Source organism: Corythoichthys intestinalis, chromosome 7, assembly GCF_030265065.1.
Source record: "Corythoichthys intestinalis isolate RoL2023-P3 chromosome 7, ASM3026506v1, whole genome shotgun sequence".
Taxonomy (NCBI): domain Eukaryota; kingdom Metazoa; phylum Chordata; class Actinopteri; order Syngnathiformes; family Syngnathidae; genus Corythoichthys; species Corythoichthys intestinalis.
Genome location: NC_080401.1, coordinates 49,096,592 through 49,365,774, shown reverse-complemented (window position 1 = coordinate 49,365,774; position 269,183 = coordinate 49,096,592). Strand labels below are relative to the sequence as shown.

Genomic DNA, 269,183 nt, shown 5'->3' with positions numbered 1-269,183 from the left:
GAGGTATGTTTTGGGTCATTGACCTGTTGGAACACCCATGACCTGTGACGCAGACCCAGTTTTCTGATACTACATCCTACATTGCGGCCCAAAACATTTTGATAGTCTCCTGATTTCATGACTCCTTGCACACTGTCAAGACATCCAGTGCCAGAGGCAGCAAAACAACCCCAAAACATCGTTTGACCTCCACCATGTTTAACTATAGGCACTGTGTTCTATTCTTTGTAGCCTCATTCTTTCTTCTGGCACTAGTTGCCTTGACAGTGTGGTAAGGAGTCATGAAATCTGGAGACTTTCAAAATGTTTTTGGCCGCCATGTAGGGTGTCGTGTCAGAAAACTGGGTCTGCGTCAGAGGTCATGGGTGTTCCAACAGGACCCAAAACATACCTCAAATAGCACCAAGAAATGGTTGGAAACAAAGCGCTGCAGAATTCTGAGGTGCCCATCAATGATCTAAATCTCATTGAACACTAAGGAGAGATAACAAAATTACTGTTGCAAGAAGGGCACTCTTCAAATCTGAAAGACCTGGAACAGTTCGCAAAAGAAGAGCGGTCCAAATTTCCACCTAAGAGGTGCAATCAAATATTGCAGTGAGGGTGCCAACAATTTTGTCCTGCCTATTTTGTGAGTTTTGTCAAAAATTGTGTACATTTTGGACTTTTATTCCTCAGCTTTTTTATGTTTTTCCAATGCACATCCAAGCAATACATTCATACATTTGTAATTGCATTCATTTCTGTGAGAAATGCTGTATTTTCTGGAAAAATTCCAGGGGTGACAAACTGACAATAATTTCGTCCATGACTGTATATGTGTGTATGTATATAAATATGTGACATAGTATTATAATTATAAATTAACAATATCAAAAGGAAATGACCCAAATTTAAGAGGAAAGGTGCAAATTTCAACAGAAAGTGACTCAGGAATGCCCAAAATCATCATGAAGTGACCCATAAATGCCTAATAATTAACAGAAAGTGGACTAAAATCAAAAAGTGACCCAAAATTAACACCGACTGCCAGCGTGAAAGCATCGCACACAATTTCTCCAGAAATTTCATCAATTACGAAATAATAAAAGTGTTTTTTTCATTTCCAAAATGTCACTTGCCCTATAAAGGTTTTTTAAAAAATAATTGGGTAATTCCTGGATATAGTGGGGAACACTGTAGTGCGGTTTCATGAAATTATCGTACGCTGGTCAGAATTTATTAAACTGACGCAGCTGATCAACCGGTGACAAAATTGCTGAATACTGTCGTATTTTTGCCTTTTCATTATTTTTGTGTTTACCGCTTTCATCCAAGGAATGAACGCCAACCTTTTGAGCATATTTTTATATCCAGCTTAATTCATTGGCTTCCATCGACGGCGATAGAGGTCCAACCTCATGCCGTCGATGGCAACGGGTTAAGGATTACATGCTCAAAAGGCCTTCCATATGCTTTGTAGTAGTTTACAACACACTACCTAGTGGATTCCTGCGTTTTTTTGTTTTTTTTAAACTGTGCTCATAGCCTTCCTGATTGTTTTGCCCACCTGGATTTTTTTTTTTGTAATATTTTGATACAAAAGTTGGCCAAGTTCTCTCGAGTTAGTCGAAGCTTTCCACACAGAATCTAGTCGGCGCCATCGTATACTTAGCAGCAGCAGTCTTGTAAATGTGATGAAGATTTATTTTGTTGTTGTTCCTCTCCTGTGAACATTACACACCTGTCCTATGTTGTCTTTTATTTGGTTCTATTTTTTTATTTCAAAATTGAGGAAAGAGGCTTGTTAATATAATTTTACCATAACTTAACTTCTAGTGTCTGTTTTTTATTTTTTTCATCTTTTTTTTTTTTTTTTAATTCACTGGGAACATATGGACGCTGCAGACACTATTGCTATTTATTAGACAGTTAACAGACATTATCATTCAACTGAGGCATGGAATAAAATGTGGCTTTAATACAAACAATTCGAATGATGTGTGTCCCAATTATCAAGCCTTTTGTGATTGGATGTTGAAAACAGAAGAATGGAACATTTCCTGAAACGGCGTGTCATGGTAAGTCTCGTTAAAGTTTCTGTCTTATAATTAGGGTTGAGTACTGAAACCCGGTATCAGTTCTGTACCGTGTGCGGGTTAAAGAGACTATGAAATACTATAGCAAGTGACTTTAAAATTATAGCAGACCACATTTTGGACACAAATCCAATCCTAATTAGTAGAGATCGATCGGGTCCGATCACGCCATTTTCAAAGTATCGGAATCGGCAAAAAAATGTCGGCCATGCCTTTTTTTATTTTTTATTTTTTATTAAATCGTTTTCTAATTTTATTTACCGTTACAAACATAATATGTTACACTCATCCAGAGTCTTTAGTTTAGGCTTAAGGTAGGGTTATCAAATTTATCCCGATAACGGCGGTAATTATTTTTTTTAAAAATGTATCACGTTAAAATATTTAACACAATTAATGCATGCGCTGCACGACCCACCCACGCATTGTCGCGCTCAATCTGTAATGGCGCCATTTTACCTGTATAGAGAGATTAGAAATATCATGGGAAGCAATGTGGGGAAGCAAGGTAGCAAATGATCTTTATCTTAACACCTTATGTTATTTGCCAACGCAGAGAAGATATATCAATTGGTAGCACTACGCACAGTCATGGTTCCACTTCCCATCATGCATTTGGGCATGGCTACAGTATCATTTACTGAAAGCTCAACAAATACACTAGAGGGCAATATTTAGTCACAATATACAAAGTCCCAAGTATTTCTATCCGTGGATCCCTCTCACAGAAAGAATGTTAATAATGTAAATGCCATCTTGAGGATTTATTGTCATAATAAACAAATACAGTACTTATGTACTGTATGTTGAATGTATATATTCGTCCGAGTTTTATTCATTTTTTTCTTAATGCATTGCCGAAATGTATATGATCGGGAAAAATTATCGGGAATGATTGGAATTGAATCGGGAGCAAAAAAAAGCATTCGGATCGGGAAATATCAGGATCGGCAGATACTCAAACTAAAATGATCGGGATCGGATCAGGAGCAAAAAAAACATGATCGGAACAACCCTACTAATTAGCCTTTTTCAATATGACGTCATATCTTCTTCCGGGGTTGCCGCTCGGAGTATCCTGGACTGTGAAACTCCATTGAGTTTATATGGACCACCAGGATCTACAAAGAAATAACATTTAATTTCGAAAGGTATAATGAAGATGGATATTATTTACAAGGCAGTATGTTGTCTTGCTATATGTATTGTGGCAAGCGTGGAGATGAGCGACAGAGTTTTTATTTGTCACGTTTGCTGCGCTACACCGAACGACCCCAAGAGACAGCGTTTTTGTTGAACAGAAAACACCAGAACATAACAACAGCAACCACTACTTTCAGTCATGGTTACCACAAGTGTTGTTTTTGGCAGCTATTTTAATTTTCGTCTTAGTCTTTTGGACAAAAATACTTCTTAGTCAAATTTTAGTCATTTCAAAAGTGTTGGTCTTCGTCTAGTTTTAGTCAACGAAAATTCCGACAAATTTCGTCTAGTTGTAGTAGGCAATTCTCAAAATGTTTTCATCTAAAAACTAGGGCCCTCGCTCAAACAGATTAAATGACAGCACAGTGACCTGTCCATTTGTTACTTGTTTTTTTGTCTCCCTCTGCTGGCGCTTTGGTGCGACTGAATTTATGGGTTTAAGCACCATGAGCATTGTGTAATTATTGACATCAACAATGGCGAGCTACTAGTTTATTTTTTGATTGAAAATTTACAAATTTTATTAAAACGAAAACATTAAGAGAAGTTTTAATATAAAATTTCTATAACTTGTACTAACATTTATCCTTAAGAACTACAAGTCTTTCTATCCATGGATCGCTTTAACAGAATGTTAATGTTAATGCCATCTTGTTGATTTATTGTTATAATAAACAAGTACAGTACTTATATACAGAATGTATATATCCGTCTTGTTTTATCTTTCCATTCCAACAATAATTTACAGAAAAATATGGCATATTTTATAGTTGGTTTGAATTGCAATTAAGTACGATTAATACATTTTAAAGCTGTGATTAACTCGATTAAAAATTTTAATCGTTTGACAGCCCTGCTAAAAACTTAAAAAGTTTTAGTCCATGAATAGAGGTTTCCAACAATATCGAATAAACATGACAGACGAGCACATACCGTATTGGCCCGAATATAAGACTGCCCTGATTATAAGACGAACCCCTCTTTTTCAAGACTCAAGTTTGGGGGGAAAAAAAAAAACACCAAATGAATTTTTATACAGAAAATAATTACAGTACGTCTGAAACAAATGATTATAACAAATTTGAGAGAAAAAGCCTGTTATTTTGCCTCATTCAAATCTTTATATCTGAACATTTAAATATGTAAACTATAGTGCAATCACATTCTTAAATGAATGGCTTCTGGTTTGTGAAATGTAAATAAACCAATTTATTGTGATAAAACAAAATTGCAATAACTGCATTAACCATCAAAGTGAGGTCTAACTAAATGTAGTCTTGGAACAAATCTGAATAAGGAAAACATTGCAATAAAATAATGCAAACTGGTTATACTTGAGAGTAGCTGAGATCTGTCATGACAGAACATTACTCAAGTTCAGCAATGATATCTGGCGCCATCTAGCGTCTTGAATGGGTATAAGATGACTCCCACTTTTTCAGTCTTATTTCAATGCAACAAACACAGTCTTATATTCGGGCCAATACGGTAACTGTTGAGTCTACAAGGATATCACCATTTTCATGATGATAATACACACTCGGCAGGAAAACAGCACATTGGTTGCAATTAATTAAACTCACCTGGACGCCACGAACTGTATGTAAAAAGTTTTCCAAGAGTTTAAGAAGACACAGTCACCGCACTAAATGCTAACACGAATGCTATGCTAACGCTACAAATTAGTGTGTGATGATCACTCAGCACAGGCTAAAGCAACATGGCATGTCTAGCCAAGATAAGAAAGCAAAACTTGCCAAGAAGCACGTGACACACGTTTCACGAAAGGAGCCTGGAATGGGCACAGTAAGCGTGTGTGTGGGGTGGTGATGTCGGGGAGAGGCACAGCACGTCACATGAGTGACACGACCAAATTGCTAAATGCATGCTAAACTACACTTATAATAGGAAAATATCACACATTGTGAATTTATGGTGGAAACTAAGGCGAATTTTCATCTCGTTCTCATGTCAGAGGACAGCTGGCATCCATCCCGTTATGTTTTAGTCTCCCAAGACACGTTTTCTGTTTTTGTGACATTGTCATGAAAAAAATGTTTGTTGACAAAATATTTTTGTTATCGTCATCGTTAACGAAAACACTGGTTACCACAACTACCCATGAACCATTGCGGGCGTAACACATAATTAATAAGTCACTACAGTATGAATATCCAGCTGAACTGAATCCTTTAGTAATATACTGAAAAATTGTACTTTTTTTTTGCAATCCAGCATCGTGTAGCGGAGTGCTTAATAAACCTACAATGTATCATCACAGCACATTAAATTTTTACATAAAACTGTAAAGTTTGAAAGCCAACTGCTACATTGCAATTGCAAGAGACTCGTCACAATCGGGGATTTTCTCAGCTTTTTTTTTTTTTTTTTTTCCGTTTTGAATGAATTTTCCACATTAATTGGTGGCCTACAAAGGTAAAAATGTATCTACTGTAAGAACACTTCCAGACACATGTACATGTACATGTACAACTGCAGTGTTTCCCACCAATGAAAGAGACTGTGGCGGCCCGCCGAGAAAAAAAAAAAAGATACTAATCAGATGCGTCAGTCAGCCGATTACACAGCTGTAGCCCACTCCACTCTACTACCCGCGCGAGTGAGAGCAGCATTTTAGAGTAGTATTTTATTTATTTATTTATTCATTTAAGAGACGCAAGGGGAACGAGTAGGAAGAATGGGAGAACGAGCGAGATAGCGAGAGATAGCGGTCGCATGTCGTAGCAGCCCGCTGTTATTTTGTTATTGTTTTTCTTTATTATTGTTACCACAATCAAGTGGGTAAGCAAATACAGACTTCTCTCCTTCTTCCCCATATCCGGGGCATTACAATAGTTTGGATCGGACTTTTCGGCGAAAGTGAGCGGTGGACGGCCGTCTTGGACGGAAAGCAAACTTTGATTAAACTTGCGCAGAGAGGCGGGGCCCAAAATAAAGCCTTGCTCTATTTTCAGAGCGTTGGTCACAGTAAAGTATTTATTAGTTCAAGCAGAGTAAAATGATACATATTCACGGTACAAGAACGTCGTTTCCGTGTCCATCGATTGGTAAGAAAAGGCTGTTTGCACGAGTGACGTGTGGGCGCTCCCGTCGGGGGGACATTTCGCGTGGAGTGGCTATTTTTCGGCACAACACCGACGCGCCAACTTCAGACAATTACGGCTGACGAAAGTTGGATAAATGCCCCCCCCCCCCCCCCCCCAATTTCGCGAGCTCTGGGACACTCGAAAAATGACTCATACCTCTCCTTGCTAAGTTAATGGTACCTCGATGTGCGTTTGTGTGGAAATTTAGTTCACGAACAACGGGGAAAAAACTATTCACCTTCTCACCGAATCAAGAAAAACTTTACACGGCCATTAGAATTCCCCCAGTCCTGTAAATGGGTCAGTTGACAGAAGGACTGTTATTGTTGTGGTAATGTAGTACTTATGAGGGTCAAATAAAAAGGAAAACGGAGGGCTACGACGGCGGTCTGAAACCCGCGGCTCTTGAGCCGCTTGCGGCTCTTTAGTGCTGCTTCGGAGCTTTTTTTTTTTTAAATGGAAAAAGATGGGGGAGGGAAATATATTTTTTGTTTTAATAGGATTTCTAGGAGGACAAACATGATACAAACATTCTTTCAATTCATTAATATTGTAATGAAGTTAAACTTGTGGTGTCATCGTACAACAAAGTTGTCACGTGGTGCGCTATAGGATCCACTGCAGGGAAAATAAACATTTAATCATGAAGGCTAATTATGTATTTCTAGCCAACTTATTCATTTTTATAGTAGGCTAATATAGCTAGTATTGATCATTATAAGGCTTGTACAAGGCTTTTAATTTTTTGCTGCTCCAGACATACTGTATCAGTTTTTTTTTTTTTTGGGGGGGGGGGGGGGGGGGGTCAAATATGGCTCTTTCGACAGTTTGGGTTGCCAACCCTGAGTCACTACGAGATGTAAGTCGTACTATTGCTACGAGAAAAAAAGTCGCATTATTACATAGGGTAACGTAGCTGTAATCAGCAACGCATTTTACATACATGTACCGTAGCTGAGAGCTATAACATTAGCCTAGCTAATGAAATATTTCAAATATATCTTTGTTATGGTTCTTCTTGGGGGGAAAAAATAATGAAAAAAAAAAAAAAATCGCCGTGGCACGACATGGTGTGGCTGTCCGACTCCGATGCAGCCCAACACCACAGTTTCAAAAAATCCTATGGTCAGAGACCCTCCCACCACAGTCTCCTAAAATCCTGTGGGAAACACTGAACTGTGTAAAATGTCATCAAAATCCGCCCAGCCGTTTCAAGTTCTATAGAACATGACAAACGGCAAACACCACTGGCAGTCATGCATGTGGAAAAGATAATAACGGTCGCTACAGGATACATATTTCGAATTTAGCGATAATGAACATTTCTAGATTAGGTGGGAATGAAGGCTTAGTCATATTTTAGTCATTTCAAAATGTGTTTGTCTTCATCTAGTTTTTGTTGACATTTGTTTTCTTCTGTAAAATTCAAAAGTTCTACTCCAAAAATAAATAAATAAAAGTTTCCAACTATTTCGAATAAGCATTGACAGACGAGCACATATTGTAGTGTCTACACTGACAACGCCAACTTGGAGATAATACACACTCAGCAGGGAAATGACATTATTTTCAATTAATTATACCCACCTGGACGACACGAACTGTATGTAAAATGTTCGCTCGCCGTTAGCATTAGCCTAATGCTAATATGTTTCGTGTGGTGATCACTCAGCACAGACCTTTAAAGGCTAAAACTGCATTGCATATTTTCTCTTGTCAAGATAAGAAAAATCTTACCGTGTGTGCGCGTGTGCAAGCCTGGAGGGGACACTAGTGAGTCTAGGTCGGGGGCAGCCAGAGTGGCACAACCAGACACTGCTATGATGCAGGCTAACTACACATAAAATGTCACGCATTGTGAACATATGATGGAAACTATGGCGCTTTTTCGTACCGTTCTCAAAAACTGGCATTCGTCTCGTTATTAGTCTCCCAAGACACGTTATTAGCTAGTTAGCATCTTGTCATCGTCATGAAAAAAATTGTTGACGAAATATTTTCGTTAAAATCATCGTTGATGAAAACATTACCGATAATGAAATTCATTTTCTCTCGTGACGATGCTCGTATCGTAAAAAAAAGTGAAGTTCTCATATTATGAGGGTACACCGTATAATAATATAAACAAGGCATAAACAAATTAACATGTCTGTACAATTATTTCAACGTACCCGATCCGACGCAAACTACGCTAAGCAGACTGATAAAACGAATGTTCATTCATTGCTAACCTGCCACTTCATAACTCAATGGCTACAATTGACGGCAATAGACGTCCAATCCTTTTGAAGTGGGAGGGTTAGCAGCGAATGACTGTTCATTTGCATCCATCCTCCCACTCCCAATGGATTAGTTACGTGGGATAGTGAAAAACTACTTGGTGGGGGGTTGCATTTTCTATGCCACAGTGGGTATTAAAAGTCTTCAGTCACTTTCTGGTGGTTGCGCACCACCTAGTGGCTATGAGTCCACACCTTCAATAGTGAAGGACGTAACTGAATTCAATGTCATGAAGACTACTCTGTGGTGGCAAACGGAACTCTCAACTCTACAACTAGGCCGTTTTCCAGCCGTACCGTCATGAACAACACTCTATGCTTTAATTAAGTTAATTTGTAAAGCTAAATTACAAACAGTATTTTGGGAGCATTAAGACAAAGTGGTTTGATAACTATTAACTCATTCACTCCCAGCCATTTTCACCAGTGCAACCCCCTTCGATCCCGGCCGTTTTACTGGATTTTGACTGATTTTGCAAGGCCCACAGAAAATTCTGTTCAATTGCTACATATAAACATGGGACCCACCAAAAGAAAGAATTAGACCCTCTTCTTTCAGCAGGAAAAAAAAAAAATTACATGGATAAACTACAAATCACACAGTTATAATTTTATGGCAAATAAAAAAAATATGTGACAAAGATATAATTTTACGGGGAAAGAAATCCAAGACTGAAGACGGGACACTGCAAAAAAAAATATCAGCAAATTACGATATATTTTTTAATTTATGAGAAAGCCACAATACAGAAAAAAAGTGTGTTTTTTGGGGGGGGCGGGGGTGGGGTTGAGATTAAATATAAATGTAGGAAACATGAAAAGCAAATTTTGAAATGATCTGTAAAATAAGAATAAAAGCGCTCCAAGTGTTGACCTTCAAAGTTCAACACAACCGAACTTCACTCGCGCCGTGATTCTTTGGCGCGCCACTAGACGGAGCCCAAGTGCCACATGTTGGTCAATCCCTGTCCTATAGCAAGCATGTTTATGTTACCTAAGACGTTGAACTCGCTGGCTTTTGCAGACAAAAACAGAGAACATGTTCTGGCTCTGTGCGGTTCCAACTAGTCCAACAATAGCGGAGAACCGATCCCAGCACAGGAAGTGACCCGGCTGGGCGGCAGCCAAACTTCCGAAATGAGAGCCCGATGAATGTCACAAACAGTGCTCTGTTCGCTACCTCATCCTAATTATACCACCAGTAATAATAGTTGCTGTTGCCCCTGTTTTTCTGTCTTGGTCCACAGAGCTTCCTTTGTGGAGCCCACCATGACTCCCACTTTTGTTGTGGCAAATTGGCAAAATCAATGCTTGATATTTGGGAGGAAGATATAATGTAGTTACAACACGTGCTGGGTGGGCCCGCAACAAAACACAAAAGACACCCGAGACTATTATGCTATTTTACATCCACTTATTTGTAGCTCTTTACCTCACGGGGGTGCTGGAGCGCATCCCAACTGACTTTGGGCGAGACGGTGGCATATGTTTTACATGTAATATTAACAATATTCATCTATGTGGTTGTTTATCTTTACCAACTAGTTCATTGCCATCCAACCCTCCATCAATCGGCCAATTACGAGATAAGTTCTTTGTCTTCGTCCAGGTTGCCAGACCTCACGAGGCTTCATTTCAGAAATAAGATAAGGATATGCATATACAGTGGTATGAAAAGCTATCTGAATCTTGGAATTTCTCACATTTCTGCTTAAAATCACCATCAAATGTGATCTGATCTTTGTCAAAATCACACAGATGAAAAAAAAACAGTATCTGCTTTAACTAAAACCACCGAAACATTTGTAGGTTTTCATATTTTAATGAGGATAGTATGCAAACAATGACAGAAGGGGGAAAAATAAGTAAGTGAATTATCACATTTACCACCCACCCCCACTGCTTTGGCAAAAATAACTTCAACCAGACGCTTCCTTAACTGCAGATCAGTCTGGCACATCGATCAGGACTCATCTTGGCCCATTCTTCTCTACAAACCTGCTGTAGTTCAGTGAGATTCCTGGGATGTCTGGCATGAATCGCTGTCTTTAGGTGTTGCCACAGCATTTCAATGGGATTCAAGTCTGGACTTTGACTTGGCCACTCTAGAACATGTTTTATGTTCTTCTGAAACCATTCTGAAGTTGGTTTACTTCTGTGTTTTGGATTATTGTCTTGTTGCAGCATCCATCCTCTTTTTAGCTCCAACTGTCTGACAGGCGGCTTCAGGTTTTCCTGCAAAACATCCTGATAAACTTTTGAATTCATTCTTCCATTAATGATTGCAAGTCCAGGCTCTGAGTTAGCAAAACAGCCCCAAATCACGATGCTCCCTCCACCATGCTTCACGGTGGGGATGAGGTGTTCATGTTGGTGAGCTGTTCCATTTTTCCTCCGCACATGACATTGTGTGTTACTCCCAAACAATTCAACTTTGGTTTCCTCAGTTCACAAAATACAGTGGTACCTCTACATACGATCACTTCGACACACGATCTTTTCGACATCCGACGTAAAATTTGAGCCGCCATTTGTTTCTACATCCGACGAGTTGCTCGAAATACGACGACATGACAGCACTGCAAACGAACGCACGGTGGATTTTCTTGTGTGAGAAATCAACACAGTTTTCAAAAAAAGTTGATACAGTTGGAGAAACAAGGAAAAAAGTGATGCTTACCTTTGAAATGAAGATGCAAGTTATAGAAAAATATGAGCTTGGGGTGCGTGTCCCTGAACTGGCTCAACAATACAGCTCCGTGGTCCTCTTCCGACCACCGTTCGCCACTATTTATAAGTTAAGGTGAAAATTATCATTGTGGTAACATTGCCAAAGAAATCGCCAGCTTCGTCACGTTTTTATCATTTATTTAAGAACTTATCCAACACAAAACGCCCATTGTCTTAAGCAGTTGACTGCTCTCAAGAAAACGAAAGTATTATCTCTACCGCACCGACCTATCTCACTTCGCGGTGCGTTCAGGGACAGTAAAAAGCCTGAACTGGCTCAACAATACAGCTCCGTGGTCCTCTTCCGACCACCGTTCGCCACTATTTATAAGTTAAGGTGAAAATTATCATTGTGGTAACATTGCCAAGGAAATCGCCAGCTTCGTCACGTTTTTATCATTAATTTAAGAACTTATCCAACACAAAACGCCCATTGTCTTAAGCAGTTGACTGCTCTCAAGAAAACGAAAGTATTATCTCTACCGCACCGACCTATCTCACTTCGCGGTGCGTTCAGGGACAGTAAAAAGTGTCCGCCATATTAGAATCCGATTCGTTACATTATTTACAGGAATAATTATTAATTATTATTCTTATTATTATATTATTCTGAATTATTTATTTATAACTTATTTGTTTTTCTATGTTTAATTGCCATTTGTAACAGTGCCAGCAGTATTTATTAAGAATTTAGTATATGTTTTTAGGCTTTGGAACGAATTAATGGAATTATAATGTATTCCTATGGGAAAATCCTGCTCGACATACGACCATTTCGACTTACAAACAAGGTCCTGGAACGAATTAAATTCGTATGTAGAGGTACCACTGTACTGTATTTTGGCACAACTTCTGTGGATGGTCCTCATGCCTTTTTGCGAACATTACACAAGCAACAATTTTTTATTTTTATTTTTTTTAAGAGAGCAGTGGCTTCCTGCATGGAGTCCTCCCATGAACGCCATTCTTGGCCATAGTTTTAACTAGGGCTGTCAAACAATTAAAATTTTTAATCAAGTTAATCACAGCTTAAAAATTAATTAATCGTAATTAATCTCAATTCAAACCATCTATAAAATATGCCATATTTTTATGTAAATTATGGTTGGAATGAAAAGATAAGACAAGACGGATACATACATTCAACATACTCTACATAAGTACTGCATTTGTTTATTATAACAATAAATCAACAAAATTGCATTAACATTATTAACATTGTGTTAAAGCGTTCCATGGATAGAAAGACTTGTAGTTCTTAAAAGATAAATGTTAGTACAAGTTATAGAAATTTTATATTACAACCCCTTTTAATGTTTTCGTTTTAATAAAATTTGTAAAATTTTCAAACAAAAAATAAACTAATAGCTCACCATTGTTGATGTCAATAATTACACAATGCTCATGGTGATGAAACCCATAAAATCAGTGGCACCCAAGCGCCAGCAGAGGGCGAAAAAACACCGAAAAACACAAGTAACAAATGGACATGACATTGTGCTGTCATTTTAATCTGTTTGAGCGGGGCATGTGCGTTAAATGCGTCAAATATTTTAACATGATTAATTTTAAAAATTAATTACCGCCCGTAAACGCAATAATTTTGACAGTCCTAGTTCTAACATATAGTTACTGTGTGCACAGACATTGGAAGGTGCCAGTGATTTCTGAAATTCTTTAGCAGACACTTTAGGGTTCTTTTTTTTACCTCTCTGAGTATTCTGCGCTGAACTCTTAGTGTCATCTTTGGTGGACATCCACTTCGTTGGAGAGAAGCAACAGTGCCAAACTCTCTCCATTTGCAGACATCTTCTCTGACTGTCGATTGATGAACATCCAGACTTTTAGAGATGTTTTTTTAATCTTTCCCAGCTTTATACAAATCAACAATCCTTGATCGCAGTTCTTCAGACAACTCTCTTGACCGAGCCATGATGGACATCAGACAATGCTTCTCATCAAGACTATTCGTACCATGTGTGTGTTTTATAGTGGACAGGGCAGCTTTAAACCCCTCATCAGTGAATGGGCACACACCTGACTTCATGGTTTAGTAAAAATTGGTTTCAATTGCCCTTTCAGACTCCTTAGGCCAGGGGTGTCCAAACTTTTTGCAAAGGGGGCCAGATTTAGTGTGGTAAAAATGTCTGGGGCCGACCTTGGCTGACGTCCTTTACATAGAAAAATATAAGCAAATTTTAGCAAGCCATTATGTCTGTCACATTTGCTTTATTATTTTTTTTTTAATTAATAATTTCAACAATCTCGCAACTAGCCTTTGTGGCGTTCTCTTTCGACTCTCGGGCTCTTGCGAAATACTGCTGCTGTAAAATTAAACTAGCTTCAAGTTGCTTCAATTTCTCGCTGCGTATCTTCCCTGTAATCCTGTCGTACATCTCAGTGTGTCTTGTTTGGTCATATCACCTCACATTGAACTCTTTAAAAACAGCGACTGTCTCTTTACAAATGAGGGAGACACAGTTGTTGCGTATTTTAGTGAAGAAGTAGTCCAATTTCCACCTATCCTATCCTTGAAGCGTCGGCCGTCAGAGTCAACTTTCTTTTTTTGTTGTTGTTGATTGTCGTCATTTTAGAAAATTGGGAGTAGAGGGTCACATGGGGTAATGTTGCTTAAAGTGCTGCTGCCTTTTAGTGGGTAAATGAGGAGCAGCATTTAGTGTGTAAGCTACTTCATATGCTGGTAGCAGTACTGCTGATCAATTTATTTAGTCTGTGTGCTGGCCAGACGTTATTAATTTTAGGACAGAGGCTGGGGGCCGGATGAAATTTGACCACGGGCCGCATTTGGCCCCCCAGGCCGGACTTTGGTTCACTTAGTTATTTTTTTCCCCCTTGTCATTGTTTGCATGCTATCCTCATTAAAATAAAATAAAAAAACTATAAATGTTTGGGCGGTTTTAGTTAAAGCAGACACTGTTTTTAAATCTGTGTGATTTTGACAAAGATCAGATCACATTTGATGATTTTATGCAGAAATGTGGGAAGGTTCAGATACTTTTTCATACCACTGTACAAGTACGTCGCTCACTTTGTACTACAAGTATGTTTACTTCTAAACCAATTATTTGTTATTATTTGTACTCAACTATGGTTACTTGTACTACAAGTATCTGGCTTTGTGTGTACTTAAACCACAAGTACGTGTATTTGTGTGTATTTACTAGAAGTACGTGTACTTGCTTGTACTTTTATGACAAGAACTGTCTGTGTACTTGTGTGTACTTTTACTACGAGTACTGGACGTGTTTTTGCATGCACTTAAACCACAGGTAAATGTATTTGCGTATTTTTGTACCACATGGACGTGTAGTTGCACCACAAGGACATGCACTTGCGTATGCTTGTGCACCATTATTACCAGCAAGTGTGCTTGCGTATACTAGTACAGTCCCTGACAAAAGTCTTTGCTTATCCATTTTGTAGAAACAATTGCTAATGACCTGACTTTTAACTATTCAGTTGGTTTCAGAAGTGGCTCATATGAAAGCTAAGACCCTCTCAAATTAGGTTGTGTTAGGTTTGCACGACGGGAGGGGATCCCAGAGCAGACAAAGGCAGAGTGACTGTGATCAAAAAATGTTTTATTTGTTGCCAGATCCAAGAGCAAATAGGCAGGCAGGGTGCTGACAAGGATCGGGAAGAGATCAGGCTTGAGGTTCCGACATGGGGCGCGCAGAGACAGGTCCTGGGACGAGAGCAAAAAATCATGAGCCGAGAAACACAGAGAAAAGTATTCAAATAATTACGAGAAGCAACTGACGCTGGAAACGGACAAGTTGATCTGGCGACGAGGTGAGGCGTCCACTGGCTTATAAAGGTGGCTGATGATGATTGCCTGCACCTGTGGCCGCTCCACCCGTCTGACCTGTGAATTAGATGAATCATGCACACCTGCCGGGGATAGCCCAGCTCTCAGGAGGGAGGGGCAGAGGCCCTAACAGGTTGAATGTACAAAAATATATTTGTTTCGCTGAAAAAAGATTTATCATTTATGGAAGAAATAAATGTCAAAGTTTTGTTGCCTACACAAAGTAGTGTGAAAATTGAACAAAAAACGTACTTCAAATACAAAAATATGTTCCATAACATAAGCGAATTAAGTAGTGGTGCTGTGAGATTCAAATGTAATATTTTGTATGACTTCCATGGGCTTGAAGGACTGCATCCATGCGGTTCGGCAAGGATTCATACAATTTATTGATGAAATCGTCAATAACATCAAAGAAAGCAGTCTTACATGCCTCCCAGAGTTCATCAACATTCTTGGGTTTCGTCTTCCATGCTTCCTCTTTCATCCTACCCCAGACATGCTCAATAATGTCATTGTCTGGTGACTGGGCTGGCCAGTCCCGGAGGATCTTGATCTACTTTGCCTTGAGGAACTTTGAGGTAGAGATCGAAGTATGCGATGGTGCACCATCCTGCTGCAGAATATGTCCCTTTTTATGGTTAGGAATGTAAGAGGCAGCTAAGATTTGTTGATATTTCAGACTATTTATGTTGCCTTCCACCCTGCAGATCTCTCAACACACCCCCATACAGGATGTAACCCCAGACCATGATTTTGCCACCACCAAACTTCAGTTTTCTGAGTGAATCTCGGATCCATGTGGGCTCCAGTAGGTCTCCTGCAATATTTGCGGCGACTGTGGTGTAATTCAATAGAAGATTCATCTGAAAAATCCACCTTTTGCCACTTTTCCAGCATCCATCCTTTTGACAGGCTGTGGGCCTTGGCAAATGCAACACGGTTTCTTAATTGTCTGCACCCTGAGAGCACGTGTATTCTTGTACTTCAAGGACGTGTACTTGCCTATACTTGTGTTATAAGGACATGTACTTGCGTATACATGTACTACAAAGACATGTACTTGCGTATAATTGTACCACAAGGACATCTACTTGCATCTGCCTGTACTTCAAGGACGTGCACTTTCGTATGCTTGTGCCACAAGGACGTGCACTTGTTCTGCAAGGAAGTGTGCTATTACTATCAGCAAGTGTACTTGCATATACAAGTACTTTAAACACTTGTGTTTGCGTGTATTAATAATACAAGCGCGTGTACTTCCGTATACTTGTACTTCAATGACGTGTACTTGTCTATACTTGTGTTATAAGGTCTTGTACTTGCGTATACTTGTACTACAAAGACGTGTACTAATACTACCAGCAAGTGTACTTGCGTGTATTAGTGCTACAAATGTGTGCTTGCGTATTCATGTACCACAAGGATGTGTACTTGTGTACAATTGTACCACAAGGACATCTACTTGCCCATGCTTGTACTTCAAGGACGTGCACTTGCGTATGCTTGTGCCACAGGGACGCGTACTTGCGTGTACTTGTGCTACAAAGAAGTGTACTTGTACTCCAAGGAGGTGTACTAATACCACCAGCAAGTGTACTTCGTGTATTAGTGCTACAAACATGTGCTTGTGTGTACTAGTACTACAAACGTATACTTGCGTGTACTTGTACAAGTATACCAACTAGCACAGCAAAGCTACCCACACAATTTCTCCTTTTTTTTTTTTTTAGATCCTGATTGAAATGCAACATTGGTATGGTAACTCGGCTTGATTCTCCATTGCAAAGCACTTACCGTATCTGGCAGCCCAAAGTGGAAAGGGATATCGTGCACTTCAGTTTTTTTATCCTAGGTAGCCAAAATGGTACTGCATCTATCTTACATAATGCTCATTCAACGATGTACAGTGGGGCAAATAAGTATTTAGTCAACCACTAATTGTGCAAGTTCTCCCACTTGAAAATATTAGCGAGGCCTGTAATTGTTAACATGGGTAAACCTAAACGATGAGAAACAGAATGTGGAAAGAAAAAAAACCCTGAAAATCACAGTTTGATTTTTAAAGAATTTATTTGCAAATCATGGTGGAAAATAAATATTTGGTCAATACCAAAAGTTCATCTCAAAACTTTGTTATGTACCCTTTGTTGACGATAACGAAGGCCAAACGTTTTCTGTAACTCTTCACAAGCTTTTCACACACTTTTGCTGGTATTTTGGCCCATTCCTCCATGCAGATCTCCTCTAGAGCAGTGATGTTTTGGGGCTGCCATTGGGCAACACGGACTTTCAACTCCCTCCACAGATTTTCTATGGGGTTGAGATCTGGAGACTGGCTAGGCCACTCCAGGACCTTGAAATGCTTCTTACGAAGCCACTCCTTTGTTGCCCTGGCTGTGTGTTTGGGATCATTGTCATGCTGAAAGACCCAGCCACGTCTCATCTTCAACGCCCTTGCTGATGGAAGGAGATTTTCACTCAAAATCTCTCGATTAATGGCCCCATTCATTCTTTCCTTTACACAGATCAGTCGTCTTGGTCCCTTTGCAGAAAAACAGCCCCAAAGCATGATGTTTCCACCCCCATACTTCACAGTGGGTATGGTGTTCTTCGGATGCAATTCAATATTTTTTCTCCTCCAAACACGAGAAGCTGTGTTTCTACCAAAAAGTTCAAAGGGGGTTTCACATTCTCCCAGTCCTTTTTCTGGATCATCCAAATGCTCTCTAGCGAACCACAGACGGGCCTGGACGTGTACTGGCTTCAGCAGGGTGACACGTCTGGCAGTGCAGGATTTGAGTCCCTGGCGGTGCAATGTGTTACTGATAGTAGCCTTTGTTACTGTGGTTCCAGCTCTCTGTAGGTCATTTACCAGGTCCCCCCGTGTGGTTGTGGGATTTTTGCTCACCGTTCTTGTTATCATTTTGACGCCATGGGGTGAGATCTTGCATGGAGACCCAGATTGAGGGAGATTATCTGTGGTCTTGTATGTCTTCCATTTTATAATAATTGCTCCCGCAGTTGATTTCTTTACACCAAGCGTTTTACCTATTGCAGATTCAGTCTTCCCAGCCTTGTGCAGGTTTACAATTTTGTCTCTGGTGTCCTTCGACAGCTCTTTGGTCTTGGCCATAGTGGAGTTTGGAGTGTGACTGACTGAGCTTGTGGACAGGTGTCTTATATACCGGTAATGAGTTAAAACAGGTGCCATTAATACAGGTAACGAATGGAGCCTCGTTAGACCTCGTTAGAAGAAGTTAGACCTCTTTGACAGCCAGAAATCTTGCTTGTTTGTAGGTGACCAAATACTTATTTTCCACTCTAATTTGGAAATAACTTCTTTAAAAATCAAACAATGTGATTTTCTGTATTTTCCAAATTCTGTCTCTCATGGTTGAGGTTTACCCATGTTGACAATTACAGGCCTCTCTAATCTTTTCAAGTTGGAGAAATTGCACAATTGGTGGTTGACTAAATACTTATTTGCCCCACTGTATCTCACCGGCTTAAAATCGTGTTGTTAATACAAATCTCCAATAGAACTCTGTGGGTAAGTAGACATTACAAACAAAAACTGATTATGAACAAAACCTGATGACTGGTCATACATTTTTTTGTGGTCATGTCCCAAACCTAGTGAAAGGGAATACAGTGTTGATTAACGTATATTGAGTACCTTCAGGGAAGAAAAGGCCTGTACCAGTAAAAGATCATTTCCATGTTTTTATTGGACTTTTCCCCAAGGATCCCCACATTTGGAACATAGTGTACAGGACATGAGTTTTATTGCAAAGTTATATAGGAGATGTGGGACTCTGATTGCATCACATTCTTCTAACTGCGTGACCCATATGGTACACAGATCATCAGATTGTTTCCAGACAGTAAACAAAGGCAGTAGAACACCACAGAGCTCTGGACTTTACAATCAAGTCAAAAAACGCCGCTGTCGGGGAAAAAAAATGGGATTGGTTTACATACACTTTAGTCACTATACAAAAAAAGTATTTGTACTAGTTGACCCTGAGGAGTAGAAAAGCTTAAATGTAGCCAGCCGGCATGATTGAGCACAAATCCTGTGCACTTTAAGACCGTCGTTGACAGCGAGAACCCGTCGAACTTGCTGAACCCGTCGGCCTTTGCGCCAGCTTCAGTTCGCCCTCCCTTTGCCAGAAAAAAACGCATATACGGCCGCTTTAAGCGCCAAGGAAAATGATTGCAGTCATTATTTTCAATCACTTCTGCTCATGTTTTTTGGGGAGCCAACATAGTCAAGGTTTCCGCCTGGACTTTTTACCAGGAACAAAAATCAGACATCAGCGTCTCATGACTGATATATTTATGAATTTAAAATAAATACCTATATTAGATAATAGTAATAATTATATACATTTATACGGTGTATACAATGCTGGCCGAAATTACTGCCACCCCTGCAATTCTGTCAGATAATGCTCAATTTCTCCTAGAAAATGATTGCAATTACAAATCCTTTGGTAGTAATATCTTTATTTATTTTGCTTGCAATGAAAAAACACAAAAGAGAATTGGGGTGGGGGGTGGGGGGTATCATTATCATTTTACACAAAACTCCAAAAATTGGCCGGACAAAAGTATTGGCACCCTTTGAAAAATCATGTGATGCCTCTCTAATTTGTGTAATTAACAGCATCTGTTACTTACCTGTGGCACATAACAGGTGGTGGCAATAACTAAATCACACTTGCAGCCAGTTAAAATGGATTAAAGTTGACTCAACCTCTGCCATGTGTCCTTGTGTGTACCACATTGAGCATGGAGAAAAGAAAGAACACCAAAGAAGTGTCTGAGGACTTGAGAAGCAAAATTCTGAGGAAGCATGGGCAATCTCAAAGCTACAACTCCATCTCCAAAGACCTGAATGTTCTCGTGTCTACCGTGCGCAGTGTCATCCATAAGTGTAAAGCCCATGGCACTGTGGCTAACCTCCCTAGATGTGGACGGAAAAGAAAAATTGACGAGAGATTTCAACGAAAGATTGTGCGGACGGTAGATAAAGAACCTCACTAACATCCAAACAAGTTCAAGCTGTCCTGCAGTCCGAGGGTACAACAAGGGTTGCCACCTATCAGAAATAGAAATAAGGGACACCCCCTTGTGCCCAAAGCCTTACGGGCAAAAAATAGGGGCATCCAAAACTCCTAAAACGCATAGAAAAGTATCTATTTTAGATGAGAAAACTGTATTGTGCACAATGTGGGCATGGCAGTTTCTTTGAAGCAGACTGTTTTGTTTTTTTCTGCAGGTTAGTGAAAACGAAGTTATGAATATAATAATTAACATTTGTGTTGTCGGCACTGAATCTCACATGATCCATTGACAAGCCAAATTGCTGAAGGGAATGTTCCAGGAGAGCTACAATTCCAGCAGCAGACTCGTCTGCATTCTCTATGAAGTCCCACATTTTATTGGGGACCCCAGACTCTGGACTGAAGTACTGGACAGCAAGGCGAAACATCTTCCTGCTCAATTTATTCGAGGCATCGGTCTGTATGGAGAATGGGATGGGTGACGTTAAGATCTTGAGCACATCACCCACTGCCTTTGGACCCAGGACTTGTTTCAACACTACCTCTTGCTTTGTTCTCCCCAAACTCATTTTCTTCACCATTTTGGAATCACATAAAAATCTTCTGATTGAGCCTATGTCCACAGTCAGTACTATTGTAGCTCTTGCCATGTTTTACTGTGTCGTATACCTGTGTCACCTCAGCTGCAGTAATTATTGCTTTAATTCTGGTATCACTATTAATCAATCAATAGATAGTATATATTCGCAGTAGGAGTATTTATTCAGTGTTTATTTGCTGTTAATCTATTAGGAATAATTCCAAATGAGGAGCATTAGTTAGCATAACAAAATAAGATGTTCTTTATGGGTACATAAATCCAATCCATATTGATGGATAATAAATGCATGTTTCAAAAAAAAAAAAATCAATATTCCTAAAATTAATCAACCATAGTAGCAACTGAAATAGCCTAGATATGCTCCAATCAATGCAAGATGTATGAAGGTAAATATAAATATAGCCTATATGTTATCCATATACAAGAGCATAATAACATACCAAATACATAATGCTCATTCAACGATGTACAGTGGGGCAAATAAGTATTTAGTCAACCACTAATTGTGCAAGTTCTCCCACTTGAAAATATTAGAGAGACCTGTAATTGTCAACATGGGCAAACCTAAACGATGAGAAACAGAATGTGGAAAGAAAAAAAAAAACAGAAAATCACATTGTTTGATTTTTAAAGAATTTATTTGCAAATCATGGTGGAAAATAAATATTTGGTCAATACCAAAAGCTCATCTTCAACGCCCTTGCTGATGGAAGGAGATTTTCTCTCAAAATCTCTCGATACATGGCCCCATTCATTCTTTCCTTTACACAGATCAGTCGTCCTGGTCCCTTTGCAGAAAAACAGCCCCAAAGCATGATGTTTCCACCGCCATGCTTCACAGTGGGTATGGTATTCTTCGGATGCAATTCAATATTCTTTCTCCTCCAAACACGAGAACCTGTGTTTCTACCAAAATGTTCTATTTTGGTTTCATCTGACCATAACATATTTTCCCAGTCCTCTTCTGGATCATCCAAATGCTCTCTAGCGAACCGCAGACAGGCCTGGACGTGGACTGGCTTCAGCAGGGTGACACGTCTGGCAGTGCAGGATTTGAGTCCCTTGGGGCGCATTGTGTTACTGATAGTAGCCTTTGTTACTGTGGTTCCAGCTCTCTGTTGGTCATTCACTAGGTCCCCCCGTGTGGTTCTGGGATTTTTGCTCACCGTTCTTGTTATCATTTTGACGCCACGGGGTGAGATCTTGCATGGAGCCCCAGATTGATGGAGATTATCTGTGGTCTTGTATGTCTTCCATTTTCTAATAATTGCTCCCACAGTTGATTTCTTTACACCAAGCGTTTTACCTATTGCAGATTCAGTCTTCCCAGCCTGGTGCAGGTCTACAATTTTGTATATGTTATCCGTATACAAGAGCATAATAACATACCAAATCATCAAGCTCAGGGGATGTTTCAGGTACAAAGAATTGTGGTGAAGGCTCTTCTGGGATCTTATATTCCGTTTGTGGAGGTCCCCTGAAGCATGCTGTTTTACACCTCCGTGAGACACTGCAAAAACTTTCCTCCCTGCCTTGCAGTTTGCTTTATAATCATCATAAGTGACTCCATCGAGTCACAGGTTACCCTCTTCTCACTCCAGTCTATTTTTTGGAGACGTTTCCTCTTTTGAGGATGAGCTGGGGTGTCCTGACTCCTGAGCGTCTGCTTTTGAAGACATCTTTGTTTTGAAAACGCGCGGGGCGATGCATTGAGCTGAGCGAGCGAGTGAGATAACTAAGCAACGAACCCGGAAGTGGAGCGCAGTGCTGGGCAGACAGCAGCGGGCAGGCAGATAACCATCTTGCTGTCTTTAATATCTCCTGCCCTTTTTGTTCATTATTGATGGCTCAGTGTTCACTCATGAGCGCAGTTATGTGTTTGTGTGTGACAGACGTGCATGGGCTTGGCGCACCCGCCCCTCCCCGCCGCCGGAGCAGCGGGTCGTGCGCGGTCGCCCCATGGGACAATTGTGAAATACGGAATAAAGTGCGTGCTGTATTGGTTCGATACGGAACGCAACTTTTAATTCCCAATTACGGAACGATTCCGTATTTCAAGGGATGGGTGGCAAGCCTAGGTACAACAGTGTCAACCTGTACTATCCGTCGGCATCTGAATGAAAAGGGACTCCATGGTTGGATACCCAGGAAGACCCCACTTCTGACCTAGAGACATTAAAAACCCAGGCTGGAGTTTGCCAAAACTTACCTAAGAAAGCCAAAAACGTTTTGGAAGAATGTTCTCTGGTCAGATGAGACAAAAGTAGAGCTTTTTGGGAAAAGGCATCAACATACAGTTTACAGGGAAAAAAACGAGGCCTTCAAAGTAAAGAACACGGTCCCTACAGTCAAGCATGGCGGAGGTTCCCTGATGTTTTGGGGTTGTTTTGCTGCCTCTGCCACTGGACTGCTTGACCGTGTGCACGGCATTATGAAGTCTGAAGACTGCCAACAAATTTTGCAGCATAATTTAGAGCCCAGTGTGAAAAAGCTGGGTCTCCCTCAGAGGTCATGGGTCTTCCAGCAGGACAATGACCCAAAACACACTTCAAAAAGCAATAGAAAATGGTTTGAAAGAAAGCACTGGAGACTTCTAAAGTGGCCAACAATGAGTCCAGACCTGAATCCCATAGAACAGGGGTCTCCAACCTTTTTTGCACCATGGACCAGTGTGATTTGGGTCTTTTTTTCAGGGACCGGCAATGTGCGACGGTAAAGGGGCTAAAAACAAATGTTAAGTGCAGGGAAAATATAACTCACCCGCTGAATCAGTGGGAGGCCTGAGGTTGTTTCGTTGAGACGAGATGGTCCCATCCAAGTGTGATGGGAGACAGTGAGACATGTAGTGTGTTCCTTATGTCCAGTCTGTAACTTTGTCTTGGTTTTCGTCATTGCAGAGAAGCCCGCTTCACAAAGATACAATGTTGAAAATTGTAGCAAGGTTTTCAGTGCTCTCCTAGCGATGTCATGGTGACTTTTTAATTCTCTCCAGCAATTGCTCCTCTATGTCGGCCGCTATATCATCAATGCACCTTGTGACGGTGCTAGCAGAAAGAGGCACCCATGCAACCTTTTGAACAACAGCCTCTCCTAAAACTTCATGGATAAAATATCATTGGTTGAAGGCAAAATAAGTTCTTCTCCAAACATGAAAGGTTTCTCTGCTTTAGCAATGCTGTTTGCCACGAGGTACGATGCTCTCAGTGCATTCGCATTTGTTGATGTGGTGGCCCTCAGTAATTGTTTCTGTCCTTCGTGCTCGCTCTTTTTTCTTTCAAAAAATTCCAAAGGCTTACCTTTTATTCCAGGGTACTTTGTCTCTATGTGGCGGAGCAGCTATGAAGGCTTCATTGCCTCGTTTGCTAACTTTTTGCCACATACAAGTTTTATGCAGTGCGGACTTGGCGCCTGATAGTCACCTGCAGTGTTGGGAATAACGCGGTTATAAATAACGCCGTTACATAACGGCGTTATTTTTTCAGTAATGGGGTAATCTAACTAATTATTTTTTACGCCGTTACAACGCCGTTACCGTTACTGACGGTCAAAAGCGGTGCGTTACTTACTTTGAATAAATTGAAGAAACTACCAGCCGTAGTGAGTCTACTCTGCTCTGTTTATTTGTCATCCAAGACTTGGGGTGCGTTCAGGTTCATGGGAATGAAAATAGTAAACACACATAGCCTACCTTTGCAAGAACGATGGTGTTGCCGTTTGATACGGTCATGGTCCTGCACCCATCCTCAGCAAAACTGTTCGTAGCTTTGTAGCGATTTGTAATTTCGGAATCGCTGATGAGTTTAGTAACATACACTAAATACAGCAGAATGTCCATTTCGCGTAATTGTGGAAGCCCGTCGACATCTTTTCTCCATTTGTCTTCGGCTTGCTCGTAAGGGTCAACATTGTTCACATTCTTAAGTTTGATCACTAAGGGTGTAACAGTACATGTATTTGTATTGAACCGTTTTGGTACATGGTGCTCGGTTCGGAACGGAGGCGTACGGAACGAGTTTCTGACGTAATGTAACCCTTACACAACCCTTAGTTGTGTTCTATAACACAACTACCTGTCTGTTCTTCTCTATTCAACTGACTCGAATACTGCTCAGAAAATTTCGAATTCTTTGACATATAACAACTTCTTTTTAAATTAACGTAAATAGTTACTTTCCCTGGTAACTAGTTACTTTTACTATAGAGTAATTTAGTTATTAACTCAGTTACTTTTTGGAAGTAGTAGTTAGAGATCGGGATGCCGATCGATCAGGTCCGATCACGTCATTTTTAAAGTATCGGAATCGGCAAAAAATATCGGACATGCCTTTTTTAATATACAGTATATATATATATATTTTTAAATTAAATCGTTTTCTAATTGTATTTAACGTTACAGACCTAATATGTTACTCATCCAGAGTCTTTAGTTTAGGCTTAAGGTAGGGTTATCAAATTTATCCCGTTAACGGCGGTAATTAATTTTTTAAAAAATTTATCACGTTAAAATATTTAACGCAATTAACGCATGCGCTGCACGACCCAGTCACGCATTGTCGCGTTCAATCTGTAATGGCGCCGTTTTACCTATATATAGAGAGCTAAAAGGCAGCGTAAACTGAGTAAAGTGAACTTTGACAGCCTTTGGAGCCTTTTTTTAATTGGCTAAAGCCTTACAATCCCTCTCCCTACGATTATAAAAGGTCGTGGGAAGCAATGTGGGGAAGAAAGGTAGTAATTGATCTTTTTCTTAAAACCCTATTTTTTTTCCGAACGCAGAGAAGATATATCGATTAGTACCACTATGCACAGTCATGGTTGCACTTCCCATCATGCATTTGGGCAGAACAGTTAAATGGCTACAGTATCATTTACTGAAAGCTCTACAAATACACTAGATGGCAATATTTAGTCAAAATATACAAAGTCACATTTATCGTTTAAGAATTACAAGTCTTTCTTTACGTGGATCCCTCTCACAGAAAGAATGTTAATAATGTAAATGCCATCTTGAGGATTTATTGTCATAATAAACAAATACAGTACTTATGTACTGTATGTTGAATGTATATATTCGTCCGAGTTTTATTCATTTTTTTCTTAATGCTTTGCCAAAATGTATATGATCGGGAAAAATTATCGGGAATCATTGGAATTGAATTGGGAGCAAAAAAAAAAAAAAAAGCAATCGCATCGGGAAATATCGGAATCGGCAGATACTCAAACTAAAACGATCGGGATCGGATCGGGAGCAAAAAAACATGATCAGAACAACCCTAGTAGTAGTGAGTAACTATAACTAATTACTTTTTTAAAGTAACGTGCCCAACACTGGTCACCTGTTACAACAAACCCATATTTTAGGTATGGTTCTTGGTATTGTCTGTCAAAAGAAGATTTTGTTTTCTTCGAGGTTGTAGGCTCATTTTCTGGCTCGACAGTTACCCTTTCCCACATTAAAAAAAAACTGTCTAATGACATCTGTTTTTCAGTCATCTTTGCTAGTGTGGGAGCTAATTATTTCCGGGAACAAATGTGACGCCATACGGCCTACATCATACAGTGTATCACAAAAGTGAGTACACCTCTCGCATTTCTGCAAATATTTTAGTATATCTTTTCATGGGACAACACTGACAAAATGACACTTTGACACAATGAAAACTAGTCTGTGTGCAGCTTATATAATAATTTATTTTCCCCTCAAAATAACTCAAATTATAGTAAAATATAGTACATAAATATAGTAAATATATAATTAATATCTAAACCCCTGGCAACAAAAGTGAGTACACCCCTTAGAAACTACGTACAGTGCCCTCCATAATTAATGGCACCCCTGGTTAAGATGTGTTATGGAGGGCACTGTACCTCCCTAAATGTCCAAAATGAGTACTGCTTGTCATTTTCCCTCCAAAATGTCATGTGACTCGTTACAGGAGTGCTGTCATGCATTGCTGCAGAGATTGAAGAGGTGGGGGGTCAGCCTGTTAGTGCTCAGACCATACGCCGTACTCTACATAAAATTGGTGTGCATGGCTGTCACCCCAGGAGGAAGCCTCTTCTGAAGACGGTACACAAGAAAGCCCGCAAACAGTTTGCAGAAGACATGTCAACAAAGCACAGGGATTACTGGAACCATGTCCTATGATCTGATGAGACGGGCGGGCTTTCTGATCCCTGGATTTTTGCCCAAAATGTTCCCATTCGTAACATTTACTTCACTTCATGCCATTGTCGGTTATGTATGTCACGGCCACGGACGTCCAAATTTCACATTCACTTCCAATGGAATTCACATTGGATTGATGCCATGTATGTCGATTCTATTGATGCCAATGTACTCAGATTCCATTCACGCATATGTAAGTCGATGCCATTGAGGACCCTGGACGTCCAAATTTCCCATTAATTTTCAATGGCAAAAAAATGTCCCCAAATGAACAGGAAATGACCTGATATCACCAGGACATGTCCACCAAATGTCCCCAAAGTAACTCATTCACTCCTAGCCATTTTCACCAGAGCAAGGCCCTTCGCTCCCGGCCGTTTTTCTGGATTTTGACTGATTTTGCAAGGCCCACAGAAAATTCTGTTCTATTGCTATATAAACATAGAACCCACCAAAAGAAAGATTAGACTCTCTTCTTTCAGCAGAAAAAAAGTTCTTATCTTTTTCCATTCTTTAGAAATCAGCATTAGAAAATAGCTCAGTTTGAGCCATTTTCCAATTTCTGATGAAAAAAAACGGAGAAAATGAGCTTTTTGTAAACGCATACATTTCAAACATAACTTTGACTTTAACACAGCTATTTTTTGCTTTAGTTACATCTCAAACATCTGAATAATGTTTTCTTCTTACAAAATAAGATAAACAACAAAACAAATAGAGCTTTTGATAGCAAAGTAACAATTTGTTTACACATGACTACTGAGAGAATACGCCTGTTGTCGCCGAGATGACGCCGTTGTCGCCGCGTCTGCAGTGTAAACTTTTCCCTCATCGTTGTCTGTCTCACAAAGATGGATTATTTTTGAATCTCTGCGGGGTCTGCTTGGCGAGCCCGCTGCACGGTGGTCTCAGTCGTTTTGCTCCGTCGTCCAGCGCCTGGCATTCCAGGCGTCCTCTCGGTTGTTTTGTTCGGCCGTCCGCCGCCTGGCATACTGCCGCCAGCCCTCCGACTGTGCTGCCCGACCTTTCATTGCTGTTGAATCGGGTTGCGGGTATTTACAAAATGCGCTACTGCCCTCCAGTGGCCAGTTTTATTGCTTTAAAATGGGTTTGGAGCCTTGTTTTTTTGTTTCTCAGATCACAAGCTATAGATTCTTCTCTTAACGAAAAACATGTAAAAGAAGTATAAATACGTTTTTGGGACAATTAAGCATTTAAAAATAGAATGTATTTAATACGTTTCTGGGAGCAAATGAGTTGTCCCCAAATCAACCTGAGTGGGGCTAATATCTGTAATATCTGCAAAGCCCCATAGTAATTTCTCCAGAAATTGCGGTTTCTAGAACAAAATATAATTTTTTTTTCAAAATTATGCATTTCTATCTCGTAACTTTTTACAGATTTTTGTCCCCCCAAAATGTGACATATTTTTTTCATTCTTCAGTTAAAGTGCCTGTGACACGAAAAAGCATGTTAATTTCATAATACACGCGGTATTTTATGCTCCTGAATGAAATGGACCGCTTGGATATGTGTGGAAGCGATCGCTATATTTATTTAGTTTTTGAATCCGCGCCATGAAAATGAGTGACTTCCGGCAACAGTCCCGAGTTGAGAAAGAGGGCGCTGTGACGTGTATGGTAGAAATAGTCCTCTTCACTATACAGCCGTACTGTTGTATGAGAAGGACTAAGGATTCAGCTGATTTTGCGGATTAATACGTTTATTTTTCGCATCACGCCAGCCAACCGGCTGCAGAAAAATCTTGCTGTAAGAGGGAGAGGCGTGTGCGCCTTTTTGGGGTTTCAAAAGGTTCCCATTCACCGGTGGATATTGGCCAAAACAAGCCCTACTACTGTGGGACCATTGGACTTACCAGGAAGTGAGTAAACCTTGTGTTTTGTATTATGTCAAATACTGGGATCATTTTAATATAGGTGGCTTACATTTTGTGGCTGACATGCTCCTTGCCCCTCTGCAGCTTCCCCCCACGGGGAGAGAACTATACTCGGCTTATTCCCCTCTTCATGCGCCTGGTGTTCTGTCAAATTTTCCGACCGATCAGAAATTGCAACTTTGAGTTAAAAATAGCCGCGAATACAGCGATTACAAAGTAAACACTACAAACTTTCTTTAAATAAAGGATTACTTACGTTTGATCATGGATAGGCATGTAAAAAGCTCTCCTCATGCGCACTAGCTGCACGTTAGCTGCACAACAACTGCAGCCGCCCTCCTCCGGGGAACGAGCTGTAAATTGCTCTCCGCCGGGCGGTTTGCCGATCGGCGAAGACAATCGACAACCCAGTCATCATGTCAAATGATCCGGGCTAGTTATGTGGGATTTTCCTCTTCGAAGACTTTTAAACATCACTCGGTTCGGGTTAGCATGTCAGCTAGCTGTCACGCCTCTTGGTTTGTTTACATTCTCCGAAGCCGGGGTAGTGAAATGACATAAGCCCGATTTAGGTGTCATAAAATATCGTTCGGAAGGTGCGACAGTAAAGGTGAAGTCGACAGTTTTGACCATCATGGAGTAATTTTGCCATGTCGTTCTGAATAAATGAATTTTTTTAGGGTTGTTCCGATCATGTTTTTTTGCTCCCGATCCGATCCCGATCGTTTTAGTTTGACTATCTGCCAATCCCGATATTTCCCGATCCGATTGCTTTTTTTTTTGCTCCCGATTCAATTCCAATCATTCCCGATACTTTTTCCCGTTCATATACATTTTGGCAATGCATTAAGAAAAAAATGAATAAAACTCGGACGAATATATACATTCAACATACAGTACATAAGTACTGTATTTGTTTATTATGACAATAAATCCTCAAGATGGCATTTACATTATTAACATTCTTTCTGTGAGAAGGATCCACGGATAGAAAGACTTGTAATTCTTAAAGGATAAATGTGACTTTGTATATTGTGACTAAATATTGCCATCTAGTGTATTTGTTGAGCTTTCAGTAAATGATACTGTAGCCATTTAACTTCTGCCCAAATGCATGATGGGAAGTGCAACCATGACTGTGCGTAGTGGTACCAACTGATATATCTTCTCTGCGTTGGGAAATAACATAGGGTGTTAAGAAAAAGATCAATTACTACCTTTCATCCCCACATTGCTTCCCACGATATTTCTAATCGTAGGGAGAGGGATTGTAAGGTTTTAGCCAATTACAAAAAGGTTCCAAAAGCTGCCAAAATTCACTCTACTCATTTTACGCTTCCTTATAGCTCTATATATAGGTAAAACGGCACCATTACAGATTGAATGCGACAATGCGTGAGTGGGTCGTGCAGCGCATGCGTTAATTGCGTTAAATATTTTAACGTGATAATTATTTTTTTTTTATTAATTACCGCCGTTAACGGGATAAATTTGATAAACCTTCCTTAAGCCTAAACTAAAGACTCTGGATGAGTGTAACATATTATGTCTGTAACGTTAAATACAATCAGAAAACGATTTAAAAAATATATATATTAAAAACAGGCATGTCCGATATTCTTTTGCCGATTCCGATACTTTGAAAATGACGTGATCGGACCCGATCAATCGGCATCACGATCGGACATCTCTAACTACTACTTCCAAAAAGTAACCGAGTTAGTAACTAAATTACTCTATAGTAAAAGTAACTAGTTACCAGGGAAAGTAACTATTTCCGTTACTTTAAAAAGAAGTTGTTGTATGTCAAAGAATTTGACATTATCTGAGCAGTATTCGAGTCAGTTGAATAGAGAACAACAGACAGGTAGTTGTGTTATAGAAGCTTGTAATATTTATTGCACCTCACCAACAACAGATTTATCCTACACTTGAAGTGCAACAAAAATAAACGGATTTGAATTGCTTACCACAGATGTCGACAAAAGCTTTGCCCCGGCACATAAATTACACTATACATGCACATTTTTTCCTTTAATTTCCACCAACTTGAAATAGTGTTTATATCTCCACCTCATAAAGGACAAATTTTCCTCTGAATGCTCTGCCATCATATCCCTCTGTATCTGTTTTGCGTGTGTGTGTTTGCCGCACATTCTTTCTGTGAGAGGGATCCACGGATAGAAAGACTTGTAATTCTTAAAGGATAAATGTGACTTTGTATATTGTGAGTAAATATTGCCATCTAGTGTATTTGTTGAGCTTTCAGTAAATGATACTGTAGCCATGCCCAAATGCATGATGGGAAGTGCAACCATGACTGTGCGTAGTGGTACCAATTGATATATCTTCTCTGCGTTGGGAAATAACAGGGTGTTAAGAAAAAGATCAATTACTACCTTTCATCCCCACATTGCTTCCCACGATATTTCTAATCGGGATTGTAAGGTTTTAGCCAATTACAAAAAGGTTCCAAAGGCTGCCAAAATTCACTCCACTCATTTTACGCTTCCTTATAGCTCTATATATAGGTAAAACGGCGCCATTACAGATTGAAAGCGACAATGCGTGAGTGGGTCGTGCAGCGCATGCGTTAATTGCGTTAAATATTTTAACGTGATAAATTTGATAACCCTTCCTTAAGCCTAAACTAAAGACTCTGGATAAGTGTAACATAGTATGTCTGTAACATTAAGTACAATTAGAAAACGATTTAATAAAAAAAAAAAATTCTATATTAAAAAAAGGCATGTCCGATATTTTTTTGCCGATTCCGATACTTTGAAAATGACGTGATTGGACCCGATCGATCGGGACATCTCTAATTTTTATTATTTCATATTCCATTTATCACAAGACTTATTTGTCTTGACCATGTCATTTAATTAGCAATTGGGGAAAAATACATGCATAAAAAGAATATCCTGTAAAAAAAAATATTGAAGTAGAGAGACCGAAACAATGACATTTTGCAGCTCACGTTGTCGCGTTTTCCTCGTTCTGAATAATTCCCCGTCAACGGGCTGACTGGTCCTTTCTAAAGCCATTTATTTAGCTATTGGGGAAAATACTTTGATAAAAAGAATATCCTGTAAAAATATTGGAGAGACTGAAACAATGACATTTTGCGGCTCTCTTCGTCGCGTTTTCCTCATTCTAAATTAGGGCTGTCAAAATTATCGCGTTAACGAGCGGTAATTTTTTTTTAAAATTAATCCCGTTAAAATATTTGACGCAATTAACGCACAAATGTCCCGCTCAAACAAATTAAAATGACAGCACATTGAAAGGTGTCTTGTTGTGTTTTTCGGAGTTTTGCCGCCCTCTGCTGGCGCTTGGGTGCGACTGATTTTATAGGCTTCAGCACCCATGAGCATTGTGTAAGTAATTCTTGACATCAACAATGGCGGGCTACTAGTTTGTTTTGTTTTTTTTATTTACAAATTTTATTAAAACGAAAACATGAAGGGTTTTAATATAAAATTTCTATAACGTGTACTAATATTTATCTTTTAAGAACTACAAGTCTTTCTATCCATGGATCGCTTTAACAGAATGTTAATAATGGTAATGCCATCTTGTTGATTTATTGTTATAATAAAGAAATACAGTACTTATGTACCGTATGTTGAATGTATATATCCATTTTGTGTTTTATCTTTCCATTCCAACAATAATTTGCAGAAAAATATGGCATATTTTATAGATGTTTGAATTGCGATTAATTACGATTAATTAAATTTTAAGCTGTAATTAACTCGATTAAAAATTTTAATCGTTTGACACCCCTATTCTAAATAATTCCCCCTCAATTGGCTGCATACTAAATCAGATGAAATCGTGACTGCTGACGTCATCCACCTGTTTGGGACGGTAGAGCCCTATAATGGTAGGCGTGGCTAACCGGCAGATTAAAAAACTAATTTCTCGTCATCTGCGCTTTGCTAAATTGTTGTTTATAGTCGAATCGTCTCAAAATATGATTCTAATTCACATAATAATCCTATTTAAGACTTTTTTTCTCTGTCGTATGCTCTTTAAATCATGTACTCATGCAAATGTCCCTTTTTTTTTTTTTTTTTTTTTTTTTAAAAAGGACAAGGGTGTGAAGACTTTTTATATCCTCTATAAAATTCGTAATCGCCAGTTTTTACGCCCGCACTGATTGCTATCCATCGTTTGCATGGTTGGAATGTGCAGGAACAAGCTTCTCCGCGTGATAACGCGAATAAAGTCTTTGCTAGGATGCGGCATGTGGCCCGACGCCAGAAGGCTTTTATCATCAACAATCAACCATGTTACATGTCGCGCACGTGGCGATCCTCACCAGAAAATTGGTTTTCTTAGAAAAGCGTTAAACACTTAAACACAAGCGAATCAGTCAAATGCAAACCAAGTATTTTATTGTGATCAAATCATACAGGAGGGTTGCCACAAAGTGTCACAAAAGGTGAACTTTTAAGCCTTCAAATGACAGCCACCAGAGGTTTGCGCTGTAATTGTCATGTAAAAAGTCACCGGGTGTGAAACAGATAGGAACATCCTTTCTTTGGATCATGTTTCAGCGCCATTGACAGGGGTAGACGTCTAATCTATTTGAACTGGGATTGAATGATTGCTGCCACCTTTGCCAGTCCAAATGGATTGGACGTCTATCACCGTTAATGGTAGACAGTTAAACTACAGTGTGGTATAATATTTCAATGAAAAGACAAGTGTTTTATCAGGACATAATGCAGCTTGGTTTTTGTACATCATTCATTTAAACAAGTTTTCTTTTTAAGATATTTTCATATTAAGTATTCTAACATTAATATTTCTAACAAATAGGCAACTTTTGAACCGCTATACATTTAGGGGTGAATAATATATATATATATATATATATATATATATATATATACACCGTATTGGCCCGAATATAAGACTGTGTTTTTTTGCATTGGAAATAAGACTGAAAAAGTGGGGGTCGTCTTATATCCGCGGTCTAGACATTATACCCATTCACGACGCTAGATGGCGCCAGATATCATTGAAGCGATGTTCTGTCATGACAGATCTCAGCTACTTTCAAGTTTAACCAATTTGCATTATTTTGTCGCGATGTTTTTCCTTATTCAGATTTGTTTCAAGACTAGTTACAGTTAAGACTTCACTTTGATGGTTACTGTAGTTATTGCAATTTTGTTGTTTAATCACAATAGATTGGTTTATTTACATTTTAAAAACCAGAAGCCATTCATTTACGCAAGTGATTGCACTTTAGTTTAAATATTTAACTGTTCAGATATTAAGATTTGAATGAGGCAAAATAACATGCTTTTTTCGCTCAAATATATTATTATAATTATTTGTTTCACATGTACTGTAATTATTTTCTGTATAAAAATAATTTTGGTGTTCAAAAAGTCTTTTTTCAAACTTGAGTCTTGAAAAAGAGGGGGTCGTCTTATAATCAGGGCTGTCTTATATTCGGGTCAATACGGTATATATATGTTTAGTTGGCGTTAGGAATTTTACATTTACATTTTCCACTTTTTTGTTGTTGTTGTTTCTGTCAAGATTGAAACTTCTTGGGAAAAAAAAAAAAATACCGGTATTTTTCCCCTTGATGCCTGAATTTACGTTTAACAAATATAAAAGCATTAATACCAAACACTAAATATAGGTAAAAATGTGAAAATCCTCAAAAGATAGAAATGCAAGTAAGTATAAAAAATAATAATAATAATAATAATTGTATTAATTGTATGTAAAAGTAAATAAATCGAAAAATTATTCTTTATACTTAAACCAAATTATTTTCTTAAATTTCAAAAATGAGTTCTCATATATATAGTTTTGTTGTTGTTGTTGCTTTTTCGCTGTTGTATTTTTATTATTATTTTATTCTAGTATTTTATAACTTAATTACTATAATATTTTTATGTGGTTCTTCCAATGCATTTTAATGTATACACAGTATGTTAAATGTAAATTCAGAAAACGGGGTTAACCTTAGTACTTTCCTTTTAAAACATTAATAGAATGTTATGTTAAATTGTTATAAAAAAAACATTAGCTGAAAACCCCCCCCCGAAACACTTAAATCCTAGTTTTACATTTTTTTTAATCCCAACAACCTACACAACTACTGGAAAGATACTTTTTAAGGTAAAAAATATTACCAAAAAAAAAAAAGTCATTTAATACTCTGAGGAACTACTGCTCAACTAAAATTGGCATGTCTATGCCAAAATCTTTCTTTTTACATAATACAAACACAGTTTTTTTTTTTTTTTTTTTTTTTTTAAAGAAAACATGGATCTTATGCTTAAAAAACTGAACCCAAAAATGAGTTCAAAACAGACTAGCTTAGCAAAAAAAAAAAAAAAAAAAAAAAAAAATTGATTTCAGAACATTCCAACAACTTTATTCTATTCTCCCCTGGACGGACCCAAAAACCTTTCAAATCCCCTCTAGCAAACTTACAAAAATATATCTTTTGGTAATAGCATTTGTCGGACGATGTCAAAAAAATGTTAACTCCCTCGCTGCCATTGACTATAATAGACGTCCAACCATGTAGCTCAAGATTTGAACTCCTTTAATGAGTTTATCATGAGTAGACGTCCAATCTATTCGAAGTGGACCACCGTAAATGGCGGCCAATGAGTTTACAAACAAATCCGAGTCACGAGTTAATAACACTCAATCCATGTCTTCGAGCTGATCTCAAAGTCTACGTTTCGCTTTATCAGGGTACAGAGTCCGAAAGTTTTCATCTGTAGCCGTCACCAAGAAACCCAGACGAGCAGAGATCCAGCTGGGACATAAGGCCAAGTGTTTGCAATCGTGGGTTGCCAGGGACAACGCACAAAGACAAAGCGGTTCAATGACTAAGCTCTGTTTAGTAAGTATTAGTGAAAGGGGAGTCTGCTTTGCCCAGACGCGCCTTCCTACTTCATCTTCTCCAGGACTGAGCGCACCTCCTGTGGTTTGTAGCCCCAAGGCCCCATGCCGCCCTGCAACATACAATCGCGTATTGATTACTGCCAGAAGTGGCTACTAGTGATGAGTTACACTTAAACCATTACATTTACTTGAGTAACATTTTGAGAAAACATCAATTCTAAGATCAGTTTTAACACAATATCCCTTTTACTTGAGTAGATTTGTGAAGAAGAGACGCTCTGCTGCTTTGAGCTACACCAGTAGTTACAATTTCCCCCTTTAGATTTGACGTTATATTAAAAAATAATGTTTTATCATAGCCACTCTGTACACACAGTTTAATAAATACCCGGAAACAGTAGTCCTCAATTCGGTTTGCTAAAGACTCCAAAAGATGACAGACTAATCAATTAAGCAAGCAGCTGCACATGGGTTGCTCTTGACGAATAAAATTTTGAAAGGTAACTAATGCGTGTTTTCTTTGGAAGCCGTGGACATTGTCACTTTCAGGTATCACATACAGTGGGGCAAATAAGTATTTAGTCAACTACTAATTGTGCTAGTTCTCCAACTTGAAAATATTAGAGAGGCCTGTAATTGTTAAAATGGGGAAACCTCAACCATGAAAGACAGAATGTGGAAACAAAAAAACAGAAAATCACATTGTTTGATTTGTAAAGAATTTATTTGCAAATCATGGTGGAAAATAAGTATTTGGTCAATACCAAAAGTTCATCTCAATACTTTGTTATGTAACCTTTGTTGGCAATAACGGAGGCCAAACGTTTTTTGTAACTCTTCACAAGTTTTTCACACACTGTTGCTGGTATTTTGGCCCATTCCTCCATGCAGTTCTCCTCTAAAGCAGTGATGTTTTGGGGTTATTGGAGCCACCTAGCATCGCGTTTGCAACGGCGTCACAACTCCCTCCTCCCAACTCCCGCTCTGCCCTCTCGTCTCCATGAGTCCATGTCTCACAGACTTTTCTCCCGTCATTCAACCAACTGAGTAACGCATAATAACGCACACCTTTACATCCTTAGTAACGGTAACGGCATTGCCAAGATGAGAAAAGTAATTATTTAGATAACGCAGTTATACTCCAACGCCGTTAGACTCGAACGCCGTTATTAACAACACTGCTGTAGGTAAAGTTTAGTAAATATGTGTGTACAGGTTGCTAAATTGTGGTTACGGATTAGCAATGAAAAGTATGGTTTTTTTACCCTGGCATGCGCGGGGCTCCATACAACAATAATTACATGACTATTATACCAATCAGACGTAACAATGCAGTCACATGACCACATACAAACTTCCGGTCGAAGGTCCTATGTTAGTAATCTGTGGGTACAGTTTAGTAATCTCTAGGTACTGATTAGCTATGAAAAAATATTTTTTTCTACCCTGGCATGCGGCGTGCTCCATACAACAATAATCATATGACTATTATACCAATCAGACGTCACAATGTAGTCACATGACCACATACAATCTCACAGTCGTAGGGCCAATATTAGTAATCCGTGGGTAGTTTAACAATCTCTGGGTACAGATTACTAAACTGGATGAAGATTAGCTATGAAAATTTATTTTTTTCTACCCAGGCACATGTAGCGCTCCATACCAAAATAATCACATGACTACATATACCAATCAGACATAACAATGCATTCACACGACTACATAAAATCTTGCAGTCGGATGTCCTCTGTTAGTAATCTGTGTGGACACTGTACAGGTTAGTAATCTGTGTGTACACTTGTGGGTACAGATTAGCTATGAAAACTATTATTTTTTTCTACCCTGGCACCTGAGATGCTCAATAAAAAAAATAACAACATGACAATTATACCAATTAGACGTAACAATGCAGTCACATGACCACATACAAATTTGCAATTGGAAGTCCTATGTTAGTAATCTGTGGGTAGAGATTTTCTATGATTTTTTTTCTACCTGATGGTGGTTTCGACCACCGTATAGACAAAACAGTAATTACATGTATAGTCATGGAAAAAGTATAATACATGAGTTATTAATACATAGTACATGAGTATCAAAAAGTATTGATACTGAAATGTTATATCCATTTACGATATTTGTTTGCAAAAGTATGTTACTCAGTTTCTATTTGTTTTCGGACTACCACAGTTTGCAGGAAATTTGTTTTTCATGGGGAATATTGGATTTTGCACTACGCTTGATAGTAGTGAAGGCTTTTTTTGAATTTTCCTTGTTAATTTACTGGCTGCATTGACAGCATTAGACGTTCAATCGTTTTCAAGTGTCACTTTAAATACTGTAGATTGGACGGCTATTAGTGATAAACTCATTTTAAGTGTTTTAATTTATCGGAAATGACGGTATCAAGTATTTTTTTAGTTTGTTTTTTTTTTGTATCGTAACAACAGTAGTCTTCTGGTGTAAATATCTCTGCGGCTTATGAATAAATAAATACGTTTTCATTTTTTAAAAATTGGTTGGTGCAGCTTCGAGTCCAAAACTTAAAGTATATTTAAATCGCTTGAGCTCTGTTTGCGAAACCTCGCCAAGCCATAATTTCCTGCTCTTTTGGCATTCAGTGTTAGCCAAGTCAAATCCTACATTACACAACATTTTGGCAGTGAAGGAAAAGATAAAGGGCGTCCGCCTGTTTAATTCCTACGCAAACAATCTGCGAGTTATGGCACGGATGCCGAGCCAACGAATTCCTGAACTATCAGCGGCACCCCCGAGGCTCCAAGACACGCCATCGCGCTAGCCAAGGGATGTCGGCGCCTTCTCGGTCAAACTTCGAATGGCGACGTCTGTGTGGTCAAATGCAAAAACGAGTCGAGCGTCAGCTGTTCTGCCCTTGCAACTAGCAGCAAAGCAACGCTTCTAACGATGACGCCTGTTGCTTATACTTGTGACTGTAATCATCATTAAAATAACTTAAAATGTAGTTTTACATTTCCTTGAACAAACATTCTAAGTTTACATGCCGTCTTAAAGTAAAACTATGGCTGAGCTAGCATGCTAGCATTAGCAAGCTAACATGTTAAACTGTTAGCTGTTAACTTTAAATGACTATCACATTCGTTCATTTGCTGCCAACCCTCACAGCTCAAATGGATTGGACATCTATTACTGTCAATGAAATTTAAAATGTATATATATATGGCGGAAAACACTCAGGTGATTTGAAGTTCCGCTCTGAGACCCCGAATTTGGCCAAATTTCAAAATTGTCCGATATGCATGTGTGATACATCATTGGAAAGCTTAAAATCTCAATTTTCTGGAGGAAAACAAATTTGGAACAAGAGGGCATTTTAAAACAACAACAAAAAATTTAAACAGCAAAACCCTATCTGGAGGTGAGAGCACGTGAGAGCAGAATTACAGACGCCATAACTTTAACGAGATATTATCGCATGCTAACCTTGTTTCGATCTAAAAACTCCATGTAGCATGTATCACTGAGTGTCACGACACCACTGTGAATGGCCACAGCTGGATTTTATGGGTGAAACATGGTAATATAACAAGGGTCGCGATGCAGAAATCGCAGACATCAAGGAGTGGTCGAGATTTTCTTTTACATATATTTACCCCTTTACATTTTTTTTTCTTTCGATTTTTCTTCGTTTGGATCAATTTATCATCTAAAATATTGGAGAAAACGTGACAGTAACAAAAAAAATACAATTAAGCGATAGTTATGAGGTAGATATCCGTGACTTTTTTACAGACACCATTTTATTTCATTGTGACGTAATTTGTTTAAAAGTTTAAAATATGCGAGGGAATAATTTTTTAAAGTCTTTTTTTTTTTTTTTTTTTTTTAAACGAAATATTAGACATCAATTAATGATTCTAAGCTAAAAACGACAGACATTTTGAATAATAAATATAATTAAGTACCTTCGTTTTATGGGTGGTTTGAAACAAAAGCGATTGCGCGACGTCTATAAACGGGGGTTTTCATGGTAAAACGGACAAATTAAAAATAGTTCGGGGGCTTCATGTGCCATGATTCTGCTATGGCAGCATATAGACATATTGTTCTATCAAACACAACAGTTGTTTCATCTTAAAATACAGCAGTTTCTTTTAAAGAGGAGTGCAAGAACAGAAACTGCTTTTTCAGTCTTGTCTGTGTTTTCCGCCATATATATACACACACATATATATATATATATATATATATATATATATACTCACATAAATATATATACATATATATACACACACCGTATTGGCCCGAATATAAGACAGTGTTTTTTGCATTGAAATAACACTGAAAAAGAGGGGGTCGTCTTATATTCACTGTCTAGACATTATACCCATTCACGACGCTAGATGGCGCCAGATATCATTGAAGCGATGTTCTGTCATGACAGATCTCAGCTACTCTCCCCATTCACGACGCTAGATGGCGCCAGATATCATTGAAGCGATGTTCTGTCATGACAGTTCTCAGCTACTCTTTTTAGTTTAACCAGTTTGCATTATTTTATTGCAATGTTTTTCCTAATTCAGATTTGTTTCAAGACTAAAGTTACAGTTCGACTTCACTTTGATGGTTAATGCAGTTATTGCAGTTTTGTTGTTTTATCACAAATTCACAATAGATTGGTTTATTTACATTTCAAAAACCAGAAGCCATTCATTTACGAATGTGATTGCACTTTAGTTTACATATTTAAATGTTCAGATATTAAGATTTGAATGAGGCTAAATGGCATACTTTTTCTTTCAAATATGTTGTTATAATCATTTGTCTCGGATGTACTGTAATTATTTTCTGTATAAAAAATTATTTGGTGTTCAATAAGTCTTATTTCACTTCAGTCTTGAAAAAGAGGGGGTCGTCTTATAATCAGGGCCGTCTTATATTCGGGCCAATACGGTAATTATACAGTATATACAGTAACAGTATATATCTAAACAAAGATGGTGACTGATGGTTTGCGTTTCGATCAATTTGATTTGATCGTTGCTTCACAGATCGATCAATGTATCACTCCAGAGCGGTAATTTTAACTAGCTAACGAATCATCTAGCTAGTTTTCACGACAGAATATCACCACACAAGGAAAAAAAATAGGCCTACAACAATAACGTTGCAATATTACGAGATTAAAATCCTAATACTACTTAACTTTACATAATATGACGAGAAAAGTAATGCTATGTAATTCTATGAATTAACATGGGAAAAAATCTTTTCATAATATATATAGAGATGCATGGCGGCTAAATTAGCTACAAAATCCTTCACGTACCATTTCGCCGCTTCAGTTAAAATGAACAATATTGAGAACCTTTTAGAATCTGTTTTACAAATGAGGAAAACCTTAATCCTCTGGCACATATTTATCAAATTATAAATCAAGATAAAAATTTATACCGTCACTTCATCATAGCTCCCAGCCTATGTAAGGTAATTTACGTAGCTTTGCATACTTCACGTAATTTTTAGCTAACTAGCTAGCGCTGCCTCATACATATGACAAAAAGACATGTTTTCTAACGACTTTAATCTCATAACATTATGACTGTTTTTCCCGCAATATAACGTAAAGCTATGTGACCTGAAACGATTCATTGATTAACTCGAGTAATTCGATTAGACTTGAACTCCACTGAGATGCTGTGGCATAACCAAAAGACTATTCATACCAGAGATGCCAGAAATCTGACTGAACTACAGCCGTTTTGTAGAGAAGAAAAAGCCAACATTACTCCTGATCAATGTGCCAGACTGATCTGCCTCTACAGGAAGCGTCTGGTTGAAGTTATTGCTGCCAAAGGGGGCGGGGGGCACAAATATTAAATGTGATAGCTCACTTACTATTTTTCCCCCTTTTGTCATTGTTTGCAGACTATCCTCATTAAAATATGAAAACCTATAAATGTTTGGGTGGTTTTAGATAACTCAGACACTGTTTTTTCATCTGTGTGATTTTGACAAAGATCAGATCACATTTGATGGGGATTTTATGCAGAAATCAGAAATTCCAAAAGGCTCAGATACCTACTTTTTCATACCACTGTAATTGATCCAGATCAATGTATTGTTACACTCCTAATAGTTAGCTCATCATGCTAATCGTTAGCTAGCGCAAATGCAAAGTGAAAATGAATATATTGTATTTACCTTCTTGTCTTGTGACCCCACTAATAATTTACACTCACTCCACACAGAATTTATAAACACATTTAATCTGCGCTTGTCTCAGGACACCATTTTGTACCTAATTCCTGAGCAAGATGCTAAACAAGATGCGCGTAACGCAACGACGTCTTGTTTGCGTTTCACAATTAACACGAATACTTCAATGTAATCATTCAGATACGAAAGAAATCACCTTGTAGAGCACGTTGCCCTTGTGTAGCACGTAGAGTCTCTCGGGTTGTGCGCCGTACTCCACGGAAGCCATGTTGTTCATTGGGTCTACCACCACAGGACACAGCGGTTCCTCCTCAAGGAGGATTTTAGCTGCGGCCAGCCTGTCCTGAAGGTTCCGGTGCTTGTTAACTTGGATGTTGTTGGTGAAGGCCCAGCTGTCTGAAATGGAGGAGGGAATGTTTTTGGACATCTATTGCCGTAAAAAGTAACTGCAGATCCAGTTGAGCTGCTGTAAAGAAACTTACAGTGGGGAAAACAAGTATTTAGTCAACCACCTATTGTGCAAGTTCTCCTACTTGAAAAGATTAGAGAGGCCTGTAATTGTCAACATGGGTAAACCTCAACCATGAGAGACAGAATGTGGAAAAAAAACCAGAAAATCACATTATTTGAGTTTTAAAGAATTTATTTGCAAATGGTGGAAAATAAGTATTTGGTCCATACCAAAAGTTCATCTCAATACTTTGTTATGTACCCTTTCTTAGCAATAACGGAGGCCAAACGTTTTCTGTAACTCTTCACAAGCTTTTCACACACTGTTGCTGGTATTTTGGCCAATTCCTCCATGCAGATCTCCTCTAGAGCAGTGATGTTTTGGGGCAGTCGTTGGGCAACACAGACTTTCAACTCCCTTCACAGATTTTCTATGGGGTTGAGATCTGGAGACTGGCTAGGCCACTCCAGGACCTTGAAATGCTTCTTACGAAGCCACTCCTTTGTTGCCCTGGCTGTGTGTTTGGGATCATTGTCATGCTGAAAGACCCAGCCACGTCTCATCTTCAATGCCCCATGCTGATGGAAGGAGATTTTCACTCAAAATCTCTCAATACATGGCCCCATTCATTCTTTCCTTGACACAGATCAGTCGTCCTGGTCCCTTTGCAGAAAAACAGCCCCAAAGCATGATGTTTCCACCCCCATGCTTCACAGTGGGTATGGTGTTCTTCGGCTGCAATTCAGTATTCTTTCTCTTCCAAACACGAGAACCTGTGTTTCTACCCAAAAGTTCTATTTTGGTTTCATCTGACCATAACATATTCTCTCAGTCCTCTTCTGGATCATCCAAATGCTCTCTAGCGAACCACAGACGGGCCTGGACGTGTACTTTCTTCAGCGGGGGACACGTCTGGCAGTGCAGGATTTGAGTCCCTGGCGGCGCATTGTGTTACTGATAGTAGCCTTTGTTACTGTGGTCCCAGCTCTCTGTAGGTCATTCACTAGGTCCCCCCGTGTGGTTCTGGGATATTTGCTCACCGTTCTTGTTATCATTTTGACGCCATGGGGTGAGATCTTGCATGGGGCCCCAGATCGAGGGAGATTTTCAGTGGTCTTGTAGGTCTTCCATTTTCGAATAATTGCTCCCACAGTTGATTTCTTTACACCAAACGTTTTACCTATTTCAGATTCAGTCTTCCCAGCCTGGTGCAGGTCTACAATTTTGTCTCTGGTGTCCTTCGACAATAAATTCTTTAAAAATCAAACAATGTGATTTTCTGTGTTTTCTGTCCACATTCTGTCTCTCATGGTTGAGGTTTACCCATGTTGACAATTACAGGCCTCTCTAATCTTTTCAAGTAGGAGAACTTGCACGATTGGTAGTTGACTAAATACTTATTTGCCCCACTGTGTGTATGGAAAGATGGCATGTATGTATGGGAAATTTTTGCCCGAGTTTGTGGTGACATGGGCTTACCAGTAGAGTGCGCTTCTTCAATGTAAACAACCAGAAAGTCTGCCATGTGGCCAAAGTCGCGGACGAGCTGCTTGAAGGCGTCCAGCTTAAACATGAATGGGGGTCAGGTGCAGCTACCAAAGTTCAGCACCAGCGGCCGGGAACCTGCGACAACACAGCAAAATGTGAGACATGGGCAACAGAAGTAGTAGCAGGATTAATAAATTCGTAGTAAATTAACATGTTTTTTTTTTTTTTTTAATTAAACAATTCATATTAACATGAAGATTTTTTTTAGGTGGGCTAAGCTAATGTTTTTTTGGTTGAATTTTTGGTGCATTCATCACCATTAAATGAGTTTTTGAAAACTTCAAATTAGCAGATCATTTTATCCAAGAAGTATTTTTTACAAATTAAAAATACGTACCTTGCTAATGTAACGTTAGCCCTGCTGAGGGCCAGGTTTCTATTAATCATGACTACTCTCGATGCGTGGCTAACGTTCCTTTCATACAGGCTTTATTTAATCTGTTAAAAAAAAAAAAAAACGCTGTAGAGTGATGAGAGTGTAAAATAAAACCATAGACTTCATAATGATATTGACGGGACTAGGGCTGTGAAAATTATCGCGTTAACGGGCGGTAATGAATTTTTTAAATTAATCACGTTAAAATTAGGGCTGTCATACGATTAAAATTTTTAATCAAGTTCATTACAGCTTAAAAATTAATTAATAGTAATTAATCGCAATTAATCGTAATTCAAACCATCTGTAAAATATGCCATATTTTTCTGTAAATTATTGTTGGAATGGAAAGATAAGACGGATATATACATTCAACATACGGTACATAAGGACTGTATTTCTTTATTATAACAATAAATCAACAAGATAGCATTAACATTATTAACATTCTGTTAAAGCGATCCATGGATAGAAAGACTTATAGTTCTTAAAAGAAAAATGTTAGTACAAGTTATAGAAATTTTATATATTATTTATTATTATAATTTTTTATATTAAAATAAAACCCCTCTTAATGTTTTCGTTTTAATAAAATTTGTAAAATTTTCAATCAAAAAATAAACTAGTAGCCCGCCATTGTTGATGTCAATAATTACTTACACAATGCTCGTGGGTGCTGAAGCCTATAAAATCAGTCGCACCCAAGCGCCAGCATAGGGCGGCAAAACTCCATAAAACACAATTAACAAGTGAGCGTTTCACTGTACCGTCATTTAAATCTGTCTGAGCGGGCCACCTGCGTTAATTGTGTCAAATATTTTAACATGATTAATTCAAAAAATTAATTAACGCCCGTTAACGCGATAATTTTGACAGCCCTAGTTAAAATATTTGACGCAATTAACGCACATGCCCCGCTCAGATTAAAATGACAGTGTCATGTCCATTTGTTACTTGCATTTTTTGGTGTTTTTCGCCCTCTGCTGGCGCTTGGGTGCAACAGATTTGATGGGTTTCAGCACCATGAGTGAGCATTGTGTAATTATTGACATCAACAATGGCGAGCTACTAGTTTATTTTGTTGTTTGAAAATTTTACAAATTTTATTAAAACGAAAACATTAAGAGGGGTTTTAATTAGAGGTGGGAATCTTTGGCCACCTAACGATTCGATTACGATTACGATTCAGAGACTCCGATTCGATTATAAATCGATTATTGATGCCCCCCTCCCCCTATTTTTTAAAAACTTAATGTTTAGTATATTTGTTCCAAAATTGTTCAAAAATCCTCTCAGGCTAAATAAACCAAACTACTATTTTAGTATCAAGTTACCGGTTAAAAACAGTAAATAAAATACTCAAGTCCCCATTCTGTATCAGCAGCTTTCAACTACATTCAATTAATTTAATGTTGTGAATCAACCGTTAAAGTTGTTAAAATTGCGCCCGTTATTCCATAATTTCCCTCATGTCTACTTTCGACATGTGAAAGTATTAAAACTGTTTCATCATTTAAAGATAGATTCAAGTCAAGATTTTGCCGATTTAGGGGTATATTAGATAAAAAGTAATTAGGTTCTCTACAACAGAGCCTTCTAGAGATGTCTACTGCTTTAAAATGGCGCCTGTTTACTAGCGCGGGAAAGTCTGTCATTTCACATCTAGTCTAGATATATGTGATATCTACCATAGCCGTATGTTGCCGTATGTTTGTAGCAACTAGCAACTGGGCGCTCTTTGTAGCGGCTGACGGCCGCAGTCAGGTATTATTGTTTTTTTTACCTAGCGGCATTAGCTGCACATGATATTTACTCTCGGTCCGTTCCTCATTGCATCCCGAAGACCGCGCTGACTGCGTTTTATTTCCGCTTTACCTGGTATAATTCAATAATCGGAATTTGGATGTTTGTGAATCGTTCTCGAATCTTCCACGGCGGAATCGCGAATAATCTAAGAATCGGAAATTTTGCACGCCTCTAGTTTTAATATAAAATTTCTATAACTTGTACTAATATTTATCTTTTAAGAACTACAAGTCCTTCTATCAATGGATCGCTTTAACAGAATGTTAATAATGTTAATGCCGTCTTGTTGATTCATTGTTGTAATAAAAAAATACAGTACTTATGTACAGTATGTTGAATGTATATATCCGTCTTGTGTCTTAGCTTTCCATTCCAACAATAATTTATAGAAAAATGTGGCATATTTTAGAGATGGTTTGAATTGCGATTAATTATGATTTATTCATTTTTAAGCTGTGATTAACTCGATTAAAAATTTTAATTGTTTGACAGCCCTTAAAGGGACACATTCCCCAGATACTGCAAAGTCGGTCGCAGTTATTCTCAAACACATGCAGCGATCCAACGAATCCACGCCGAAGTTAGGTTGAAAAAGTACGAACCTGTACCATATACAAACAGGAAGGATTGTCTCAGGAGTGATTTCTTTGAGGATTCAAGGTAATTATTATATCTTCGTACCATGCATGAATTTTATATATATATATATATATATATATATATATATATATATATATATATATATATATATATATATATATATATATATATATATATTAGGGCTGTCAAAATTATCGCATTAACGCGCGGTAATTAATTTTTTAAATTAATCACGTTAAAATATTTGACGCAATTAACGCACATGTCCCGCTCAGACAGTATTCTGCCTTTTGGTAAGTTTTACAGCAAGGCTTTTTGTGCTGTCTAACAGCGAACTCTTGTGGTCGCTTTGCGACATGGTTTATTGTTTACTTGCCAGTTTAATATGGCTGCACGATGTCTCGGGCTGACGCCTGCGTTGTAATGTTGTGCTTACATGATCCTTGGACAAGATTTGTCCGTAAGTATGTTTGTTGTAAAGAATGTACATATTACGTTAGTAAGCGAAATGTTATATTTTTTGTATGAGACGCTTTTTGTTTATGTTTAGTGAACCTGTATAGCGTGCTAAGCTAACGTTGTTGCTAATGCATTGCTTGTGTACTTTTTTTTTTGTAGTTTTACGACGGTCTAAAGAGGACAATGGTTTGAGGCTATTTTATGAATAAATCAGATGAAAAAGGAAGAAGTCTGATTATTAAGGCGTTGTTCACTAGCTGTCTAGCTTTGGAAAAAGTAGACGCGTCGGAGTGAGGACAGCATAGACAGATTTAAATGACAGTAGAGTGAAATGCCCACTACAGTCCTTATGTACCGTATGTTGAATGTATATATCCATCTTGTGTCTTATCTTTCCATTCCAACAATTTATTTTACAGAATATATATATAATTTACAGAAAAATATGGCATATTTTATAGATGGTTTGAATTGCGATTAATTGCGATTAATTACGATTAATAAATTTTTAAGCTGTAATTAACTCGATTAAAAAATTTTAAACGTTTGACAGCCCTAATATATGTATAAAAAAAGAGTCGGAACCTCTTGGTACCTCACAATACGATACGATTTGCGATACAAAGCTCACGATGACGATGATCTGACGATAGGGTGATACAACGATTATCGATACATTGGTCAGGAAATCATTCAATGATATTCTACAAACGAATAATAAAACAGAAAAACAAGCTACTGCTGTGAATTGGAATGAGTTTATCACTAGTACACATCCAATCCATTTGACCTGGGAGGGTGGCATCCCTCCCACTTCAAACGGATTAAACGTCTATGGCCGTCAGTGGCAGCCAATGCCAGGCAATGAGGTAATTGTGGGCCATTTAAGGTCATTTACCTGTTGATTTTCAGTTACTTCCGGTTGATTTTGGTGTATTTTATTGGTCACCTCCTGTTTATTTTGGAGTTACATAACAGGAAGTGACCTGGGAATCAGCAAAATGAATAGGCAGTGACTCAAACTCAATGGGAAATGACCTGTAAATGCCCTAAAATGAACAGCAAGTGACCTGTAAATTGGACAGAATGACTGTAAATGCTTGTTTCGAATTAACGAACGTTTCTAGTCTAAATGGATTGGGCGTTGAGCACCGTCAATGCAGCTTTAGAGTTAACTGAGACACTATTATGGTGGAAAATTTTGGTAGCAACTTGTTGGTTAATTTTTATTTTTTTTTTAGACATTGACACATTTTCAAAACGATATCTCGATTTTTGGCAGGAGCAAATCGATAACCTTTTGGGATACAAAGTATCTCGATATATCACCATTTCGATATTTTGTCACACCCCTATATATATATATATATATATATATATATATATATATATATGGCGGAAAACACAGACAAGACTGAAAAAGCAGTTTCTGCTCTTGCACTCCTCTTTAAAAAAAAAACTGCTGTATTTTAAGCCACAACAACTGTTGTGTTTAATAGAACAATATGTCAATATGCTGCCATAGCAGATTCATGGCGCATTAAGCCCCCGAACTATTTTTAATTTGTCCGTTTTACCCTGAAAACCCCCATTTACAGACATCGCGCAACCGCTTTTGTTTCAACCTAGCCATTAAAAGAAGAAGGTAAGCAATTATATTTATTATTCGAAATGTCTGTCATTTCTAGCTTAGAATCATTAATTGATGTCTAATATTTAGTTTTTAAAAAAAAGGAAAACGACTTTAAAAAAATATTCACTAGCATATTTTAAACTTTTAAACAAATGACGTCACAGTGAAAAATTTGGCGTCTGTAAAAAAGTCACGGATTTCTACCTCATAACTATCGCTTAATTGTATTTTTTTTGTTTTTTCGCATTTTCCTCGATATGTTAGTTGATAAATAATCGATCCAAACAAAGAAAAATGGAAAAATAACGTTTAAAAGGGTAAATATATGAAAAAGAAAATCTTAACCACTCCTTGTTGTCTGAGATTTCTGCATCGCGACCCTTGTTATATCACCATGTTTCACCCATAAAATCCCCCCAAAATCTGAATGTGGCCATTCACAGCTGTGTCTTGACACTCGGTGATACATGCTACATGGAGTTTTTGGATCGAAACAAGGTAAATATGCGATAATATCTCGTTAAAATTGTGGCGTCTTTAATTCTGCTCTCGCCTCCAGTTAGGGATTTGCTGTTTGAAAAAATTTTTTTTTTTAAAAATGCCTTCCTGTTCAAAAATTTTCTTTCCCCAGAAAATTGAGATTTTAAGCTTTCCAATGATGTATCACACATGCATATCGGACAATTTTTAAATGTGGCCAAATTGAGGGTCTCAGAGCGGAACTTCAAGTCACCTGAATGTTTTCCGCCATATATCCGTCTTTTGTCTTAGCTTTCCATTCCAACAATAATTTACAGAAATATATGGCATATTTTCGAGATGGTTTGAATTGCGATTAATTACGATTTATTAATTTCTAAGCTGTGATTAACTCGATTAAATTTTTTAATCGTTTGACAGCCCTAATAATGATATATTTTGCATTATTCGTGGTAGCTTTTGCATTACATGCAATGCTACCATAAATAATGCATTTTCAGTATGACATAACATGTTACAAAAGCATTTTGTAACAGCCGATGGTAATTACAGGGATATCTTCTTGCAGGTGTGTTACGCGATTGTTGATTTGTGTTGTCAACTCAAGCTGCGCTTGAAATACGAGGATTCCATTTTCCCCAATATAAAAAACAACACGTAACATATGTTTACAAGCATTTGATATTTTGGAGAGAATTGTAAATGCTTTCTTTGCGAAAGAGTTACTCACCGTTGAAGAAGTTGCAGATGGAGGTCTCGCGCTCGTCCATTGTGACCACGGGCGAGTCCGGAGCTCGCTCCCCCACGAACGCCTTCTGTCCAAGCGACGACCACATGTGCTCCGACGCGGTTCGGACGAACTCGTAGGACAAAAAGGTGGGCCCCCAGTCGTCGAAGGTGAACTTGGGGTTCTCGCTCATGGTGGTCCCCTGGTTAATCTTCAGGATAGCCTTCTTGGCCAAGGCCGGCGAGACCAAGTGCAAGGCGCGAAGGACGAGGCTCAAACAAATCACGTAAGCTAACATGACTCCAGTCTGGAGGTATAAACCGACTTTTTGCACCAACATGGTGGCGGTGGCTGCTCCTGCGAACCGAGTGTCTGGAGAGCCGAGAAATGGCTCGCAAAGCCACGGGTGATGCCTTCACTGGAGGCGGACGCTTCCGCTCTTTTCCGGCGGGAGACGCCTTCGCAAGCGGCTCGGAGTTTCCAAGCCCACCTGTTGCGTCGACTTTTATACAACGCGAGCAACTAAATTGGGAGGGAAGGTTCAGGTTTTCTGACTTTTTACGCACAGCACAACGTCAAAAACACGCACTTTAAACAAAAAAATGTAGGGAAATAAGTTCGCTGTAATGACGTAACGTGATCAATTTCATGTTTTACTGCAGTGATATATGTTTAAACCTGGTGTTTCACGTTTGAGATTTATCACTGAGTGACATGAAACGTATCACGTCAACGGGTGAAAGCGGCTCGAATCCCTGACAAAAATGTCGCCACGGAACCAGATTTGTTTATTTTATTCTATATATTTTATTTTGAGGGGGGGGGGGGGGGGGGCGGGGTGTCAAACCTCCTAAAACAACAAAAATGAAGAAAAAAAAAAAAGGTTTTACACATGCATGACTACTGCATTACACTTACTGCAGTGGCGCCTCCAGAAATTTTTCATCGGGGTGGCCAGATGGTGACACTTAAAATCTTGGGGTGGCCAAAGCTATAAGCCATAATTTCAAGTTTTCATTATATTATTGCAGTAAAGAGGTCAGGGGAAAACTATCTGAAAGACTTAAGGACACGGCTACTGATATACTTTGGTGTATTGTGTAATATTAGGGCTGTCAAACGATTAAAATTTTTAATCGAGTTAATTACAGCTCAAAAATTATTTAATCCTAATAAATCGCAATTAATCGCAATTCAAACCATCTATAAAATATGCTATATTTTTCTGTAAATTATTGTTGGAGTAGAAAGATAAGACAAGATGGATATATAGATTCAACATACAGTACGTAGGGACTGTATTTGTTTATTATAACAATAAAGCAACAAGATGGCATTAACATTATTAACATTCTGTTAAAGCGATCCATGGATAGAAAGACTTGTAGTTCTTAAAAGATAAATGTTAGTACAAGTTATAGAATTTTTATATTAAAACCCCTCTTAATGTTTTCGTTTTAATAAAATTTGTAAAAATTTCAATCAAAAAAATAAACTAGTAGCCCGCCATTATTGATGTCAATAATTACTTACACAATGCTCATGGTGCTGAAACCCATAAAATCAGTCTCACCCAAGCGCCAGCAGAGGGCGACAAAACACCAAAAAACACAAGTGACAAGTGGACATGACACTGCTGTCATTTTCATCTGTTTGAGCAGGGCATGTGCGTTAAAGGTGTCATCAAAATCAAAATCATTTTTTTTCAGGGAAGAAATAGCGGTGGGTCTTTAATTCTTTCACTGCCATTGACGATGATAGGTGTCCAATCATACTTCTGCTGTTAATTTAAATTGTTTTTTTTTAATGAGTTTATCATTAGTAGACGTCCAATCCATTTTAAGTGGGAGGGTTAAAAGATAAATGTTAGTACAAGTTATAGAATTTTTATATTAAAACCCCCCCTTAATGTTTTCGTTTTAATAAAATTTGTAAAAATTTCAATCAAAAAAATAAACTAGTAGCCCGCCATTGTTGATGTCAATAATTACTTACACAATGCTCATGGGTGCTGAAGCCTATAAAATCAGTCGCACCCAAGCGCCAGCAGAGGGCGGCAAAACTCCATAAAACACAATTAACATGTGGGCATTTCACTGTACTGTCATTTAAATCTGTCTGAGCGGGGCATGTGCGTTAATTGCGTCAAATATTTTAACGTGATTAATTTAAAAAATTAATCACCGCCTGTTAACGCGATAATTTTGACAGCCCTTGTAATATTTGATGTTACTAATGATCCATAACTGTCCAGTCAACATTTTGAGTTCCACAACAGTTCAGTTTTATTGTGTTATGTATATATTAGGCATAAGGTGTACATTTAACTAAGGCTGTCAAACAATTAAAATTTTTAATCGAGTAAATCACAGCTTAAAAATTAATTAATCGTAATTAATCGCAATTCAAACCATCTCTAACATATGCCATATTTTTCTGTAAATTATTGTTGGAATTGAAAAATAAAACAAAATTAGATAAGATGGATATATACATACTGTACATAAGTACTGTATTTGTTTATTATAACAATAAATCCACAAGATGGCATGAACATTCTTTCTGCGAAAGGGATAGAAAGACTTGTGATTCTAAAGGATAAATGTGAGTTTGTGACTAAATATTGCCATCTCGTGTATTTGTTGAGCTTTCAGTAAATGATACTGTAGCGACTTAACTGTTCTGCCCAAATGCATGATGGGAAGTGGTGCAACCATGACTGTGTGTGGTGGCTGCAAATGCTATATCTTCTCTGCGTTGGGTAAACTGCAGGGTGTTAAGAAAAAGATCAACTCCTATCACTTCCCCACGCCGCTTCCCACAATATATATAGTTGCTGTGGGAGAGATGACAAAGCTTTTGCCAATTAAAAGCATGGCCCCAATGAATGTTTTTATCTACTCCACTCACTTGACACTGCCTCTTATCTCTGTATAGAAGTAAAACGGCACCATTGTAGGCTGTTTGCGGCAATGCGTGAATGAGTCGTACTGCTAATGCGTTAATTGCGATAAATATTTTCACGTGATTAAGTTTTTAAAAATTAATTACTGCCTGTTAGCGCAATAAATTTGACAGCCAACAAAATTTAACAAAACAAAATAAAAGCATTCATTTGGGATGAAATGCATCATTGATGCTACAACAATCTAACGGTATACTGGCAAGCAGGGTGGCCAGTGGGGTGGCCAACCAATTTATTGGGGTGGCCGTGGTAACCCCCTGGTGGCGCCACTGACTTACTGTAACAAGGCATAGGCTAACATAATAAGGCACATGACAAACTGATTTTCATTCAAAACTGTATTTTAAACAAGGGCGTAGGTTTGGTTTTAACATTGGTAGGGACGATATAACAGCATAACCTGTATGTACACTTTTTGCTGGGGACGGGACATTAATAAGACCATACATATTTGGTGAATGGTGGTCAGGGCTACATTTCTCACCAATATGAACTAATTAATTGATAGGCTAAATGTTTAATGCAAAATAAATCTGTATTGATCAATACTAACTTTCACACTGCAAATTTATAACGTCATAATCTGATAATTTTTGTTAACTTGAATGCCAGCAATATGAAGCAATTATCAGAGAATCCCAAAATTTGAAAAATAAGGTCCTAATGAAACCTTTTTTTCAAATTTGGAAAAAGAAAAGTCAAAATGAATATGTGTAATAAGCGCTCAGATATCTATAACCCTTGCTAAATCCTGTTTGTTTTTCTCATGGAACCTGCAGATGCATGTGTTGACTTGCATCCATCTTTTTTTTTTTTTTCCAAAAAGAAACGTCAAAATTCTGAATTAGTCTCAAAATCATGAAATTTTAGGTGTATCAAATGTGATACATTTGGCAATATGGGGTTAAATCTAGGCAAATAATTTTCTCCATCTTTTTTTTGCGTGTTAAAGGCTAGTTAAAAGATTAATGCGTCAGATTCTTCCACATTAAGTAAATATTACTATTTGTTTGTATTGAGCCCATGCAACTAAAAGTTGCTCATTTTCCACCTAAATCAAGAAAAAAAATTCTTTCAAATAACGTTTTGAACAATATTCTTGAATTAAGAACATTTCTGACAAACAAGTTTTTCCTTTAAGATTAAATAGACAAACTTTTTTCCTTAAAATAGGTCTGTTAAGCTTATTTTCAGCTAGCTGTTTTTCTTATTTCAAGAAATCTCAGTGAGTAAAATCGACTAGAAGCACTGTAGCGGTATCAAAATTAGTGAAGTTTTCCCCACCTCCACAACATTGACGTCTTTTTACATTCCTTACAGTGGCTGCTGCTGACGGAAAAAAAACTTCTAATCCCCCTCGTCTTTGAAGGGGGCGGGGGAGGCGGCATGTTGTATTTCTGTCGGGCTGTGAATGGGTGTGTGTGTGGGGGGGGGGGTGGGTTTCAAGTCATCAGGCAATCAAACGTGCGTTTGAGGGGGAAAAAATGGACTGGCACATTCACCGAGTGAAAACTGGTCAGGGTAAGTCTGAACATAATGAAAGTACTGTAACTCACTTAATAATGGTTGGATCACTTCTATCCTGACAACATATAGGAAGACGATCTAAATGACCTATATAACTGAAATCATTATATAATACAAATACGGTTGCTTAAAAATTGGTGAGGATAATTTGAGCATCCTAAAAAGTTGGTAGTGTTATATCTCTACCGTCCCTATGCAAACCTACGCCCTTGATTTTAAAGTAACGTACATGAAGTACAAATGACTTAAATTATGCACAGTGAAATGGAATATATTTTGAAGATAACTCAAACATTGACTTTTTATATTATAAGGAAATAAGTAACCTAACATAGGTAAATGAACAAAAATAAGTCCAAAGAGCACATAAACTAGACTGCCAAACGTATCACATTTGGGATATGCATTTCTGGACTTCTTTGCAGTAAAAAAATGTTTAAAACTGTGTTCAATCTCTTTTTCGTTATGTGTTTTTACCATGAGAACTGCGTGTAATGCTTAATGTACCATTCGTGATACTAATTAGAGAACATATAGATGGCGGAAAACACTCAGGTAACTTCAAGTTCCGCTCTGAGACTTCCTAATTTGGCCAAATTTCAAAATTGTCAAGAAAATCTAAATTTTCTGCAGGAAGAAAAACTAAACATGGAGGCATTTAAAAAAAAAAATCCCCAAACCCTAACTCAAGGTGAGAGCATAACAGAGCATAATTAAAGACACCACGATTTTAACGATATTATTGTGTACTTACCTTGTTTCGATCCAAATACTCCCTGTAGCATGTCTCACTGAGTGTCAAGACCAAGGCCGGCCCAGCCTATACGCAGACTATGCAGCTGTTTAGGGCCCCTGACCACTAGGCGCCCCCCAATCTGGCAACCTCCTTTTATACCTTGTTAATAGAGCATTGTGAATAATGTGACGCGCATCGCCGTTTAACTATGCAAACATCCATTTTCTTGACATTACAATCTGGCAACCTGGGAAGTGACGTACGTTGAACCTGCTTTGCGATTATTGGTGCTCAAACGAAGAAAGAAGAAAAGAAACAACAGTATCAAGTTAATAGAGCATGTTGTTGTTGTGCAAGACACTCCGACTTGAACGTTGTTGTCAGCTGAGCTTGTTAGCTGACAACAACGTTCACGTACAGTAGCTTGTCATATGTCGTACTGGTAATTGCCATTAGCTGCAGGGCGAAGGCCCGGAGCGAATCAAGTAAAGCCGAGCAAGTTGTCACCTGGAGTTTTTGGAGTTTTTCCTTGCCGGCATGGAGGGTCTTAAGGATAGGGGATACCCAGGACTTGAACTTCATCTATTAGGAGTGGTCGAGATTTTCTTTTTCAAATATTTACCCTTTTAAACGTTTTATTTTGTGACAAAAAAAAAATTAAGCGATAGGTAAGAGGTAGATATCCGTGACCTATATACAGACACTATTTTTTTCATTGTGACGTACTTTTGTTTAAATGTTTAAAATTTGCGAGTGAACAATTTTTGAGTCGTTTTTTTTTTTTTTAACTAAATATTAGACATCAAATAATGATTCTATGTTAAAAATGATACATTTCGAATAATAAATATTATTTTTATGGCTAGGTTGAAACAAAAGCAGTTGAGCGGAGTCTGTAAACGTGGGTCTCCAGGGTAAAACAGACCAATTAAAAATAGTTTGGGGGCTTAATGTGCCATGAAACCGCTATGGCAGCATATAGACATATTGTTCTATCAAACACAACAGTTCGTTTGGCTTAAAATACTGCAGTTTATTTTAAAGAGGGGTGCAAGAGCAGAAACTGCTTTTTCAGCCTTGTCTGTTATCCGCCATATACAATTTTTTTTTTTTTTTTTTTAATTTTATTTTATTTTTTTACATTTAAGGACCACATAAAGCTTTCAAATAGAAAAAAATCTGACTTTTCTGTTCATTATTTCTAGGGTCAGGCATTATAGGGTTTTAACAGGATGTTCTAAACCAGGAGTCCCTAACCTATTCCACAAAGGCCCACTGTAGGTGCAGGATTTCATTCCTACCAAACAAGATGACAACACTTTTTCCCCAATGTGGTGTTTTACAAGTGCAATCAGTTGACTGCAATCAGGTGTGGCTTGTTTTAGCAGAAGCCTCATTGGTTCAACTGTCTCTGCTGGATCGGCTGGGACAAAAACCAGGACCCGCAGTGGGCCTTGAGGACTGGGTTGGAGACCCCTGTTCTAAACCACCCCATCAGAGAAAATAAAATTGTCTTTTCAGCTCTTTCCTTTCTGTGAGATGTGCTTTAATGCTTTTGCACAATAACAGTATTAACAATATTCACAATAACAGTATTAACAATATGCACAATATTTTCAATAGTAAATGCAATTATGTGTGTTTAAAACTAGGTGTTATGATTATGTTTTCTCTATTCACTTATGCTTTTTAGTGTTTACACAATGGAAAGAGTAAAGTTTCTGTTTTCAGTAAATGTCACCATAATGTTTCATTCTGGTTTCTGTTCTCAGTAAATGATACAATCTCGATAAAACAAAACTTACGCATGTGCAATGAATGCTCTCCAACTCCTTAATAAAAGGCTGGCGCTCCTCAGGGGAGGGTTTAGATAAGCTTGTTGCGAGCTACTCGCTCCGCATCAACCTTCTCTCCTGACGGCCGTCAGCGTAAAAACCTTATCCGTCTCCGATCTGATCCTTGTCTTCGTCCTCCTCTAGGTCTTTATTATTTTGCTAGATGCAAGTAAGTTTAGACCTAACACTTTCTTTTAAAGATCTGTTCAATTTCCCGTTGCATTACGCTTTTTTATCGCATCGATTCAACTACCTTGTTCTGTTTTTTTGGTCCCAGAAAACATGTACATTTGAACCAATAAGAGCTAACTATCCATGCTGATCATGTGTCAGTATCTCAGCCAATTAAACGGATAACTGGAGTCCAGGCCAGGGAGGCGTGCGCACATCGACGCGACTCGGATATCTGCTGCAGCTGTGGAGCTTCGTGCCGTCCGTGGAATAGATAAATAATATCGGTGGAAACGGATGACGCTACACAAGCAGTTTATTATGCTTTTTGTTAACATTTGTGTATGTAAATCTGACATTAGTGGATTGTCTTCCTCTTGAAGATGCCTGTGTGGCAGCCAGGCAGGTTGTTTTTAGCATGGGGTTCAGACAGTTGCCGTCATATTTTCGGGATCAAAGCACCGTTCCGGCACTGAATCTCTTAACGGAACACTGTTCCGGCCCACTTTCACCCCTGATCACGTTACCAAAAAATCGTTTTGCGAGCTACGTTAGACAACTAATTTTAGGTTGTTAACATGTATTTTGCAATGGGAAAAATATATATATTTAAATATTTTTCAATAAAATGAATTAATTGAATTTTAGGTTTGAAAAATCTTTTAAATCATATTTTTTAAATGCCATGACTAACAAAAAAAAAACTCAATTTAATAATAAATCTAAAAGCCAAAACAGATTAAAACAAGTTGTGGCACGTTTGTATTTCACTCACTCTTTTGCTCAACTTTTTGCCTGTCACTCACTGCAATCGACGTCCAATCCATTTCCAATGATTGTTTACCTACCAGTTGAAATGGATTCGACGATTATTGTCATCATTAGGTGTTTTCAATATCAATTCCCTTTTACTCACTACGACAACCGATATTCTGTGACCTTGGATTGCAGTGAATCCACTGTAGTGAGCACTGTCCCTGAAAGGGTTAACACTTGCTGCAAATTAAACATAATTCATTTTAATACTTTCATTTAAAAATAAAATGCCAGAGCTTAGCCGCAAACAAAATAAAATAAATAAATAAATAAATGAGGCTCTAAGTACAAGAGAACAATTGGCTAACTTGCATAGCAAAAGTCCGCAAGCTTAACTCATTCACTCCCAGCCATTTTCACCGGTTCACCGGTGAGTTGCTATAAAATGCTATATTTTAATTAATTTTTTTTTTTACAATGCTCTTAAAAAATCGTTCACATATTCCCACCAAAAAAAACAAAACAAAAAACGGCTAAATATAACTAAACTAAATTATGAATACTAGCATATAAAAAGCATTAGCTCAAGCAAAAACGTACCTTATGTTGGTCTTAACATGGAGCAGCCATTTTAAATGAGTTATGTCATATTCACTGTTGCCACTACAGGGCAGTGTATCCACCAAAGTCGATAAAGCTAAACACAAACCCTTTCAAAACAAACCATTAAAAAGCCACTGTAATTAAAAAAATACTCAAAGCAGCTAAATTTGAATTGAAGCTTTTTTGTAATTGAATTACTCGAGCTGATTGATAAATCGTTGCAGCACTACACCGAATGAATTACAGCCACACGTGCAGTCTCTTCTATACATTTTATGTTTTCACTTTTTTGTTGTTGTATTTGAACATATTTACAGTGCGTTTATAAAAGTTCAACCCAATAGGTGAGCCTCAAGAATCCAAGGGGGTCAATCACTCTCCTCAGAGTCGTACTTAAAGTCCTGCATGACTTCGCTGAGCTCTTCTTTGGTCTTGATGATCCTGAAATGGCACACGACAACCTCACACCGGCCATTTTTCACGAGCCGTAACTGCGGTGACGGTGCGCTTACTGGTGTTTGAGCTGCTGGATCTTCTCCTGAAGGGCGTCCCCCTCTTCCGGGTGGTCCTGAGCTCGCTGCCTGGCCAGCTGCAACTGAGCTGTCTGTACAAACAATGAAAAAAAGTTACTAAATATGTACAGTATCTTTTCACGAATTTTTATGTTGAAGTAAAAAAAAAAAAAAAAAAAGTAGGAAGTAGTAGTAGTAACTGTATTTTAAAATGTGGCGCCCCCTTGTGGTCACAGAAAAAATGTTGCGAAGAAATTCAGTGTCATACAAAAAGTAAATAAAAAAAGTACTGTATTTTGAAATTTGGCGCAGTCTTTTGGTCAAATGGGGAATTTTTATTGCTGTAGGTCTGAAAATTAAATCTGTACAGTATTTTATCAAATTTTTATGTTGAAGTATTAAAAAAAAAGTAGGAAGTAGCAGTAGTAACTGTAGTTTACTACTGTATTTTAAAATGTAGCGCCCCCTTGTGGTCACAGAAAAAATGTTGAGAAGAAATTCAGTGTCATACCAGAAAAGGTAATAAAAAAAGTACTGTATTTTAAAATGTGCCGCCCACTTTTGGTCAAATTGTGAATTTTCATTGCTGTGAGACTGAAAACTAAATATGTACAGTATCTTATCATAATTTTTTTATGTTGAAGTAAAAAAATAAAAGTAGTAGTAGTAACTGTATTTTAAAATGTGGCACCCCCTTGTGGTCACAGAAAAAATGTTGAGAAGAAATTCAGTGTCATACAAAAAAATGTAAAAAAACAATACAAAAAAAACTGCATTTTAAAATTTTGGCGCCCTCTTGTGATCAAATTGCGATTTTTCTCTTAATATTTTTTCATGAATTTTAATGTGCAATAAAAAGTAGGAAAAGTAGGGTTTTTTTCATAATTGCACTCATTACTGTAAAGTATTAAAAATTTGGCGCCCTCTTGTGGTCAATGAAAAAATGCTGACAGATTTGAGTTGAGACAATTTTCCAATTATCGGTCATACAAAATAAGAAAAAAATTGTTTAGAAAATAGGTTTGAAAAAGGTTTTTAAAAAAATATGGTGAATTCTTACTTGCATGGGACTGAAAACTAAATATGTACAATATCTTTCCATGAATTTCTATGTTGAAGTGAAAAAAATAGTAGAAAAAGTTGGTTTTTGTCTAAGAAATGCAATATGTATTTTAAAATGTGGCGCTCTCTTGTGGTCAAATGGTGAATTTTCAACTGCATGGCACTGAAAACTAAATCTGTCCAATATCGTCTCATGAATTTTATGCTGAAGTAAAAAGTAGGAAAAGTAGGTTGATGCATAAGAAATGCACTACTGTACAGTATATAAAAATGTGGCGCCCTCTTGTGGTCAAAATAGTTAATGTTCACTAACGTGAGACTGAAAAATATTTTCTTGAACTTTTATGTTGCAGAGGTTGAAGCTGCGGGAATGTGGGAATATTTGGAATATGTAAAATAATTGGCTGCCATTGACTGCGCTAGGCGTCCAATCCATTTGAAGTGGGAGGGTGGCAGCGAATGAACATTCGTTCATTCGCTGCCACCCTCTCACTTCAAATGGATTGGACATCTACAAGTGATAAACTCACTTAAATGAGTTTGACTTAGTTTTTAAGAGCAATAAGATTGGACGTCTATTACCATCAATTGGTTTAAAATTCTGTAAAATGATTAACATTTTAAATTACCAATTGGAGCTTCTGCTTCTCTTTGCACTGCAGCTTCTCAATGTGTTCCGATAGGTCGGGCCGGTCCAAGTGGAGCTGGAACTTGTCCTTGATTTCCAAAACTTCCTTGGAAATGCCGCTGAAGGCCAGCGTGATTTGGTGCACCAGCTGCTTGTAGTGCTCGAAGTCGTAGTGGGGGCCCGTCTTCAAGTAGGCCTCATGACCTCTGCGACCACACAAAAGAAACCGTTTCATATCTTTGTTAGTAACACACAGTCAAGTGAAAAAAAATTAGGACACCCCAATAAATATTCAGTTCTTCATTAAGAAATGTTCACATACCAATTTCTGATCTTGTTTTTCTTAATCTCTGAAAAACTAAGTGATTTCATTGCAGGTAAATAACAAAAATTAACATTGTTGGACTCATTAAACCAAATATATCAACAAAAATGCATATTCTAACAGAGGAAAAAGTTAGGACACCCTACCACTTAACAGCTAGTGTTACTCCCTTTGGGTGAAATAACTTCAGTGAGACGCTTTTTGTAGCCATCTACCAGTCTTTGACATCGGTCTGAAAAATGTTTGCCCCACTCCTCAACGCAGAATACTTTCAGCTGTGAGATGTTTTAGGGGTTTCTTGCATGTACAACCAGTTTCAAGTCACCCCACAGCATCTCAATGGGGTTAAGATCTGGGCTTTGACTCGGCCATTCCAGAACTCTCCATTTCTTCCTTATCAGCCAGTCCTTGTTGGATTTACTGGTATGTCTTGGGTCATTGTCATGTTGCAGTTTTCACAGATGATCTCACATGTTCCTCAAGCACCCTCTGATACATGATAGAATTCATGGTGGATTCTATGATGGTGAGGCAGCCAGGTCCTGCAGCTGTCAAGCATCCCCAAACCATGACGCTTCCACCTCCATGCTTCACAGTTGGTATGAGGTTCTTTTCCTGGAATGCTGTATTGGGTTTATGCTAAACATGTTCTCTGTTCTGGTGTCCAAATTATTCGATTATTTTAGTAGTCGATTAATCGATAAACCATTAGTTCGAGTAATCGAATAAGGAACATGAAAAATTAAATTAACTGAGCTGAGCCTCAAACGGTATAAAAAATAAATAAATAAATGAGGATCTATGTACAACAAAAGAACAATTGGCTAACTTACATCGCAAAAGTCCGCTAGTTCAAATGCGATAAAATGCTAAAACGTTTTTACAATGCTCTTAACAAATGGTTCAGACACATATTCCCACAAAAATAGGCTAAATATACCTATAAACTAAATTACGAATCAATGCATTAAAAAAAAAACAAATTCCTCAAACAAAATTTTTGCTAATGTTGGTCTTAACAGGGAGCACCTGGATTCAGCCATGTGAATTGAGGCCGAATAGAAGGCAGTGTATCCACCCAAATCAATACAACTAAATGCAAGCACTTTCAAAATAAACCATTACAACGTCACTTTAATTAAACGAATACTCGAATCAGCAAAATTTAATTGGAATATCTTTTTCTAATCGAATACTCGAGTTAAACGATTAATCGTTGCAGCTCTAGTCCAAATAATTCGATTTTAGATTCATCTATCCAAAGAACATTATTTCAGAAGTCCTGGTCTATGTCTACATTTACTCTGGCAAACTTCAGTCTGGCCTTCATGTTCTTCTTGGAGAGCAAAAGTTTCCTCCTTGCACACCTCCATGAAGGTTAAATTTGTGAAGTCTCCGATTGTAGAGGCATGCACTTTCACATCAACAGTAGCAAGAGCCTTCTGTAGGTCCCGTGATGACATTTTAGGGTTTTTGGAGACTTCTTTTAGCATCTTGCCGTCTGCTCTCGGGGTGAACTTGCTTGGACGGACAGACCTGGGCACGTTGACAGTTGTTTTGAATGTCCTCCATTTGTAGACTATTTATTGGACAGTGGAATGGCTGATTTTAAATTCTTTTGAGATCTTTTGAAATCCCTTACAAGACTCATAAGCGTCTAAAATCTTTCTGAAGGCCTCAGACAGCTCTTTTGATCTTACCATGGTGTTTTCTCTCACTTCAACAGTCAGGGGCATGCCAAACTAAGTTTGAGCTTTAAATAAGGCAAGCCCCCTTCAAAACACTGGGTAATGATGTTGTAATCACCTGATGTGGCACCCCTGTGTGTGATTTTAGCCATTTTAAGTGGGATTGAATGTGGGGGTGTCCTAATTTATTCCTCAACAGAAATTGCACTTATTTAAAATGACATTTTCCAGAAAGTTATTAAAAAATTCCGTTTCAATTGTTTAGTTCTATTACTTGAATCTCTCAAGATTGTTAAAATTGATATTAAATGTAATGTAATGTAAGTTAAAAAACACACAGGCTTCAATAGGGTGTCCTAATTTTTTCGCATGACTGTAGTGCAGTGGTTCTTAACCTTATAAAAGGTACCAAACCAAACAAGTTTCACATGTGGATTCACCGAAACCCTTTGGAATGAGATAAGAAAGCATTTTTTTTTTCAAATCCAAAACCCATATACTGTATCTTAGGTAGCAAATTAATACTTTAACAAGTTCCCTTTCAAAATTCTTCAAATTTTGACAGCATGTTTTAAAACAGGTCAAAATTTGAGACCATGCTGCCCATTGGTCTGTTGTATTCCCTCATACTAAGTGCGAGTCAACCTTCCACAAAGCAAACCAGTTTCCCCTATCCGATCAAGGACTAGCAGTTAAAAGAAATTTACTAAGACTAAATCAGAGAGCAAATCAGTCCAAAACCTGGTCTAAAAGCCACTTTGCCTGGATTTAATTAGCATACGAAAATAGGGCTCTGAGTTTCTTTACCTTCGCCAAACCCCTTATAGACCCCACTCACATGACGTCACAACCACGCCTCCGCGCCATATTGTCCGTCAGCTTATCGTGTTTACGCATTACCGCTACGTAAATTCCTCCTATTATGGCGTGTTTTTCTGCTCGTTAACATTAATAATCAAAATGGTGAAGGCGTGTGTGGCGGTTGGTTGCAGTAACAGGGAAGATAGACGGAGAGACTTGAAGTTCTACCGTATTCCGAGAGACCCGGAGATGGACTGCTGCAATTCGACGAGAAAACTGGGCACCAAACGATCACCACAGACTATGTAGTAGTCATTTTATACTTGGTAAGATACATTTAATAAATATTTAGAGGGTTTTGGGATGACAACCACAATTAAGATCATTGCGAGGCTAATCGCCGACAACATACAGCTTCAAATTCAAGATGTTTATTTCTTCCGCCATCATTATTTTTGGAATAATATTTAGCTGGTACCAAGTGAAAGAAGCTGGCCTCGCCTACGGATCATCAGTTAAACAGGGGTGTCCAAACTTTTTGCAAAGGGGGCCAGATTTGGTGTGGTAAAAATGTGGGGGCTACCTTGGCTGATTTACGTAGAACAACATATTTAAACAATTTTTAGCAAGCCCTTCTGTGTGTCACATTTGCTTTATTATTATTTTTTAATTCATAATTTCAACAATCTCGCCTTTGTGGCGTTCTCTTTCGACAATCGGGCTCTTGCGAAATACTGCTGCTGTGAAATTAAACTAGCTTCAAGTTGCTATAATTTCTCGCTGCGTATCTTCCTTGTAATGTTGTCATACATGTCAGCGTGTCTTGTTTGGTAATATCGCGTCACATCGAACTCATTGAAAACAGCGATTGTCTCTTTGCAAATGAGGCGGACACAGTTGTTGCGTATTGTATTGAAGAAATAGTCCAATATCCACCTATCCTTGAAGCGTCAGCCATCGCAGTCAACTTTTTTTTTTTAATTGATTGTCGCCATTTTAGAAAATTGAAAGTAAAGGGTCACACGGGGCAATGTTGCTTAGAGTGCTGCTCTTAAAGTTTTTCAAAGTTTTGTGAGAATAGGCTGAGTTTCTGTGGACAAGATAGTTGTAGATATCAGGGTAGCAGATGTCAGGCAGAGACGGCGAAGACAGCGGGTCGAAAAATATCGATTTAGGCATCAAATATGGATCTGGCGAATGGATAGACTGAAGCTTTTCCACATAACGCCTTTTATGCAACGCATCCAATGAGTTTACAGCGTCTGAAAGCACCGGGGCTTCCATGAATTGCACTATAAATTGCACGACAAATTGAAACCATTGAGAATACGGATAAACAATGACGTACAATATGGTGGCCGGATACAGCGACACGTCATTGTGTGACGTTGGTGAGTGGGGTCTATACTTACTCACCGAACCCCTGGAGTTCAAATAAACCCAGGTTAAGAACCTCTGCTGTAGTGACAAGCGGAATACAAACGTACTCTTCGAAGAGTCGATACGCCTCCAGACGCTCAGACTGGAGCTGGTAAAACCTTTGGATCAGTGATTTGACATCAGTGGAAACCTACCAAAAAACAGTCAAACGGGTTTAATTTGTATTTACAAACAGGAAGTGATGGGAAGTTAAAAAGTAGAACTATTCAAGTACTCTGGCTAGCTAGATTTTGTTGCTCTCTATTGTACTACCTTATCAAAATGGCATAAATATATTAATTTTCTAAAGCACATTTCAGTATGTGTACTTTTTAAAATACTTGGGAAGTTGTAAATACTTTAGACATCAGAGTACATTTAAATATAGAAGGAAATTAGCATTAAATGATTTAGCTTGGTTTGAAAAGTATCTACGGATAAAAATATGAAGTACATACCATCTCAAACTGTTATGGAAGACACTTAGTGACTTCTGATTCTGATAGAATGTTTCAAAAATTAACAATTAGGCTGTTTCGGTTTGTTTTCAGGCGAGTTTTCATTTGGGGACGGACGCACTTCCGCGTGGAAATGACGTTGGGTTGCCTTCAAAATAAAAGACAAAGCTCTGACAAAGGTGAAGCGTCCCATGTTATTTCATTGTATAGATAGCCTCACGATTTCACGCGTTCCAAACCGTTCAAGTAGTACTTATAAACGAGTGTACAAAGAGTAAATTTTAAGATCATTTAATCACTTGAGACATATTCCTCTATCCACATGGACTTCGTGAACTTTGAAAAATACAATTTATCCACATGGACTTCGAGAACTTTGAAAAATACAATTTCATTACTTTCCGCTCGAAAAAAATTTTGAATCTTTTATAAAAACTTTACAATCATATTACAGGACAATGATTATTAATAACATGTTTTTTTTTTCCTTTCAGGCGAGAAGTCTGTTGGCCCTAGCGCGTTTCTGAGCGGAAATGACGTCATACTGGTGGTCAGATGAGGGGGCTTCAAAGTAAAAGGCTAACCATCCGTTTAAAAAATGATCCCTCGCTACTTCGCGGCTCAACTTTCGCGCTTTCAGTGCATTGCGGATTTTTAAATCTTGCTTCATTTTATAAGCATTAAAGAGTTCTAAAACCACTGTATTTATGCACTTTATTTGCATTTACGTATGTAAGTACACTTACACAAACACACACGAGTAAGAGAATGCATGTACACTACGTATCATTTCTATTATGTATACAATATTTTATGTATGTTATTTATATTACTATTTTATTTACGTTTCAAACAATTCTTTAATGTTCTAATGGTAACATATGGCGGAAAACACTCAGGTGACTTGAAGTTCCGCTCTGAGACCCTCAATTTGACCAGCTTTCAAAATTGTCCGATATACATGGGTGATACATCATTGGAAATCTTCAAAATCTTAACTTTATGGGGGAAGAAAAATTTTGAACAGGAAGGCATTTTAAAAAAAATAAAAAATTGAACAGGGAAACCCTATCTGGAGGTGAGAGCATGAAAGAGCAGAATTAAAGACACCACGACTTTAACGAGATATTATCGCGTACTTACCTTGTTTCGATCCAAAAACTCCATGTAGCATGTATCACTGAGTGTCAAGACACAGCTGTGAATGGCCACGACTGGATTTTTTGGGGGATTTTATGGGTGAAACATGGTAATATAACAAGGGTCGCGATGCAGAAATCGCAGACATCAAGGAGTGGTCGAGATTTTCTTTTTCATATATTTACCCTTTTAAATGTTTTTTTTTTTTTTGCCAATTTTTCTTTGTTTGGATCGATTATTTATTATCTAACATATCGGAGAAAATGTGACAGTAACAATAAAAATACAATTAAGCAATAGTTATGAGGTAGTATCCGCGACTTTTTTACAGACGCCATTTTTTTTTCATTGTAATGTAATTTGTTTAAAAGTTTAAAATAGGCAAGTGAATAATTTTTTTTTTTTTTTTACAAAATATTAGACATCAATTAATGATTCTAAGCTAAAAATGACATACAGTTAGAATAATCAATATAATTAATTACCTTTGTTCTTTGGCTGGGTTGAAACAAGCGGTTGCGCGACGTCTGTAAACGGGGGTTTCTAGGGTAAAACGAACAAATTAAAAATAGTTTGGGGGCTTAATGCGCCATGAATCTGATATGGCAGCATATAGATATATTGTTCTATCAAACACAACAGTTGTTTTGGCTTATACTACAGCAGTTTAAAGAGGAGTGCAAGAGCAGAAACTGCTTTTTCAGTCTTGTCTGTTTTCCGCCATATACAGCCCAAAATTTTTTTTTAAATGTGGTGGTGGGGGTGACTCTACTTCACGGTTTTTCACTCTACGCAGTTGGTTCTGGTCCCCAATAACAGCGATAAGTGAAGGATCACTGTTCATATATACACACTACGTAAACAATAAGTAGCAGCTGAATATTCCTAAATATTGCTTGGGTTATTTTTGTATAATTTCAAGTTTGGCAACTGTGTTTTCGTTCACGTCAATTTTAGTTTTATAATCTTTACAATGAAAACCTACCATTAGTCCACAGTCAGTGTCTGCCTATATAACACATTAGTACATTAGCTCGTGTGCTTGTCGCTAACAGAGGTGGGTCGAGTAACCAAAAATTGTACTCAAGTAATGTAGCGTTACTTTAACATAATATTACTCAAGTAAAAATAGTCATCCAAAAAAAAATGTACTCACGTACAAGTAAAAAAAGTATTTGGTGAAAAGAATACTCAAGTAATGAGTAACATTGTGAGTAACTGCTTAAGATGTTCGGATTCGTTTTTTAAATAGATTTTTTTTTTCTCAGCAGTTATCTATATGAACTTTTGTTAGAATGATACTGTACAATAACCCATTACATAACATTGAGCCAAAGAAATACAAAAAAAAAAAAACTCATTAAATTCTGACGAGAGAAAAAAAACATTACATAAATGAGGCATTATTCGTCCAAAGAGCATGAGTGCCCTCTGGTGGAGAAAATAGATCCTAGTTAGAATAGTGAATAGTTCCTTCATAATTACCCTAATTTTCGGACTATAAGCCGCTACTTTTTTCCCTCATTTTGAATCCTGCGGCTTATTTGTTGATGTATTTGGGTTAATAGGTAACACTTTATTTGACAGCGGCATCATAAGACTGTCATAAGAACATCATAATTATGACATGACACTATCATGGGCATTACTGAATGCTTATGACAGATGTCAATATGTGTCATGTGGCATATTATTTCACTAACTCCATTTATGTCCAGCTCAGATCTTTTAAGGCCATTCAAAAGTGAGATAATTTGCTGGATGACACTAACCGACCTCTATTATAAGCATTCATTAATGCTTATGACCTTGTCATGTAATAATTATGACTGTCATATGACAGTATTATGGCACCACTATCCAAGAAAATGTTACCAAATACCATAACTAGCAATTAATGAAACAACTGGAACAGTAACTGAAGAAATAATGAGCACAGAACATGAATTTTGATTGCTATTTACATCTGTAGCACCGCAATGCATGCTAGGAGGAATGTTGGATGACAACAGTGTTGAAAGCAGGTGGCAGCAGAGGTTGACTGTCTCCCCAAGGAGCAGTGATGGCCAAATGAAGCTTTTAGAAACAATAAGGCTTTGCACCCAATTGGTTCAAAGCTTAATGGTGGTTCATTTGGTCTCATAAGTCTTATGATGCCATTGTCAAATGAAGTGTTACCAGTTAATATCTTTTGGTGTAAATATCCCATAATACAATGAGGACAACTGCGGCTTATAGTCCAGTCAGTGCGGCTTATCTATGAACAAATGCCGTTTTCATGTCAAATTTGGTGGGTGGCGGCTTATAGCCAGGTGCGTCTTATAGTCCAGAAATTACGGTACAATTATAAAATTAAAAGGATCATATCTCTGGTTTTCTGCGGTCAATCGGTGCCAAATAAAAACTGGAAAAGAGGATAAAATCCTTGCTTTCGAGTCGTGTTGAGGGCAGCGCTCTATGTCAAATACTTCATTTTTTTTACTCTAACTTGCAACTGAAAGTCGACACATTTTAATCATACTAAAAACTAAATAAAATCATAATTTTATTAAAAAACATTCAACTTTTTCAAAATGAGACTTAACAGCCTGCTGGAAATTGCATAGGCGGAGTTTGACTTTTGGGGCAGGGGGAGCACAAAGTGTTCATTCATTTTCCATGCCGCTTTTCCTCGCGAGGGTCGCGGAGGCACTGGAGCCTATCCCAGCTAACTACGGGCAGTAGGCAGGGTACACCCTGAACTGGTTGCCGGCTGACCTTAAAACGCAGTGTCAGCAATAAAATGAACTTACAAGAATATTTATCATAATAAGTTGACAATGAGTGTTTTTTGTTTCCCATTTATTCTTGAGAGGAATTCTAAATCAGGCTGCTTAGGCAATACTTTTCGCCAAGATCGTCATCCATTGAATTATGGTACGCCCGCTTGTGTCGTGCCAATGTAGTTACTCCAGTCAAAATTTGTATCGCCTGGGCAGAGCCATATGGAGGTAGATTTGTGTCTTTATTATTAAATTTTTTAAAAAGTTGATTCAATCAAAATATATACTTTCAACCAAAAAAAAAAGTCGCTTCAATCAAAAAAAAAAAATGTGTTTGAATAAAAAAATTAATTTGAAACTCAAAAAAATGCATGTGAAAGCAGTTTTTCTTAGATTTTTTTTTTTTTTAATTGAAGTTGTTTTTTTATTGAAGCAACTTTTTTGATTGAGGTAATGTTGATTTGTGTTTGGGCCAAATTTTGGCTAGGACATTTTTGTCTTTATTATTCAATCAAAAAATAAGTTGCTTCAAAAACAAAATATTATCAAAAAGTAAAATCAATCAAAAAACGAAAAATTTCAATCATGGAAAAAGTTTTTGAATGCGAAAAAATATTTGAGACTGAAAAATTTGCATTTGAACACTTAATTTTTCATGGAAAACCTTTTCTTTGACTGAAACAAACCTTTTGGTGTTGGGCCATATTTTGGGTGTATGTGTCGTGCCAATGTAGTTACTCGAGTCAAAAATTGTATCCCCTGGGCAGAGCCATATGGAGGTAGATTTGTGTCTTTATTATTCAATAAAAAAAAAAAAGTTGATTCAATCAAAATATATACTTTCAACCCCAAAAAAAAGTCACTTCAATCCAAAAAAAAAATGTTTGAATAAAAAAAATAAATTTGAAACTCAAAAAAAGGCATTTCAAAGCTATTTTTCTTTTGATTTTTTTTTTTAATTGAAGTCCTTTTTTTTTTTTTTTGATCGAAGCAACTCTTTTAATTGAGGTCATGTTGATTTGTGTTTGGGCCAAATTTTGGCTAGGACATTTTTGTCTTATTGTCTTGTTTGTCTTTGTCTTGTATTATTCATTCATTCAATCAAAAAATAAGTTGCTTCAAAAACAAAATGTTTTCAAAAAGTAAATTCACTTCAATCAAAAAAAGAAAAAATTCAATGATGGAAAAAGTTTTTGAATGTGAAAAAATATTTGAGACTGAAAAATTTGCATTTGAACACTTCATTTTTCATGGAAAACATTTTCTTCGACTGAAACAAACCTTTTTGTGTTTGGGCCATATTATGGATGGGACATTTGCGTCTAAATCCCCCCAAAAGGTTGCTTCAATCAAAAAATATATATTTTCAATCAAAGAAAAAACTCATTTAAAAAATAAATTGCCCTCCCCCCCATTTTTTAATTTATTTTTTAAATGCAAAGCAAATGACCGTCTAAGTTGCTAGTCACATGATCTGTTCGAAAAACAATTTTTAACCCATTATAAAAAATTTTTTTTTTTTTTGTTCATTTCATTCATTTTTGTTGCAGTTTTATTGCTTTACAACTTTTATACAGTGGGGAGAACAAGTATTTGATACACTGCCAATGGGTTTTCTCATAGGCAGTGTATCAAATACTTGTTCTCCCCACTGTATATATATATAGGAAAGTCAATTACATGTAATGACACTTTTCGGCCACCAGGGTGAACCATACTTTAGTTGTTTTTTTGTTTTTTACTCCGGTTGCAGCGTTTGAATGGTTTTCTCAACATAAATCACCACAAGCACGCGTACAAGTTTCCCAACTTTATAAAAAGATTCTCTTTGTAGTAATCGAGACAAGAATGTACCCATCCCCCACAAATAAACATCATAATAATAGTCAAATGATACAATTAGACAAGGCTCTGAAAATAAAACCTTTTAAATCTCTGACCAGCAATTTAAAAAAAAAAGGACCACAATTTGCAACTGCAACATTGACAATAAATTACATGAGTCAGGGAAATCGGTGATTTCAATTCATCTGCTTAGGCTAACATCCCATTATTTACATCCACTGTTAACGACTCTTAGTAATAACTTCTATGTAATAACTTCTCAGTGTTTCAAAGTAGAGTAGATTGGACCAATGGTTGCCGAGTAACAATGCTCCTCAAAATAGCCACACAAGGGGCAAAGATTGTTTTTGTTTTTTTTCTTGGAGAAGCATCGTCTGTTGAAATGGATTGGACGTCTATCGCTGTCCATGGCCGACGATGAATTACGGCCTACTCCACAATTCAAGTTTTCACGAACAACTCTTGCAGTAACAAGCCGAGTTTGATATTGGCGCAACGCATCCTGACAAAAGACTGGCCTTCAAAATAAAAGCATTTCCGATTTGTTTATTTCACTAGTTTTTCTATCAACACGGGGGATTATTTAGTCGTCATAATTTAAACTAAAGTATTCAAACTGTGTTAATAAACGGTGTGCTTTTATTTTGAAGGTTAGATTTTCGACAGGATGAGCGTCACGTAATTGTTTGGGTTTTTTCTGTACAAAAAACAAGCCCTTTTGACTGAATTATACGGAAATTAAAGATCTACTATAAATTATTTTGTATTTGGTAATTAGAAGTCTAACACAGTCAGCAAACGTCACGTGAAGACTTTATCTCTACAGACGAACAATTATGCAAAAAAATTCTCATTCCCCCCACCTGAGGCACTTTGGGTGTAACCAGCAATTGTGCTTGACCTTTTTTAGACTTGTATCCAATTCCTAAAGAGCTTTCTTTTTCTTTCCCTAGCCTCCTTTTGGTCCGACGTCCATCTCACGCCCTGCTGGGGTTGGGCGCCGCCTTGCCTTCGTAGCCGTAGAGGAATGTAGCGACAATGACGAGTACGGCTCCCAGGAAGAAGACGCTAAGGTCGAAAGAATCAGTTAAAAAAAATGAGATTGGAATTCACTAATCAACACGTATTTTTCCAGTAATCTTACAAAAAAAGTCAAAATAGTTAGATTGCATATCTTTACATTACGTAATACGTATGAACGCAGTCCAGCTAATTGAGCTAAATTACCTACCACGTACTTTATGTAGCGCTTCGCCGCATACGTCAAAATGAACAATATTGAGAGCATCTTGTGAGCCTGTATTTTAGAAATGGTTTCACGAATAAGGAAATCCATAATCCTGTTGCACATCTACATTAAAGTATGATCAATACAAAGTTTTATACCAATACCCTGTAGGCGCTCACAATTTATTTGTTCATTTTATCGGAGACAGTTCAGAACTACGTAATGTACGTAACAGCTAAGTTAGCCAAATTAGCCGTACTGCATCTATACATATTGCATAAAACAGGTAATATAACGATTTTAAATTGTAATATTAAGACTTTTTCCTGTAATATTATGAATTTAATATTCTCTTTATTCTTGCAATATTTCGAGATTAATCTCAGAATGCTACGTTTATTCTCGTAACACTGCAACATTAATCTCAAAATACTACCACATTAATACCGTAATTGTATGATTTTTTACCCCAAAATAATACTACATTAATATCATAATACTACAACATATTACCTCGTAATACGAAATTAATCTTGAAACACATTAATCTCGTTATACTGCGATTTTTTACCCTGTAATACAAAAATATTAATCTAACCTAATACTAGAACCTTTACCCTGTTATACTACATTAATCTCAAAATACTACGTTAAATATTTTAATCTTTTTCTCTTTTAATACTAAAACATTAATATTGTAATTAGGGCTGTCAAACGATTAAAATTTTTAATCGAGTTAATTACAGCTTAAAAATTAATTAATCGTAATTAATCGCAATTAATCGCAATTCAAACCATCTCTAAAATATGCCATATTTTTATGTAAATTATTGTTGGAATGGAAAGATAAGACACACGACGGATATATACAATCAACATACTGTACATAAGTACTGTATTTGTTTATTGTAACAATAAATCCACAAATGGCATTAACATTCTTTCTGTTAAAGTGATCCAAGGATAGAAAGACTTGTAGTTCTTAAACGATAAATGTAATAGTTACAAGTTATAGTAATTTTATATTAAAACTCTCTTAAAACCCTCTTCATGTTTTCGTTTTAATAAAATTTGTAAAATTTTCAATCAAAAGTAGAATTAATATAATAATAAGAAGAATAAAAATAACAATAATAAAAATAGAGTGACCAAAGTCTAAGTTTTACGTGTATTTTGCATAGCTATTTTGATATGGAATGCCAGTACATTTTGCATTGTTGTTTAACTGTGTGTCAGAATAGGGCCTCATTACCATAGACTGAAGTGCTTTTCTTTTTGGGAACATTATTTTTTTGGGGAGAGATAGGAATATTATTTTTGTTGTGCTTTCACTAAACGATACTTACAGTGGGGAGAACAAGTATTCGATACACTGCCAGTGGGTTTTCCCATTGGCAGTGTATCAAATACTTGTTCTCCCCACTGTATGATTGTTGTGAAGGAGTTGCCAATAAACGGCGCGGTCCAAACAACGCCTGTGTCCACTCGCCTCTACTGTATAACATATATCTGTACATATCTTACCCAAAATACAACAAGAGACACATAATTGCCACTAAAAGAAAGAAAACTTACCGAAATATGAGTGGAGCACAAATAGCAATGTGCATTGGCATTGTGAATACAGCATAAACGTCTCACAACTACTAATTCTCCCACGTTCAGAAGAAATAACATGAGTATGGAACGGCGCTGCCCCCAAGCGGCCGGTGGCATTCTCTTCACTCTTAATGTCCATAAACGGCCTCATTGTAATCTTTTTGAGGCAATATGCGAGATGGTCATTCACCCAAGCGCCAGCAGAGGGTGGCAGAACTCCATAACAACAAGTGAGCGTTTTTGTGTACTGTCATTTAAATCTGTCTGAGCGTGACATCTGCGTTAATTGCGTCAAATATTTTAACGTGATTAATTTAAAAAATTAACGCCCGTTAACGCGATAGACAGCCCTAATTGTAATCCTAAAACATTAATCTCATAATACTACGACATTAATCTCAAAATACTACAGTACATTAGTCTTGTAGATTAATCTCATAATACTACGACCTTTTACCCTGTAATACTACAACATTAATATCGTAATATTACGACATTAATCTCATAAACCGACATTAATCTTGAAATACATTAATCTCAAAATACTACATCTCGTAATATTACGACATCACTCTCGTAGATTAATGTCATAATACTATGACATTAATCTCGTAATACTATGACTTTTTACCCTGTAATACTACAATGTTAATCTCATAATACTACGACATTAATCTCAAAATACTATCGGTACATTGATCTCGTAATATTACGACATTCGTCTCGTAGATTAATCTCGTAATACTACGGTTTTTTACCCTGTAATACTACAACATTTATCTCGTAATACGACAATAATCTCAAAATACTACATTAATCTCGTATTACTACGACATTAGTCTTATAATATTACATTAGTCTCGTAGATACTAATACTATGACATTCATTTCCTAATATCACACAATTAATCTCATGATATCATGACATTAATTTCGTAATATCATGACTTTTTCTCATGATATAATGACTTTAACTCGTAATATTTCGATTTAAAATTTGTATTCTTATATCTTTTGTCTCATAATATTACGACATATAATATTTTGACTTTAATCTGGTAATAAAGGTTACGATGTACCCAATTTCCATGATTTTGACTTTACCACGCCGGCTCTCGTTCACCATTTTGTCTTTTTTTTTTTTTAAGTCGTGTAACAGTGTCTCGTCCCCCATTTTCCGTTTTATTTTACTTCATCAAAATACTTTAAATATTAAAATACTTTATTACTATTAAAACGACGCATACTGTAACACATGTTTTTAGATAGTTATTTTGAGATTTAAGGGGTATTAAGGGTACTTAAAGGGTTAATTCCCATTTATGCGGAAATTACATCGCCAGCGTAGGGACGGAAATCGTTCGTAACCTGGGGACTGACTACCTGTACTATGACATTCTCGTAGTCCTATTTGTGGTTCGGGTTGCGTTATGCATCCACTAGATGAAGCTGCGCTAAAGGGAATGTCATTCCATGACTAGCCAATATTGATCAAAATAAAGGTGCGCTTTTTATTGCGGAAAATACGGTAATGCCTAAAATATCGGAAAACTTAGGCAGAATTTCACACAAATAAAAATTGAAACAATTTAGGACCTACCAAAAAGAAATCAATGCTTTTTCAAGACTGTTAATCAAGATTAGTAAACTTAACATTTTTTCAAGCCCTCGAAGAAACACTGCATTCTTACCCAGTGGGGTCGAAATCCTGCAGCCAAAAGTAGGAAATGAGTGTGGAGACGATGATGGAAAGCGACGTCGCGAAACCTTTCAGGATATTGTCGGCGTACTTGATGACCGCTGCGACGACTAGACCCCCCAGCGCCTGAAAAATATAGCGTATGTGGACGGCTTGGACGCAAACCAGGTATTTCTGTCCAGACGGTGATTCTGACCTGTAATGTAACCACGGCGCAGGTGACCTTGTTGTACCCCTGGAACATTCCCGACTCAAACACTTTATCTCCATCGACGCTGAGCATCCCGAAAAATCCGAACAACAGGCAGAACATCCCTAAAACGCACATAGGGTTGAGTGTAACGGCACGGCGAACACGGGTGAGCTTGCACCGACCCAGCTGGATGTTGCGGATCCAGACGCTTTGTTTGCTCTCCTTCAGGATCTTCTCAAAGTAGACGCCGGCGAAGCCGCTGGAGCAGCACGCCACCAGGACGGCCATCACGCCCACAAATTGGGAACCGGTCGAGACGGACGCTTTTTCCGGCACCACCGAGGATTCAGTCGGCCACTGTAAAATAGATAGATTACGTTAAACAGCTTGTGGGTCACCTTCCTGTTGATTTAGCGTCATTCCTGGGTCAAGGGAATATCATCCTTTCCCATATTTACCGGTTCACTGTTTGTATTACTCTAACACACGCAATATAAAATGAATAGCATTTAAATCATAGTTTAACCCTTTAAGGTCTGGGCCTATTTTGTCTGATTTTGCATGCCTTTGAAGTTGCCTTTATATTTCAAAGAAAGAATTGTTTACGATGGCCTGGTGTGGTCCCTTTTTTTGTGACACCTTGAACTTCATGTCCAAACTGTTGTTTCCTTCACTGACCACTTATAAATCATCCTTTTGGGCCCAAAAATACCAAAAATTCCAAAATCGTTTTGTCAAAATTTTTAATATTGATGTCCAATTGACAACCAAACATGCATAACAAACCGTTTTGAAACTTTGTAATATTTATTCAACATGTTAGGATGAACATTCAACCAAAAAAATTTAGAACAAATAGTCTTATATTTGACAATTCAACATAAACAACAGGTATAGCCATAGGCGTTTTTTGCCTTTATACATGCTCTAGTCAAAACAGGTTATATACAGCAGACCAAACAGTGAAGAACAGTGAAAAAATATACCATCTAACACAAAAAGTGTTTAGAGGCCATCTCTTTATGAGTTTAGGTATTGCGGCCCATCACCTGATGAAAACTATGTACACGCAATCAAGCTTCTTGAACACACATTTATATACACAAATTGAGAAGACTGATTGTGGGGAAAAAAATATATATATATAACATTGGGGGGAAAAGTATTTTCAAAAATATTTACAATAAACAAGTTAAATTTTTTTCAGGCATGCCACTCCGAAAAGCAGTTTCGTCCTGGAATTAGACACAGGGCTACATCACACAGCCCACACTTCCATGGGGTGTCGGTCCTCTTTCACTTTACTTTCATTGTCACTATAAGTGTACATGAAAAAAAAGTCAGTATTTATGAAAATAATAAAGTATAAAATAAAAATATAGACAGCAATAAATAATAATGGAAATCTATATGTATGACAATAGAAAGAATACCATAGCTGAATATGTGCTACATCCCTACTCTTCATATAGAAAGAAGAACACCACAAATTATAAATTCCTGCCTGGGATACACACAGTGCACGTACGACTTTGATCTGATATGCACATTTTATTATTATATACACAAACACACACTTATATTGCATCAAAATTAACTTTGTCTTGCAATATCAAAAGAAACTTTCAAAAGAAACTTTTTCAGCTTAAAAAAAAAAAAGTGAGTTGGCTTACCTCTGCTCGTCGATGGCGTCACCCACGTGTTCAAATCCGTCACTATCTTCACTCGAGGACTCTTCCGAAGAAGACGATGATGACGAATTTAGACCATCCTCTTCCTCAAGTTGATCAAAAAGCACAATTGCTTGCGCTAAATTTAGTTTTCCGTTCATTCTCAGAGTCACACAAAGTCGCTCGCTCGACCCAAACGGCCGTCGCTCGCCACCTCGCTGCTTCAGAACACTCCTCCCTCTCGTTCGGTGGAACCTCGCACGACAGTCATATTTATTAAAAAAAAAAAAAAAAAAAAACGCATTTTGTGCTTCCACTGTGACTTCGAAAGGGTTCGTTTGATTTGTGTTTTTTTCATGGAGCTTCCGTTTTGAAAAAGGACAAGAAATGATGGAAATATAGACATAAACAAATGATCCATGCAGCGTTTTAATGTTTTTTTGAGAGGACAATAAAACTATAAAACTTAAATGACAATATCTCACGTTTTAGTTGGTCGATTGACTTCAAATAATAACGAGAGTAAACCGCAACTTCCGCACTTTAAAACGAGACCAACCAACGGCATGTGGGCGACGTAATTAAAACGTGAGGGCGCTTCAAAGACGACGTGCGCTGAGGACGCGCCGGCGCGTCCTTCGACTCTCAAGGGTTAAAAAAGCATGTAGAATATATTACAGTACAAGGGGTTAAGACTAGGGCTGTCAAATTTATCGCGTTAATGGGCGCTAATTAATTTTTTAAATTAATCACGTTAAAATATTTTACGCAATTAACGCATGCACGGAATGACTCGCTCACGCATCGCCTCAAACAGATTACAATGACGCCGTTTATACACATGGAGGGTGAAGAGAATGCCACTGGCCGCTTGGGAGCATCGCCGTTCCATACTAATGTTATTCCTTCTAATAGTGGGAGAATTAGTAGTTGTGAGACGTTTATGCTGTTGCATTGTGCTATTTGTGCTCCACACATATTTCTGTAATTTTACTTTTTTTTTAGTGGCAATTATGTGTCTCTTGTTGTATTTTGGGTAAGATATGTACAGAGATATATATGTTATAAAGGTGAGTGGACACAGGCGTTCATTGGACCGCGCCGTTTATTGGCATAAGCTTCGGCAACTCCTTCACAACAAACATAAGTATCATTTAGTGAAAGCACAACCAAAACAATATTGCTGTCTCTCAAAAAAAAATAATGTTCACAAAAAGAAAAGCACTTCAATCTGTAGTAATGACGCCCTATTCTCACACAGTCAAACAACAATGCAAAGTGAACTGGCATTCCCAATCAAAAAGCTATGCAAAATACACATAAAACTTACTCAGACTTTGGTCACTCTATTCTTATTATTGTTATTTTTATTCTTATTAACTCTACTTTTGAATTAAAATTTTACAAATTTTATTAAAACGAAAACATACAGAGGGTTTTTAATATAAAATTCCTATAACATGTAACTATAACATTTATCTTTTAAAAACTAAAAGTCTTTCTATCCGTGGATCCCTTTAACAGAAAGAATGTTAATAACGTTAATGCCATCTTGTGGATTTATTGTTATAATAAACAAATACAGTACTTATGTAAATGGTAAATGGTGTTGTACAGTGTGTTGCATGTATATATCCGTCTTGTGTCTTATCTTTCCATTCCAACAATAATTTACAGAGATGGTTTGAATTGCGATTAATTATGATTAATTAATTTTAAAGCTGTGATTAACTCGATTAAAAATTTTAATCGTTCGACAGCCCTAGTTAAGACTAAGGTGAACGAGAGGAGTTTGGCCTTTTGGCCAGTTTGTCCGGATTTCCGCCCCCCCGGGTCGATGGAATTGCGCTAGCGCGGTTCAATCTGTCCGAAAGCTCGAATTCCTTCACCGGTAACTTCCTATTCACTTTCAATAACTTCCGGTTGATTTTGGGGCATTTTCGGGTCACTTCCTGTTGATTAAGGGTCATTCCTGGATCATTTGTTGATTCTGGGGCATTCACGGGTTACTTCCTATTTAAGTTGAATCACTTCTTGTTGATTTTGAGGCATTCCTGTGCCACTTTCTATTAATTTTGGGCTCACTACTTCAGGGCCTTTACAGGTCGCTTCATGATTTTGAGTCAATCCGTTTTTGTTTTTCGTTCATTCGCTGCCAGCCCTCCCAGTTCAAATGGATTGGATGTCGGCAATCGCAACCAATGGCAGCTAATGAGTTAAGGAGGAATTAAAATGGACAGTCGTCATCTCAGTTCCCTTTGGCTGCATTTTATTGTTTCAAAGAGAATAAGGCTTTGTCGTTTACTATTGTGCCATCATTCTGGGTAAAAAAAAACCCCAAAAAGAATAAAGGTTGACTTTCTACCTGCACAAGAGCCACCCCGGCCATGAGGATAAGCAATGAGAGCCACTGGTAGACGCCCAGCCGACGCCCCAGCATGGACACGGAGAACAGAGCCGTGGTGAGGATCTTGAGCTGATACGTCAGCTAAAAGCAAACAACAAAGTGAGCGTAGCAAACAAACCAGGGCGACACCCTCGACATAGCACCTGGTAGGTAGCGGCGTCCAGGTTGGACAGGGCCACGTAAAGCAGGTTGTTCTGCAGTGTGTAGATGGCCGAGGGGATGACCAGCTTCAGAGTCTCCAGCGGCTTGTTGGCGATCTCCTGCCGAAGGATGCTGTTGAACGCTCGCACGCTGTAACCTGATGTTCCGTTCAGAGATACAATACACCTTTATCAAGGCTGTCAAATTTATCGCGTTAACGGGCGGTAATTAATTTTTTAAATGAATCACATTCAAATATTTAATGCATTTAACGCATGCGCGGACTGACCCACTCATGCATTGCCGCAAACAGACTACAATGGCGCCTGTTTATGTATATTGAGAGCTAAGAGGCAGAGACGAGCGAGTGGAGTGGACACAGGCATTCATTGGGGCCGCACTATTTATTTGCATAAGTTTTGGCATCTCTTCCACAACAATTATAACTATTTAGGCGAGCGAGTTGGGGAAGAATAACAGGAGATTATCTTTTTCTTATCACCCTGTATTGAACACAGCGCAGAGAAGATATACCATTTGCAGCCACCACTGACAGTCATGGTTGCCCAACTTCCCATCATGCATTTGGGTGGAACAGTTAAGTCGCTACAGTATCATTTACTGAAAGCACAACAAAAATGATATTCTTAGCTCTCAAAAAAATAATGTTCACAAAAAGAAAAGCGCTCAATGCAAAGAGAACTGGCAGAAATTGTTATAGTGATCTTTGTGTTCGGCAATTGTTGCCACCACGTACACCTTAGGAATGTACCCTTTAAAAGAGACTAAGAAAACCATTTTGAGTCGCTACTCACACCAGCTGTGATAACACATAACATTTTTGCCACACACATAGCCACAACAAAATGTTCTCACAACAAATAGATGCTAGAATGTCAGGGACAATGACAAAGCCATAACCTTGTACGCTCTGAAACTCAGACCACTAATCTTGTGCACAAGAGCTGCTTGACTGGACGCTGAGTTATTGTAAACCCAGATTGTTGACTGTGTTATTGTAAAGTTTGTGGCCATGTGATGTATGTAACTGTACCATGTGTGATTGTGCGCCTTTAGCTGTATGGGTGGGGGGACGGGAAAATGATAAGCTTATGCTTCCTCCCGTCTGCCTTTGTCTTTTTTCTTCGGTTCTTTCTTCCTTCGGGCAAATCATATCACATTTTGTAATTGTCAATGATACCAAAGATGATGACAATAAATATTTCATTCAATCCCAATCAAAATAGCTATGGAAAATAATACTCTACTCAAACATTTTGTTTAGCTCAACAAATACACTAGATCACAATATTTGCTCACAATATACAAACTATCAGAGGTCTCGTATGTTGTGAAGTCAACACTCATTTGAACGTAAGGTACAATGAACCCGGAAACTACGGCATCAGTCGAGGGGCAAAACGCGCTAGAAAAACTTGGCTAGATCTTTAATTAATTTAAAACTCACCCTTGACACCTTGTTGTGTATTTCAATCACGACCTTCCACAATGGCGAGCTATTAGTTTATTTTTTAATTGAAAATTTTACAAATTGTATTAAAACGAAAACATACAGAGGGGGTTTAATATAAAACTAGCCCTACAAGCAGGACTCAACGGGCCCTCGGGAGTCCTGTGTCGATTTCGTCAGTTTCTTTTCAGTGATTTTTTTTGGGGGGTCATTTGTTTTTTTTCCCTTCCAGGAGGAGTCGGTCTCGTAAAAAAGGCCATTTCCTGTTCCCAGCAGGGGGCGCCAGACCTAATGGGTGTATTTCAATGAAGTCGAGTTCAGGCTGGGATATCACGTACATGCCAAATATGAAAAAGATTGAACGTTGTATGGGGGCGTTATTAGTCATTTTCTGAATTTGGTGTTTTGTCAAAAAAATGTCCGACTTTGGCACCCCATCGACTTTGGCACGATGAAAAATACACCGTATCTTTTTTACTCCTACAGATGAAGAAGCAGAGTGTGAAGCAACAGCCTTAATGAGTCAAAGCAGTTCTTCACTGCTGTCATCAGATGAACCAATTTATTCCTAATATATTTCACTGAAAAGTGCATAGTATTTTTTTCTCCCACAGAAGTAGTTTTATCCCTAATATATTTAATTGAAAAGTATATAGTATTTTTTTTCTCCCACAGAAGAAGTAGCAGAGTGTGAACCCTAAGCCCTAACCCTAAAAAAAATAAAAAATAAAAATGCCCCGCACAGGTCAGGCCCGTGAATAAAAACTCACCATTTTGATATGTGCAAATTTTGGTGAGTTTTCGAGCATGTTCAGAACTTCAAATTTGCCATTTTGATTTACCCTAAAGAAACCCTAACCCTAAACCCTAACCCTAATCCCCAAATAAACCCGACTTTGGTACACCGCCCAGGTCAGGCCCATGAATGAAAACTCACCATTTTGATAACTTAACACCTCATATGTCTCATGAGGAGTCTCACCAATTTTGAGGAGGATCCAAATAACTGTCTTGGTGCAATGGTCTCGAACATGCACCCTGGTTTTCGACAAAAATGGCATGCTTTTCAATATTCAATCCAAATTAGCCGATTTCCTGTTGGGTTTGGAATATGGGTGCAAGAGACTTTTTGAAGCATTCTTGCACAAGGTATCGACTCCCCAAATTTCATCGCTTTACGTTGAAAAAAACCTAAATGGAGAGGCCTTTTTTTAAAATTCCAGGGGGCGCCACTGAGCCATTTTAAAACATTTTTTCACAACATTGCCAAATTATCGAAATTGTCCCAAATCCGCATGTTTGTGAAAATTTTGGTGAGTTTTTGAGCATGTTAATACCTCCAAATGGTGTTGGTGTTATGGTGTTATACTTATATAGCGCTTTTCCACCTTTCAAGGCGCTCAAAGCGCTTTACACTACATCGCCATCTACCTACTGGTGACGCAGCACCAGGAGCAATGGGGGGTTCAGTATCTTGCTCAAGGATACTTAGGCGAATTCCTCAGGGCAGAGAACTGAACCCACAACCTCTGGGTTGTGGGACAACTACTCTACCACTGAGCCACGCCATCCCAAATGGGCCATTTTCATTTGCCATGAAAAACGAGTAATACTAGCCCTGCAAGCAGGACTCAACGGACCCTCGGGAGTCCTGTGTTGATTTCACCAATTTCTTTTTGGTGATTTTTTTGGGGGTCATTAGGTTTTTTTCCCTTCGAGGAGGAGTCGGTCTCGTAAAACAGGCCATTTCCTGTTCCCAGCAGGGGGCGCCAGGCCTAATGGGTGATATTTCAATGAAGTCGAGTTCAGGCTGGGATACATTACATACATGCCAAATATGAAAAAGATTGAACGTTGTATGTGGGAGTTATTAGTCATTTTCTGAATTTGGTGTTTTGTCAAAAAAATGTCCAACTTTGGCACCCCATCGACTTTGGCACGATGAAAAATACATCGTATCTTTTTTCTCCTACAGATGAAGTAGCAGAGTGTGAAGCAACAGCCTTATTAAGTCAAAGCAGTTCTTCACTGCTGTCATCAGATGAACCAATTTATTCCTAATATATTTCATTGAAAAGTGCATAGTATTTTTTTCTCCCACAGAAGAAGTAGCCCGCACAGGTCAGGCCCGTGAATAAAAACTCACCATTTTGATATGAGCAAATTTTGGTGAGTTTTCGATAGAGATGCACGATAATATCGGTCACCGATAATTATCGGCCGATAATGGCAATTATGACGTCACACCAGTGACGTGCGGTCAGGGGAGGCAGGTGAGGCAGAGCCTCACCTGTCATCATGACAAAAAAATAATTATAGCATCAAATTTATATTAATATTTGTCCATTGCTCTTAATGTATGACTCATTTCAAACATTTTTTTATAGTCAAAATCGCTGAATTTGCCCATTTCCTGTTCAAATAACGAAATGAAACGAGAGGTGCGGCAGCAACTAGTAAAGCCTCACCTCTGATTGCGCAATCCATAACAAACTGGGTTGATACATGGAATTGGAGCATGCTGGTTGCCGTACATCTGCATGTCGCCATTATAATGTTTCCAGATACGTTTATTTGACCTGATTTTCCACAGTCTGGCTAATGTCTTTAACCCTTAAAGTTTAATGTTTGTTAGCGACGTATTTAGTTTTGCTGATGGGAAATAAAACCGCAGTGAAAAGGCACAGGTTGCGGCAGATAGTACGCTGCCGCACAGAAAGGGGGCGAACGTGAGCCAACAGGTAATGGCACCAGGCGAATCAAGTGCACTGCGGCGAGCCGTTTTGTATTGTTTACTACGTCGACATCGGACTCCCAAAATGGAAGAGGATTATATATCCAAACTTTAAAAATTCTCAAAACTGGACTTTCAGTCAAAAGTGGACCTGATTAACAGAGGAAGACCAACGCCGGAGCTAAAAGGTTTGCTTCAAACTACGGGACAGTCTAAGATAACTCGCTCTTTTCAAACGGAGTGGGACACCCGAAAAGACTGGCTGTGTGGCTGTCCTTCGAAAAACTGCCTTTACTGCTTCCCATGCCTTTTGTTCTCAACTTGTGCCAATGTCTGGACTAACACGGGATATTGTGACATGAAAAATTTACCACGAAGTCTCAGCAAACATGAGAGATCGTACACTCACATTCAAAGCCAGACTGCTTTAAAATTTTTTGGAAGCTCAAGGATCGATTTGGCTTTGAACGAACAGCGGCGGCTCAACGTTAGCACCCACAATGCTAGGGTAAAGGAGAACCGCGAGATTTTGAAAGACCTCATTAATGCAACCTGCTTCTTAGCTAAGCAGGAGTTAGCATTTCGTGGTAACGATGAGAGGGCAAGCTCTACTAATCGTGGCAATTATGTCGAACTTTTATACGCTTTTGCTGAGAAAGATGAGAGGTTAGCTAGACATTTGGACACATCCACTGTGTTTTCTGGCTTGTCAAATAGAATACAGAACGATCTAATTGAAGCAATCGGTGATGTGATACAGTCGGAATAGGACCGATTCAGGACAACTTTCCTCCCTGGCGATCATCTCCATTGAGGCGGAGAGACTTTTAAAACTAAAGGAAAATAAGGAGGACTTTTACAACAAAGTAACTGAGGTTTTTGTGGCGAAGGGCAGGCGCATGGACTTCATCTACAAATAAAGGTAAGACCACAGTTTTCATTTTAATCTTAATATTTTAAAACTAAATTTTGGCCTTAAATAAAATATACTTTTTCTTTTCATGCTTTTTGTTGAGCAATCTGTATTAAATTGATTTAAGTATCAGATTCAAGTTTTAAAAACAACTGAATATTTCACAAAAGGTCAAAATTGAAATCTGTGGTTTTGTACACCACTCTGTACTCATTTATGTTGTATGAACTAAAGACTTGCGATGGAAATTCCAACACATGGAGAGTGTAGCGCAAATGCACGTTATTTTCTACCTTTACGTATCTGTAATATGTACCGTGTGTGTGTGTTTTGTGAAGAATGCTGATGAGATATGAAATAACCAGTAGTTAATTGAATAAGCTATCCTTTTTGGTTATATATTTGTAAATCTGACACTTAAGGAGTCAGTGCCTCACCAACCACGAACCTCACCGCACGTCACTGCGTCACACAGATAATCCAGATAAAACGAAATTCAACCGATAATGCAGTCCGATAATTATATACTTGATTTAGCCTCCAAATGTGCGCAATCAACAGGTTTGTCCAATTCTGCTAGTTTTAGGGAGGTGTTTTTGCAGTGTAGTCATGTGGTATATGTTAGGAATGGCTTACTTTTAAAGGCATTTTTGTGCAACTTGGGTGTTTACTCTCAAAATAATTGTTGCCAAAAGCTTACCATTACACAACGTCATTGCCATTGTTTAGTTGTTGGAATTTACTACATGTTCACATTTGATGTGGAAAAAAATGGCACTAAATTACATTTTTGCACAGTAACATTTGATCTTTGTATACTTTAAAATTTTACATACATATTTGAATAGAATTATCGGTGTGACATTATCGGTTATCGGGTGGAAGGGGCAGGAAATTATCGGTTATCGATATCGGTTGAAAAATGTATTATCGTGCATCACTAGTTTTCGAGCATGTTCAGAACTTCAAATTGGCCATTTTCATTTGCCCTAAAGAAACCCTAACCCTAAACCCTAACCCTAATCCCCAAATAAACCCGATTTTGGTACTCCGCCCAGGTCAGGCCCGTGAATGAAAACTCACCATTTTGATAAATTAACATCTCATATGTCTCATTAGGAGTCCTGTTGGGTTTGGAATATGGGTGCAAGAGACTTTTTGAAGCATTCTTGCACAAGGTATTGACTCCCCAAATTTCATCGTTCTACGTTGAAAAAACCTAAATGGAAAAGCCTTTTTAAAAAATTCCAGGGGGCGCCACTGAGCCATTTTTTGACATTTTTTCACAACATTGCCATATTATCGAACTTTTCGCGAATCCACATGTTTGTGCAAATTTTGGTAAGTTTTTGAGCAATAATAATCCTTTGCAGAACAATAGGGCCTTCGCACCTGTTGGTGCACGTGCCCTAATTACTATTACTTGTACTCACATTTATCTTTTAAGAATTACAAGTCTTTTTATCCGTGGATCCCTTTCACAGAAAGAATGTTAATAATGTTAATGCCATCTTGTGGATTTATTGTTATAATAAAAAAATACAGTACTTATGTACCGTATGTTGAATGTATATATCCGTCTTGTCTTATCTCATCTTTCCATTCCAACAATAATTTACAAAAAAATATGGCATATTTTAGTGATGGTTTGAATTGCAATTAATTACGATTAATTAATTTTTAAGCTGTGATTAACTCAATTAAAAATTTTAATCGTTTGGCAGCCCTAATTTAACTTATTAGATGCCATGTGTGGCTAGATACATCTGTTCCATTTTTATTGGTGATAATCAATACGGTTGAAAACTATAGTTAAGTCAGGTAGCTGTAATAAAATATTTTTGAAGGAAATAGTCATCCATTTTCTTCATTGTAACTTACGACATGCGTAAAACAACTTCGAGGTAAAGTGTGAAGTTAATGGGAAAAAAGTGTCATTTTTCTGAACAATCAATTAATCGTTTAATGAATTGTCCAATTAATCAATCATAAAAATAATCTTGTTAGTTGCAGCCCTACTTCACACAGCCGTTGGAAACAGAAATAAATTAAAACCCAAGAAAGGATGACATGTGTGTCCAGTGACTGACTGTGGTCTCGGAAGACGAGCAACATGGAGATGACGATCTTCATGACCTCGGCCACCACCACGGCCGAGGAAGCCAGGTAGCGCGGGCCCTCCGCCTGCAGGGTACGCGAGTAACGCATGATGAGCACCAGTGACGTGGTCTGGAAAACCAACACGCCCAGGGAGAAGTACTTCAACCAGGACGAGGCCATGCTAACCAGGAGCCTGAAAGGAAATAATGTATCAAGATTTGTCATTTCTGCCAACGTATGCCAATCTCAAACACTGGATGCATGACCCCCCCCCCTAAAAAAGGGTTTTTTTTCCTTAGCGTTTTAAAAAATATTGACATAAATATATACTAAGAGTGAAACGGTATTTGTATTCATCCCGTACCGCACACTAGGGGTGTAACGGTACACAAAAATCTCGGTTCGGTACGTACCTCGGTTTTGAGGACACGGTTCGGTTCATTTTCGGTACAGTAAGAAAACAAAATGCTAAATATAAAAGTGCTAGTTGTTTATTACACACTTTTGTGCTTTCAACAATAGGAACATTAGCCTATACAAAGGTAGTATTCTGCTCAAAAAGTAGCGGGTATTTAAAGATAATAATCCAACAACAATTTGCCTTTCAGACACCGCGTATTGGTCAGCTTTCTTTCTGAAAGAAAGAAGAAAAAAGAAGTCCTGTACTAAAGAAAAAAGCAATCCCAATGACAAAGATTTTAACATGTATTTTACAAATGAAATGCCTCAATGAATCTTTTTTTTTTTCTTTCTTATGAATGGTTTTCAAAAGCTTTATCGGTGGATTTTCTCAAGTTAAAGCGCCACACAGAAATTAATAAATTTAATTGTGTAAGCAGGATCTGTGTATTATTCTTATTATTCAATTACAGGTGTTTTAGCTCATTTCAATTTATTTTTATTTAAATGGGCTATTATTTATTTTTATTATGAGTTTATATTTTACAAATGTGATGTAGTATTCATTTATATTGTATATTTTTAATTGTATAACTTTAGTTCCTATGTGAATATTAGATTATATTATTATATCCTATTGTTCAATGTATACCGGCCGCGTCAGTGCTTCGGATTGACTGCGGACAATCTCCGGTGTGCCGGTGTTGTTGATGTGTGGGCGCTCCCGTCAGGGGTGACATTTCACGCGGAGCGGCTATTTTTCGGCACAACGCCGGATATTTACAGCGAAGTCCGCCAAAACATTGTTACCGACTTGGCTGCTACGAACAACCTCGCTTTGACAACGGACAGCTGAATGGAAATGATGAACACTGAGTGGCAAATTAAGAGCACTGTTCTTCAAACTCGTCCTGTTTATTATGAAAGTCGATTGTCATATGCTGGTGTTGTGCAGTAATGAGCAGACGTGACTTTAGCGGCGTTTGCTAACTTCTTTAATGTGCGCACACACTAGACATTATTAAAATAGCAAACTAGATGTGCTACGTCCATGCCATTGTCTACGTGAACCCAGAGTGATTATGGGACACGTAGTCCATATACTACATCGATGAATTATAAACTGTCATGACTGAATGGAAGTTAGGAAGGCTAAATCAATCCATACCAGTGACAATAGATAATGTTGTAAATATCATTAATTCAGTACGTGACACAGATGGATTCGGACCACAAATAGGATGTCTTGCTCATGTAGTAAACCTAGCTGCTAAGAGAGCTGTAGCAATCAACAGTGTGCCCCGCCTCACTTTACAAACAGTAAAGATTGTTCTCAGCACTTTTATACTAAATTTTTTTCAGATCAGTAAGAAGTAAGCACATAAATATTATGCACTAAAATGCATGCTTATATGATGGCAATTTAATTTTGGCAATTTAAAAAAAAAAATAAAATAAAATAAAATAAAAATTATTATTATTATTTTTTTTTTTTTCAGAGCATTAAATGTATTGAATCGGATCGAAAATTGTGTCCCCCATATCGAAAACCGTACCGAACTGTAGCTTAACTGTATCGTTGCATCCCGATGGAACACCATTGCAGATGCTATGAGGGGAAAAGTTTCATTTTTTTTTTTCTTGAAAAACACATTTTATTTATGCTGTGTTTCTGTGCGGTATTAATATTGTTGTCTTTTACTTAAAAAGAGCATATGACACGAGAAAAAAAGTCTTAAATGGCATTATTATGTGAATTAGAATCATATTTTGAGACGATTCGACTATATACAACAATTTAGCAAAGCGCAGATGACAAGAAATTAGCTTTTTAATCTGCCGGTTAGCCACGCCTACCATTATAGGGCTTTAGCGTCCCCAACAGGTGGATGACGTCAACGGTAGACTGGGCTCATCGGTTTTACTATTCAGCCCATTGAGGGGGAATTATTCAGAACGAGGAAAATGCGACGAAGAGAGCCGCAAAATGTCATTGTTTCAGTCTCTCTATTCCAATATTTTTACAGGATATTCTTTTTATCCAAGTATTTTTCCCCAATAGCTATATAAATGGCTTGAGAAGGACCAGTCAGCCCGTCGAGGGGGAACTATTCACAACGAGGAAAACGCGACGAAGAGAGCGGCAAAATGTCATTGTTTCTGTCTCTTTACTTCAATATTTTTACAGGATATTCTTTTTATCCAAGTATTTTCCCCAATTGCTAAATAAATGGCATGGTCATGACCAGTGTTGTTAATAACGGCGTTACAATATAACGGCGTTACTAACGGCGTTATTTTTTTTCAGTAGTGGGTAATCTAATTAATTACTTTTCTCATCTTGGCAACGCCGTTACCGTTACTGAGGACGGAAAGGCATGCGTTACTATGCGTTACTATGTTGGTCGAAAAGTCTGAGGGAGACGGACTCACCGAGACGACAGAGCAGAGCAGGAGTGGGGAGAGGCAAGAAAGTTGTGACGCCGAGCAGACGCAATGCTAGGTAGCTCCAATAATACATGTTGTAGCCGATAGCCTACAAACTACGCCCGCATGTTATGGTAGATATGGTAGACATGGTAGATACCACATGTACTGTATATAGATATAAATAGATGCAAAATGACAGACATGGCACTAAATGCGTTAGTAGACAGCCGCCATCTTGAAGCAGTAGACTTTTTAGGACGGCTCTGTTGTACAGAACCATCCTAGCGAACCTAAGTAACTTTTTATCTAAAATACTTCTAAATCGGCAAAATCTTGACTTGAATCCATCTTTAAATGATGAAACAATTTTAAAACTTTCATATGTCGAAAGTAGAGAGAATGGAACTAATGCAATAATGGGAGCAATTCTAGCAACTTTTAACAGTTGATCCAGGGTAAAGAGTAAATTAGGGTAAAGAATTGGGCTCGGGCCAATTGTACCAAAAACCTTCACAAAAAACTTCACATAGTGTGGCCAATGTTTTTTTTTTTTTTTTTTTTTGAGGAAAAAAAAAAAGTAATTATCACCAATTACTTTGCCAAGTAACTAATTACTCTTACATTCAGGTAATTGAGTTACTAACGCAATTACTTTTTGGGAGAAGTAATTTGTAACTATAATTAATTACTTTTTTTCAGTAAGATTAACAACACTGGTCATGACAAATAAGTCTTGTGCTGAATGGAATATGAAATAATAAAAAGGCATTTATTCAGGACGACATGGCAAAATTACTCCATAATGGTCAAAACTGTCGACTTCACCTTTGCTGTCGCACCTCCCGAACGATATTTTATGACACCTAAATCGGACATATATCATTTCCCTTCCCCAGCTTCGGAGAATGTAAACAAACCAGAAGGCGTGACAGCTAGCCGACATGCTAACCCGAACCGAGTGATGTTTCAAAGTCTTCGAAGCGGAAAATCACACATAACTATCCTGGATTATTTGACATGACGACCTGGTTGTCGATTGTGTTCGCGGATCGGCAAACCGCCCGGCGGAGAGCAATTTACAGTTCATTCCCCGGAGGAGGGTGGCTGGAGTTGTTGTGCAGCTAACGTGCTGCTGCTAATGAGCATTAGGAGAGCTTTTTACATGCCAATCAATGATCAAACGTAAGTAGTCCTTCATTTAAAGGTAGTTTGTAGTGTTTACTTTGTAATCGCTGTATTCGTATTTGACATAATACAAAACAAGATGTTTACTCACTTCCTCGTAAGTCCAATGGTCCCACAGTAAATATCCACGGTGAATGGGAACCTTTTGAAACTCCAAAAAGGCGCATACGCCTCTCCCTCATACGGAATGATTTTTCTGCAGCCGTTTGGCTGGCGTGATGCGAAAAGTAAACGTATTAATCCGCAAAATCAGCTGAATCCTTCGTCCTTACACACAACAGTACACTGTAGCGTGAAGAGGACGTCTTCTACCGTACACGTCACAGCGCCCTCGTCCTCAATGCAAGCCGGAAGTCACTCATTTTCATGGCGCGGGATTCAAAAAACTAAATAAAAATAGCGATCGCTTCCACACACATCCAAGCGGCCCATATCATTCAGGGGCATAAAGTACCGCGTGTATTATGAAATAAACATGCTTTTTCGTGTCACAGGCACTTTAAGAGACATGGTCTATTGTTTTTAGTTGTGATTTCTTAAAAAGTATTTTTGAATTTAAGAGTCAATATTTATCGCGTTTAAATGGGTGTACTTGATCTATTAATATATACTGTATTCTCACTGTGTTATTGTAAATTGGTTTGAAAAAAAGAATTGGGGGTGCGCAATAATATCGCATATCGCAATAATTTATGAGATAAATTATCGCAGACTAAAATCTGTTATCGCGACAGGCCTAGTAGGAGGGTTTTTTATTGAACACGGGGCCGTGTTGGTTATTATTATAGCAGAGAAGACAGTAGTAAATCAACAAAGACAAGTCAACTGTGCCCCGATCTACTACTCAAGAGATCTGATGGACTCAAAAAGTGGGTTACGATTGCATATTAGTTTGAAAATCGACCGGATCCACCGTATATTTACACGAGTGACTTCCGGTCTGCCCGATCCGAGCTACTGTTAATAGTATTGACGCAGGAGGGTCGCGTCTCGCGTCAAATAATAAACTCTGCCGTTCTTTTCGTGTGCGTCGCGTTGAGCCGCTTCGGGGGCGCGTCTTACACCGGGCCGCACTGCAACTGGTGTGCATTGGCTGATTGACTTTAACGCCCGCGTTTCACTGCGTTGTCGCGGCGGCCACGTTGTCGCGCCGTTGATGTTTCTGGGTTATACTGTCCTACCGTGTTGGTCCTCATTATAGTAGAAAAGACGGATTAAATATAATCTACACAAAGAAACTGTAACCCGATCGACTCACAGCCTCGAAAAGTAAGGGTTACATTACGTCAGAAACTCGTTCGGTACGCCTCCGTTCCGAACTGAGCACCACGTACCGAAACGGTTCAATACAAATAAATGTACTGTTACACCCTTAACACTAAAAGTCCCAGAGAATTCTGGTACTCCTCATAGTTCCAAGCAATGCCCGATACGTTTTACCTCCTGGGAAAATCCAGAGGTGGCCAAATGACCCAAATGCTTTTGAGGCAAGTCGTTGTCCGACAGACAAAAAAAACGTTCATATGGAAATGCATCTACTAGAAATACATTGTGTTGGTATGCGGCCCAAACGGAAGGGAACTCACCACAGTTGAACTACTCATCTGATAGTTTGCGTCAGTTCAAGTCACACTACATTTATTCATTTACATGTATTTATGGAGTTTTACCATTTTCACACAGTTTTTAACTCACTTCACCTACACTACACACAAAAACAGAAAAAAATGGCCCCAATATACACATTGTTTTGAAATATGGCGTTTTAGAACTGCAACTTGAGAGTAAAGCAGGAAGTGTGTCTATAGTTTGGAAGGACTGAATCAGGGGCATGGAGCATGAATTGTGGCCATTGTGTCTGAAGTTAGTCCAAGAAAAATGTGTGAAAACTTTGAGGAAAAACAGTAACAGGCTGAGTTTGTGTCGTGAGAAGGGGGATATATTAGGACAATATTATGAGTATTTGTCTTGGGAAAGGCCGAGTCTGCCTCTGCTGGGTTTTCTAGTGTTAAAGAGCATACGACAGGAGAAAAAAAAAAGTCTTAAATGGCCTTATTATGTGAATTAGAATCATATTTTGAGATGATTCGACCATATACAACAATTTAGCAAAGCGCAGATGACGAGAAATTAGTCTTTTAATCTGCCGGTTAGCCACTCCTACCATAATAGGGCTTTAGCATCCCCAACAGGTGGATGAGGTAGACTGGGCTCATCGGTTTTACTATTCAGCCCATTGAGGGGGAATTATTCAGAACGAGGAAAACGCGACGAAGAGAAGCACAAAATGTCATTGTTTCAGTCTCTCTACTCCAATATTTTTACAGGATATTCTTTTTATCCAAGTATTTTCCCCAACAGCTATATAAATGGCTTGAGAAGGACCAGTCAGCCCGTCGAGGGGGAACTATTCACAACGAGGAAAACGCGACGAAGAGAGCTGCAAAATGTCATTGTTTCTGTCTCTTTACTTCAATATTTTTACAGGATATTCTTTTTATCCAAGTATTTTGCCCGATTGTTAAATAAATGGCATGGTCATGACAAATAACAGCCTTGTGCTAAATGGATTATGAAATAATACAAATGCATTTATTCAGGACGACATGGCAAAATTACTCCATAATGGTCAAAACTGTCGACTTCACCTTTACTGTCGCACATCCCAATGATATTTTATGACACCTAAATCGGACATATGTAATTTCCCTTCCCCGGCTTCGGAGAATGTAAACAAACCAAAAGGTGTGACAGCTAGCCGACATGCTAACCCGAACCGAGTGATGTTTCAAAGTCTTCGAAGCGGAAAATCACACATAACTAGCCCGGATTATTTGACATGACGACTGGGTTGTTGACTGTCTTTGCGGATTGGCAAACCGCCCGGCAGAGAGCAATTTACAGTTCGTTCCCCGGAGGAGGGTGGCTACAGTTGTTGTGCAGCTCACGTGCTGCTAATGTGCATGAGGAGAGCTTTTTACATGTCTATCAATGATCAAACGTAAGTAGTCCTTTATTTAAAGAAAGTTTGTAGTGTTTACTTTGTAATAGCTGTATTAATATTTGACATAATACTAAACAAGATGTTTACTCACTTCCTCGTAAGTCCAATGGTCCCACTGTAGTCGGGCTTGTTTTGGCCAATATCCACGGTGAATGGGAACCTTTTGAAACTCCAAAAAGGCGCATACGCCTCTCCCTCATACAGAATTATTTTTCTGCAGCCGTTTGGCTGGCATGATGCGAAAAATAAACGTATTAATCCGCAAAATCAGCTGAATCCTTCGTCCTCATACACAACAGTACGCTGCATAGTGAAGAGGGTGCCTTCTACCGTACACGTCACAGCGCCCTCCTCCTCAATGCAAGACCGAAGCCGGAAGTCACTCATTTTCATGGCGCGGGATTCAAAAAAACTAAATAAATACAGCGATCGCTTCCACACACATCCAAGCGGTCCATATCATTCAGGAGCATAAAATACCGCGTGTATTATGAAATAAACATGCTTTTTCGTGTCACATGCACTTTAATGTTTACCATAAATGTCAAAATCACTGCTGTCAGTTCCATAGAAAACCATGACAATATAGTAAAAAATGAATAAATAATAATAGAATATTTCAATGTGAAAAAACAAGGTTTTTTTTTTAAGTTTGAAAGATTCAAGAAAAAAAACTTTCAATTCTTTTTGTTCAATCATTTCTATTGATCAGATTACAATACTTTTGGCATTGATTTGGCCCCATAAGCAAATAGTTAAAACTTTCACTCTCAAATGCTATGACTAAAAACAGTCGTTTTTGGTTTTTTAACCTATTGTTTAAAAAACCTTACCGAATCGTGACTTGAGTGTACCGTTACACCCCTAATATATACGATATATAATTGTTTAGCATAGGGTTACCATTGGTTTTTATGTTAATTAAAAACGGTCAGTGCAAAAAAAAAAAAATAGGCCGTTTGGACAGCCCTAAAATAGACAAAGTTGTACATACCTTAAGTGCGATTTTTGTACCGTTTTGAAGACATAAAAGGGGAAAAGTGTTTAGTTGCTGACTTCTCGTCCGCCCTGACAAAGTGTCAAATCAAAGCAGCACCAAAATGCGTCTTTCTTTCTTTGGCCCCTTCACATCCTGTCGTCCGTCCACCGTACCCGGACAGCCGCTAACATCCGCATTATACACATGATGACGCTCCGAGCACCATTAAATAGCATTTTAATTTAAATAAACATGGCCAAGACAGAAAAATACTCTGGTCGACTTGCTATCCCGTTAAATTAAATTTAAAAAAAGGAAAAATAGACTACTTCCGTGTGGATTTCTTCCTCGTTATGTCTGCGGTGGAAACGATGTTGTCGTTAGCGATAGGCTGACATCTAAAGGCTGGTTAGCGAACTGCATGACACAAATTGAGTTGCAACTTTTATATTTGCTTTGTAATCAAGATTTTAAAAAAAATATATATAATTATTGATACAATGCTAATTAAAACTAAATAAATGAAATTTATTTATGAAAAATAAAATAAAAACAAATACACACTGGTGACTCAGAAGTTTTTTTTTTTAGTTTTTAAAAAAATAGTATTTAAGTAATTGCGTGCTATCGTTGTAGAATGCTCATATTTCAGTGCCATTGACGGCGATGGACGTCCAGTCCATTTTGAATCGCCTCCCAGTCGAAATGGATTGGACATCTAACGCCGTCAAAGGCAGCCAGCCAATGAGATCAATGAGTAAGGGTTCAAAAATAAATAAATAAATTAATTAATTAATTTATTAAAAAAAAAAATAATGCAATTAAGGGATACATTTTTGAGAAATAAATAAATATGTAAAAAATAAATTCATTAAAACAATTTTAAAACACATAGAGATAAGAAAACATGTATTTATTCTCTACAGGTTAAAAACAATTTTAATTCATGCAAGAAATTGATACATTTTAAAGAAATATATTTTGACAAAATACAATAAAAATAGATTCAAAATTCTAAAATACATAATGAACGAGTTTTTATTTAGTTTGAATTGAAATGGCATATTTTAAATATGAAAGTCATATATTTGCACAAGTATGACATCTAATCTTTTGTAAATTTAAAATCCGCAAGGCACTTATTTTAATACCATAAACTTTTAAACGCACGCAATATAATAATAATAATAATAATAAAAAAAAAAAAAGGATTTCATTATCATTTTACACAAAACTCCAAAAATGGGCCAGACAAAAGTATTGGCACCCTTTGAAAAATCATGTGATGCTTCTCTAATTTGTGTAATTAACAGTCTGTGCCACATAACAGGTGGTGGCAATAACTAAATCACACTTGCAGCCAGTTAAAATGGATTAAAGTTGACTCAACCTCTGTCTTGTGTTCCTTGTGTGTACCACATTGAGCATGGAGAGAAGAAAAAAGACCAAAGAACTGTCTAAGGACTTGAGAAGCAAGAGGCTATAAGTCCATCTCCAAAGACCTGAATGTTCCTGTGTCTACCGTGCGCAGTGTCATCAATAAGTGTAAAGCCCATGGCACTGTGGCTATCCTCCCGAGATGTGGACGGAAAAGAAAAATTGACAGGAGATTTCAACAAAAGACTGTGCGGATGGTGCATAAAGAACCTCGACTAACATCCAAACAAGTTCAAGCTGTCCTGCAGTCCGAGGGTAGTGTCAACCCGTACTATCCGTCGACGTCTGAATGAAAAGGGACTCTGTGGTAGGATACCTAGGAAGACCCCACTTCTGACCCAGAGACATAAAAAAGCCAGGCTGGAGTTTGCCAAAACTTACCTGAGAAAGCCAAAAACCTTTTGGAAGAATGTTCTCAGGTCAGATGAAACAAAACTAGAGCTTTTTGGGAAAAGGCACCATTATACTTTTACAGGGGGAAAAAAACGAGGCCTTCAAAGAAAAGAACACGGTCCCCGCAGTCAATCATGGCGGAGGCTCCCTGACTTTTTGGGGTTGCTTTGCTACCTCTGGCACAGGACCGCTTGACCGTGTGCAAGGCATTATGAAGTCTTAAGACTACCAACAAATTTTGCAGCATAATATAGGGCCCAGTGTGAGAAAGCTGGGTCTCCCTCAGGGGTCATGGATTTTCCATCAGGACAATAACCCAAAACACACTGCAAAAAGCACTTTCTCCATGCTCAGTGTGGTACACACAAGGACACAGGTTGAGTCAACTTTAATCCATTTTAACTGGCAGCAAGTGTGATTTAGTTATTGCCACCACCTGTAATGTGCTACAGGTAATTAACAGGAGTTTTGTGTAAAATGATCATGATTTAATTTTTTTTTTTTCATTCTCTGTTGTGCTTTTTCATTGCAAGCAAAATGAATGAAGATATTACTATCAAATAATTTGTAATTGCAATCATTTTCTGCGAGAAATTGAGCATTATTTGACAGAATTGCAGGGGTGCCAATACCGTACTGGCCCAAATATAAGACGGTGTTTTTTCGCATTGAAATAACACTGAAAAAGAGGGGGTCGTTTTATATTCGCGGTCTAGACATTATACCCATTCACGACGCTAGATGGCGCCAGATATCATTGAAGCGATGTTCTGTCATTAAAGATCTCAGCTACTCTTTTTAGTTTAACCAGTTTGCATTATTTTATTGCAATGTTTTTCCTTATTCAGATTTGTTTCAAGACAAGTTACAGTTAGACTTCACTTTGATGGTTAATGCAATTATTGCAATTTTGTTGTTTTATCACAATAGATTGGTTTTACATTTCAAAAACCAGAAGCCATTCATTTATGAATGTGATTGCACTTTAGTTTACATATTTAAATGTTCAGATATTAAGATTTGATCAGGCAAAATAACATGCTTTTTCCCTCAAATATATAGTTTTACTCATTTGTTTCGGATGAACTGTAATTATTTTCTGAATTTGGTGTTCAAAAAGTCTTTTTTTCATACTTGAGTCTTGAAAAAGAGGGGGTCGTCTTATAATCAGGGCCGTCTTATATTCGGGCCAATACGGTATTTTTGGCCAGCAGTGTAGGTCTTTATTATAAATTCATATGTATATAGTACAGTCAATTATTTGCAATGACATTTTTCGGCCACTAGGGGTGCACTGGCCCGCCAGCCTCCTCTCAATCTCGCCGTATGATCAACATCCGCGGGAGGCATTTTTCAAGGTACCATTCCATTGTTCCGAGTTGAACACGAGACTTTCGTCATAATCCTAGCGAAAACTGCTTTGCAAAAAAACGACAAGCAAAAAATTGAGCCTCCTTTTTTAATTGTAGCCACTGGTTTGGAGACTTGACTTCTGGCCCTCTAGTTTCTTTCCCGACCTTTTCCACCGTCCCCTGAAAGACCAGCCTCCGCCTCTTCAATGAACAATAACAGCACCCGCTCCCTCATTTCTGATGATCCGGTCTTTTATTCATAAATGAAACATGATGTTTGTCAACAACAGTTCGAGTTGGAGCTTAGCAAACATGGCCAGGACTACTTCATACGTACGCTACAAGAAAAGTAACATTTTCTATGTACACACACCTAACAAACACAGCGACAACAAAACTTGAGATTACTGTCCTCACGATTTAAGACAATTTAGCACGCCGGTAAGCGCGCTCGACTGTCTTACTCATATCTCAAGATGTATACAAAACATTTTCAAATAGTTTTCCATTAGCAAAAACATTTGCGAAGTCACCAAATACTTTGATTGAGCTCCAAACTTGGCTTATACGACAACTACATACATAGCAGACAATGATTGGAAGTTAGCACAAACAAGTTACACCATTTTGGAGGAGGAAACATTAAAAAATAAGTTTTTAACATTCACAATTACTCGAGAAGTGCGCACAGTATTCATATATATATATAAAAAAAGCCATTAAAAAATCTTTGCCAAGTAAAATCTCAGACTTTACAAGCAGAATATGCTGTGCGTCCATGTTTGTTTCAAGCAGAGATGAAAAAAAAAAAAGTAGGTAACATCCATTGAGCTTTTCGACTACGATTGTTGGCAACATGCAAGTAAAAGCATTAGATCATCTCACGAGTAACAAACAATCCGCTGGGATACACTTGGCCTAGTATTAAAAGTGGTTTCAATATAAACAGACATTTTGGCATAAATTTGATAGCACATAGCAGACAGATTTCCACATCCACGTTCGTTCCGTGATCAGAAAATTTTAAAAGTTCACGTTTGGTTGCTGAATAAAATCTGATTTAAGCAAAAAAAAAAACCAAAACATATGGACATTTGGTACATAAGGAAAGAAACACTTAGTCACTGTCATTGACGATGATAGACGTCAAATTCATTTGAATTTGCATTTCACTGTCATAAACGGCGATATACGTCCCATTCACTTGGTCTGGGAAGGATGGCAGCGATCATCGTTAACAATTCTACTTAAGGCATTGGAGGAATACATAAGTACATTAAAATATTGTTAAAAAAAATAAATCAACAGAATATAGAACATTCAATTGAAAAATACAGCCAAAAATATAAAAATCCTAAAAAAGATTTTAAAAATAAAAAATAAGCTTATTAAAATATAATAACTAAAAAAGTGGGGTATATTAATAAATTCCTTCGTTTTATTTTTATATTTCCCCCAAAATGTTTTTTTTTTAATGTTTAATTTTTAAAATAATTTTAAAAAATTATTATCATCATTTAAGATTTTTAAGAGTATTCACGGAATTCTATCTGAGGTATATTTCGCTAATGTTAATTCAGGTAAAAGAAAGAAAAAAAATCATGTAGTTATTCACTGAATTGTTTTTGAGGTATAATTTTCAAATGTAAATTCAGGTAAAAAATATAGAAATTTAAATTGAAAATACAGCCAAAAATGTAGACATCCCCCCCCCCCTTTTTTTTTTAAATAATAGGAAATAAACGTAAATATAGAAAAAATGTTCAAAATATATTTGCTTACTAAAAATAACGACTAAAACAGTGGAATATATTAATAAATTCCTTCTTTTTATTTTTATATTCTCCCGAAATATTTTTTCAATGTTTAATTTTAATATTTAAAATATTTTTCTCCCCAATTTTTTAAATGTAATTTTTTAAATTATTATTTTCATTCCGGATTTTACCATTTTTAGTTGTATTTTTCAATTGAATTGAATTTTCTTTATCATTATGATTTTCATGTACTTATGTATTCACTGAATTCTTTATGAGGTATAATTTTCAAATGTAAATTCAGAAATAAAATCGAAATTTAAATTGAAAATACAGCCAAAAATCCCCCAAAAAGATTTTTAAAATAATAGGAAATAAACGTAAATATAGAAAAAGCTTCAAATAAATTTGCTTACTAAAAATAAGGACTAAAATATTCCTTTTTATTTTTACATTCTCCCGAAAATGTTTTTTCAATGTTTAATTTTAATTTTTAAAATAATAATTTTTTTCAAAATTTTTTTGTTTAATTTTTTAAATTTAATTATTATTTTCATTCAGGATTTTACCATTTTAGTTATATTTTTGAATTGAATTGAATTTTCTTTATCATTATTATTTTCATGTACTTATGTATTTACTGAATTCTTTTTGAGGTATATTTTTCAAATGTAAATTCAGGTAATTTATATATTAATAAATTCCTTCTTTTTATTTTTATATTCTCCTGAAAAGGTTTTTTTCAATGTTTAATTTTTCAAATAATAATTTAAAAAATGGTTTTTAATTTTTTTAAATTATTATTTTAATTCTAGATTTTACTGTTTTTGTTGTATTTTTCAATTGAATTGAATTTTTCTTTATCATTATGATTTTCATGCACTTATGCACTGAAATCTTTTTGAGGTATATTTTTCAAATGTAAATTCAGGTAATTTATATATTAATAAATTCCTTCTTTTTATTTTTATATTCTCCCGAAAATGCTTTTTCAATGTTTGATTTTAATTTTTAAAATAATAATTTCTTCAAATTTTTTTTAAATATAATTTTTTTGAATTATTATTTTTATTCCGGATTTGTCCATTTTTCGCTGTATTTTTCAATTGAATTGAATTTTCTTTATCATTATGATTTTCATGTACTTATGCACTGAATTCTTTTTGAGGTATATTTTTTAAATGTAAATTCAGGTCATTTTAAAAATTATTATTATGATTTTCATGTACTTACGTATTCACTGAAGTCATTTGAGGTATACTTTTCATATGTAAATTCAGGTAGAAAAAAAAGTTTATGGGATAAAGCGGTTAGAACAGTAGGAAGGTTCTTGATTTGTTTCCTTTGTTTCAGTATTGTAAGTTGTAATATGCCAAAGTTACTGTGTAATCAATTAAAAAAAGATTTTTTTTTTTTTTTTTTTTTTTTAAAGCAAATTTGGTTCCTTTATCACCGGACAGTCAATGGCAGTGTCAAGATAACTTTAAGTCAAGGCACACCACTGGATTTGATTTCTAGCTCAGGGAGATTTTAGAAACTATACACAAGTTTTCTTAAGTGCAAAAGAGAGAAGGCTATAACATACGACGGGGCTAAAGAACGTAACTACGCTTCAACGTGGAGGCGCGCAGAACCCCCGAAAGTCACTCTTTGGCCCGCCTACGCGAACACCTGCCTGCTCCCCAGGGCCGGCTGAGGGGTCCCCTGTTGCGCGGGCTGTGAGGGCGGCGGCAGCTGCGCCTGCTCGGGAATGTGTGTGTGGCGTGCGGAGGGCAGTGCGTGGTGGCCGTTCCCCAGGGGGGTGGGGCTGGTGGTGACGTCGGACCAGTCCGAGTTGGAGTGCGGCGAGGACGACGACCAGGGGTCCGGGGATTCGGGCGAAGGTGTGAGATAGGGGTGCTCGCTGGGAGGGTGCGCCGGGTGGCCGGGGGTGGTGCCTTCGGAGCCGGCGGGGGTATAGCCGTGTTGGGAGGGCGGGGTGGGGTACTTATCCACCGGGCTCTGCATGGGAGTGTATGAAGGTAGCGGTCCTCCGTGGTTGATGGCGTGCATGGGGTGCGAGAGCCCTATGCTCATCTGATCAGGCATCTGGTACATCAAAGCTTGGCTGCAGTGGAGGCGACCGGGCCCCGCCTGGGGGTTCTGAGGCTGGGCTTGAGTCACCTGCACGTGGCTCTGCTGGGGCTGCTTCATCAAGGCTTGGCCTCTGCCGGGCGCCATCATCTGGAAGGTGACGATAGGGGGAAGCTGCTCCCTACTCATGGTGACGTTCATGGGGGTCAGCATAGGACCCTGGCCGTGGTGCTGCGCCATCCCGCGGTGGCTTCCCCCCATGGGGTGCGGCACTAGGCCAAACATGTGGCCGCCGTAGCCGCGTTTGTTCATGCCCACCCAAGCTTGCTGTTGCTGCTGCTGGCCGAGCATGTGGCTGACGGGGGGCAGCATCGGTCTGGTGGCGGGGCTGGTCATGAGGGGCGGCGAGTTGGCGTTAGCGGAGGCGGCGCCGGATACGTCGCCTCCATACGAGTGCGGCGATTCCAAGGAGTCGACTGGCGACATGGTGACGGAGCTCTCGGGGAGACCTCCGGCCGCTTTCACGCCATTGACACTGCCCGACGCGCTCGCTGCGCCACCGCCCGCGGCCGGACCCTCACCCCCGGCGGGCTTCTTTCTTCGCTTAGCCTTCATGTCTTTGGGGTCCTTAGCACCCCCGCCGGCGCCTCCCATTTTGCCGCCGCCCCGCCGGCTTTTCTTCCCCTGCGGTCCCGGACGCATGCCGATAAACGCGGCTCCGTTGGCGCCGCACATCACCGAGGAGTTTCCTCCGATGTGATTGGGGCCGCTGTGGGGGCTGTGAACCAGGTTGTACTGGTCGAGCAGGCGCACGATGTCGTGGTGCATCCGTTCTTGAGCCGTGTCCCTGGGAAGACGATCCAGGTGATCGGTGATGTCGCGATTGGAGTAGTGGTCCAGGAGCACTTGAGCGGCTTCAAAGCTGCCTTCTCGGGCTGCCAGGAATAACGGCGTCTCCTCCTGAATGACAAAAGTCAAATGATTTACAACTAGGGTTGTTCCGATCATGTTTTTTTGCTCCCGATCCAATCGTTTTAGTTTGAGTATCCGCCGATCCCGATATTTCCCGATCCGATTGCTTTTTTTCTTCTCCTGATTAATTTTCAATCATTCCCGATAATTTTTCCCTATCATATACATTTTGGCAATGCATTAAGAAAAAAATGAATAAAACTCGGACGAATATATACATTCAACATACAGTACATAAGTACTGTATTTCTTTATTATGACAATAAATCCTCAAGATGGCATTTACATGATTAACATTCTTTCTGTGAGAGGGATCCACGGATAGAAAGACTTGTAATTCTTAAAGGACAAATGTGACTTTGTATATTGTGACTAAACATTGCCATCTAGTGTATTAGTTGAGCTTTCAGTAAATTATACTGTAGCAATTTAACTGTTCTGCCGAAATGCATGATGGGAAGTGCAACCATGACTGTGCGTAGTGACACCAATTGATATATCTTCTCTGCGTTGAGAAATAACATATGGTGTTAAGAAAAAGATCAACTACTGCCTTTCTTCCCCACATTGCTTCCCACGATATTTTTAGTTGTTGAGAGGGGGATTTTAAGGCTTTAGCTAATTAAATAAAGGCTCCAAAGACTGCCTAAATTCACTCTACTCATTGTACACTGCCTTTTAGCTCCATATAAAGGTAAAACGGCGCCTTTATAGATTGAACGCGACAATGCGTGAGTGGGTCGTGCAGCGCATGCGTTAATTGCGTTAAATATTTTAACGTGATTAATTAAAAAAAAAAAAATACCGCCGTTAACGCGATAAATTTGATAGCCCTACTTTAAGCCAAAACTAAAAACTCTGGATGAGTGTAAGACATTTTGTCTGTAACGTTAAATACAATTAGAGAACGATTTAATAAAAAAAATAAACACATTTTTTAATTAAAAAAGGGCATGTCCGATATTTTTTTGCCGATTCCAATACTTTGAAAATGACGTCATCGGACCCGATCGATCGGGATGATCTTTATTTACGACAAATTACTGTAAGCTTCACATTTTCGTGCAGGAACTTTGATTTTTTTTTTTTTTTCTTGAATGGTTTTATCACATTCATATAGGACAGGTTTCAAATCTACGGCCTAGTGGCCAATTGCAGCCCAAGTGGCAATATTTTCTGGCCGTGGTTGACATCCAACTGTATTAGTGTTGCCTGCACGTTTTCTTCATTTGTATACAGATATATGTACCACAATTTTCGGACTATAAGGCGCACCTGACTATAAGCCGCCACACACCAAATTTGACACGAAAATGGCATTTGTTCATACAGTACATAAGCCGCACTGGACTATAGGCCGCAGCTGTCCTTACTGTATTGAAGGATATTTACAACAAAAGATATTAACCGGTAAAACTCCTAAGACCTTTGAACCAATAGGCTGCAAAGCTTCATTTGGCCGTCACTGCCCCCTTGGGGTAGACAGTCAACCTCTGCTGCCATCTGTCGTCAAAACAGTTGTCATCCAACATGCCTCCTAGCATGCATTGCAGCACTACAGATGTAAATTGTCTATTGTAGCTTATCAGTGTTGTCAATATTGACTTTCCTCTATTACTAACTACTATAAGACATACTTTACGACTTGACTGACAGTGAATGAGTTAGCCTAATGATTACTTTTGAATAGATGTCCACTGTAGAATATGAAGACAACCTATTTTGGAACATATTTGAACCCACCTTATTGTCCTGCATGTCACGGTTGGCTCCATTCTTCAAAAGCACAAGAGTGGCCTCCACATTGTTAACTGCCGCAGCCCAGTGAAGAGCAGACTTGCCTGAAAACAGAATATTGAGAAATTACACATATGAGACGGGTATGGTTTTGGTGCCACCTCAGTGCGAAGAAACTTTCTCGAAATGAGGTGGGAAGTTTTTCTTAGTAGTGTTGCACTGATAACATTTTTGCCTCCTGATACCGATTCAAATACCTGGCTGTGCGGTATTAGCCGATATTGGTAGTGTACCAATACCATGTTTTTTGTAAAAAAAATATACATTTTCTTTGTGTTTTTTTACTAAATTAGTCTAAATTAAATCAGTGTAAATTAAAGGCATTGTTATCATGACTTGTTCTGACACTGCTTAATTATTGCCTGCCGTTGACAGCGCTAGACGTCCAATCCAATGGAAGTGGGAGGGATGGCCACGAATTCACAAATGTTCATTTGCTGCCTATTGCGCTGTCTACTAGTGATGAATTCATTTCAATTCATGGCAGAAGCATGAAAAGACCTTCCACCACCCCTACCAAAATGTCTTAAGGCAGCCATGTTGGTAGGGCGATGTTCCCATCAACTGATTTTTTACAAAAGATTTTATCAATGTCAAAGCAACTGCTATTTACTGATTGTCATTATTGCATTTCTTTGGTATTATTTTTATATAACTATAAATGCATTTATAAATTAATACTATCGTAATTTCCGGGCTATAAGGCGCACCTGACTAGCCACCACCCACCAAATTTGACACGAAAACAGCATTTGTTAATAAATAAGCCGCACCGGACTATAAAACGCAGTTTTCCCTCAATGTATTATGGGTTATTTACACCAAAAGTTATTAACCGGTAACACTTTATTTGACAGAGGCTTCATAAGACTGTCATAATTATGACATGACCCTCTCTATTAGTGTCATCTGGCAAATTATCTCACTTTTTAATGGATGTAAAAGAGCCGAGCTGCACATAAATGGAATTAGTGACAAAATTTGTCGGATGACACTTTATGACATCATATACCTACTTCCCCTTGGCAATATTTTTCGTAAATTCAACATCCACTTTCACTGCTATGCCGACAACACCCAACTCTACCTCACTTCTGAACCCTCCTCCTCTCTCCTGCCCTCATCTCTGACTGACTGTATCACTGAAATAAAAATCTGGTTTACTCACAATTTCCTAAAACTTAACAGTAATAAAACTGAGGGGCTCCTCGTTGGCTCTAAATTCACCATCTCGAAAAACCATAACATATCCATTACCATTGACAACTCCACTGTTTCACCCTCCCCCCCAAGTCAAGAGCCTAGGAGTAATCCTCAACAACACTTTCCTTTCAATCGCACATCAATAACATTACCCGGATTGCCCACTTTCACCTAGGCACCATTAATCGCTCCGTCTTTCCCTCACCCCACATTCTGCTGCAATCCTGGTTCACAGCCTTGTCCCTTCCCGCCTGGAAAACTGAAACTCCTTCCTCTTCGGCCTCCCTCGTAAAACTCTCCATAAACTCCAACTGGTCCAAAATTCAGCTGCCCGCATCATAACCCGTACCCCGTCCATCCACCACATCACTCCAGTCCTCCAACAGATTCACAGGCTCCCGGTCCACTTTCGAATACAGTTCAAAGTTCTCCTCAACACATTCAAGGCCATCAATAACCTCTCCCCTCCATACCTGTCCGATCTCATTCATGTTACTACTCCCTCCTGTGCCCTTAGATTTCTCCTCCTCCATACAACTGTCTGTCCCCCCCCCCCGCTTTGCCTGGCACGGCCAGACTGTTCTCCCTGTATTTTTCAAACACTGATAGAAAAGTCTGGGAACCAGCCCATTAACGGCCTCTTGAGCAGGTACAAAATCAATCGACAAATCAGATTCGTTTATTTGCGTGACGTGTTCTCTCACTCTTGCGTGTCAGAAGTCGTCTCCACAACACAGATGGTGAAAAGGAGAGCCGAGAATATGTTCCAATCCACGGTAAAATCAGTTTTAAATGACCAAAAACCCATCGACACGAGTCATTGACAACTGTCTGTCTCGCGCTAGCCATGTTGAATAAACTCCGCTCTCCTCGTATGTTTACTTCCGCGCGCAAGTCCCTCGTCTTGCCCTCGTCGTTTTACTAACGTCACGTCTGCCCGTCGCTGATTGGTCCGCTCCGCTGTCTGTTTGCTGTGGCTTGCTCCGCCCTGGAAATTGTATCCGCTGAATGGTGGCCAGACTCAATAGCTGGAACAGCGGTGAGTCTGGTGTAGCAGGCAACCCCCCGCTCGCCTTAGCACCATGGGGAGCCGAGCGTTCAGGCGCTCGGCTCCCCGACTTTGGAATTCACTCCCACCCGACCTCAGGAACACAGATTCCCTCCCCCTTTTTCAAACAAAACTCAAAACTCACCTGTTTAGACTAGCCTATACACAATAATCAGTTAGTTCTGGTCTTTTTAACTGCCCCTATATCTATTTTAGTATTTTAAATTTCCTTATACTGTATGTTATATACTTTCATTTTCTGATTTTTAATATTTTTAAATAATTGTACGGCGACCCTGAGTGCCAGAAAGGCGCCTTTAAATAAAATGTATTATTATTATTATTATTACTATCTGTCATAAGCATTCACTAATGGCCATGACAGTGTCATGTCATAATTATGACGGTCTTATGACTCCGCTGTCAAAGAAAGTGTTACGTATTAAGCTAAATAAATTAACAAATAAGACAAACTGGACTATAAACTGCAGGATTCAAAATGAGGAAAAACAGTGGCTTATTGTCCGAAATTACAGTATCTTAATAACTGCATAAATAATTAAAGCAAAAATGAAATAATCTGTTTTTTTCTTTTGTAGCACTTAACTCATTGCATGCCATTGACAGCGATAGACATCCGATTTATTCAAGCTGGGAGGACTGGCCGTGAATTCTCCTATTTCAGTGCCAACAAACTAAGGCTGCAGCTATCGATTATTTTAGTAGTCGATTAATCGATGAACTAGTTAGTTCGAATAATCGAGTAATCGGATAAGAAACATGAAAAATTAAAATACCTGAGCCACAAACGGCATAAAAAATTTAAATAAATAAAGATCTATGTACAACAAAAGAAAAATTGGCTAAGTTACATAGCAAAATTCCGCTAGCTTAAATGCTATAAAATGCTAACGTTTTTTTTTTTTTTTTTTTAAACAATGCTCCTAACAAATGGTTCAGACACATATTCCAACAAAAAAACGGCTAAATATACCTATAAACTAAATTAAGAATGCATTAAGAAACAAGAGCTCAAACAAAAACTTAGCTTACGCTGGTCTGAACAAGGAGCAGTTGGATTGAACCATGTGAAATGAGGCAGACCAGAGTGTAGCGTATCCACCCTAATCAATAAAACGAAATGTAAACATTTTCAAAATAAACCATGACAACGCCACATCAATTAAACGAATACTCGAAGCAACACAATTTAATTTGAATATTTTTTTCTAATCGAATACTCGAGTTAATCGATTAATCGTTACAGCACTACAACAAACATTCATTTGCACCTCAAAGTCTAAATGGAATAGACGTCTAGCACCATCAATGGCAGACAGTGAGTTAAATGAGTGCCCTGTAAGGGTAAAAATGAAAAAAAGTGCAATTGAAAGAGAACCTTCTATTTCTACTTTTAAAAAAAATTTTTTTTTTTTACTGACCATGGTCATCAACCGCATTAATATCAGCATGGCAGTGGATGAGTTCTTCCACCATGCCCTCCACAGCCAGCCTGGCTGCCAATACCAGTGGAGTGGTGCCGTCATTCATTTTGGCGTTCAGATCAGTTGCGCGATTGCGAATGAGAATCTACGATGGAAGCAAAGAAATAAATTAAATTATTTAAGAATTACTGCGTTAAAAAATGTACTATTGACGACATTAATACCTGAAAGACTCCCTGTGCATCCGCTGCCACAGCAGCATGCAGTGGGGTTCTGCCCATGTTGTCATGGGCATTAGGATCGGCGCCGGCGTCCAAGAGCCTTTTAGCGGCGTCCGCTCTAGCGTAGCGGGCGGCCAGATGGAGCGCAGTCTCTCCGGTGCGGTCCGTCTGGGCCATTAGCGAAGCGCCCTGTGCGATCAGGTCGGATATAACGCTCGGTCCAGGTTCGTCGCCTCCGCTCTCCTCCTCTTCGTCTCCGGGTAGCAAGCAGTCGGGGCCTCCGCCATTGCGGAGTGAAGCCAACATCAGCGGGGTGAAGCCATCTAGGAGAGGGGCAATATTATCAACGACTTCCTTCGTCAGATTGAGTTGCGTGTAGGGCTGCAGCTATCAATTATTTTAGCAGTCGATTAGAGGATGAACTAGTTAGTTCAAATAATCGAGTAATCAGTAAACGTAAACATAAAAAAAATTAAAATACCTGAACCGAGCCTCAAACGGTATTAAAAAAAAAATGAATAAATGAGGATCTGAGCAACAAAAGAACAATTGGTTAATTTAAATAGCTAGCTAGCTCTAGCTGAAATGCTATAAAATCTACCTTTTTTTGAAAACTGGTCAAACAAATGGTTCAAACACACATTCCCCCCCAAAAAACGGCTAAATACACCTACAAAACAAAATTACGAATGCATTACAAAAAACATTAGCTAAAACAAAAACTTAGCTTATGTTGGTCTAAACAGGGAGCAGCTGGATGCAGTCACGTGAAATGAGTTACGTCACATTCACTGTTGCCACTAGAGGGCAGTGTATCCACCCAAACCAAGAAAACTAAATGCAAAGACTTTCAAAACAAACCATTACAACGTCACTTTAATTAAACGAATATTCGAAGCAGCAAAATTTAATTTGAATCTTTTCTCTAATCAAATTACTCAAGTTAATCAATTAATCGTTTCAGCACTAGTCGCGTGCACTGTATTTTACTACTGCTGACTAGGTTTCTCGTCTGCACTGGACTCAAAATTCCCACTCTAGTCCAAGTGTTCTCACCAGGTCCCTTGACGTTGACATCCAGACAGTCCATATCCATGTCAGCTTGCGGAGGAGTTAAAATGACATCAGCGGCCTTGCGGTGCTGGACAGTCCACTCCCTTCGGTCAATCCCTCCATCCGAAGACATTGTTAGCAAGGGTTTGTCTTCATTCTATTAAAAATGAGACGAACATTGAGAGTACGTCGCAACAACATGTATGGAATTCTATTTCTATACTTACCCTTGGAATCTTAGCTGGAACTTCATCGTCCAGCCACCTCTGGCCTTGACGCCCATCCACCAAGGTTCCATCTTGCGTCTTGAAGTTTCTGTTGCGAGAGGGAGAGAGTGTTTACTAGTGCTGCAACAATTAATCGATTAACTCGAGTAAAAACTTTGAATCAAATTTTGCCGCTTCAAAGATTTGTTTAATTAGTGACGTTGTAATGGTTTGTTTTGAAAGTGTTGCATATAGTTTTATTCATTTGGGTGGATACACTGCCCTCTAGTGGCAACAGTGAATATGCAATAACTCATCTAACATGGCTGAATCCAGCAGCTTCCTGTTAAGACCAACATGTTTTGGTGTTTTGGTTTGAGTTAATGTTTGTTTAAACATTTGTTATTTCGTTTAGAAGTATATTTAGCATTTTTTTGTGGGAATATGTGTTTAAATAATCTGTCAAGGGCATTGTAAAAAAAAAAAAAAAAAAAAGTTAGCATTTTGCAAGCATTTATGCTAGCAGACTTTTGCTAAGGAGTTTCCAAATTGTTCTTTTGTTGGACTTAGATCCTCATGTATTTTTTTATATCGTTTGTGGCTCCAACTCACATATTTTAATTAGGGCTGTCAAACGATTAAAATTTTTAATCGAGTTAATCACAGCCTAAAAATTAATTAATCGTAATTGATCGCAATTCAAACAATTTATAATATATGCCATATTTTTCTGTAAATTATTGTTGGAATGGAAAGATAAGACACAAGACAGATATATACATTCAACATACTGTACAAAAGTAATGTATTTGTTTATTATAACAATAAATCAACAAGATGGCATTAACATTATTAACATTCTCTTAAAGCGATCCATGGATAGAAAGACTTGTAGTTCTTAAAAGATAAATATTAGTACAAGTTATCGAAATTTTACATTAAAACCCCTCTTAATGTTTACGTTTTAATAAAGTTTGTAAAATTTTCAATCAAAAAAATAAACTAGTAGCTCGCCATTGTTGATGTCAATAATAATTATGGTGCTGAAACCCATAAAATCAGTCGCACCCATGCGCCAGCAGAGGGCGGCAAAACACCAAAAAACACAAGTAACATGTGGAAATGACACTTTGCTGTCATTTTAATCTGTTTGAGCGGGGCATGTGCGTTAAATGCGTCAAATATTTTAACGTGATTAATTTTTAAAAATAACGCCCGTTAACGCGATAATTTCAACAGCCCTAATTTTAATATATATAAAGAATAAAGAAACTACAAACATAAACCCATTCATACACCAGCTTAGACTCTCCTTTCAATAAAAACTCAAACTGTAAATTGTCATACAAGACTGTGTACGAAATTGGATTTGAATTGTATTTATGAACAACAGTTTGATAAAGAAAACTGATTCATTGAAGTCTGCCTCCTACTTATTTGATTTGGTTGTTCAGTTTGTTTAAAGAAATAAATGAGTCATTGACACAATTCACATAAGTGTTTTTCCCCACAAGAAAAAAAAAAGCCAATCAGCAGCACTTTTTTAAAATTGAATGAACAGGACTTTTGTCTGATTCGTGTACCGAAAATTATTTTTATGTTTTATACTCAGAACCTTTATTAAACACTTAAAACACTTAAAAACAAGTTTTATATACTTACAACAGTACAGTTGTAGAGACTACAATTAAGTCAGGAAGCTGTCATAAAATATTATTTTTGAAGGAAATTAAGAAAATAAATTGTATGCTTTTTCAGGACTTTTGTCTGATTTGTGTACTGAAATTTTGCTTCATGTTTTATACTCAGAACCTTTTTAAAAAATTAAAACACTTAAAAACAAGTTTTATATACTTACAACAGTATAGTTGTAGACTACAATTAAGTCAGGCAGCTGTAATAAAATATTATTTTTGAAGGAAATTAAGAAAATAAATTGTATGCTTTTTTAGGACTTTTGTCTTATTTGTGTACTGAAAATTATTCTTTATGTTTTATACTCAGAAAATTTATTAAAAACTTAAAACACTTAAAAAACAAGTTTTATATACTTACAACTGTACAGTTGTAGACTACAATTAAGTCAGGAAGCTGTCATAAAATATTTTTGAAGGAAATTAAGAAAATAAATTGTATGCTTTTTTAGGACTTTTGTCTTATTTGTGTACTGAAAATTATTCTTTATGTTTTATACACAGAAAATGTATTAAAAACTTAAAACACTTAAAAAACAAGTTTTATAAACGTACAACTGTACAGTTGTAGACTACAATTAAGTCAGGAAGCTGTCATAAGATATTATTTTTGAAGGAAATTAAGAAAATAAATTGTATGCTTTTTCAGGACTTTCAGGACTTGTCTGATTTGTGTACTGAAAATTCTTTTTATGTTTCATACTCAGAACCTTAATTAAAAGCAAACACTTAAAAACAAGTTTTGTATACTTACAACAGTACAGTTGTAGACTACAATTAAGTCAGGAAGCTGTCATAAAATATTTTTGAAGGAAATTAAGAAAATAAATTGTATGCTTTTTAGGACATTTCTTTTATTTGTGTACTGAAAATTCTTTTTATGTTTTATACTCAGAACCTTAATTAAAAACTTAAAACACTTAAAAACAAGTTTTATATACTTACAGCAGTACAGTTGTAGACTACAATTAAGTCAGGAAGCTATAGTAAAATATAATTTTTGAAGGAAATTAAGAAAATAAATGGTATGCTATTTCAGGACTTTTGTCTGATTTGTGTACTGAAAATTCTTTTTATGTTTTATACTCAGAACCTTTATTAAAAATTAAAACACTTAAAAACAAGTTTTATATATTTACAACAGTACAGTTGTAGACTACAATTAAGTCAGGAAGCTGTCATAAAATATTATTTTTGAAGGAAATTAAAAAAATAAATTGTATGCTTTTTCAGGACTTGCCTGATTTGTGTACTAAAAATTATTTTTATGTTTTATACTCAGAACCTTTATTAAAAACTTAAAACACTTAAAAACAAGTTTTATATACTTACAACCGTACAGTTGTAGACTACAATTAAGTCAGGAAGCATAAAATATTATTTTTGAACGAAATTAATAAGATAAATTGTATGCTTTTTCAGTTTTACGACGAGGTCAGAACGAGGACAGCATACAGGTCAGCATATTTTCGTAAAAATTTCTTTTTTAAAAATTGCGACCTATGTGCGAGTACCGTAATTTTCGCACTATAAGGCGCACCTGACTATAAGCCGCCGCACACCAAATTTGACACGAAAACGACATTTGTTCATAGATAAGCCGCACTGTACTATAAGCCACAGCCTTCCTCACTGTATTATGGGATATTTACAAAAGATATTAACCGGTAACACTTTATTTGACAGCGGCATCATAAGGCTGTCTAAGACCAAATGTACCACCATGAAGCTTTGAACTAATTGGCTGCAAAGAATAATTAATAATTAATAAAAGAAGCTTCATTTGGCCATCACTGTTCCCTTGGAGGAGACAGTCAACTTCTGCTACCACCTGCTGTCAACACTGTTGTCGTCCAACATGCCTCTTAGCATGCATTGCAGCGCTACAGATATAAATAACAGTTAAAATTCATGTACTTTTCTAATTATTTCTTCAGTTACTGTTCCAGTTGTTTCATTAATTGCTAGTTGCCATAAGACTGTCTTTAGACAATCATAATTATGACATGAGACTGTCATGAGCATTAATGAATGTTTATAGTAGATGTCTTTTAGTGTTATCCGGCAAATTCTCACATTTTGAATGGGTGTAAAACATCAAGATGGACACAAATGGAGTTAGTGACATAATTTGCCAGATGACACTTAATGACATCTGTCATAAGCATTCAGTAATGCCCATGATAGTGTCATGTTATAATTATGACGGTCTTATGACGCCGCTGTCAAAAAAAGTGTTAACTGTTAACCCAAATAAATCAACAAATAAGCCGCACTGGACTATAAACCGCAGGATTTAAAATGAATGGAAAAAGAAGGCGTGCACGATATCCATTTTTGAAACCGATACCGATATCGATAACTTCCTGCTCCTCAAGGCCGATACCGATACGATAACCGATAATATATATATAATTTTTCAATGTATATTCACCTGAGTTTTTGAACACCTGTAGGTCAAAAATACTAGTGGTCGATTCAGCTTAGATTTGCCTTTGACCGAACCAGAATTTTCATGATTACATGAACATTATTATCATGAACAAAACAAAGACAGTAACAAAACTTTGCATACTGGAAAAGCAGGAGTGGAAACAAACGCACAAATCCCAATCCGACACCGTGCCAAAAATATTATTAATAGGGCCGATAAAATATTATGTTATCGGATTTATTGGGATGACGTCATAATTCCTATTATCGGACCGATAATTATCGTGCACCTCTAGAAAAAAGTAGCGGCTTATAATCCGAAAATTACGGTATATGCGGTACGGTTTTAGTACTTTGAACATGGATTTTTTAAAAATTGAAGGATTGGTGGTAAAATGTCTACCATTTCTGGAATGACCTATTGTTAGCAAAAGGTGCGCTCCTTCAGATTCAGCATCATTTCTCCACTCACTTCAAGTCAAAGTCATCTTGACCAACAGGTTCTCTCCTCTTGTCATTCTTATTAGCCAAGAAACCATCGGGCAGCCACAGAAGACCATGTTTATTCTTCCTCTTGGCCGCTAGCATCCCTAACACCAGAATGAGCAGAACGATCACAAACGCAACACCGATCATGTACATGGGGAAGGTGGTCTCATCTTTAACAGTCAGGTCACCTGGGGGTTAAAAGGCAGTAGCGTCAGTAAGTGTTGGTTTGTGTTTAAGAAGTCTTGATAGCTATCGGACTTACTGTTAACAGACACGAGAGGATAAGGCAGGTCGGCCTTGATATGTGCCGCTGCGATGAAGGAAGCGGCTTCATTGGTGTTGGAGAAACACTCGTTGGATTGTTGTGAACATTCCCGGTTGTCAATTTGAAGGTGGACCTCAGAACTGCACGTACAAAAGATATAATGTATATGACGGGATGTTCTCATTTTCGTACATTTAAAAAAAAAATACAATTAGTAATTCACTGTCATTGACACTGACATTGATGTTTCAAAGTTATGGAAGTAGTTGGAAGTCCAATCCATTTTGACTGGGAAGGCCTAGCAGTGCTTCCAAGTCAAAATGGTTTGCACCTCTAATGCTGTCAATGGCAGCCAATGAATTATGATGATTTCATAAAAAAAAAAATATATATATATATATATATTTCAAATGCACATAAAAAATACATTTAAAAAAATATATATTTTTGCCTTTTTTTCTCGAATAAAATGTATTTTTAATTAAATTTGAAATTCAAAATTATGTATTTATGAATTACGAATACTGTTTTTTTCCTATTTTTTGCTTTTTTAAATTTAAAACAATTCAATTCATACATATTTTTCTATGTTAAAAACTGATTTACTGTTTTACTGCGTACATGTTTTTTAAGCTAAAAAGAAACATTTAAAAAAGCAAACAAGACCTTTTTTGAGCCGTGTACCGTAGTTGTAAATATCTTTTTTTTTTTTTTTATAATTCCTTTTTTAATTTACATTTTTTAATTGAAAAAAGGCGGGAATGCGGTAACTATTTTCTTTTATTTTAATTTTTGTATGTTTAATTAAAAAAGGAAAATGCAATAAATATTTGATTTATTTTTCGTTTTCTAAATTATACAGTTACATTTTATTTAACAAAAAAAAAAGAAAATCTTATCAAATTTTTCTGTTTTTTTAATTAATACACAAAAAGCAAAATATCCAATATTGGTATATATTTTGTAAAAATATCTATTGACTGATTTAAAAAAATAAAAGTGTATAAAACAGTATACATTTTCTCATATTTCTTAAACAACTGAAGTTTCCTTGAGGACTACAAAAGTTTCAATTAGGTTTCATTTTAACAAAAAAACAAAGTTGATGCACATAGTTTACTTTAATGGGCCACACAAAATGATGTGGTGGCCAGATGTAGTTCCCTGGCCTCGAGTTTGATACCAGTGATAAATGTTTACCAGTTTCACCTCTATTTTAGTCGGGAAAAAAACGTGATGCTAAAATTGGACTATCCTTACCCGATAACCTCTCTCTCCAGCTCACGCTTGCTTTTGCCGTTTTGCAAAAACCGTTGGTGGCCATCCTCAGGCCCGTAGTACGGGTACACCATGGGCTCCTTGTTGTCATCTAGTTTCACCCTCAAATTGGTGTGTAGCAGAGCTCCCAGAGAGCGCAAGAAACCACGCAAGTCCTTAAGGAGCTCTTTAGGCTGAAGGCGGACTACGATAACCAGGGTGCCCTCGATCACTTTGGCCGGAGTATCGCCGGCGCAGTCCAGGCCGTCCCAACCGCAGGCCTCTGTGTTGCAACTCTTGTCACACACCATGTCACCGTAGTGGTCAGGGCAGTACTTATCATACCTGGAAAATTAAAAATTGGGTTACATTTGAACTTTTGGACACTACCATATTGGAAATTTAGGGGATTTTTTAGGTGAACATTAGTAAAGTGAGACAATTTTCAAAATTCTAACTGTTCATTTGGTAAACTAGATCTCATAGATAAATGATCTTATGATGAGCAACATATTTTAATCGCTTTTTTATGGTAAGTGTTGCACCGTGACTAGAATCAGTATAGTATCGGTGCCAATACGGCACTAAAATTCCGCAATCAGTATCGGGGAGGACTAAGAAATAACATGTACTTTTCAAGACTTAAGGCTGACTGACGGTTTTGCGTAGCGGTGACGGCAGACCTACGTCGTTAACGCAGACCTGTTTAAGACTCCGTAGCCTGACTTGCACCGCAAAAAATCTTGACTACATGTCAACAAAAGCATACAAAGACAAACCCACACCCCTCTAGTGGCATGGCGGTGCATTACAGAGCAACGCAGTCCCTTGAAGCAGAACTTCGAATGCGCAACGACGACGTAGAGCCTACGCCGTCGCTCTGCCGTCACCGGAACGCAGAAGCATAAATCCGCCTTCAGTTTCCTACTGTTGGTCAACCTACCCAAGATGGCCCCCAACTCCATACACCACAGTAAAAAAGAAACGTTTGTCGGTAGTGCTGCAACGATTAATCGATTAACTCGAGTAATAAGATTAGAAAAAAAGATTCAAAGTAAATTTTGCTGCTTCAAGTATTCGTTTAATTAAAGTGACGTTGTAATAGTTTGTTTTAAAAGTATTTGAATTTGGTTTTATTATTTTGGGTGGCTACACTGCCCTCTAGTGGTAATGGTGAATATGATATAACTCATTTCACATGGCTGAATCTAGCTGCTCCCTGTGAAGACCAACATAAGATACGTTTTTGTATGCGCTAATTTCTTTAAATGCATTCGTAATTTAGTTCATAGGTATATTTAGCGGTTTTCGTGGGAATATGTGTTTGAACCATTTGTTAAAGGGTATTAAAACACTAAGGGGCAGTGAGATATCAATAGAACCGTTATGTGACAATATAACAAATATTAATAAAGTTAACAAAAAAATCAATCACATTCATGAGCAATTATCGAAAATAGATAGAAAATTACGAACATTTCCGAAAGTATTCCGGAAACAGCCGAATTTGGGGCGGAGATGTCATAACAAGGAAACAAAAGGTCAAGGCAGGTGCCATCGTTGTTTATCGACGAGAGAGTTGCGTTCGTGTTTTATCAAAAAAATCGCTAAAATGGTTCAAACCTGTCATGCTATGTGGTGTACAAATAGCCATTTGTCGCAATGTAATACCCATGAGCTCCCGAACGCCAGAAAAAGAGCTGGACTATGCAGACAATGAGTAAAGTTCGTCAGTGCTAAGAGGGCTAATTTTGCAGACCCAGCCTCCGGCACGGTTTTGTATGGTGCGCATTTTACACCTGAAAGCTATACGAACTATGGACAAATGAAATCAGGTTTTGCTAAGAAATTGCTGCTGAAAAAGCAGATGCGGGGCCCACCTACACGCGCAGCCACCTAAATGTCCCAAGATATACAGAAAGAGGACGATGACTGGCTCTGATGAGACCACCCCACCACCCCAGGCAAAGCAAAGGAGGGAAATGGCCAGAGTGAGTACTCTTTTATAATAAAAAACATATCACGCATTGGCTATAGGACTGGACACATGTATAAATTATCGCTCGTAAAATATATACAACAAATCCTCTAATCCCATTCATATTTGTGTCGGTTGGCAGAGCAACTAGAAACAAAATTGTCCGCCATCATCGCCGCCATTCAATACTAAGCACTGAACCGGTTGTTTCCTTGTAGTGACGTCACGCACACAATATGCTAGATTTTCGGGATCTCGGGGGCGGGTCGTTTTAGCTTGACAATCGATCCAAATTTCTATCATTTTCTTGGTGTTGCGATGTGTCTAATTACACGAAGTGGCATGATATGAATCCAAAATAAGATAGCAGACTTTTTTTTTGCTATGTAGGTTAGTCAATTGTTCTTTTGTTATACTTCCTCATTTATTTATTTTTTATACCGTTTGAGGCTCAGCTCAGGTATTTTATTTTTTATGTTTCTTATCCAATTACCGTATTGGCCCGAATATAAGATGGTGTTTTTTGCATTGAAACAAGACTGAAAAAGAGGGGGTCGTCTTATAGTCGCGGTCTAGACATTATATCCATTCACGACGCTAGATGGCGCCAGATATCATTGAAGCGATGTTCTGTAATGACAGATCTCAGCTACTCTTGTTTAACCAGTTTGCATTATTTCATTGCAATGTTTTTCCTTATTCAGATTTGTTTCAAGACTACAGTTACACTTAAGACTTCACTTTGATGGTTAATGCAGGTATTGCAATTTTGTTGTTTTATCGCAATAGATTGGTTTATTTACATTCCAAAAACCAGAAGCCATTCATTTACGAATGTGATTGCACTTTAGTTTACAGATTTAAATGTTCAATTATTAGGATTCGAATGAGGCAAAATAACATGCTTTTTCTCTCAAATATATTGTTATAATCATTTGTTTCGGATGTACTGTAATTATTTTCTGTGTAAAAATTAATTTGGTGTTCAAAAAGTCTTTTTTCAAACTTGAGTCTTGAAAAAGGGGGTCGTCTTATAATCAGGGCCGTCTTACATTCGGGCCAATGCGGTACTCAATTAATCGAAGTAAGTAGTTCATCGATTAATCAACAATGACATCTAGTCGTGTGGCGTCCAATCATCCTTCCGCTTTAAATTTACATGAGTTTATGAGTTGAGAGCCATTTGAAGTGGGAGGGTGGTAACGAATGAACTATCGTCTAGTGCCGGCAATGGCAGACAATTAGCACATAGCAGATGCTTTGAAAATGATAAAACAATTTTTTTTCAAGATCAATTGAGAAATAACCTAGTTATGACTTAATTTTACTGTCAATTTATCAACTTTGATGGGAATGTCGCCCCGACCAACAAGGCTGCCCTGAGGCCATTTTGGTAAGGGTGATGAATAGTCCTTTCATGCTTCTGCCATGAATTGAAATGACCATCACTAATAGACTTCCAATCCATTTGAAGTGGATGTGTGGCAGCAAATTATCTTTCAAAGAATGCTAAATTGGAAAACCTTGAAGTTGTTATATTTATCATTATTAAAGCATCCGGTGGCGTATCACAATACAACTAGCCATAATATGGTAAGTCCATGACCGCATATTACAGTAATTATCAGGATGTCGATCATCGATTAAAAAGTAATTGTCGGAAAACTCTACTAATTATGTTACCATTGTTATCATGTAGGGAAAAACAATCGTTGTGGACGTCCGCTTAAGTTGGATTTTGTGATTTTTTTCCTCACAAAATGCTGCATTTTGCAAATGGCAACCCAAACTGTCCCACTTTACCAATCCATACCTCCAATCTGACATAAATTACATACTTGCAGGTGCTGGGTGCATTTTCCTGGCACTCAAAGCTGTCAAAAAGGCAACCCGGGTTGTCGCACTCCTTGTCGCAACGTCCGTTTTTAAAGTAATCCCAGCAAGGAACGCTAGCGTTGCAGTTGACCCAAGGCTGCTTCCAGTTGAGCGAGCAGTCTCCTCCGTCCCACTCACACTCGTGGTTGTTACACTGCGTATCGCACACTTTATCCCTCGAATGAAGCGCGCACTGAACATAGGGGCATGAGGGCGTGCGCAGCACGGATACTTTCTTCTCGCAGTGGCGTCCGTAGAAGTGTGTGGGGCAGCGGCAGCTGTACTGGTTGGAAGGGTCGCTAACGCAGGTTCCGCCATTTTGGCAGAGCATCGGGCACAATTGCTTATTTTCGCAGTGTGGCCCGCTAAAGCCAGGTGGGCACTGGCAGTACAGCTGACCCACCGGAGACTCCACGCAGGTCCCGCCGTTCGTGCATTGGAGCTTAGCGCAGTTGTAGCCATCAAGATCACCGCAGTTAAATCCAGCGAAGCCCTAAAAAAGAAAAAAAAAATACATTAATACCTATCAGACTTGATGGAATTTTAAAGTAACAATTGGGCCATGCAATGACATGTGCGTGAAATAAGTAAATTAAATATTTATTTTAGGGCTGTCAAAATTATCGCGTTAACGGGCGGTAATTACTTTTTTTGACAGTGTTATGTCCATTTGTTATTTGTGTTTTTTTTGTGTTTTGTCGACCTCTGCTGGCGCTTGGGTGCGACTGATTTTATGGGTTTCAGCACCATAATTATTATTCACATCAACAATGGCGAGCTACTAGTTTATTTTTTTGTTTGAAAATTTTACAAATTTTATTAAAACGAAAATATTAAGAGGGGTTTTAAAGGGTATTATAATACTAAGGGGCTGTGAGATATCAATAGAACCGTTATGTGGCAAGATAACAAATAATAATAAAGTTGACAAAAAAATTAGGGCTGTCAAACAATTAAAATTTTTAATCGAGTTAATTACAGCTAAAAATTAATTAATCGTAATTAATCGCAATTCAAACCATCTATAAAATATGCCATATTTTCCTGTAAATTATTGTTGTAATGGAAAGATAAGACACAAGATGGATATATACATTCAACATACGGTACATAGGGACTGTATTTGTTTATTATGACAATAAATCAACAAGATGGCATTAACATTATCAACATTCTATTAAAGCGATCCATGGATAGAAAGACTTGTAGTTTTTAAAAGATAAATGTTAGTACAAGTTATAGAAATTTTATATTAAAACCCCTCTTAATGTTTTCGTTGTAATAAAATTTGTAAAAATTTCAATCAAAAAATAAACTAGTAGCCCGCCATTGTTGATGTAAAAAATTACCCAATGCTCACGGGTGCTGAAACCTATAAAATCAGGCGCACCCAAGCGCCAGCAGAGGGCGGCAAAACTCCATAAAACACAGTTAACATGTGGGCATTTCACTTTACTGTCATTTAAATCTGTCTAAGCGGGCCATGTGCATTAATTGCGTCAAATATTTTAACGTGATTAATGTAAAAAATTAATTTCTGCCCGTTAACGCGATAATTTTGACAGCCCTAAAAAAAATTAATCACATTCATGAGTAATTATCGAAAATACATCGAAAATTACGAACATTTCCGAAAGTATTCCGGAAACAACCGAATGGGGCTTTGACGTCATAGCAAGGAAAAAAAACAGGTGCCATCGTTGTTTATCGACGAGAGAGTTGAAAAATCGCTAAAACGGTTCAAACCTGTCATGCTATGTGGTGTACAAATAGCCATTTGTCGCAATGTAGTACCCATGAGTTCCCGGACGCGAGAAAAAGAGCTGGACTACGCAGACAATGAGTAAAGTTCATCCTTGCTAAGAGGGCTAATTTTGCAGACCCAGCCTCCGGCACGGTTTTCTGTGGTGCGCATTTTACACCTGAAATCTATTCAAATTATGGACAAATGAAATCAGGTTTTGCTAAGAAATTGCTGCTGAAAGCAGATGCGGTGCCCACCATACATGCGCAGCCACCTAAATGTCCTGAGATATTAAGAAAGAGGACGATGACTGGCTCTGATGAGAACACCCCAGGCTAAGCAAAGGAGGGAAATGGCCAGAGTGAGTACTCTTTTACTATAAAAAACACCACGTGTTGTAGATAGGACTTGACACATGTATAAATTATCGCTTGTAAAGTATATACAACAAATCCTCTAATCCCATTCATATTTGTGTCTGTTGGCAGAGCGAAAACCTATGCTAGCACAATAAATGATAATTATTCTATAATTACTTTATTTTGCGGTCACGGTGTATCAGCTTCAAAAAAAGAAATGCAAAACAAACCATTCGGTGTTTTCCACACGATCTGTTGCCGGTGTTTCATCAGTGTGATTGCTCCCCTCAATGATCGTTTCATTAGGTTGCATTGGCTTTTGTTTGGGCTCAAATTGATAACCCAAAACACCAACGAACGGTTCATAACTCTCCTCATCACCATTAGAAGAACGTTCGTTACGTCGGATTCGTCACTGCAACTAGAAACAAATTTGTCCACCATCATCGCCGCCATTCAATATTCAGCACTGAGCCGGGTGTTTCCTTGTTGTGACATCACGCACACAATATGCTAGATTTCCTGGATCTCGGGCGCCGGTCGTTTTAGCTTGACAATCGATCCAAATTTCTATCATTTTCTTGGTGTTGCGATGTGTGTGATTATACGAAGTGGCATGATATGAATCCAAAAGGCATGCGTTTATGGATAAATGATGGAATATTAGCATTTCCCATGGTGCTGTAATACCCTTTAATATAAAATTTCTATAACTTGTACTAATATTTGTCTTTCTATCCATGGATCGCTTTAACAGAATGTTAATAATGTTAATGCCATCCTGTTTATTATTGTTATAATAAACAAATACAGTACTTATGTACAGTATGTTGAATGTATATATCCGTCTTGTGTCTTATCGTTCCATTCCAACAATAATTTACAGAAAAATATGGTATATTTTATAGATGGTCTGAATTGCGATTAATTACGTTTAATTAATTTTTAAGCTGTGATTAACTGGATTAAAAAATTTGACAGCCCTATTTTATTTACATAAATCTAGAGTTTGTTTACCATACCTCTGCCATGGTTGGGACGTCTGAAGCAAATGTGAGGATTAAAGAAGAAGAGGTTAGTTAAGAGTAAGGGTGTGACAAGATATGCTGCAGCCCAAAAGGTTATCAATATGGTCCCACCAAGAATTGATATATTGTTGCTACAAAAATCTTCCATTAGAATAGTGTTTACGTTAGGTTAGCTCACTGGCTGCCAGTGACAGCGCTAGACATCCAATTTATTTTGACTGGAATGGACTTCGAGCGCCATCAATTGCACTCAATCCACAGCATTCACACCCAGTTTTCTGTGGGCATTTACAGGTCAATTCCTGTTCATTTTAGGGAATTTAGAGGTTACGCCGTGTTGATTCTGAGTTACTTCCCATTTATTTGGGGACATTCTTGAGTCACTTTTTTCAGTAACCCAAAATCAGAAGGAAGTGATTAGTAAATGCTCCAAAATCAACAGGAAGTGACTCCTAAATGCCCCAAAAGGAAAAGGAAGTGACGGAAAATAAACAGGAAATGATGTGAAAATGAACTCATCTACTGCCACTGACAGCCATAGACATCAATTCCGATTGAAGTGAGAGGGATGGCAGAGCATTCTTTCATTTGTTGCCACCCTCCCAGTTCCAATGGATTGGACATCTACTAGAGATAAACTCATTCCAATTCACAGCAGAAAATAACAAAAAAAAAAAAAAAAAAAGATTGAGAGGAAAAAATGAGAAAAATTAAGAAAAGAAAGAAAGCAAGCAATAAAAAGAGACACAATTCAAGCATATAAAAACACCCCAAGAAAGGTTTCATTTTTCAGTTAATATTATTGATTCTTCATAGACTTCACAATTAGTTGACGGGAAATGGGACGTGGGGCCGCTCCGTAAGGGGCCTATTTTCAAAAACTTAGAATTCAAATATTTTCAAAACCCTTAGGCATACATGAGTCTCCATGAGCAGCAGCATCAAAAAAGATAAAAGTCATTCACTAATAAAATTCTGATTAATTACAATTCTTATATAATTGTAATCCAAATTAAAATGGCTATAAAATTTTCTGATTTCAAGCTAAATGCACAAAAATCCCCAAATGCAGAGATAATCACCTTTATTTCCTGGATCAATAGCAATATTTAACATATCATATAATCTTCTGTCTGAAATAACGACAATTTTTTTTATTTAGTGCAATTTTGACATGTTTTCAACAGCTAATAAATCACTCAGTTGTCACATCAGAAACTTTATACCTCAGGAAAGCATGCAGAATCATCTTAATTTTACTCAAGTAAAGCAAAATTTGCCTTTTTCTATATGCGATCAAAACTTATTTAGGTTGAATTCCGATGTCACTATTACCTCAGCACATCGGCTATCTGGCCCTCATCGTTTTTAGATTGAAATGCTACATTAAAATAAAACGTAAAAAGTAAAAGTCCATTTCTTTTTTGTATGGACGCAGAAATGTCTATATTATTAGCTTTCTGCCCCCCCCCCCCCCCCCCAAAAAAGGGCAGTTGGCCAAAAATCACCTGATTATTTGAATGTAAAGTTACGCTATTGTGTATGGATACAAAATCCAACATGGCAGCCATCACAAAACCAAGAACTTTTTTTAAGTTGAAAATTCTTGTAAATAAACGCGTAAATCCCGGAATTTCTATAGATATCAACGTTAAAAAGTCTAGATTCTTGGTTAAACGCAAAAACAGGCAGTTATCATTCAATTCCTTCTTTTCACAACGTTTCAAAGTGCATGCATGGTGCTATTTTATATAATAATTACCTTGAATCCTCCACCAAATGACACTTGAGACACTCCTGCCTGCTTGTATGCACTAAAACTTCTGTCCTGTTACCACCTAAATCCGGCGTTAGAACGCAGCATGTGTTTTGAGTTTATCGCAGTGAAAGCTGCCACGATGCTACGGCTTACCGCAATATTCTGTCGGAGCTATCTCATCAACTGATAGTGAAGTCTATAAATTCTTTAAAAATTCACATGTTCTTTAGGAACTAGTAATTGACAGTGACATTATGATAACGTACAAAGTTAATAACAATAAATGAATGAAATTAAAAAATATATATATTTAAAAATTCACTCAACAATCCAATGACTTAATAAACAACATCATTTTTTTCAATTTACAATCTCAATCTTAAAATCGCCCAGCCCTACTAATACATGTATTGTACATGCGCACAAATCAATATGGAAAAACTACATCTATACCCCCCCCCCCCCCCCCCAAAAAAAAAAAAAAAAAGTAAAACTCACATGGAGACATGAGCAGGTGTAGCCATGGACTGAACTCATGTTCATGGAGCACACGCCACTGTTATGACACGGCTTATTCAGACACAAATCCACCATGGATTCACAATGACGACCTTCGAGAAGAGAAGATGTGTGACAAAACGAACTAACCACTAGTAAAGATAACAAAAAGAAGCATACCTGTGTATCCCAGGCGGCAGCGGCACTGATAGTCATTGTCAAGTTGCACGCAGTCCAAGCTGCCGTCGGCGTGGCAAGGGGCGGACAGGCATTCGTTCAAATCCCCCTCGCAGTGTTCTCCCACGAAGCCCGGCGGGCAGGAGCAGGTGTATCGTCCTATGCCGTCCACGCACTGACCGCCGTTAAGACAGCGGGGTTCCCATGAGCCAGGCTTGGGGGCGCAGTCGTCCACATTCACTTCGCACTGAAGCCCTACACAAGAGGAAAAGCAGTCAATGACAGATTTAAAAAGTAAGGGGAAAAAAAACTGGGTCGATTCAGAATTGAATGGAGGAAAAAAAAATCTTTTCGATTTTCAAAACGCTACTTGTACAGCAGTTTTGTCCAAATTAGTGCTGCAATGATTAATTGATTAACTCGAGTAATTCGAGTCGAAAAAAGCTTCAAATCAAATTTTGCTGCTTTGAGTAATTAGAGTGGCGTTGCAATGGTTTGTTTTTGAATGTGTGTGCATTTACTTTTATTGATTAGGGTGGATAAAATGCTCTCTAGTGGCAACAGTGTATATGACATTACACATTTAACATGGCTGACTCCAGGTGCTTCCTGTAAAGACCAACATAAAGAACGTTTTTGTTTGAGCTTTTAGCTGTTTTTGTGAGAATATGTGTTTGAACGATTTGTTGAGTGAATTGTACAAAAAAAAAAAAAAAAAAAAGGTTAGCATTTTATAGCATTTAAGCTAGCGGACTTTTGCTATGCAAGTTAGTCAATAGTTCTTTGTTGTACTTAGATCCTCATTTATTTATTGTTCTGTACCGTTTGAGGCTAAGCTCAGATATTGTTAATTTATCTTTAAATAAAAGCGCAGTCCTGCATAGTTTGAATAAAAATTTGGGAAATGTATTTTGTATTCGCATTTAATGCTCTTTTCAAAGTGTAATCTTTACAAGCCTTTGTTTTACATCTCCTAAAATTTATCCTGCAACTCATTAAATGTTACGAATACGATAACTCGATTATCGATAATCACACAATAATAATTAGAGGAGTTCCAAAAAATCGATTATTACATGCATCGCGATTCGACACGTGACGATTCGATTACGATTCATAAAGGTTAAAAAACGATTATTTTCACTCCTAACAACGCTCGTAGCGAAACGAAATTCAAGACACGTCTGCGGCCCGGACACCGTTAACGGACGCACACACAACGTTATGATGGATGCTCCCAGTTACTGGAAGATAGATTTACTCCTTTTTAAAAGACTGGAAAATAAATTTGTGTATATGGCAGGCAGGACCAGAAGCCGGTCGCGCTTTTGTGCACATTTTTAGAGCGAGAGGGGAAGAGAGATAGTTCTTTGCTCGTTGCTCCTTGCCTTTCAGATGACCAGCTGTAGTTTTAAGGCATTTCAATTAAAAAAAATATCCTGAGTGTGTTGCTAAGACCCGTGTGCATCTATAAGAGGTGAGTACAAGAACCCTCTTGTACTGTTTAGCCTTTATTGTTGTTGTTTTTGAGATGTTAATAGTTAGCGCCGAGCGCTAAGCTAATGAGCTAATTCGCTAACGTTTATTTCATATGCAGAACTTGTAAAACCATGATAAAGTACAGTGGTAACACTACAAACATGCGAAATAGAAAGAGAAGAAAGTGCGCGCGCTGTAATGAGTGTGAGTGTAGCAGTGTCAAGACCAGTTGAGATTTCCACCTGTTACTCCAAGAGGTAACACTGTGAAAACAAAGTATATTGGTTAAAAGAAGTCTTATTTCTAAAGACACTTTGTTTGTGTCCAGAAAATGTCGAATTCATTCCACCAGTGTAAATTTCTTTGCATTGTTGAGAGAAATGAGTACTCCCTTTAAAATAGTTAAGCATTTTGCACTTTCTTGTAAAACGAAATAAATAAAAAAGCAGCTTAAGGGCAGCTTTTTGTTGTATGGGCATTATTCCATCTTTCCTGTTGAATCATAAGGATATTTTAAATAAATAATGGACATAAATTTGCTTGGCTGCTTTAGTAATCAGTGCTGCACGTTGCATCGATAATCGTGATAACCGCGATCATAGACGATATCGTGATAATCGATTAAAAATCGAATCGTGGCGTCCTGAATCGTAATCGAATCGAATCGTGGGGTGCCTAAGATGGCACACCCCTAATAATAATAATAACTAGGCCTGCAAGCAGGACTGAACGGGCCCTCGCAATCTAGCGCAACTCGGACGTCACGCAACTCGGACTGTGTGCAGGTCAGGGTGGTGGCAGATCCTCCTCTCTAATCATCTCATTAGAACCTAACATGCTCGAAAGTCGCCTATTTACATTCACACACCCAAGAGATAAAAACCCATATTGGAGAGAGTACTACAAAAAAGGAGCCACTACTGAGCTGTGCAGCCAAGCCCTTATTCAAAACCAAAATTAATCTTCTAACTGGGCCAATTCGACCAAGCGTGCCAAATATTGTGGCTCTATAAACTGCCTGAGTCTCTGAAAAAAAATATTTCCTATAAATGGCGAACAAAGGGTCGTCACGGCAACAGACAGAGACACGTGGACATGGGCCGTAAATACGTATTTTAATAGGTCTTGAAACTACAATGACCAACCTGAAGAGAACTGGACATGTATTGGAAAAACGAGTGACTTTCTATTGCCACTAGTTGGCGCTGTAGGGTTGATGCAAATGACACCTACAAGGCCCTTCAGGGTATGACTCTCAACAAGCACGGGAAGTTTGGCGCAGATATGTTGTATATCTGCCGTGTTATGACTGTTCAAAGTTTTTGGAGAGAAAAATTGTTGACAGTCATTTTCACTTTCCTGTTTGGACCCCTCCGCTTCAACGAAACTTCAATATTTTTCATCAGGCACCTGAAGACAGGTCTTAAGGCTTCCCTTATGCAGGTTTGAGGTAGATTGATTTTTTCCCTTTAGAGGAGGAGTGTGTCCCGTAAAAAAGGGCATTTCCTGTTCCCACTAGGAGGCGCCAGGCACAAATGGTACATTTTCAATCCAGTCCTGCTCAGGCTGGTATACCTCACACACATGCCAGATTTAAAATAGATTTAACATTGTATGAGGGAGTTATCAGTCATTTTCCGAATTTGGTGTTTTGGCGAAAAAATGGCCGACTTTGGCACCCCGCCCAGGTCAGGCCCGTGAATGAAAACACACCATTTTGATAACTTAAGATTTCATATGCCTCATGAACAGTCTCGCCAATTTTGAGAATGATCAAACTAATTCCCTAGGTGCCAAGGTGTAAAATGTGCACACTGTAAATCGATAAAAAGTTCACATTCAATCCAAAATACCCGATTTCCTGTAGGATTTGGAATGTGTGTGCAAGAGACTTTTTGGAGCAGTTTTGCACAAAGTTTTGACTCTCCAAATTTCATCACTCTATGTTAGAAAAACCTAAATGGAGAGGCCTTTTTGAAAATTTCAAGGGGGCGCCACTGAGCCATTTTCTTAAATTGTTTCGTAACGTTGCAAGATTATCGAACGTTATCCAAAGCCGCATGTATGTGCAAATTTTGGTGAGTTTTTATGCATATTCAAGCCTCCAAATGTAAACTCTTACTGTGAACCCATGAAAATTTCACATTCGATCCAAAATACCCGATTTCCTGTTGGATTTGGAATATGGGTGCAAGAGACTTTTTGGAGCAGTTTTGCATAAGGTATCTACTCCCCAAATTTCCTTGCTCTATGTTGAAAAAACCCAATAGGAAAGGCCTTTTTTAAAACTTCTTTCTGTCGCCACTAGTTGGCACTGTAGAGTTGATGCAAATGACCCCTACAAGAACCTTCAGGGTATGACTCTCAACAAACACGGAAAGTTTGGCGCAGATATGTTGCATATCTGCCGAGTTATGACTGTTCAAAATTTTTGGCGAGACAAATTGTTGACGGTCATTTTCACTTCCAGTTTGGACCTCTCCGCTTCAACGAAACCTCAATATTTTTCATCAGGGACCTGAACACATGTCTTGAGGCTCCCCTGAAACAGGTTTGAGGTCAATAGATTTTTTTCCCTTGGAGGAGGAGCCTGTCTCGTAAAGAAGGCCATTTCCTGTTCCCACTAGGGGGCGCCAGGCCTAATGGGTAATATTTCAATGCAGTCGTGTTCAGGCTGGGATATCTCATATACATGCTAGAAATGAAAAAGATTGAACGTTGTATCACGGAGTTTTTAATCATTTTCTGAATTTGGTATTTTGCCCAAAAATGGCCGACTTTGGGACCACGCCCAGGTCAGACCCTTGAGTGAAAACTCACCATTTTGAAAACTTAAGATCTCATATGTCTCCTGAATAGTCTGACCAATTTGAAGACGATCCAACTATTTTCTTCAGCGACAAGGTCTCAAATGTAAATCGATAAAATTTCACATTTGATCCAAAATTTCCGGCTTCCTGTTGGGTTTGGAATATGGGTGCAAGAGACTTTTTGGAGCAGTTTTGCACAATGTATCGACTCGCCAAATTTCATCGTTCTACGTTGAAAAAACCTAATAGGAAAGGCCTTTTTGAAAATTTCAAGGGGGCGCCACTGAGCCATTTTGTTAAATTTTTTTGTAGATTATCAAAATTTACGTAAAGTTGCATGTATGTGCAAATTTTGGTGAGTTTTCGTGCATGTTCAGGCCTCCAAATGTAAACTCCAACTGTGAACCGATAAAAATTTCACATTTGATCCAAAATATCCGATTTCCTGTTGGATTTGGAATATGGGTGCAAGAGGCTTTTTTGAACAGTTAGGCATAAGGTATCTACTCCCCAAATTTCATTGCTCTACGTTGAAAACCTGAGAGGAGAGGCCTTTTTGAAAATTTTAAGGGTAAAGGGGGCGCCACTGAGCCATTTTTTGACATTTTTTCAAAACGACACAAGATTATCGAAATTTACGCAAAGCCGCACGTATGTGCAAATTTTGGTGACTTTTCGTGCATGTTCAGGCCTCCAAATTGGCCATTTTCATTTGCCCTGAAAAAAGAATAATAATAATAATAATAATAATAATAATAATAATAATAATAATAATAATAATCCTTTGCAAAACAATAGGGCCTTCGCACGCTGAGTGCTCGGGCCCTAATAATAATCACATAATTTACACCTTTAAAAAATTTAGGACCATCAGAGTACAAAACTCGTATACAGTTTTTGCCAAAAACATACCTTTCAGACAAAATTTGCCAAAAACATACCCATTCATTTCTAATGGCCAAAATTTCACATTCATTTCAATGGCACAAAAAAACATTTACTCCTATTAATTTCCAGTCCAGACCAGCAAAAATCTACAAATGCCCCTAAATCAACAGGAAGTGACCTCATAATACCCAAAAACCAACAGGAAGTGAACCCAAAATGTCCCCCAACCAACAAGAAGTCACTCCAGAATGCCCCCAAATCGACAGGAAGTGATCCAATATCAGCAGGAAGGTGTCTCTGAAATGCCCACAAATCAACAGGAAGTGACCTGTATCAACAGGGAGTGACCCCAAAATACCCCCAAATCTACAGAAGGTAACTCCAAAACGCCCCTAAATCAATAAAAAGTGTCTTACACTGCGTTCAGACTGCAGGCCAGGGGTCGCGTTAACCGAATATTTTCCGCCGTTGACCGGTTTTTTAAAACGGTGACAGAAAAAAATGAAGTCCGTCCGTCATTTTGACAGGTTGCAATTCACACCCCAGACCACAGGGTGGCATATTAATTAGCTATTGTCTCTCTTAATGCATGACGTCGTTGGCTATTCTGTCAGAATATTGTAGCGTCACCGTGGTCTGGCGGCAGCACCGTGATTGACACATCAACGCGAGGTTCTTATTGGTGCACCCGGTGTGCCAGCGCGTCATCCAATTGGTGGACTAGATTGTCGCCTGTGTATAGACAAGTTTCCGAGGTACTTCCGGTTTACTTCCTTATGTCTTCCTTCCCCTTCCGTTTCCGCCTGTTTACCGTTGAAGTCAATGGCGGTGGAATCGAAGTTGGAAGGTCTTTATACAAGATCCCGGGAATGTTATTTTGATGTAGGCGGGTGGAGAACCAAGCCAAGGCCTCCATGCTTCGTACCATGTCGATTTCCAAACCATGGGTGCTCGTACTCGTCATACAGGTGGGAGGGAAGGAGATGTACAAAACTGACAGCTCCTGCAGTAATGCCCCCGCTGTTATGGAAGGTAATGTGCTCTAAAAATACGAAACCTAAAATCTGGCGCATGAAACGACTTGTTGCCTTTGCTATTGATATTACGATGATGATTGTAATTACGAAGTTTTATCATTTTTACAACAACTAGCTTCTGCTACTGCTGCTAGCCGCCTGTTGCTAATCGTGTTTGAATGCACCGCATAAATCCAAGTGTTACAAGTTTTTATTCGTTTGTTTACAGCTGGGAAATGCTGTTATAAAAGAGAAGACAACTTGACTTGTACGTTGATGGACATATATCGAACATATATTGTTTGCGTTCCACAATGATGATGACAGCTCGACTCCCGGGAGAGGCCGAGAGAGGCAGGAATTGTGACAGACGGTGGTTCGCCGAGATCGCCGTGATCCAACTACGAACTTGTGAACGGTAGCATCTTTAAATATATGCTATTGTAGCTGGAATTACCGAGGACGGGAAAAAAGCACATCTAAATTCCACCGAGGGCCTCCGTGATGTCCCTATTTGTTCACGAGGCTCCGGAGCTCTGCGGTCTGATATCACATATCGTATGCTATTTTTGCGATACTTTTATAAATGTGATTTATTGACCTGTTTTGGAGTGCACCAATCGTTTTAAATAAAACAAGAAATTGAATCATGTCTAAATGTTTTATTGCGATCAATGCCTGCAATAAAAAAAAAAGAATGACATACTATTTGTGTTTACATCATATGTACATAACCTTGTAGCATTTCCTTGTAACAAAACAATCCATGTCAGCCCTTCTGCAGTCGGCAAATGTAATATAACTTGTAATTTCACCACATTTTGGTCACTAATGGCCGTAGTATCAATCCATTCCTCACGTTAACACAGGCTGACCGTTGTTAATAATTTTGTCCACGAATGATCAACGAAGTGACACGAACTGCCATCCAATCTCATCTACGTGTCATCTAGGTCGTGCTGAATCAATTTTTGAAGATTCCATGGGTTGCTCTGGCTTGATTTCGTAGTTTTATCGTCGTCAATACACTGCTAATACACTGCTACTCGACCCGACCGGAAGTGCGAAGCAGACATTTTCCAAGATGGCGGCGCCCGTATTTCGCTCAGGAAACTTGTCTATAGGCCCCAATCACATGACGTCACAACTACGCCCCCTGACTAGAGCAGCCATATTGTCCGTCAGCTCGTCGTGTTTACACATTACCGCTACGTACATGCCTCCTATTACGGCGTGTTTTTCTGCTCGTTAACATTAATAATCAAAATGGCGAAGAAGTGTGTGGCGGTTGGTTGCAGTAACAGAGAAGATAGACTGAGAGACTTGAAGTTCTACCGTATTCTGAGAGACCCGAAGAGGAGAGTGAGATGGACTGCTGTAATTCGACAAGAAATCTGGGCACCAAACGATCCACAGACTATGTAGTAGTCATTTTATATCTGGTAAGATGCATTTAATATATATTTAGAAGATTTTGGGCTGACAACCACAATTAAGATCATTGTGTGACGTTGGTGATTGGGGTCTATATAGTTGCCTCTTTTTCTTTGGGAGTGGAGTTGTTTTGTTGGTGTTGGCGGTAAGCAGAGTAAAAAGAGGGAGAAAAATACAACTTCCGTGTCTAATTTTTCGCCGCCAAGCAAGCGTTACAATATTAATTAAAAATGAATGAAAACTAAATACTATTGAATATGTCATCATTATCATTTAAAAAATTTAAGTGACTGGTAAAAATAGATTATGACTGGATTTTTATGACCCTGTCAGTCAAAATGACAGACAACGAAAATGTCTAGCGCAACCTCTGCTGCAGGCATATCTGATTCTAATCAGATTCCTCCTCTAATCTGATTTTTAGGGCTGCCCACACTATTTTTACCAAGTCTTCAAATGCAGATCTGGGCCTGTTCAGACTGCGAAGCATCTTGCCCATATCTGATATAATACTACCTCCCGTATGTGGTTTCAAACAGTTTCGCAAAAACCAAATTTCTGTACTTTATGTCTGTTCAGACTACAAAAAGAGCCATCAGGTTTCAATTTGGATGGACAAAAAAAATCTGATTTTGGCTGCTAGTCTCAACAAGGCCTTAGGTGTTTACCTACTACAGCAGTGGTTCTTACCCTGGGTTCGATTGATACCCAGGGGTTCGGTGAGTTTAAGTCTGTGGGGTTTGGCGAAAGTAAAGAAACAGAGCCCTATTTTCGTTAAGTTTTGGACTGGTTTGCTCCCAATTTACAGGCTTAATCCATTTCTGTTAACTACTATTTTTCTATCTGATAGGAGGAGGAACTGGTTTGCTCAGTGGAGAGTTGACTCGCACTTGGTATGAAGTGAAGGAGGTACCTTTTCTCGTAGGCACCATCTAATGGTTTGCATTACTCTAACGCACCTAATATAAGCAATCAGGGAATAGTATCGTTTCTCGTATTTACTGTTTGACTGTTTTTATTACTCTCACACACCCAATATAAAATAAATAGCACGTATACCATAGTTTGAGGAAAACAAGCAGAATATAGGGCATAAGAGATAAACAACACCTTATCACAGAAGCCCAGCGTGTGCGTCATGCAACTGACGCACCGACTTTCGCAATCAGTTCTCCCTGACAGTCCAGAACAAATGAAGGGACGCCAAGGAAAACCAACACCCGATCTCCAACTGATAACACCACTGACAAGACTCCAAGAGCCTCTTTGACGCTGAAGTGGCAAAATCCACAAACCTCGTTGCCCGGACAACAGTAACTCCCGAATCCTCCTCTCCAATCCACAAACAGACAATAATCCCAAACACTCCCTTCTTCCTGCCCACGGCCCGCCCCGTGAGAGCCTTCAAAAGACTGAATGTTTAACTAAGCGTTATAATTTTTCTCGGGAACCTTTTGTTGACTTCCAATATGGTGACCTTGGAACGAGCTTGCCTCCCCGCCTGAGTGTTTCTGTTTCGCCTTGCCGTTTTGATCTCTGTCGACCTTAATAAATTGTCAAATTGTTTTCAGTGAGCCTTCTTTAAACCTTTCAAAATGGAGTCAGTACAAAGGGTTAAGACTAAAGTGAATGCGCGAAGTTTGCCCTTCGTTGGAGCTGCGCCAGCGTGGGTCCGGCGGTTCGGCTAGCGTGATTCCGGCGGTCTGGCAGATATATCCAAAGTCTGGCCCGGGGGCCAAATGCGGCCCGTGGTCAAGTTTCATCCGGCCCCCAGCCTCTGTCATAAAATCAATAACATTTGGCCCACACACAGACTTAATAAATTGGTCAGCAGTACGGCTACCAGCATATGAAGTATCTTACACACTAAATGCTGCTCCTTATTTACCCACGAAAAGGCAGCAGCACTCTAAGCAACATTACCCCCTGTGACCCTTTACTCCCAATTTTCTAAAATGGCGACAATCAACAAAAAAAGAAAGTTGACTGCGACGGCTGGCGCTTCAAGGATAGGTGGAAATTGGACTTATTTCTTCACTAAAATACGCAACTGTCTGCCTTATTTGCAAAGAAACAGTCACTGTTTTTAAAGAGTTCAATGTGAGGCGATATTACTAAACAAGACACGCTGACATGTACGACAAGATTACAGGCAAGATACGTCGCGAGAAATTGAAGCAACTGGAAGCTAGTTTAATTTCACAGCAGCAGTATTTCGCAAGAGCCCGAGTCGAAAGAGAACCCCACAAAGGCTAGTTGCAAGATTGTTGTAATTATTAATTAAAAAGAAAATAATAAAGCAAATGTGACGCACAGAATGGCTTGCTAAAATTTGCTTAAATATATTGTTCTACATAAAAGACGTCAGCCAAGGTCGGCCCTCCACAGTTTTACCACACCAAATCTGGCCCTCTTTGCAAAAAGTTTGGACACCCCTGGGCTAGAAGGTCAGATTCCTTCAGAGGGAATACAACAGACCAATGGGTGGTCTCAAATTTTGACCTGTTTATAAAACATGCTGTCAAATAAGTAGAATTCTGAATGGGAATTTGCTAAATTATTAGCTTTCTAGCTTAGATATATTGGTTTTGCATTTGAAAAAAATTGCTTTAGTTTCTAATTCTGAAGGGTTCGATGAATCCCCATGTAAAACTTGTGGGGTTCGGTACCTTTAGCAAGGTAAATAACCACTAGGAGTGGGAACCTCTTGGTACCTCACAATACAATACGATTTGCGATACAAAGCTCACGATAACGATGATCTGACGATATGGCGATACAACGATTATCGATACATTGGTCAGGAAATCATTCTAGGATATTCTGATCTACAAACAACTAATAAACAGAAAGAAAAACAAGGTTCTGCTGTGAACTGGAATTAGTTTATCACTAGTAGACGTCAAATCCATTTGAACTGGGAGGCTGGCAGCGAATGAATCCCACTTCAAACGGACTGAACGTGTATGGCCGGTAGTGGCAGTCAATGCCAGGCAATGAGGTAATTATGGGCCATTTAAGGTAATTTACCTGTTGATTTTCAGTTACTTCCTGTTGATTTTGGGGTATTTTATGGGTCTCTTCCTGTGTATTTTGAGTTACAGAACAAGAAGAGACCTGGGCATTACTCAAATGAATAGGCAGTGACTCAAACTCAACAGAAAATTACCTGTAAATGCCCTAAAATGAACAGCAAGTGGCCTGTAAATGCCCTGAAAATCGGACAGAATGACTGTGAATGCCCTGGTTTTGATTGAACGAACGTTCCCAGTCTAAATGGATTGGGCATCGACAGAGGCGTAGCAAGGGTCCCCGAACCCCCAGGCAACAAGCAACATGGGGCCCTTCGAGCGTGTGCAAGTAAGGGGGACAGTTGGACTTGGAGCAATAGAAAAAAAGAGTAGCAACACAAAAATACCACCATCGGACGCGGAGGTATATACCTCAGTGTGAAATCAGTAGTCAAGTTGGCCCTACGACCCATCAATTTCAAATTATTCTGTAAAAACCACTAATTGGTGGGCTACCGATCGAAATGAGTATTAAATTTGCTAATAATATTGTTTAGGGTTATTTTAAATGCATATATGTTATATTTTTCTTACAGCGTATTCGACGAGGAATACGATAGACCCATTATTAGACTTTTTGGGAAAAATCCCCATTTCTTTCAGTCACATGAATAATGAGGTGGCCTGTAAAAAACAGTGCAAAACAACTTGACAAGGACTGTACAGAGAGTTCTTGGTGAGTCACTCTTTAAACAATTATGTGGTTTTAATAGCTGGTTGGACTTTCTTAAACACGTATAATCTATGAGACATTATTAGTGCTGATTGGGATTGATAACAGAATTGTTAGATAATCTGCCAAATGATTCCATGGTATTGAAACACTCCCTACACTTGTCACTGTGACAGTGCAGTAAAGCTGCGTGTGCTAAATCTGTTGATCCTCTGGGGGCCCCTGCTGGCTGGGGGCCCTAGGCAATTGCCTGGTTTGCCTAATGGGGCGCGACGCCTCTGGGCATCGAGCACCGTCAATGCAGCCTTAGAGTTAACTGAGACACTATAACGGTGGAAGATTTTGGTAGCAACTTGTTGGTTCATTTTTATTAATTTTTTTTAGACATTGACACCCTTTTAAAACGATATCTCGATTCTGGGCAGGAGCATATCGATAACCTTTTGGGGTACAACGTATCACGACATATCACCATTTCGATATTTTGCTACACCCCTAATAACTACTGTACTACAGCAAAGCAACCATCGCAATTTCTCATTTTGGCGGGGGGGGGGGGGGGTATTATTGCTGTCATTGCCATCTAGCTGGCAAATTTTCTCCCCCAACATCCACCCAACTAGAATAACGATTATATGATGGTAGAAGAATAAAGCAGTGAATCACATAATACTCTGCAAATGACTAAAGGTCGACCAATTATTGATGAATATGTAGCAGAAAATCCAAAAAGTGAAGGCGTATTATTAAGAATATTGAAGCCAAAATGTGCTCCTGTTCTGGAACTACCCATGTGTCTTCTGACGATTCAAGTTAGTAGTTGGGCTCACCCTGTGTTCCAGGTGGGCAAGCACAGGTGAAGTGGTTGATGAGATTGAAGCACGTTCCTCCATAGAGACAAGGCTTCGAGTGGCATTCATCAACATCATACTCGCAGTTCACTCCCTGGTAACCTGGTTTACACTGCAGAAATGAAATGTGTGTTCAGAATAACAGTTTCTATCAATGTACCAATATCTTGGTAGTGGCGATATTAAGAGACAAATTTATGTTTGTTGACACTCTACTTACGACACATTCATATGTCCCCTGGTAGTCCTTGCATGTGGCTCCATTGCGACAAGGATTAGACTGGCACTCATCCACCATATCTTCACAGTAGCTGCCCGTGTAGCCGGGCTGGCATTGACACTGATGGGAATTACCCTTGTTCACGCACCGCCCTGCATTTTTACAAATGTTGTCCACGTTCACACCTAGCAATTTACAGAAAAGACAATTATTGCAGTTTTTATGCTTCGTGTAAATGATCACAGCCATTGTTCTTTTCGTCAACAATGACAATAACGAAACGATTTTGTCCACTATCAATTTTTTCGTGACGATGACGAGCTAAAAACGTGTCTTATGGAGACTAAAACAGAACGAGACGAATGCCAGTTTTTGTCTGACAAGGCGTGAACGAGATGAAAAAGCGCCCTCTGCCATATGTTTACAATGTTTGATGTTTTCTTATTGTGTGTGTAGTTAGCCTGCATCGTAGCAGTGTTTGGTCATGCTGCGGCCCACGCCCCACATACACACTCACCAGTAGGGATGGGAATTGATACGATTTTTACGATTCCGATTCCATTATCGATATTGCTTAACGATTCGATTCTTTATCGATTCTCTTATCGATTCTAATTTCGGGAAAAAGAAGAACAAAAATTTTGATTGGCATCGAGTTTGGTTAATCAGAAGTCACAACCTTAAAAACTCACAACAAGGTCAAAAGAGGCCCAAAGCCTCAATGTTAACTGTGGCAATAAGTGGCAAATGGACAAGAATGTGTAACATTTTACTGAAACATTTTTCTAATAGAAATAAAAAACATTGGTATATATTGGCATATAGGTCGTTGTTCTGCCTTTGGCAATATGTTTTAAAGCAGGGGTCCCCAAACTTTTTCCTGTGAAGGGCACATAACTTTTCCCTTCTCTGATGAGAGGCCGGGGTCAGTTTGTAACAGGAAAAGTGTAAGCAAGTGCGTAAATGTAAAAAAATTATTGTTTTTCAGAAAGCCACAATCAAATAACCCTCTGTGGATTCTTCACGGAACAAAATAAAATAAAAATATTAATATAATAACAATAATAAATAATAATAGCAATATTACTTAAATAGATAATAACCAAATAACCCTCTCTGAGTTATTCACTGAAAAAGGCCAGGAAATAAATAACACTACTGAGGGAGAAAAAAACAAAAAAAATTCAAAATGCTCTCTGGAATTGTTCAGGGGGCCGGACCAAATATGGAGCCGCGGGCCGTAGTTTGGGGACCCCTGTTTTTATTTACCAGTATATTGAAATGCATGCCTTTTAGTTTTTATGGTGCTTTCACGCTCAAGTGGTGGCGCTCTTGCGCTTCCTCACGCGAAGAAGAACGCGCTCACGTGAAGAAGAGCGCGCTTACACGCGAAGAAGAAGAAATGCCGCATCCAAGCGAGTGACCGAGTTAGTGAGAAAGGGAAACACTGCCACGAGCCTACGTTCTTTGTTAATGTTTGTAAAATATCTACAGAGGCAACGCCTGTATGTATCATCTTCTGTGTTGTTGTGTGTTTCCACTCGCGATCGGACACTTAAATCCAATTGTGTAGTGGTTTAAATGATGTGCTAACGCTAGCGAACGCATGCTAACTGCTTGTTATTACTGTGTTAGCAGCTAATCATCGCCAATTTACGTTGATGCAAACCTGTTTGTTATTGGGAACGAAATTGATTTGTTTCATGTCTATTTTTAGTTTCAAGTGATGGTTGAATAAAGTCAGCAAACTTTACCAACGTCTTCTGCATCGTCATTTGGAATTTTAGCTAGCTGTATAGCCAGGACTGAGCCTTAGCGTCTCGGTGAGGACAGTGCAGTCTATTCCCTCCCGATGCAGTTATCTCCACCTTGCAATGTTCATTTGAAATGGTTGGAAATCTTTATTTATATATATATTTTTTGGACTGAAATTTACAGATGAAAACATTTGGAGTAATTGTCGACTAAAACTAGACGAAATTTGAGGTTTCGCTGCCTAAAGCTAGAGCAGGGGGCCCAAGTCTGGTCCTTGAGATCACCTATCCAGTTTGTTTTCCATGTTTCCCTCCTTTAACACACCTGAATCGAATTATCAGCTCATCAGCGAGCTCTGCAGGAGCCTGATAACGATCCTGATTATTTGATTCAGGTGTGTTTGAGGACGGAGACATGGAAAATTGGCTAGATAGGATGAAAATGACTAAAATATGACAAAGACTAATACTGTATTGGCCCGATTATAAGACGGCTCTGATCATAAGACGACCCCCTCTTTTTCAAGACACAAGTTTGAAAAAAGACTTTTTGAACACCAAATTAATTTTTCATACAGAAAATAATTACAGTACATCTGAAACAAATGATTATAACAATGTATTTGAGAGAAAAAGCATGTTATTTTGCCTCATTCAAATCTTAATATCTGAACATTTAAATATGTAAACCAGTGGTCTCAAACCGGTCCTCAAAGGGCCGCAGGGGGTACTGGATTTCATTCCAACCAAACGAGACAAATACCTTTTCACCAATCTGGTTTCTTACAAGTGTAATCAGTTGATTGCAATCAGGTGCTGCTTATGTTAGTAGAAACCTCATTGGTTGAACTGTTTGTGCTGGATCTGTTGGAACAAAAACCAGGACCCACTGCGGCCCTTTGTGGAGTCGGTTTGAGACCGCTGATGTAAACTAAAGTGCAATCACATTCGTAAATGAATGGCTTCTGGTTTTTGAAATGTAAATAAACCAGTCTATTGTGATAAAACAACAAAATTGCAATAACTGCATTAACCATCAAAGTGAGGTCTAACTGTAACTGTAGTCTTGAAACAAATCTGAATAAGGGAAAAAAACTGCAATAAAATAATGCAAACTGGTTAATCTTGAGTCGCTGAAATCTGTCATGACAGAACATCGCTTCAATGATATCTGGAGCCATCGAGCGTCGTAAATGGGTATAATTTCTAGACCGCGAATATAAGACGACCCCCACTTTTTCAGTCTTATTTCAATGCAAAAAACACCGTCTTATATTCGGGCCAATACGGTAAGTATTTTGGTCAAAAAGACTAAAACTAAGACAAAAATAAAAAAACAAACAAAAACAACACTTACATAGCAAACTACTCACCATTTCTGGCAGCAAAGTCCTCGCAAGACATATTCGGGACGTCACAGTAAAGTCCGGTCCATCCCATTTGACAATGACAAGTCCAGGAGGTGGCTGTTTGAGAGCAGGAGCCGCCGTTGTGACAGCGCACTTGGCTGCACAAGTTGACAAAGTTCTGCAAACAGTAACAACAGGAACCGAGTGAAAACCGGGGACGGATCGGGCCCATTATATCATTTTTGTGTGGCCCACGAAAGTAAATCCTTTATTCAATGTCATGTTTGCCAGTAAAATATATTATTTACAGTTTTCCCCTTTTTCTTTTTTAATTAAAAAATAAAAATAATTAAAAATAGAAAAGAGAATATTCACTGGTTTTCAACTTTAGTATTTTTTATGTAAAAAAAAAAATATATATATATTTACTGTTTTTTTCCCCTTATTTTATTTAAAAAAACATTTTAGAAAAGCTAAATCAAAAAATAACATTTTCTGTTTTCTCCTTTTCGTTCTTAAATAAAAAAAAAAGAAGAGTTAATTCACCAAAAAAACAAACAAACAAACAAACAAACAAAAAGATTTACCATCTTTAGACCATTTTAAAATACAAAGACCAAAAAAATCTACTAAAAACATTCAAAAATGGATTTAAAAAAAAAGAATGTTTACTGGGTGTTCTCCTTTTTTGTGTTAATTGTGACAACCCTGATGACAAACCGGTGATGGAAAAACCGCTTCAAAAAATAAGCAACAGAATAAAACATTAGACCAGAACTCAAAGCAGGGTTCGTACATATTTTTCATATCCAAATCCAAACACTTTTTAAGGACTTTCAAGACCAATTTTACAGTATTTCCAGTACCTTTTAAACATTATCCCGATGTTTTTTTTTCTTTTAAATTATTTAATTTATTTACAGTGAAGCCGAGATAAAATATGGTGCTTTCTCACAAGTACGCAAACATCTTCCAAAGTGTTCTACGACCCCGGAGGCTCAAGAAATCTAGTTTGAAAGGTGCATATTCTGAACCCTCACAAGGAGGGTGCATTCCCGGTGGCAGTGAGCATTTTGTAGCATACTGAAAGCATCAAATTGCAGAGGTGCTAACATAGTGATAGTATGCTGATCGGAGGGCGGAGACACACACGTCACGGCAGAGGAAACTTTCATAAATGTACTTTCTTGAAGTTTGGGACACTCGAAAAATGAGTCTCACTCTTCTATTTGCTAAGTTAAATGATATCTCGATATATGTTTGTATGGAACAATTGAAGTTTACAACAACAACAACTGTTCCATTCTAGCTGAAACTACTAAAGCACTTTGCAAGGTTATTACACTCTCCTACTCCTTAAATTAAGTGGCTGTTTTCTTGTACAACAAGGGGACTCGGTCGCGAACCAGGTGAGTAGGCCGAGTCCTAGTGGCGACAAAGTCGAGCAAAGTAGCTCCCAGCTGGGTTAAACTATACAGTGACTGGTAGAGGGGGTGTGGAGGTCACGAAAATAAATGTGACAAAAAGAGAAACTGGTTGTGCGATAAAAGTATTGTCCTAAACCACATAAAAATGCATTTAAATACTACTCTATTTGTGTACTGTTCGCTTGATTAAACTCCAAACTACTCACTCAAGGACTCAAATACACTGTAAAATACAAGTATTTTCAAACATATAATGTACGTACCTGGCAGTTTTGCCCATTGTAGCCCACAGGACAAGTGCATCTGTAGGTGCCCAAACCGTCCGTGCAGGTGCCGCCATTTTTACAAGGTTGGGAGTCGCATTCGTTTTGTTCGTATTCGCAGAAGGTGCCGTAGAAGCCGGGACGGCAGCGACACGAAAAGGTGTTAATGTCGTCGATGCATGACCCGTTATTCAGGCAAGAGCTGGGGTAGGGAAATTGACATATCAAAAACATGTCTTTGTGCTGAATGATTGAGTAATTTAAAGTACTCTCATTCAACAACTCACCTTTCAGTGCACTCTTGGATGTTGTGTTCACACAGGATTCCGTCGAAGCCGGCACGACACTCGCACACGAAGCTGTTGACGTAATCCCGGCAGCTGGCGCCGTTCCAGCAGGGTTGGCTGGCGCACTCGTCAATCTCCGTTTCACAGCGCCCGCCGGTGAAACCGGGGCGGCATTCGCATGCGAAACCGCCGACGTCGTCCACGCAAGAGCCGCCGTTTAAGCACGGATCTGTGGTATATCAAGATTTTTTTTTTAGGCAATCCAAGAATCATACTACTTTTTTGGGGTGTGACAATATATTGAAAAGGTGATATATCACGATACATTGTCGCCCAAAAGGTTAACGATATGTTCCCACCAAGAATCGATATATGTGCTCACTTGCTGCCATTGACGTCGCTAGACATCCAATTCATTTTGACTGGACGTCTAGCGCCATCAATGGCACAGAAACAAGAGCAGTCACATCCAGTCTTTTGCGGGCATTTACAGGTGACTTCAGGTTGATTTTGAGTCACTTCCCATTTATTTGAGGACATTTTTGACTCACTTCCTTTTCAGTAACCCCAAATCAACAGGAAATGATGTTAAATACCCCAAAATGGCGTACCGCAAGCAACACGTCACTTCCGCTCATTAATATTCATGACATTAGCTACTGTTGCTAAGTAAGGACAAGACACCGTTTGTCCCTAATACGAAATGAATGGAAATCGTGTATGAAGGAGATGTTTACAGAGTTAAACCTACCAATTTTCTCCGAAAATGATGTGTCTGGTGCCAAATTCACTGGCAAAGATGTGGAAGAACATAAAAATGTTCAGTTAAAGAGATGGCTTTAGTGTCGAAGGCTGAAAAAGACGAAAAAAACGAGCCGACCTAAGCATAGCTTTAGCTTTTTTATCGACGCGACTGACAATGACATTCTCCTGTTTCAACAAGCTATCCTTTACCATCAGCCCTGTCTTTCTTATATATCCTCTGGTTGTCCTACGTCTCTTACCGTTCTTGGGGGTAATTTAGTTAGCTTTGTGTAGCGATCGCAAATGCTACTCCGTGACAGCCAACGAACACTTTTAATTTTTTCATGATAACACATCCTAATTCTATGATTTATTTACACTTCCCCCTTACTAATGTTGTTTTTTTTTTTTTTTTTTTATATATATATATAACAGAAACGGTAACAGTGGCAGTCAGATACCATTGTAATTCTTTTCAGGTCATTCATTGTCAGACAGAAGCAGTACGGCACAACGTTACGCTAAAAAAATAAGTTAAAAATATAAAAATGGCTTACCTCTTTGCCCTCTGAAAGACCATGCCAACCCAACATAATGTTTACTGCATATGAAAATGTGAATGGATTCACCGAGCTGGTGTTAAAGTCCGCGCAAGTTGATTCGGTCTTCACATTTTTACCTCCCGAGTTTTTGGTTTCCGGAAACGTATGAAGAAAACATCCTTCGTGTGTCGTAATGTCTAGAGTCGTTTCTACAAGTTACAAAAAAGCAATGCGTGATCGGCATGTTCGTTTTTGAAAGATTACCGGCGAAAAGTAGCACTAATTGCGTTGTGTCTATGCGAGGGCGGGTCTATAATGTCCCACTTCCGCTTTACTTCCACTTTACGATGCGACGTCACGGTCTAAAAATAGCCTGCATGCGGTACGCCATTAACTCATTGCCTGGCATTGGCTGCCACTGACGTCTACTAGGGATAAACTCATTCCAATTCACAGCAGAAAATAACTTCTTTTTCTGTTTATTAGTTATTTAGTAGAATATCTAGAATGATTTCCTGACCCATGTACCGATAATTGTTGCATCTCCATATCGTGAGATCATAGTTACCGTGAGCCTTGCATTGCAAATCGTATCGTTTCATGACGTACGCAAAGGTTCCTACTCCTACTACTTACAGTATATATGGCAGAAAACACAGACAAGACTGAAAAAGCAGTTTCTGCTCTTGCACTGATCTTTAACAGAAACTGATGTATTTTAAGCCAAAACAACTGTTATGTTTGACAGAACAATATGTCTATATGCTGCCATAGCAGATTCATGGCGCATTAAGCCCCCGAACCATTTTTAATTTGTTTACAGACATCATGCAAACGCTTTTGTTTCAACGCAGCCATAAAAGGTAAATAATTATATTTATTATTCAAAATGTCTGTCATTTATAGCTTAGAATCATTAATTGATGTCTAATATTTCTTAAAAAAAAAAAAAAAACGTTAAAAAATTATTCACTCGCATGTTTTAAACTTTTTTACAAATTACGTCACAATGAAAAAAATGGTGTCTGTAAAAAAATCATGGATATCTACATCTATGACTGTAATGATTGCTTAATTGTACTTTTTATTGCTACTGTCGCATTTCCTCCGATATGTTAGATGATAAATAATCGATCCAAACAAAGAAAAATTGGAAAAAATAAACATTTAAAAGGGTAAATATTTGGGTTGTTCCGATCATGTTTTTTTGCTCCCGATCCGATCCCGATCGTTTTAGTTTGAGTATCTGCCGATCCCGATATTTCCCGATCCGATTGTTTTTTTTTTTTGCTCCAGATTCAATTTCAATCATTCCTGATAATTTTTCCCGATCATATACATTTTGGCAATGCATTAAGAAAAAAATGAATAAAACTCGGACGAATACATACATTCAACATACAGTACATATGTACTGCATTTGTTTATTATGACAATAAATCCTCAAGATGGCATTTACATTATTAACATTCTTTCTGTGAGAGGGATCCACAGATAAAAAGACTTGTAATTCTTAAAGGACAAATGTGACTTTGTATATTGTGACTAAATATTGCCATCTAGTGGATTTTTATGAGCTTTCAGTAAATGATAATTCAGCCATTTAACTTCTCCCAAATGCATGATGGGAAGTGCAACCATGACTGTGCGTAATGGTACCAATTGATATATCTTCTCAGCGTTGGGAAATAAACTAGGGTGTTAAGAAAAAGATCAACGACTACCTTTCTTCCCCACATTGCTTCCCACAATATTTCTGATTGTTGAGAGAGGGATTGTAAGGCTTTAGCCAATTAAAAAAAGGCTTCAAAGGCTGCCAAAATTCTCTCTACACATTTTACGTTGCCTTTTAGTTCTATGTATACGTAATATAATTATAGATTGAACGCGTCAATGCGTGAGTGGACTCCTTGATGTCTACGATTTCTGCATCGCGACCCTTGTTATATTACAATGTTTCACTCATAAAATCCCCCAAAAATTTAGCTGTGTCCATTCACAGCTTTGTCTTGACACTCGGTGATACATGTTACATGTAGTTTTTGGATCGAAACAAGGTAAGTACGCGATAATATCTCGTCAAAGTCAAGGCGTCTTTAATTCTGCTCTCGCGTGCTCTCATCTCCAGATACGGGTTCGCACTTAAAAAAATAAATAAATAAATAAAAAAATGCCCTCCTGTTCAAAATTTTTCCTCCCCTAGAAAATTGAGGTTTTAAGCTTTGCAACGATGTATCACACGTGCATATCGGACAATTTTTAAAGTTGGCCAAATTGAGGGTTTCAGAGCGGAACTTCAAGTCACCTGAGTGTTTTCCACCATACCGTAATTTTTGGACTATTTATTTGGGTTAACAGGTAACACTTTATTTGACAGCGGTGTCATAAGACAGTTACAATTATGACATGACACTATCATGGGCATAACTGAATGCTTATGACAAATGTTATTATGTGTAATCCGACAAATTATTTCACTAACTCCATTTATGTCCAGCTGGGATCTTTAACATCCATTCAAAAGTGAGATAATTTGCTGGATAACGCCAAATGACATCTGTTATAAGCATTCATTAATGCTCATGACAATGTCATGTCATAATTATGATTGTCTAATGACAGTCTTATGGCACCGCTGTCAAATAAAGTGTTACCAAATACAATAACTAGCAATTAATGAAACAAGTGGAACAGTAACCGAAGAAATAATTAGCACAGAACATGAATTTTGATTGTTTTACATCTTTAGCGCTGCAATGCATGCAAGGAGGCATGTTGGACAACAACAGTGTTGACAGCAGGTGGTAGCAGAGCTTTGCAGCCAATTGGTTCAAAGATTCATGATGGTTCATTTGGTCTTATGACATGCCGCTGTCAAATATTAAAGTGTTACCGGTTAATATCTTTTGGTGTATATTAGTGCTGCAACGATTAATCGATTAACTTGAGTATTCGATTAGAAGAAAATATTCAAATTAAATTTTATTGCTTCGAGTATTCGTTTAATTTAAGTGGTGTTGTAATGGTTTATTTTGAAAAGTGTTTGCTTTCAGTTTTATTGATTAGCGTGGATATACTGCCCTCTGGTCTGCCTCATTTCACATGGCTGAATCCAACTGCTCCCTGTTAAGACCAACATAAGCTAGGTTTTTGTTTGAGCTACTGTTTTTTATGCATTCATAATTTAGTTTATAGGCATATTTAGTCGTTTTTTGTGGGGATATATGTCTGAACCATTTGTTAGGAGCATTGTAAAAAAAAAAAAAAAGTTTGCATTTTATAGCATTTAAGCAAGCAAACTTTTGCTATATAAGTTAGCCAATTGTTCTTTTGTTGTACATAGATATTCTTTTTTTTTTTTAAATACCGTTTGAGGTTAAGCTCAGGCATTTTAATTTTTCATGTTCCTAATCCGATTACTCGATTATTCGAACTAACTAGTTCATCGATTAATCGACTACTAAAAGAATCGATAGCTGCAGCCCTAGTGTATATATCCCATAATACAGTGAGGACAACTGCGGCTTATAGTCCAGTGCGGCTTATCTATGAACAAATGCTATTTTCATACTAAATTTGGTGGGTGGCGGCTTATAGTCAGGTGCGCCTTAGAGAGCAAAAATTACAGTAAGTGTATACTTACTGGGTGAGCAGTCGTCTACATCCGTCTGACAGTTGTGTCCGCTGTATCCCGGCTGACATTTACACATGTAGCTGCCCGGGCTGTTCACGCAATAACCGCCGTTTCGGCAAGGGTTCTTTTTGCACTCGTTGACGTCCTCGGTGCAACGCGGCCCTGCGTGATAAAATTTTTGTTTCATGTTGACTGCAGCGGAAGGTAGTTTTTTTTTGTTTTTTGTTTTATGTCGGTGAAAGTAATACCTTGCCATTCGGGAGGACAGCGGCAAACGTAGGAGTTGTAGTCTGCTGTCTGATGACAAACTCCACCCCTCTCACACGGGTGAGAAGCACAAGGATCGAGTTCGTCCTGACAATGTTTACCTGTTGGGATAATTGATTCAACCAATGAACAATTCATCGACGGTCAAAGTAGCTGTTTATTAGTCGGCAGGCATAACGGAACTGCGTAGCAAGCCATAACTACGATGAGCCACTCAATATCGGTTGACTGCGAGGTGCAAATCAATGTTGCACAATGCATGATTGCACGCCTACATTCACAAAGTGTTGATAACGTTTCAGAACGGACTGGTAGCTGAAGTAATTTTACCAACTCGTTTCTGCTAACAAGATAGCATTGGGCTAACATTAATATTTACACCGTTTTGAAGGATGTTGATATAAAAGAAAACGCAATATAAGACTTCTGTAGGAGTAAATGTGTAAGAGTCGTAATGTAAGAGGGTCAACAATACAGACATTGAATAAAATGAGTACTGTATATTCCACTTTTTTAAAGCTAAAAAAAAAAAAAACACCTAAATTTATACAGTATCTAATTCGTGTTTTCATTTGTGTAGAAAAATACAACTATTTAAAAACAAATATACTTGTAGTTTAAATATAATAAAATGTTATACAGTAGATTAACATGTGAATTTATGTTTCCTAAGTTAGGTATTTGGGAGAGTAAATTATACAAATAGTGATAAATATTAATAATGACAAATTGACTAGAGTCTTTAAAAAAAATATCCTTTGATGCATGCCATTTTGGACCTTATGATTGCATTTTTCAGATGAGCTTATTTAAATATTTCTCCCAGAAGACTGATAATGGGAAGTTTTTTTTCACCTTTTTTTATATACATGTTATTTAAAAATATATATATATTTTAAAATGAAATATTTATACTGTATGTACTGTATATACATACATATAGGTCGCTCCGGCAGATAGGTCACACATATGGTTAAAAAAGTAGGTATTTTAGCTTGAGCCACCCCAAGGGTTGGGAGATTTTTGAGCAAATTATTGGACCGATTTTTGATGCCAATATTACTGAAAACAATAAGCCTTTTTATTATTTATTGACTGTATTTTTATTTAGAAACAACTTGCATAATAAAAACTAAGTCCACAACAAAGCCCTCAAATTCCTCTTAATCATCACTATCACTTAATTATGACTTGGGTAACTACTGATTTTTTGCGCGCTCCTAAAGCACCCTCTTGAGGTCGCTTGGCAACATTGTTTGTTGTGGAAGCCAGGATGGCTGCACGACTTACATTGGTATGAAAAAGTATCTAAACGTTTTGGAATTTCTTACATTTCTGCATAAAATCACCATCAAATGTGATCTGATCTTTGTCAAAATCACACAGATGAAAAAAAAAAACTGTCTGCTTTAAATAAAACCACATAAACATTTATAGGTTTTCATATTTTAATGAGGATAGTGTGCAAACAATGACAGAAGGGGGAAATATAAGTCTGCATCTCCCCTTTGGCAGCAATATTTTCAACCAGACGCTTCCTGTAGCTGCAGATCAGTCTGGCACATCGATCAGGACTAATGTTGGCTCATTCTTCTCTACAAAACTGCTGTAGTTCATTCAGATTTCTGGGATGTTTGGCATGAATTGCATTCTGTAGGTCATGCCACAGCATCTCAATGGGGTTCTAGTCCAAACTTTTGACTTGGCCACTCCTGAACGTGTATTTTGTTCGTCTGAAACCATCAAGACAATTCGTACCAGGTGTGTGTTTTATAGTGGGCAGGGCAGCCTTAAAACACTCACCAGTGATTAGGCACACACCTGGCGGTTTCAGTTAAAGCAGACACTGCTTTTACATCTGTGTGATTTTGACAAAAATCAGATCACATTTGATAGTGATTTTATGCAGAAATATTAGAAATTCCAAAAGGGTCAGATACTTTTTCATACCACTGTACACAGCTGGAGCTTCATTCGTGATGCTGCTTTTAATTTCTTACTTTTTTTTTAAGTACTGTTTGTCTAAAATACAGTGCATATTTTTGTTTTCATAAGAGATGTAGTATTTTTTATATCTGACATTTGTACAGTATTTTGATTTTTGAATGAACATACTTTGTCTGTATAGTTGCTTATCTAACTACTGCTAAGTTGTATGCATTAGGGATGTCCCGATCCAGGTTTTTGTACTTCCGATCCGATACCGATATTGTTTTGCACTTCCGATCCGATACCGATACTGGCCGATACCGGCCTATCTGAGCATGTATTAAAGTTTAAAGTTATTTAGCCTCCTTACTTAGTTGTCAGACTCATGTTTAAAAGGGTTTTAGTACTCTTGATAACAACTAGCCAGCTGAATTAGGTGAGTTTGAATAACACACAATGGTTGGTAACAAGAAACTGACCTGTTTATTCAGTGACAAACACAAAACATTATAAATGACAAACAGAAATGGCATAGTCAGTCAGTAAAACGTGCAAATTGTAAACTGTCAGTGGAAAATCCCACAAACCCCCCAAGCTATTAGATGCTTTTAATGTTTTGTGCATTAGTTACAAAAATTGTATAAAAAGCCTCTCAGGTTTAAATAAACGACTATTTCAGTATCAAGTTTACATTTTAAAACAGTAAATAAAATACTCCAGTTCCCATTCTGTATCAGCAGCTTTGAACTACATTCAATTAATTTAATTTTGCGAATCAACTGTTTAAGTTGTTAAAATTGTTCCCGTTATTCCATAATTTCCCTTCTGTCTACTATTGACATGTGAACATTTTAAAACTGTTTTGAAGATAGATTCAGGTCAAGATTTTGCCGATTAAGGAATATACTGCTCCCCTTGTGTGTGTAAGCGGACACAAGTTCGCAGCAAGCCAAACTCCATTCAAAAATGAACGTGGGAGTCAGGAAGTAGCATCCAAGCACCAGTTGCTTTTATTTAGCTGCACTGTCACATCCAAAAATGAACCCAGGTGAAACTAAAAGAAATAGAATGTACAGAACGAAAATGATTGACAGGTTTGACTATCCATATGCTATATATGTCAAATATATACGAAGCCAATTCCCATACAATGCTTCTCAATATTCTAATATGCAAATGAAGCATGCAGCAGGTGCCAAAGTTTACAAAGTGGTCAAAACGCTCCAAATATGGCACATAAATCGCTAAATACTATATATAAAAAATGTTGTACTTAAAGACGATGCCTTCGAAGGCGCAAACAACACGACAAGTTTAGGATAGCGTGAGCACAGTAAACAATGCTACCCAGCTCTCGTCAAACAGCGGACTGACGAAACGACTACAAACATGGCCGCCGCGCTACTTCTTTCCTGTCGGACTGCTGTCAAAATAACAGCAGGAACGAAAAATGCACATGGTAAATCGCGAAATGAAGGGCAGAACAAGGAGTATTTTAGATAAAAAGTTAATTAGGTTCACTTGGAAGGTTCACTACAACAGCCTACAAGGGAAGTCTCCTGCTTTAAGATGGCGGCTGTTTACTAACGCACCTAGTTTTCAATGCATGTGTATGTCGCTAAATGCTTGTTTAGGTTGGTTGTATTAAAATTTCTTATAGCTTTACCACCACGCTTGACTTTATTGTGGCATATGTTGCACTCTGCCTCTTCGTCTTTGTTGTCCTTTAAGGTGAAATGATCCCACACAGCTGACATTTTTACAGATAAAATCTCTCGGTAAATTGGGAGACGGTAATGTAGTGTGTTGAAGGTGTGCTTTAAAATACGGACCGGATTTTAGGGAAACCGAAGCAAAAACTGGAATGGATTATGTATATCGGTGCGCTGAAAAACCCAGACCGGATTTTCAAAAAAAACTGGATCGGAAGTCTGGATCGGAATTTTTCCGTGTCGGCCGATCCGATACAGATCCGCATTTTTTTGCCCATATCGGCGTCCGATCCGATCCAAATATCGGATCGGGACATTTCTAGTATGCATTTTCACTTTTACGACGGTCTAAATTTGGCACAGGTCAGCATATCAGGTGTATAGGGCGAACCCACATTTTTGAGTGAAAAATGTGGTATATATTTTATAACAACCTCTGTATTTAACATTATACTTATATTTATTTATAAAACAATCATAATTCTTCGACTTCCGCTGCTGAAAAAAATCCTAATGGACACACTAACCTGTGAATGGTAGACTGCACTGGCACGTGTAACTGTTGACCCTGTCGATACAAATGCCTTGGTTAAGACAAGGATTGGACGCACATTCGTCGATGTTCTTCTCGCAGTTGACGCCTGAAAACAAAGACGGAACGTCCAATTAAATTCAGCCGTTATCCCAAACTTCATTGCACAGATATCACAGCTATAATAATCCAGCATTGCACTACCTCGGAATCCAAGTTGGCATTCACAGGTGTACCCGTTATGTCGGTCTACGCACGAGCCGCCATTTTGGCACGGATTGGGCTGGCACTCGTCTTTTTCCTGCTCACAGTGTTGTCCTCCCCAGCCAGGTTCGCATTCACAATGGTAACTGGTTCATTAAGGACAAACAGATGTTGAGGAGATCATATAGAAATCAGGGCTATGCTAGGAGTCCTTACCCGTGCTGCTGTTCAATACATTCTCCATTAATGCAAGGCTGTTGCTCACAGTGATCGATGCCAGAGAGGCACAGGGGCCCGTGCGTGCTGGGCGGGCACAAGCAGTGGAACCCGTTGATTTTGTCAAGGCAGGTTCCTCCGCTCATACAGGGATTGGAGTTACATTCGTTGATATCCACGTCGCATTTGATTCCTGTTAGAGAAAGGATTTCTATTAATTAGTGCTTTCCCTCCTGTTGACGTCGATCACCATCAAAGAATGTTGAAGAACGAGTTTCAACAACAATTCATGCAACAGAAAATTGAGGTGTGTGTGTGTGGGGGGGGGGGGGGGGGGTTAATGATATACAGTGGGGCAAATAAGTATTTAGTCAACCACTAATTGTGCAATTTCGCCCACTAGATAATATTAGAGAAGCCTTTAATTGTCACCATGGGTAAACCTCAACCATGAGTGACAGAATGTGGAAAAAAAAAACAGAAAATCACATTGTTTGATTTTTAAAGAATATATTTGCAAATCGTGGTGGAAAATAAGTATTTGGTCAATACCAAAATTTCATCTCAATACTTTGTTACGTACCCTTTGTTGGCAATAACGGAGGCCAAACGTTTTCTGTAACTCTTCACAAGCTTTTCACACACTGTAGCTGGTATTTTGGCCCATTCCTCCATGATCCATGATCCAGATCTCCTCTAGAGCAGAGATGTTTTGGGGCTGTCGTTGGGCAACATGGACTTTCAGCTCCCTCCACAGATCAATAGGGTTGAGATCTGGAGACTGGCTAGGCCACTCCAGGACCTTGAAATGCGTCTTAAGAAGCCACTCTTTTGTTGCCCTGGTTGTGTGTTTGGGATCATTACCATGCTGAAAGACCCAGCCACGTCTCATTTTCAATGCCCTTCCTGATGGAAGGAGATTTTCACTCAAAATCTCTTGATACATGGCACCATTCATTCTTTTCTTTACACAGATCAGTCGTCCTGGTCCCTTTGCAGAAAAACAGCCCAAAAGCATGATGTTTCCACCCCCATGCTTCACAGTGGGTATGATGTTCTTCTGATGCAATTCAGTATTCTTGCTCCTCTAAACAAGAGCACCTGTGTTTCTACCAAAAAGTTCTATTTTGGTTTCATCTGACCATAACACTTTCTCCCAGTCCTCTTCTGGATCATCCAAATGCTCTCTAGCGAACAGCAGACAGGCCTGGACGTGTACTGGCTTCAGCAGGGGGACATGTCTGGCAGTGCAGGATTTGAGTCCCTGGCAGCGCATTGTGTTACTGATAGTAGCCTTTGTTACTGTGGCTCTCTATAGGTCATTCAATAGGTCCCCCCGTGTGGTTCTGGGATTTTTGCTCACCGTTCTTGTTATCATTTTGACGCCACGGGGTGAGATCTCTCATGCAGCCCTAGATCGAGGGAGATTATCAGTGGTCTTGTATGTCTTCCATTTTCTAATAATTGCTCCCACAGCTGATTTCTTTACACCAAGTGTTTTACCTATTGCAGATTCAGTCTTCCCAGCCTGATGCAGGTCTACAATTTTGCCTCTGGTGTCCTTCGACAGCTCTTTGGTCTTGGCCATAGTGGAGTTTGGAGTGTGACTGATTGAGGTTGTAGACAGGTGTCTTTTATACCGATAATGAGTTAAAACAGGTGCCAATAATACAGGTAAGGAGTGTAGCCTCGTTAGACCTCTTTGACAGCCAGAAATCTTGCTTGTTTGTAGGTGACCAAATACTTATTTTCCACTCTAATTTGGAAATAAATTCTTTAAAAATCAAACAATGTGATTTTCTGTTTTTTTTCCACACATTCTGTCTCTCATGGTTGAGGTTAACCCATGTTGACAATTACAGGCCTCTCTTATCTTTTCAAGTAGGAGAACTTGCACTTGCACCACTTGGTGGTTGACTAAATACTTATTTGCCCCACTGTAAATGTTTTTTAAACTGCACTTTTTTGATGTTTAAAAAAAATGTAACCCCATAAATACCTGTCGTCCACATACATTATATTATATATTAGGGTTGTCCCAATGCTGATTTTTTTTACTTTCAATCCGATGTGATTTTTTAAAAAGATACGTTTTGTTGATACTAGTGCTGCAACGATTAATCGATTAACTCGAGTAATTCGATTAGGAAAAAGATTCTAATCAAAATTTGCTGCTTTGAGTATTTGTTTAATTAAAGTGGCGTTGCAATAGTTTTTAAAATTGTTTGCGTTTAGTTTTATTGATTGGGTGGATACACTCCCCTCTAGTGGCAACAGTGATTTTGATGTAAATCATTTCACATAGCTGAATCCAGCTGCTCCCTGTTAAGACCAACATAAGGTAAGTTTTTGTTTGAGCTAATGTTTTTTTTTTTTTTTAAATGCATTCTTAATATAGTTTATAAGTATATTTAGCCGTTTTTGGGGGGGAATATGTGCGTTAGCATTTCATAGCATTTAAGCTAACAGACTTTTGCTAAGAAAGTTAGCCAATTGTTCTTTAGTTGTACTTAGTTCCTCATTTATTTACTTTTTTTATACCGTTTGAGGCTCAGCTCAGGTATTTAGGATCACTCGATTATTCGAACTAACCAACAAGTTCGTTGAGTAATCGACTACAAAAATAATCGATAGCTGCTCCAGTTGATACCGAAACAGATGCGATGCTGATCAGGTACCTATGTTATTAGACCGGTAAAAAAAAAAAATGCAAAAAAATCGTATTTTTAGTATTAAACCGAGCTCCTCATAATGTTACACGATCCCTTGTTACTATAATTAGTAAAAGTCTCACCCATCGGACATATTTGCCAAGTGGCTTAATTTACAGCAGCAAAAAAGCACGATGGTACTGAAAACACACGACTATTGGATTGGATCCAACCTTGTGACCAAATGCGATAGTCCAAAATCAGTTGTATCCAGCGCCGATACCCATACTAAGTATCGAATCTGGACATCATAACAGATTTTGGGTTATGCAAGCCTCAAAATTGACCCAAAATGTGACATACACATATGTGGATGCCAGGTCTCAAATATAATTAATAATTATGTTGTTATTTTTGATTATGAATCATTATTTTTATATCTTTTTTATGAATGAATAAAATCATAAATAAATACTATGTTACTGTAAGAAAACAATACAATTAAAATTAAGACAAACTGCAATACAATCCGTTTCTGGACCCAATGACATACTGTTAATTTTTTTATTTTTATTTTTTAATTTATGATTTCATAGTATTTAAATGAGTGCCCTATAAAGTGTTAATAACAAATATTCAATCAAATTACATTTGATTGACTAAAATAGTACCTGCAGAATTTGTTTGTCCCCACTATTACACAAGAATGTTTTTTTTCCCCAATTATCAAACAAGATTATTTCTACCAGGATGCATATTGGTGTTGTCTGTCCCTTTAAGAGCTTCAGAATCATCTTTATTGTACAAAGTACTAGTATGAAACACATGTAATTTGTCTGTAATATATACAACTGATTTGATTTACTTAAGTAATCGTTTTGGCAATGTTGGTACATCTCTAGGCATACCTGTGTATCCTGGAGAGCACACACACTTGTACTCATTTATACCATCCTGGCACTCTCCATACTCGCACGGGTTGCTAGCACAGTCATCTTCGTTGATTTCACAGTTCACACCTGAAAAAGTCAAATAAAATGAATTTGAAGTGAATTCCAAGAAACTGAAGTTTAGCCACGTCGATCTAGAACAGATTGCTTGATTAAGTTGCATAAACACTCGCTAATTTGAAAATTCGGCATTAGCTAACTCACACATTTTTCGCAAAAAAAAAAAAAAAAATCATTTAAATCATTGTGTCATAGTGTTGGCCTCCAGGGGGCGTTACAGCACAGTCTTTTTCAAAGCGCCCTGAGCAGGAAGTGAAAGAATGTGAACAAACCAGTAATTCAGCAAAAACCAAATATACTTTGCGTGTGTCACAGCATGACGAAGCTAACGCGTAAGTGAGACACGAAGCAACTTTCAAAAGAGGAACTTCACAGGCGTATGACACTGGAAAGTGAAAATGACCTAAAGTACTCTAGTTCTGGTCAATTCAGGACAGTACGAGAGAACCTTTTTTTTTTTTTTTTTTTTTTCTTTGACGGAAAGTCAGAGGGAATAAATAGTTTACCCGCAGTCCCAGGTGGACAGTTACACTGGTAGGCATTGACCAGGTCAATGCAGCGTCCTCGGTTCTGACAAGGGTTGCTGTGGCACTCCTGGACTTGGATGTTGCAGATGGAGCCCACATATCCAGGTTGGCACTCGCAAGAGAAGGTAGCGATGCCGTCCTTACACACGCCGTGATGGCACGGCTCCGGCTGGCAATCGTTTATGTTCTCTTCGCAAAGAAGACCTGTGAAGCCTAAGGAGTCGGGAGTGGGAGTCATTTTCTGACTTAAAAGTGCTTAAAGCTTAGGTGTCAAACTGAAGGTCTGTGGTCCTGTTCTGGCCCGCCATGTTATTTTATTTTTTCCATTTTTGTTTTTTTAAACAAAGGAAACAGAATACCATTTTTACAGTTTTCCCTTTTTAATTGTAAAAGATGTCACTAAATTAAAAAAAAAAAAAAAACATTAAAAAATAAATAAAAAGAATATTTACAGTATTTTCCTTTGTTATAAATATACAAAACATGAATATGAAAAATATGAGAATATTTGCTTTTAAGAGCCTCGAAAAACAGGATTCGGACAATTCTGAGGTCAACAGTATCACAAAACAATTAATCGTCTATCAAAAAAAGCTGTTGATTCATTTTATAACTGATAAGTTGTCAGTTAGCCGATTCATCATGGTAGACATAACGGCCCTTTGCAGAACATCATAACTACAATGTGTCCGATGACACAGATGAGTTTGACATCTAAGGCTTAAAGTCATGAAGTCCGCAATCAAATTTACCTTCAGCACATTCGCAGTCATATCCATTTGGTCGGTCGATACACTTGGCTCCGTTTAAACAAGGTGTACTCGAACATTCATCGATGTCGATCTGGCATGTTTCGCCACTAAAGCCTGAAAACACAACAAAATAAATGTCAGTCATTTCAACGAATAACTTGAAAGTATCTACAATTTTCCAGACACTACTAATGTGGCAACCCACCTGCTGGGCACTCGCAGACAAAGCGGTTGACCTGGTCCAGACATTTTCCCTGGTTCAGACAGGGTGAGCTGAGACACTCGTTCTCGTCGATCTCGCAGTGAGTTCCCTCAAATCCTAAATGAAACATGATCATTTTGATTGGGATAAAAAGGATGCAGAACTACTACTTTGCAAGAATGCTTCTAAAATTTCACCAAGCGTACCAGGCATGCAGATGCACGTGTAGTCGCCGATGCGATCCAAGCAAGTGCCGTCATTCTGGCAGGGGTTGGACGCGCACTCATTGACATCTTGTTCGCAACGTGGTCCAGCATACCCTCTCACGCAATTGCAGGTGAAGGAACCGTCTGTGTTTACGCATTGGCCGCCATGCTCGCAGGGGTTGCTTCCTGGGGGTGGACAAGATGGCGGATGTCTTAGCCAAGCCATTTTTAATGGCTAATAGCTAATGTTTGTGACTGACTTTCTATTAGGGCTGCAGCTATCGAATATTTTAGTAGTCGATTAATCGATGGACTACTTAGTTCGAATAATCGAGTAATCGGATAAGGAACATGAAAAACTAAAATACCTGAGCTAAGCCTCAAACGGTATATATATATATATATATATACACATACATATATTTATATACATATTAGGGCTGTCAAAATTATCGCGTTAACGGGCGTTAATTAATTTTTTAAATTAATCACGTTAAAATATTTGACGCAATTAACGCAGATGCCCCGCTCACAGAGTTTGAAATGACAGTATACATTGAAACGCTCACTTGTTGTGTTTTATGGAGTTTTGCCGCCCTCTGCTGGCGCTTGGGTGCGACTGATTTTATAGGCTTCAGCACCCATGAGCATTGAGTAAGTAATTATTGACATCAACAATGGCGGGCTACTAGTTTATTTTTTAATTGAAAATTTTACAAATTTTATTAAAACGAAAACATTAAGAGGGGTTTTTATATAAAATTTCTCTAACTTGTACAACATTTTTCTATTAAGAACTACAAGTCTTTCTATCCATGGATCGCTTTAACAGAATGTTAATAATGTTAATACCATCTTGTTGATTTATTGTTATAATAAACAAATAGTCCTTATGTACCGTATGTTGAATGTATATATCCATCTTGTGTCTTATCTTTCCATTCCAACAATAATTTACAGAAAAATATATTTTATAGATGGTTTGAATTGCGATTAATTGCGATTAATTGTCAAACGATTAAAATATTTAATCGAGTTAATTACAGCTTAAAAATTAATTAATCGCAATTAATCGCAATTCAAACCATCTATAAAATATGCCATATTTTTCTGTAAATTATTGTTGGAATGGAAAGATAAGACACAAGATGGATATATATATTCAACGTGCAGTACATAAGGACTGTATTTGTTTATTATAACAATAAATCAACAAGATGGCATTAACATTATTAACATTCTGTTAAAGCGATCCATGGATAGAAAGACTTGTAGTTCTTAAAAGATAAATTTTAGTACAAGTTATAGAAATTTTATATAAAAACCCCTCTTAATGTTTTTGTTTTAATAAAATTTGTAATTTTTTCAATCAAAAAATAAACTAGTAGCCCGCCATTGTTGATGTCAATAATTACTTACACAATGCTCATGGGTGCTGAACCCTTATAAAATCAGTCGCACCCAAGTGCCAGCAGAGGGCAGCAAAACTCCACAAAACACAATTAACAAGTGGGCATTTCACTGTACTGTCATTTAGATCTGTCTGAGCAGGGCATGTGCGTTAATTGCGTCAAATATTTTAACGTGACTAATTTAAAAAATTAATTACCGCCCGTTAATGCGTTTTTTTTTTTGTTTTTTTTTTTTAATGAGGATCTACGTACAACAAAAGAACAACTGGCTAACTTAAATAGAAAAAGGCCGCTAGCTTAAATGCTAAAAAATGCTTCTTTTTTTAATTTTATTTTTTTACAATGCTCTTAAAAAATGGTTCAAACACATATTCCCACAAAAACAACTAAATATACCTATAAACTAAATTAAGAATGCATTAAAAACATTAGCTCAAACAAAAACTTAGCTTACGTTGGTCTTAACAGGGAGCAGTTGGATTCAGCCATGTGAAAAAAGGCAGACCAGAAGGCAGTGTAGCCACCCTCATCAATAAAACTAATTGCAAACACTTTCAAAATAAACCATTAAAACGCCACTTTAATTAAACAAATACTCAAAGCAACAAAATTGAATTCGAATATTTTTTGTAATCGAATACTCGAGTTAATCGATTAATCGTTGCAGCACTACTTTCTACTGTATATTCTAGACTATAAACTGCATTTTCTCTCCCTTTGAATCTTTCAGCTTGAGCAAGGAAGCAAAAATTATTAATTTTTAAAGGCTAACTCGTGTCATGGTGAGTTTGCCACTTTCGGTTCGTTCTAGCGCGTGTGGTCCATCAAGCCTGAGTTATGCTCCTGCGTTGTGATGACGGCGAAGTGACTACGGCATCAATGAACATTCTATAGTTCTCAGACGTAAATAACAATCAAAATTCATGTTGTGTGCTAATTAGTTCTTCAGTTACAGTTCCATTTGTTTCACTAATTGCTAGTTATGGTATTTGATAACACTTTATTTGACAGTTGTGCCATAATACTGTCAATAGACAGTCATAATTATGACATGACACTGTCATGAGAATTAATGATTGCTTATAACAGATGTCATTTAGTGTTATCTGGCAAACTATCTCACTTTTGAATGGATGTAAAACATCTGAGCTGGACATAAATGGAGTTAGTGACATAATTTGCCGGATGACACTTAACTCATTTGCTCCCAAAAACGTATAAATACGTTCTATTTTTAATTGTTTCAGTGTCCCAAAGACGTCTTTAACGTTTTTTTTTTTTTTTTTTTTTAACAAGAGACATCTCCAGGTTCTGATTCAATTTAGCTCCAAAGCACCTAGCTGAAAATTCTTTTTAAAGCAATAAATCTGGCCACTGGATGGCAGTAGCGCATTTGGTAAGACTTGCAAGCAGATTCAACGGCGACGAACGGCCGGGCCGCACTGCAGGGGCGCCGGCGGAAGACGACCGAAAAGATAACAACCTAGAGGAAGCCCGGGATGCTGAGCAGAATGACAGGGACCACCAGTGCAGCAGACGATGCCGTTGAGTCCGTGCTGCTCGGCGAGCAGACCCCACAGAGACTCAAAAAATCCATCTTTATGAGACAAGCGGCGATGAGGGAAAAGTTTACCCGTCTGTCGCGGCCACAAAAGCATCATCTCTCAGTTAGTTATGTGTAAATAAATTGTTACTTTGCTATCAAAAGCTCTATTTGTCTTGTTGTTTATGTTATTTTGTAAAAGGAAAACATTATTCAGATGTTTGGGATGTAACTAAAGCAAAAAATAGCTGTGTTAAAGTCTTATGTTTGAAATGTATGCTTCCACAAAAAGCTCAATTTCTCTGTTTTTTCATCTGATATAGGAAAATTGCTCAAACTAAGTTATTTTCTAACGCTGATTTCTAAAGAATGGAAAAATATATGAACTTACTTTTTTTTCCTGCTGTAAGAATAAAGTCTAATCTTTCTTTTGGCGGGTTCCATGTTTATATAGCAATAGAACAGAATTTTCTGTGGGCCTTGCAAAATCAGTCGAAATCCAGTAAAACGGTCGGGAGCGAAGGGGTTGCACCGGTGAAAATGACTGGGAGTGAATGAGTTAATGACATCAGCCGTAAGCATTCAGTAATGCCCATGATAGTATCATGTCATAATTATGACGGTCTTATGACACCGCTGTCAAATAAAGTGTGAACTATTAACCCAAATAAATCAACAAATTAGCCGCAGTATTAAAAAGAAAAGAAAAAAGCAGCAACTTTTAGTCCGAAAATTACGGTAGGCTTAGAGTCAGGTGTGGCTTATATGTATTTAGTATTAGATTTTTTGAAAGAAAAAAAATCAACGATCAGTTAAATAACCAAATAATTGTGAATTCCATGGTAAATTGTTCTCACCGATGCTGCATTCGTTTCTATCAACATTGCAGGTGCTGCCGACGTAACCTGGCGGACAGTTGCAGTTGAACATGCCACTGATGGGATTGGTGTCACACTGGGAGCCCTCCCTGCATGGGTTGCTAATGCAGGCGTCATCAATGTGGCAAAGTAAACCTGAAGAAATGAAAGTTGAAGAAAAATGATGACTTGAGGCCTAAGCAGACAAAAACGTTGCCAGAAAATTGCCATTTGCGCACAAGTCCAAAAATACCACAGTGACATTTACAGTACGTCATGCTCACATCATCGTCATCGTTATATACAGACTAAAAGTGACAAGTTGGTCAGCTGTGTTATGATCACATGGGGCCGATTCCCATAAAGCCTGCCTTTGCCTCAGGGTAGACAGCGAGGAGACAGTAGAAAAATAAAATCGACCATATTTAGAAAATATAATTTCTTGTTAGACCTGTTCCACAAAGTCAAATAATGTTTGAAGTCAATGATCAAGTTTCAGAGCCAGTGACAGCTACTGACGTCCGGCAATCCATTTTGACTGACAGTTAAAATGGATTAGACATCTATTGCTGTCAATGCCAGCCAATGAGTTAACTCTTATGTATTTTTATATGTTTTTTTTCTTGACCACCACACTGGCACCTGAAAGAACTTGGACTGATTTATAGTATGCAGTTCGGCTTACCTGTTCATTTGTACTTTAGCTTTGACAGGTTTATCACAGAACTTTAAAAATGTAATGTCCCACCCTTCAGATTTTAAATAACCCACATAAAAAAATGCCTTTTCTGAGTAAACCTGTCTCTAAGCACATACACAACCCTTTTACCATAACTTCTTCATCACGATAGAAGAAAGCAGTGAATCACATGATACGCTAGTCTTGACATCAAAGGGTTTTCGAAAAAATGGGTGTTGCTAATTTAGGTCCATGCTTGTATTTTTCATATTTTTATCAACTAATCAGCCTTGATTTAATGTTTCACGCTACCTCATCTAACCCTGTTATGCATATGATCAGAATAGGGTAATTTTTTCTTGACTTGTTTACATAAGTAAATTTGATCTTTTGATCACTAACAACTAACTTAACAGTTAGCTTCAATTCCTGAGAAAAAAGCTAACATCCATTTTACTGTGATTTTGCCATGTTTTGTAAACAAATCATTTCATAAAACAGCTACTATTGATCTGTCAGCTGGGCTAATTAAGTCTTTGGTAGTTTATTAACTATAATTAATGAATATGCAGCGAAATAGTGAAGTGAATAGTGTGGTTTTGAAGCCTAAATGTACTCCAATTCTGGAATGACCAAACTACTGTACTTTTAACCATTTATAGGATAAGTGATAAGTATATTTGGCAATTTAAAAATAACAATCCATTATTATTACATAATTCTGTTATTTTGTTTGATAAAATTTTATTTTTTTATTTTTTATTTTTACAACATTTCTCATCATTAAATTAAGCATTTGCTAGTTACCGGTTTCAAGGTTTACCGTGGTATGAAAACATCACAGTTTCAAAACTATAAACATTTTCTGTCATGCCGTAGTACGGTATTAGCTATGTTTTATGTCTCAAAAAATGCAGCGAGAAATCGCTAAATTGGAGCAGCAGCGCTAACCTCTCCCCCTCCGGTTTTTGCTCTGTCTTGTGTCTGTCACTGTGCTTTAAAATAGACACAATGGCCGAATATTTTGAAAGTACACCTGAGCTTTTTCCCCCCTTCAAAAAAGACAAAGTATTTAGTATCGTCGTACCCTGGCTACCGAAAAGAAACATAATTTCATATTTACTAGGGCTGTCAAATTTATCGCGTTAACGGGCGGTAAATCACATTAAAATATTTAACGCGGTTAACGCATGTGCGGGACGACCCACTAATGCATTGCTGCAAACAGACTACAATGGCGCCGTTTTATGTATATTGCAAGCTAAGAGGCAGAGACAAGCAAGAAGAGTGGACTCAGGCATTCATTGGGACCGCACTATTTATTGGCATAAGCTTTGGCATCTCCTCCACAACAATTATAAATACTGTGGCGAGCGAGGTGGGGTAGAATGACAGGAGATAATCTTTTTCTTAACACCCTGTATTGAACACAACGCAGAGAAGATATACCATTTGCGGCCACCACTGACAGTCATGGTTGCCCAACTTGCCATCATGCATTTGGGCGGAACAGTAAAGTCGCTACATTGTCATTTACTGAAAGAACAACAAAAATAATATTCCTATTTCTCCCAAAAAAAAAAATTCACAAAAGGAAAAACGCTCAATGCAAAGAGAACTGGCATTCCCAATCAAAATAGCTATGCAAAATAACACTCAGACTTTGGTCAAACTCAAAAAAACAAATACACTAGATGGCAATATTTAGTCACAATATAGAAACTATCAGAGGTCTCGTATGTTGTGAAGTCAACACTCAAATGAACATAAGGTACAATGAGCCCAGAAACAACGGCGAGGGGCAAAAACGCACTAGAAAAACTTGGCTAGATCTCTTAATTAATTTAAAACTAGCCCTTGACACCTTGAGGTGTATTTCAATCACTACCTTCCACTACCTTATTTTTTGATTGAAAATTTTTTGAAATTTTATTAAAACGAAAACATACAGAGTGGTTTTAATATGAAATTACTATAACTTGCACTCACATTTATCGTCTAAGAATTACAAGTCTTTCTATCCGTGGAACCCTTTCACAGAAAGAATGTTAATAATGTTAATGCCATCTTGTGGCTTTATTGTTATCATAAACAAATACAGTACTTATGTACAGTATTTTGAATGGATATATCCGTTTTGTCTTCTTTCCATTCCAACAATAATTTACAGAAAAATATGGCATATTTTAGAGATGGTTTGAATTGCGATTAATTACGATTAATTAATTTTTAAACTGTGATTAACTCGATTAAAAATTTTAATCGTTTGACAGCCCTAATATTTACAACACCATCATCCGCCACTTTACACAAAATTTAAAGTAAGTAAACGCTGTCATGAATGTTTCCCACCAGCTATGGGAGTTCACTCCACGTCTTTTAGTGTGTCTAGCGATGGTTAAACAAATACTATAACGTAAGCTTGTTAACGAGGTAGATAACGTGGCTTGTTAGCATGCCAAGACAGCTACCTAGTTTCCTCTCTACCATTAGCCTACTTTTGTTAAGTCTTCCGCCAATGTCAACATCTGTTCAAAATAACATTTTGAAAACATAGCCTGTGGTGTTTTTTCTCTCTGGCGGCTTTTTGTGTTGAGAGAAGATGTGTGTGTGTGTGTGTGTGTGTGTGTGTGTGTGTGTGTGTGTGTGTGTGTGTGTGTGTGTGTGTGTGTGCGTGTGTGTATAATGTGTAAATAATGATATGAGTCATACACACGCGCTCTGTCGCTTGCTCTCGCTCTCCATTAATATTCAACTTATTAATGTTAATAGTAGTAGTGGAATGTGTTTTACATAAAATCAATTTGAGCATATATTATTTACGTCCAGTTCTTTTTTTTTTGTTCTTTTTGTAATGTTGTGCAACTTGAGCTATGGCTGTGGGTTTAGTCTATGTTATAGGGCTGTCCCAAACGACTAGTTTTCTCCCGATTAGTCAGCAGACTATTTTTACGATTAGTCGACTAATCTAATAATTAAAAAAAATTTTTTTTTTTAATTGTTTTTGTTTACTAATTTAGCAATGAAATCTTTGTTGACGCTTATCAATTCACAAAAAACATATTGGAACACTTAATTTATTAAAGTACACATAAACACATAAATAATAATAAATCACAAATAAACAATTAGTTCAAATGCTGATAGAATTTACTAGTGTAGCATCCCTGATTGAAAAGGTGGTCTCTTAAACTGATGGTTTACAACTTTTATTCCATCCTTGATGTAATCACACCGTAAGAGCTATGGTGCACACAAATAAAACAACACAATTAGAAATTAACAAAAACTTTTCACCTTTTTCCTTTTAAACCTTATTTATATATCAACGAATTGCCTTTACCTTAATTTATTACCTTATCATTGACAATCTCTCCCTTGAGTGCAATCACTGTATATACTGTATATATTTATGACCTTTTAACCTTATATAATTTTCTATACTATAAAATAAACCATAACATGAAATAAACCTTTCAGTTAGCATAAGGACAATACTAATAGCACTTATAGGCCCATTGTCAATGAAACATTATGATTCAGTAAGGCGACAGCACCCTCTGGTGTACAAAAAATGAAGGGAAAAAAAAAAAATTTACAAACGGTGACGGCGCTTGAGGTGTTTATTCACGGCCGACGTGCAGCCAAGCTTGGCATTGAACAGACAGGACAGAAGAGTACCCTCCGTTGTTTCTTTGAAATAAGTCAATGTTTTGGACACTCTGGTGCGCTTTTTTTGGCTTTGTGCCGCTTTCCCCGCTTGCATACAGAGCATCCGACATTCTGAACTTTCCACGCATGTAATTTTTTTTTAACCCTTCATTAACCGTCGACGGGATGTTGTGCTCGTCGACGGATTTACGTCATCGATGACGTCGACTATGTCGACTAGTCGGGACAGCTCTACTATGTTACTTCATTTAAAAAAATAGTCTATGTTCTACTTAGTTTAATTTTATTTAAAATATTTCAGTTATTTATTTTTTTGTTATTTATTCCAACATTCATGTTTATGTTCCAATTTGCAAATATGTTGTGAAAAATAAAAAAAATCCTGCTCAATGGAAAAAAAGTTTTTGTTTTTTTTTGTTAACCATACAACTCAAAATAACACATTTTAGAGCTATAATTGCAATACTGTGAAACTGCGGTATTTTTGGTTAAGGTTATCATACCGTCAAAATCTCATACCGGCACATGCCTCCATTAACTACATTAACAAATGAATAAAATATCAATAGAAACTAAATATGGTAAACTAGAAAATGCAATTCCTGGAGAAAATACGTGGGGATGCTTAATCTGCTGATCAGTAAACTCTCCTAGGTCACTTTTTATTGATTTTGGGACATTAACGGATCACTTCCGGTTGATTTTCAGCCACTTCATGCTCATTTTGGGGCATTTACGGGTCACTTCTTCTTGATCTTGGGCTACTTCCTGCCGATTTTTGGGCATTTCTAGGTCACTCCCAGTTGATTTTGAGGCATTTCAATGAGAAACTTACTGTGGTTATGGATCCCCAATAACACTCTAAAGAAGATTTATTTTTAAATTTCCTTGTATTTAAATGAGTGCCCTTTAAATGGTATGAAAACACTAAGGGGCTGTGAGATATCAATAAAACCGTTATGTGGCAAGATATAACAAATATTAATAAAGTTAACACAAAAAAAAAATCATATTCATGAGCAATTATCGAAAATAGATAGAAAATTACGAAAATTTCCCAAAGTATTCCGGAAACAGCCGAATGGGGCGGAGACGTCATAACAAAGAAACAAAAGGTCAAGGCAGGTGCCATCGTTGTTTATTGACGAGAGAGTTGCGTTCGTGTTTTATCAAAAAATCGCTAAAATGGTTCAAACCTGTCATGCTATGTGGTTTACAAATAGCCATTTGTTGCAATGTAGTACCCATAAGTTCCCGAACGCAAGAAAAAGAGCTGGACTACGCAGAAATGAGTAAAGTTCGTCAGTGCTAAGAGGGCTAATTTTGCAGACCCAGCCTCTGGCACGATTTTGTGTGGTGCGCATTTTACACCTGAAAGCTATACGAACTATGGACAAATGAAATCAGGTTTCGCTTAGAAATTGCTGCTGAAAGCAGATGCGGTGCCCACCTTCACGCGCAGCCACCTAAATGTCCCCAGATAACAAGAAAGAAGACGATGACTGGCTCTGATGAGACCACCCCACCACCCCAGGCAAAGCAAAGGAGGGAAATGGCCAGAGTGAGTACTCTTTTATAATAAAAAACATACCACGCATTGGATATAGGACTGGACACATGTATAAATTATCGCTCGTAAAATATATAGAACAAATCCTCTAATCCCATTCATATTTGTGTCGGGTGGCAGAGCGAAAACCGATGATAGCACATTAAATGATAATTATTCTATATATTATTTTATTTTGCGGTCACGGTGTATCAGCTTCACAAAAAGAAATGCAAAACAAACCATTCGGTGTTTCTGTTGCCGCCGGTGTTTCATCAGTGTGACTGCTCCCCTCAATGATCCTTTCATTAGGATGCATTGGCTTTCGTTTGGGCTCAAACTGATAACCCAAAACACCAAAGAAAGGTTCATAACTCTCCTCATCACCATTAGAAGAATGTTCGTTACGTCGGATTCGTCGCTGCAACTAGAAACAAAATTGTCCGCCATCATCGCCACCATTCAGTACTAAGCACTGAGCCGGTTGTTTCCTTATAGTGACGTCACGCACACAATATGCTAGATTTCCGGCATCTCGGGGGCGGGTCGTTTTAGCTTGACAATCGACCTAATTTCTATCATTTTCTTGGTGTTGCGATGTGTGTAATTACACGAAGTGGCATGATATGAATTCAAAAGGCATGCGTTGATGGATAAATGATGGAATATTAGCATTTCCCCAGGTGTTGTCATACCCTTTAAAGGGTTAAACAGATCCTTTGCGACCGTCTCACCTGTTTTCCCATGGGGGCAGCGGCAAATGAAAGAGGCGACCCTATCAATGCAAGTCGAGCCTTGTGTACAAGCTGCGGTCGTACAGTCGTCGATATTTTCCGAGCAGTCGGGTCCGCTCCAGCCGTTGACGCACACGCATACGTAGCCGCCGGCCAGGTTGTTGCAGGTGCCGCCGTTCTGGCAGGTGTTGGGCTGGAGACGACATTCGTCCACGTCTTCTGTGCAGTGCTGACCTGTGAATGGGACATTATTTCATAGTGGATTACAAGAGATGAATTGAAGTTGTTCCCACCAGTGTACAAAATATCACAGCAGCATTCAAACGCAGTCATTCTAGCTTACCAGTCCACTCTGGAGGACACTGACAGTTGTAAGTGTTGACGCCGTCCATACAAGTGCCACCGTTTTCGCACTGATGACCTGGGCAGTCGTCGATGTTGTTCTCGCAGTTGGTGCCATTGAATCCTGGCAATAATGAATGATTTGCGTTAATTCAACAAAGTTGCTAACCATTAGAATAGTATTCAAAGAGTATATGTTGTAGTCAAATTTATATTAATAACACCTACTAGATGGAAATAGATCCATCTTGACTGGGAAAAACTGCCAGCCCTCCCAGTTTTAGCTTAACAAAGGACCACAATTTTCGTCAATCGTCTGATCTCGATTCTTTTCACGATCATGATTTGTTTTGACTAGTTTTTGTACTTTTTTTTTTAAACCGGTAGTTTTTAGAATCTTTTTAAGAAAATGTTTCAGAGGTGTTACTGTGTGTGAATTGTTTCAAGCGTTAAATAAGGTGAATTGATGCTAATTTTTATTCATTAAGCTACCAGGTGTTCGAAAAACGCTAAAACCTTCAACATTGCACATTTCATTTGGCAATCTGTCAAACAATAGTCTACTTGCATCTCTACTAGACATGTGACAATTACCGATTGTGCTAAACCATGGCTGGAGGAGGTGAAACTCCTAAACTTTTCCCCCCTTTAAATAATACAAAATCGCTGGTATGGGAATACGTCGGCTGCAGAAAAGTTACATATGGCCGTGGCTCAGAGAAGGAAGGGGTAACCAATAAAACATGTTTGCGGTGGGCGGTTGCCGAGGAGGCAATACCTCCAATAGGATTTCGCATTTATACAAAATTAAAAGTTAATAAACACAGTCATAAACGTTTTCCATCTTCTACAAGAGTTAACTCCAGCGTGTTTAGTGTGTCTAGCAGTGGTAAAGCATTTTTTTTCCTCTCGGCAACTGTCTGTGATGAGAAAGACTGTGTATAAAGTAGGGGTGTAACGGAACACAAAAATCTCGATTTGGTACGTACCTCGGTTTTGAGGTCACGTTTCGGTTCATTTTCGGTACAGTAAGAAAACAAAATGCAAAATATAAATGTGCTAGTTGTTTATTACATACCTTTGTGCTTTCAACAATAGGAACATTAGCCTATACAAAGCTAGAATTATGCTCAAAAAGTAGCGGATATTGAAAGATAATCCAACAACAATTTGCCTTTCAGACCCCGCGTATTGGTCAGCTTTCTTTCTGAAAGAAAGAAGAAAAAAGAAGTCCTGTGCTAAAGAGAAAAGAAATCTCAATGACCAAGATTTTAACATGTATTTTACAAATGAAATGCCTCAATGAATCTTTTTTTTTTGTCCTTATGAACGGTTTTCAAAAGCTTTATTGGTGGATTTTCTCAAGTTAAAGCGCCACACAGAAATTAATAAATTTAATTGTGTAAGCAGGATCTGTGTATTATTATTGTTATTTAATTACAGGTGTTTTAGCTCATTTCATTTTATTTAAAGGGGCTATTATTTATTTTATTATGTGTTTATATTTTATAAATGTGATGTAGTATTCATTTATATTGTATATTTTATGTTGTATAACTTTAGTTCCTATGTGAATATTAGTTCCTACTTGTTTTGTTGTGGTAGGAGGGTTTTGTATTGAACACGGGGCAGTGTTGGTTATTATTATAGCAGAGAAGACAGCAGTAAATCAACATAGACAAGTCAACTGTGCGCCGATCTACCACTCAAGAGATCTGATGGACTCAAAAAGTGGGTTACAATTAGGCCTGAACGATATATCGTTTAAACATCGCCATCGCGATGTGCGCATGTGCAATAGTCCCATCGCAAGGACGTGCGATAGTTTTTTAATTTCATTTTTTTTAATCCACAAACGTTTGTTTTGAGGAAGGAGAGGGGAAAAAAAGCGCACAGCTTCTCTTTCTCTCCAGCAAGTCATCGGCTCCTCCCCCTCCCCCTGCAACAGCGGAGTGGAAGGAGGAGGGGCCGAACAGCAGAGCGGAGGGAGGAGGGCCCGTTCTCAAAGTGAAAGCAAGCAATCAACACGTTGGAGGAGCAAGGAAGACTGTATCCAAAAGGAGTTTTGGAAGTATTTTGGCAAGAACAAGACTATAAGGGACAAAAAACAGCCCTGTCGACAGTGCCTCGCCATGGTTGCCTCAACAAGAAGTAATCTGTCAAACATGTGGGACCATTTAAAACGCAGGTATCTATGCATTCCTGCTACGAGCTCCCCATCAGAGGCTTTTTAGCACAGGTGGGAACATTGTTACGTGCCAACGTTATTGTCTCAAGCCTGCTATAGTGGATAAACTAATAGTCTTGGCCAAAAACCTATGAGACCCAGTTGAGAATTGCTGAGCAAGGAAGGTGGACGATATGCAGACAAATACATAACACAGCTGAAGGAATGTCTTTTCTTCTTTTAATGTGACAGCTATCAGGAAGGCAGGAAATTTGGGAGTTAAAATGGTTCTGTTATTCATCACAGTTATTTGCAGTTATTCAGTTCAATTATTTACAAGTTCAATTGAGTTTGTTTCTTTTATATTTAAATTTATTGTAAACCGTATTTTTCAAATAACTATATATAGTACAGCTGCACATAAAGTTTTGATACTTAATATTTTTGTTGAAATATTTTTACAACTTTGTTGCCGTTTTGCAGTTTTATATTGTTATATTTTGTGTAAACAACTCAGGGGACTAATGCACTTGCACTTTTATTAGTCAGATTTAATATTTAAGTTCAAATATGTTGACAACTTTGTTGTTTAACTGAGGTTTTTATGTATTGTTATAGTTTGTGAACTCTTTTGTCATATTTAATATTTTTGTTCAAATATGTTGACAACTTTGTTGTTTTACTGAGGTTTTTATTTATTGTTATAGTTTGTGAACAACTCTTTTATTTGTCATATTTAATATTTTTGTTCAAATATGTTGACAACTTTGTTGTTATTTTACAGAAGTTTTTATTTGTTATATTTTGTCAAAAACTAAGGGGACTAATGCACCTGCTCTTTTATTTATCATTTAATGTATTTGCTGCTGTTGAAGTGTAAAATATTGTATTCAATAAATGATCTATTTTGTGCAGACATGACTTCCTGGATACCTTCATACAGAAATCTTCATCATTAACAAATTAAACGGTATTATATGAATACACTGTGGTCACGGTGTGTTATGTAAAGTATTTCCAAACACCTATTCAAGTCATTTAGTGAAAATTTATTTAAAAAAGATAGATCTTTTTTTTTTTTAATATCGCAATATAATATCGCAATATATTGCAAACCTAAAAAAAATCGCGACAATAGTTTTTTCCAATATCGTTCAGGCCTAGTTACAATTGCATATTAGTTTGAAAATCGACCGAATCCACCGCATTTTTACACGAGTGACTTCCAGTCTGCCCAATCCTAGCTACCGGTAGTAGTATTGACGCAGGACGGTCGCGTCTCGCGTCAAATAATAAACTCCTCCGTTCTTTTCGCGTGCGTCGTGTTGAGCCGCTTCTGGGACGCGTCTAACACGCGGCTGCACTGCGACTGGTGTGCATTGGCTGATTGACTTTAACGCCCGCGTTTCACTGCGTTCTCGCGGCGGCCACGTTGTCATGCCGTTGACGTTTCTGGGTTATACTGTCGTACCGTGTTGGTCCTCAGAGAACACGGAGTAAATATAATCTACACAAAGAAACTGTAACCCGATCGACACACAGCCTCGAAAAGTAAGGGTTACATTACGTCAGAAACTCGTTCGGTACGCCTTCATTCCGAACCGAGTATCACGTACCGAAACGGTTCAATACAAATGCATGTACCGTTACACCCTTAGTATAAAGTAAACACAATGTGAGTCATAGACACGTGCTCTTATGGAAAAAAATATCAATTATTTTGGTTCTGATGGTAATAATGCTGAGCTTTGGCTGGGGGTTTAGGCTCAACAAAAGAACTGCATTTATTTTAATTTTATTTAGAAAATGTAAACATTATATTTACGTTAAAATTTGCAAATATGTTTTGAAAAATAAAAATCCTGTTCAATGGGGAAAGGTTTTCTCTTAATTTTTTTTTTACCAAGATATCTCAAAGTAACACATTTTAGAGCTGTAATTGCAATACCATGATACCGTGATATTTTAGCTTGAGGTTATCATACCGTCAGAATCTCATACCGGCACATGCCTAATCTCTATATCTCTGTATTTGTTCGATTAAATATGTCAGGGCTGATCACCGAGACCGACCTATTTTTTTTTTCGATCTACAAACTCAAGCTTAAAATCTCTCAGCTCAACTTCAGACATTGACGATGTTAACTCATTTGCTGCCATTGACAGGATCTGCCAATCCTCCTTCATGTTGTTCATGAAGTAATAGCACAAAAAAGATCAGAGTAGCATTCCACACATTTTCAGACAGCACATCACACATGTAGACACATAAAAGAATGACACGCCATTGCTTTAAATAGAAATCAATCGTGGTATAACAATGTGCTCCGTTGTCTGAAAACTACTACAGGAGAGACATTTTTTCAGCCACAGACACAGACGCGTTAATCGGAGGCTGAGATGCCGCTTATGTAGACAACTGTCTCGTGTACATAAGAATTATGACATGACCTGATAGTGTAGAAATAGCAGCCATGTGTGTTTGTAGCATCTACTCGCTAACTGTAGCGGAGTGACAGGACAGTGTGTTTAATACAAAACAGTCAGGAGTACCTGACTGTTTGCACCTTAAACAATGCAAAGAAACATCTTCTCTTAAAAGTAGTCAAGTTCCGGTCAGGGGTGATCAGATAAGCCAAATACTTAAGATTTTTTTAAAGGCTACGTAGAACTTTACTTATGTGCAGTACTGAAGTGTGTGTCAGCTTTTTAAAAACAAAAATGCATTTCAGTGCATTTTCTGTATTACCTGGAAGACAGTGGCATGAGTAGCTGGTTTCAGAGTTCTGATGGCAAGTGCCTCCGTTTAGGCAAGGTGATGGCGAACAGGGGACGTAAGAGCTCTCGCAGTGTCGACCCGTGAACCCAGCACTGCACAGACACCTGCAGAAGTAAATCCCCATTAGTGGCATAATCGCTATTTAGACATTTCTCATCAACTCCTGATTCGAAAACCTGATTCGTTCTCTATCTGACTTCACGTATAAGTGACCTTATGTTGAACACCAGTTGTTTTGTTTCAAGCATAAGACCAAAGTTTGACCAGATTGAAGTCTGTGATTTGATTGTAATCGCTTTTGTGGGTGGAAGTGCTTTGAAACATTTTTGCTTCTGCACACATACTTACAGTACCAATGGCCAAACAAGGTATAGACTAGAGCACTGTATTTTCCGCACTATAAGGCGCATTTAAGCCATCAATTTTCTCAAAAGCCGACAACGTGCCTTATTATCCAATGCGCCTACTACAGTGCCCTCCATAATTATTGGCACCCCTGCAAAAGATGTGTTTTTTTTTAGCTTCTAATATTTTTTTTAATTCAAATAATATGGAACCTTAATGGAAAAAAAGAGAAAAATCCAACCTTCAATACAAGTGCATTCATTCAGTGGGAAAAAATCCCACATAAAGAAAAAATTATTTGACATCAAATAATGTGAGTCACAATTATTAGCACCCCTGGTGTTAATACTTTGTACAATCCCCTTTTGCCAACAAAACAAGGTCTGGGGACTGAGATGGCCATGGGAGGAGGTTGATTTTGTCACACAAAAATACACACGATCCCAGGCTTCAACTGGGACCGTGTGCTTTGGTCAGATGAGACCAAGATTGAGCTTTTTGGCAACAAACACTCAAAGTGGGTCTGGCGTGCCACGAAAGATGCGCATGCTGAAAAGCACCTCACACCCACTGTGAAGTATGGGGGTGGGTCAGTGACGCTGTGGGGCTGTTTCGCATCCAAAGGCCCTGGGAACCTTGTTAGGGTGCATGGCATCATGAATGCTTTGAAATACCAAGACATTTTAAATCAAAATCTGTTGTCCTCTGCCCGAAAGCTGAAGATGGGTCGTCACTGGGTCTTTCAGCAAGACAATGACCCGAAACATATGGCCAAATCTACACAGAAGTGGTTCACCAGACACAAAATCAAGCTCCTCCCATGGCCATCTTAGTCCCCAGACCTTGTTTTGCTGGCAAAATGGGGTTGTACAATGTATTAACACCAGGGGTGCTAATAATTTTGACACACATTATTTGATGTCAAATATTTTTTTTCTTTATGGGGGATTTTTCCCCCACTGAATGAATGCACTTGCATTGAAGGTTGAATTTTTCTCTTTTTTTCCGTTGAGGTCCCATATTATTTGAATTAAAAAATATATATATTAGAAGCTAAAAACCACATCTTATTCAGGGGTGCCAATAATTATGGAGGGCACCGTATATGGATCAATATTTGTTTATCATGGCATGACATTCCCATTAGCGCAGCTCTATCTAGTGAAAGCATTACAACCAACCACAACTACTATACTACGACTACAACTACTACTACTACTGCGCCTTATAATGCGGTGCGCCCTAAATATTTATATGGAGAAAAACACAGACAAGGCTGAAAAAGCAGTTTCTGCTCTTGCACCCCTCTTTAAAATAAACTGCTGTATCTTAAGCCAAAAGAACTGTTGTGTTTGATAGAACAATATGTCTATATGCTGCCATAGCAGTTTCATGGTGCATTAAGCCCTCAAACTATTTTTAATTTGTCCGTTTTATCCTGGAAACCCCCGTTTACAGACAAAGCGCAAACGCTTTTGTTTGTTTCAACCCAACCATAAAAAGAATTATATTATTCAAAATGTCTACCACTTTTAGCCTACAATCAATAATAAAAAATAAATTACGTCACAATGAAAAAAATACTGTCTGTAAATAGGTCACGGATATCTAACTCTTAACTATCGCTTAATTGTATTTTTTTGGTTCCTGTCACATTCTCCCCAGTATTTTAGATGATAAATAATCGATCCAAACAAAGAAAAACAAAGACTCGTATGGTCTGAGCACTAACAGGCTGAAGCCCCACCTCTTCAATCTCTGCAGCAATGCTGGCAGCACTCCTGTGACGAGTCACATGACATTTTGGTGGGAAAATGACAAGCAGCACTCAATTTGGACATTTAGGGATGTACGTTTTTTTCAAAGGGGTGTACTCACTTTTGTTGCCAGGGGTTTAGATATTAATGGCTATATTTTGAGTTATTTTGAGGGGAAAATACTTAACTCTATTATATAAACTGCACACAGACTATCGTAATTTCCCGAATATAATGCGCACTTTTTTTCCCCCAAAATCAACTTGTAAAATCATGATGCGCATTATAAACGGGTGCATGGATGGAGACACGAATATATATATATATTACATACGTATATATATAAACCAATTTTTTTTTTTTTTTTTTTTTTAATTGACACGGCCACGTTGTGTTGAAGAAACGAATGCGGCGACCCGTTGCCGATCATTACGGTACGTGACGTCGCCATTTTGTTTCGGTAATACTTCACTCTAATCGGCCGAATGATTTCGTCTGTGTTAAATTTTGCTTTTTTCACTCTTCATAAAGCACAGAATTTAGTTTCTTGAACTCGTTTGAGTCAACGTTTATTGCAGCTCCGCAACTCGGACCATAACAAACGTAAGTACACAGACTTCCTGTGTCCGTCAACTATATCTGTCCCTCGGGAAACTCAAACCCAAATAACAACAGTTCCTATTGTTACTGTTGTGTTGACAGCGATGAGCTCTCACGGATTTCCGACTTACGTTCTCACTTTCATTTTACCGTATCAATCCATGGAAGAAACATTTATTCATCATGATGAAACGAGCAAGTTATACAGCAGCCTTTAAAAGAAAAGTCCCATCTGTTTTGTTTTCTCCTAGATTCTGGTAAGTTGGAGAAGTTGTCAAATCATATTATTATCGTAAATATTGTCAGTTTATGATAATGTTTTGAACTACCAATGTGCTATGCTTGTGCTGTGTTTCACCAGTCAGTAAAATGACATTTCTGTATATGTACACAAGCTCTGTTTTCTTGTATTCTTCTATTTATTGGTGCTAAATTAGGGTGTGCGTTATAAAAGGGTACAATAATTTCCCCTAGATTTTACAAGTAAATTTGGGGTGCGCATTATACACAGGTGCGCCTTATATTCGGGAAATTACGGTACTTTTCACGTTTCAAAGTGTCATTTTGTCAGTGTTGTCCCAAGAAAAGATATACCTAAATATCTGCAGAAATGCGAGGGGTGTACTCACTTTTGTGATACACTGTACTACCATTGACCTAATAGACCTACTATTATCGAAATACTACTATTTACTACATATACAACAACTCTGTGCTTAACATTTTAGCTGGAAATGTGGATTAAATGAAGAGTGGAAAAAAAACTACAGAACCTTTAAAAAAAATGTGAATTAAAAAAAATTAAGAATATCATGGAAAAGCTCAATTATTTCTAAAATAAAAAAGTTTCCATGATATTGAATTGTTTAGGAAATGGTCTAATTTTTTTCATTCATGTTTCCAGTAGGTTCAAATATGTAGACAGTCAAATAGATTGTTACCTGTAGGAGCCTGGGGTGTTGACACACACTCCTTCGTTCTGACATTTTGAGGGCGCGGCTATGCATTCGTTGGTGTCATTGAGGCAGCGGGGACCGGTGTAGCCAGGTGGGCATGAGCAGATGTAGGTACCACCTGGCAGAGCGCGGCACGATCCACCATTGGCGCAGGGGCTTGACAGGCAGCTGTCTTCATACTCACAACGTGGTCCTAGTAATTGAAAGTGTGATATAACGTCATTTTTTGGTTGGCCATTTTGTTAACAACATTGTGACGCCAGCGATTCAAATTTCCACACAAATTCACAAAGTAGAAATACGAGACTTGAAACCAAGAAGGGTTTCTCTTACCTGTCCATCCTCGGGCGCATTTACAAGTGTATTTGTCGAGGGACAGCAAGGTGCATTTGCCTTGGTTGGCGCAGGGGTTTTTGGGGTAGCACGTGGAGTTCTGTGGAATCTGGCAGTGCTCTCCGATAAAGCCGAGAGGGCAGGTGCAGGTGGGTACGCTGACTAGCATGCCCACGGAGCAGTTCCCATCGTTCTGACAGAAGTTAGGATAACAGGGGTCCTTGTATTGGCAGTATTCCCCGAGGAAGCCCGGTGCGCATCTGGACAGAAATACGAAGAAAAATATGTATGCTTGTTTTTTTTGGTTTTTTTTTTTAAAGTATTTTGTACAGTGAAATGCTCCAGATGTACAAAACATGACACCTCTTTTTTTGTTTAGCATAGAGAAGGGGTGTTCAACTCATCTTTGTCACAGGCCGTATCATAGTTATAATTTCCTTCGGAGGACCATTGATTAGTTGCCTTGATTAATCCACGAATTAACAACTAATGCATTATCAAATGCATCGACAAGTTTTCTTAGTCAATGAATAGTTTAGAGCAGTGCTTCTCAATTATTTTCTGTTACGCCCCCCCAAGGAAGACGTAAATGTTTCGCGCCCCCCCAAACTCGCCAAACCGCCACTGTAAATTGTATCATTTTAGAGCAGTCCCGACTAGTCGACATAGTCGACGTCATCGATGACGTAAATCCGTCGACGAGCACAACATCCCGTCGACGGTTAATGAAGGGTTAAAAAAATATATGCGTGGAAAGTTCAGAATGTCGGATGCTCTGTATGCAAGCGGGGAAAGCGGCACAAAGCCAAAAAAAGCGCACCAGATTGTCCAAAACATTGACTTATTTCAAAGAAACAAAGGAGGGTACACTCTTCTGTCCTGTCTCTTCAATGCCAAGCTTGGTTGCACGTCGACCTTGAATAGACCCTAAAATTTCATACCAATGTTATGTTTTATTTTTTATGAGAAAATAAATAAGGCTTACTATATGACCGTCATTTTGTTGGATGGGACTGATAATACAATAAAACTCCAGTCACAGACAACAATAAAGTGCAGTTATTCAATTACTGTATTTCCTGGTGTTTTTAACACAAAAGGTAAGTAATTTAAGTGCAAACTTTCAATGTAAACATCTTACAAACAAAAAATATTAATTATATGCAGCAGCTCTTGAAAAAAAAATTAAACCTGCTAGTGTTATCATAAATAAATAATAAATTATGCTTTACGACTGGTATAATTGGGGGAATAAAAACAGCATTTTAGACAGGTCAATAATCATTACTTTAACCTAATACACAGCAAAGTCATTCACTTATGCCCGTGCTTCCTCATTTTTTATTGCTCATCACTGTCCATATCTTTTTTGAAGGGCAATTTTTTCTTGAGGAAGATCAACTAATCCACATGTTCTTGTTTAAGCAGACTGCGTTTCGTGGAAACAATATGCCGCCCTTTCCAGCATTGTAGTGGGTTATTATTCAGGGTTAAAACTCACGATTTCTGTACCGATCCACACTTCACACAAGCTCTGTCCCATGCGAACAGATCTGGCTGCTTTCATCACTTAAAAGTCCGACTTTTGTTTTCCTGGGTGCGTTGAAAATCAATCACAGCACGTCGCTGCCGTCGGTGATCACACGGTCCATTGTTTTAGCATGTTGCTTCGTTGCCACTACTGGTTTCGTTTTCGTTTTGGGCTGTGAAGAAAACGCGACGCTGCGTGCGTTACAGTGGTTTCGTTAGCTCTCGTGTTGTTATGACACGCCCGTGACGATCAGGTAATGACGGCGACTAGTAGCGGTTCTGCCGAAATGCATGGGAAGTAACTTGTGGCAACCACGACTGTGAGTAGTGCTTGTCCATATTATATCATGCGTGCGGTCTCGATCTAAGTGTGCGCTGTGTGGCGAATGACGCGCACTTGTGTCATTCACTGAAAGACACAAGGCTAGCATGTGAAGTAAAAGTTAAATTATCATATTAAGCAATGCATTGAACTAGGCATTAGAAGCCGATTCTTGTGCTCACGATAGCCGAATTCTATCTCTACTATCGGTTCACTGAATATTTAATGGCTAATTACTGTCGAATGGTAACTTTACAATCGATACATCTGTATCTCTCACCTGGAAAACCGGATATCCGGTCGTATCGGTTTATCGTTCTCAAGCTTAGTGCTTACTCAAATGCTGAGAACAATATAGACAAACCACAAAAAGAGAAGGTAAGAATTGTTTTCTCAGTCTCAGTGTTCTGAATCACTTTACATTCCATTCTTTTGCACTTGTAAATGCCATCAGCATTTGACCTCGTTGTTTATTTGTGATTTATTATTGTTATTTATGTGTTTATCTGTACTTTAATAAAGAATTTAAGTGTTCCAAAATGTTTTGAGAGTTACTAATCGTCGACAAAAAATTAATTGCACGGTTAAAAAAAAAAATCATTAAAAAATTATTAGACTTGTCGACTAATCGTTAAAAAAGTCTGCAGACTAATTGGGAGAAAAATAATCATTTGGGACAGCCCTAAAAAATACTGTAAATATTACTTGTTTTAACCTGTAATTTTTTTGTATTCTTTAAATAAAAAAGAAAAAGGAAAAAAACAGTATTTTTCTCAACTATGTGTTTTTTTAAAAAATATACTACATTTCTAATTTTTATATTTTGATTTTTCAATTAATTTAAAAAAAAAAAAGAAAAAAAAGAAAATTCCTAAAAAAAATTATTAGACTAGTCGACTAATCGTTAAAAAAGTCTGCAGACTAATCTGGAGAAAAATAATTGTTTGGGACAGCCCTAAAAAATACTGCATATATTACTTGTTTTAATCTGTAATTTTTTGTATTCTTAAGAAAAAAAGAAAAAAAAGGGGGGGGGGGGGGGGAAGGGAAAAAAAAACTATTTTTTTAAATTATGTGTTTTTTTTAAAAACAAACTAAATTTATAATTTTTATATTTTGATTTTTCAATTAAAAAAAAAATCATTAAAAAAATTAGACTAGTCGACGAATCGTTAAAAAGTCTGCAGACTAATCTGGAGAAAAATAATAGTTTGGGACAGCCCTAAAAAATACTGTAAATATAACTTGTTTTAATCTGTAATTTTTTGTATTATTAAAAAAAAAAAAAAAAAAACAGGACAAAAACTTTTTTTTTTTTAATAATGTGTTTTTAAAAACCAACTACATGTCTAATTTTTATTTTTTGCTTTTTCAATTCATTAAAAAAAAAAAAAAAAAAAAAAAGAAAATTCATTAAAAAAAATTATGAGACTAATCGTGAAAAAAGTCTGCAGACTAATCTGGAGAAAAATAATCGTTTGGGACAGCCCTAAAACATACTGTAAATATTACTTGTTTTAATTTGTAATTTTTTATATTCTTAAAAAAAAAGAGAAAAAAACAAGGAAAAAAACAGTTTAGTTTTTTCATTATGTGTTTTTTATAAACAAACTACACTTCTATTTTGTATATTTTGATTTTTCAATTAATTAAAAAAATAATAATAATAAAAATAAAAAAAGCAAATCCAGTAACTATCCTTTTGTTGTTGTTTATGTTGTACTTGATCTTTCATTGTTGACTTAAACTTTATTTTAAGTGGAAAAACACACAAAATGATTTGATGGGCCACATATGGCCTCCTAGGCCTTGTGTTTGACACCTATCGTGTCACAGGAATCAGATCCTATAATCACAACATGATAGTTTTGCAACTAAGCTAGCTAAGGCACGGCTCTCCACTGTCTTTAAAATCAATTTCGCCTGGTGATATGATACACTCAAGTTTTTTTTTTGCCCCACAATTGTGAAAACGTGGAAGTTGAGCTCTTGTCGTAAAGGTTAAACGCGGGTCAGTCACTGTAAAGAAGAAGTTCAAAAGCAGAAGGATGTGGGGTAGCGTCAGCTGAAGTTGTTGACAGAGATCTTCACGAGCGAAAAAGGTTTCTTTTTCAAACAGTTCAAGCCAAGAGAAAAATAATACCGAATGTTTGTTAAGTCACTCGTCTGCATTGAAGCTTCATGAAACCACAGACAGCCACTCCTGCTTAAGCCACTCCCAAAAATCTCCCCTTTATTCCATCCAAACCATTCCAGCTCAAAAAGCCTATGTTTTAAATGCAATATGCTGACTATCCCACTCGATCCCGCATTCGAATGTATACCACATCACATACTGTAATCCCATGCCACTAACCAGTGTAGCTTTTTCGGTTGAACATATTTCACTGTGGGCACAACAACAGCTCTCATAGTGTACGACTGAAGAAAAAAAAACTGCTGTCGATGTATCATTTTACCACCGCGTTTGCTCCATTTTTCTATTTTTTTCTGCCACTGGGAAAGGAAATTATAACATTACACAACACAAGAAAAAAAAAAAAAAATCGGCATCAGAGACAGTGTTCCCTTTGAAACTTTCTATTCCGCACACAACTTCTCCCTGGGTGACAGGATCGTGCCAAATGTTTCATTTTGTCACAAGTGAATTTACAACAGTTCTTACAATTCCCTCAGTGCGCCTGCATTGTTGTAATGTGGGCAGGCACGTTGCAGACACGCTGTCTTGGGACTCTGAGCGAGTGAGCAAACTGCTGCCTCTGACAATGGCCCCCTACAAACTTGCCTCCCGGGATGGGCTCAAGTAACAAAATTGGATGGCCCATATGGAACATACATCAAAGTGGTTGTCACAAAAGCTGCCCTTATTTAGCATGTAAAAACTTGTTACGCTGTAAAATTGCAAAAAGGCATGTACAGTGGGGCAAATAAGTATTTAGTCAACCACAAATTGTGCAAATCCTCCTACTTGAAAAGATTACAAAGGCCTGTAATTGTCAACATGGTTAAACTTACACCATGAGAGACAGAATGTGGAGAAAAAAAAACAGAAAATCACATTGCTTGATTTTTAAAGAATTTATTTCCAAATTAAAGTGGAAAATAAGTATTTGGTTACCTACAAACAAGCAAGATTGGCTGTCAAAGAGGTCTAAATTCTTCTAATGAGGTCTAATGAGGCTCCACTCGTTACCTGTATTAACAGCACCTGTTTTAACTCATTATCAGTATAAAAGACACCTGTCTACAACCTCTGTCAGTCACACTCCAAACTCCACTATGGCCAAGACCAAAGAGCTGTCGAAGGACACCAGAGACCAAATTGTAGACCTGCACCAGGCTGGGAAGACTGAATCTGCAATACGTAAAACGCTTGGTGTAAAGAAATCAACTCTGGGAGCAATTATTAGAAAATCGAAGACATACAAGACCACTGATAATCTCCCTCGATCTGGGGCTCCATGCAAGATCTCACCCCGTGGCGTCAAAATGATAACAAGAACGGTCAGTAAAAATCCCAGAACCACACGGGGGGACCTAGGCTACGTTCATACTACAGGTCTTAATGCACAAATCCGATTTTTTTGTCATATCTGTTTTTTGGCGTGCCCGTTGAGACTGCCTTTGTCCATTGAGACCATTCAAGTATTACGCATGCGCACTAATTCGCAGTCCGACACGCGCTGAGCAAGACGACCCGCATGCGCAGAAGCATCAAAACAAATGACCACACATGCTGGCTGTCATCCGTCATTCCAGGGATAATATATTTTGCTTTTTAAAAAGAGGACACATATAACAGACATAAATAATCCCAGTTTAGGCTTATATTCAAAGTATATGGATCGATAGCATGCACGCACTGTCCGTGCATGTCACACACATACGGGCAGTTTGCCCCGACTCTCGGCCGGGTAAGCAATGTTGAAATATTGCTTATATGGAGCAGACAGAAAACCGATCCTTCCCCAGGCTTATCCTCAACCCATTTTTATTTTTCTTTTTTGACTGTTGTCAAGTCTGACCCTTCCTTAAAAGCCGTGTTCAAGGCAAGCTAGGCTCTAATAACGCACAGCTGTACTGCTAAAGTGGCGTCTCGCTCGCTTTTTGATGACGTAATTGCTGCATGAATTCCGATTTGAGAGACTGGACAGTACAGACCGCCGCGACAGTCTGGAAAAATGTGGCCCAGATCGGATTTGAACCACATACGAAAGTGACCCAGATCGGATTTGAAATGGTCCAGTTCTATGCGACTTGTCACGTTCAGACCGTCAAGTTAATGCCTCACTCGAGTCGGAAAAACACGAAAAAATCGGATTTGTGCATTAAGACCTGTAGTATGAACGTAGCCCTAGTGAATTACCTACAGAGAGCTGGGACCACAGTAACAAATGCTACTATCAGTAAGACAATGCGCCGCCAGGGACTCAAATCCTGCACTGCCAGACGTGTCTCCCTGCTGAAGCCAGTACACGTCCAGACCCGTCTGCGGTTCACTAGAGAGCATTTGGATGATCCAGAAGAGGACTAGGAGAATGTGTTATGGTCAGATGAAACCAAAATAGAACTTTTTGGTAGAAACACAAGTTCTCGTGTTTGGAGGAGAAAGAATACTGAATTGCATCCGAAGAACACCATACCCACTATGAAGCATGGGGGTGGAAACAATGCTTTGGGGCTGTTTTTCTGCAAAGGGACCAGGACGACTGATCTGTGTAAAGGAAAGAATGAATGGGGCCTTGTATCGAGAGATTGAGTGAAAATCTCCTTCCATCAGCAAGAGCATTGAAGATGAGACTTGCCTGGGTCTTTCAACATGACAATGATCCCAAACACACAGCCAGGGCAACAAAGGAGTGGCTTCGTTAGCTTTTCTAAGGTCCTGGAGTGGCCTAGCCAGTCTCCAGATCTCAACCCCATGAAAAATCTGTGGAGGGAGTTGAAAGTCCGTGTTGCCCAAGGACAGCCCCAAAACATCCCTGCTCTAGAGGAGATCTGCATGGAGGAATGGGCCAAAACACCAGCAACAGTGTGTGAAAAGCTTGTCAAGAGTTACAGAAAACGTTTGGCCTCCGTTATTGCCAACAAAGGGTACATAACAAAGTATTGAGATGAACTTTTGGTATTGACCAAATACATATTTTCCACCATGATTTGCAAATAAATTCTTGAGAAATCAAACAATGTAATTTTCTGAGGTTTTTCCATATTCTGTCTCTCATGGTTGAGGTTTACTCATGTTGACAATTACAGGCCTCTCTAATATTTTCAAGTGGGAGAACTTGCACAATTAGTGGTTGACTAAATACTTATTTGCCCCACTGTACATTAACTCTTTATAGGATACTCAGTGCCTGCCATTAACTGCGTTAGACGTCCAATCCATTTGTCAGCCAACCTTCCCAGTTTAAATGAATTGGATGTCTATCATTGTGAATAGAAGGCAATAAGTTAAATACGATGAGGAAAAAAACTAACTTTAGAGTGTTATGGGGGGCCATAACCAGAGTGTAGTTCTTCTGTTTATTTAATTAACTACCCATCACAAGTAGTATTCTGCTAGTTATATATATATAACTGGAGGAGCACACCTAAGCAAATAAATTCAAAGGATCGCCACATTTGGTAGAGTGACCCAAAATGCCCCAAAATGCCATCACTCTTGTCTTCTCATATAATCACCTCCCTTACAAAAAGAATTAATAGGCTAATCTAATATCAAGTTATCGAAAAATTCCTTTTCCGACCTCTGTGACCTTTGACCGCATTACCCCAAAATTGACTCATCTCGTCCGTTTCATATTATAGACATGTCAGATAGATATTGTTTTTATTTCAGTTAATGAAATGTTGTCAATTTTAGTTTCCATAATTTTCGTTTTTGTTAAAAGTAATAACCGCAGTATCCACCTACTGTAATATCTCTGAATTTGTGCATACTCCGCTTTTAAAAAAAAAAAAACGAATCGATGCTGACCTGGTGAGTGACACTGGTGCCAGCTAATGAAAGTTGCCTGACTGTCAAATCGAGAACCTGTTAGTTTTAGACTTCTACACCTGAGCCTGACCTCTTTTCTATAACTGAAGCAGATCAACCTCTTCAATCACAACAATACGTCGTTTGAGGCTCATTTCTCTTCAACCACCGCCCTCTCCTGCAGTGTAATTACAAGGGGCTCTGCCCTGCAATAAACATCCCAATAGTATGTTTTCACACAAAGACCATGCGTGTTGCCATGTCTGCACAGATGCTAGGTTTGCATTACAAACCATTTCACTTCTAAAACTACAGGGAGATGCTGTCTCTAATTGGCAAGTTAGCAATTATAGTAAAAGAGCAATCAAGGTAATATTAAGGAAAGAAAACACAATTTAGAAGGTGCTGGTACTCAATGGCGTAGGTTTGGTCTCAACATTGGTAGGGATATTACAGCATAACCTGCATGTACACTTTTTGCTCTGGATGGGACATTAATAATACCAAACAGATTGGGTGAACGGGGGTCAGGGCTACATTTCTACATTTCTACCTACATTTCATTGTCATGCTGAAAGACCCAGCCACGTCTCATCTTCAATGCCCTTGCTGATGGAAGGAGATTTTCACTCAAAATCTCCCGATACATGGCCCCATTCATTCTTTCCTTTACACAGATCAGTCGTCCTGGTCCCTTTGTAGAAAAACAGCCCCAAAGCATGATGTTTCCACCCCCATGCTTCACAGTGGGTATGGTGCAATTCAGTATTCTTTTTCCTCCAAACAAGAGAACCTGTGTTTCTACCAAAAAGTTCTATTTTGGTTTTATCTGACCATAACACATTCTCCCAATCCTCTTCTGGATCATCCAAATGCTCTCTAGCGAACCGCAGACGGGCCTGGACCTGTACTTTTTTCAGCAGGGGGACACGTCTGGCAGTGCAGGATTTGAGTCCCTGGCGGCGCATTGTGTTACTGATAGTAAGTAGCCTTTGTTACTGTGGTCCCAGCTCTCTGTAGGTCATTCACTAGGCCCCCCCGTGTGGTTCTGGGATTTTTGCTCCCCGTTCTTGTTATCATTTTCACGCCACGGGGTGAGGAGGGAGTTGAAAGTCTGTGTTGCCCAACGACAGCCCCAAAACATCACTGCTCTAAAGGAGATCTGCATGGAGGAATGGGCCAAAATACCAGCAACAGTGTGTGAAAAGCTTGTCAAGAGTTACAGAAAACGTTTGGCCTCCGTTATTGCCAGCAAAGGGTACAAAACAAAGTATTGAGATGAACTTTTGTTATAGACCAAATACTTATTTTCCACCATGATTTGCAAATAAATTCTTTAAAAATCAAACAATGTGATTTACCTCTAGTGGTTGAGGTTTACCCATGTTGACAATTACAGGCCTCTCTAATATTTTCAAGTGGGAGAACTTGCACAATTAGTGGTTGACTAAATACTTATCTGCCCCACTGTAAATAACATATATAACTGAAGTCATTACATAACGCAAATAAGGTTGCTTAAAAGTTGGTGGGGACAATTTAAGCATCCTGAAAAGTTGGTAGTGTTTTGTCCCAACAGTCCCTATGCAAACCTACGCCCTTGCTGGTACTACTAGTACAGTGCTATCAGTCTCTAAATGATGAAAACTAAACTCTTGTTCCTCCTGTAACATAGAACTTAAAAACTCGAATATTAGTTCGCAACTCAAATTAAGACAAATCCTCCTGACAACAGCGAGTAACTCGAAAAACCTGTCAATTTATGCTCTCGTATGTCAAAGAACCTATTGTTGATTAATCATGGCTTGAAGCAACTGACACGTCATGGACTACAAAAAAATGGCTGCAAGCAAGAGGCGTTGTTGCTTATTCCACCACTAATTTGCTGTGTAAAAAAGAACGCATATGACATCAGCTAATGGTGCTTGAGCTAAATCCATGCCAGAGATATTATATCTAGCTATAAACAGAATGCCACAACTCCTCAAGGCATTTAAAATAACAAAAATGTATTTGTAAATTTTACCCACATCAAATCAAGAAAATTAGCGCTGACATGATGCTTTTTTCTACTTAAACAGAATGTCTTACATCAATAGCCACTCTTACAACTGAAAGAGCTAAAAATTGTCTTTAAACTTCAAACTTCCCGCATTTGTTCATCTGTTCTCTCTTATTTTCCCACTGCCGTCCAAACTGTGTTGACAGACACAAAATGCCAGAGCTTGGTAAATAATAACACCCTGCCCTTCTGGTTCACCTTGCCAGATAGAGCGCTTTCTTTAGTAGTTTCTGGAAATATCACTTCAGCCGCTGGCAAAGACACAAGGCTGAGCATGATTCATATTATTATCAGGGAGTGGCATCTCACCGGGGAGGAAGTATTCTGTCAATGGATGTAACATATGCAGCATTACTCATCATTGTCATCGCAAAGTCAAGACTTTTCAACCCATAAACCCAACTAAACTGCAAGGGGATTCTTTGTCCTGCTCCCGAAATCTTTTCCAGCTTTCCACAGGCCTTCTTTACCTCTTTCTCACTCCTCCACCTCACAGTTCTAGCCCACTCAAGGTGTCAGGTTTCTACAGCTGGTTCACATTAGCGCCCCCATCTTGCGCGTACACACACACTCCTCACTGGGCTCCTTCTCCCTCCTCTACCTCATGCTGACCTCAGCCTGTATCGGCTGGCCGTGGGGCTTTGGCGAGAAGTGAGGGTTGGGTTGAATCACACAAATAACGTCGCTCACGCTAGCTTTTTTGCTAATCCATACACCAGGCAATTTATAGTAGCTTCTTTGCTAATCCATACACCAGGCAATTTGTGTGGTGACCCCCGTTTTCACCTTTCCAGAGTTCAGTCCTTAACTGCAGACCTTCCAACCTCTAATCTAGTCTCAAGGAAGCCTAATAACTCCATCATGCTTTCCCCCCAGCGGCAATCACAGGGAAGCAGTGTGTGAGCGCAAGTCTGTGTAATAACCGGCTCATATTTCAAACTATGAATGCATTTCGGGGTGGACTTGAATCTGTTCAGTGTATCCTTACCCTGTACGTGTATGTTCGGACGTCAAAAGTCAAGTGTGTTGTACATTACCGGCTTTAACAAATGTTTTTGCATGGACAAAATGGTTGGATGTCTGTCGCTTTCAATGGCAGCAAGTGAGTTGCTAAACACACTATAAAGTGATCCCTTGATACTTCGCGCTTCAAACTTCACGCCCTCAGTCAATCACAGATGGTGTTTTTTTTTCTTCAATTAAAAATAAATAAATATAGGGCTGTCAAACGATTAAAATTTTTAATCGGGTTAATTACAGCTTAAAAATTAATTAATCGTAATTAATCGCAATTAATCGCAATTCAAACCATCTATAAAATATGCCATATTTTTCTGTAAATTATATATATATATTCTGTAAAATAAATTGTTGGAATGGAAAGATAAGACACAAGATGGATATATACATTCAACATACGGTAAAAAAGGACTGTAGTGGGCATTTCACTCTACTGTCATTTAAATCTGTCTATGCTGTCCTCACTCCGAAGCGTCTACTTTTTCCAAAGCTAGACAGCTAGTGAACGACGCCTTAATAATTAGACTTCTTCCTTTTTCATCTGATTTATTAATAAAATGGCCTCAAACAATTGTCCTCTTTAGACCGTCGTAAAACTACAAAAACAAAGTACACAAGCATTGCATGAGCAACAACGTTAGCTTAGCACGCTATACAGGTTCACTAAACATAAACAAAAAGCGTCTCATACAAAAAATATAACATTTCGCTTACTAACATAATATATACATTCTTTACAACAACCATACTTACGGACAAATCTTGTCCAAGGATCATATAAGCACAACATTATCAGCCCAAGACGTCGTGCAGCCATAATGAACTGGAAAGAAAACAATAAACCATGTCGCAAAGCGACCACAAGAGTTCGCTGTTGGACAGGCTAAAATGTCTTGCTGTAAAACTTACCAAAAGGCAGAATACTTTCTGAGCGGGACATGTGCGTTAATTGCGTCAAATATTTTAACGTGATTAATTTAAAACATTAATTACCGCGCGTTAACGCGATCATTTTGACAGCCCTAAAATAAATACATTGGGGCAAATAAGTATTTAGTCAACCACCAATTGTGCAAGTTCTCCTACTTGGAAAAGATTAGAGAGGCCTGTATAAATACATGGGGCAAATAAGTATTTAGTCAACCACCAATTGTGCAAGTTCTCCTACTTGGAAAAGATTAGAGAGGCCTGTAATTGTCAACATGGGTAAACCTCAACCATGAGAGACAGAATGTGGAAAAAAAAAAACAGAAAATCACATCGTTTGATTTTTGAAGAATTTATTTCCAAGTTAGAGTGGAAAATAAGTATTTGGTCACCTACAAACAAGCAAGATTTCTGGCTGTCAACGAGGTCTAACTTGTTCTAATGAGGTCTAACGAGGCCCCACTCGTTACCTGTATAATGGCACCTGTTTTAACTCATTATCGGTATAAAAGACACCTGTCCACAACCTCTCAGTCAGTCACACTCCAAACTCCACAATGGCCAAGACCAAAGAGCTGTCGAAGGACACCAGAGACAAAATTGTAGACCTGCACCAGGCTGGGAAGACTGAATCTGCGATAGGTAAAACGCTTGGTGTAAAGAAATCAACTGTGGGAGCAATTATTAGAAAATGGAAGACATATAAGACCACTGATAATCTCCCTCGATCTGGGGCTCTATGCAAGATCTCACCCCGTGGCGTCAAAATGATAACAAAAACGGTGAGCAAAAGTCCCAGAACCACACATTCACCTAGTGAATGACTTAAAGAGAGCTGGGACCACAGTAACAAAGGCTACTATCAGTAACACAATGCACTGGTAGGGACTCAAATCCTGCACTCCCAGACGCGTCCCCATGCTGAAGAAAGTACACGTCCAGGCCTGTCTGCGGTTCGCTAGAGAGCATTTGGATGATCCAGAAGAGGACCGGGAGAATGTGTTATGGTCAGATGAAACCAAAATAGAACTTTTTGGTAGAAACACAGGTTCTCGTGTTTGGAGGAGAAAGAATACTGAATTGCATCTGAAGAACACCATACCCACTGTGAAGCATGGGGGTGGAAACATCATGCTTTGGGGCTGTTTTTTTGCAAAGGGACCAGGACGACTGATCTGTGTAAAGGAAAGAATGAATGGGGCCATGTATCGAGAGATTTTGAGTGAAAATCTCCTTCCGTCAGCAAGGGCATTGAAGATGAGACGTGGCTGGGTCTTTCAGCATGACAATGATCCCAAACACACAGCCAGGGCAACAAAGGAGTTGCTTCGTAAGAAGCATTTCAAGGTCCTGGAGTGGCCTAGCCAGTCTCCAGATCGCAACCCCATAGAAAATCTGTGGAGGGAGTTGAAAGTCCGTGTTGCCCAACGACAGCTGCAAAACATCACTGCTTTAGAGGAGATCTGCATGTAGGAATGGGCCGAAATACCAGCAACGGTGTGTGAAAACCTTGTGAAGAGTTACAGAAAACGTTTGGCCTCCATTAGTATTGAGATGAACTTTTGGTATTGACCAAATACTTATTTTCCACCATGATTTGCAAATAAATTCGTTAAAAATCAAATAATCAAACAATGTGATTTTCTGTTTTTTTCCCCCCCACATTCTGTCTCTCATGGTTCAGGTTTACTCATGTTGACAATTACAGGCCTCTCTAATATTTTCAAGTGTGAGAACTTGCACAATTAGTGGTTGACTAAATACTTATTTGCCCCACTGTATGTACAGATGAGCTGTCCAAATCCTAACCCTAGACATGGTCTAAGGGGCAGTTTACATGGTCACTCTGCGACACGAAGACACAATGACCGAGTAGCGGAATTGCCTCGCATCCATATGGTGTCGGCGAAGATGAAAAATTCTGAACTCAAAGTGGAAGAATTCGATTGCGGGAGCTTGAGAGGGGCTGGTTCCGCATGCATATCAAAAGCTCCTGCCGCACGGGACTCGCGCTGATAACGTCAGCACTTGTACATGTCACATTGGGCGTGCGAAGCGGTGCTATTAAACATTAAAAAACAGATATTGGCGGAACGTCGGATTTAATTTACAGTTTTAATAATATTTTTAAGTTTAAATATGTTGAATGTTTCCATTTTTATGCCTTTATGAACAAAAGAAAATGCCATTGCTTGGAGTAGGCGGGCATGTTGTCTTCCGGGCTGAGGAGGTCAAAGTGCATCATGCGCTGTCGCTTTATAAATCTGCACTGCCCCCTAGGGCCTGGCATGAATACTACATTGTTTTCATGCGGAATTGCAACATTGTTCGAATGGAGACAGAACCAAATAAATGCAAATTTGAAATTTTTCGTCTTTTCGGAGAGTCACCATGTAAACTGCCCCCAACTCTCCCTCCTGCTCCATTTCTTGGTCAGGCAGTGCACTGGAGTTGCTTATTAAAGTTAATGATGATTGACAGACGTTAAGGTTTGAGCTTGCAAGAGATGCCGGGAAGCCGAAACTTTAAAGCAGGGTTTGCTAAATCCGGACCTCGGTGCCACTTTTCCTGTCGTGTTTTCCATGTCTCCCTCCTCCAAAACACCTGAATCAAAATAATCAGGATCATTATCAGGCTTCTGGAGAGGTTGCTGATGACATAATCATTTGATTCAGGTGTGTTAGGGGAGAGAGACGTGGAAAACACGACAGGAAAAGTGGCACTGAGGTCCGGATTTAGGGAACCCTGTATTAAATTGTCGCATGAGTCAATCATCGTTTAACTTGTTAAACAGTTGCTGTGGCAACTCATTGTGTGTAAATGAGCAGCTTGAGCAGATTTGAGTGGACTCACACAATGAAGCATTTAATAAAGACACGCATTTTTTACTTAATTCCTAAAAAAAAATAATTCGGTGGGACAGTAACATGTTTAAAATTTATCATATTACTCATTACATTTCAAGTGCTTAAAAATCATTTATTTAAGTATATATATTAGGGATGTGCCGATTAAGGGCTTCAAGGTATACAGTGGTATGAAAACAAGGTTTCAAAACTGCAAAAATTTTCCGTCATACTGCCTCTAAGGTGTTAGCTATTTTTAATATCCCAAAAATGCATGGAGAAATCCCTCGCTTCCTGCTGTAAGGCTCAACCCTCCCCCACCAGTTGTTGCTCAGTGTCAGTGAGTCAGCTGTGCTACATCGAAGAAAAAGAAATCGCTTGTTTGGGAATACTTTAAAAGTTACAGATGGCCGTGGCATAGAGAAGGAGGGCCAACCGATATGTAAAACATGTTTGCGGAGGGTATCTGCCAAGGAGGCAATACCTCCAATCTGATTTCGCTTTTATACAAAATTCAAGGTTAGTAAACCCTGTCATGAACGTTTCCCACCAGCTAGGAGAGTTAACTCTGGTGTGTTTAGTGTATCTAGCAGTGGTAAAACATGTGTTTTTTTACTCACTGCCAATTGGCTAAGAGGGACCGCTACAGTATGCGTATGTGTGTATCCCAGCATCCTTTTCATTCGACCCTTGGGCCATGAGGTGCTTCGACAGCTTTACGTGAGTGTATTATCCTTCATTCTTTACTCTAATCTTTTGTTTTTTACATTATGCACAACTCTTTATTTTATGTTTATTGTGCAATAATCTAATTGTAACATTTTTTACATGTTTTGATGCAGTTTTACGCTTTATAAAAGATTTATGTCTGAATTTTGGGGGGCTTGGAACAGATTAGGGCATTTACATGGAAAACGCGTCTCTACGAACAGAATTTTCAGTTTAAGCCAAAGCCAATTAATTTCGTAATCAGAGGTACAACTGTATTTTTTATAACATTTTCAAGCATTGTTTTTTTTTTTTTTTTTTTGTATTTTTTTTTTAAATTTGGTCTCAGGATAAGAATCTACACGTATGAACTTTTTATTTATTTATTCAATGGATTCAAAGGGTTTTATTGTCACTGTACAGGGAACAGTGATTTTTCCCCTCCAGCTTTAGAATAGAATAGAATAGAATAGAATAGAATAGAATAGAATAGAATAGAATAGAATAGAATAGAATAGAATAGAATAGAATAGAAGGTAGGCTGCTAGTGACTTATTTGGCATTTTTTAAAAAATATATATTTTCGAGTTGTCTTTTACGTTTAAAAAAAAAACAAAAACTCTCAGTACACGTACATTTACTCATGAACACCGTGTATAAATATTTTGCCAGTGGATTGGGAATTATAGTGTGATTTCATGGGTGGGACGTGAATTTTCCTGTAACTGTGTATGACAATTAGCTAGTTTTTCAAGTTTGAAGGATTGCAGACAACACAGCAAACAAAGACAAAACAGTATTAAAACGCTTTTCACTTCTTTGTGTTTACTCGATTTTTCTGGGTCAGGGGTGTCTGCTCATTTTAAAAACAATTAAAGCAAACTAAGACATTATACATGAGCTATGATTTTGTTAAATCTTTTGACTTTAGAGGCAAAAAAAAAATCCTGAAGAAACACAAAGCAGAATTATTCAAGTATTCATAGAAAGCAAGAAGCTGGATAGTCTTATTTAAAAAAAAAAAACAAAAAAAAAACATCTGTGGAAAGAAACATGAGTCGAAATTGGGTGGAGTCCATAGTGGCCTCATGTGGTAAAAATCGCCAAATTTGTTTTTAGTGACATGTTTCAAAAAGACTGAAGCTGTGGTAGACAGCGAAGGACCTCAACATGGTGATTAGTCATTATCGTGTCCTTGTGGGTATAACGAGGCCTAACTATAGACCTTCAGATCTTAGGGCCACTCATTATCTTACTTTAACAAAATTCTGTGCAAAAAAAAAATCTAACTCGTGTTATACACTTTAGCTGTGTCTGCTTTGAGCTGATGCGAAAGCACATGACCTTTGTGGTTTTTGATGTATGACACGGTTTTGCAGTGTTTAGTCTGAAAATGTACCCTTCTTAACAGACAGATGAAATCAGACCAAAATCTTTGGATGACTGGATGACTAACGCTACTCATGATGATGCATTATAACACACTTTAAACTCAGATCGTGGGGGTCAGATTCGTCCCGTTACATGATTTTGTGTGGCCTGCGAGAGTGTGCATCGACTTGTATTTTAAGTTTAAATAATCATTTCTTTAGTCCTTGAAAGACAGAAAACTCCAGAAGACAAAGCATTGAGTGTTTTTTCCTTTTTCTTAATAGAAAATGAATAAAGAATTTTTCAAACAGAGAGAATATCTACTAATATCTCGACTTTATTTTAATAAACATGATTAACCTTTTTCCTGTCTTTGTTTTTATTCCAAAATATTTAAGTATAAAATGAAGTAATGAAAAAATAAATTTAAAGAACAATTGGCAATTTTTCCAGTTTTGGTCGATTTTAGCGACGTCGGTGGACAAAAGCGGTGGTGTTTTGCGTTAAAATGCCTGTGACAGGATGATTAAAGTCTTAAATAGCATTATTCTGTGAATTAAAATCATATTTTGAGACGATTCGACTATATACAACAATTTGGCAAAGCGCAGATGATGAGAAATGAGTCTTTTAATCTGTCGTTTAGCCTCGCCTGTCATTATAGCACTCTAGCGCCTCCAGTTGGGTGATGACGTCGGCAGAGCAACCATTTCAGCCGATTTAGAATTCAGCCCATTGAGGGGGGAATTCAAAATGAGGAAAATGCGACAGAGAGCAGCAAAATGTCATCATTGCTTTATTCTCAGGATATTCGTTTTATCCAATTATTTTTCCTTAATCGCTAAATAAATGTTATGGTCATGACAAATAACGGCCCTGTGCTAAATGGAATATGAAATATTAAAAAATCCATTTATTCAGTACGGCATGGCAAAATCACTGCATAATGGTCAAAACTGCCGACTCCTAAACCTCCTGAACAGTTTTTTCTACCACCGTTGTTTCTTTTGTCATTTCCCTGTCCCGGCTTCGGAGACGGAAGAGCGTAAACAAAACAGGAGGCGTGACAGCTAGGCGACATGCTAACCGAACCGAACGGCTTTTCCAAGTCTTTTCCTCGTCTTTCGAAAACGAAAAATCACACAAAACTACCCCGACTCATTTCACACACGGCGGCGAGGTTGATTGTCTTCACCGATCGGCCAGCCGCCTGCGACAAGCAACTTTCGGCTAGTTGTCAGTTGACATATTAGGTTGAAAAGCTACCTAGTGTTACTTTAATAGAAAATAATACAATATTTACCTTATTAAAAACAATAATAAAGAATGTTTATTTTTCGACTTGTAAAAAAAAAAAGAAATTAAATGAAAAATACGTTTTTTTACACATGAAAACAGAATGTTTGTAGTTTTTCTTACTTTGTAAAATTAAAAATGAAAAAATGAAGAAGAAAAAATGTTGTTTCCCTTTCTTAAAAATGTAGAGCTAAGTACAAATGAAAAGTAATAACAAAATATTTGCTATTCACACCCTCAAAAATTTGTTTAGATCAAAGTTAATCTAAAAGCTAATCGATTCATCAACTATTAAAATAGTTGTCGATAGTGCTGCAACGAATAATTGATTGACTCGAGTATTCGATTACAAAAAAAAGATTCGAATTAAATTTTGCTGCTTCGACTATTCGTTTAAATAAAGTGGCGTTGTAATGGTATATTTTGAAAGTGTTTGCATTGAGTTTTATTGATTTGGGTGGACTGCCCTGTAGTCTGCCTCATTTCACTTGCTGCTCCATGTTAAGACCAACATAAACTAAGTTTTAGTTTGAGCTAATGTTTTTTTTAATGCATTCGTGGTTCAGTTTATAGGTATATTTAGCCATTTTCTGTGGGAATATGGGCCTAAACCATTTGTTTTAGAGCATTGTTAAAAAAACATTTTTTTTTTTTAAACGTTAGCGTTTTATAGCATTTAAGCTAGCGGACTATTGCTATGTAAGTTAGCCAACTGTTCTTTTCTTCTACATAGATCTTTATTTTTTTATACAGTTTGAGGCTCAGCTCAGGTATTTTAATTTTTCATGTTCCTTATCCGATTACTCGATTATTCGAACTAACTAGTTCATCGATTAATCGACTACTAAAATAATCGATAGCTGCAGCCCTAGTTGTCGATTAATTTGCGAACCGATTAGTTGTCGGTTAGTCGTCGTAGCAACCGCAGTTGCCAGTCATGATAGATCTGCAATTAAAACCATAGCGACTGTATGATGTGGCACGGGACAGTGATGAGTTTGACAACCCTGCATTATAAGGAACATTCCACAACTTCAAACCCGTACTGAGTTACTTTTGGCCTATCTTGTCATCGTGAGTGAGTGACAGAAAGACACTGTCAATGGGGGCTGGTTGCTACATTCCCCACTGTTTTGTAAGTCTTCTTACTAGTCTCCTAGCATCTCGATATGAACTGACTCATTACTATTTCACCACATAAGAATACGAAGCTATTTTAAGAACACTAAGGTGTTTTTGTTTTCCCCTCTACTGCCAGACACAAAGGCAGGCCCCATAACTTGGAACTTCTAAGCAAAATGGCTGCAACAGTGTGTGTATCTGAATTCAGCCAAGGTTCCTAGGAAGCCCTGATATACCAGACGTTAATCCACATCCTGCATAAAGAAGCTTTTATCGTTGTGGTTCCACTTTTAACCACATCTAGCGGCTGAGGGAAAGCCACAGGCCTTACAGAGAGCTATAATCTCAGACAGTAGGGTATATTGATTTGACTTTATCTGCCAAACTGTACAAATCGAAATTCATCCACCATGCATACACGCAGAATGTCAGCATACTGTGACATGACTCATTTTGTAACACATCGGCTTTGTTCAGAATCTTTATCTACTACGTCATGACCTGAATCGTGAATTGGTCATTTTGAATTGCTCTTCAAATGTCAGGGTTGAACGATTAGTCAACCAGTCAAGTACTATATTGACTTTGGAACTTGATTTCAATTCACAACTAATCGAAAGTGTTTTGGGCCTTTCATGCAGGGCTATTGACTGCTGCTTTTGCTGTAAAATGTGATGCTGTTAAATTTCTGGTCAAGGTCTTCATAAATCTTTGGAAATCCTAAAAATATAAAATAAACTGATTGTAATGGAGATTAACTGTTAGTACAGTTGTCCGATAATGACTTTTTAACCGATAACCGATATCCCGATGTTGTCCAACACCAACTATCTTGGACTTAACATATAATGGCTAATTGTGTTGTGATGCCCCACTAGATGCTTTAATAATGATAGTGATCACATAACAAATCCGAAGCATCTTAGTTTGGAGACATCTAATGGTCAATAAGCATAACAATACAGCCATTGCTATCGTTTGCAGAAGGACCGCGGATTCAGCTGATTTTGCGGATTAATTTGTTTAATTTGTCACGCCAGCACAATGTGCTGCAGGCTTTTGTTGCTACACCAGGGAGAGCGGTGTGAGGCTTTTTGGATTTCCAAAAGATCCTGTTCACCGTGAAGAATGGGCAAAACAAGTCTGACAATCAAGAGACCATTGGATGGATGTTGAAGTGAGTAAGCAGCCACGTGCTCCACCGTAAATGTGCCATTTTCGGCGTTTATTCGCCTCTGTGTCCCCAGCAATGAGCACTGCCTGCCGGGGCCGCAGTAGAACGACGACCCGAAACTTGCTCGCCGCTGGGGACTGGCCGATCGGTGAAGACAATCAATACCGCTGCCGTGTGTGACATGAGTCGGTTACTTTTGTGTGATTTTTCGTTTTCGAAAGGCGAGGAAAAGACTTGGAAGAGCCTCTCGGTTCGGGTTAGCATGTGTTTTCCAAAATTTCCAGGTTCGCGGTGAATCAGTAACAGGCACACTTTTGCAAAATAGACAATGTTTATTGATTAGAAAAATGCAGAATAAATGAGATTTATTAAGATTAAGTGTGCCTGTTACTGATTCACCGCGAACCTGGAAATTTCGGAAAACATTAGTGGCGTCACGGACAGGATTGCTTGGCTTTGTTCCTTCGCCACCTTACCGGAGCGTTGGCCCCCGCTGATTTGTCACGGTAAGCGATTTTCATTGCTAAAGGAAAACCTGGTTGTGCTGTAACGATAACGCGGGGATTCTGGGATTGACAAACTCAAATCTAGCGTCACATTAACATTGTTTTTGCTTGTTTTTGATACTTGTTGCTTGCTCTTGTGGGATTATAATGCATAAATCTCATTTATTCTGCATTTTCTAATCAATAAACATTGTCTATTTTGCAAAAGTGTGCCTGTTACTGATTCACCGCGAACCTGGAAATTTCAGAAAACAGCATGTCACCTAGCTCTCACGCCTCCTGTTTTGTTTAAGCTCTTTCAGCCGTCTGTGAAGCCCGGGGCAGGGAAATGACAAAAGCCGAACTAACTCCGGTTGCATAAAATACCGTCCGGGAGCGTTCAGAAGTAAGAAGTTTTGACCATTACGCAGTAATTTAGCCGTCGTACTAAATAAATGCATTTTTAATATTTCATATTTCATTTAGCAAAAGACTTATTTGTCATGACCATAAAATTTATTTAGGAATTGGGGAAAAATACTTAGATAAAAAGAATATCCTGTAAAAATATTGGAGAGATTAAAACTGATGACATTTTGGTCCTTTTTGTCTTATTTTCATAGTTCTGAATCTTCCTCATTGGGCTGAAATCTAAATCAGCTGAAATTGTTACTCTGCCGATATCATCACCCAGTTGGAGGTGCTAGAGCGCAATAAACACGGGTGGGGCTAAACGACAGATTAAAAGACTCCTTTCTCGTCATCTGCGCTTTGCCAAATTGTTGTGTTTACAGTCGAATCGTCTCAAAATATGATTTTAATTCACATAATGCTATTTAAGATTTTATTTTCGTGTCACAGGCACTTAAACTCCGCTACACTATTGTTAGCTAGCTAACGTAAATGGCGCGAATGGGCAGGGCACATACACAGCCAAACACTAGGATTGTCTGTATAGCGTAAGTGAACTGTTTCGTATTATTCGCTAGACACCTGTTGTTCATTGAGTTACATTGCAAAAATGGTACAAAAAACAATACTATTGGGGTAATTATCTATTATATCAGTTCTAAAATTAGATATTATATAATACTTTTCTGTTTAATTTTATTTTGTGCAGTGCATAGATTTTCTTGTGCGCTGAATATGAGCAAACAGTAATGAAGTGCTCACTTTAGAGGAAACATTGGTATAGAGTGACATGAAGATTTGACCACATTTACCGAGTCTCACAAAAATCAACATGAGAAAATGTTGGCCGAGTGTGACATGCATTGCAATTCTAATTCCAAACGAGTGAGTCTCTCAAAATGACAGCAATGCCAAAGGCTATAAGAAAAGTTGTGGAAGGATAATGAGGCCGGTTTAGTCGTGTCCTGGGGAATCTCAAGCTCATTTCAAATGGAGGGCCTCGGCCATGGATGAATGAGTGACAGTCTGATGAAAGGGGCATATAGCAAGAAGCAAATTATAGTCCCTCCCCCCGTACCCCTGGCTTGTTGCTCTCTCATCAGTAAGAATTTGTGCTCTGGGGTAGTTCTTCTCAAATTACCTGAAAAGAGACATCCTCTTTTCTTTTGGCCCTTTCTCTTCCTCTGTCTGCCCCACAGGCAAATTCTGCCTGTCAGATCAAACAGGCAGCAGGTCTACACACCAGTTGTTGTTTTTTTTTTTTTTTTTAACGAACCCTGCCTGTGAGAGAGCAACCAAAGAGGAAAAAGAGTCGTATTGTGTAGGAGGTGAGGTTCATCGGTTTCAATCATCACATCACCATAAATGTAGAAATCTTATTCTGAAGAAAACTGACATTTGGTAACTCAACCGCTAATTTTCCACAACGTGAGATTTGCATAATAATGCCTCTATTGTATATAGAGCAGGGGTGTAACAGTACACAAATATCTCGGTTCGGTACGTACCTCGGTTTAGAGGTCACGGTTCGGTTCATTTTCGGTACAGTAAGAAAACAAAATGCAAAATATAAACGTGCTAGTTGTTTATTACACACCTTTCAACAATAGGAACATTAGCCTATACAAAGCTAGAATTCTGCTCAAAAAGTTGCGTGTATTTAAAGATAATCCAACAACAATTTGCCTTTCAGACCCCGCGTATTGGTCAGCTTTCTTTCTGAAAGAAAGAAGAAAAAAGAAGTCCTGTGCTAAAGAGACAAGCAATCCCTATGACAAAGATTTTAACATGTATTTTAAAAATGAAATGCCACAATGAATCTTTTTTCTTCTTCTTATGGTTTTCAAAAGCTTCATTATTGGTTTTTCTCAAGTTAAAGCGCAACACAGAAATTAATAAATTTAATTGTGTAAGCAGGATCCGTGTATTATTCTTATCATTTAATTAAGTTATAGCTCATTTTGATCTATTTTATTTAAATGGGCTATTATTTATTTTATTATGTGTTTACATTTTACAAATGTGATGTAATATTCATTTATATTGTATATTCTATGTTGTATAACTTTAGTTACTATGTGAATATTAGTTCCTACTTATTTTGTTGTGGTAGGAGGGTTTTTTATTGAACGTGGGGCCGTGTTGGTTATTATGATAGCAGAGAAGACAGCAGTAAATCAACAAAGACAAGTCAACTGTGCCCCGATCTACCACTCAAGAGATCTGATGGACTCAAGAAGTGGGTTACGATTGCATATTAGTTTGAAAATTGACCGGATCCACCGTATTTTTACACGAGTGACTTCCGGTATGCCCGATCCCAGCTACCGGTAGTAGTATTGACGCAGGAGGGTAGCGTCTCGCGTCAAATAATAAACTCTGCCGTTCTTTTCGCGTGCGTCGCGTTGAGCCACTTCTGGGACGCGTCTAACATGCGGCCGCACTGCGACTGGTGTGCATCGGCTGACTGACTTTAACACCCGCGTTTCACCGCGTTCTCGCGGCGGCCACGTTGTCGCGACGTTGACGTTTCTGGGTTATACTGTCCTACCGTGTTGGTCCTCATTATAGTAGAGAAGACGGAGTAAATATAATCTACACAAAAAACTAACCCGATCGACTCACAGCCTCGAAAAGTAAGGGTTACATTACGTCAGAAACTTGTTCGGTACGCCTCCGTACCGAAATGAGCACCACGTACCGTAACGGTTCAATACAAATACATGTACCATTACACCCTTAATATTGAGTATATATATATATATCTGCGTATACAGTGAAGTAAATAAGAATTTCAACAGCCAGCTACTTTGCAAGTTCTCCCACTAAGAAATCATGGAGTCTGAAATTTTTATCTTAGGTGCATGTCCACTGTGAGAGAGATAATCTAAAAAGAAGTAAAAAAAAGTCTAAAAAAAAAAATCCAGAAATCAAAATACATGACTTTTTAACAATTTATTTGTGTGGTATTTACTAAGTATTTGAACACCTATCAATCAGCTAGAATTCTGACCCTGAAAGACCTGTTAGTCCACCAATTAAAAGTCCACCTCCACTCTAATTACTGTATTATCCTGAATAAGATGCACTTGCTTGAGGCCGATGGCAGCATAAAGACACCTGTCCACCCCATACAATAAGTAAGACTCAAACTTGTAACATGGTCAAGACCAAAGAGCTTTCCGAAGACACCAGAGAAAAAATTGTTCACCTCCACAAGGCTGGAAAGGGCAACGTAGCAATTGCCAAGCAGCTTGGTGAAAAAACCTTCAATGTTGGAGCAATCATTAGAAAATGGAAGAAGCTAAACATGGGTGTCAATCTCAATCGGAGTGGAGCCCCATGTAATATATCACCTCGTGGGGTCGCAATGATCCTAAGAAAGGTGAGGAATCAGCCCGAAACTACACGACAGGAGTTGTTCAATAACCTAAAAAGAGCTGGGACCACAGTTTCCAAGGTTACTGTTGGTAATACACTAAGACGTTATGGTTTGAAATCATGCATGGCACGGAAGGCTCCCCTGATTAAACCAGCGCATGTCAAGGCGCATCTTAAGTATGCCTATGACCATTTGGATGATGCAGAAGAGCCATGGAAGCAGGTTTTGTGGTCAGATGTGAGTAAAATAGAACTTTTTGGTCATAAATCCAATAACCGTGTTTGGAGGAAGAAGAATGCGAATACTATCTCAAGAACACCATCCCTACTGTGAAGCACGTGGGTGGTAGCATCATGCTTTGGGAGTGTTTTTCTGCGCATGGGACAGGACGAGTGCACTGTATTAAAGAGAGGATGACTGGGGCCCTGTACAGTGAGATTTTGGAGATTTAGAGGTGAGACAACCTCTGTCCTTCAGTCAGAGCATTGAAGATGGGTCGTGCCTGGGTCTTCCAACATGACAATGACCCAAAGCACACAGCCAGGAAAACCAAGGAGTGGCTCTGTAAGAAGCATAACTTTAAAAAAATAAATAAATAAACACTGTACATGTGAAATGCTTACATTATCACGCGAAGATTTGCGTCCTTTGGTTTAATGGGGACAGGATTTAATAAGCCCAGGGTTCTCCCGTCAGCCTTTGTCTTTTCTTGGGGTTAATTAATCTTATCACAATGCTATCTTGTAACTGTCAATGATACCGATGATGACGACAATAAACAACCACAACTAAGTTCTAGCATAGCCTAGCCAGTCTCCAGACCTAAACCCAATAGAAAACCTTTGGAGGAGGCTCAAACTCCGTGTTTCTCAGCGACAGCCCAGAAACCTGACTGATGGGTGGGCCAAAATCCCTCCTGCAGTCTGTGCAAACCTAATAAAAAACTACAGGAAATGTTTGACCTCTATAATTACAAAGAAAGGCTACTATACCAAATATTAACATTTGTTTTCTTAGATGTTCAAATACTTATTTGATACTGTATCACACAAATAAATTGTTAAAAAATCAGACATAGTAATTTCTGGATTTTTCTTTTTAGAATATCTTTCTCACAGTGGACATGCACCTAGGATGAAGATTTCAGACCCCTCCATGATTTCTAGAGCGAGAACTTGCACAATAGCAGTGTGTTCAAATACTTATTTTCTTCACTGTATATGCATGGCACACAACCAGAGATGGTGTTAAGTATGATTGGTATGTATGGCAGTTTGACACCTGTTAAAGACTGCTTGTGTTTAAGAGGCACCATACAATTGGTTGTGGAACGGTTATGAATTATAATCCGCATTTGGCTTGTTTTTAAGTTGTGCTCATCAGAGCATTGAAAAAGTATTTTAGTAGTCGTTAGTGCGTTTTAGCAAGTAATTAACACTAATAATTCTGTATCGTACCTTCAACTAACTGCCTGCCATTGACAACGATCGACGTCCAATTCATTTAAACTCTATAGACTGGCTGTGAATGCTAATTTTTGAATGCCAGTGGCGGTGCTAGACGTCTAATCTGTTTTGACTAAGAAGGCTGGCAGCGAAGGATCGCTGCAAGCCTCTCCCAGTTAAAATATATTAGACGTCGATTACAGACAATGGCAGCAAATGAGTTAAACAAGTAACTATAAGGGTTGAGGAAACATATAGTAGGCAAGCTATGTTGTGAAATATATACAGTGTGGGTCATTTCAGTAATGATGGATGATATGCGGAGCATACCAAGACATTTTGTGACTTGCACTAATGCCGAATTCTTTTCTTCACACCCAGACTGATGGCTTGTAGTGACACTGGTTGGGCAGCTTTTCTCAACCCTGCCCTAAAAGGCAAAGCGGAAAGCTTTCCTATTAATTTTTTGCTTCACAAAACATTCTTACTGTCCAAAATGTGTTCTGTGATCTCTCTAGTCACGACAAGTCATTCAAGCTTAGGTCTTACAAGACAAAAAGCAGATGTATACATACCATCCGTGTAGTTGTGTTTTTTCCCCCCATTCTGAAACTCCTGTTTTGCTACCAGTATTGTATTCAGTGGAATCATACATGTTGGAAGAGTTGCCATGATGGACATAAAATTGTGAGCTAAATGCTAGCAACTAAATAAAAATTTTAAAAAGCTAGGAAAATCCCCAATCCGATCACATGGTCAAATACGGGTCCGAGCATGTAATTTCACATAAGATCAGAATCAAAGAAGAGAAAGATTGCGGTATAAAATTTGCCTGGCACGGCCAGACTGTTCTCCCTGTATTTTTCAAACACGGTAATAATAGTCTGGTATCCACCTCCTTAACTCATTTGCTCCCAAAAACGTATAAATACGTTGTATTTTTAGTTGTTTCAGTGTCCCAAAGACATATTTATACGTCTTTTACGTTTTTGTTTTTTTTTGCCCAAAAAGACATCTCTGGGTTGGGATTCAATTAAGCTCCAAAGCACACAGCTGAAAATCCATTTTAAAGCAATAAAACTGGCCACTGGAGGGCAGTAGCGCATCTGGTAAGACCTGCAACCCTATTCAACGGCAACGAGAGGCCAAGCCGCAAAGCCGATGCGCTGGCGGAAGACGACCGAATGGATGCCAGGCGGCGGACACCGAGCAGATCAACCTGTAGGACGCCCGGGATGCAAGGCGCTGGACGACCGAGCAGAACGGCCGGGACCACTAGATGCCGTTGAGCCCGTGCTGCTCGCGAGCAGAGACCACAGAAACTAAGAAAAAAATTCATCTTTATGAGACAGGCGCCGATGAGGGCCACAACAGCGTCATCTCTCAGTTAGTTATGTGTGAATAAATTGTTACTTTGCTATTATAAGCTCTATTTGTCTTGTTGTTTATGTTATTTTGTAAAACGAAAACATTAATCAGATGTTTGGGATGTAACTAAAGCAAAAAATAGCTGTGTTAAAGTCAAAGTTATGTTTGAAATGTATGCGATTACGAAAAGCTCAATTTCTCTGTTTTTTCAGCAGAAGTTGGAAAACTGCTCAAACTAAGCTATTTTCTAATGCTGATTTAGAAAGATATTAACTAACTTTTTTTCCTGCTGAAAAAAGAGAGTCTCATCTTTCTTTTCGTGGGTTCCATGTTTATATAGCAATCGAACAATTTTCTGTGGGCCTTGCAAAATCAGTCAAAATCCAGTAAAACGGCCGGGAGCGAAGGGGGTTACACCGGTGAAAATATCGTAATTTCCCGAATATAAGGTGCACCTGTGTATAATGTGCACCCCGAATTTACTTGTAAAATAAAGGGGAAATTATTGTACCCGTTTATAACACGCACCCTAATTTTGGCACCAATAAATAGAAGAATACAAGAAAACAGAGCTCGTGTAGATACAGAAATGTCATTTTACTGACTGGTGAAACACGGCACAGGCATAGCACATTGGTAGTTCAAAACATTACCATAAACTGACAATATTTACGGTAATAATATGATTTGACAACTTCTCCAACTTACCAGAATCTAGGCGAAAACAAAACAGATGTGACTTTTCTTTCAAAGGCTGCTGTATAAATGTATCTTCCATGGATTGATACGATAAAATGAAAGTGAGAACGTAAGTCGGAAATCCGTTAGAGCTCATCGCTGTCAACACGACAGTAACAATAGCTAGGGATGGGAATTGATAGGATTTTTACGATTCCGATTCCATTATCGATATTGCTTAACGATTCGATTCTTTATCGATTCTCTTATCGATTCTAATTTGGGGAAAAAGAACAAACGTTTTGATTGGCATCGAGTTTGTTTAATCAGAAGTCACAACCTTACAAACTCACAACGAGATCAAAAGAGGCCCAAAGCCTCAATGTTAACTGTGGCAATAAGTGGCAAATACACAAGAATGTGTGACATTTTACTGAAACATTTATCTAATAGAAATAAAAAATATTGGTATATATTGGCAGATAGGTTTTTGTTCTGCCTTTGGCAATATGTGTTAAAGCAGGGGTCCCCAAACTTTTTCCAGAAAAAGTGTGACGATTGCAGAAGTGCATAAATGTAAAAAATTATTGTTTTTCAGAAAGCCACAATCAAATAACCCTTTCTGGATTCTTTATAATAATAATAATAATTAATAATAAAAACACGATTAATTAAATAGATAATAACCAAATAACCCTCTCTGAATTCTTCAAGGAAAAGGCCAGAAAATAAATAACACGATTGAGAAAAAAAATTCAAAATGGTCGGACCAAATGTGGAGGCGGGCCGTATTTGGGCCGCGGGCCGCAGTTTGGGGACCGCTGGGTTAACGGGTATTATTTTACCATTACATTGAATTGCATGCCTTTTAGTTTTTGTGGCGCTTACACGCTCAAGTGGGGGCGCCCTTGCGCTTCCTCACGCATGAACGCGCTCACGTGAAGAAGAGCGCGCATACACCCAAAGAAGAAAGTGCGTGAGCGAGTTAGTGAGAGAGGGAAACACTTCTACGAGCCTACGTTCTTTGTTAATGTTAATATCTACAGAGGCAACGCCTGCATGTATCATCTTTTGTGTTGTTGTTGTTGTGTTTCCACTCGCGATCGGACACTTAAATACAGTTGTGTAGTGGTTTGAACGATGTGCTAATGCTAGCGAACGAATGCTAACCATACTGTTATTAGCAGCTAATCATCGCTGATTTACGTTGATGCAAACCTGTTTGTTATTGGGGACGAAATAGATTTGTTTCATTTCTATTCTTAGTTTCACTCTTCAAGTGATGGTTGAATAAAGTCAGCAAATTATACCAACGTCTTCTGCATCGTCATTTGGGAGTTTAGCTAGCTGTATAGCCGGGACTTTTTTTTCTTTTTTTATAGCCAGGACTGAGCCTTAGCCTCTCTGTGAGGACAGCACAGTCGTATTCCCTCCCGATGCAGTTATCTCCACCTTGCAATGACCGCAAGTCGCTTTGTTGGAATTTTTCCTCGTGAAGTGAAGACACACTTTCGAGCGTTTGAACCTACGTGCTGTCATTGTTATGTTTATGGCTGCAATGCTCGTGCTTACCCGTCGTAACCTTTCATTTTCACACTCTTTCCTGGTGAAGTGTAGTCAAACTTTGGAGCGAGTGGTTCTTGGCGCCATGCTAGTTTGATGCGTCTGGACAACAACACACGTCACGACGCAATACGCGTCTTTAGGAATCGTTAAAGGGATCGTTAAGGCTTTTTCATTGTGATGTTGAGGCCTCGAAACACTCGGAACCGGTTCCGAATTGGAATAGGATTTCGATTCCCATCCCTAATAGGAACTATTGTTATTTGGGTTTGAGTTTCCCGAGGGACAGATATAGTTGACGGACACAGGAAGTCTGTGTGCTTACGTTTGTTATGGTCCGAGTTGCGGAGCTGCAATAAACGTTGACTCAAATGAGTTCAAGAAACTAAATTCTGTGCTTTATGAAGAGTGAAAAAAGCAGAATTTAACACAGACAAAATCATTCGGCCAATTAGAGTGAAGTATTACCGAAACAAAATGGTGATGTCACGTACCGTAATGGTCGGCAACGGGTCGCCACATATGTTTCTTCAACACAACGTGGCCATGTCAATAAAAAAAAAAAAAAAATCGGTTTATATGTAATATATATATAGTTCTGTCTCCATCCATGTACCCGTTTATAATGCGCACCATGATTTCACAAGTTGATTTTGGGGGAAAAAAGTGTGCGTTATATTCGGGAAATTACGGTAGCTGGGAGTGAATGAGTTAAGCTAGCAGACTTTTGCTATGTAAGTTAGCCAGTTCCGTTTTTGTATTTAGATTTTTTTCTTTCATTTTTTTTTTTTAATACCGTTTGAGGTTCAGCTCAGGCATTTTAATTTATGTTCCTCATCAGATTACTGGAATATTCGAACTAGTTCATCGATTAATGGACTACTAAATTGATTGATAGCTACAGCCCTACTGTAGTGTTAATCAAGCTGTCTCAGCTCATCAATACAGCACTCATACTTGTCAAACCATGCCGAGAATAAAGAATATATTTCTAACTGCTTTTTTGGCCCATGTTAACAAAATGCAGTTTGTCCAGTCGCAGCCAAATGCTGATCCATGTGACATAATTACAACGGTGGAGCCAAAAGGCGGGAGTGACTGTTTACTTACAAGCGACTGCCTTAATTCACTGAAAAGACGAGCAAATAGAAAATTCAATTTGCTTAACAATAAGCCTTTTGAGCAAGGGCACAGAGAAGATGGGACGGAAACGGGTAAATGTGTGTAAGGATGTGTATACTTAGTCAATGTCTATGTGCAAAAAAATCGACTGATGAGTTTAATCAGTAAAACAGTGGGCAGTGGCTTTGTCAGCTGACTTTCAAACTGAAAGAGTCCTCTCTGTGTAGTTCCTTTTTATCATTTGAATCATGATTGAAGAAAACAAGGAGTCAATGTTGAAAGAGCAGGACAATTTGAACTCTTCCGGCATCAACTGAAAACCTTCTGATTCTGGTTAATCCTCAATTAGCCACTTTGACAGTCAAGACGACCTTAAACAGGGCAAGAGATATATCAAGGCAAGACGTTTCGGACGTGACTCTGAAGCCACCAGAAACACAAACACAAGAATGAGACTCACTATCTGACCTTCAAGGAGACAGTAAGAATGTCAAACACTGAACAAGATATGTTGCTTTCTCTGTCTCTCAGTTAACAAGAGTGAGTTTGGGCATTCCCAAAGGTGTGGGAACCACAACACATTGTGATTCACACTACACCTGATGAAATATGCTCACGGAGTGGCCACCGTAATTACATTTGCTCAGTTTTAATTACGTGAGAGGCAAACAAAGAACCAGCGCTCATAACTCAACAGGAATCCACAATCTTGGCATTAAGACATGAAATTGGACAGGTTTCACTCGCAGAGATGAAATATTATTTTAAAGTTTGCAGCGAGAAAAGCAAAAGAAAGATTGTTTTGTCTGCTTTTTTTGTCAGAAACTGTTGTTATGGTCATAAACCCTGTTTTAAAGAACAGAAAAAGCCTGATAATGTTTTCGTGTTCAGAGAAAAGAGTATAAGCTTTCTTTTAATAGCTTTTGTGCTAATATTGTGACAAAAAATATTCAGTGTGTCCTAAAGATTAATCAAAATTGCTCTATAACGGGGTTGTCGTGGGTGATTAGTTCGGAGGGCCATTATTTTTACCGACTAGTCCTGCCACCATTAATCAACTTAAAGCAACACTAAATAACTTTTCAACCCTTATAAAATATTTTCATAACATTTGAGATAAATGTCGACTGACAACTAGTTGAATGACACCTCTTTTATATCTTTAGGGGGTCTGTATCACTTTCACCGGCAGTAATTAACTTTGAGGAGGGTGGCAGGAACACTGCCACACACACACAAAAAAAATACAAATGTGCTGACTGCTTTACGGCATACGTCACTTCCCCCCTTCACAGTTCATTATAAAGACAGAAGTCATATGCTATTATTTAGCCGCAACTGGATTCATACCGTATTACTATTCATTAAAGATGCACGATAATATCAGTCACCGATAATTATCGGCTGATAATCCAGATAATAGGGGTGTAACGGTACACAAAAATCTCGGTTCAGAACATACCTCGGTTTTGAGGTCACGGTCCTGTTCATTTTCGGTACAGTAAGAAAACAAAATGCAAAATATAAATGTGCTAGTTGTTTATGACACACCTTTGTGCTTTCAACAATAGGAACATTAGCCAATACAAAGCTAGAATTCTGCTCAAAAAGTAGCGGGTATTTAAAGATAATCCAACAACAATTTGCATTTCAGACCCTGCGTATTGGTCAGCTTTCTTTCTGAAAGAAATAAGAAAAAAGAAGTCCTGTGCTAAAGAGAATGACTAAGATTTTAACATGTATTTTACAAATGAAATGCCTCAATTAATCATTTTTTTTTCTTGTGAACGGTTTTCAAAAGCTTTATTGGTGGATTTTCTCAAGTTAAAGCGCCACACAGAAATGAATAAATTTAATTGTGTAAGCAGCATCTGTGTATTATTCTTATTATTTAATTACAGGTGTTTTAGCTCATTTCAATTTATTTTATTTAAATGGGCTATTATTTATTTTATTATGTGTTTATATTTTACAAATGTAATTTCGTATTCATTTATATTGTATATTTTATGTTGTATAACTTTAGTTCCTATGTGAATATTAGTTCCTACTTGTTTTGTTGTGGCAGGAGGGTTTTGTATTGAATATGAGGCCGTGTTGGTTATTATTATAGCAGAGGAGAGAGCAGTAAATCAACAAAATAAGTCAACTGTGCCCCGATCTACCACTCAAGAGATCTGATGGACTCTATAGTTGGTTACGATTGCATATGAGTTTGAAAATCGACCTGGATCCACCGTATTTTTACACGAGTGACTTCCGGTCTGCCCGATCCTAGCTACCGGTAGTAGTATTGACACAGGAGGGTCGTGTCCCGCGTCAAATAATAAACTCTGCCGTTCTTTTCGCGTGCGTCGTGTTTAGCCGCTTCTGGGACGCGTCTAACACGCGGCCGCACTGCGACTGGTGTGCATTGGCTGATCGACTTTAACGCCCATGTTTCACCGCATTCTCGCGGCGGCCGTTGTCGCGCCGTTGACGTTTCTGGGTTATACTGTCCTACCGTGTTGGTCCTCATTATAGTAGAGAAGACTGAGTAAATATAATCTACACAAAGAAACTGTAACCCGATCGACTCACAGCCTCGAAAAGTAAGGGTTACATTACGTCGGAAACTCGTTCGGTACGCCTCCGCTACGAACTGAGCACCAAGTACCAAAACGGTTCAATACAAATACATATACCCGTACACCCTCACCAGATAATAAAAAAATTCAACCGATAATGCAATCCGATAACTATATACTTGATTTAGCCTCCAAATGTGCGGAACCGAGGAATACAGCGCGCCGCCTCCTCAAACCCTCCCCTCTCTGAAGCCCCGGAGCTGCTGCAGATTATGGTGGCTGTTACGGCTGGATTTATCGTGTGTGGAAAAAAAAAACACGCTCTCGCCATCTGAAAATCATGCACAGCAGAAGTTCCACGAGGCGGAAAGAAAGCGTCCTCATTCAACACCACTAACCCAGCAGCAATTTAAAACTGATTACAAAGATTTTTGGAACGAATACAAGGCTGCTGCTAGCGGAAATGCTAAAGCTATTGTAAACGCAAACTAAGCTAAGATATGGGGCTTATACAGAGAAGATACTGAGAAGCTGCAGCCTTCCCGGAGTCGGGTTGTTTGGGAATGCGGCCCAAAGCGGGTGGTAAATTCGCATCTAAGGCTAAACACTGGCACGAGACCGACAGTCGACAAGTAGCCGTCTTCCGACGGAGCCCGCCGCTCTGGCCAGTCCGGCAGGCCGCCAAAGGCGAAGCAGGGCCAAGCCCGATTCCCCGGTGGCGGGACCTCTAGCGAACACCCCGGTTTCTCGAGCGTTCCCCCACGGCGTGCACGACGCAAGGCGTGCGCCTCCTTCTGGAGCAGAGAGAGGCCCCGAATACGCCGCGGCGAACCGGCCGGGGAGGGTGGATTATCCAGTACGAACGTAGCCGCCGCCGCCGAGATCAGATGACAGACGCTTTTTTTTACCGACCCGAGAGCCAAAGCCCCGGATAAAAAAATAATAATGCTGTTTCTACGACCACCATTCTTCATGAAAAACATGCCAATCACATCAGTTTCACCACGGACATTTGGATAAGTGTTGTCAAGTAAGCAAGCTTAAATAATTTAAACACGCAGAAAACCACACAAGATAACTTTGTAACGCTGCCTTTATTTTCGGCCTTTTTTTGGTGGGGGGGGGGGGGGGGGGGGGGTTAAGTGTATTAATTTATTCCTTAAAATAAGGCTGTTAAGCTTCATTTTTCTTGGTTTAACTTTTTTTTAAATGTATATTTTTTTATCCACATATTTTTTTTTAATTTAAAAATCAAAATAAGACCAGCAGTAAATGTTCTTTTTATTTATTTATTTAAATATTAACAATTTTTAAAACAAGTTAGAAAAAAACTTTGAACTTTCATTAAGGACTACAGAAGTTCTATCAGAATTTTATTTTAGCGATAAACATGAAATCATTGCACACGTTTTACTTTTGTGGGCCACGCAAAACGATGCGGTGAGCCAGCTGGCCCCTGGACCAAGAGTTTGATACATGTGCTCTATTAAAAAAAATTAAAAAGCAGGCAAACAATGAGTCAACCTGATTATACCTTTGGAACTGAAAGACAAATAAAACTGTCCCATTGCTTTAAATAATCTCAATTACATCAACAAAAAACTGGTCTTTACAATGACTTGAAATTACCTGGGGGGAAAAAAACAGCGGAAAGTAAAACGCTGGCAATTCCAAAATCTATTAAATCTGTCGTAACACACACGTGAAAGAAAACATTCAAGGTACTAAATAACAAGTTGGAAGGGGACATGTGTGTATTGGTATTGTTCCCAGTAACAGGGCGCTTTCTCACACAGAGCAGTCCATTATTCTCCCTTGTGTCTGAGCGAAACCTCATGGTGTTGACGATTGATATAAAACCCTCATTCCTTTACTGGCGTTTACAACCCCAACAGGGTTCAGCTTTTTATTCACAGCCACTAAGGTCTTACCTGCAGTATTCGGTACCGTTGCTAAATGTCTGACAGGTAGCGTTGTTGATACACGGTGCGTTGTCGTCCATGCATTGAAGAGCTGCAATGAACAAAAGACAAAAGTTAGCGACAATTCAAGACCAATTGTTTAATGCAAATGAGGGGAAAATGGTGAAAAATGAAAAATGTCAATAAAAGCAGAAGTTTTTTGTGCCAATGACCCATATCGCGAAAAGATTTGGGGTAATCGGATTAGTGTTTTAGAGTAATCCCACTAACAAGCAACGCAATGTAACAATCTCATTCATGCCAGGGGTCAAGACTGGTCCTAAATGGGGGCATTTCACCTCTAAAATTTGACACAACGCAAGTACATTTTTCATCTATTTGTACCTGTGCAAGTAGGACTTTTGCATTTTTTGTTTCGAAAACATCTTTCCACCAAATTTGGCACAAAAATGGCATTTGTTCATAGATTAGCCGCAGCTGTCCTCACTGTATTATGGGAGATTTACACCGAAATATATTAACCAATAACACTTTATTTGAAAGCGGCATCAAACGACTGTCTTAAGACCAAATGAACCACCATGAAGCTTTGAACCAATTGGCTGCAAAGCTTCATTTGGCTATTACTGGTCCCCTAGGGGAGACAGTCAACCTCTGCTAACACCTGCTGTCAACAATGTTGTTGTCCAACATGCCTCCTAGCATGCATTGCAGTGCAACAGATGTAAATATCAATCAAAATTCATGTTCTTTGCTAATTATTTCTTCACTTACTCTTCCAGTTGTTTCATTATTTGCAAGTTATGGTATTTGGTAATACTTTTTTTGACAGTGACGCCATAACGCTGTCATAAGACAATTATACCGTATTGGCCCGAATACAAGAAGGCCCTGATTATAAGACGACCCCTCTTTGTAAAGACTCAAGTTTGAAAAAAAGACTTTTTGAACACCAAATTAATTTTTATACAGAAAATAATTACAGTACATCCGAAACAAATGATTATAACAAAATATTTGAGAGAAAAATCATTTTATTTTGCCTCATTCAAATCTTAATATCTGAACTAGGGCTGTCAAAATTATCGCGTTAACGAGTGGTAATTAATTTTTTTAAATTAATCCCGTTAAAATATTTGACGCAATTAACGCACAAATGCCCCGCTCAAACAGATTAAAATGAAAGCACAGAGAAAGGTGTATTTGTTGTGTTTTTCGGAGTTTTGGCTCCCTCTGCTGGTGCTTGGGTGCGACTGATTTTATAGGCTTCAGCACCCATGAGCATTGTGTAAGTAATTATTGACACCAACAATGGCGGGCTACTAGTTTATTTTTTGACTGAAAATTTTACAAATTTTATTAAAACAAAAACATGGAGAGGTTTTAATATAAAATTTCTATAACTTGTACTAACATTTATCTTTTAAGAACTACAAGTCCTTCATGTCATGTCATGTCACGACAAGTCATGGATCGCTTTAACAGAATGTTAATAATGGTAATGCCATCTTGTTGATTTATTGTTATAATAAAGAAATACAGTACTTATGTACCATATGTTGAATGTATATCTCCATCTTGTGTCTTATCTTTCCATTCCAACAATAATTTACAGAAAAATATGGCATATTTTATAGATGGTTTGAATTGCGATTAATTGCGATTAATTAATTTTTAAGGTGTAATTAACTCGATTGAAAATTTTAATCGTTTGACACCCCTAATCTGAACATTTAAATCTGTAAACTAAAGTGCAATCACATTCGTAAATGAATGGCTTCTGGTTTTTGAAATGTAAATAAACCAATCTATTGTGATTAAACAACAAAATTGCAATTACTGCATTAACCATCAAAGTGAAGTTTAACTGTAACTGTAGTCTTGAAACAAATCTGAATAAGGAAAAACATTGCAATAAAATAAAAAGCCGGATGGAAAATGAATGAATAATGCAAACTGGTTAAACTTGTGAGTAGCTGAGATCTGTCATGACAGAACATCGCTTCAAAGATATCTAGCGCCATCTAGCGTCTTGAATGGGTATAATGCCTAGACCATGAATATAAGACGACCCCCTCTTTTTCAGTCTTATTTCAATGCAAAAAATACCGTCTTATATTCGGGTCAATACGGTTAATTATGATATGACACTGTCATGAGCATTAATGAATGCTTATAACAGATAAGCGATGTCGCGATATGCAATAAGTCAGTTTATCGCACGGTAAATAAGAAAGTGGGCGGTAATTTTCACGGCTGCGATTTATCGGCGCGTAGGCACATAGATTTGTGGTTGCATGTGTTTGTGTGTGCTGAGTGCACATGGCACACGTGCGTGTTGATGCCACATGAGACTCCAGTTCATTTCACTGATGTTTATTGGTCATCAACACGCCGTACAATTAAAGTTCAGACTTACAAAATAAGGAAACACATCTGTATTAAACATTGTAAAACGTTAGCATTGCTACATTGGGGCTCATTGAAAAAAGACAATGTACTAACCACTTTAGACTGTTATAAAAAATTGTCTTCTCCAAAACGTTAAGATCTGACACTTCCAACATGAAAAATCGCTGTTCAACTGCATTTGGAAACGAAAAAAATGAAAAAAATCTATTACTGACACAACTTGCGTGACAAAAAGTGCACTTTTTCTTACAGAGTGTAAAGCTTACGGTTAGCGGTTTAGCGAACGTACTTCCGGTGAACTTTTCAAAATAAAAGCATGTCATGTTCAGCATATAAATAACAATTTCTGGAGTTAATCTCTTATACTTCACATTCTACACTAAGAATAGCTTTAAAATGACACCCTTTATGAAAAATCTGATTGGCAATGAATAATTTGGCTTCAATTTGCTAACATGTGAACTTTGCAGGACAAGACGACTGTCATTTTGGATCAAATACTGTAACACTTTTGATGGCCTAATGGGCAGTGAACAAAAATGGCATTGGGTTTCTCATCTTAATCATATTCTGCACTTAGCTAGCTTTCAAATGACTCGTTAAGCATTGTGTTTGTTTTTTTAATATGAATATTTTTAATATAGTTTGTGTTTCTTTTAAGAATAACAATTTATTGCATTTGAATGGATGATTTATTTGGGATGACATTAGTGGTTGAATTGGTTTTTAAAAAATTGGCAATAATATCGCATATCGGCAATAATTTATAAGACAATATATGGCCGACTAAAATTCGTTATCACGACAGGCCTAATAACAGATGTCATTCAGTGCTATCCGGCAAATTATTTCACTTTTAAATAGATGGAAAAGATCCAAACTGGACACAAATGGAGTTAATGACATAATTTACCAAATGACACTTAATGACATAAGCATTCAGTAATGCCCCATGATAATGTTATTTCATAATTATAAGGGTCTTATGGCAGTGTTGTGACGCCGCTTTTAAATAAAGTGTTACCTATTAACACAAATAAATCACCAAACAAGCCCCAGGAGTCAAAATGAAGGACAAAAAGTAGCGGCTTATAGTCCGCAAATTATGGTAAATGTTTTTGTGGCTGACAAACTTCTACTCCACACTTAAGCCTGATTGTTGGCAGCAATGCGCAAATAAGTTGCTAACGCATTGCATTTTTAGTAAAAATGAGTGGCAATCAAAATATTGACAGAGTTCCTCCAGCTCATTGAAAGTTAAATTCAAGACTTATTAATGTTCTTTGAGACTAACTTGACAACAAACCAAAATTGTGGGCGGAGGCGGGCAAAACAGGACGTCAAGTAGTGTGATCTAGTCGTTGCTAAAAGTCACACCCAATCAATCGTATGACGTCCGACAAGTGGAGGAACATAAACAACAGAGCATGGGGAAGTGATATCACTTGATTTATCTGTATTATTCCTACCACAAAATAAACATTTCTTGCAATTGACCTGCCCAGTCAAAATTCTTTGTTGAATTTAATCAATTTGACAGCAGCATTGCTGAGCTACACTTGAGTGAAAAGCACGAGCTGGGTGCATATCACTCTCAGAAATCCCAGATGGGACGAGTTTTAAAAGTATTAGTATTGATCGCATTTTGAAATTAGAGTCACAAGTAATTTTTTTATCTACTCGCACATGCGCGATAAGTAACATTAGGGCTACAGCTATCGATGAATTTACTAGTCGATTAATCGATGAACTAGTTAGTTCAAATAATCGAGTGATCGGATAAGAAACAAAAAAAAAAAAAAAAACCCTGAGCTGAGCCTCAAACGGTATAGAAAAAAAATAAATAAATAAACGAGGATTTAAGTACAACCAAAGAACAATTGGCTAACTTACATGGCAAACGTCAGCTAGCTTAAATGCTATACAATGATACTTTTTTTTTTTAAACAATGCTTTTAACAAATAGTTCAAACAGATATTCCCACAAAAAAAAAAAAAAAACACTAAATATACCTCATAGACTTCATTACCTAGTGACGTGACCAGGGCTGCAGCTATCGATTATTTTAGTAGTCGATTAATCAATGAACTAGTTAGTTCGAATAATCGAGTAATCGGATAAGGAACATAAAGATTAAAATACCTGAGATGAGCATCAAACGGTATAAAAATAAATAAATAAAGATCAATGTACAACAAAAGAACACATGGCTAACTTACATAGCAAAGGTCTAGGCTAGCTTAAATGCTATAAAACACAATTTTTTTTACAATGCTCTTAACAAATGGTTCAAACACATATTCGCACAAACATTGGCTAAATATACCTTTAAACTAAATTACGAATGCATTAAAAAAGCATTAGCTCAAACAAAAAACCAGGCTTATGTTGGTCTTAGCATGGAGCAGCTGTATTCGGCCATGTGAATGAGGCAGACTAGAGGGCAGTGTATCCACCTTAATTAATAAAACTAAATGCAAACACTTTCAAAAACAAACATTTCAACGCCACTTCACATAAACAAATACTCGAAGCAGCAAAATTTAATTTGAATCTTTTTTTCTAATTGAATACTCGAGTTAATCGATTAATCGTTGCAGCACTAGACGTGACACTTCGTCATTCTTTGCGTAACGCCTTATCAGAGGGAGCCGAGCTTCATTTAGTAATCGTCGAAGACAGCACACGCTCATGTCGGATTTAAACTTGGATTTTTGAAGAATTTTGAAAGCTGTACCGCATATAAAAGAGGAAGAATTGTCTCGGGAGTGATTTGTTCGAGGATTCAAGGTAAATATTATATTTTTCGTACCATCCATGCGTGATTGAAGTATTTATTCGCAGGAATTTTCTTCTTTGTTTACTCATGGAGGCGGCTCATTTTCGTAACTGACGAGCCTCATAGTGGGCAATATTTACGCGAAATAAATGCTACCTGCACGTTTTTATTTTTGTTTGCTTTTAACCAAGAATCAAGACTGTTTTACATCCATATCTATAAAGAATTCAGGAATTTCAGCATTTATTCACAAGAATTTTCGCCAGAAAAGCTCTGTTTACGCCAGGCAGCCGCTAGCCTCGTTCACTAACCGAGTAGCATTGTACTTCGACAATATACGTAAAATAAACGCTAGCTGCACGGTTTCTTTGCTTTTAACCAAGAATCCAGACTGTTATACGTCCATATCTATGAATAATTCGGGGATTTAAGCATTTATTCACAAGACGTTTTGCCAGAAAAGGTCTGTTTACGCCAGGCGCCCACTTGCCTCATTCGCTAACAGAGTAGCATTGTACTTCGACAATATACGTAAAATAAACGCTAATTGCACGGTTTCTTTGCTTTTAACCAAGAATCGAGACGGTTTTACGTCCATATCTATGAAGAATTTGGGGATTTAAGCATTTATTCACAAGAATTTTTGCCAGAAAAGGTCTGTTTACGCCAGGCGCCCGCTAGGCTCATTCGCTAACAGAGTAGCATTGTACTTCGACAATATACGTAAAATAAACGCTAATTGCATGGTTTCTTTGCTTTTAACCAAGAATCAAGACTGTTTTACGTCCATATCTATGAAGAATTTGGGGATTTAAGCATTTATTCACAAGAATTTTCGCCAGAAAAGCTCTGTGTACGTCAGGGGGCCGCTAGCCTCATTCACTAACAGTATATAGTGTATAATGCTTATAAAGGATTGTATATAGAATTTATTACTAATCTATTTACATATTATTTATAATTGATTCTGCATGTATTCCTCAAGTATTAAATTTCTGATGGTAAATTCAGTGATTTATTAGTTGTTGAAAACTTTCAGTACATAAAAAAAAGTTGCTATTTTGGTCATAAACTTACATGATATGTTAAATATTGCTATTGATCCTTAAAATATAGGAGAGTATCTCTGCATTTGGTGATTTTTTTGCATCTAGTGTAAAATCTGAGACTTTCATAGCCATTTTAAGTTGTGTTATACTTGTATAAAAAATTATTAATCGGGATTTTATAATGGAACGACTTCAAAATTTTTTATGCCACTGCTCATGGAGATTCATATATGGCTAAGGTAGGTGCCCGTTTTGGGGTTAGGTTGGTAGCAGCTTTGGTATTGAAAATATTAGAAGTTTTGAAAATAGGCCCCCGACGAATCGTCCCCGTTTCCCGTGTCGTGTCAATAGGTTATGAAGTCAATGTACACCTATAAACTAAATTACAAATGTATTTAAAAAACATTAGCTCAAACAAAAACTTAGCTTATGCTGGTCTTAACAGGGAGCAGCTGGATTCAGCCATGTGAAATAAGTTATGTCACATTCACTGTTGCCACAAGAGGGCAGTGTATCCACTCAAGTTAACAAAACTAAATGCAAATACTTTCAAAACAAACCATTACAACACCACTTTAATTAAACGAATACTCGAAGCAGCAAAATTTAGTTCGAAGCTTTTTTCTAATCAAATCACTGGAGTTATTTGATTAATCGTTGAAGCACTAATTAACATTGCAGGGTTCTTGTTTTTTTGCTGACAAAGTCCTTCACGGTTAAATCCACAAGTTGGTGGTGATGTAACAAGCTGTTTTGCCAAGGGAAAATACAACAGAAGAAATAGAAGATGGTTGTGGGCGAAATGACCCAGAAATGTCCCAAAATCAATTTAAAAAATGACTGAAAATCAACAACAAATGAGTTGAAATGCCCAAAAATTAAACTCATCGCTTGCCATTGACGTCCAATTCATTTGAACTGGGAGGGTGGAAGCGAATGAACGAAAGCATTGAACCTTAGCATGGAACTAGCACCGGAACCTTCATACTTGATATTTTCACCCTTCCTAAAAACCTCCTCATTGTTCGCATTTTCGGACTCCAACAGGAAACGGCTTGGATCAATTTTCATCACGCAACGTCCCCTTAACCTACACATTTGTCTTCTCTGTCCTGGCGCGAGATAAAGTAGCGCGATAGCCTTCTCCTATCTAACGCAGTAAGGTTGGCCTCAGATTAGCGAACGGTCACAGGGCTGCCGGATGGGCTGGCAGACAGAAACGGGCCTTGAGGAAAGAAAACAAAGCCCGACTATCTCCCTGCCAATGAAACACTCATAGTCGCACACACCGGCCTTTGTGCGGGCACCGGGCCACAGCTCAAGTGGTCTTTACAGACACCCAAGAGGCGCAAGCCACCAAAAAGACATGTAGTGTTCCAGCTTTTATTAATCAATGCAACATGGAAGCCAAATGAAGAAAGACACCGCAAGGCGGGGAAGAATGAATACAACTGTGATGAATCATATTTCTTTAGTCATTTGTGAATTGTTTTCACAAAACAAACAATAAAACAACAAAGTCAGGACACAGGATACAGATCCATACATATAGTACTGACGCTAGATAATTGTTCTGTTTTTCTCTTCTCAATTTCTGAGAAATTGGATCGTATCGGGAGATACTAAAAATGCGTCAAATTGATTCTGTCAGGCAAAAAAAATAGCTAATAACAAAAGCTGCACTATTTTAGAAAGAAAAACTAATTCCTTCCTCCTTCCTTCCTAATTTTCCTCACTTAAACTGATTTAATCTCGACTGACAATATTTCTACAAACGAGTGCAAAATTCAGGAAGTCATATTGACAAACATAACATGGAATTACATCTTACCTTCATAACATTATAAGCTATTTATAATATGTAAAATCATTTAAGTTTTTAAAAATTGGTTCCAAAAATCAATGATGCATGTTATACATATTTGAATATCTAATAATGTTATATCGTATGTAAAAATACATTTTTAACCAAAGTAGGGATGTCACGGGCCCGATCACATCATTTTTAGAAGATCGGAGTCGGGTGAAATTTAAAATGTACGTACCGTATTTTTCGGATTATAAGTCGCAGTTTTTTTTCATAGTTTGGCTGGAGGTGCGACTTATACTCAGGGGCGACTTATGTGTGAAATTATTAACACATTATGATATCATTTCACGTTATTTTGGAGTGACACTGATAGTTTGGTAAACTTGTTAGCATGTTCTTTATGCTATAGTTATCTGAACAACTCTTAATAGCTTTGGCCACGTTCGCATTCTGCCTTTGGCAATGTGTGTTCAATTGATTCAGCAAATAATACGGACGTCCAGCATCGTCATTTGGGAGTTTAGCTCGCTGTATAGCCAGGACCAAGCCGTAGCGTCTTGGTGAGGACAGTATGTTCGCATTTCGTTGTTCATGCACTGTACACTGTACACTTATTCAGCATGTTGTTCTCTATTGTATTTTTATATTAAATTGCCTTTCAAGATGACATATCTGTTCTATGTGTTGGATTTTATTAAGTAAATTTCCCCCAAAAATGCGACTTATACTCCGGTGCGACTTATATATGTCTTTTTTCTCTTCGTTGGGCATTTTATGGCTAGTGCGACTTATACTTAGGTGCGACTTGTTGTCCGAAAAATGCGGTACTTTTATTTTTAAGGGAGGACAAGTCAAATTGAATTGGTCGTCCATCGCAGTCAATGGCAGTGAAACATGATCACTCAATGCCAGCCTTGCCATTTAAAATAGTTCAAGTCAATAGCAGTGAATGAGTTAAGGGCTACGAGCAACATAATAATCTTGAGGTGTAACAATGAGGGATATTCATGATCCGATCTCGTGATCAGATATCGGGCCTGAGCACGTCATCTTTAGAAGATCAGAATCGAGTGAAAAAAATTGGATTTATAATATTTTTTTAAATTTGGTTTAGCTTCAAAAGAAACAAAAAAAAGTAACATTTGTAGAAGATCGGAATCGAGTGGGAAAAAGAGTAATCAAATTATCAAGATTAGGGCTGCAGCCAGTGATCATTTTAGTAGTTGATGAATCTATCATCTAGTTCGTTCAAATAATCGAGTAATCGGATTTGGAACGTTGCAGAATAAAGTTTAGCAGAATTAAAGAATTAAAACAAAGGCTTGCTCTGATTGCACTTTCAAAAGAGCTTTAAATGTGAATACAAAATACAATTCCACAGTGTTTCTTCAAACTACACAGAACTGCACTTTCATTTAAAAATAAATTAAAATACCTGAGCTTAGCCTCAAACAGTATCAAAATACATTTAAAAATACAATGATCAAAGTACAACAAAAGAACAATTGCTAAGTTCCATAGCAAAATGCTATGCTTAAATGCTATAAAATGCTAATATTTTTACAATGCTCTTACCAAATCGTTCAAACACATATTCACACAAAAAACAACTAAAGATACCAATAAACTTAATTATGAATGCATAAAAAAACATATTAGCTCAAACAAAAACTTACCTTATGTTGGTCTTAACAGGGTGCAGCTGGATTCAGCCATGTTAAATGAGTTGTGTCATATTCACTGTTGCCACTAGAAGGCAGTGTATCCACCCAAATCAATAAAACTAAATGCAAACGCTTTCAAAACAAACCATTACAACTAGAGATGTCCCGATGATCGATCGGGTCCGATCACATCGTTTTCAAAGTATCGGAATCGGCAAAAAAATATCGGCCATGCCTTTTTAAAAAAAAATTTTTATTAAATTGTTTTCTAATTGTATTTAACATTACAGACATAATATGTTACACTCATCCAGAGTCTTTAGTTTAGGCTTAAGGTAGGGTTGTCAAATTTATCCCAATAACAGCGGTAATTATTTTTTTAAAAATGTATCACGTTAAAATATTTAATGCAATTCATGCATGCGCTGCAGGACCCACTCACGCATTGTCGCGCTCAATCTGTAATGGCAACGTTTTACCTATATAGAGAGCGAAAAGGCAGCTTAAATGAGTAGAGTGAATTTTGGCAGCCTTTGGAGCCTTTTTTTAATTGGCTAAAGCCTTACAATCCCTCTCCCTATGATTAGAAATATCATGGGAAGCAATGTGGGGAAGCAAGGTAGCAACTGATCTTTTTCTTAACACCTTAAGTTATTTCCCAACGCACAGAAGATATATCAATTGGTAGCACTACGCACAGTCATGGTTCCACTTCCCATCATGCATTTGGGCATGCCTACAGTATAATTTACTGAAAGCTCAACAAATACACTAGATGGCAATATTTAGTCACAATTTACAAAGTCACAAGTCTTTCTATCCGTGGATCCCTCTCACAGAAAGAATGTTAATAATGTAAATGCCATCTTGAGGATTTATTGTCATAATAAACAAATAAAGTACTTATGTACTGTATGTTGAATGTATATATTCGTCCGAGTTTTATTCATTTTTTTCTTAATGCATTGCCAAAATGTATATGATCAGGAAAAATTATCGGGACTGATTGGAATTGAATCGGGAGCAAAAAAAAGCAATCAGATCGGGAAATATCGGGATCGGCAGATACGCAAACTAAAATGATTGGGATCGGATCTGGAGAAAAAAAACATGATCGGAACAACCCTAATTACAACGCCACTCTAATTAAACGAATACTCGAAGCAGCTAAATTTGATTTGAAGCGTTTTCTCATCGAATTACTCAAATAAATCGATTATCATTACAGCAATAATCAAGATGGACAAGTACGTTGTCAAAAGAAACCAAAAAAATGTACTAATTTATTAAATAATCAATTGTTGAGGTATCGTGTCGGTACTCTGTATCAGCAGAACATCAAAATCAGGTGAGTCAGGCTTGAACCCCGGTGTAAAAATATGTGAACTCCAAACCAAACTTGTTTTTAACTTCACATCGTATGTAAAGGTTTTTTTTTTTTTTTTTTAAACTGACTAACTGCATCAATGTAAGGCTGAGGTAAAGCGATATGGCATAGAAGAAATGCGGGATAAAATGGCTGCCTTGCCTTCACAGTACCAATGTATCTGTTGTGATCATTTTTAACATTTTTTTTCCTGGATCTATCATTAAAAAGTGTAATGTAAATCCTTCCTGTTAAAAGGGTCAGAACAAAATAGTCCAGTGTTGATGTTTTTTCAAGCAGGTTATTACCCTCCAGTTGAGTTAAACTTAAGCACTAAACACAAAAAGAAAATTACTCTTACTGTCCACTAAAATACAACATTTTATTTAGTTTTTTTGAAGACTTGCTAGTAGGGCTGTAGCTATCGAATATTTTAGTGGTCGATTAATCGATGGACTGGTTAGTTCGAATAATCGAGTAATCAGATAAGGAACATGAAAAATAAAAATACCTGAGCCTGAAACTTTTTTTTTTGTGTTTTTTTTTTTAATGAGGATCTATGTACAGCAAAAGAACAATTGGCTAACTTACATAGAAAAAGTCAGCTAACTTAAATGCTATAAAATGCTAAAGTTTTTTTTTTCTTTTTTACAATGCTCTAAACAAATGGTTCGTTCACATATCCCCACAACAAGCGGCGAAATAGCTAAATATACCTATAAACTAAATTAAGAATGCATTAAAAACATTAGCTCAAACAAAAACTTAGCTTACGTTGGTCTTAACAGGGACCAGCTTGATTCAGCCACATGAAATGAGGTAGACTACTACTTTCAAAATAAACCATTACGCCACTTTAATTAAACGAATACTCAAAGCAACAAAATTTAATTCGAATATTTTTTTAGAATCAAATACTCGGGTTAATCGTTTAATCGTTGCAGCGCTAGCTTAATAAAACAATGCAAGACACAATTCATGCACTAATGTAAATTAGCACTAAATTAAATTAGAACTAACGCCCATTATTTAACTCACAAAGCATTTTATATTCTCTATATTCTAAGTTTAAAAAGTTGTGTAAAGATCAAGATTGGTTGATTTGAAAATGTTTTTTTCTTTTTTTTGGGTGGGGGGGGCATTCTTGGAAGAAACTCATATGGTACAGAATGTGTCATTTAATGAAAAGCTTTTCAAGCCTTACTTTTAAAATTTTGCAAAATCCTTTCAGGCAAAAAAATCTTAATAAATTAGCTTACTTATATCAAATTTCATTTCACTCAGAAATATAAAATAATACTATATTTTGAATCTAGTAAGAGTCAATCTTTTTGTCAATTCTTCCGTGTAATCCTCAATAATTTCTATGAAAAAGTTTTTAAAAAGTTAAGACAAAAATAGTCTAATGCGTTCAAACATTACATGAGATTTTGCATTTTTCTCAGCTGACTGGCAGAAGACACCACCAACATATAGTCATAGCGATGCAGGAAGTACAACAAGCAGTGGTGCTACTTCCTGTGGCTGCAATCAATCATAGTGTACATGAGTTCAAGATTCTCTGACTAGAAGCAGACGTGATCCGAATTTCAGTGGTGGAAATCAAAACTTAGTTCATTCTCAAATGGTGACTAATACCTTGGAGACCTTCCTCTGACAGCATAGTCCATTCGACATGGGGATGCCTGGATATTACTGTGTGTGAAATTCATAATCCTAGCATGCTGACATGCACGCAGCTATATCAGTAAAACCAACTGGGAACATGAAGCTATTTCAGAATGATTTATGAATAGAACAGACATTAAATTGGCTCGCTCCATACTAGTAGGAGCATTTAAAGTGCATGTGGGCTACATTAATAAGTTTAGGATACCATTAGATGTCTCAAGGCATGTTTAGCTTTAGCTAGCGGTCTGAAACATGCGGCTCAAGGTCCAAAAGTTGCTCTTTTATGGCAATTGATTGGACGTCTAATGGCATTCAATGAGTAGAAAAAAACATTTTTGGGAAGGGGTCTAGGTTTGGGCATCGTTTGAATTCAAACGGTCCCGGCTACGATTCCACATTTCGATTCCGGTTCCAAACGATTCTCGATTCAGATTCTTTTAATAGGCACGGTAAACAATTTGCATAGTTTATATTAATTTCTTAACTTCTCCATTATTTTTTAAAATTATATCAACCTTCAATTAACTTTGCTATGAATTTCTCACAGGGCTATTTTTAACTTGTATATAAATATCAATCTTTAAACTTCAATATGAGGAAGTTTCTTTCTACAGGAGTGAACTTTCACAAAGATTTTTATTTTTCAAAAGCTCACAGAGAAAACATTTACACATATTCTTTGCCTATGTTTTAGAGTGTCTTATGCTGCAGGCATTAACTGTATTGCATCGTTTGTTTTAGGTGGTATTTTTAGTTAGTTTAGGGCTGGCAGATTTCAGGTGGGGAGTGTTCCATCCCTTGATCCTAACTTGACTACTTTTTAAGTTTGATTTCTTTTTAAAATGATATATTGTTCATCTGTCCACAAGATGTCACAATTGTAACTCCGGACTCTGGTTTTCTTTCGTTTTGCTATGTGCGCTCAAAATCAGTAAGTTTGCACGTTTTAACAGCGGGTCTGAAATAATTTCAGTGTGTTTATTCCGTTAAATTGTTATCATTTATGTGAAGCGAAGCAACACGTTTATGTGCTAAGCTAAATTAGCCAATTCATTTGATTTGTTCATAACGGAGCTAGTCTTCATGTGGTTTCTTCATGGTGTTCGGCAGCTATTTTTTCAGGTCGGCGGTCAGGGAATCGAAATTAAATTAATCGAACGGTTCCGAGAGAACCAGAGTGTTAGTCCCGGATTCCATCGATGCGCGATGCCCAACCCTAGAGAAGTCTCTAAAAAGCACAAATATGTGACACTTGAGCTACGATAGAAATTAGCTTACCCAAAGTAATTCGCAAAACTAATGTCGCAATGAAAAACTGGCAATGGAAATGCATGGATAAAAAATAATAATAGATGAAAATCTCCATGGAGTTCGAGAACAAAAGAACAGTAAAAAAAAAAAAAAAAAATCTGTTTGAACACCGTGACCAGTCTCATCATATTTAATCGACCATATACGTATTTGCCAACTGGCTAACTTACAAAAAAAATCCATAAAAGCAAAAGAACCAAAACAAATCGTTAAAAGGATCGCGTTCGGTCAATATTTTTTGAGGGGGGGGGGGGGGGTATCAAACAACCCAGCCTCAATTAATTGATTTGTTAAGGACAATCGAATCAGAATCGCTCAAAAGGCAAAACATCCATTAATATCGTCTCTTAGTTGTGACTTAACGTACTTCTTAGACATGCCATTCTGTAAAAAAAAAATGTTTTCATTCAAATATCTGAAAGGTTTCAACACTAAGCTTGTAAAAACGTCAACTGTCTTTTTTTTTTTGCCTCAGGTAAAATGGAACTGTTGTTGTGTACATTACTTTGTATAAAATCTATCAAAGGCCCTTAAATTGAACCGCTGCGGACTTTGTTAACTAGTAAGAATCAATATCGTATGATCATAAAATAGGTGATTTAACCCCTATTTGATGTTAGATGACGGATGGGTTTTGTAGCTCCTGGTTTTTTGCTTGTCCGTGGGAAACAGTACAAAATCGCTCTCTGAGTATCTAGGGTTGCCGACCCATGACCTAAGCCAATTGATTTTAACAGGGCGAGGTAATCAATAGCGCGTTCAGAAATTCTGCATGCAAGCCCTGCTGCGGACCGAGAAGCTTATAGATTAGCTGTGGATGTGTGGAAAAAGGATCCTATATCCTGTATGTAGAAGGGGGTCTGACAATATATCGAAAAGGTGATATAATGTGATGCTTTGTAGCCCAAAATTTTATCGATATGCTCCCACCAAAATCTTCCACTACAACAGTGTCTGTGTTAGCTCATTGGCTACCATTGACGGTGCTCAGTATCCAAATTATTTTGACTGGACTGGACGTTTAGTTCCGTAAATGGCACTGAAACCAGAGCATTCACAGTCTTTTGTCTTCCTGTTCATTTGGTGGCATTCTTGCGTTTCAGTAACTGAAAATAAACAGGAAGGTACCTGTAAATGTCCTAAAATCAACAGGAAGTGACCTGTAAATGTAAAAATCAACAGAAAAGGACATGAAATGCCCGAAAATTAACTTGTTGCCTTGCATTGGCTGCCACTGACAGCCATAGACGTCCAATCAGTCAGTGTTAGCTCTAAGCATGTGCAGATTACCGGTTTCAAGGTATACCGTGGTATGAAATCATCAAGGTTTCAAAAACGCAAGAATTTTCCGTCATACCGTCCCTAAGGTATTAGCTATTTTCTATGTCCCAAAAATGCAGGAAGAAATCCCTCGCTTGCTGCTGCGAGGCTGGACCCTCCCCCACCGGTTTCCTGCTCAGTGTAAGCTGTGCTACACAATGGCTCGAGGAGGTGACACTCCTAAACTTTTTCCCCCCATCGAAGAAAACAAAATCGCTGGTATGGGAATACTTCGGCTACAGAAAAATTACAGATGGCCGCGGCTTAGAGGAGGAGGGCAAACCGATATGTAAAACATGTTTGCGGTGGGTGGCTGCAGAGGAGGCAATACCTCCAATATGATTTCACATTTATACAAAATTAGAGCTGAAACGAATACTCGAGCAACTCGAGTTTAAAAACTGATCCGAGTAATTTTATTCACCTCGAGTAATCGTTTATTTTGACAGCTCTAAGCATCACGTTTTACTCGGACTACTTTTAATGCGGGACAACGCGCTGATGTCACGTGCGTAGCGGAAGAAGCAAAAAAAAAAAAAAAACTTACTGCAACCGACAGCCGCTACAAACGACGCCGACGTTGCTAAATACTATCCCGCACGATGCTACGTTGGTTGCAGGTAGCGTCTAATGAGTCTCATAGAGATCACATGTATGTTGAACTAGATGCAAAATGACAGACTCGTCCGCGTTTGGGCAGCGTTAGCAAACAGCCGCCATCTTAAAGCAGTAGAGCGCTAAGCGCTAATAAAGAGCGCTAAACGCTAATAGATAAAGATAAACGTTACTGTCACAAGCTCACGCAACGTTAGCCCTGCGGAGGGCTAGGTTTCTATTAATTATGACCACTGTCGATGCGTGGCTACCGTGTCTTACACACAGGGTTTAACATAACATAGCGTTGTGGAGTGATGAGGGTGTAAAATAAAAACTCAATAATGCTAACTATCAATTTTAGCTCAGTAGTCATTGCTGGATAAAACACCAAGTAGCACTGGTCCCTAATGTGCTCCAATACAGCCTGTATCATACATTTATTTTGAACACTGCAAAAACTCAAAATCCTATCAGGACTTACAGTTTAGACTAACTTAAAACTTAACTAGAACTTAAAAATGGCTTGACACAAAGAGAAATTCAATTGAAACACGTGGGGAAAAAATCCTAACTTTTAAGTGATGTGTGTTATCAAGCGTAACGGCATTTATATACATATATATATTTTTTTATAAGATCTAAAGGTTTTTTGAGTGAAAGCAGTGAAGCAGTCTTTTTTTTTATTCTAGTTACATCTGAGATGCAATTGTTGGCTGTTTTCAACAATATACATCGAAAATAAAGACATTGATTGACTGAAAATGGTTCAAGATTAGATGAAATGTCTTTTCTCATGTAGATTTATAATTGCTCTTCACCTAAAAATATATTTGTTTTATCCGATTACTCGATTAATCGATGGAATTTTCAGTCGATTACTCGATTACTAAAATATTCGATAGCTGCAGCCCTATACAAAATTAATGGTTATTAAACACTATCATGAACGTTTCCCACCAGCTCCGAGTTAACTCCCGCGTGTTTAGTGTGTTTAGCGGTGTTAAAACGTGGCGTTTTTTTCTTTCTAGCAACTGTCTTTGTTGAGAGTGTGTATGTATGTAAACAATCATACGAGTCATACACATGTGCTTTTTATGGAAAATAATTAAATTATGTTTGTTCTGATGGTAAATAATGTTGAGCTGTGGCTGTGAGTTTAGGCTCCTCTAAAGGACTGCATGTATATTAATTTTATTTAGATTTTTTTAAATTTTATTTTAATATTAGACTTATGTTCCAATTTGCTAATATGTTTTGAAAAATAAAAATCCTGTTAAATGGAAAAAAGTTGTTTTTTTTAAACCCAGATATATCAGAGTAACACATTTTAGAGCTGTGATTGCAATACTGTGATATTTTACCAGCACATGCCTAATTAGCTCATTGGCTGCCATTAACGTCCAGTTTTTTTGTTGTTTTTTTTTTTACACTCAAAATGGATTGGATGTTTACCGCCGTCAATGGCACTCAAAATGACCACTTCCCCATTTTACAGGTTATCTCCTTTTCATTTTGAGTCACTTCCTATTCATTTTGGGACATTCTCGGGTCACTTCCTGTTCAGTAACTCAAAATCAACATGAAGCGATCTATAAATGCCCAGAAATCAACAGGAAGTGCCCAAGAAATACGCTAAAATCAACAGATGATGACATGAAATGCCCCAAAATGAACTCATTGCCTGGCACTGATGGCCTTAGACGTCCATGGCAGCGAATTAACAAATATAAAAATCTAAAGACTCTTTGCTCAGCATGGAAGGATGGCGATGAGGTTCAAAGTAAACATTACTATGAGGGAAGAGGGAACGAATGTTCATTCGCTGCCACCCTCCCAGTTCAAATGGATTGGACATCTACTAGTGATAAACTCATTCCTGTTCACAGCAGACATATGAAAAGAGCTCCGTTTTCCTGTTTATTACCGTAATCTTCACACTATAAGGCGCACCTGACTACAGGTCGCCATCCACCAAATTTGACACGAAAATGGCATTTGTTCATAGATAAGCCACACTGGACTATAGACCGCAGCTGTCCTCGCTGTATTATGGGATATTTACACCAAAATATATCAACCGGTAACACTTTAATTGACAGGGGCATCATAAGACTGTCATAAAGCCAAATGAACCACCATTTCATTGCTTCAAGAAGCTTCATTTGGCCATAAAAGTTCTCTGCTACCACCTGCTATCAACACTGTTGTCGTCCAACATGCCTCCTAGAATGCATTGCAGCGCTACAGATGTAAATAACAATCAAAATTCATGTTCTGCGCTAATCATTTCTTCAGTTACTGTTCTAGTTGTTTCGTTAGTTGCTAGTTAAGGTATTTGGTAACATTATTTGACAGTGGCACCATAGAACTGTCATGAGACCATCATAATTATGACATAACACTGCCATGAGCATTAATGAATGCTTATGACGGATGTCATTTTGTGTCATCCGGCAAATTATCTCCATTTTGAACGGATGTTAAAGATTCGAGCTGGACATAAATGGTGATAGTGACATAATTTGCCGAATGACACTTAATGATATCTGTCATAAGCATTCATTAATGCCCATGGTAATGTCATGTCATAATTCTGATGGTCTTATGACGCCGCTGTCAAATAAGGTATTACCTATTAACTAAGCCTGAACGATATATCGTTTAAACATTGCCATCGCAATGTGCATGTGCGCGATAGTCCCATCGCAAGCACGTGCGTTTTTTTTTTTTTTTTATCCATATACGCCTTGCTTTCTACTCTGAGCACAGGCTCACACCCTCCCTCTCCCAGCCCTTTGTTCCTCTCAGTCACTGCGCACTTGCTTATTAAAGTTAACGATGGCTTTGATCTAGCCAAAGAAACAGACTTCTCACGGGCATCTGTCAATCATCGTTTAATATGTTTAACAGTTTCTTCAAGAAAGCCGCGCTGGAATGAATGTGTGTGTGTGTGTGTGTGTGTGTGCGTGCGTGCGTGCGTGTGTGTGTGTGGAGACGTTGGAGAAATATAAATGCCAGAAGTGATCATGAGGAGTTTGAAATTTCTACATGTCACTCCAACAGTCACAGCTAAGGTAGATAAACAGAAGCATTTAATAAAGCCAAGCATTTATCGACTACAGTACTTTATTCTTGTTCAAAAATGATTTGATTGGACAGTTTTGTTTAAAAGTGATCATAATTTTGACATTTGAAGTGCTGAAAAACCATTTTATATACATTTTTTAAATCACTTTGGGGGAAAAAGTGAGAAAAAACATGTCTTATATGTATCTCTTTCCAATGTTAAATCTGGATAAATACATTGAGCACAAAAAAAACACACACACACACACACACACACAAAAAAAAAAATTGGGGAATGCGCTACTTCGCGGTTTTTCACTTATTGCGGCGGGTTCTGGTCCCCATTAACCGCGAAAAACAAGGGATCACTGTACACTGTGGTGATGGTGATTTTTTTTAATATCGCAATTTAATATCACAATATATCACAAACCCCCAAAAAATCGCAACAATAGTTTTTTCCAATATCGTTCAGGCCTACTATTAACTCAAATAAATCAACAAATAAGCCGCACTAGACTATAAGCCGCAGGATTCAAAATGAGGGAAAAAAGCAGCGGCTCATAGTCGGAAAATTACGGTAGTTGTTTTGTAGGATATCCTACAATGATTTCCTGACTCGTGAATTAATATTGTTGTATCGCCCTATCGTGAGATCATTGTTATCACTAGCCTTGTATCTTAAATCGTATCCAGAGTTTCTCACCCCTAGGATGTAGAATATTTAAAATAAAAGCACGATATGCAAGTTCAAGTCAATTTACTTGCTACAAAACAGAGCATATCAGATGTTCCGAGGCTGACCCCGCTCCCTTCACGCTTGCCAATGCTTTGCGAATCCCCACAGAGATCCAAGAGGGACGCTGACGAAGGGGGAGGAAGCGAGCAGACTCGAAAACAAGGGAGAGTGATTGACCTGCGAGACTGTGAGGGGAAGTCATTACGAAAACTACACGCAAAGACTAAACACCAATGGCCGTCCCCGAGCCTGGCGCGCATCTACACGGCCGAGGACAGGAAGTTGTTCACGCTAAGTGAGGAAGTCAAGTCATTTCCTGGAATTGCTGTACAAGCCCTTAAGATCCTTGGCTTCGACTTGTTGCCACGGAAACATGCAATAAAATACCCTTAGCTCAGCATGGAAGAAGGGAGATGAGGCTCAAACTAAACACCGATACCCTGAGGGAAGCTTTGCGGGCCCACACAAACAGCGCACTCGAAATTTTTGCTCCTCCGACATCACGTTCAGAGTGAAAAGGGTGACTCAAAACTCAAACGTGATGCGGGGAAATATTGGTCACTGCACTAAAGCGTGATATTCAAATACGAGTGACGCATTAACCATCGTTTTTCAAGATACAACAAGTCACACGACTGATATTTCATCCGGAATTGCAAGCAAAAAATGAGTAGTTGATGCTAATAATCCTTAGTCTGTCACTGGTGCTTTTTGCAGGTGTAAACTGGGACTGCCAAGAAATAATTTTGGGAGAGTCGAATGATCAGATTATTTGTGCGATTAGTCAACAATTAAGATCATGCCAGTGTTGTTTTTGGCAGGCCTTTTAATTTTTCATCTTAGTCATAGCCTTTAGGTTGAACATACTTAGTACTCAAAATGTTTTCGTCTGTGAAATTCACAGGTTTTAGTCCAAAAATAAAGTTAAATGTCAAACATTGACGGACAAACACATAGTTGTAGCGTCTACAAGTACATCGCTATCTTCGTGATGATAATACTAGAGCTGAAACGAATACTCGAGCCACTCGAGTTTAAAAACTGATCCGAGTAATTCCGAGGAATCGTTAATTTTGCCAGCTCTAAGCATCACGTTTTGCCCGGACTACTTTTAATGCGGGACAACGTGCTGACGTGCGTAGAGGAAGAAGCAATAAAAAAAAATACCTTACTGCAGCCGACAGCCGTTACAAACTGCGCCGACGTTGCTAAAAACTATGCCCGCATGTTGCTACGTGGTAGCAGGTAGCGTCTGTATGCGTGTCATAGATATCACATGTACGTAGAACTAGATGCGAAAAGACCGAATCGGCGGCGTTACTAAAACAGCCGCCATCTTAAAGCAGTACACTTCTCAGCACTCATAAATAAGATTAACGTTACTGTCACTCGCTAACGTAACGTTATCCCTGCGGAGGGCTAGGTTTCTATTCATAATGACTACTGTCGATGTGTGGCTAACTCTTCACATACAGGCTTTATTTAATCTGTGAAAACAGTGCTGTAGAGTGATTAGGGTGTAGAATAAAAACTTGGCAATGCTAACTGTCAATTTGAGCTCAGTAGTCATTGCTGAATAAAACACCAAGTAGCACTGGTGCCTAATGTGCTCCAATAAAGTACAACATTTATTTTGAACACTGCAAAAATCCTATCATGACTTACAGTTTAGAATAACTTAAAACTTAACAAGAACTTATAGCTTGACACAAGTGGAAATTCAATTGAAACACGTGGGGAAAAACACCTAATTTTTAAGTGATGTGTGTTATCAAGTGTAATTACATTTTTAGGTAAGAAATATTTAAAAAAATTATAAGATCTAAAAGTTTTTTGAGTGAAAGCAGTGAATTAAAGTCACATTTGAGACGCATTTGTTGGCTGTTTTCAACAATGTACATCGAAAATAAAGTCATTGATTGACTGAAAATGGTTTCTTCAGTGGTGCTGTCGGCTTCCTCTCACCGTAAACTGATCCTCGATATGTGTGGTGTCTTCGTGACAATGTTGGTATAAAGTAAAGATACACAATAATATCGGCCGATAATGGCACTTATGACGTCACACAGATAATACAGATAATAAAAAAATCAACCGATAATGCAATCCGATAATTATATTCTTGATTTAGCCTCCAAATGTGCGCAACCAAGCAGTTTTCTCCACTTCTTCACTGCCGCCTGCTCAACCCCTCCCCTCTCTGAAGCCCCTGTGGGAGGAGGGGTTTAGGAGTACGGCGTCATAGAGGAGGCGGTGTTACACATCAGTGTTGAGGCGCTCTCACTAGCGTGCGTTACTTTTCCAGTGTGGCTCTCGCCATCTACAAAAACAGTTCCTCAAGGCCTAAAGAAAGCGTCCTCATTGAACACCACTAGCACTAACCCAGCAGCCATTTAAAACTGCATCACAATGATTTTTGGAACGAATATGAGGCTGCTGCTAGCACGAATGCTAAAGCTATTGTTAACAAATAAACTATAAAGGAAGCTACGGGGCTTGTGACAATACAGAGACGCTGCGGTCCTCCCGAAGTCGGGGTGTTTGGGAATGCAGGCCAAAGCGAGTGGTAAACTCCCATCTATGGCTAAACACCTCACGAGATCGATAGTTGACAAGTAGCTCTCTTCCGACGGAGCCCGCTGGTCCGGCAGGCCGCCGCCTCGCCCTAGGCGGGTAGAGCATGAGAGCAGAGCCATGCACCGAATGCGCCGCAGCGAGCCGGCCGGGGCGGGCGGATATCCGGTACAAACTTAGCTGCCGCCGCCACTCCGGTTCGAGACAGAGGCCTGGCGCGGGTGCTAATTTGGCAGCCGGGCGGACTGAAGGGCACAGGCGGGAGGAAATTCCCGAAATGACCCGATAGCCAAACCCCTGGATGAAAAAATAATGCAGTTTATACGACCACGATTCTTCGTGAAAGACATGCCGATCACATCAGTTTTACCACGGACATTTACACAGGTGATGTCAACAAACCATGTTTATCATGACGGCACAGTGGTTAGTTGATAATTGTAACATGCACCAAACGACACAAAGAAGTCATCCAGTCTAGAGCTGAAACGAGTACTCGAGCAACTCGAGTAACTCGAGTTTAAAAACTGATCCGAGTAATTTTATTCACCTCGAGTAATCGTTTATTTTGACAGCTCTAAGCATCACGTTTTGCTAGGACTACTTTTAATGCGGGACAACGCGCTGTCACGTGCGGAGAGGAAGAAGGGGAAAAAAAAAAACTTACCGCAGCCGACAGCCGCCACAAACGACGCCGACGTTGCTAAATACTAGCCCGCACAATGCTACATTGGTAACAGGCAGCGTCTGGCGCGTCTCATAGAGATCACATGTATGTTGAACTAGATGCGTAATGACAGACTCGGCCGCGTCTGGGCAGCGTTTGTAAACAGCCGCCATCTTAAAGCAGTACAGCGCTAAGCGCTAATAAAGAGCGCTAATAAAGAGCGCTAAGCGCTAATAAATAAGATTAACGTTACTGTCGCTACTAGCTCACGGAACGTTAGCCCTGCGGAGGGCTAGGTTTCAATTAATTATGACCACTGTCGATGCGTGGCTAACGTGTCTTACATACAGGCTTTAACATAACATAGCATTGTGGAGTGATGAGGGTGTAAAATAAAAACTTAATCATGCTAACTATCAATTTTAGCTCAGTAGTCATTGCTGGATAAAACACCAAGTAGCACTGGTCCCTAATGTGCTCCAATACAGCCTGTATCATACATTTATTTTGAACACTGCAAAAACTCAAAATCCTATCAGGACTTACAGTTTAGACTAACTTAAAACTTAACTAGAACTTAAAAATGGCTTGACACAAAGAGAAATTCAATTGAAACACGTGGGAATAAAATCCTAACTTTTAAGTGATTTGTGTTATCAAGCGTAATGGCATTTTTAGGTAAGATATATATATATATTAATAAGATCTAAAAGTTTTTTGAGTGAAAGCAGTGAATTAGTCTTTTTTTTAAATTCTAGTTACACCTGAGATGCAATTGTTGGCTGTTTTCAACAATATACAACGAAAATAAAGACATTGATTGACTGAAAATGGTTCAAGATTAGATGAAATGTCTTGTTTTCTCATGTATATGTATAATTGCTCTTCACCTAAAAATATATTTGTTTTATCCGATTACTCGATTAATCGATAGAATTTTCAGTTGATTACTCGATTACTAAAATATTCGATAGCTGCAGCCCTAATCCAGTCAGTAATGCATTCAGTACGCTTTAAATTTATGACGTCTTAATCAGATCATTCTTCTTAAATCTAGTCAAATAATTTTCCCCAGCTTGTTTGAGTGTTGAAGACTAGTTGAATGCGCTAGATTATTCCACTTACTTGAACTAAATATTGCAATTTGTTCTTATTAAGCCCAAACATCTAAAAAAATAAGGTCATTTTTCACCTAAATCAAGAAAAAATTGCTTTCAAATAATGTTTTGAACCATACATATTCTTGAATAAAGAACATTTCTGACAAGGTTTTTTTTTTTTTTTTTTTTTTTTAAGGATTATGTATAATAATTTATTGCTTAAAATAAGGCTGTTAATCTTATTTTCAGCTGGCCATTTTTCTTCAAGAAATCTGAGTGAAATATACTTGAAGTGCTGGCAGTTAATTTAACTTATTTCCAATAGATTTACACTGAAAACAAGGGACTTTAACTAGTCTTAAGGAGCTGTGTTTTTGCTGTGTAGTAATGTTATACTTTAGGAATGGCATACTTTTAAAGCCATTTTTGTGCAACTTATGTATTTACTCTGTAAGTAATTGTTGCCAAATGTTTACCATTACACAATGTCAGACAATCTGTCTTTATTTAGATGTTGGAATTTACTACTACTACTACTACTTGTTCACATTTGATGTTGAAAAAAAAGAGCAATATTATTTTTGCACAGCAATATTTTCTCTTGTGTATACTTTAAAATTTTACATAAATCTTTAATAAAATTATCGGCTTGACATTATCGGTTATCGGTTGGAACGAGGAGGAAATTATCGGTTATCGGTATCGGCTGAAAAATGCATTATCGTGCATCACTAGTATAAAGTCATCCAGGTGCTAAGCACCACCTCTGGTGGTCAGAAGGAATGAAATAGAACGAGAGTTACTTCTGTAACTAAGGTTCTATGAATTCCGGATGACTGCCAGAGTTGCCTGTCACTCAGACTCCCTGCGAGTACATTCCGAAAAGGAACTAGTGCTGGGTGAGCGGGGGTCTTATATGACTTCTGACGTCACCCAGGTCATGTCCAATGGCGTGACTCTGTTGGTATTTTATTCTCAACCTTTGTGCTGCGCACACGTAGATATCGAGGTGCTAAGTACCGCCCCTGGCGGTCATCCAGAATTCATAGAACCTTAGTTACAGAAGTAACTCTTGTTTTCTCATCAATATTCACAATTGCTCTTTACCTTAAAAAAAAAAAAAAAAAAAAAATGTTTTATTCGATTACTCGATTAATCGATAGAATTTTCAGTCGATTACTTGATTGTTAAAATATTCGATAGCTGCAGCCCTTGATAATACACACTCAGCAGGAAGACAGTACGTCATAAACCGTATATAGGAAAAAAAAAAGTCCCAAGAGTCTCAGACGGCGAGGACGACGCTAAACGCTAATGCAAATACTATGCTAATGCTACAAGTTACATTTAATATGTGATGATCACTCAGACTTAAAGGCTAAATCGACACGGCATAATCTCTCTAGCCAGGATAAAAAAACAAAAAAAATTAACTTTTCTTTCAAAATAAGCAAGTCTGGAGCCTGGAGAGGACAATGGTGAGTGAGGGCGCAGCACGTCATATTAGTGACACGACTAAAAATTTAGTACAATGCAGGCTAACTACACATACGATAAGAAAATGTCACACAGTGTGAACATATGACGGAAATTACGGCCCATTTTCATCACGTTCTCGTCTCATCAGACGAAAACTGGCATTCGTCTCATTATGTTTTAGTCTCCCAAGTCAAATTTACAGCTCGTCATCGTCACATCATTGTCATTAATAAAAATGTTAATCGACTAAATATTTTCATTATCGTCATCGTTGACGACAAGAAGACTGATTACAAGCAAAAAAATGAGTTTTTGATGCTAATCATTAGCCTGTCAATGGTATTTTTTGCTAATGTATAAACTAGTGCTGCCACGAAATAATTTTTGGAGCGTCGACTGATTACAGATAATTAAAAATAAAATCGGATCATACGTAAATCAAGTTACTTACTATATAATTTTCCAAAGCAAAACCAGATGTTTAAAAATATTTTAATTTTGATTAATTATCTGCTTTCACTGAGGACTGCTGAAATGAGATTTCTTGCGGTGTTTCCAATAAAAACTAATTCAGAAATTTAAAATTAAGCCAATATTTACAGTTGTTCAATTGTGAAAGGTATTTTTAATAGATTTGTCCCGATAACATATTTTTACACCAGAGTTCGAGTTACCGGATTTTGAAAGTACCGATCCGATACCTTGTCAATATATTAATTTATTTAATAATTTATTGCAAAACATATTTTTTCTGTTTCTTTGAAGATATCCTTGTACATTTTATTTTGCTGCTTTGTAACCCTTAAATAAAAAAATAAATATCTTAACAGCCCGATCTTTTTCACGCAATTACAATCTTGTAAAAATGATTATACTCGGGCCTAATTTCTGATTACGTATTTGGCTCAGGGACATCTCTAATCGCTAAACCTTTGGATTATTTTATTGCTTGTAGCCCTTAACTCATTCACTGCCATTGATAGCGATAAACATTACATTTATTGGAACTGGCAATGCTAGCGTGGAGTTTTGATCGCTGCTAACGCCCCCAGTCAAAAAAGATTGACTACCATTGACGGCGATAGATGTCCAATGAGATAATATTTAAAAATTAAAACATTTTAAAAACCCGATCTTTTTTATCCGCCTTTTTTTAATAATAAAATGAGAAGAAAAACAACGACCAAAAAAAAAAAAAAAAAAAAAAAAAAACGAATATTTTTGGAAGATTTACATTTACATATACGTATTTATGAATATTTACAGGGTTTTTCCTTTTTTATGCAAGATATATTTGGTAAATAAAATACAAATAATGATTTTTAAAAAGTAGTTTTTATTTTTCCTTTATTGTTTTGTTCATAATTAACAAATAATCAACTCCAAAAAAATGATAAAAGAACATTTACCATTTAAAGGCTAGAAAAACAAGGATTTTTAAGGTCAACTTTACCAAAACAATTCATCGACTATCAAAACAGTTGGTGATTAATAATCGATCAGTCAATTAATTGTGGTGACCCTAGCGTAAGCATTAAACTAGCACAGGCATATTTTAATGTATATTGTTTCTTCTGTAAATTAACAGTTTGAATTAAGCACTTTGGTTGAGTTCAGAATTTTTTTTATTTTTTTTTTTTTCACTTTCTGCTGAACTGTAGCTCATTATGAACTCAGTAGGGCTGCAGCTATCGATTATTTTAGTAGTTGATTAATCTATGAACTAGTTCGTTCAAGTAATTGAGTCATCGAATTACGAACATAAACACTTAAAATACCTGAGCTTAGCCTCAAACGCCTCAAATGAAATAAATAAATGAGGATCTAAGTACAACAAAAGAACAATTGATTAACTTGCATAGCAAAAGTCCGCTAGCTTAAATGCTATAAAATGCTAACTTTTTTTTTTTTTTACAGTGCTCTTAACAAATGGTTTCAGAACATATTCCCACAAAAAAACGGCTCAATGTGCCTATACTGTTGAATAAATTACGAATGCATTAAAAAAACATTAGCTCAAACAAAAACTTAGCTTATGTTGGTCTTAACAGGGAGCAGCCAGATTCAGCCATGTGAAAAGAGTTATGTCATATTCAGTGTTGCCACTAGAGGGAAGTGTATCCACCCAAATCAATAAAACTGAATGCAAATACTGACAAAACAAACCATTACAACGCCACTTTAATTAAATGAATACTCGAAGCAGCAAAATTTAAATCTTTTTTCTAGGGCTGTCAAAATTATCGCGTTAACGCGCGGTAATTATTTTTTTTAATTAATCACGTCAAAATATTTGACGCAATTAACGCACATGTCCCGCTCAGACAGTATTCTGCTTTTTGGTAAGTTTTACAGCAAGGTTTTTTTTGTGCTGTCTAACAGCGAACTCTTGTGGTCGCTTTGCAACATGGTTTGTTGCTTTCCTGCCAGTTCAATATGGCTGCACAACGTCTCGGGCTGACGCCTACGTTGTAATGTTGTGCTTATATGATCCTGGACAAGGTTTGTCCGTAAGTATGGTTGTTGTAAAGAATGTACATATTATGTTAGTAAGCGAAATGTTATATTTTTTGAATGAGACGGTTTTTGTTTATGTTTAGTGAACCTGTATAGCGTGCTAAGCTAACGTTGTTGCTAATGCAATGCTTGTGTACTTTTTTTTGTAGTTTCACTACGGTCTAAAGAGGGCAGTGGTTTGAGGCCATTTTATTAATAAATCAGATGAAAAAGGAAGAAGTCTGATTATTAAGGCGTCGTTCACTAGCTGTCTAGCTTTGGAAAAAGTAGATGCTTCGGAGTGAGGACAGCATAGACAGATTTAAATGACAGTAGAGTGAAATGCCCACTACAGTCCTTATATACCGTATGTTGAATGTATATATCCATCTTGTGTCTTATCTTTCCATTCCAACAAATTATTTTACAGAATATATATATATATAATTTTTATATATATTTTTTTTTATAATTATTATTTTTTCTAATCGAATTATTCAAATTATTAACTTTTTTTTTTTACCAATTCTCTTAACAAATCATTAAAAAACATATTACCACTAAAAAAACGGCTCAATATACCTATAAATTACAAATGCATTAAAAAAAAAAAAAAAACTTATCTCGAACAAAAACTTACCTTATGTTGGCCTTAACAGAGAGCAGCTGGATTTAGCCATGTTAAATGAGTTATGTCATATTCACTGTTGCCTCAAAAGGATAGTGTATCCACCCAAATCAATACAAATAAAAGCAAACACGTTCAAAACGCCACTTACAAGGCCACTTTAATTAAACGAATATTGGAAGCAGCAAAATTTAATTTGAAGCTTTTTTCCTAATCGAATTACTCGAGTTAATCGATTAATTATTGCAGCAGTAGAAATGAGTTCAGTTGAGTTCACCGCCACTGTTCAATGTCACAAAAATGTTACCGTTTTTTTTTTGGCTCTGGAACAGATTAATTGCATTTCCATTGTTTCCAAAGATGATTTGAGATATTGACGATCAAATTACAGCATAAGTGATAGCGTGACGCACTAATTAGGTAGCTAACGCTCCACTTGCCTTTGTAATTACGCGTAGGAGTCGGTTGAGTGCGCGGTTCGTAAAATTAGCCAGAGCACGTGTTTTTTGTGTAAGGAGGGTAGGAGAGCAAAAAAAGAGAACAAAAACAAAGGAAAAATTCAGACAGAACGCAATTGTGAAAACAGACTGATGTATTGTGGGGACTTCCCCTTTGCTCACTCAGGTCCAAAAAAATTTTTGGCTGGTTTTAAGCTGTTTTCAAGGAATGGAATACAAAGAACCAGACAAAGTTTCTCCTTGCTCCGATGATTGGACTTTATGAGTAACTGGGTGCGAATATGTCGTAAAGCCAAGCGACTTAGTGGCATAACTTTTACTTAGCACTTACTCTACGCACCCTGCCTAGCTGTCGCCAGGCTTACGGGCCTATTTGCCAGAGGAATGCAGCTTGCGGTAATTCCCTCTTAATGTTCTAACCCGTTGAACAGGGCAGACACAACGCTCGGTGTAATTCGCTCAACCTTCACAGCCTCCGACACGAACCTTTCCTCGTTCCACATTTGGATTGCCACCTGTGGTTTTAAGGCGCTGTGAGCAAACTGGTTGAACGGAATGCAAAACAACGAAGAATTGGCAAGGACATTCAGACGACTTCATGCCATATCAACAACAAAGCCAAGCAGTGGGTAGAAGTGGGGAGGCTCAGTAAATAATGCAGTGTTGTGAGTCGCTCAACAAATTGCTTTGTTTTCACAGGGCAGAGCTAAGAATTGCACAAATAAACTGCATTTCACACCAGACTGATGCACGTGCGGTGAAATCACTCTATTGTCTGTTTTTGTAGTGAACTTTCTAAGGCGGCTTCTACAGTTGCATCACTTGGTCTGCTTTATCCCAAATCCAGTTGATTTTCTTACCGTCATTTAGTTGGGTGTCAAATTATTCTGGAATTTAAGTGTGGAGCAGAATGAAATAGCTTCAAATGACCCACTTTTTTTATTTATTTATTGGGTAGATACAAATAATGTATATTGCTTTTGATTTTTGTTCAGTTACATGTTTAAAATTGGAAAATGTGTAGATCTTCGTTTATAAGAGTAAAAACAGATGTTTTCAATAGTCTTATTTTCATTAGACAAAGAGATAAAGTTAGCAATCGTGAACAGTGACATTAGTGCTGCAAAGATTAATCGATAAACGCGAGTATTCGATTAGAAAAAAAGATTCAAATTCAATTTTGTTGCTTCGAGTATTTGTTTTATTAAAGTGGCGTTGTAATGGTTCATTTTGAAAGTGTTTGCATTTAGTTTGTTTGTTTGGGTGTTGTTACACTTCCCTCTAGTGGCAACACTGAATATGACATAACTCATTTCACATGGCTGAATCTGGCTGCTCCCCGTTAATACCAACATAAGCTACATTTTTGTTTGAGCTAATGTTTTTTTAATGCAATCATAATTTAGTTTATAGGTATATGTAGCTTTTTTTGTGGGAATATGTATCGGAACCATTTGTTAAGAACATTGTATTAAAAAAAAACAAAACAAAAAAAAACATTAGCGTTATATAGCATTTAAGCTAGCGGACTTTTGCTATGTAAGTTAGCCAATTGTTCTTTTGTTATAGGCAAGGCAAATTTACTTATATAGCACAATTCAACACAAGGCAATTCAAAGTGCTTTACATCACATGAAGATCATAAAAATCACATGTAAGACAATCAAAATCGGAAATAAAATTATACATAAAAATCGCATTTAATAACATAAAAATAAAACAATACTACTGATAATAATAATTGAAATCAGCAATGGAGATAAGCACAAGAGGAATAGAAAGCAAGAAGATTGAAATATATAGAGTTATGGATATGCATATATGGTTATACCTAGATCCTCATTTTTTTTTTTAATTATACCATTTGAGGGCCAACTCAGGTATTTAAATTTTTCATGTTCCTTGTCCGATTACTCGATTATTCGAACTAACTAGTTCATCGATTAATCGACTACTAAAATAATTGATCGTTGCAGCCCTAAATGACATTTGACAATATTTTCAATTGAGACGTTGAAATGGATTATTTTAGTAGTTGATTAATCAATGAACTAGTTCGTTCGAATAATCGAGTAAGCGGATAAGGAACATAAATTAAAATAACAGAGCTGAGCCTCAAACGGTATAAAAAAATAAAAAATGAGGATCTAAGTACAACAACAGAACAACTGGCTAACTTGCATAGCAAAAGTCAGCCAGCTTAAATGCTATAAAATGCTAACTTTTTTTTTTTTTTTTTTTTTACAGTGCTCTTAACAAATGGTTCAAGCACATATTCCCACAAAAATGGCTAAATATAGCTTTAAACTAAATTAAGGATGCATTAAAAAAACTAGCTCAAACAAAAACTTAGCTTATGTTGGTCTTAACAGGGAGCAGCTGGATTCAGCCATGTGAAATGAGTTATGTCACATTCAGTGTTGCCACTAGAGGGAAGTGTATCCACCCAAATCAATTAAACTAAATGCAAACACTGACAAAACAAACCATTACAACGCCACTTTAATTAAACGAATATTGGAAGCAGCTAAATTTAATTTGAAGCTTTTTTCCTAATCGAATTACTCGAGTTAATCGATTAATTGTTGCAGCATTAGTTGAAATTCAAAGGATTTGGACAACTAAGTCTCGAAATGATAAATCAATTATCAGAATATCGATTTTAGATTAATTGTTGCAGTTTTTGAAAGCATCACTGAAATAAGTGTTGACTAGAGTAAGCTTTAGTCATCCAGTACACGACATCTGTTAGGTATTTCAACTTAATTTGAACTTTCTTCAAGTGATGGACCCGTTATCGGCCAGGCCGATTTTTGCACTTCTGATGCACACCGGTATCAGATGCTTTTTATATCAGATGGGCCGAGACCATAAAATAATTTTTAAACTGGGTAATATCCCAATGTAGAGTTCAAAGTCATGTCAGTTATTAGAAATTTTTAACTAATTTTACCTTGAAAAATTTCAGGGCACTTTTATGTAATTTTTAATTAAACATTACAAGAGTTGTTGCTGAGCCTGTTAACTCATTGGCTCCCACTGATGGCCATAGACGTCCAGCCCATTTGGACTGTGCCGGCTGGCAGGGACTGTTTACTCGCTTTAGGCATTCAAAGTGTTTGTATGATTCATCATTTTTACACTTTTACTGCAAAAAGATTACTGTAAAAAGATTATTACACCTATTTTCATGCATTCACGGCACGGGTCGCTGGCCGGGTGGCGGCGGGTCGTTGGGGTGTCGCCCACTCTGGGTGGGGACCCTGTCCTGCCCCGGGACTAGTGGGCTGTGGGGGTCCTGCAGTGTGCCGTGTCGGTTGAGGGGTTGCGGTGGTGGCTAGTGGGTGGGCGGTGACGGGTGCTGGCGTTGGAGGCATAGGTGCGCCCCCTCATCCCTTTCCTTAAGGCTGGTTAATGGAGGCGCGGATGGTCCAGTTGACCACCCAGGGTCCCAGGGGGATGACGGCGAGCTGCGGGAGGAGGGATAGGCTGCACTGGCTCACCCCCCCAATTGGCTGGTGGGCGGCCCCTGCGCAGCATTTCCACTTTTCTGCAGGACTATCACACGTCTGACGGGATTCATGGATGACTGGGAGCAATTAGACACACTCAAATAGAGAAACTATCAGTGCCAGGATTAGCGATCAGGCAGCATAGAACAGGATGTCACCATATCCACACTTCCAAGCCAGTCACATAACACTGGATTCTACACCTCACATTGCTGGTTTGTGTACGCTCCACTCCACCTATCACTTCTCTTTCTCACTCTCCCCGCCTCCTTTCACTCCTCTGTCATCAGGCCCTCCACATAGTATCAACCGCAAATAAAATTAGCTAACGATAGCACTACTATATTCATCGTTAGTGTCGTGGAATGTATTTGTTGTTATTGCTGTTTGTTCTTCTCTTCTTGCTCTTTTTCTATTTTCCTTTCTGCCCCCCCATCAACCCTTTCCTGCTCGCTTTCTCCTAATAAATGAAACACAATGAATAATCATCAAAATGGGAGTGTACCATAATGTTCACACCAATAGGACATTCAGATTCCCATTCTCAGTGTCAAGCAGCTGAACAGGACAGGTAAATAAAAAAAGGAAAAATTATCAGCTACAAATATTGGTCATCGTCTTCCTGAAACACGATCAATCAGTATCGGTCATGTAAAATCAACTACGATTTTTATTTCTGGAAGAACTTTAAAATGGAAAATTCCTTACTAATTTTACATTGTCTGACCCAACAAACGCCCCATACAAGCACAGATTGATTCAAAAAGAGAAAACAACAGCATTATAAGTCTGCCAACATAGACAATCAGATTGGGGCAAAAACCTGTCTCCGAGACATGTGTATTGTTGTTGATCATCCCTTTCACAAACTGCTCGCGGCTGCATCAAGATGCAAGGAGGCCAAGTTGCAAATGTAGGTCAAGACAGAAGAAGCTATGATGCTATTTCAAAAGGTACGGGTCTATTTTCCACTGCTGTTTACCGACAGAAAAAGAAAAATGCCCTATTTCCGAGAACCCACATTCGCCATGAGGTCTCACAAGGCAACTTTTACAGCTTGTTGAAAACTTCTGTCCAACATTGATAGCTACATAAAGGGTTTCCCCGTTTCATTGGACTTTATATTACAACTACAGATGTCTCTGATCTGATCATGTCATCACAAATCGGGTTTGGACGTCTGTTGCCGTCAATGGCAGTGAAACATGATCACTCAATGCCAGCCTTCCCAGTTTAAATTGATTTGATGTCTTTAGCAGTGAATGACATAAGGAGTACAAGCAACAAAATGATCCAGAGGTATAACAAAATTACAAGAAATAAAAATAACGTACTATATATTTAAATATTCATTTATTTATTTTGAAGAAAAAAAGAGAACACATGTCCAGCGACACCAAAAAAAAAAGTCAAGAAAATTACAACAAAGATACTTTATTCACATTGGATGACCGACTTGATTGTTTTTACAAAGGTTTATTCATGTAAAAACTAAATAATCAAAGGTAATTTGTTTGCAACCTTATTTTGTGCAGCACAACTTTTGCAAAAAAACAAATAAATAAAAAAATTTGCATTTTTTTCCCTAGATGGTAACCACTGCTCTGCGAATAACCCTTTTATATGGCTGTAATGTTGGGCTAGCACTGTTAATTTTTTTTTTTTTTTTTTAATTTGAAAAGGCTTTTATTTCCAAAATACATATCAGAGGTGTCGGATCAGGAGATCCTAAAAAAAAATTTGGTAACTCGGACTTGTATAATATGGAGGACCAGAAGTGCAAAAATTAAACAAATAAATACACAATAAAATAATTAAGTGTGTCATTAAAAAGCTTCTATTTCAATATTTATTTATTTCAATATTTATTTCAGTCCTTATTCATTTATTTAAATTTTTATTTATTTATATATTTATGTTCATATTCATTTTTTACCCCACTTTTTATTTATTTAAATTTTTTATTCATTTATTATTTATTTCAACATTTATTTATTTATTCATTCCAATATATATTCATTTATTTCAACCATTATTTATTTCGATTTTTATTTATTTATTTATTTATTCATTTCAACATTTATTCATTTCATATTTATTTCATTTCATTATTTATTATTTCGTCCTAAATTCCTGCGTCAACATGTTCTGATAAGTCTAACATATCAGTTATTGAATCCAGAGAAAGCATGAAGCAAAAAAACAAATATATCTTTTTAATTAAAACCTCCATCCTTTTCACCAGATTCCGATCGTCTGAAAAATGGCGTGATCGGCCCGATTTCCGATCACTACATCTCTACCGACTACAATGTGGTCATAGTGAGTCAACCAAAGCCTTCCCAAACAGAGCTAATTAAGTCTGGTGAAAATTCTTCTAGTTTTAATTAGGGCTGCAGCGATCGATTATTTTAGCAGTCGATTAATCGATGAACTAGTTAGTTCGAATAATTGAGCAATGAGATAAGGAACATGGAACATTAAAATAGCTGAGCTGAGCCTCAAATGGTATAAAAAAAAGAGGATCTATGTACGAAAAAAGAACAATTGGCTAACTTAGATAGCAAAAGTCCGCTAGCTTAAATGCTATAAAATTCTAACATTTTTTTTACAATGCTCTTGACAAATGGTTCAGACACATATTCCCACAAAAAAACGGCTCAATATATCTATAAACTAATTTACGAATGCGTTAAAAAACATGAGCTCAAACAAAAACTTAGCTTACGTTGGTATTAACAGGGAGCAGTTGGATTCAGCCATGTGAAATGAGGCAGACCAGAGGGCAGTGTATCCACCTTAATCAATAAAACTAAATGCAACTATCAAAATAAACCATTAGAACTTTAACAAAATTTAATTCAAATATTTTTTTCTAAACGAATACCTTATTTTTCGGACTATAAGTCGCAGTTTTTTTTCCATAGTTTGGCTGGGGGTGCGACTTATACCCTGGAGCGACTTATGTGTGAAATTACTAACACATTATGATATCATTTCACATGTTATTTTGGTATTTTGGAGTGACACTGATGGTTTGGTAAACCTGTAAGCATGTTGTTTATGCTATAGTTATATGAATAACTCTTAATAGCTATGTTACGCTAACATACCGGCCATGTTCCCATTTCGTTGTTCATGGATCATGAAACATTATCAAACTGTACACTTATTTAGCATGTTGTTCTCTATTGTATTTATATTTTAAATTGGCTTTCAAGATGACATATCTGTTCTATGTGTTAGATTTTATCAAGTAAATTTCCTCCAAAAATGTGACTTATACGCTGGTGCGACTTATGTTTTTTTTCCCCTCTTCGTTGGGCATTTTATGGCTGGTGCGCCCTATACTCAGGTGCGACTTATAGTCTGAAAAATACGTTACTCGAGTTAATCGATTAATCGTTGCAGCACTAGTTTTAATATTGCGATATATCGCAACCCCCACCCAAAAAATCCCAATGTCAGTTTTTTCCAATATCATTCAGCCCTACTAAAGTGTATAGTGCCTTTTTGTGTGAGTGAACACACATGGAAGGCAAACACCTGGCAGGCCTTTGTTGTTGCGTTTGCAGCAGTAAAGCTAAAAACATACCGTGCCAAGCCATGAGCCTGGTGTTGACTTAAGACATTTGGGAAAGCAGCATGCAGACATTTCACATTTGTGTCAGCAAATGCCTTGTGACAATAATGCAACCAAATCTAAGTTAGTAAATTGTCCAGTAAGTGTTTTATGATGAGGTGATTTAATGTGAGCTCATAAAAGTCGAAAAGCCTTTGCCCATCCCCTGTGATCTTTGGCGCCTCCATTCAGCTGGCCCGGACCAATAATTTAGAAAACATTATGTTAGACACATAAGAAAATATATCATACTGTGGACAATGTTATAACAGGGTGCTAAGGAAGACAAAGCTGATCAATAGGAGCCATCCTGCTTTATTACGGTTAATTCATAGCTGCAGTATATGCATGTGTGTGAGAAAGAGAGTGAGAAAGGGGGCTGGGGAGGTGGTGGAATGTCAAACACCAACAACATTCCACTGCTCCTCCTTGCACTGCCTGCAGCACTTTCACATTGTCTTTTCTCCTTTTGTGCCGTTTCCAGTCATTGAGCATTCATTGTAGCCATGCATGTCTCCAATTGAAGTTCAATGAAATCACTTCGTACTCATTAAGAAGCTTTTGCAGTGGTGCGTCGGCGTGTCATTAGCGCTAACGAGGCGTGAAAATAGTCAAAACAATCAAATTAGGAAGATGGCAACTATGGTTCATCTGCAAATAACATTCATTTATTTCATGTACCCGTAATGATATATTAGCTAGCTTGTTGGCAGTTGTGGGTAGCAAGATGATTCACTTTTACTCCCTACACATCAAAACAGATTACCTTATATTTTGCTCCTTACTCAGCAAATCATTGGGTATTTATGGTGGGGCAAATAAGTATTTAGTCAACCACTAATTGTGCAAGTTTTCCCACTTGAAAAGATTAGAGAGGCCTGAAATTGTCAACATTGGTAAACCTCAATCATGAGAGACAGAATGTGAAAAAAAACAAACTGAAAATCACATTGTTTGATTTTTGAATAATTGATTGGCAAATCATGGTGAAAAATAATTATTTGGTCACTACCAAAAGTTCATCTCAATACTTTGTTATGTACCCTTTGTTGGTAATAACGGAGGCCAAACGTTTTCTGTAACTCTTCACAAGCTTTTCACACACTGTTGCTGGTATTTTGGCCCATTCCTCCATGCAGATCTCCTCTAGAGCAGTGAGGTTTTGGGGCTGTCGTATGGCAACACGGACTTTCAACTCCCTCCACAGATTTTCTATGGGGTTGAGATCTGGACCTTGAAATGCCTTGAACGAAGCCACTCCTTTGTTGCCCTGGCTGTGTGTTTGGGATCACTGTCATGCTGAAAGACCCAGCCACGTCTCATCTTCAATGCCCTTGCTGATGGAAGGAGATTTTCACTCAAAATCTCTCGATACATGGCCCTATTCATTCTTTCCTTTACACAGATCAGTCGTCTTTGTCCCTTCGCAGAAAAACAGCCCCAAAGCATGAGGTTTCCACGCCCATGCTACACAGTGGGTATGGTGTTCTTCGGATGCAATTCAGTATTTTTTCTCCTCCAAACACAAGAACCTGTGTTTCTACCAAAAAGTTCTATTTTGGTTTCATCTGACTATAACACATTCTCCCAGTCCTCTTCTGGATCATCTAAATGCTCTCTAGCGAACCGAAGACGGGCCTGGACGTGTACTGGCTTCAGCAGGGGGACACGTCTGGCAGTGCAGGATTTGAGTCCCTGGCGGCGCATTGTGTTACTGATAGTAGCCTTTGTTACTGTGGTCCCAGCTCTCTGGAGGTCATTCACTAGGTCCCCCCGTGTGGTTCTGGGATTTTTGCTCACCGTTCTTGTTATCATTTTGACGCCACGGGGTGAGATCTTGCATGGAGCCCCAGATCGAGGGAGATTATAAGTGGTCTTGTAAGCCTTCCATTTTCTAATAATTGCTCCCACAGTTGATTTCTTTACACCAAGCGTTTTAACTATTGCAGATTCAATTCTTCCCACCCTGCTGCAGGTCTACAATTTTGTCTCTGGTGTCCTTCGACAGCTCTTTGGTCTTGGCCATAGTGGAGTTTGGAGTGTGACGGACTGAGTTTGTGGACAGGTGTCTTTTATACCGATAACGAGTTAAAACAGGTGCCATTAATACAGGTGACGAGTGGAGCCTCGTTAGACCTCGTTAGAAGAAGTTAGACCTCTTTGACAGCCAGAAATCTAGCTTGTTTGTAGGTGACCAAATACTTATTTTCCACTCTAATTTGGAAATAAATTCTTTAAAAATCAAACAATGTGATTTTTTGTTTTTTTTCCCCACATTCTGGTTCTCATGGTTGAGGTTTACCCATGTTGACAATTACAGGCCTCTCTAATCTATTCAAGTAGGAGAACTTGCACAATTGGTGGTTGACTAAATACTTATTTGCCCCACTGTAACCAATTAACTGTTAAATGTCCAGAATACGTCCAAAAGTGCTTCGCTTCTGTCGTACTGCCCCAGGGCAGTTGCAGTGACAATAGTAGCTTACCATCATCAAGTGTGGAGTGAAAGAATAATGCAACATAAACCATCTTTGAGTGTCCTGTAGTGCTGCAACGATTAATCGATTAACTTGAGTGATTTGATTAGAAAAAAGATTTGAATTAAATTTTGCTGCTTTAAGTATTCATTTGATTGAAGTGGCGTTGTAGTGGTTTGTTTTGAAAGTGTTTGCATTTAGTTTTATTGATTTGGGTGGATACACTGCCCACTGGTAGCAACAGTGAATATGATATATTTTTGAATATGAATATTTTTGTTTGAGCTAATGTTTTTGTAATGCATGCGTAATTTAGTTTACAGTACAGGTATAATTAGCCGTTTTTTGTGGGAATATTTGTTTGAACCATTTGTTAAGAGCATTGTTAAAAAATAAAAATGGGAAAAAAAAGCATTTTATAGCATTTAAACTAGTGGACTTTATGCACGTTAGCTAATTGCTCTTTTGTTGTACTTAGATCCTCATTTTAGGGCTGCAGCTATCGAATATTTTAGTAGTTGATTCATCGATGGACTACTTAGTTCGAATAATCGGATAAGGAATATGAAAAATTAAAATACATGAGCTGAGCCTCAAACCATTTTTTTTTTTTTTGGTTTAAATGAAGATCTACGTACAACTAAAGAACAACTGGCTAACTCACATAGAAAAAGTCCGCTAGCTTAAATGCTAAAAAATGCATTTTTTAAAAAATTATTTTTTTTTACAGTGCTCTTAACAAATGATTCAGACACATATTCCCACAACAAACGGCTAAATATACTTATAAACTAAATTAAGAATGCATTAAAAAAACATTAGCTCACACAAAAACTTAGCTTATGTTGTTCTTATCAGGGAGCAGTTGATTCAGCCAAGTGAAAAGAGGCAGACCAGAGGGCAGTGTATCAACCCTCATCAAAAAAACAAATTGCAAACACTTTCAAAATAAACCATTAAAACGACACTTTAATTAAACGAATCTTCGAAGCAACAAATTTAATTCGAATATTTTTTTTGTAATCGAATACTCGAGTTAATCGATTCATCGTTGCAGCACTACCTCATTAATTTATTTTTATACCGTTTGAGGCTCAGTTCAGGTATTTTAATTCTTTATGTTCCTTATTCGATTACTCGATTATTCGAACTAACTAGTTCATCGATTAATAGACTACTAAAATAAATCGATAGCTGCAGCCCTAGTGTCCTGAAAAATGTTATATGAATCCAATGGATTATTATTATTATAATTACTAATAATATTACACTAGGCCTGCCAAAAAAAAATTTTAATTGTAAAATTTTAAGATCGAAATCGAAAATCTTTGATCTCAGCGATGTCGGTATATTACACGCCAATTGAGATAAGCTAGAAAAAAATAAGCATACATAACAAAGAAAATTACATTTATTGACACCTGCTATCTTATTGCCAATACAGAAATGTAGATGACATTGTATAAAACCTACTAGTTGAAAAAACACACTAAAAGTTTAAAATTTGTGAAAAGAAATTAGCTCAGATGACATAGGGGAAAAAAATATTTTGATTCCTTTTTTTGGGGTGGGGCAGAACGCACAGCCCTCATAGTTTGGTTCCTTTAATTAACAGGGTTTTGACATATATAGCTTGTTTGACTGTATGAGTAGCTGTATATTGCCATCCCGTTTGGTCATCTTTGTCTTGTTAAAATTCTTGCAGTTTGGCACCACATATGGTGGATCAAGAGTTTTTAGTAATGTCTTGAAACCCACTGTGTTCTACTGTTTGAAAAGGAACCAAGTGTTTGTTTAGAAAATGATCATATTTGAGGGGGAAAAATAGTGTTCCGACAATAGTAGGTTCAAATTAACATATTTCTACCATAGTTGCAAGAAGGGATTGCATTACATTATTTAAAATTTTGTACCTAAACGCATTACAGATTCAGAGTGGTCAATGGTTGCCATTGACGGTGATAGACGATCATTCACTGCCAACCCTCCCAGCCAAGAATGGATGGATGTGGCAAAGAACTTAGACATTGTTCTTCTTTATGTGATACTTGTATAAAAAGTTCATTAATTCATTCACCTTCTGTGCCGCCTATCCCAACGAGGGTCACTGGGGTGCTTGAGCCCGTCCCAGCAACTATGTGCAGGAGGCAAAGCACATCCAGAACTGGTTGCCAGCCAATCACACAGGGTGCAGACAGACTTAAAAACAACCTTGAAGACTCACAATCACACCTATGGAGAATTTAGGGTGTTCAATTAGCCTACCGATGCATGTTTTTAGGATGTGGGGGGAAGAGGAGAAAACTCAAGTAGGTGCGGGGACTCCCCCGCCGGGGAGATCATGCAAAAACCAGACGGGAAGGTCGTAGGCAGCCGTGCCAACCACCGTAAATCTCAATAAAAGAGAGATTTAAAATTACAGACGTGAGTTTACAAATGAGTGCACTGCACTTGCATTAATTACTGTGCTTGAAATGTGAAGATCACGAGAAACAGACCAGTGGTTTTCAAGTATCGTATAAGCGTCAATAGTTGCTCCCTCTAGTGGTACGCAAAATAAACCATCCATCACCAGATTAAATTCGTTAAGATGATAACATAATTTTTTCCTAAATTACACTTTAAATTTTTAGGAAAACCAGACAAACACAACACATTTCTTTAACATTTGTGTATTTTAACACAATTTTTAACAAGTACAGTAATTTGATAGGTTTATTGCTGCTACAATTAATCGATTAACTCGAGTCGAATCGATTAGCAAAAAGCTTCGAATCAAATTTTGCTGCTTCGAGTATTCGTTTAATGAGAGTGGCATTGTAATGGTTTGTTTTGAAAGTGTTTGCATTTAGTTTTATTGATTTGGGTGGAAACACTTCTCTCTAGAGGCAACAGTGAATATGACATAACTCATTTAACATGGCTGAATCCATCTGATCCTTTTTAAGCCCAACATAAGCTAATGTTTTTCTGTGCATTCGATATTTAGTTATAGGTATAGTTAGCTGTTTTATGTGGGAATATGTGTTCGAACGATTTGCTAAGCGTATTGTGAAAAAAGTTAGCATTTTATAGCATTCAAGCCAGCGGACTATTGCTATGCAAGTTAGCCAATCGTTCTTTTGTTGTATTTAGATCATCATTTATTTTTTAAATAACATTTGAGGCTAAGATCAGGTATTTAATTAATCTTCAAATGAAAGTGCAATCCTGCATAGGCTGTAAAAACACTCAAGATTTTTTTTATGTTGGCATTTAATGCTCTTTTGTAAGTGCAATCTTAACAAGCCTTTGCTTTACATCTCCTAAAATTTATTCTGCAGTGCACTAAATGTTCCTAATCCGATTATTTGATAATTCGAACGAAATAGTTGATGGATTAATCGACTACTAAAATAATCCATAGCTGCAGCCCTGGAATAGGTTTACTTTATGACAGTAAAACAAAAATGACAGTAAAATATAAGAGGTTTTTGTATTATGTTACAGTGGCTTCTACTTATTTTTAATCCACTGTATAAAGGGAATACAGTTTGATCTTTTATTAATCCAACCATTGATATATTTTTAATAATATTTTTTCCAACATTGTAATATACAGACTCAGTCACAAAAATGTGATATTTTGGTGTAAAACTTTTCAGAAGCACCGGATAAAACAAATCTAGGTTAAACCCATTTAGCCTAAATATTATGAAACTAGCTAAAATTGAGACCGTAATGTGGCATTCAATGACCTTATAAAAATGTGAGTGAGTTCAACATTTTTAGACGTTGCCATAACACCACAAGTAATTTCAATTTAGGTTAAGTTTATTAACGTTTCTTTATCCGTTAGAAGTGGATTTGTTCCAATTTAAAAGTCATAATTATTTGACTAGTTTGGACGGAAGAAAATTACAGAGTTACAAGTGAACGCGCAGTGATGCTACGCGAGAGAAAGGTGGAGGTAAAAAGTTGACAACTTGTGACTTTGCCAGCGTCGTACGAAACAAAACTTACCCAGGGAGAGGTGAAGGAACGCCAGGACGAAGACTAGCGACGTTCCCGAGGAGAAACCGGGTATCCTCTCCATGTTTTCTGTAGTAAAATCCACATAAGGTCGCGCGAGCGCAAAAGTTGAGCTGTCTGCTTGCCTTGCCTCCCCGGACGGTGACTTCTCTCAACTCAAAAAAAAAAAAAAAAGTCCGGCTTTGCTGTGAATTGGAGAATTGACCCTAGCGGTTAAGCAAATAAAAAAATCGACTCGAAAAAGTTGAATTAAAACATGTTGGTAGTTCTAAGACAAGTTGCTAGCACGTATTTCAGCGTAAGTTTAACAAAATGCTGTTTTGACTTGAATTGTTCAGGCGCCGCGTCGCACCTCTTTACCTCTCCATTGCTAGTCAACGAGTGAAGACGCCGCAAACTGTATCCTTCCGCCCTTCAAGTCAAAGTGGATCTATTTTCCGACCTTTTATGATTGTTTTAAACTCCCTTAAGGTAATCATTCACCTATGTATGCTTAATATATGGGAAAAACATTTAATTATATCAAAATAAGTCACCAGTTTAACCGAGGGTGTTGTCCAAAAGACTTTTAAGAGAAACTTTTCCCTCTCGATGTGTCGCCGCAGCGGAGGAATTTTTATTTTCTCATTTTTCTACATGACGGATGACTTCAAATTAACCCGTTCAGTGATTCACACAAAAACCACACGATGGGGTTTTTATATAAGTTTTCTAAAACATTTTATGTTATCTTTCGGTTTCGTGGCAGGTTGTTTGCAGGTTTCAAGTTTATGCAAAGGTATGTGACTGAAAAAAGGGGAGGTAATAAGTGTACAAAAAAAGGTTATTAGTTGACTGTTTGGTGCAAATCGCAGGTTGTGTTTTGGGGTGGGGGGGACAAAAAATTACTCCAATTTGCAGAGTGCATTTGAGCACCCCAATATCTGTGGTTGTGTGTTTAAATCTAGGCATGCTTGCTAGGCAGATTTTCTCAGGTTACTGCCCCCCCCCCCCCCGCTCCAAAACATATATATGGCGCAAAACACAGACAAGGCTGAAAAAGCAGTTTCTGCTCATGCACCCCCCCTTTAAAATCAACTGCTGTATTTTCAGTCAAAAGCACTGTTGTGTTTGATAGAACAATATGTCTATATGCTGCCATAGTAGTTTCATGGCGCATTAAGCCCCTCAAACTATTTTTAATTTGTCCGTTTTACCCTGGAGACCCCCATTTACAAACACCGCGCAACAGCTTTTGTTTCAACCCAGCCATAAAAAGAAGGTAACTCATTCATTCATTTTCCACGCCGCTTTTTCCTCACGAGGGTCGCGGAGGTGCTGGAGCCTATCTAAATATATTTATTATTTGAAATGTTATTTTTAGCTTAGAATCATTAATTGATGTCTTAATATTTAGTTTTAAAAAATGAAATAGTCACACATATTTTAAAGAGCATATGACACGAGAAAAAAAGTCTTAAATGGCATTATTATGTGAATTAGAATCATATTTTGAGACGATTCGACTATATACAACAATTTAGCAAAGCACAGATGACGAGAAATTAGTCTTTTAATCTGCCGGTTAGCCACGCCTACCATTATAGGGCTTTAGCGTCCCCAACAGGTGGATGACGTCAGCGGTAGACTGGGCTCATCGGTTTTACTTTTCAGCCCATTGAGGGGGAATTATTCAGAACGAGGAAAACGCGATGAAGAGAGCCGCAAAATGTCATTGTTTCAGTCTCTCTACCCCAATATTTTTACAGGATATTCTTTTTATCCAAGTATTTTTCCCCAATAGCTATATAAATGGCTTGAGAAGGACCAGTCAGCCCGTCAAGGGGGAACTATTCACAACGAGGAAAACGCGACGAAGAGAGCGGCAAAATGTCATTGTTTCTGTCTCTTCAATATTTTTACGGGATATTCTTTTTATCCAAGTATTTTCCCCAATTGCTAAATAAATGGCATGGTCATGACAAATAACAGTCTTGTGCTGAATGGAATATGAAATAATAAAAAGGCATTTATTCAGGACGACATGGCAAAATTACTCCATAATGGTCAAAACTGTCGACTTCACCTTTACTGTCGCACCTCCCGAACGATATTTTATGACACCTAAATCGGACATATGTCATTTCCCTTCCTAGGCTTCGGAGAATGTAAACAAACCAGAAGGCGTGACAGCTAGCCGACATGCTAACCCGAACCGAGTGATGTTTCAAAGTCTTCGAAGCGGAAAATCACACATAACTAGCCTGGATTATTTGACATGACGACCCGGTTGTCGATTGTCTTCGCGGATCGGCAAACCGGCAATTTACAGTTCGTTCCCCGGAGGAGAGTGGCTGGAGTTGTTGTGCAGCTAACGTGCTGCTGCTAATGAGCATTAGGAGAGCTTTTTACATGCCTATCAATGATCAAACGTAAGTAGTCCTTTATTTAAAGGAAGTTTGTAGTGTTTACTTTGTAATCGCTGTATTCGTATTTGACATAATACAAAACAAGATGTTTACTCACTTCCTCGTAAGTCCAATGGTCCCACAGTAACTATCCACGGTGAATGGGAACCTTTTGAAACTCCAAAAAGGCGCATATATCTCTCCCTCATACAGAATGATTTTTCTGCAGCCGTTTGGCTGGTGTGATGCGAAAAATAAACGTATTAATCCGCAAAATCAGCTGAATCCTTCGTCCTCATACACAACAGTACACTGTAGCGTGAAGAGGACGTCTTCTACCGTACACGTCACAGCGCCCTCCTCCTCAATGCAAGACCGAAGCCGGAAGTCACTCATTTTCACGGCGCGGGATTAAAAAAACTAAATAAAAGTAGCGATCGCTTCCACACACATCCAAGCGGTCCATATCATTCAGGGGCATAAAATACCGCGTGTATTATGAAATAAACATGCTTTTTCACAGGCACTTTAAACTTTTAAACAAATTACGTCACAATGAAAAAAATAGTATCTGTATATAGGAAACGGTTATCTACCTCATAACTATCGCTTAATTGTATTTTGTTTTTGTTACTGTAGCAATTTCCCCAATATTTTAGATGATAAATAATCGATCCAAACAAAGAAAAATTGGAGAAAAAAAACATTTAAAAGGGTAGATATTTGAAAAAGAAAATCTCGACCACTCCTTGATGTCTGCGATTTCTACATTGCGACCCTTGTAATATTACCGAGTTTCACTAATAAAATCCTCCGAAAGTTCGGCTGTGGCCATTCACAGCTGTGTCTTGACACTCGGTGAGACATGCTACGCAGAGTTTTTGGCTCGAAACAAGGTAAGTACGCGACAATATCTCATTAAAATCATGGTGTCTTTAATTATTCAATTCAATTCAATTCAATTTTATTTGTATAGCCCTAGATCACAAAAATGTTGTCTCAAAGGGCTTTGCAGAGGCAATATGATACACAATCAGAAACTGCAAACGAAGCAACAAAGATGAATAAATAAATTCAAGTCCTGGGTATCCCCCATCCTTAGACCCTCCATGTCGGCAAGGAAAAACTCCAAAAACTCCAGAGTCTTCGGGAGAAAACGAGAAACCTTGGGGAGTACCACAGTCAGGAGAGATCCACTTCCAGGACGGATAGACAGGAAGCCCCAGGACCGCTAATGGGAATTAGCAGGCGAAGTTACAGTCCGTAAAAAATGCGGTGGAGTAAAAGAACAAGAAGAGGTCCATCTAGCCAGATGAGACGGGGGTAGCAACGAGGACGTCCATCCAGCTTGGGGTCCGGACAGTCAGGAGGCTGCAGCTGAAAAATAGCCCCTCCCCAGAGGGGAGGGGGAAAGGGGACACCGGGTGACTAGTGATGAAGAGATTAGACGACTAGATATTAACATTAGAAAATAGAAATAAAGTAAGATAAGTGGTAGGTAGAGTGAGAAAAAAGGAGATAGAACTCAGTGGCTGTACTTCCCCCAGCTTTATAGCTTCTAGTGCAGCTTAGACTAAACTTTGAGTCTACTCCGACTTCAGCTAGCCTGACCATAAGCTTTGCTGAATAGGAACGTTTTTAATTTAATCTTAAATGTGCAGACTGTCTCGGCTTCTTTAATATTAGCTGGAAGCTGATTTCATAAAACAGGGGCTTGGTGGCTAAAGGCGCTAGCTCCGACAGTACTCTTAGAAACCCTGGGAACTACCAGTAGACCTGCATTCTGAGAGCAGAGTGTTCTGTAGGGGCGGTATGGAACCAGAGCATCAGAGAGATAAGATGGCCCCAACCCATTAATGGTTTTAAATGTAAGAAGGAGGATTTTAAATTTAATTCTAAACTCGATTGGAAGCCAGTGAAGTGCCTGGAGCACAGGGGTGATGTGCTCTCTTCTATTGGTTCCTGTTAAAAGTCTTGCTGCTGCGTTTTGGACAAGCTGAAGACCTTTTAGGGAACTTTTAGGACAAGCTGCAAGTAGGGAGTTACAGTAATCCAATCTTGATGTAACGAACGCGTGAATTAATTTTTCTGCATCGCTTTTAGATAAAATGTTTCTAATTTTGGCTATGTTGTGCAGGTGAAAGAAGGCCGTTCTGCAGGTTTGTTTAATGTGAGCTTTAAACGATAAGTCAGGGTGGGATAAAACTCCTAGGTTTTTAACTGTGGTGCTGGAGGCTACACTTGCATTGTCCAGAGTGACTGTCTGGGCAGTTAAAGAGTCTCTCACAGTTTTCGGGCCTATTATAAGGACTTCTGTCTTTTCAGGATTAAATAGAAGATAGTTAGTGCTCATCCAGGTATTTATATCTCGGACGCAGGTGCTTAGTTTGTCCACTTGCCTGATCTGCTCAGGTTTAATTGATCAATACAGTTGTGTGTCGTCAGCGTAACAATCAAAGTTAATGCTATGTTTTCTGATGATATCACCTAGAGGAAGCATATACAGCGTAAACAAGATGGGCCCGAGGACCGATCCTTGCGGCACATCATAACTAACCCTAGAGTACGGTGATGATTGCTGGTTTACATTGACAAACTGATACCTATTAGATAAATATGATTTAAACCAGCAGAGGGCTGCTCCTCTAATGCCTATGTCACATTCTAATCTCTGCAATAAGATATTATGGTCGATTGTGTCAAAGGCTGCACTCAGGTCCAACAGAACCAGGATCGAGACGAATCCAACGTCAGCGGCTAGTAACAAGTCATTAGTTACTTTGACCAATGCAGTTTCAGTGCTATGATGAGCTCAAAAGCCAGACTGGAAATGTTCAAATAAACTATTGTCCTGTAGGTGCTGACAGGGCTGTTTAAATTACCACTCTTTCAAGGACTTTGGAGAGAAATGGTAAATTAGGGATAGGTCTATAATTGGCCAAAATATCAGGATCAAGAGTGGGTTTTTTCAAAAGCGGTTTAATAACTGCATATTTAAAGGACTGCGGTACGTGGCCAGTAACTAATGAGGTATTTATTATATTTAAGTTAATATCAAAAGTTAGAGGCAGGGTCTCTTTAAAGAGTTTGGTTGGGATCGGGTCCAGGAGGCACGTTGATGGTTTGGAGGACATTATAATTGAAACTACATCAATTATGCCCTCTCATCTTTTTTAAATGCCTTCCTGTTCAAAATTATCCTTCCCCCTAGAAAATTGAGGTTTTAAGCTTTCCAATGATGAATCACACATGCATATAGGACAATTTTGAAATTTGGCCAAATCGGGGGCCTCAAAGCGGAACTTCAAGTCACTTGAGTGTTTTCTTCCATGTATATGTAAGCAGGGGTGAAAGTGGCTAGAATTTCTTGCATCTCTCTTACATAAAGGTCGGCACGGAGCCCTTTTTTTTTCTTTTTTTTTTTTGGTTGGGGGAGAGGCGGGGCGGGGGGGTTAAACCTCATAAAACCACCGAAATGCAAAAACTGCCTTTGGCACAGTTATAAATATAACACACAATGAAACACAGCAGGTTTCACACACACAGTGGTTCGAATGTCCGCCTCACAGTTCTGAGATAAAGGGTTCAATTCCGGGCTCCGGCCTTCCTGTGTGGGGTTTGCATGTTCTCCCCGTGTCTGCGTGGGTTTTATCCGGGTACTCCGGTTTCCCCCCACATCCCAAAAACATGCAGGGTAGGCTGATCTAACACTTTAAATCGTTCCTATGTGCATATGAGTGTGTGCGCATATGGTTAGTCTCCTTGTTCCCACCGATTGGCTGGCAACCGATTCAAGGTGTACCCCGCCTACTGCCCATAGTTAGCTGGGATTGGCTCCGGCGCCCCGTGACCCTCGTGAGGATAAGCAGCTCGGAAAATGAATGAATGAATGAAAGGTTTAACATGCATTAGGTTATTGCATTACGCTGAAACAAGACATAAATGAGAAACTGATTTCTATTCAAAATTGTATTTTTTTCACCTATTTACAAAATTCCATCTAAAACTACATCTAATTTTTATTTCTCCTCATTTCCTCAAATCTAAATGCAAACCCTCAATTTTAACCATTCAAAAACATAGGATGTACCATAGACTTCATAATACAGTGGGGCAAATAAATATTTAGTCAACCACTAATTGTGCAAGTTCTCCCACTTGAGAATATTAGAGAGGCCGGTAATTGTCAACATGGGTAAACCTCAACCATGAGAGACAGAATGTGGGGGAAAAAAAACAGAAAATCACATTGTTTGATTGTTTGATTTTTAACGAATTTATTTGCAAATCATGGTGGAAAATAAGTATTTGGTCAATACCAAAATTTCATCTCAATTCTTTGTTATGTACCCTTTGTTGGCAATAACGGAGGCCAAACATTTTCTGTAACTCTTCACAAGCTTTTCACACACTGTTGCTAGTATTTTGGCCCATTCCTCCATGCAGATCTCCTCTAGAGCAGTGATGTTTTAGGGCTGTCGTTGGGTAACACGGACTTTCAACTCCCTCCACAGATTTTCTATGGGGTTGAGATCTGGAGACTGGGTAGGCCACTCCAGGACCTTGAAATGCTTCTTACGAAGCTACTCCTTTGTTGCCCTGGCTGTGTGTTTGGGATCATTGTCATGCTGAAAGACACAGCCACGTCTCATCTTCAACGCCCTTGCTGACTGAAGGAGATTTTCACTCAAAATCTCTCGATACATGGCCCCATTCATTCTTTCCTTTACACTGACCAGTCATCCTGGTTCCTTTGCAGAAAAAAAGCCCCAAAGCATGATGTTTCCACCCACAAGAATCGTGTTGTTTGGATGCAATTCAGTATTCTTTCTCCTCCAAACAGGAGAACCTGTGTTTCTACCAAAAAGTTCTATTTTGGTTTCATCTGACCATAATGCATTCTCCCAGTCCTCTTCTGGATCATCCAAATGCTCTCTAGCGAACCGCAGACGGGCCTAGACATGTACTGGCTTCAGCAGGGGGACACGTCTGGCAGTGTTCCTGGCGGCGAATTGTGTTACTGATAGTAGCCTTTGTTACTGTGGTCCCAGCTCTCTGTAGATCATTCACTAGGTCCCCCTGTCTGGTTCTGGGATTTTTGCTAACCGTTTTTGTTATCATTTTGACGCCACGGGGTGAGATCTTGCATTGAGCCCCAGATCGAGGAAGATTATCAGTGTTGTAGTATGTATTCCATTTTCTAACAATTGCTCCCATAGTTGATTTCTTTACAACAAGTGTTTTACCTATTGTAGATTCAGTCTTCCCAGCCTGGTGAGGTCTACAATTTTGTCTCTGGTGTCCTTCGACAGCTCTTTGGTCTTGGCCATAGTGGAGCTTGGAGTGTGACTGACTGAGAGGTTGTGGACAGGTGTCTTTTATACCGATTATGAGTTAAAATAGGTGCCATTAATACAGGTATCGAGTGGAGCCTCGTTAGACCTCGTTAGAAGAAGTTAGACCTCTTTGACAGCCAGAAATCTTGCTTGTTTGTAGGTGACCAAATACTTATTTTCCACTTTAATTTGGAAATAAATTCTTTAAAAATCATACAATGTGATTTTCTTTTTTTTTCTCCACATTCTGTCTGCCATGGTTGAGGTTTACCCATGTTGACAATTACAGGCCCCTCTAATCTTTTCAAGTAGGAGAACTTGCACAATCGGTGGTTGACTGAATACTTATTTGCCCCACTGTATATTAACAGGACACGGGGCACGGGGCCGATTAATAAGGGGCCTATCTCCGTCAAAGCTGACCAAGTGGAAACATATACAAAGAGCTTTTTACGTTGAAAATTCTTGTGAATGAATGCTTAAATCCCTGAATTCTTTATAGATATGAATGTAAAACAGTCTTGATTATTGGTTAAAAGCAAAGAAACGGGCAGTTAGCATTTATTTAGCGTGAATATGTCGGATGTGCTACTAGTCTTTATGCCACTGCGCCGCCGCCTTATCACTACAAAGAGCTTTTTACGTTGATAAGTCTTGTAAAAAAACGCAGAAATCCCTAAATTCTTTATAGATATGGAAGTAAAACAGTCTCGATTCTTGGTTAAAAGCAAAAAAACGGGCAGTTAGCATTTATTTTACGTAAATGTATCGAAAGTGCTGCTAGTCTTTAAGCCACTGTGGCGCTGCCTTATCACCACAAAGTAGGGTTGTTCCAATCATGTTTTTTTGCTCCCGATCCGATCCCGATCGTTTTAGTTTGAGTATCTGCCGATCCCGATATTTCCCGATCCGATTGCTTTTTTTTTGCTCCCGATTCAATTCCAATCATTCCCGATAATTTTTCCCGATCATATACATTTTGGCAATGCATTAAGAAAAAAATGAATAAAACTCGGACGAATATACACATTCAACATACAGTACATAAGTACTGTATTGGTTTATTATGACAATAAATCCTCAAGATGGCATTTACATTATTAACATTCTTTCTGTGAGAGGGATCCACAGATAGAAAGACTTGTGACTTTGTATATTGTGACTAAATATTGCCATCTAGTGTATTTGTTGAGCTTTCAGTAAATGATACTGCAGCCATTCAACCCAAATGCATGATGGGAAGTGGAACCATGACTGTGCGTAGTGCTACCAATTGTTATATCTTCTCTGCATTGGGAAATAACATAAGGCGTTAAGAAAAAGATTAATTGCTACCTTGCTTCCCCACAGTGCTTCCCATGATATTTCTAATCGTAGGAAGATGGATTGTAAGGCTTTAGTCTATTACAAAAAGGCTCCAAAAGCTGCCAAAATTCACTCTACTCATTTTACGCTGCCTTTTATCTCTCTAAATGGGTAAAACAGCGCCATTACAGATTGAGCGTGACAATGTGTGAGTTAGTCGTGCAATGCATGCATTAATTACGTTAACGTGACACATTTTTAAAAAAAATTAATTACCACTGTTATTGGGATAAATTTGATAACCCTACCTTAAGCCTGAACTAAAGACTCTGGTTGAGTGTAACATATTATGTCTGTAATGTTAAATACAATTAGAAAACGAGTTAATTAAAAAAAAAATATATATATATATATAAAAAAGGCATGGCCGATATTTTTTAGCCGATTCCGATACTTTGAAAATGACGTGATGCCGATCGATCGGGATAACTCTACAACAAAGCGCTATTTTTGTTGAAAATTCTTGTGAAAAAATGCTTAAATCCCTGAATTCTTTCTAAATATAAACATAAAACAATCTCGATTCTTGGTTTAAAGCAAAAAACTGGGCAGTTTGCATTTATTTTACGTAAATATTGCGAATTGTGATGCCAATGCGGTAGCGGTTAATTTCTCCCATTGATTTTTTTCACAACGTTTCAACATGCATACATGGTACGAAAAATATGATAATTATCTTGAATCTTCGAACAAATCACTCCTGAGACAATCCTTCTTGTCTGTATGCGGTACAGCTTTCGTACTTTTTCAACCTAAATCCGGCGTTGGATCGCTGCACGTGTTTGAGAATAACTGCGACCGACCTTGACCGACTGAAGCGGAGTGTGGGATGTTCTCCTACTTGAAGGCGTGGTGCAGTGTCTGGGGAATGTGTCCCGTCAATATCATTATGAAGTCTATGGATGTACATTAAAACTGAAGATAAGGTAAACATTGACATTTTTTTTTTTTTAATAATAAAGATGTGAGTAACATACTTATCAAAAAATAAGTACAAATGACATACATTATGCACAGTGAAATAGAATATATTTTTGAAGATAAAGCAAACATTGACTTTTTTCAATTATAAGGAAATAAGTAGCCTTACATAAATGAAGAAAAATAAGTCCAAAGTGCACATTAACATGGAAGATGTTCTGAACTTCCCAAATAAAATAAATTAAACATCATCAACTCTTTCCTTTCTCTAACTCATTTGCTCCCAGAAAAATACATACTATTTTTAATTGTTTCAGTGTCCCAAAAACGTATTTATACATCTTTTATGTATTTTTTTTTTTTTTTTTTTTTTTTTGACAAGAGGCATCTCTAGGTTCTGTTGCACCTAAACTGCAATGCACAATGCTCAAAACTCATTTTAAAGCAATAAAACTGGCCACTGGAGGGCAGCAGCGCATTTTGTAAGAACTCATCTATGGCCAAGAAAGGAAGTGAAGAAAAATAGTCAGGAAACGGAAGTTGGAGGGATATTGTGAAGACGCATGAGAATTTGCGAAAAATGTGGAGAACGATCGGAACGCCCACTCTCCCCCCTGTATGTACGGTACAAATGAAAACTTTCAATTGTTCAAATGATTCATTTTATGTTTATCTAAATGTAGTCTGTGATTTGTTCATTTGCTTCTCCCAGTCAAAATGGATTGGACGTCTAGCACTATCAATAGCAGTCAACAAATCAACAAGGACGTGACCCAAAAATGTCCCAAAATTATTAATAACTGACTAAAAATGTACTGGGGGTGACCCACAGGAGAGCAAAGAAACCCAATGCAATTTCTCCAGAAATGTCATTTTCTCATTCTATTTGTTGATGTGTAGAAGTAAGTAGCCAAGGCGTCCCACAGGGATCCACATACAGACAACAAATGTTCAGTCTTAACTAGGGATGGGAATTGATACGATTTTTACGATTCCGATTCCATTATCGATATTGCTAAACGATTCGATTCTTTATCGATTCTCTTATCGATTCTAATTTCGGGAAAAAGAAGAACAAACATTTTGATTGGCATCAAGTTTGTTTAATCAGAAGTCACAACCTTACAAACTCACAACGAGGTCAAAAGAGGCCCAAAGCCTCAATGTTAACTGTGGCAATAAGTGGCAAATGCACAAGAATGTGTAACATTTTACTGAAACATTTTTCTAATAGAAATAAAAAATATTGGTATATTTTGGCATATAGGTCGTTGTTCTGCCTTCTTTTTCTTTTTCCTGTGAGGGCCAAATAACTTTTCCCTTCTCTGATGAGAGGCCGGGGTCAGTTTGTAACAGAAAAAGTGTGACGATTGCAGGGGTGCGTAAATGTAAAAAAAATTATTGTTTTTCAGAAAGCCACAATCAAATAACCCTCTGTGGATTCTTCACGGAACAAAAGTAAATTTAAAAAAATTATAATATAATATAATAATAATAAATAATAATAGCACTATTAATTAAATAGATAATAACCAAATAACCCTCTCTGAGTTAGTCACTGAAAAAGGCCAGGAAATAAATAACACTACTGAGGGAGAAAAAAACAAAAAAAATTCAAAATGCTCTCTGGAATTGTTCAGGGGGCCGGACCAAATATGGAGCCGCGGGCCGTAGTTTGGGGACCCCTGTTTTTATTTACCAGTGTATTGAAATGCATGCCTTTTAGTTTTTATGGTGCTTTCACGCTCAAGTGGTGGCGCCCTTGCGCTTCCTCACGCGAAGAAGAAGAAATGCCGCATCCAAGCCAGTGAGCGAGTTAGTGAGAAAGCGAAACACTGCCACGAGCCTACGTTCTTTGTTAATGTTTGTAAAATATTCACAGAGCCAACGCCTGTATGTATCATCTTCTGTGTTGTTGTTGTGTGTTTCCACTCGCGATCGGACACTTAAATCCAGTTGTGTAGTGGTTTAAACGATGTGCTATAATGCTAGCGAACGCATGCTAACTGTTTGTTATGACTGTGTTAACAGCTAATCATCGCTGATTTACGTTGATGCGAACCTGTTTGTTATTGGGGACGAAATTGATTTGTTTCATTTCTATTTTTAGTTTCAAGTGATGGTTGAATAAAGTCAGCAAATTATACCAACGTCTTCTGCATCGTTATTTGGGAGTTTAGCTAGCTGTATAGCCAGGACTGAGCTTTAGGGTCTCGGTGAGGACAGTGCAGTCTATTCCCTCCCGATGCAGTTATTTCCATCTCGCAATGACTGCAAGTCGCTTTGTTGTAATTTTTCCTCGTGAAGTGAAGACACACTTTCGAGCGTTCGAACCTACGTCATTGTTATGTTTACGGCGGCAACGCTCGTGCTAAACTATCGTAACCTTTCATTTTCACCCTTTTTCCTGGTGAAGTGTAGCCAAACTTTGGAGCGAGTGGTTCTTGGCGCCATGCTAGTTTGATGCGTCTGAACAACAAGACACGTCACGACGCAATATGCTTCTTTAGGGATCGTTAAAGGGATCGTTAAGGCTTTTTCATTGTGATGTCGAGGCCTCGAAACACTCGGAACCGGTTCTGAACTGGAATCGGATTTCGATTCCCATCCCTAGTCTTAACTTATTGTAGCATTTATTACTATTCAAGGCC

At 38.1% G+C, this 269,183-nt stretch overlaps 4 protein-coding genes across 5 annotated transcripts; all 4 read right to left on the bottom strand.

Moving 5' to 3' along the window:
- Positions 1–33,067: 33,067 nt before the first annotated feature.
- On the bottom strand, positions 33,068–50,611 carry dio1 (iodothyronine deiodinase 1). The gene is made up of 4 exons (XM_057842209.1): positions 50,144–50,611; positions 43,991–44,134; positions 42,257–42,456; positions 33,068–35,969 (listed from the first exon to the last, which is right to left on the bottom strand). The coding sequence occupies exons 1-4, from the start codon at positions 50,478–50,480 to the stop codon at positions 35,904–35,906; spliced, it is 747 nt and encodes a 248-aa protein (XP_057698192.1). The 5' UTR covers positions 50,481–50,611; the 3' UTR covers positions 33,068–35,903.
- Positions 50,612–57,390: 6,779 nt separating this feature from the next.
- Positions 57,391–65,788, bottom strand: rex1bd (required for excision 1-B domain containing). Its single transcript, XM_057841731.1, has 5 exons — positions 65,627–65,788; positions 65,237–65,319; positions 60,937–61,141; positions 59,246–59,337; positions 57,391–59,174 (listed from the first exon to the last, which is right to left on the bottom strand). Exons 1-5 carry the CDS (start codon positions 65,627–65,629, stop codon positions 59,102–59,104), a joined length of 456 nt encoding a protein of 151 aa, XP_057697714.1. The 5' UTR covers positions 65,630–65,788; the 3' UTR covers positions 57,391–59,101.
- Positions 65,789–71,241: 5,453 nt separating this feature from the next.
- On the bottom strand, positions 71,242–95,867 carry slc35a3a (solute carrier family 35 member A3a). Of its 2 annotated transcripts, XM_057842043.1 has the most exons (8): positions 95,541–95,867; positions 87,519–87,721; positions 80,313–80,467; positions 80,128–80,250; positions 76,275–76,449; positions 76,096–76,214; positions 75,892–76,025; positions 71,244–72,441 (listed from the first exon to the last, which is right to left on the bottom strand). In XM_057842043.1, exons 2-8 carry the CDS (start codon positions 87,706–87,708, stop codon positions 72,351–72,353), a joined length of 987 nt encoding a protein of 328 aa, XP_057698026.1. In that variant the 5' UTR covers positions 87,709–87,721; positions 95,541–95,867; the 3' UTR covers positions 71,244–72,350. The 2 variants fall into 2 exon arrangements, with proteins under 2 accessions (XP_057698027.1, XP_057698026.1); XM_057842044.1 differs by lacking the exon at positions 95,541–95,867 and having other exon boundaries at positions 71,242–72,441; positions 87,519–87,715.
- Positions 95,868–98,620: 2,753 nt separating this feature from the next.
- Positions 98,621–256,899, bottom strand: notch2 (notch receptor 2). The gene is made up of 35 exons (XM_057840208.1): positions 256,515–256,899; positions 213,724–213,805; positions 178,414–178,673; positions 178,066–178,273; positions 174,393–174,526; positions 169,478–169,600; positions 169,135–169,368; positions 162,501–162,656; positions 158,689–158,874; positions 158,486–158,599; positions 158,281–158,394; positions 157,508–157,741; positions 156,900–157,010; positions 153,341–153,533; positions 153,125–153,270; positions 152,916–153,029; positions 148,729–148,848; positions 148,490–148,642; positions 143,561–143,789; positions 143,274–143,475; positions 141,608–141,761; positions 138,481–138,665; positions 138,240–138,372; positions 126,042–126,293; positions 125,862–125,974; positions 120,437–120,966; positions 116,624–116,965; positions 115,361–115,503; positions 115,082–115,286; positions 110,504–110,591; positions 110,280–110,433; positions 109,227–109,546; positions 109,000–109,147; positions 105,253–105,350; positions 98,621–103,497 (listed from the first exon to the last, which is right to left on the bottom strand). The coding sequence occupies exons 1-35, from the start codon at positions 256,585–256,587 to the stop codon at positions 102,124–102,126; spliced, it is 7,425 nt and encodes a 2,474-aa protein (XP_057696191.1). The 5' UTR covers positions 256,588–256,899; the 3' UTR covers positions 98,621–102,123.
- Positions 256,900–269,183: the final 12,284 nt, after the last annotated feature.

Bases quoted from the DNA above. Each gene is read 5' to 3' on its own strand.
- rex1bd (XM_057841731.1), bottom strand. The intron at 59,338-60,936 runs GTAATTTAAAAT...TTGTTTGTACAG, and splicing joins AGAAGCAGAAGCTCCAATTG to ACAGCTCAGTTGCAGCTGGC. The intron at 59,175-59,245 runs GTAAGCGCACCG...GTGCCATTTCAG, and splicing joins ATCCAGCAGCTCAAACACCA to GATCATCAAGACCAAAGAAG.
- slc35a3a (XM_057842043.1), bottom strand. From the start codon at position 87,708: ATGGCCTCGTCCTGGTTGAAGTACTTCTCCCTGGGCGTGTTGGTTTTC. The intron at 80,468-87,518 runs GTCAGTCACTGG...ACGGAACATCAG, and splicing joins GCTCGTCTTCCGAGACCACA to GTTACAGCGTGCGAGCGTTC. The intron at 76,215-76,274 runs GTCGGTGCAAGC...TGTGCGTTTTAG, and splicing joins GATCCGCAACATCCAGCTGG to GGATGTTCTGCCTGTTGTTC.
- notch2 (XM_057840208.1), bottom strand. From the start codon at position 256,587: ATGGAGAGGATACCCGGTTTCTCCTCGGGAACGTCGCTAGTCTTCGTC. The intron at 178,674-213,723 runs GTAAGACCTTAG...ATTTCTGTCCAG, and splicing joins AACGGTACCGAATACTGCAG to ATGCGCACCGGGCTTCCTCG. The intron at 158,600-158,688 runs GTACGCTTGGTG...TGTTTCATTTAG, and splicing joins CACGTGCATCTGCATGCCTG to GATTTGAGGGAACTCACTGC.